Here is a 245,255-nt window from a genome sequence, read left to right on the forward strand (position 1 = left end):
GGGTTATGTGTGACCTAATCTGTGTTTCTAACTGTAGGGGGGTGTGGCTGTAGGTGTGACGTCATTGATTGTGGTTCCCTATAAAAGGGAACACACGATCGATGACGGCGCCACAGTGAAGAACGGGCAAGCTGTGTTTACACACACCTCTCTCCGTTCTTCAGCTCCGGGGACCGATCGCGGGACTCCAGCGGCGATCGGGTCCGCAGGTCCCGCGGTCACGGAGCTTCGGACCAGGGCCTGCGACCCACGGCTGGGCACTTAAAGAGGCCGTACCTGTACGTGCTTGTGCCCAGCCGTGCCATTCTGCCAACGTATATGTGCAGGAGGCGGTCCTTAAGTGGTTAAAGGAACCCATTTAGAAAATAAAAAAACAAACCTTTACAACCCCTTTAAGTGTGTTCCCTGGCAGAAATCAATCGAATGACACAGCGGGGCTGTGTCCGGTATTGTATGTGGCCTACTGATCAGCGTAATTTTTCGCCTGTACGTTGCTTTGAATTTGCTGCCATGCGGGCACGCATGCACCTGTGCCGCGGGACCCGCGCACTCGATGTCTGCCGGTGTCCTGCGATCGTGTCGCAGAGCGGGGGGCCTATGTAAACAAGGCATATCCCTGTTCTGCCTAGTGACAGGACAGGGATCTACTGCTCCCTATGATCGGGAGCAGTAATCACTGTCATGTCAATGGTAGCCCCCCCCCCCACAGTTAGAATCACTCCCTAGGACACACTTAACCCCTTCCTCACCCCCTAGTGGTTAGCCCCTTCCCTGTCATTTTCACAGTAATTGGTGCATTTTTATAGCGCTGATCGCTGTATAAATGACAATGGTCCCAAACCAGTGTCAAATGTGTCCGCCGTAATGTCCCAGTCATGATAAAAATCGCTGATCGCCGCCATTATTAATAAAAATGCCATAAAACTATCCCCTATTTTGTAGACTATATAACTTTTGCAAAAACCAACGCTTATTGCGATTTTATTTATTTTATTTTTTTTATTTTTTTTAACCAATAATATGTAGAAGAATACGTATCGGCCTAAACTGAGAAAAAAAAAAATATTATTATTTTATTTGTTGGGGATATTTTTATTATAGCAAAAAGTAAAAAAAAAAACAATATTGTTTACTTTTTGCTATAATAAAAATATCCCCAAAAAATATAATACAAAAAAAAAAAAAAAAAAATTCTCAGTTTAGGCCGATACGTATTCTTCTACATATTATTGGTTAAAAAAAAAAAAAAAAGCAATATTGTTTAATAGCACAAAAAATTAAAACCGCAGAGGTGATCAAATACCACCAAAAGAAAGCTCTATTTGTGGAGAAAAAAGGACGCCAATTTTGTTTGGAAGCCACGTCGCACGACCGCGCAATTGTCAGTTAAAGTGACGCAGTGCTGAATCGCAAAAAGTGCTTTGGTCAGGAAGGGGGGTAAATACTTCCGGGGGCTGAAGTGGTTAAATATGAGACGATAACAATTAACTTTGGAAAAAATAAAATATAAAATGTGATGTTATTTATCATGAGTACAGAATGGGGAAGCTGTGTACAGTAAAACCTTTGAGAGCGTTTTGAAAGACAAGCAAAATGTTTTAATACATTTTGCCTTGATATACAAGCGATGTCTTGATATAAGAGTAGCGTCATGTCACACCTGAGTATAAAAGAGAAGAGAGGAGCCTCTAAGTGTAGAAATATGGTTCCATATAATGAAGGTACAACATTTAGTAACTTATTGCTGCACTTAGAGGCGCCTCTCTTCTCTTTTATACCCTGTAAAAAAAATGCTTTGATATACAAGTGCTTTGCATTACAAGCATGTTTCTGGAACCAATTATGCTCACAAACCGAGGTTTTACTGTATTGTCTTGTGGGTGTTAAAGTGGAGGTTCACCCTATAAAAAATGTGTAACACTATATCCAGCACCGTGCTGTATATAAAATGACACTGACCTTTATTTATTTTTTTGCCGTAGATATCGTTTAGCTGTGGAATTCACCGCGGCTTCCGGGTAGGGAATCCCGCGGGAGTTGGCGTTCCTTTTGTCATGCCAATTGATCGACATGCTAACCGACGGCGCACACAGCGCGTCACGACTTCCCGAAGGAAGCTCGGGTCTTCTCGGCTCTATTCGGCGCCTGCGCACCGCCGCCGAATAGAGCTGACCCGAGCTTTCGGGAAGTCGTGACGCGATGTGTGCGCCGTCGTTTAGCATGTCGATCAATTGGCATGACAATAGGAACGCCCACTCCCGCGGGATTCCCTACCCGGAAGCCGCGGTGAATTCCACAGCTAAACGATATCTACGGCAAAAAAAAAAATAAAGGTCAGTGTCCTTTTATATGTAGCACGGTGCTGGATATAGTGTTACAAATTTTTTATAGGGTGAACCTCCACTTTAATGAGCCCCTAATCCCCCCCCCCCTATACACCAGATAATAAGACCTAATAATCTGCAATTATGACATTACAGGTCATTTATGTTTAGTGATGTTATTGTGCCTCTCTGTATTTCCACCATAACATGTATTATTCATCGTTATTGAAATAATCCTTCATCAGAATCGGTTTACGTTCATCCCCCTCCCCCAACAATAATTTCCTCTAATATGACTTCTGTGAATTTAGGCAGGTTGTCTGTGTGCCCCCCCCCCCATCCCTCCTCTAAATGTAATGGGGGGGTTTATTAACACCACGTTTACAGAAACCGAACACAGGGTCTGCCGTCCTCAAGAAGGAATTTTCTTTTGAACGTTGAGCTGAATGTGTGGCACTAAACAGTAACGCCACTAAAACCGATCCCTCCATTGTGGGAGGAGTGTGCCGTGGTGTTGCCCCCTATCAGGTCTCTGCCCCCCAGGTGGAGGGGGGATTGTCCCCCCCCCCCCCCCTCTTATCATTACAATGACACCACATATCTGGTTATTGTTCAACCTGGATTCCCTGTGTAGTACTTACTACCGTAGGAGCCGCTAGACATTTGCCCAGGTTCTTCCCTAGTGGATCTCCCCACAGCCAGTCACATGATCCCAGCCTCACTTTCCCTCAATAACCAGCTTAGGGGTGTTTTTATATTTTGGAGAACTTGGATGGGGTGGAAGGAATTTAGTGGGATATTCCAAACACAGAAACTATGTACAGCATGTATTGCAGCCACTGTGCCCATAAATCACTGCCACTGTGCCCCATAAATCACTGCAGCCACTGTGCCCCATCAACTGCAGCCACTGTGCCCCATCAACTGCAGCCACTGTGCCCCATCAACTGCAGCCACTGTGCCCCATCAACTGCAGCCACTGTGCCCCATCAACTGCAGCCACTGTGCCCCATCAACTGCAGCCACTGTGCCCCATCAACTGCAGCCACTGTGCCCCATCAACTGCAGCCACTGTGCCCCATCAACTGCAGCCACTGTGCCCCATCAACTGCAGCCACTGTGCCCCATCAACTGCAGCCACTGTGCCCCATCAACTGCAGCCACTGTGCCCCATCAACTGCCGCCACTGTGCCCATCAAACGCAGCCAGTGTGCCCATCAATTGTCGCTACTGTGCCCCAACAATTTCCGCCAGTGTGCCCATCAATTTCCGCTACTGTGCCCCATCAATTGCCACCAGTGTGCATTGCAAGGGACTTGCCTGTCACGCAGCTTGTCACGGTGACGTCCTCCACGTCCAGGCTCCTCGATGTCTTCTCCTGTCCTTTCTATCAGGCGTCCCAATCACAGCGCCTGTTGTTTCAGCCAATCGGGTGACAGGTAACAGACCCGAGCACCTGATTGGCTGAGAGGCGGGTCAGTGTTAGGAAAGCAAATAAATCGTTTTCCTAACACAACGCTGAGTGAACAGCGTACGCCCAGCAAGCCACCCGCCGTTCACCATTTTGGACACCTATTAGAGCCTACGGCTGTAATTCAGGTGTCTGGCGCCATCTCTTCTGAGGGCAAAAGGGTACTTAGGGAATGGATACTAAGCGCTCAGAGGCGTTTCAGTTCACATGTGTTGTGCTATATAAGTTTCTCACTCACAAGGGGCCGGACACCTGAATAGGGGGTGTCAGCGGCGACCACAGATAGATTCATGCTATGCATGAATCTATCTATGGTGAGAGAGAGGACAGTGAACTCCTTTCTATCAAGCTGAAGAAGAAGTCCTTGCATATAGCAAACTATGGACTTGGCTTGGCGTAGAAGCAGTTAAAAAGCACACACACTTCTTCTTTGGGGGCAAAAAGAACAGAGTCCCTTCACAAGGAATCGGATAGACTGAGATCTTCACAACAAGAGCCAGTGCCCCCTTTAGCAAACACACAGCTGACCTTCTAGCACAAGAGTGATGGCAGCAGCCCAAGTATCTCTACAATCTCTCACCAGTCTGTACCAAAAAATGTCCAGGGGCAGTTGGTTCCCCTTTTCCAACTTCCAAGCGACGCCTTTCTTCTGTGATACCAGACTAGAACTTCAGCAGGTAGCCCCTCGGGAGCTTCAGCATTCAGGCCCTCAGGTCGCCCACCTGAAGCCTCATGAACAGCAAGTACATGGCAGCACTGCCCTGGAGGGCAGGAAGCCCACCCCCCCCCCCCCCCCAGCCTGGACTAATACTCTCCAGGGAAAACCCAGAGCCCAGAGTGCTCAGAGAACATATACAGTTACCCAGCATGCTATCCGGGCCCATCTCCCTGCGATCGGCCAGGGATGTATAAATATTCTGCTGCCATCGGCATAGCTTCACGAGCAGCAAGCACATGGCAGCACTGCCCTGGAGGGCAGCAAGCCCCCCCCCAGGCTGGACTAATCCTCTCCAGGAAAAAATCCCAGAGCCCTGTGTGCTCAGAGAGCATATACAGTTACCCAGCATGCTATCAGGACCCAACCCCCCCGGGATTGGCCAGGGCCCAGGGCCGGACTTACCATTGGGCTTGACTCGGCTCAAGCCCATGGGCCCCGCCCAATAGGGGGTCCCCTTAAAAAAAAAAAAGTTTTTTTTTTTTATTATTTTTTTTCCCGCACAGACAGCTTCTTCCCGCACTGCAAGAGGAGGCAGCACGGAAGCAGGAGGAACCAGAGCGGTGTGTGGAGGACTGTGGCTGCTGAAGGGAAGAAAGCCGACAGCCGGGCTAATGACAGTCTGTGGCCCTAGCTGTCGGCACAGGTGAGAGGCACAACCCCCCCCCCCCCCGCTCAACTGCAAACCCCCCCCCCAGGAGGAACCAGAGTGGTGTGTGGATGTCTGCTGAAGGGAGGAGAGCCGACACATTCTGTGCACAGGTGAGAGGCACCCCCCCCCCGCTCAACAACTTTAATGCGCACCCCCCCGCTCAACAAATATGATCCCCCCCCCCCTCGCTCAACATCTTCGACCCCCCCCCCAATTCTCGGCTCCAGGGGGCCCCTTCAACCCTCAAGCCCAGGGGCCCCCACCACCCTAAGTCCTGCCCTGCCAGGGCCGTATAAATATTCATGCTGCCATCTGCATAGCTCCACACCTATGTTCCAGAAAGTTCTCACAGCTTCTCTGGAAATCAGAGGGAGTAAACGGACTAGCGGCAACTGAGAACACGGAGCAGACCTAACTATCGTAGTCAATGGCAGCTGCACAGAATACAGTGTGACCGGCTAAATTTACCTATCAACACACAGCTCCACAGAACACAGTGAGCCAACACTAAATCGATCTATCTAATCCGAAGCACTCATCTAGTAGGGTGCCACACTTGGACACCAACTAGACTGTACTATGGGGACTGGAAACAGGAGATCATCGAGAATACATTTTATTTCATCCTCTATGTCTAGCATCAATAAATGGTAGACCACAGTCCATATTGAATGACTGTTCTATCCAGGCCTCCAACCAGTTCCCCTACCCCCTCACATCAGAGTGGTCCCTTACGTCTGAGAAAGTAGTGAATTATTGTTAGGACTGCCAGTGTGTGGATGGGTTCTCCTCTCCCTGAGCTCAACCACAATCAGGATCACCATCTGACACCAAATAAGTTTATCTTGGTCTCATCAGACCACAGGACATGGTTCTAGTAACCCATGTCCTTAGTCTGCTCGTCTTTAGGAAACTGTTTGCGGACTTTCTTATGCATCATCTTTAGAAGAGGCTTCCTTCTGGGACGACAGCCATGCAGACCAATTTAATGCAGTGTGCGGCGTATGGTCTGAGCACTGACACGCTGACCCCCCACGCCTTCAACCTCTGCAGCAATGCTGGCAGCACTCATACGTCTATTTCCCAAAGACAACCTCTGGATATGACGCTGAGCACGTGACCTCAACTTCCTTGGTGGACCATGGCGAGGCCGGTTTTCTGAGTGGAACCCGTCTTGTTATACCGCTGTGTGGTCTTGGCCACCGTGCTGCAGCTCAGTTTCAGGGTCTTGGCAATGGCAATCTTCTTATATCCTCGGCCATCTTTATGTAGAGCAACAATTCTTTTTTTCAGATGCTCAGAGAGTTCTTTGCCATGAGGTGCCATGTTGAACTTCCAGTGACCAGTATGAGAGAGTGAGAGCGATAACACCAAATGTAACACACCTGCTCCCCATTCACACCTGAGACCTTGTAACGCTAACGAGTCACATGACAGCGGCTAATTGGGCCCAATTTGGAGATTTTCACTTAGGGATGTACTCACTTTTGTTGCCAGCGGTTAAGACATTAATGGATGTGTGTTGAGTTATTTTGAGGGGACAGAAAATTTACACCGTTATACAAGCTGTACACTCACTACACAACATTGTAGATACAAAGTGTCATTTCTTCAGTGTTGTCACATGAAAAGCGGGGTGTAGTCACTTTGTGAGATACTATGTATATATACATACACACATTATATATATATATATATATATATATATATATATAAACACAGTGGAACCTTGGTTTAAGAGTAACTTTGTTTGAGAGCGTTTTGACTTGCGAGCAACTCTTCTTTTTTTTTTTTTATTCTGACTCGGTTTGCGAGTGTTGACTCGCAAGACGAGCAGAATTAAAGCTAAATAGGCCTGCAGTACCTCATTTGGCCTGAGGTACAGGGGCGCATGAAACAAGCCGAAGAGTCCTCGGGCCTTTTCAGCCGTTTTCGGCGCTCTCTGGTGCCCCCCCCACCCACCTCTGGCCGCATTCAATATTGAAGTCAATGTGGAACAAATCATTTTAATTTCCATTGACTTCAATGGGAAAACTTGCTTTGATATGCGAGTACTTTGGATTACGAGCATTCTCCTGGAACGGATTATACTCTTCGTAATCCGGGGTTCAACTGTGTGTGTGTGTGTGTGTGTGTATATATATATATATATATATATATAACATTTGTGTGTGTTTGAGCTTTGGGGTGCCCACCCTTCTGCAATTTGCTGAGCACACCTATGAATATAATGTTTTGCTTCAGACTTGGCATGTGGGACCTTCTCTGTGAAGAGGACTTCTGTGTCATGCTGGCACCTGGTCCCGTTTGGCTATTTCAGGAATGAAGATTATCTCAAACATTTCATGGAATGTTCACATCTCGTCCAGGTCGCTGTGGTTTGCCTTCTTCTCCAGCTGGGACTTTTTTGCCAGTAAATTCATTGGCCTTTCCTACGATGTCCTGAGTGAGGTCCTGCCTAAAGCAACATTTTCCCACCCAGCCCCACGCCAGGAATGTCTTTGCCCAAGGTGAATGGAACACATTCTTAGGCCTCTACCGAAAACACAACTCTGCCTTTTACACCTTCCGAAAAAAAAAAAAGAATTGGATGCTTCCCAAATGTTCACAACTTTTATTTGGCTTCATACCACCGCAAGGCATCTAAAATGTTATTTCCGGATGTTTCTGCAGAAGTTTTCCTTTTCTTCATAGTTCTCGGCATGCTCGGCTTTTCTCCTGAGGCCTTGGGTGAGATGGAGCAAATTGTAATTCCAGAAACCCGTCTGAGTACACCCGGGGCTTGTTTTTCAAAGTTTGGAACAGCGGGGGTTGTAGAAGGACATGCGGGGCTGTGTCCACTGTTTCTACAACAGCATGCTAGTCAGAGGGGTACGGGAGGCTAATATTAAGGTATATCAATTAGGGATGCACCAATATATCGGTGCCGATACATATCGGCCGAAAACAGCTGTTTTGGCGACATGCCGAAACAGCTTAAAAATTTCCCATAATGGGCATCGGGTGCCCGTAAAAAAGATGGCCGCCGGGCTGTCACAGCTCCGTCCGAGTGCACTGCACGAGCGTCACTGCCAAAGTGCCCCAGTGTCCCTCCTGAGCCTCCTGACTCGATCGGCTATTCAAAAATGGCGCCGGGTGGCGCCATTATGTAACTGCGCATTCGCCGAGCGGATACAAGCTTTCCCGAGCCCGCAGCCGGCCGGTCTCGGGAAAGCTCGTATGCGCTTGGCCGGGCGGCGAATGCGTAGTTACGTAATGGCGCCATTTTTGAATAGCCGATCGAGGCAGGAGGGACACTTTGGCAGTGACACTCGTTGGCTCGTGCAGTGCACTCGCCATAGGCAGAGGACTGAGCCGTGACAGCCCTGAGCCCAGCACAGCACAGCCCTGAGTCCAGCACAGCACAGCCATGAGCTTTAAGGTAATAAAGAAGCTGGAGGTGGCAGTAGGTGATGGTGGCAGGAGGTGGTGGGGGCATGAGGTGATGGTGGAAGAAGGTTATGCTGGCACTGTGGCAGGAAGTGGGTGAGGTGATGGTGGCAGAAGGTAATGCTGGCAGGAGGTGGTGGGGGCATGAGGTAATGGTGGCACCATGGCAGGAAGTGGGTGAGGTGATGATGGGGCATGAGGTGATGGTGGCAAGAGCCGATTGTGGCAGAAGGTGGGGGTGGTGGGTGCAGGAGGTGGTGGTAAGAGCAGGAGGTGATAGCGGCAAGAGCTGGTAGGAGGTGGTGGGGGCAGGAGGTGATGGCGGCAAGAGCTGGCAGGATGTGATGGTGGTAGGGGGTGGTGGGGGCAGGAGGTGATTGTGGAGGTGGTGTTTTAACATACAATTATATATAAAAAAAAAAAAAGTAATTTTCGGTTTCGGCCTGACATTTTTTTTATTTCGGTTTCGTTTCGGTTCTAAATATTTCCATTTCGGTGCCCCTCTAATATTCATGCATTATACTTCTTATGTTACCTATGCTTTCTTTTTGGGTTACCATACTTTACCTAAGTTTAGGGGGAAAAAACATTTTTAAAACATCAGTGTCATTAGGGTGACCACATGTCCCGGATTGCCCGGGACAGTCCCGCATTCTGCAGGTCTGTCCCGGGCACCTTCACTCTGGGACAATACAGTGTCCCGGAATGAAACTGACACAGGTCCCAGCATGAATCCATCAGAGCTTAAGATGTGACACCACCCCCAACTCACTTTTGGGAGGGGTTTGACCCCCAAAAGTGAAGGACTACAGGTCCCACCATGAACCCCTCAGAGCTGAAGATGTGGACCCCCAACCAGTGAAGAACTACAGGTCCCAGGATGAACCAGTGAAATCTATGGGGTCAAAAATAAGAAAGTGGGGGGGGGGTGTCCCTGAATGGCAGTATGGAAATGTGATCACCCTAAGTGTGCAGTAATGTGTGTCTGTCAGCTTACCTCCTCCATTCGTTTACCTTAGAGGCCAGCCACCCTCACCTGGCTGCTGAAGTAATCTCTCCTCTAAGCATGGCACCACCCCAGGTCCTATCAGAAACTCTATATTAACCTGTGCACAGCAAGCCAGCCGTGCTTGTCAACAGTGTTAAGCCATTGTGTGTTTGAGTTCCTGCTTGCTGTGTGTGCTACGTCTGTCTCTGTTTTACCGATCTTGGCTTGTTCTCGACTATCCCTGTCTGCTTGTGACCTTGACCTTTGGCGTGTCCTTTGTTTATCCTTGTCTGCTAGTGGCCCCGACCTTTGGCTTATCCCCTCACTATCTCTTGTATCCTGAGCTTCCGCTTCCCCTCTATCCTCTATAGCAAGTGTCTCCAAACTACGGCCCTCAAGCTGTTGTGGAACTACAAGTCCCATGAGGCATTGTAAAACTCTGATATTCACAGACATGACTGGGCATGATGGGAATTGTAGTTCCTGAACAACTGGAGGGCCATAGTTTGAAGACCCCCTGCTCTAGAGCCTACTGTGAGCATGAGCTAGGGGACTCTGGGGGCCGTGACCTGGATCCAGTTGCAGCCCAGTCCTTCCTCACCACTAGAGGCTCTGGTGAACACCTGCTGGATATCCCTGTTTGTGCTCCAGTGGACCTGCCTTCCTTAGCCACCCAGTTTCCTGTCCGCAGCAGTCAGCCATAGAGTCCGCTACCTTAGAAGTGCACTCCTGACCCCAACGGTGTGCATTTGTCACCTGACCGCAGGTGACCTGACAATTAGCACAAGGAATGTTACTTCTAATCCGCAATGTTCCTTGTGATGTGTGACGGGAGGGCCTGTGGAACCCAGAATCCCTTGGAAAGGATGGGAAACCCTTGTTTCAGCTCCCAATGCACCTCTTATGTCCAAGTCACCCTGTGTCATCCTGGTACAGGGTGACTGAGAAAAAATATCTTGGATTTCTTAAAATGGGACAGTAATATTTATCCAAAATATCTCCCAGGATATATGTAAAGGCTATTCTTGGTTTGTTTGATTCTGAATTCGACATGTTAGTTGAGAGAGCTGATCAAATTGGCCTCTGTACAATGTAGGAGAACGGTCGACTCCTGCTGGAGCTCCTGCTATTGTGAGAAGGTGTCCTGTGTTTATACTTATGATAATGTATCATCTACTGCAGTGTTTCTCAACTCCAGTCTTCAAGGCACCCCAACAGGTCATGTTTTCAGGATTTCCCTCAGATGAAACGGCTGTGGTAATTACTAAGGCACTGAATTTGATCAAATCACATGTGCAAAATAATGGAAAGCCTCAACACATGACCTGTTGGTGCGCCTTGAGGACTGGAGTTGGGAAACACTGATCTACTGTGTGAAGCTCGGTGACAACAAGTCTGACCTGTAGTAAAATCCTGATTAATTGAGCATTGGACTGGACAGTCTGTCCATCTTACAGGCGTGAGGTCAGAAGGCAGGGCTGTGTGTAATCACGAGCGGAGCGGAGGCATTTATAACGTAAACTCTACTTTAACAGCCGACTATCCGCTCTGTAATCCCGCGGCTTTTCTCTTCCTCCATGCTCTATGCACGGCTCCCGATTAACCCTGCGGCTTTTCTCTTTCTTGTGATGATCCTCTGCACAGGTGAGCAGAGGCGGCAATGGGGGCACAGGTGAGCAGAGGCGGCAATGGGGGCACAGGTGAGCAGAGGCTGCAATGGTGGCACAGGTGAGCAGAGGCTGCAATGGTGGCACAGGTGAGCAGAGGCTGCAATGGAGGCACAGGTGAGCAGAGGCTGCAATGGAGGCACAGGTGAGCAGAGGCTGCAATGGGGGCACTGGTGAGCAGAGGCTGCAATGGTGGCACAGATGAGCAGAAGCTGCAATGGGGGCACAGGTGAGCAAAAGCTGCAATGGTCGGTGGTGAATATGTGGTGGAATCCATATTTTTTTTTTAAATAGTGTTGCCTTGGAAGGGGGTAGTCTTATAGGGTGAGTATAGCCCAAAAGCTATGTTATACGCCAGCAAATACGGCAATACTGAGCCCAATACCCGTTTTACAATCTTGACAGATGAGCAGAAGCTGCAATGGGGGCACTGGTCTGCAGAAGCTGCAATGGTGGCAGTGGTGAGCAGAGGCTGCAATGGGGGCACAGGTGAGCAGAGGCTGCAATGGTGGCACAGGTGAGCAGAGGCTGCAATGGTGGCACAGGTGAGCAGAGGCTGCAATGGGGGCACAGGTGAGCAGAGGCTGCAATGGTGGCACAGGTGAGCAGAAGCTGCAATGGGGGCACAGGTGAGCAGAAGCTGCAATGGGGGCACTGGTGAGCAGAGGCTGCAATGGGGGCACTGATGAGCAGAGGCTGCAATGGTGGCACAGGTGAGCAAAGGCTGCAATGATGGCACAGATGAGCAGAAGCTGCAATGGGGGCACAGTTGAGCAGAGGCTGCAATGGTGGCACTGGTGAGCAGAGGCTGCAATGGGGGCACAGGTGAGCAGAGGCTGCAATGGGGGCCCAGGTGAGCAGAGGCTGCAATGGTCCGTGGTGAATATGTGGTGGAATCCATATTTTTATTTTTTAGATGGTGTTGCCTTGGAAGAGGGTAGTCTTATAGGGTGAGTATATCCCAAAAGCTATGTTATACGCCGGCAAATACGGCAATACTGCGCCCAATACCAGTTTTACAATCTTTCCTGTATTTGTAGGTTGGTTTCTCCACACGACTTCATTACTTTGGATTCAGCAATCCTACATTCCTGTCGTCTGGCCCAAGGTGTACAGATCCAGAGTTCTGTTTGCTTTGCTTGTTTATATTGGGTGCGCGGCCAACACCGACCCGGCAGAACATAAAATATTCAGACTGAAAACTAAACTAACTCCAGAGCCAATTGAGCGAGGTTTTTATAGTTATTGTGACCACAGATGCAAATATCATAAGTCTATAAATCTGAATTTACCTTACACTTGTTTTATCTGATGTTATTAAAGGTAAACGTACCTATTCATTGTACAAGCAGCGTTACCCATACACCACATACGAACATATGATTGTACATAAATACATTGAGAATAACATTGAGTGGTATAGCACTGTCACAGCGTCATGGGCACCGCCATGTTGGATCTCTGTGGGTGTTCTCTTTGCTGTATCATACAATCCCTGTAAAGTCACAGCCCTGGAGATGATCAGTCTGCTTCTCCAACAGCCTCTGGGTACATTATACGAGATGTCGGGGAATCGTACCATCAGAGATTGGAGGGTGAGCGCAAGTGAGCAGGGCAGCCTGGCATAGGGTGACCACAATTCCAAACTACCATTCAGGGACACCCTCCCTTCCCAAAAATCAGCTTGTGGTGTAACGAATCACAGCACAGTGATTGGACACAAGAGGCGGGGTTTATGATTTCTCCAATCACACGCAGGGGGGCGGGGATTGTGCTCCTCCAAGCACTCCCGACTGTCCTGGTAAAGCGGTGATGTGGCGGCCTTTTTTGGGGGCATCAGATTGACCCAGGGGGGGGGGGTGTCTGTGTCAGTGTCAGTTTCATTCCGGGACACTGTATTATGCTGAAATTAATGTGCCCGGGACAGATCTGCAAAATGCGGGACTGTCCCGGGCAATCCGGGACACGCGGTCACCCTAGCCCAGTGTTTCTCAATTCCAGTCCTCGGGCCCCCCCAACAGGTCAGGTTTTCAGGATTTCCATTATTTTGCACAGGTGATTTGATCAGTTTCACTGCCTTAGTAATCACCACAGCCTTTTCATCTGAGGGAAATCCTGAAAACCTGACCTGTTGGGGGGGCCTGAGGACTGGAATTGAGAAACACTGCCCTAGCCCGACAGCAACCTCACTCCAAGTCCCTGTACATTTTTACTTAGAATTACCCCACACCATAGGAATTGGAGAAAACCAGATACTCTGTTTTCTACCTTAATAAATTCGGGAACCAAGGTAAAAAAAAAAGCCCCAGTAACTTTGCATATCTCTCGTCTTCAAACGCGTACCTGTGGTCCCTTGTCACTGCTGCTGGCTCCAGGACGATGCTGGCTGTTCCCCAAACTTCCAAGATAAAGAGGAGAGACCTGGAGGTTGTACTCTAAACATGGCTGTATCATAGAACATGGCCAAAAAATAGACTTCCCTTTTAAATGGATTCATTGCTCCACAGTGGCTGTAGCTACAGAGGTGAGTGGGGGGCTTCTTTTAAAGCTCATTTCTTGCTAGTTAAAATAGATATATTTTTTTAAGATTTATTCTTACCTAGGTGGATGTAGTATCAGTCGAATGCTGCATCTGTCCCCCGGCGCCTCTACACTGAGAACCCGAGTGAGCGAACACCGCCGATCACTCGGTTCTCACACCTCCGTGAGCAGAGAGCTGCTGACTGTCAGTCACAGCTGTCTGCTCTGCCCCCTCCTCGCTCACTGGAGCGCTGGGCTGTGGAGGGGGGCGGGAGCGGCGGCTCATCGGCTTGCCTAGAGGCTGAGCTGGGTGTCGGTCTATGGATCTTGTGGATTCTGACTCGGTGGTCGTGATGAAATGGAGCCTGGACCAACTTCTGTGACGTCAGCAGAGAATGGACTTCAGCCCGCTCTCTGCTGAAAACGGGTGACAGGAGGGCAACACGAACTTTGGCACCGCCTGCCCAAAGTTTCAAACTCCAAACATGTCACTATAAATAAGTCTTGGTGAACTTTCTTGATATAGGGGGCCCTCAAGAGCAGCTTCTAACCTCACCGAATGGCTACACATAATATTCTGTAAATGTAATACTACATTGAACTGTCAGACTGCAGTCATGCAATAGTAAATACTATTCATTCAAAGATTACAAACATGCAAACGGAGTTGTTGGAGACTGGGGACAATATTCAGCAGACAGTCATAGACTGGAGGCTGTAACATGAGACTGCTAGAGACCATGGCTATTACAGACCCTGTGGAAGTCCATGCTTCCATAATTGTGTTCCCTACTGCCCAGTTAAAAATGACATGCCTAATGCCACAGCAAAATCAATGAGAAGGCCTCATGCACACAGGGCGTTTGCCCAGCTCTCCCAAATGCATTTCCTCCTGGCAACAGTGTTTTGGCAGAAACACGCTTGGTGTGTGCAAACACATCTAGGCACGTTTAGGTGCGTCAAGCGCTTGGATGTTTAATCTCATAATAATTTATTCTGACCATTGAAATTAATTAACGTTCAAGTCAGTGGAGTAACTAGAACATTTAGGGCCCCAACCACTACGGGAGATCCCTGACCAGGGCCTTTCCCTCCAAGCCCGGTGGTGGAATGCCAGGGCCTGTCCACAAGTGCGATCTTTGTGACCCTAGTAGTTCCACCACTGGTGACAGTAGTTTTTTATTTTTGTTTAATTTTTGTATTATTTTTTTTTTATATATATATATATATATATATATATATATATATGTATTTTTTGTGAATATTTTGTACAATTTATTTAAGGGGGGTTTGGCGAGATATCGGGTTTCTAAATAGAAATCTGATGTTTCAACTTTAAATCTGAGAAAGGAGATTGAGGACATTCCTTTGAGGAGCTTCCCGTTCATTCAGAAACTGAAGCATTGGAAACACAGTTAACTATGTTTCAGTTATGAATGGACAGAGTCAGCGATCAGTATGGACCACTGACTCTCCATACAGAAAAGGAAGGAGCCAGCAAATGACACATTTACTGGCCCCTTTCCTACTCTCCATCCTCACAGATCCCCCGGGGGAGGTGGGGGGGGGGTCAGGAGAGAGCACAGGGGGTCTGGAGAACACACAGGGCAGCAAAAAGAAGGTGGATAGGAGGAGCGGTGGGGGCAGCTGCATATAGAGGAACCGATCTCTCCATTTTCCTCCTGCAGCCGCTAAAAGACAACTTCTCCTCCTCTCCCTCCCGCAGGCATTCAGCAGCTGCAGATGGAAAATAAAGAGATTGCTTCCTCTATATGCAGCCGCTCTACCTATCCAGGCATACAGGGGGGCCACACGGGGAAACATGGGGTTCGGTCATAATTGCGACCCCTGTAGGTAAACTTTTGGTTCAAGTGCTTGACGTGCCTAGCGTTAACACATATTTAAACACATCAAGTGATTCCTCTGCCAAAACACTGGCAGTGGGGTTTTTGTTTCTACCTTCAAATGCATGGGCACACAGACTACCATAGAGGGGCATTTATAGGCCATGCCGAATGCCCCCAAAGGAGCAATTTTGATGCAAGGTGTGCCTGAGGCTTAAAAGACCAGAGGGAAAAAATATAGAAAAAGAACAGGGATGGGCAGTGCAGAAAAAGATTAGATCAGGGATCCTCAAACTACGGCCCTCCAGCTGTTGCGGAACTACACATCCCATGAGGCATTGTAAAACTCTGACATTCACAGACATGACTAGGCATGATGGGAATTGTAGTTCCTGAACAACTGGAGGGCCGTAGTTTGAAGACCCCTGGGTTAGATACTATGAAAAAACAAACCAAGCCAATTAAAGCGGGGGTTCACCCTTAGAGGGCACTTTTCCCCCTTAGATTCCTGCTCGTTTTTACTAGGGGAATCGGCTATTTGTTTTAAAATATGTGCAGTACTTACCCGTTTACGAGATGCATCCTCTCCGTCGCTTCCGGGTATGGGCTTCGGGAATGGGCGTTCCTTCTTGATTGACAGTCTTCCGAGAGGCTTCCGATGGTCGCATCCATCGCGTCACGATTTTCCGAAAGAAGCCGAACGTCGGTGCGCAGGCGCAGTATAGAGCCGCACCGACGTTCGGCTTCTTTCGGCTACGAGTGACGCGATGGATGCGACCGTCGGAAGCCTCTCGGAAGAATGTCAATCAAGAAGGAACGCCCGCTCCCGAAGACCCATACCCGGAAGCGACGGAAGAAGATGCAGCTCGAAAACGGGTAAGTACTGCTCATATTTTAATACAAATAGCCGATTCCCCTAGACACAACGAGCAGGAATCTAAGGGGAGAAAAAAAAAAATTTAACAAATGGGTGAACTCCCGCTTTAAATACTGGACCCCGGTATCAGGACCTGGATCACCTGCTGGTGGCACTATGGTTTCCAGAGTAGAAGGTTGTTGTTCTGGTGTCCACCACCGGGTGTCACCCAGCAGATCTCAGCAATCAGATGCTGGCTGCTGGGAGGGTATTTAGTCCCTGCTCTACCATTACACTCCACTGCAGTGTTCTGCCTGAACCTAGATCCTGATCTTGCTTCTGCCCTGCATCCCAAACCCTGCTGCCTCCTACCTGCTTCCCCCTTGTTTCTGATCCCAGCCTTGGTTCCCCCCTTCCCAAATGTTCTTTGCACCCCCCAGTGTTTTCCTGCTTTTTTGTGTTACCCATTTTGTATATACTGTATAACGTTTATTTGTTAGCTAGGCATTTGATCATTTGGTTTTGGGGTCACTTATATCTTCACGTTTGCTGGTGTTGGATGGATGTCAATAAATCGTATTAAAACTTAAAGAATATATAGTCTGGTCCCAGTTTCTGTAGCCACACAGATCTGGCCATCTTTGCCGCTGATTCCTGACACCCAGTCTACAGAACAGTTGTGCTTCGCTGACCCGAGGAAGCACCTAGGTAGGGCCACCTCCTGTCTGCTACACAATAAGTGCCAAAGGAGCGCAGGCTGAGCACCATCTTGTAAATCCAGTTATAATAGAACAATATGAGACAGCACAGATGACATCATGAAACCTTTTCTTATTCACTTTAACTTAATTATATTTGGAAATATCACTTTCGGAGCAGATTTCCCAATCGAATGTCCAATCCTGTGTGTGTGGGTGGTTTTCTCCTCCTTTAGAAGAGTTGCCATGTAAACAAAAGTCAGTTTATATTCCATGTGTTGGCTGAAGACCTGAGATTGACGCTTTTTCCAGTTGTGACTTGTTTGAACCTCATCTGAACCTGGGCTGGATTTCCGGAGCAGTATCTGGCATGAATAAGTCCATGAGATGTCCCGGGAGCACCGGAGGGCTACACCAGGTTGTTGGAAAGTCTTTGCTGATTCTCAAACTCTTCCTCCAGATCTGCGCTGTATGCGTCACCTGGGGGGGGGGAGACAGAGACCGGCTTAGATGGAGAGACCTTTACTGGGGTGATAATGTCACATTGTAACTTTCTGATTCAACTGATATATAGATATGATACATTATTACTATTATATGAGACACATATCACTAATTAAAGCAAAGCTAAACTGCATCTGAGCACCACAAACTGAAAACACTAATTCCTTGATAAAGGAGGCCACGACTCAGAAACGCGTCGCAATTTTTACGTGCTGTCTTTCTCTTAATCTCCCCCGTATTGTGGTCTTTCCACGTCGGAGTGGGGGGGGGGCAGTAGTTGCTGAAAAGCATGTACTGTTTAGGGAGGAGTCTTTGTTGCTGGCTGCTGGAGGATATATTGTTGCTGGATGGGATCTATTGTTGCTAGGGGGATCAGTCATTGCTGGGAAAGATGTACTGTTGAGGGAGGGGTTTTTGTTGCTGGCTGCTGGAGGGGCTATTGATGCTGGAATCTATTATTGCTGGAGGGGATCTATTGTTGCTGGAAGGGTCTGTTGTTACCGGGGGTGGGTCCTATGTTGCAGTGGGTCAGTTGTTCCTGGGAGGGCTTTACTGTTGAGGGAGGGGGTCTAATGTTGCTGGAGGGTCTATTGATTCTGGCTGTTTGGACTCCATTGTTGCTGGGGTGGATCGATTGTCGTTGGGGTGTCCACTGTTCCTAGATCTATTTTACTGCCTTTCTTTATATCATTAACAAATTTTACACACAATACTTGGCACCACAAAATGATACTTGGTTCTGTATTCTCTAAAAGGTGTGGTACTGGGTGGTGGGTAAGGGGTGGAACCAAGGAACGGTGCTCAGAGGTGGGTAGGTGGTGAAGTCAAGGGATGGAACCAAGGAACGGTGCTCGGAGGCTGGTAGGTGGGTAGGTGGTAGAGTCAAGGGGTGGAACCAAGGAACAGTGCTCGCAGGCTGGAAGGTGGGTAGTCAGCAAGGTTCAGCAAGTCAAGGGATGGAACCAAGGAACGGTGCTCGGAGGTGAGTAGGTGGTGAAGTCAAGGGATGGAACCAAGGAACGGTGCTCAGAGGTGGGTAGGTGGTGAAGTCAAGGGATGGAACCAAGGACCGGTGCTCGGAGGTGGGTAGGTGGTGAAGTCAAGGGATGGAACCAAGGAACGGTGCTCAGAGGTGGGTAGGTGGTGAAGTCAAGGGATGGAACCAAAGAACAGTGCTCGGAGGCTGGTAGGTGGGTAGGTGGTGGAGTCAAGGGGTGGAACCAAGGAACAGTGCTCGGAGGCTGGTAGGTGGTGAAGTCAAGGGATGGAACCAAGGAACGGTGCTCGGAGGCTGGTAGGTGGTGAAGTCAAGGGATGGAACCAAGGAACGGTGCTCGGAGGCTGGTAGTTGGTGGAGTCAAGGGGTGGAACCAAAGAACAGTGCTCGGAGGCTGGTAGGTGGGTAGGTGGTGGAGTCAAGGGGTGGAACCAAGGAACAGTGCTCGGAGGCTGGTAGGTGGTGAAGTCAAGGGATGGAACCAAGGAACGGTGCTCGGAGGCTGGTAGGTGGTGAAGTCAAGGGATGGAACCAAGGAACGGTGCTCGGAGGCTGGTAGGTGGTGGAGTCAAGGGGTGGAACCAAGGAACAGTGCTCAGAGGCTGGTAGGTGGTGGAGTCAAGGGGTGGAACCAAGGAACAGTGCTCGGAGGCTGGTAGGTGGGTAAGGGGTGGAACCAAGGAACAGTGCTCGGAGGCTGGTAGGTGGTGGAGTCAAGGGGTGGAACCAAGGAACAGTGCTTGGAGGCTGGTAGGTGGGTAGGTGGTGGAGTATTCAAGCGGTGACTCGGTAGGGAGATGTAGGGAGCCCTGCCTGTAGGTACACTGAATATCTCCTAAACTTGCACCGCTTAGGAGATATTCACAAGCTATGCTACTGGTGACGTCAGCATCAAATGCGTTCTAAAAGGACGGCATACCTGTGCCATACCTTGAGAGCTCTGTTTCGGAGCCGTGGGGGTCCCACGTGCATGTGCGGGAGTGACGTCACCAAGGCTCAAGCCGTTCATACAGCCGGAGCCCGCAAATCCAGAAAGAAAAAAGGGTGAAGATGGCAGCACCGGGGATCCGCTTTACAGGTAAGTCTGTCATAAAGTGCTAGTATGCGGTGCAGTGGCGGTGCGTCCATAGAGGGCGCCGGAGCGCCGCCCCCTCTTGCTCTTGCACCGCCACTGTATACAATACATAGATTCATACATTGCATGAATCTATGTATTGCCGCTGCCGCCGACTATTCAGATGGCCGGCCCCCTGGCGAGCGCCGGCCATCTGAATAACGGCAGCTGGTTGGCTGTGGAAGTGCCTATCAGAGCCAGCGGCTCTGATAGGCTTTCCGATTACAGCCCTCCGGCTTCCAGATGCTTATCCAAGGGACGCACGGGGGTTGCGTGTTTTTGCACCCCCCCCCCCCCAAAAGTTTTGAGCACCAGCCGCCACTGATGCGGTACATACCAGTACATTATAGCAGCATTTAAAAAAAAAAAATAATAGCACTATTAGGAACTAGACATGTGCAATTTTTTTAGTTACGAATACGTTTTCCGTCAATTTTCGTTATTTTAGTTGATTCGTTAACATACGAATGAACGAACGGTTTAGCGCAATTAATAACGAATAACGATATTTTCAAAATAACGAATATGGAAAACAACGAAGATACGAAAGAAACGAAAACATAGAAACAACGAAAATACCGAACCCCAAAAAAAATATTTTTTTGACTAAAAACAAAATGAACGAAAATGCAAACTTACTAATATTCGAAGACCGAAAAGATAACAACCGAAATGCCGAACAAAGTATTAAAAAACGAAAATCAAAACTAACGAAAAATAAATTACGAATCTTTGGAAAACGGAAATGAAAACAACGAAAATATGAAATAATGTAAATTAGCTTTGGTTAGTACTGAAATATTTCTGGACATTGACCAATAGCCACTGAGCGCTGTCCCTTTCCTCTGAAGAGGTTTGTTCCTTCCCCCAATGAGCTTCTTTCTCATTACCTCCTGGCTCCTTGTGTCTTTTTCTGTGTTAGGCCTTGTACACACGGGCAAACATGTCCGCTGAAAACGGTCCGCCGTACCGTTTTCAGCGGACATGCCCGCCCGGAGATTTCTGTATGATGGCTGTACACACCATCATACAGAAATGAGAGACAATCTGCGCGGACAGACAGCGCGGTGACGTGTTCGCGCCACGACAATGACGCGGCGACGTGCGCGGCGCTGAAAGGCCAATGCTTCCACGCATGCGTCAAAGTCATTCAACGAATGCGAGGGATGGCGGCCGTTCGGACATGTACGATAAGTCTGTACAGACGACCGAACATGTCCGACAGACAGGATTCCAGCGGGCATGTTTCTAAGCAAGTTTAGAAACATTTGTCCGCTCGAAAACGGTCTGGCGGGCAAATGTACGCTGGAATCCTGTCCGATCGGCCGTACACACGACCGAACATGTCTGCTGAAACTGGTCCGCGGACCAGTTTCAGCAGACATGTTCGGTCGTGTGTACGGGGCCTTAGACTGCAGTGCATCTAATTTCTAGATTTGTATTTGTAATATCTGACAGATTTGTATTTGTAATATCTGACATATTTTAGTTTTCTTCTACGTCAGACTTCATTCTAGACAGGGTGTGTGTGCTAACTAAGACAGTCAAGTCAATCGCAGTAAAGTACGAATTACGACGAGTAGTGTGTCGAATAAACGTAAAATGTATTCTAACAGAATTACGAATGCAATAAAATCTACAAAAGTACGTTTTTACAATCAAAGGAAATTAGACACGAAAATACGAATGATCATAAAGCAACGAAAATATATTTTTTACGAAAATACGAACGCGGCATGATGGAAAATATAATATAAATACGAATAGCAAAACAACGAAAATTAAACCAACGTAAAAACGAAGGAACGAATAAAATCATTTTAAAAATACGAACGCGGCAGAATACAAAATATAACGAAAATACGAATCTCGATTCAACGAAAAATAAACGAACAGAAAAAAACGGAAACGGAAAAAAGAGTGTTACGAAAATACTAAAGAGTACGAATACGATAACTAACGTCTTACGAAATTACGACTCGTTACGAATCACGATAAACGAACAGAAACGAAACAGAAATAAACTAAATTGTTTGCTGTGCACATGCCTATTAGGAACTATCTGAATCTGCCACGTGTGTGGGTAACATTACCAAAATGGGCGGTGGGGATTTTTTTTAATCTGGCACAGGCCGTTTTAAGGGGCCATAGCCTCATAAAACTGTTGGTATTGCTTTATTGAAGTCCTCTGATTGTTGGTGCCCCTTGTTCGGAGAGCAGACGCGATCAGCTAAGACACGGCTTCTATCACTTCTTATAACAGCAATTTATCAGCAAGGGGCACGGCAGTGCATTACCATCCAACAAACAAAAGACGGAAAAAATGCGGCATTGATGATCCGGAAATAAGAGTGTCGCTGTGATGTCAATGCGCCAACAAGTGATTACAGGGAAGCCGCCATGGGGGAAATACTTTCAGCTGTCACTGTAAAGCTTCTGGGGTTGGAAAACCTTCCCAGTCTATGTACAGCCTATAATTTTCACAAGGGTCGGTACAAAGTGAGCGTCACATTTAAAGTTGGCTTCGGTTTTATACGGAATAATCCAAGTTTAAAGCGGAATACATATTTCTAAGCTGTTTTACCAGCCAAAGGATTTGTATTTGTGTCTGAGATGTATACAGGTCCGGAGTGGAGACCAGATTTCTCTCTGCTGCAGTTCAGTAACACCTACAGGTTTGTTCCTCCCCCAGCCTGGGACTGGACAGTGAAAAGAGAAGCGGCAGACTGATGAGCTCATCTCTCTGTAAAGCCCCATACACACTATCAGTTTTCCTGACGGTTTTCTCTTCAGGTTTACCAAAACCATCTAATATGAGGTCAAACCTCAAGAGTTTCAATTTGTATGCAATCAGGCAGGCCCTTGCACTACATGGTTTTGGTAAACCTGATGAGAAAACTGACAGGAAAACTGATAGTGTGTATGGGGCTTTACTCTGCTTTCTACTCCTATCAGTAATGCATGTCCGTTATTAGCACACAAGCGCTGCAACACAACTGATTGGCTTCTTGCACTGCTTTGCTTCTCCCATTCTGAGCTCTGCTGTTTAGAGGATTGCATGAGGCTGATACCAGGTCACATTCAGGTACTTACACTTCCTGCATTTAAAACAACATACCGTATATACTCGAGTATAAGCCGACCCGAATATAAGCCGAGGCACCTAATTTTACAACAAAAAAACTGGGAAAACTTATTGACTCGAGTATAAGCCTAGGGTGTCCATCTGCATGCCTCACTGTGCCCATGCCTCACTGTGTCCATGTGCATGCCTCACTGTGTCCATGCCTCACTGTGCCCATGTGCATGCCTCACTGTGTCCATGTGCATGCCTCACTGTGTCCATGCCTCACTGTGCCCATGTGCATGCCTCACTGTGTCCATGTGCATGCCTCACTGTGCCCATGCCTCACTGTGTCCATGTGCATGCCTCACTGTGCCCGTGTCCATGCCTCACTGTGCCCATGTGCATGCCTCACTGTGTCCATGCCTCACTGTGTCCATGCCTCACTGTGCCCATGCCTCACTGTGCCCATGTGCATGCCTCACTGTGTCCATGCCTCACTGTGTCCATCCCTCACTGTGCCCGTGCCTCACTGTGCCCATGTCTCACTGTGTCCATGACTAGACTGACGTTTAACATGGGAGTCTATGGAAGGGCTGCCCATCTTTGAAAAATTGGTGCTCCCCGGCAGTAGGTCCACCAGACAGCAAACTTTGCACACTTGTAGAGGAGAACTGGGGCTACATGTGTGCCAGGTTTCGCTTCCAGGGGACCTATGGCTGGCCGGTACCGGGTCCCCAAATTTACCTGAGAAATTACCATTTAACATGGGAGTCTATGGGAGGGGTGCCCGACTTTGAATCGGTGCTCCCTGGCCGTAGATCCCCCGGACAACTTTGCACACTTGTAGAGGAAGAGTGGGGCTATATGTGTGCCAAGTTGGAGGTCCAGGGGAGCTATGGCCGGACGGTACCGGGTCCCCAAAGTCTGGGAGATCAGGTGCAAAAAGGTGACTCGAGTATAAGCCGAGGGGGGCATTTTCAGCACCAAAAAAATGTGCTGAAAAACTCGGCTTATACTCGAGTATATATCGTACATTTAAACCAACAAGTATTAGAATGAGGCCCGCACGTGTTGATGTTAACCACCGCAAGGGAAATCCATAGACTGGCTCAATCTCTTTCCTATGAGATACACCCCACTCTAATGCATTTCACCCAAAAGGGCTTAGTCATAGACCTCTACCACTAAGCCCTTTCAGGTGAATCTTGTTAAAGGGTTGTGTCTCCCGGGGGAGATTGAGCTGAAGCCAATCTGTGGATTTCCCTTACGGTGGTTTCATTGCCAACCCACAGTCCCAGTCGGTAAGAAGCTACATTCCAGGCTGGTTGGCCAACAGTTGGAGGATCCTCCCCAAACCCCCCCCCCCCGACTGCTGATCTCATTGTCAGATCTCTGACACAAAGACAGACGCTGCATCATCAGGGGCCCCTACAATTGGACTTTCCGACAACATTCGTATAGAGATATGTCTATTAATACATATATATATATATATATATATATATATATATATATACATACCCGGATATTTGTGCACTATTCCACCAGGACTCCTATCCGGTTCTTTGCTGATAATATCTGTTTTTATATTGGATGTAGTTATTAATCTCTTTTTATATAAAGCTTGCATTATTTCTATACGGGCGTGCATCTACCGTATATACTCAAGTATAAGTCAAGTTTTTCAGCCCTTTTTTTAAGGCTGAAAATACCCCCCCCCCCCCCCTCGTCTTATACTCGAGTCAGTGTACCTGAAATTATTGACAGGCTGCGGGCGTCTGTTAAATGAGGGGGGAGGGAGAGATAGATAGAGAACACAGAGGGGACATATTCCTCTAACACGTGTCATGCGATATTTCAAACTCTCCTTCTCCAGACGTTCTTGGTTCCCAAAATACAGACATAGGTTTACTTCATTATTCGATGTTTATTCTTCCACAGATATGACAGCAAACAGACAGTCTATGCTTACATCGTTACAGCTGGTAAGAACATCAATGCAGGTTGATACTTCAGAAAGTTACAGAAGGAGGAAATGGATGGTACATCTTCTCTGCTGGCTAGAGTCCCTTCTAGCAGGTTGGTTTTCAACCCCCATCTCTCTGCAGAGTCCGATGACCACGAGACCCCCGTCGGGCCGGGTGACCCTGAGGTTTCTTCCTCACTACACTACCCACATGTGTTCTTATACAGGTTTAACAGCCAAACTTAGCATAATTCATATATAGATTAGCTCCAAGGATGGTGGCAGGCTTCTGTCACAAATGTAACACCCACTTGTGTATTTTTAAGTAACATCTCCACCCTCTTTCTTGACGTAGGACTTTCAAGAATAGATGTGGCCTACGCTATAACAGCTGTTCTGTCGTCCTATACTGACCTTGTCCTTAAAAGCTACCATGTTTAAACCAATGCTTCAGAAACATTTAATTCATAAAAATATTAATGAATTTAAAATCTAACAGCGTCCATCGTTTTAAAGTCGCGGTCTCCTCCTGGTCCCTTTTGTGATGGGCGTTTCTCAGCAGACACAGTTCCGCCTATCACGGACGTTCTCTCATCCTCGGACTCAGTTTCCCAGCAGACACTGTGTTCAGTGTTCCGCCAATCACTGACGCCCTTTCATTCTCGGACAAGAGGATGTCCGTGATTGGCGGAACACTGAACACTGTGTCTGCTGGGAAACTGAGTCCGAAGATGAGAGAATGTCCGTGATAGGCTGAACTGTGTCTGCTGAGAAACACCTATCACGGAACGGGACCAGGAGGAGACTGCGACTTTTAAACAATGAATGGATGCCCGCAGCCTGTCAATAATTTCAGGTACACTGACTCGGGCACAGTGAGGCTGCAATGGGCACAGTGAGGTTGCAATGGGCACAGTGAGGCTGCAATGGGCACAGTGAGGTTGCAATGGGCACAGTGAGGTTGCAATGGGCACAGTGAAGCTGCAAATGGGCATTGTTGACCCTCTTTTCCGCTTACAGTAGCTGCTGCATTTCTCACCCTAGGCTTATAATCGAGTCAATACGTTTTCTCATTTTTTTGTGGTAAAATTAGGTACCTCAGCTTATATTTGGGTTGGCTTATACTCGAGTATATACGGTATATGCTCATGATTAATGTTATATGCTGGCTGCAGTAATTTCTCTGCTCCCAATGACTTTGATTAGATTTCTGAGGAAGGGAATCCCCTCTGTTCACAGAGACCCTGTCCTGGGTGGAAGGTTCTGTCCTAGGGGGAAGCCATGTCTTGGGTGGGGGCCCTGTCCTGGATAAAAGGCCCTGTCCTGGGTGGAAGGGCCTGTCCTGGGGGGTGGAGGGCCCTGTCCTGGGTGGAAGGTTCTGTCCTAGGGGGAAGCCATGTCTTGGGTGGGGGCCCTGTCCTGGATAAAAGGCCCTGTCCTGGGTGGAAGGGCCTGTCCTGGGGGGTGGAGGGCCCTGTCCTGGGTGGAAGGTTCTGTCCTGGGTGGAAGGTTCTGTCCTAGGTGGAAGCCTTGTCTTGGGTGGGGGCCCTTTCCTGGATAGAGGCCCTGTCCTGGGTGGAAGGGTCTGTCCTGGGGGGTGGAGGGCCCTGTCCTGGGTGGAAGGTTCTGTCCTAGGTGGAAGCCTTGTCTTGGGTGGGGGCCCTTTCCTGGATAAAGGCCCTGTCCTGGGTGGAAGGGTCTGTCCTGGAGGGTGGAGGGCCCTGTCCTGGGTGGAAGGTTCTGTCCTAGGTGGAAGCCTTGTCTTGGGTGGGGGCCCTTTCCTGGATAGAGGCCCTGTCCTGGGTGGGAGGGCTTGTTCTGGGGGGTGGAGGGCCCTGTCCTGTATGGGAGGGCCTGTCCTAGGTGGGAAGCATGTCCTGTGTGGGAGACCCTGTCCAAGGTGGGAGGCCTGTGTACTGTTTGGGAAAGAACCAGCTAAATTCAGCCGGCTCTTGTGGGGGTATCACTGCACACATTAAATAACATCCATGTAGGATTTCTCCTCCAATCACACTCTTAGCTGTGAATCTTCCTCACCTGTGTGACAGCTGTGCATCCAGATCTTCTTCCCGTCATACTTACACCGACACCTCATCACATTGTTCCTGAAATCCGATTCTGCCACTTCAAATTTTGGGTTCAGAATGACCTATATAAATATATATATTTTTTTTTTAAAGGAATAGATATGAGAAATACATTATTCATTTTACAACTCCCGAAAGTTGCCAAGAACATAAAAATTCCAAAAGTCTAATAGACTCTATGAAGCTTTCATTCACACAATCTGCTGGATGCACCGATTGAGCTAATAAGACTGTAAACCTTCGACCCAAGGTCAGCGTGTACAGCATTCCGCTAATGTGCCAGTTATATATCAAACAGCCGCACCATGAATTGTATCTTTACCCCGGTGACATTGTAGGTAATGACTATAGATTTATGAAGAGTTATGTGCTGCTGGGGACACAGTCTGTAAAATAAGGTTTCGGTCATATTTATTTGATCTAACTTGCAAACTAACAGAAAAAAAAAAACGCTACATCGTCATAAAATTGGATGATTTATTGGTGTATTGGGAAATAGGTAAAATGTTGGATCTGGACTCCGGGTCCAGCTGTGCAGAATGGATTTTACAAAATGCATCCTATATATTAATACTTTACTGTATTCTCTCTTTTTATATATATAATTTATTGCAAAGGTCTCCCGATCGTCCTCCATCACAATTCTCCTATCTTTTTAAAAGTCAAGTAAAGCTGACCGCGTTTCTGCTGAAAAAGCTTGGAATGTTGTCTGATATTTCTGCATACGCTATATTGTCAAAAGTATTGGGACGCCTGCCTTTATACGCACATGGGGGCAGATCAACAAAGAAATTACGCCGGCGTATCTACTGATACGCCGGCGTAATTTAAAAATTCCCACGTCGTATCTTTGTTTTGAATCCTCAAAACAAAGATACGATGGCATCTGGTTAGATCCGACAGGCGTACGTCTGCGTACGCCGTCGGATCTAAGATGCAATTTTTCGGCGGCCTCTAGGTGGCGTTCCCGTCGTAATCCGCGTCGAGTATGCAAATGAGCTATTTCCGACGATCCATGGAGCAATTTTTGACATCACACGGAGCCGCGCCATCCTACCGACAGAATGACGGTGTTTTTTTTTTTTTCTCAGCACATACCTCTTAATCAGGATTTTGACCTCAAGGCGATCCCGCGGGAGTGGGCGTTCCCAAGCACTGCCTGTGATTGACAGGCTTCCGAACGGCGCATACTGCGCGTCACAGGTTGCCGACAGAACCCGAACGTCGGTGCGCAGGCGCCGTATAGAGCCGCACCGACGTTTCAGGTTTTTTCGGCAACCTGTGACGTGCAGTATGCGCTGTTCGGAAGCCTGTCAATCACAGGCAGTGCTTGGGAACGCCCAGTCCCGCGGGATCGCCGTGAGGTCAAAATCGTGATTAAGAGGTATGTGCTGAGAAAAAAAACAACCACCGGCATTCTATTGGTAGGATGGCGCGGCTCCATGTCAAAAATTGTTTTGAGGGTGAACCTCCACTTTAACGACCTTGACTGTTTTTCAGATTCGGCGTTTACAAGACTAAAACGTTTTTTTTTTTTTGCTAGAAAATTACTTTAAAAACCTCAAACATTATATATATATATTTTCTAACACCCTAGAGAATAAAATGGCGGTCATTGCAATACTTTTTCACACCGTATTTGCGCAGCGGTCTTACAAGCGCACTTTTTTGGGGAAAAAAATCACTTTTTTTAATTAAAAAATAAGACAACAGTAAAGTTAGCCCAATTTTTTTATATATTGTGAAAGATAATGTTACGCCGAGTAAAATGATACCCAACATGTCACGCTTCAAAATTGCGCCCACTCGTGGCATGGCGTCAAACTTTTACCCTTAAAAATCTCCATAGGTGACGTTTAAAAAATTGCATCTTTTGAGTTACAGAGGAGGTCTATGAACTAGAATTATTGCTCTCGCTCTAACGATCGCGGTGATACCTCGCTTGTGTGGTTTGAACACCGTTTTCATATGCGGGTGCTACTCGCGTATGCGTTCGCTTCTGCGTGCGAGCTTGTCGGGACGGGGCGCTTTAAAAAAAAAATGTTGTTTTCTTATTTATTTATATTTATTTTAATATTTTTTACACTGAAAAAAAAAATGGATCACTTTTATTCCTATTACAAGGAATGTAAACATCCCTTGTAATAGAAAAAAGCAGGACAGGTCCTCTTAAATATGAGATCTGGGGGTCAAAAAGACGTCACATCTCATATTTACACTTAAATGCAAAAAAAAAAAAAAAATTGGAAAAATAACATTTAGAAAATATTGCTTTAAGAAGCATGGGCGGAAGTGACGTTTTGACGTCACTTGCGCCCTGCTATGCTATGGGGACGGGTGGGGGCCATCTTGCCCTCACTCGTATCCCAGTCGAGGAGAGGAAAGGACCCGATCGCCTCCGTCGCTGCCGACGGCTCCCGTAAGCAGCGGAGGGTGCAGGAGAGTGACGGGAGGTGGGGGGCCTCTCCCACCGCCGATAACGGTGATCTTGCGGCGAATCCGCCGCGGAGACTACCGTTATCGTTTACAGGACCGCTCACAGGAAAGATGAATATCTCAGTTGTGGTAGCGGCTGCTGCCGTTACCCGAGATATCCATCTTTTAAAAAAGGACGTATATGTACATGAGCGGGTCCTTAAGTGGTTAAAAAAAGAAAACATTTCTGGGGTCCTAAAACACGTCTAGCCCCGCCCCCTCCCCCGTACATCCCCCATAATCTTAGGCAGCGTTCTCTTTGTTGGAAGTCCTTTTCTCACCTGGAAAATATAGTCCCCGGGGCCGACGTCCGTGAGATCGATCCACTGGCAGTCGATGTCATGGCGGTAGGTATCCCAGCAGCCCACCGTTATTCCTTGTTCGCCGAAGTTGGCGCACTCGTAGCGCTTCTGGATTCCTGCACATTGAACATCATTACTTGGAAACATAATTTAAAAAAAGGGCACCATCACTTTTTTGTTGTACTACATTGTATTGTGGCATTCTGTATACATATCATGACATTTGTTACATCTTCATTATGACACCAACACTGGAGCACACAGAATCCTAACCAATCCGCTTCCAGGTTTTATTGTCGAAGCAGCTCAATTGAACAAGCTGAAGTTAAAAGCTGATTGGTTACTGTGCAGAGCTGCACCAGTTTCTGTGTGCTCCAGTTTTAGTAAATCTCTATACATACACTATATTACCAAAATTATTGGGACACCCAGGGCCGATGCTAGGCAGGGTGCACTGCACCCAGGCGCCTGCAGAGGTGGGGGCGCCGAACATCTAACAGACTCTCTAACAGAAGCCCTCTCTGTGTCTATCACAGAGGCCCCCCTCCAGGTCCCAATAAAGTACTCCGCTTCTCTTCCTGTATTTTGTTTATTGTTAAGAGATCATGTAAGGATCCCAGGGTAATGAAGAAGGGGAGCATCTCTGTGGTTGAGTCATTGCCATAGAAACATTTGTAAAGGGGAGGAGTTAGTAAAATGACGACGCCCATGTAGGGGCGCCAGAAATATTTCTGCACCCAGGCGCCTGTGACCCTAGGATCCGATCGGCCCTGGGGACGCCTGCCTTTACACGCACATGAACCACTTGCTGACCGGCGATATACGTCGGCAGAATGGCACGGGCAGGCAAATGGGTGTACCTGTACGTCCCCTTTAAATTTGCTGCCCAGCGGGCGCCAGGGGAGGGCTGGCAGCCTTAGGCCTGGGGGGGAAAGTCCAGTCAAGTGGCCCATTGAACCATCGAATGAGCTCACCATCCGGTCCCAGAGAGTTTCCTCTGCGCTGCTCTGTTTTCCACCCATCGGGAGCTTGAGCGTGGACTACAACTCCCAGAATGCAACAGCTAATGGCGAGCCGCTGTGGCCGTGTCCCCGGCCGAATAAAAAAAGATGGTGAAGGGCAGAGGCTGCCGACCATTTTGAACATAAGTTAGAGCGGCCTGGGAGGCAATTGCCACCCTGCCCCCTGGCCCAGCCCTCCCCTGGCGGGCGCGTGCTCGCCGCGTGCCTCAAGAGTGCGTCCGCGGGGTCCCGGGAACTCGATGTTCCCGGGCGGCCCGCGATTGCGGTCGGCAAAGGCAGAACAGTGGGATTTTGCCTTTGTATACAAGACATTCCCCTGTTCTGCCTAGTGACATGTCAGGGATCTACTGTTCCCTGTGATCGGGAGCAGTGAGCGCTAACGTGTCACTGGTAGCTCCTCCCCCTAACAGTTAGAATCACTCCCTAGGACACACTTAACCCCTTCAGCGCCCCCTAGTGATTAACCCCTTCACTGCCAGTGTCATTTTTACAGCAATGAGTGCATTTTTATAGCACTGATCGCTGAAAAAATGACAATGGTCCCAAAATGGTTTCAATAGTGTCTGAAGTGTCCGCCATAATGTCGCAGTCACGAAAAAAATCGTTGATCGCCGGCTATTACTAGTAAAAAAAAAATATTTATAAAAATGCCATAAAACTATCCCCTATTTTGTAAACGCTATAACCTTTCGATAAACGCTTATTGCGATTTTTTTTTACCAAAAATAGGAAGAAGAATACATATCGGCCTAAACTGAGGAAAAACCTTTTTTACATATTTTTCGGGGATATTTATTATAGCAAAAAGTACAAAATATCGCTCCATTTTTGTTTATAGCGCAAAAAATAAAAACCGCAGAGGTGATCAAAATGCCACCAAAAGAAAGCTCTATTTGTGGGGAAAAAAGGGACGCCAATTTTGTTTGGGAGCCACGTCGCACGACCGCACAATTGTTAGTTAAAGCGACGCAGTGCCGAATTGCAAAAGGTAGCCAAATGGTCCAGGGCTGAAGTGGTTAATGTCATCCCAGTTCAATATTGAGTTGGCCCCGCCCTTTGCAGCTATAACAGCTTCATCTCTTCTGGGAAGGCCGTCCACAAGGTTTAGGAGTGTCTATGAGAATGTTTAACCTTTAATGTGACATGTAATTTTGCTTAGGGCCCCAGGGAGGTCAGGATCGGCACTGGCTACCCCTCCAAATCATTTGGTGGAGGAGGAATTATGGTGTGGGGTTGTTTTTCAGGGGTTGGGCTTGGCCCCTTAGTTCCAGTGAAGGGAACTCTTAAGGCCTCGTACACATGACCGAACATGTCTGTCTGCTGAAACTGGTCCGCGGACCAGTTTCCGCGGACATGCCCGACCGCGTGTAGGGCCGACCGGACAATTTTCCGGCCTTGCGGACAGGTTTCCAGCGGACTAATGTTTCTTAGCATGCTAAGAAACATGTCCGCCGAAAAGCTGTCCGTCGGACATGTCCGATGGTCAGTACGACTCATTGGACATGTCCACTGGCCCGAAATCCCGTGCATGCGTCGAAGTGATTAGACGCATGCGTGGAAGCATTGAACTTCCGGGTTCGCACACATCGCCGCGTCATTGTCGCCGCCACGTCACCGCGTTTTCTGTCCGCGGGGAATTTGGTCTGATGGTGTGTACACAAATTCTGCCAGCAGACATGTCCGATGAAAACGGTCCGTGGACTGTTTTCATCGGACATGTCTGGCCATGTGTACGAAGCCTAAGGCGTCAGCATACCAAGACATTTTGGACAATTTCATGCTCCCAGCTTTGTGGGAACAGTTTGGAACAGTCAGCAGATAGTGTTTGTAGCTGCTGACTATGTTTTTTTTTTTTTTAAACGCCGGACCTCCGCTTTAATATCTAAGGTACCTTAAATCACTTTGCTAATTGCATATTGTACTTGTTTTGTAGCCTTAATACTGAAATTTGCACTTAAAATTGTAACTTGTGGAAATGCGGGGCGTGTCCGGGATGGCGAGGTGAGCGGCTGCTTTCTGCTTGAGCTCCGCTGGGTCACCTTCTAAAATCCTAATCCAGGCACCTTTTTCTGCTCTGAAAACACCCTGCAAATCCTGGATGAGGCGGCGATCCTCCAGTGCGTGTACTGGAAGGGGGAAGAAGCCGAAATTCCCGGTTATCGGGGCGGAAGACCTGCCGCCGCTGCTTCCCGCCCACGTGGAGACCCGAGCTGCACGAGGCTCTAACAAGGCCTCACAGACAGCCCCGATGGTGGCACCTAGCTCCCATCCCCCCTGGCTGACTGAGGTGGTGGCGGGGGTGACGATGGCCATAGCGACTTGCCAGACCACACTGACTGCAAAGATCGAGGCCCTCCAGATGGACATAGGCCTCATACGCCAAGATATGGACAAGCTGCGATCCCGAGTGACGGAAGCGGAACAAAGAGTCGGCGCAGCGGAGGATAATGTTGCACAACACTCTGCAGCTATCCTCACCCTCCAGTCCAAGGTAAAGGCCCTGGAGTATAGGGCAGAAGACGTGGAAAACCGTAACCGGAGAAACAACCTCCGCGTTGTTGGCCTGGCTGAGGGGGCGGAGGGTAATCATCCGACTACCTTTGTGGAGGACGTGTTCCGCTCGATCCTGCCGGAGGCCCGGTTTTCTCCCCAATATGTGGTTGAGCGTGCCCACCGGGTGCCCCCGAAGCCTGCCCCCCCTGGTGGCCCTCCACGGACTCTCATACTCAAGGTCCTGAACTTCCGCGACAGGGACGAGATCCTCCGCGCTTCCAGGGCCCTGGGAGAGCTGCGGTATCAAAACAAAAAGCTTCTCATCTTCCCTGATTACTCCGTGGGAACTTGTGGAAATGCCAGTAAAAACTTGGCTGTGCCAGTAAATTTTGGGTGTCGTGTCAGTAAAATTTCAATCTGGTAGGTTGCCAACACTGCTTCCTTTACCTTGATTTTCCTTGTAATCGGCTTGATGTGCATTGTGAACCTTTTACAGGTTTCCGTGACATTGACTTACCTTTTCCACAACGTGTGTCCTCCAGGCAGAAGCTGGCTTTGTGTCCTTCAGCTACTTTGGAGCCGTTCATATTGAGGAGGTCGTAGTGGGTGAAGACTTCAATACTGTGGTAATGTCTGAAGAGGGAAAGAATAGAACAAAATGATAACCTACAAGGACCATGATGATGATGATGGTGATGGTGGCCTCACATAGACATAAATGGAAAGAGACACTGCGGTGAGGCTATAAGATGGATATAAAAAAACATAATTGAAGCTCTTCTTCTGCAATGTATGTGCTAATTACTGGGCGATTCCAAGATTTCACTTTACAAGGATCTGTGCTGGGGGGGGGGGGGGCGTGGTTGGGGGGGTTTAAAGGAACAACCGAGGAAATGTAGACGCCACCCATCGCTCTGAAATTATACATCATGTCTATTCCCACTCTCGATATCAGGGATCCTCAAACTACGGTCCTCCAGCTGTTGCGGAACTACACATCCCATGAGGCATTGTAGACCTATGACATTCACAGACATGACTAGGCATGATGGGAATTGTAGTTCCTGAACAACTGGAGGGCCGTAGTTTGAAGACCCCTGATCTATATATTCATGCAGTTCATGGGAAATACGACAAGTAACCAACAACAGTAGAAACTATAACAAACCTTAAACTGATACTAAACAGACAGTGATTGATTTATATTGTCCCTTTCAGGGCTTTTGTTCTCAGAGAACAGGTGCAGGAACTCCTCTCTTCCGGGTCACCAGTGTCCATAAAGGGCACAGGAGAGTCACTCCCTCTCCCTTGGCACCGCTCTAATCTCCATAGATAGATTCATGTATTGCATGAATCTATCTATGGTCGCCGCTGACACCCCCTATTCAGGTGTCCGGCCCTTTTTCAGGCACCGGGCACCTGAATTACAGCGGTGGGGGTGTTTTTTGGAAGCTATAGGCTCTAATAGGCACCCAAAAATGTGAGAGGCGGGCACAACGCTGTGGATCGCTGCTCTTAGTGGCTCGCTGAGAGGCTGAGTCAGGTGCCGGTCCAGGCATGTGGGCGGATCCAACCATATGGTCGCAATCTTTCCCAAGCCTGGACCATCTCTGTGACGTCAGCAAGCTTCAACCCGCTGTCTGCTGAAAATGGGTCACAGGAGTGCAGAACGAACTGCCCCAAGCCACGATTCAATATGTTAACCCCTTTGCACTGGCCTTTTAAGAGGTTTTAAATGGTGGGAGGCGGGGCAGGGTTTATGATCATGAATACTGCCCCACCCCATTAATACCACTTCTCCCCATGAATACCACCCCATGAATACCACTTCCCCCCATGAATACCACCCCACCCATGAATACCACCCTACTCCATGAATACCACTTCCCCCCATGAATACCACCCCACCTATGAATACCACCCCACCCATGAATACCAGCCTACTTCATAAATACCACTTCCCCCCCATGAAAACCGCCCCGCCCCATGAATACCACTTCCCCTCATGAATACCACCCCACCCCATGAATACCACTTCCCCCCCTGAATACAACCCCACTCCATGAATACCACTTGTAGTGATGTAAAAATCCGGGTCACGGCACCAATGTAGTGATATAAAAAAATCCAGAGAAGGCATTTAATGGATCTTCCAATAACAAACAAAGTCCACATTCCACAGATGATAAAAAATCCAACAGGGTAATTCAAAGTCTCATCTTAGAGAATATATATTCTGATCACTTCCAGACCAACATATATTCATGCAGAGAATACATAGGGGAAAAGATTCTCTCCACTTCTAGTCCTGTGCCATGTTTCTCAGAGAATACATAGAGAACATATATTCTGATCACTTCCAGACCAACATATATTCATGCAGAGAGGGAGTATATTCTCTGAGTGACAAGGCTCACCTCCAAGTTTATATTCTCTATCCACTGAATAGCTGAGCAATTTGATTGGCCGTCTTTGATCTGAAAGACAGGATCTAGAGCCTGTCTTTCAGAGTGCCAGGTAATTGTCACTCCCAGCCGGAGTCACTAATTAGTATTAGGGAGCCAATTAGTATACACCCTTGCATACCAATAAGCTCCCTCTAATAAGTAATTAGATTACATGTGGCCTGATAAATGGTTTGATGTGTAAAAACAGATTATTCCTGTCTCTTTGAATTACAGGTTTGATGTGTAAAATAGATCATGTACGTCTTTTGATGTGTAACATGTAATTACAGGTTTGAAATCTGGCCTCGTCAATTTTGGACTTATAACACAATAATACAACATATATATACAGTACAGACCAAAAGTTTGGACACGCCTTCTCATTCAAAGAGTTTTCTTTATTTTCATGACTATGAAAATTGTAGATTCACACTGAAGGCATCAAAACTATGAAGTAACACATGGAACACGTGGAATTATACATAACAAAAAAGTGTGACACAACTGAAAATATATTTCATATTCTAGGTTCTTCAAAGTAGCCACCTTTTGCTTTGATTACTGCTTGGCACACTCTTGGCATTCTCTTGATGAGCTTCAAGAGGTAGTCACCTGGCGCAGCACCCCATCACTCTCCTTCTTGGTCAAATAGCCCTTACACAGCCTGGAGGTGTGTTTGGGGTCATTGTCCTGTTGAAAAATCAATGATGGTCCAACTAAGCGCAAACCGGATGGAATAGCATGCCGCTGCAAGATGCTGTGGTAGCCATGCTGGTTCAGTATGCCTTCAATTTTGATAAAATCCCCAACAGTGTCACCAGCAAAGCACCCCCACACCATCACACCTCCTCCTCCATGCTTCACGGTGGGAACCAGGCATGTAGAGTCCATCCGTTCACCTTTTCTGCGTCGCACAAAGACACGGGGGTTGGAACCAAAGATCTCAAGTTTGGACTCATCAGACCAAAGCACAGATTTCCACTGGTCTAATGTCCATCCCTTGTGTTCTTTATCCCAAACAAGTCTCTTCTGCTTGTTGCCTTTCTTTAGCAGTGGTTTCCTAGCAGATATTCTACCATGAAGGCCTGATTCACACCGTCTCCTCTTACCAGTTCTAGAGATGTGTCTGCTGCAAAAGGTGGAAGAACCGAGAATATGAAATATATTTTCAGTTGTTTCACACTTTTTTGTTATGTATAATTCCACATGTGTTACTTCATAGTTTTCATGCCTCCAGTGTGAATCTACAATTTTCATTGTCATGAAAATAAAGAAAACTCTTTGAATGAGAAGGTGTGTCCAAACTTTTGGTCTGTACTGTATATATATATATATATATATAACATTCCACATAAATCCACATATATTACAACACCACTTCCCCCATGAATACCTCCCCACTCCATGAATACCACTTCCCCCCATGAATACAACCCCCACTCCATGAATACTACACCCCCCCCCCCTCATCAGTACCACCCCACCACAAGAATACTTCCACTGCATGAATACCACTCCACCCCATGAATATCACATCCCCCCATCAATACCACCCCACTCCATGAATAGCACTACACCCCATGACTACCACATCACTTCATAAATACCACCACACCCCAGGAATACCACCCTACTCCATGAATACAACCCACCCCATGGATACCACCCCCCGAATACCACCCCCCCCCATGAATGCTACCCCACTCCATGAATACCACCCAACTCAATAAATACCACTTCCCCCCATGAATATCACCCTACCCCATGAATATAACATCACCCCCATGAATACCACCTCACCCCATGGACACAACTTTCCCCCGATAGAATACCACCACACCCCAGGAATACCACCCCACTCCATGAATACCAACCCCCCTGAATACCACCCCCCCCCCCTCCATGAATGCTACCCCACCCTATGAATACCACCCTACTCAATAAATACCACTTCCCCCCATGAATACCACCCCATTTCATGAATACCACTTTCCCCCATAAATAGCACCCCACTCCAGGATACTACCACATCCCCCTTACATGCTGTCTTTCACCTACTTGTTTATTTTGCACCAACTATACTAGTTTGCAGTCTGAGGACTGTGATGAAAAAACACTTCCCTTCCCATCATCAGCATAAGATGGTTCCTCGTTTTTGAGAACCCGCTATGATTTCCACGGCATTAACCCATTAAAGTAATTATCCTCAGTCAGTTACTTTTGTTGTTCTGACAATAATGGCGATTCTGGAGCTAACCGTTCCGGCTAACCTCGGACCATACTTCAGGTTGACTTTCCTTTGAAATGATTGGTCGATTGAGCCTGTCGTTGGGCCATTATATTGTAATATTTAAAAATACAATGAAATAGGAAGCCCGTATCCCTGCATTTTTTACTATTGGCTGGTTCACTTAATAAAAGGTAAAAAGTAATGTGCAGCAACCATGGCAACCAACTATTATCCCCCCATTATTCTGATTTCTTGTGGGGTGTATTCTGAACAATGGAAGGTGAATTTAAAGTAGAACGAGGCTTACTCCATCAACATTGTTTTATGTGATCCCTCGCCCCTCCCCCCACCCTCTCTCTCTCTTACACAAAAGCTAAAATTTTGTATTTTTTTAATCTTTTTCTTTCTGTGCCGCAGCTCTTCTGGAAATACGGCCTTGGCCGGGCCCCGATGCCGCCTGGGATATAAGTCACAGCTGTACCAGGAGACCGTGTATTACTGAGACACAACTGTGCGTTGTATGTACACATGGGCGACGCATTTGTGTGCAAGTATACAAACTCAGCCGGGCGCTATAGTGACAATCTGGCTGTGTTTCATCTTTTACGTCAATGTCTAAAAATGGCCCCCGTTGTATCGCAGTCCTGCTATAAGTCGCTTATCGCTGCCATTACTAGTATGAAAATAAATGGTATATGCATTATTCCACAGTATGTAGGCGTTATCATTTTAAATTTTCACAAACGCCAATCAATATACACTTATTGTGATTTTTTTTTTTTATCAAAGACATGTAGCAGGATACATTTTGGCCAAAATTTATGAAGAAATTCTATTTTTTTTAACCGCTTCAGCCACCGGAATAATTTACCCCCTTCCTGACCAGAGCACTTTTTGCAATTCGGCACTGCGCCGCTTGTGCGGTCGTGCAACATTGTACCCAAACAAAATTGGCGTCCTTTTTTCCTCACAAATAGAGCTTTCTTTTGGTGGTATTTGATCATCTCTGCGGTTTTTATTTTTTGCACTATAAACCAAAATAGAGCAACAATTTTGAAAAAAAACACAATGGCCCGGATTCAAAGAGATTTGCGCTTTATTTGCGGAGGCGCAGTGCAGCGTTTTTGCCCTGCGCCCCCGCAAATTTACTGCGCTACCCGCGATTCATGGAGCAGTAGCTCCGTAAATTGCGTGTGCGCTGTGTAAACTTGCCCTGCGTAAGGGCGCCTAATGTAAATGATCCCGTAGGGGGCGGGAATAATTTAAATTAGGCGCCAAGCGTAGAGCGCATGCTCCGTCGGGAAACTTTCCCGACGTGCATTGCGGCAAATGACGTCGCAAGGACGTCATTTGCTTCAAAGTGAACGTGAATGGCGTCCAGCGCCATTCACGAATCACTTACGCAAATTACGTAAAAATCGAAAGTGTTTCTACTTGACATCTGTTACACAGGAGAGGGACATTACAAGCTGTTGGCTTATTCAATGCAAGGACACCTGCTTTTAAGATGCTAAGTAAGCTGAATTGTGAAAGACATTTCCATTATGTGATAACCCTGTTTTAAAGCCTTTTGATTAGCAGGTGTGGGTATCTGTCGGAGACAGTCCGTCTGGCTAGAATTGTGGATTGAAGGTTATTTGAATCTATTATGTGTGTTTGAAGATGTATGTGTTTACGCTAAGGGACTTTGTATTGTTCTAAAGGTCAGAAGCCTCCTGTCAGGAGTATTGAATTAGCATGCTATTATCTAAAGAAATGTAACCTCTCAGAGGTAGTAATTAAGTTCTGCTAAATAGACCGGGCTATTGTGTACATTGATTACCCCCTGGGGCTTCTGTCTCAATACACATAATAGTCTTTCTATCCAAGCTATTGGACCAATCCCTGTTGACTATTTCAAGTCCTCATTTGCATGATTAAAGAGGACCTGAGTGAGGACTGCATATACTTTACAATTGACCAATAGGAAAGCGGTTGTTGGGAGTGGGATGTTCCAAATTCTGTATAAAAGTATGCTTTGTACTTGAAAATAAAGAGGCCTGCTTGAACATACATACAGCCTGCCTGGTGTGTGTTCCTAATGGGTCTGAACGGCACATAGCTGTAGTTTGGATCCCGGAACCTTGGATGACTGGACCATCAGACGTTGCAATCTGCAAGCTGATCCAATAGAAGCAGAGGAGTGTCAGGAGAGCAGAACCGGGCGAGAAAGGGTCTCGTCACACACGCCGTACGGAAACAACGTAAATTGCGTACGCAGGGCTCGCGCAACATTGTGAATCGGTGTTAGTATGCAATTTGCATACTATACACTGAGCACAATGGGAGTGCCCCCTAGCGGCCATCGCAAGAATGCAGCCTAAGATATGCGTGGCATAAGAGCCTTATGCCACGCAGATTTTAGGCTGCAGTCAGCGTTACGATGTTCCTGAATCAGGAGCATTCGTAACGCCAGGGCAAGTAAGCAATTGCGCTGTGTAACCTATGGTTACACAGGCGCAATTGCTTCTGGAATCCGGGCCAATATTTTTTACTTTTTGCTATAATAAATATCCCCCAAAAATATATAAAACATTTTTTTTCCTCAGTTTAGGGCGATACGTATTCTTCTACATATTATTGGTATAAAAAAAAAAAAGGCAATAAGCATCTATTTATTGGTTTGCACAAAAGTTATGGCATCTGACTCTGTTCATTCGGAAAATGAAGGAGTCAGGTTTACATGGAGGGGGACAGCAGCAGAATGGAGGTGGACACGGAGCGCAGAGGCAGAACGGAGGGGGACATGGTGCGCAGAGGGGGACAGCAGCAGAACGAAGGGGGACATGGAGCGCGGAGGGGGACAGCGGCAGATTGAAGGGGGACATGGAGAGCGGAGGGGGACAGCAGAAGATTGAAGGGGGACACGGAGCGTGGAGGGGGACAGCAGCAGAACGAACGGGGACACGGGACTCGAAACGCGGAGGGGGACAGCAGCAGAACGGAGGGGGACACAGAGCGCAGAGGGGGACAGCAGCAGAATGAAGGAGGACAAGGAGCATGGAGGGGGACAGCAGCAGAATGAAGGGGGACACGGAGTGCGGAGGGGGACACGGACCGCGGAGGGGGACAGCAGCAGAACGAAGGGGGACACGGACCGTGGAGGGGGACGGCAGCAGAACGAAGGGCAGAGGGGGACAGCAGAAGAACGAAGGGGGACACGGAGTGCGGAGGGGGACAGCAGCAGAATGAAGGGGGACATGGAGCGCGGAGGGGGACAGCAGCAGAACAAAGGGGGACACGGAGCGCAGAGGGGGACAGCAGCAGAACGAAGGGGGACACGGAGCGAAGCTAGGGACAGCAGCAGAACGAAGGGGGACACAAAGCACGGAGGGGGACAGCAGCAGAACGGAGGGGAACACAAGACACGGAGCTTGGAGGAGGGGGACAGCAGAAGAACAAAGGGGGACACGGAGTGCAGAGGGGAATAGCAGCAGAACGAAGGGGGACACGGAGTGCAGAGGGGAATAGCAGCAGAACGAAGGGGGACACGGAGTGCAGAGGGGAATAGCAGCAGAACGAAGGGGGACACGGAGAGCTGAGGGGGACAGCAGCAGCACGGAGGGGGACTGGAGGAGGATACAGAGACAGTCAGCGGTAATCGGTGCACCTTTGGGGGGCGTTAAAAGCACAGATCACCGCTGTATAGATTTCACTAAACCAGCTGAAGGCCAGGGGGGGGGGGGTCCGGGAGATCATCCCTGACTGAATGTTCGGTATCGGTATCAATGCCGATGCTAGTATTGTTATCGGGACAACCCTAGTGTAGACTATATATATATATATATATATATATATATATATATATATATATATATATATATATATATATATATATATAGTGCAGGCAATGTATTAATATATATATATATATATATATATATATATACACACACAGTGCATTCAGTATAGAATATATATACAGTGCTGGCAGTCTAGTATACAGTATATACAGTGTGAGGGTCTGGTATGGATTTTGGGGGGACCCCACGGCAATTTTTTTTTATATTTTGGTGTGGATTTCCCCTTAAAATCCACGGCAATTTTTTTTTTATATTTTGGTGTGGATTTCCCCTTAAAATCCATACCAGATCCGAAGGGCCTGGCATGGACTGGGGGGGGGGGGGGGGACGTTGATTTTTTCATTGATTTTTCATCTATATTTTCGGGAGCCGGCAATACATTACAGCCATAAAGGAGGTGTAAATTAAATTTTTTCCTTTAGAAATGTAATTTTGCTGCGGGACTGTTATACACATTGCAGAGATGCACCAGATTACAGGCAGAGTAAGGGGACCCCCCAGACACGATATTTAAAGGAATCCTTCATTTTTATTGTTTCACTTTAAGTATTATTAAAATCACTGCTCCCGAAAAAAACCTGCTGTTTTTAAAACTTTTTTTTGGCATTGATACATGTCCCCAGGGGCAGGACCCGGGTCCCCAAACACCTTTTATGGCAATAACTTGCATATTAACCTTTACAATTAGCACTTTTAATTTTTCATGTTCGTGTCCCATAGACTTTAATAGGGTTCGGATGTTCGCACAATTTTTTTTTCCTGTTCGCATTAGGGATGTCCTGATACCGATACTGGTATCGGTATCGGTACCGATTCGAGCATTTTCCGAGTACTTGTGGGCAGTCAGGTATCGGGTGGTGGGGGGAGTTACAAGTCGTCTCTGTGCCGTCTCTCCCCCGTGCTGTCTTCTCCCTCTTCGTGCCGTGCTGCTCTCCCCCGTGCTGTCTTCTCCCTCTCATTGCCGCTCTCCCCCCATGCTGTCTTGTCCCCCTCCGTGCCGCTCTCCCCCGTGCTGTCTTGTCCTCCTCCGTGCCGCTCTCAACCCGTGCGTTCTTATCCCCCTCCGTGCAGCTTTCCCCCGTGCGTTCTTATCCCCCTCCGTGCCGCTCTCCCCCCGTGCGTTCTTGTCCCTCTCCGTGCCGCTCTCCCCCTAAGCGTTCTTGTCCCCCTCCATGCTGCTCTCCCCCTGCTGTCTTCTCCCCCCCTCCGTGCCGCTCTCCCCCCTCAATATGTCAGGATGGAGAGCGGAGGTAGGAGCCGCTAAATTCGGCTCCTACCTTTTCCGAATGGACAGTGTCAGTGAACACTGACACTCCATTCACATAACTGAGCATCGTAACTTGTGTTTACAATGCTTCAGTTTATGAATGGAGAGAAGTTTCTCTCTATTCATTTTAGCTGAGGCTGCAGAGAAAGGGACTGGGGGATCTGTGTCCTTAGTCCTGTAACGGAACTATGTATTCTGCCTGGACATCTATAATCATCATGGAATGGGGTGGCAAGTGAATCATAATTCATGTTTGCAGGATGTCTTGAGATATCACAAGTTGTTGGCTATTCAATGTGGGGACACATTCTTTTGAAAGGTGTTCATTGCATCTACTCCTAGACATTTCATTTGTGTAAAGGTGTTAATCCAGGTCTGCTCCCAGACCTCTAATTATGTATGCTAAATACTGTTTATGTGTGGAATGTCTGTCTAGGGATGTGGATTGGAAGGAGATCATTGTGTGATGTGTGGGTGGGGAGTTTGATTGTTCATGTGCCTTGAAAACTGTATAAAATCTCAGAGTGAACCATTAAAGTAAGCTACTTGACCCTTCAAAATGTAGCCCCGTCTCGTTCTTGAAAGGGCATTCTATGGGACCATTATTCTGCTCTATTTACAGCTGCACCTGACTCTTTCTCTGGATCTCGTGGATGGGGTTATACCAGCTGTACTTGCATATCGCAACTTGCCAGGGAAGGACGTCTCCAACGGCTGATACCCTCTCACTACTTGGGTAGCCGTTACAAGTCCCTTTCTCTGTCTTAAAGTGGAGATGTCAGAGGTCTGTTAAGACCCCTGATATCTCACCAAAGCCCCCCCCCAACAGGACTGATTAAAAGTAAGAAAAAAAAAATAGCAATAAATAATTTAAAAAATAAAATGTAAGTAATAATTAAAAAAAAAACACACTAACAATCCACTACCCCCCCCCCCTAAAAAAATAAAGAAAAAATCACTGTTAAAAAAAAATAGTAAAAAGAAAAAAAAAATTGTGTAAAAAAAAAAAACACCACTGTCACATGACATTTAAAAAAAAAGTATCGGTGTTCGGTATCGGCGAGTACTTGAAAAAAAGCATCGGTACTTGTACTCGGTCTCAAAAAAGTGGTATCGGGGCAATCCTCATTCACACTTTTCCTTGTACAGGATGTGACTGTTTTGGGGTTGGATCTAATCACATTTACTTCTATATGATAAAAAATGTTTTCAAGATTTATTGGTTTCCTTTAAAAGCTTTTATACGCTCTGCACTTGGCTCCCCCGCTACTCCCTCACAACGTTTCCCGCTCTGGAGAATCAGCGGAATGGAGGAGCTGAAGATTTTTTTTCCATGGGAGGGGAGCGTACATTAGCGCGGTATGTTTTTTTTTCTGCTTCTAGAAATCACTTTAGCGGCGCTGAGATGTTGCCTGCTGCTCCTGACAAGGTAGCGCTGCGAGAGGCGGCTCGTTAGAATCAAGCTCATATGGCGTTATCACAACGTCCTATTATTCTCTTCTGTCTCGGCTCCTTCTGTCGATGGAAATTCAATGGAATCAAAGAAAATCTAATTTGGCCCGAACACCGCTTCTGTAATTCGTTCCTCGTGACTGAAATCTTCCACGGAGGAAGTTTCCCTTTTCATACAGAATGCGGGAGAGTGCGGGAAGAGTTAATGAGACGCCAAATACAGATTTCATTGCATAATAAACAAAATGCTTCAAAGGAGAAGTCCATGGAAACCCAACTGAATGATAAATAGTTGGCTAAAGAACTTTTTTTTTTAATTGGCAAAAAAATAAAATAAATAGAATTTTTATTTTTACCTTTTTGGATCCTTTGTTACTGCTCAGTAATGCTCAGTAATGCTGATCTACTGTTGTCACTTTGCCGCCACCTCCTGTCTCTAGTGACATTTAGGTGACATTTATTAGGATTTCCTGATGGTGACAACAGCGGGCCATCTCCGTGTAATGTGTGTTCTGATGTGTGGCATGGTTTATTTGGTAAATGTTAGAAATCAAGATTTTAATACGGTTTCCTTATTGTTTTCTTTTTTTTTTGGCGAATAGGAAAGTCTGCCAATTCTGTTCATGGAGTGCGACTTTGATGCAACTTTCCACTCTCTGGCACTCAAGTTGCATCAAAGTCGCATCGAAGTAGTGCAGGAACCTTGGAATGTTAGGGTTAGGACCTAAGGGCAAGGATTAACGTACTAAAACTCTAACTCTAACCCTAACTCTAACACTAACTCTAACCCTAACTCTTACCCTAACTCTAACCCTAACTCTAAACTTAACTTTAACTCTAACACTCTAACCCTAACTCTAACACTAACTCTAACCCTAACTCTTACCCTAATTCTAACCCTAACTCTAAACTTAACTTTAACTCTAACACTCTAACCCTAACTCTAACCCTAACTCTAAACTTAACTTTAACTCTAACACTCTAACCCTAACTCTAACCCTAACTCTAACCCTAACTCTAACCCTAACTCTAACCCTAACCTGAACTCTAACCCTAACTCTAACCCTAACCCTAACTCTAACCCTAACTCTAACCCTAACCCTAACCCTAAACCTAACCCTAAACCTAACCCTAACTCTAACCCTAAACTGAACTCTAACACTAACCCTAACCCTAACTCTAACCCTAAACCTAACCCTAAACCTAACCCTAACTCTAACCCTAAACTGAACTCTAACACTAACTCTAACCCTAACTCTTACCCTAACCCTAAACTTAACTCTAACCCTAACCTGAACTCTAACCCTAACTTTAACTCTAACTCTAACCCTAACTCTAACCCTAACCTGAACTCTAACCCTAACCTGAACTCTAACCCTAACCTGAACTCTAACCCTAACCTGAACTCTAACCCTAACCCTAACCCTAACTCTAACACTAACTCTAACACTAACTCTAACACTAACTCTAACACTAACTCTAACACTAACCCTAACTCTAACCCTAAACCTAACCCTAACCCTAACTCTAACCCTAAACTGAACTCTAACACTAACTCTAACCCTAACTCTTACCTTAACCCTAACTCTAAACTTAACTCTAACCCTAACCCTAACGCTAACCCTAACTCTAACCCTAACTCTAACCCTAACTCTAACCCTAACCTGAACTTTAACCCTAACTCTAACACTAACTCTAATCCTAGCTCTAACCCTAACTCTAACCTGAACTTTAACCCTAACACTAACTCTAACCCTAACTCTTACCCTAACCCTAACTCTAACCCTAATGCCACGTACACACCATCACTTTATGTGATGGAAAAAAACGTCATTTTCTGTGAAGTAAAAAACGACGTTTTTGAAACTTCAATTTTCAAAAACGACGTTGCCTACACACCATCGTTTTTTCACAATGCTCTAGCAAAGCGAGGTTACGTTCACCACGTTTTCCCATTGAAGCTCGCTTCATAACTAGCTTCTGGGCATGCGCTGGGGTGTAAAAACGTCGTTTTTTGCGACACACGGTCAATTTTTGTGAAACAAAAAACGACGTTTTGAAAAACGACACAAAAAATTGAAGCATGTGGCTTTTATTCTAATAAATTGGTAATTGGGTAATGCACTGCTAGGCCTTTGCACCCTTTTTGATTTTGTTTCACTATACACTGTAGTGCGCCCCCTGTGGACAGGACATTAAGGTTTACATCCACTTCACAACTAAAGTTGGGTGCAGAGGTTGGCTTTTGTACAAAAAAATAAAATAAAAAAATAAACAGATATAATGTAAATAAATAAAATAAAAAAATAAAATATAAATAATATAAATAAAACAAAATACAATACATTTTTCCTTCGCTGCTCTAACTCTACTGAGCCAATTTGGGATCCAGCGCCATCTCAATATTTTCCTCCTCACCTGCAGTTGTGTTTGTTCAGTAATTAGCGCATATTTTATGGCGTACCTTTGGGAACAGCTGAGCCTCCGATTCTGTTATTTATGAGATCGCTGCTTTATTCCATTTTTGTTTATTTTTTATTTTTTTTGTAGAGAAATATTTCTTGGATTAACCATTTAAATGTATATTTGGGTTTAATAAAATACCAGCAGGTGTGAATGGACCGATTTGGTCTTATAGACCCCCAGATCTCCCCATAAAGAGGACCTGTCACTGCCTGCTGCTGTCACTTATGATGTTTACATTCCTTGTGACAGCAATAAATGTAATCAACATAAAAAAAAAAAAAAATAATAATTAAAAGCGTAAAAAAATAAATGAAAAATAAAATTAAAATTAAAGTACCACTGTCCACCCATGCCTGCGCATGCATGCTTTAACCACTTAACCCCCGGACCATATTGCTGGTCAAAGACCAGAGCACTTTTTGCGATTCGGCACTGCGTCGTTTTAACTGAAAATTGCGCGGTTGTGCGATGTGGCTCCCAAACAAAATTGACGTCCTTTTTTCCCCACAAATAGAGCTTTCTTTTGGTGGTATTTGATCACCTCTGCGGTTTTTAGTTTTTGCGCTATAAACAAAAATAGAGCGAAAATTTTGAAAAAAATGAATATTTTTTTACTTTTTACCATAATAAATATCCCCCAAAAATATATAAAAAAAAACTTTTGTTTTTCTCAGTTTAGGCCGATAAGTATTCTTCTACATATTTTCCGTAAAAAAAAATCGCAATAAGCGTTTGATTGGTTTGCGCAAAAGTTATAGCGTTTACAAAATAGGGGGTATTTTTATGGCATTTTTATTAATATTTTTTTTTACTAGTAATGGCGGCGATCAGCTTTTTTTTTTCGGTACTGCGACATTATGGCGGACACTTCGGACACTTTTGACACATTTTTGGGACCATTGGCATTTTTATAGCGATCAGTGCTATAAAAATGCATTGGATTACTATAAAAATGCCACTGGCAGGGAAGGGGTTAACACTAGGGGGCGGGGAAGGGGTTAAGTATGTTCCCTGGGTGTGTTCTTACTGTGGGGGGGGTGGCCTCACTAGGGGAAATGACTGATCTCTGTTCATACATTGTATGAACAGAAGATCAGCATTTCTCCCTTGAAAGGACCGGGAGCTGTTTACACACACAGCTCCCGGTCCTCGCTCTGTAACGAGCAATCGCGGGTGCCCAGCGGTGATCGCGACCGCCGGGCACGCACGCGGGAGTCAGGAGCGAGCGGGCGGCGTGCGGGCGGCTCATGTTAATTTATGTTCTGGTTACCTCCTCTTTAAACTGTATATAAGATTGTATTCTTGGTTCTATTAAACACTCCATGTTCAGCAGACAAACAAGTCTGGTCTCGTTGTGTGTTGTGAGCAGCTGGAATATCTGATATCAATATCCAGACTGATAGGAAGCGGTATATGACGGAAGAACTCAAGCGGAGTGTGGGACGTTCCGTTACAGATAGTATTTTGATTGTGTCAGTGGTGTAACTAGAACCTTTAGGGCCCCGATGCAAGAAACCATGAAGGGCCCCCCTAACCCCCCAGACAGTGCTCTTTTCTCCGAGCCCGGTGGCGGAACAACAGGACCCGATCGCAAGTGGGTGGCTGCATATAAAGGAACCGATTTCTCCATTTCCCCCTGCTTCTCCTCTTCTCCCTCTCCCTCCCGCGGGCATTCAGCAGCTGCAGGAGGAAAATGGAGAGATTGGTTCCTCTATGCCAGTATTTCTCAATATTTTTCCAGCCAGGGCACCCTTGAAGTATACCCCTAGATGAATGGGGCTGCACTGAAACCACCCTGCAACTGGGTGCATTGCATGCAGTTGCAGCATAGTGATGATGCATTTAAGGGGTTAAAACAGGCGGTCAGGAGGCAACATATTGCATCTTTACCGGCTGTCAAATGCCTCTGAAAAGCAATCTGAGCATAGATCACTTTTCAGTGTAACAGCATTTTTTTGCTGGTACTATGAACAAGCAAAAAAAAAAAAAAAAAAATCGGTTCTGATTGTACATATATAGGGGGTCATGTAAACACACATACATATACACTGTATATATACATATACACACACTTATATAAATACACACACACACACACATAAAAACCAGTGGCAGCTGGTGTTCAAAATTTTTGGTGGGACGCAAGCAAACTGAAAAATTCTTTAAAAAACAACAATTGCAGCGTCACTGTGCCCATCAAACGCAGCCACTGTGCCCATCAAACACAGCAACTGTGCCTATCAACCACTGTGCCCATCAACCACAGCCTCTGTGCCATCAACTGCAGCCACTGTGCCCTCAAACACAGCCACTGTGCCCATCAAAACGCAGCCACTGTGCCCATCAAAATGCAGCCACTGTGCCCATCAAAATGCAGCCACTGTGCCCATCAACCGCAGCCACTGTGCCCATCAACCGCAGCCACTGTGCCCATCAAACACAGCGACTGTGCCCATCAAACACAGCGACTGTGCCATCAAATGTAGCCACTGTGCCCATCAAACAAAGCCACTGTGCCGATCAAACACAGCCACTGTGCCCATCAACCACAGCCACAATGCCATCAATCAAAGCCACTGTGCCCTCAACCGCAGCCACTGTGCCCATCAAACACAGCCACTGTGCCCATCAAACACAGCCACTGTGCCCATCAACCACAGCCACAATGCCATCAATCAAAGCCACTGTGCCCTCAACCGCAGCCACTGTGCCCATCAAACGCAGCCACTGACTGTGCCATCAACCACAGCCACTGTGCCATCAACCACAGCCACTGTGCCATCAACCACAGCCACTGTGCCATCAAATGTAGCCACTGTGCCCTCAAATACAGTCACTGTGCCCATCAAACACAGTGACTGTGCCCATCAACCACAGCCACTGTGCCATCAAATGTAGCCACTGTGCCCATCAAACACAGCCACTGTGCCCAGCAAACACAGCCACAGTGCCATCAATCAAAGCCAATGTGCCCTCAACCGCAGCCACTGTGCCCTCAACCGCAGCCGCTGTGCCCATCAAACACAGCCACTGTACCCATCAAACGCAGCCACTGACTGTGCATCAACCACAGCCACTGTGCCATCAACCGCAGCCACTGTGCCCTGAAATGCAGCCACTGTGCTTATCAAATGCAGCCACTGTGACCCTGCCCGCTTGCAGTCTGCCTGGCGGTTCAGTGTTAGGAAAGCGAATATTAATTCGCTTTTCTGACACAGCTGCGTGGACTGCGAGCGCCCAGCATGGCGTACATACATACATAAATATGCACAATGCACATGAACACACACACATGCATACATACATGCACATATACATACAACGCCACATGAACACACACACACATATGCAAACACACACACATATACATACATGCACATGAACACACACATATGCAAACACACACACATATACATACATGCACATGAACACACACATATGCAAACACACACACATATACATACATGCACATGAACACACACACATATAAACACACATACAGTAGATTAAAAAAGTCAGTGCTTTACCTTAGCTCTTCCTGCCGGGTACTGCACTGTAGGGGGAGACAAAGAGCACAGCACACACTGCTTTCGCTTTGTAATCAATGTGACGAGCTCCCCACACACACAGTGCCGAATACAGTTCGGCTTAGGGTCGGGGAGCTCATCTCCGCTCCTCCTATCGATGTACTGTATACAGGGGGCCCTCAAGGGCCCCCTGTAGCAAGGGGCCCGGTCGCCATTGCGATCTCAGCGACCCCTATAATTCCGCCACTGGATTGTGTGTTTTTTGTGTTAAAATTAAAAATAAAAAAATATTTTTTCCAACAAAATGCATTTGAAAAATCATTGCGGAAATCCTGTGTGACATAAAAAAAATTGCAAAACCCACCAATTTTTTCCCCTAGGGCAGGCATGTCCAAAGTCTTGCTCGGGGGCCAATTGCGGCCCCCGTTCCAGTTGAATATGGCCCCCCTGGTAATTTGGATATAGTGGCCCAGATTCACGTAGGAGGGCGTATCTTTGTGCGGGCGTAGCGTATCCTAGAAACGCTACGCCGCCGTAACTTAGAGAGGCGAGTACCGTATTCACAAAGAACTTGCGCCCTAAGTTACGGCGGCGTAGCGTAAATGGGCTGGCGTAAGCCCACCTAATTTAAACTAGGCTGGTAGGGGGCGTGTTGTATGGTAATGAATCGTGACCCCACGTGAATGACGTACCTAACGAACGGCTCATTCGCACCTAACATGACTTACCCCTGCTTTATGAGGGGTAAAGTTACGCCGGACTGACGCCTTACGTAAACGGCGTATATAGATGCGCCGGACGGAACTACGTTTGTGAATTGGCGTGTCTAGGTCATTTGCATATTCGACGCGGTAATCTAGCGGGCCACCTAGCGGGCAGCGTAAATATGCACCTAAGATACGACGGCGTAAGAGACTTACGTCAGTCGTATCTTATACAAATTCTGGCGTATCTGATTCTTTGAATCAGGCGCCGAGATACGACGGCCCGGATTCAGACTTACGATGGCGTATCTGGAGATACGCCGTCGTAAGTCCTTTGTGAATCTGGACCATACTGTATTTATCCGCACTGCCTCGGAGGGGACAGGGAGAGGGGGAACGAGTGCTGTCAAATTACATACAGGAGAATCTCCTGTTTACTCAGTGACATCTGTAATAGGAAGTCCCGTGTCCTGGGCTGCCATTGGACGACTCCTCTGTCTATCATAGGAGGCAGGAGCAATTGTATTAACGAGATTGCTGTGTAAACAGGAGATTCTCCTGTATGTAATCTGTTGGTGCTCATCCCGCCCCCCTTCCCTCCGAGGCTGCAGATGGACATCGATCAGGCTGCATTAATGGCAATGGAGAGGCTGCATTTATGGCAATGGAGAGGCTGCATTGATGGGCAATGATCCTTATTTTGCTTCACAGTTTGTTATTTACATTTTTTTTCCCTGAAACTTCCCTCCTAAAGTGAAGGTGTGTGTTGTACGCCGATAAATACGGTATATCCAAATAACACGCCCACGCTAATTTCTTAACCACACACAGCCACAAAGGCAAGATAATTTGTTTGGGCAGTGTATTAGTGCTCGAACGAACACACTCAGACCAAATTTTAATGGTTCGAAGAATGTCAGGCAATATGGTCGGCCCTTATGCATGTTCAATAAATCAAATCTGGCACTCTTTGAAAAAAGTTTGGACACCCCTGCCCTAGGGCCTCTGCTTTAAAAAAATATATACAATGTTTGGGGTTCTAAGAAAATTTCTAGCAAAAAATACAGATAGTTACATGTGAATAAAAGGTGTCAGAAAAGGGCCGGGCTGGAAGTGAGGGTTTTGTTGTGTAATGAGGGATTTGTTAAGGATAATATAAAAAGCAGTAAAATAGATCCCCTGCAGCCATCAGCAATAGCCCCCCCCCCCTCCCCAAAGCAACAATAGATCCTTCTGCAACAAAATGCCCCCTAACAACAACAAATCCACCCCAGGAACAATAAACTCCCACCAGCAATAATAGATCTCACAACAGCTAGCATTAATACACCCTCCAGCAGCCAGAAACAATAGACTCCTCCCTCAATCAGTAGATCACTCCCAGCAACAATAGAAACCTCCCTCAAAAAAAGATCCGTCCCGGCAAAAATAGACAACTCCCTCAACAATAGATCCTCCAGCAGTCAGCATGGTAGTCTTCCATTGCACATCTGTAGCCAGGTCCTACCTGTGACATTCATGCCAGACCCAGGTGTGCCTCCCATTCCTTGGGGTGAAGTCAGACCTCCCAATATTGTGTATCTCCGACGAGAAGCGGAGAAGTCTTCGGTGTCCGTACGGCCAGGACATTTCATCTGCTGATTTGGACAGACACTCCTCTTCGTGGGCACATTCCAGCATGTGAAGGGGACGGTCCTCCAGGTAGGCCGACTCCTGTACCAGCTGTGCATTCAGTATGAGGTCTGGAGCATCTAGAACAGGACATAAAACCCGGATTACGTCAACCGCTGGTATGGAATTGGTATGAAAGACTTGAGCAAATGTCCACCAAACGCATAGATAAACCCTAAATAAAGAGCCGTTTATACAAACATGACTACAGCTTTATAGTGAAGTATGAGGAACCCACGGCCATGATAGGTTAACTACATGCCGACCAGCCACCGCAGTTCTACGGCGGCAAGTCGGCTCTCCTGCGCAAGAGCATGTAGTATAACTTCGGCTCTCAAAGCGGCCACTAGGGGCGCGCGCGCCCCGCCAGAAGCGCGCACCCCCTGTGCACTTCTGACTCCGGAGCGCGTGCCCGGCGGTCGCGATCACCGCCGGGCTTCCGCGATTGCTCGTTACAGAGCGGGGACCGGGAGCTGTATGTGTAAACACACAGCTCCCGGTCCTGTCAGGGGAGAAATGCCTGACCGTCTGTTCATACAATGTATGAACAGCAATCAGTCATTTCCCCTAGTGAGTCCACCCCCCCTATAGTTAGAACACACCCAGGGAACATACTTCACCCCTTCCCCACCCCCTAGCGTTAACCCCTTCCCTGCCAGTGTCATTTTTATAGTAATCAATGCATTTTTATAGCACTGGTCGCTATAAAAATGCCAATGGTCCCAAAAATGTGTCAAAAGTGTCCGAAGTGTCCGCCATAATGTCGCAGTACCGAAAAAAATCACTGATCGCCGCCATTACTAGTAAAAAAAAATATTAATAAAAACGCCATAAAACTACCCCCTATTTTGTAAACGCTATAACTTTTGCGCAAACCAATTAATAAACGCTTATTGTGATTTTTTTTACGAAAAATATGTAGAAAAATACGTATCGGCCTAAACTGAGAAATTAGTTTTTTTTATATATTTTTGGGGGATATTTATTATGGTAAAAAATATTCATTTTTTTCAAAATTGTCGCTCTATTTTTGTTTATAGGGCAAAAACAAAAAACCGCAGAGGTGATCAAATACCACCGAAAGAAAGCTCTATTTGTGGGAAAAAAAGGACGCCAATTTTGTTTGGGAGCCACGTCGCACGACCGCGCAATTGTCAGTTAAAGCGACGCAGTGCCGAATCGCAAAAAGTGCTCTGGTCTTTGATCAGCAATATGGTCCGGGGCTTAAGTGGTTAAGGGTTGGTATTCAGGACTTACGGTCTGTACAGCTGACACCAGCCGATCGATGACCCCCTCCTCGAGGGCAATGAACAACACTGTGGTGACGACACTGCTGAATCGACAACTCTGTGCCAGAGCAACGCACACCACTCATGACGATGTCTTCTGCCCCCTGGGTACCCCGCCAATACCACGTCTCCTGCAGAACAGAAATAATGCGATGCAGTTTGGAATTATTTATTGGTAGCCATACAGATTCAGAATATATTATTTCATGAAATAATCAGCTACTGTACCTGTCGCCGACAGGGCCGTCTTAATAGCATCATGGGCCCCTGGGCAAAGAAATGCTCTGGGGCCCCTACAAAGATGACAGTGCAGGTAAACAGACATCAAGTAGGTAGGAGGCAGACTGCCTCCCCTGTGTATCCATCACTCTCAGTGCCACCATGGTGCCCCCAATTCTGGGGCATCGTGGGCTCAAGGACCAGATGCTTTGGGGAAAGTGCAGGGCCCCCTCCCCCCCATGCAGCTGGGGCCCCTGGGCAGTGCCCTCTCATTAAGACAGCCCTGGTCGAAGGGGAATGGGTTTCCAGCGCGACGGCATCACGCTGATTCTCAGCGACATGGTGCTGACATCCCGCACTCGCTGGAATAGGAAAAGCACATTCCAGCGAGCGCGTCATAGAAGCGACGGGGATCCGACTTGGATTCCCGCCAATTCTAGCGGCGGCGTTTGGTATGAATCATGAGGGGAGACTCCACGCCTGTCCCCATGTTGTCCTTATCAACATGGGAACAGGGTACTTTGGGGTGGGGGGGCCGCAGTGCGCCCCCCCTGCCCCAGAGCACCCACCCCCCATGTTGAGGGCATGCGGCCTGGTACGGCTCAGGAGTGGGGGGGGCACTCGATCGTCCCCACTCCTTTCCTGACCGGCCGGGCGGCGTGCTTGGATACGGGTCTGGTATGGATTGTGGGGGAACACAATCCATTCGGCATAGGGGTTCTCTTTACAATCCATACCAGACCTAAGGGCCTGGTATGCCCCTGGGGGGGAACCCATGCCGTTTTTTTATTTAAAATTAGGCGTGGAGTTGCCCCTCATGATTCATACCAAACGCCGCGGCTAGAATTGGCGGGAATCCAAGTCATCCGACGATCCCCGTCGCTTCTATGACGGCTTTTTCTCATCGCGGCGAGCTGGCTTGGAGCTGGCTCCCGCGACGGGGCTCGTAGGTGGTCAATCTCGCCGAGAAAGGGAGCGAAATTGACACAATATCGTGGTCACCTACTGTACTTGTAAGTAGGGGCTAATAATGGATAGTAATGGGGCCTAGAGCACAGGTCACTGCCCCATTTCTTCTTGCTGCCAGAAAAAAAAAATACTCCTGCTTGAGGTTTTAACCCTCCGCCATCTTGTGCCCATCTCCATGCCAAAGGAAATAATGTCACCACCACACCAGGATCTCCAAAAATGGGTCCAAAACTGTAATCAGCGATCACATCATTACAGCAGAAAGCAACGTTTCGGAGCCACGCAGGGCCCCTTCATCAGGGGTCATGCCAGGGGCCTCCTCACAACATTTGCGGCCATTGACATTATATCTAGGGAAAGGGATGTCCACACAGAAAGTTACGATTGCTGCACTTTACTGATATCACTTTAAGATGGCATTCCAGTCACGTCACACAGACATACTCACTTGACAGTATTTTGTCGCCCTTACATAGCAAATGAACTGCAGCAGTCACATGTGAAAGCAATACACAGGCCCAGATTCTCAAAGGGCTTACGACGGCGCAAGGCCATGTACGCTGTCGTAAGTCCTAATCTGGGCCGTCGTATCTATGCGACTGATTCTTAGAATCAGTTACGCATAGATATCCATTAGATCCGACAGGCGTAAGGCTCTTACGCCGTCGGATCTTAACTGCAATTTTTTTTTTGCCCGATAGGTGGCGCTTCGGTCGTTTTCCCCGTCGAGTATGCAAATTAGCTAGATGCGCGAATTCCCGAACGTAAGCGCGGCAGACGCAGTAAAGTTATGACGTTTACATTAGGCTTTTCCCGGCCCGGCGTAAAGTTGCCCCTGCTATATGAGGCGCAACCAATGTGAAAAGTCGAAATTTGAAAAGTTACGTCGTTTGCGTAAGTCGTCCGTGAATGGGGCTGGACGCCATTTACGTTCACGTCGAAAACAATGACGTCCTTGCGACGTCATTTGGAGCAATGCACCCTGGGATTTTTTACGGACGGAGCATGCACCGTTCGTTCGGCGCGGGGACGCGCTTCATTTAAATTAAACACGCCCCCTACCCGCCGAATTTGAATTACGTGGCCTTACGCCATGTGATTTACGCTACGCCGCCGCAACTTTACACGCAAGTGCTTTGTGAATAAAGCACTTGCATGAAAAACTTGCGGCGACGTAACGTAAATGACATACGTTACGCCGCTGCAGAGATACGCCCGATCTACGAGAATCTGGGCCACAGTACCTACGCCATCTTCCCTACTGTCTCTCTTTCCGGGGTCATCAGGTCAAAACAGAGGAAAGAAAGCTTGACTATAGAAAAAGAATGCAGCCAGCACACCAAGGACCATGGGCGTACCTACAGGGGTCACAAGGGTCACAATTACGACCCAACCCCATGCTGCAGGGCCTTGTACACCCAGACAGGAGAAGCGATGGGGCTGAATATAGAGGAACTGATTCTCACCATTTTCCTCCTGCAGCCACTTAAAGGGGTTGTAAAGCCTTGTGTTTTTTTCTCCTTAATGCATCCTATGCATTAAGGTGGAAAAACACCTTCCACTGTCTGCCCCCCCCCCCAAGCCCCCGTTTTACTTACCTGAGCCCCGAATTTCCATGGGCATGATCCCGCCTCATTCTCCCCATGGCTTCCCGGCTCTTCATTGGATACATTGATAGTGGCTCCCGCTGCTGTCATTTAAATCTAATGATGCGGCCAGCGCGGGGGGGGTGGGGCCGAGTCATACACTCGGGGGCTATGCACGCCGAGTGTATGAAATGGGGGCGCGCCCGCAAGGTAACCCCCTCGGGAGAGAGCTTACCAGAGGGGGTTAACCATTGTGGGGAGGAGTCGCGAGAGCCGCCGTGGGGATCCCAGAAGAGGAGGATCGGGGCCACTCTGTGCGAAATGAACTGCACAGTGGAGGCAAGTATAACATGTTTGTTATTTTTTTTTTTTTTTTAACGTGAACCTTTAGTACCACTTTAATACCCTCTTCTTCACCTTTCCCTCCCGTAGGCATTCAGCCTGGAGGAAAATAGAGAGATTGGTTCTTCTATATGCAGCCGCCCCCTCCGCTCCTCTTGTCCAGCTTCTTTCTGCTGCCCCCCTGTATGTCCGCCCTCATACATTTCGCCGGGTTCCCCCCTCCCCTATCCCGCTGGCCGCTGTGGGGGGTTCTGTCAGGATGGAGAGCCTGTGATCCGTACCGATCACTGACTTTGTCCATTCACAACTGAGGCATAGCAAACTGTGTTTCCTATGCTTCAGTTTGTGAATGAACAGGAAGCCTCTTTACAGAACCATCCCTGGACATTCATTCTGTACAGCTGTGGCTGCAGAGATGGAGATTGAGGGCTGTGTCAGTCTCAATCTACTTTCTCTGCCTCAAAGGTGAGATGTCAGCGGTTTCACCAAAAGCCCCCCAACAGAGCTCCTAAAAAAAAAAATGTAAAAAATGATTTTAAAAATATTGGCCCAGATTCAGCATAGCTTGCGCTATATTTGCGGGGGAGCAGGGCAACGATTTTGCCCTGCGCCCCCGCAAATATTTTGCGCTGCCCTCGATTCACGGAGTAGTAGCTCCGTGAACTGTGAGGGCGCGCGGGCAAATTTGCCCGGCGTAAGCGCGCGCAAGTTAAATGATCCCGCCGGGGTGGGAATCATTTAAATTAAGCACGCTCCCGCGCCGAGCGTACAGCGCATGCTCCGTCGGGAAACTTTCCCGACGTGCATTGCGGCAAATGACGTCGCAAGGACGTCATTTGCTTCAAAGTGAACGTGAATGGCATCCAGCGCCATTCACGAATCACTTACGCAAACGCCGTGAAATTCAAATTTCACGGCGCGGGAAGGCCGGCTATACTTTAGCATTGGCTGCCCCTACTATTAGAAGGGGCAACCTTGCGCTAAAGTTGCCGTACGGAAACTCCGTACCTGGCTTGCGCGGGGCCCGCGCAAGCTTGTGAATCAGTGATAGTATGCAATTTGCATACTACACGCTGATCACAATGGGAGCGCCCCCTAGCGGCCCCCGCAAGAATGCAGCCTAAAATCTGCGAGGCATAAGAGCCTTATGCCGCGCAGATTTTAGGCTGCAGTCGGTGTAACGAGGTTCCTGAATCAGGAGCACTCGTTACACCGGAGCAAGTAAGCAATTGCGCCGTGTAACTTATGGTTACACGGGCGCAATTGCTTCTTGAATCTGGGCCAATATTGTAAAAAAAAGGTAAAAAATAATAATAAAAAAAAAACATAACAAAAATAAAATACTACTGACACCAGTGAAGCTAGAAAGGTCACACTTTCGACCGGGCCCTGGTGTTCCACCACCGGGCTTCCCTTCATAGTTTCTTGCACCGGAGGGCAACCCTGAAGGTTCTAGTTACGCCACTGCCTAGGACTAGTATTCGGCATTACAGGCCATTTTTGGTGTTGGGTTTGGATAAACTCTAATACCTGTATCGCGTGATTGGCAAAGCCGAGCCCCAGCTGGCGACAAGCGACCATGGCTTCATTCATGCCCCAGAGCTCTCCGCACATCGCTCCCCACTTCTTCACACCTTTAACGACCATCTGCACTTCCACCTTCCCCTCTTCACTTGACCTTCCTCCAACCAGCCGAATCTGAAACAGAAGAAGGACAAAGCCCGTCTTACACTGGAGTTCTCATTTTAGCCAAAAGCTAATTATTCTCTTGTGTGAGCTCTTCTCCTGATCACCGGCGCCAATCATTACCGCATTATTCAAGCAATCAGAGAAGGTTGAGGCCAACCGGCTATCACTTTCTGATTAAATACATTTTCATATACTGTATGCTGTATAGTGTTTCATCATTACAGGCTGAATCTCATCATCACCTGTAGAATTCTGCGCCATTACTTTAATTATCACTGATATATATATATACACACACAGTGGGGATGGAAAGTTTGGGCACCCCAGGTAAAAATTTGTATTAATGTGCATAACGAAGCCAAGGAAAGATGGAAAAATCTCCAAAAAGCATCAAATTACAGATTAGACATTCTTATAATATGTCAAAAAAAGTTAGATTTTATTTCCATCATTTACACTTTCAAAATGACAGAAAACAAGAAAATGGCGTCTGCAAAAGTTTGGGCACCCTGCAGAGTTGATATCTTTTTTTTTAAATATCTTTTGTAGCCAGCCAAGAGTCTTTCAATTCTTGTTTGAGGGATCTTTGCCCATTCTTCCTTACAAAATTCTTCCGGTTCTTTGAGATTTCTGGGCTGTCTGTCACGCACTGCTCTTTTAAGGTCTATCCATAGATTTTCAATGATGTTGAGGTCAGGAGATTGTGAAGGCCATGGCAAAACCTTCAGTTTACGCCTCTTGATGTAATCCCCCATGGATTTTGAGGTGTGTTTTAGGATCATTATCCATTTGTAGAAGCCATCTTCTCTTTAACTTCAGCTTTTTCACAGATGGCATCAAGTTACCATCCAAAATTTGCTGAAATGTTATTGAATCCATTTTTCCTTCTACTCGTGAAATGTTCCCTGTGCCACTGGCTGCAATACAACCCCAAAAGCATGATTGATCCACCCCCATGCTTCACAGTTGGACAGAGGTTCTTTTCATTAAATTCTGTGCCCTTTCTTCTCCAAACGTACCTTTGCTCATTCCGGCCAAAAAGTTCTATTTTAACCTCATCGGTCCACAGAACTTGTTTCCAAAATGCATCAGGCTTGTCTATATGTTCATTTGCAAAGTTCAAACGCTGATTTTTGTGGTGAGGACGTAGAAGAGGTTTTCTTCTGATGACTCTTCCATGAAGACCATATTTGTACAAGTATCTCTTTATAGTGGAATAGTGTACCACAACTCCAGTGTCTGCCAGATCTTTCCGGAGGGATCGTGCCGTCAAACGTGGGTTTTGAATTGCTTTTCTCACAATCCTGCGAGCCGTTCTGTCTGATATTTTTCTTGGTCTTCCAGATCTTGCTTTAACTTCCACTGTTCCTGATGACTGCCATTTCTTAATTACATTCCGAACAGAGGATATTGACATCTGAAAACGCTTTGCTATCTTCTTATAGCCTTCTCCAGCTTTGTGAGCGACAACTATTTTCACTTTCAGTTTTCTAGACAACTGCTTAGAAGAACCCATGGTGCTGATTGTTGGGGCAAGGTCAGATGAGTCTGGGCATTTAAAACCTTTGAGATTGACATCACCTGGTCTTCCCAGACGATGATTGAGAACAATTCATGACACTGGCAGGTCTCAGCTTTACAAAGGGGGCAGTGCATGCTAGAAATTCTGCAGGGTGCTCAAACTTTTGCAGATGCCATTTTTTTGTTTTCTGTCATTTTGAAAGTGTAAATGATGGAAATAAAATCTAACTTTTTTGGACATATAAGAATGTCTAATCTGTAATTTGATGCCTTTTGGAGATTTTTCCATCTTTCCTTGGCTTCGTTATGCACATTAATACAAATTTTTACCTGGGGTGCCCAAACTTTTGATCCCCACTGTATATAGATATATATACTATATTGTCAAAAGTATTGGGACGCCTGGCTTTAAACGCACATGAACTTTAATGTCATCCCAGTCTTAGTCCGTAGGGTTCAATATTGAGTTGGCCCACCTTTTGCAACTATAACAGCTTCAACTCTTCTGGGAAGGCCGTCCACAAGGTTTAGTGTGTCTATGGGAATGTTTGACCATTCTTCCAGAAGTGCATTTGTGAGGTCAGGCACTGATGTTTGATGAGAAGGCCTGGCTCGCAAACCAAAGGTGTTCTATCGGATTGAGGTCAGGACTCTGTGCAGGCCAGTCAAGTTCCTCCAACCCAAACTCACTCATACACGTCTTTATGGGCCTTGCTTTGTGCACTGGTGTGCAGTCATGTTGGAACAGGAAGGGGCCGTCCCCAAACTGTTCCCAGAACGTTGGGAGCATGAAATTGTCAGAAAAGCGGTGATATGTGGTACATACTGGGATCACCAAATGGAGGGGAACAAATAATAAGATCTCAGTGTTAGGAGAGCACATACTGGGATTGCTATGGAAGGGGAGCACATACACGACTATGAGAGGAGAGAGGGCACATACTGGGATTACCATGGGAAGAGAGGACATACTGGGACCACTATGGGAGGGGAGCACGTACTAGAATCATGATATGAGGAAAGTACATACTGGGATCACCATGGGAAATGAGCATATATGGGGTCAGTATGGGAGAGGAGCACATACTGGGATCACTAAAGGAGGAGAGCACATAGTGGGATCGCTATATGAGGAAAGCACATACTGGGGTCACCATGGCAGGGTAGGATATACTGGGTTCATTATGGGAGGGAAGCACATACTGGGATCACCATGGAAGGGGAGCATATACTGGGTTCTGTACAGGAGGGTAACATATACTGGGATCACCATAGGAGGAGAACACAAACTGGGATCGCCATAGTAGAAGAGCACATACTGGTATCACCAAGGGTAGAAGAGCACATACTTGTATCACTATGGTAGAAGAGAACATACTGGGATCACCAAGGGTAGAAGAGAACATACTGGTATCACCAAGGGTAGAAGAGAACATAATTGTATCACTATGGTAGAAGAGCACATATTGGTATCACCAAGGGTAGAAGAGAACATACTGGTATCACCAAGGGTAGAAGAGAACATACTGGTATCACCAAGGGTAGAAGAGAACATACTGGTATCACCAAGGGTAGAAGAGAACATACTGGTACTGTACCATCACCAAGAGTAGAAGTGCACATACTGGTATCACCATGGTAGAAGAGCACATACTGGTATCACCAAGGGTAGAAGAGCACATACTGGTATCACCAAGGATAGAAGAGAACATACTGGTATCACCAAGAGTAGAAGAGCACATAATGGCATCACTATGTTAGAAGAGCACATACTGGTATCACTATGGTAGAAGAGCTCATACTGGTATCACTATGGTAGAAGAGCTCATACTGGTATCACTGTGGTAGAAGAGCACCTACTGGGATCACTATGGTAGAAGAGCACATACTGGTATCACTATGGTAGAAGAGCACATACTGGTATCATTATGGTAGAAGAGCTCATACTGGGATCACTATGGTAGAAGAGCACATACTGGAATCACTATGGTAGAAGAGCACATACTGGTATCACTATGGTAGAAGAGCTCATACTGGGATCACTATGGTAGAAGAGCTCATACTGGTATCACTATGGTAGAAGAGCTCATACTGGTATCACTATGGTAGAAGAGCTCATACTGGGATCACTATGGTAGAAGAGCTCATACTGGTATCACTATGGTAGAAGAGCTCATACTGGGATCACTATGGTAGAAGAGCACATACTGGAATCACTATGGTAGAAGAGCACATACTGGTATCACTATGGTAGAAGAGCACATACTGGGATCTATGGTAGAAGAGCACATACTGGAATCACTATGGTAGAAGAGCACATACTGGGATCTATGGTAGAAGAGCTCATACTGGTATCACTATGGTAGAAGAGCACATACTGGTATCACTATGGTAGAAGAGCTCATACTGGAATCACTATGGTAGAAGAGCACATACTGGTATCACTATGGTAGAAGAGCACATACTGGGATCTATGGTAGAAGAGCACATACTGGGATCACTATGGTAGAAGAGCACATACTGGGATCACTATGGTAGAAGAGCACATACTGGGATCACTATGGTAGAAGAGCTCATACTGGGATCACTATGGTAGAAGAGCTCATACTGGAATCACTATGGTAGAAGAGCACATACTGGTATCACTATGGTAGAAGAGCACATACTGGGATCTATGGTAGAAGAGCACATACTGGGATCACTATGGTAGAAGAGCACATACTGGGATCACTATGGTAGAAGAGCACATACTGGTATCACTATGGTAGAAGAGCACATACTGGGATCTATGGTAGAAGAGCACATACTGGGATCACTATGGTAGAAGAGCACATACTGGGATCACTATGGTAGAAGAGCACATACTGGGATCACTATGGTAGAAGAGCACATACTGGGATCTATGGTAGAAGAGCACATACTGGGATCACTATGGTAGTAGAACACATACTGGTATCACTATGGTAGTAGAACACATACTGGAATCACTATGGTAGAAGAGCACATACTGGTATCACTATGGTAGAAGAGCACATACTGGGATCTATGGTAGAAGAGCTCATACTGGGATCTATGGTAGAACAGCTCATACTGGGATCTATGGGTTTAATCCATCCCTAGACACACATTAATATTACCAACGCTGTGCAGATCTCTGACTAGGAAATGTATTCTTGTTTTTTGTTCTGCAGATAAAACCATTGCTCAGCGTATTTTATGGTCTGTTAAGTTTACAGAAAGATGCGTTCAGCGAAGAGCCAATTTATTTAATGTTCTCAATGTATTCGGTTGCTAAATGTCTTTCACTGTCATTCATACCACAAGTTTCTGTGTTTTAGAAGAAATCTGCTTCACAGGACGATTCTGTTTCTCCATAAAAATCAAAGTGAAAAATAACGAAGTCGTCGGCAGGAAGAACTGAGACTGTACCCCATATATCATTCTAATGTACATCGTACTCACATTACAGTTCATCAACTGCCACCGAGGAGGGAATGAATGGGCCTCCAAGGTGTTCCTTCATAGGGCAAGTCTGAAATTCCCAAGAGGGAGAGCCGAGGGGGATCCTGTAGCCGGAGAATATAGAGGCCTCTGATTCTAAAAATGCCAGCTGTTTGGCTGCCATGCTAACCAATGGCTATAGCCTATAGTTTGCGTGCAGTAAGCCCCCCCCCCCTCCCTCATCACCCCTTGCCCTGGCCCTTCTCCTCCTTAAGAGGAGGAGAAGGCGAAAGGGGAGCACTCTGGCGCTTCAGCGCCCCCACCTCTGTGGCGCCTTGGGTGCACCTGCCCAGGATCGGCCCTGTGTGGTGGTATCTTCCTCAAGCTTCACCCACACTTCCCTGCTGGGTCCCTAGCTTGGCACTCCAGATTCTTCTCAAGCTTCACCCCTGCTAACCGGCTTGGAAGTTAAACTATCAGGTCAGTAAAGACTTTGATCACTTTTTAACCACTTGATGACGGCTGGACGTCTAAAGACGCCCCCGGGTTTGTGGGGGAATATCTGAATGATGGGTGGCATCATTCAGATATTGTTGTTTTCAGCCAGAGATTCCCTACACCATAAGAACGATCATAGCGGCTGGTCAGCCGCTTGATCATTCTTACGGGCGGCGAGAGTGGACATCCCCCCCTCCCGCCGCCCTCCGGTGCTTCTACTGACTCACTGGTGCGATCGGTGAGTCGGACAAAGAATCCGCCGGCCCTGAATGTTCACCATAGAGATTTCCGGTGGACCAGATGGTCGCCGGAGTCTCTATGATCGTCGGAGGCCGGGCACGATGTTATGACGTCACACCCGGCTTCCGCATTCAAATAAAAAATGGCGCCGCCTCAGCTGGGAAGTCGTGATCTTTTTTTTTTTTTATTTCAGACTTCCCAGCCTAGAGGTGAGATGTGGGGTCTTACTGACCGCCATATCTCACTGTAAAGAGGACCTGTCATGCCATATTCCTATTACGAGGGATGTTTACATTCCTTGTAATAGGAATAAAAGTGATACACGCCATTCACGTTCACTTTGAAGCAAATGACGTCCTTGCGACGTCATTTACCGCAATGCATGTCGGGAAAGTTTCCCGACGGAGCATGCGCTCTACGCTCGGCGCGGGAACGTGCCTAATTTAAATGATTCCCGCCCCCTACGGGATCATTTACATTAGGCGCCCTTACGCCGGGCATTTTGGAGAAGCGCACACGCAATTTACGGAGCTACTGCTCCGTGAATCACATGTAGCGCAAGAAATTTACGGAGGCGCATCGGCAAAACGGTGCGCTGTGCCTCCGTAATAAAGGGGCAAGTCCTACCTGAATCTGCCCCAGTGTTCAAACCACACATGTGAGGTATCGCTGCAAACGTTAGAGCGAGATCAATAATTCTAGCCCTAAACCTACTCTGTAACTCAAAACATGCAACCTGTAAAAAAATTTAAAGCGTCGCCTATGGGGATTTTTAAGTACCAAAGTTTGGAGCCATTCCATGAGCCTAACGTCTGTTGTTGCTCCCCCTGTGATGTCAAAAATCAGAAACACAAGGATTTTGTCACTTCCGATTTGTTTGTTTACCAACCGTTACTGACTTGCACAACCTCTTTGGAGGGCAGAGGAGAGATCTGTATGTAGCGGTTTATGTAGCGGTTTCCTTAACCACTTCCCGACCGCCGCATGTATATGTACGTCCACAGAATACAGGCAAAAGGGCGTACATGTACGTCCTTGCCTTTCCGCGGGTCGGGGGTCCGATCGGGACCCCCCCCTGCTACATGCGGCGGTCGGGTTCCCTCGGGGGGCGATCCGGGACGACGGCGCGGCTATTTGTTTATAGCCGCTCCGTCGCGATCGCTCCCCGGAGCTGAAGAACGGGGGGAAGTCCGTATGTAAACACGGCTTCCCCGTGCTTCACTGTGGTGGCGTATCGATCGAGTGATCCCTTATATAAGGGAGACTCGATCGATGACGTCAGTCCTACAGCCACACCCCCCTACAGTTGTAAACAAACACTAGGTGAAACGAAACTCCTTCAGCGCCCCCTGTGGTTAACTCCCAAACTGCAACTGTCATTTTCACAATAAACAATGCAATTTAAATGCATTTTTTGCTGTGAAAATGACAATGGTCCCAAAAATGTGTCAAAATTGACCGAAGTGTCCGCCATAATGTCGCAGTCACGAAAAAAATCGCTGATCGCCGCCATTAGTAGTAAAAAAAAAAATAATAATAATAAAACTATCCCCTATTTTGTAAACGCTATAAATTTTGCGCAAACCAATCGATAAACGCTTATTGCGATTTTTTTTACCAAAAATAGGTAGAAGAATACGTATCGGCCTAAACTGAGGAAAAACATTTTTTTTATATACTGTATGTTTTTGGGGGATATTTATTATAGCAAAAAGTAAAAAATATTGCATTTTTTTCAAAATTGTCGCTCTATTTTTGTTTATAGCGCAAAAAATAAAAACCGCAGAGGTGATCAAATACCACCAAAATAAAGCTCTATTTGTTCGAAAAAAAAGGACGCCAATTTTGTTTGGGAGCCACGTCGCACGACCGCGCAATTGTCTGTTAAAGCGACGCAGTGCCGAATTGTAAAAACCCCTTGGGTCATTTAGCAGCATATTGGTCCGGTCCTTAAGTGGTTAAATAAGTAAAATAAAATCTATACAATGTTGAGTGATGTCTTTATATATATTCCTGGCATTACATGTACATATAGATATATATATATACAGCATATATACTGTAGATGATAAGTCGGCACATCTCCTCACCTGGCTGTTGTACCCCATCTCTGGCACATGACATCTGACGCCGGCGTCTTCTTCGTGTTGGCACCCCACTATACTGGCCTCTTTGAACTTACATTCGGTGATGGACTTCTCCCGTCCTGTGCACACGACTTCATTCATGTGGATTGGACCCATTCCTGGAATGGGAAGACATCAAACTTTGGGTAAAACAAGTGGACATTTGTTAGTCTTCCCACCTAAGTATGAAGATGGAGGTTGCACATGTGTTCAGATTCATAGTTTAACCATTGTAACACCCTCCTAGTGTAGGATGCCAGGCACATTTCAGTTTTTGGCTTCATTTGTAGTCAAGGGAGCAGTGATTGATTGTTTTGGTCTGATCAGGGTTTCTTGTGCTGAGAGTTTGATTGCTACCCCTTTGCGTCTTGAAGAAGCCTCCAACGCATAGGGAGGGAGATTCAAACGATCAGTTGAGACTTTATCAGGCCCCAGCCAATCCCTGGGAAGGTGTACCCAGAAGGTGGCTAAGGAGGTGATAAATTTGCAGATGGCCTGAGCAGATTGTTCTTTCCTCAGCAAAGAGGGTTTCCGAAGCCATTGGGCATCTGCCCCCTGGACCGTGTGGCTGTTCTCTTTGAGGTCTCAGTTGTGGCAGAGCTGGGAGCCTGAAGCAGCAATCTTTTTAAAGGTGGTTGGCTGCAGGACTTTACCTTATGGGATCTGCTTTGGAGAAGGATCTTCTCCCTCACTGGGAATTGTGATTCTTGGTGACTCATTTGGGATAAACATACCAGAGGTAACTGTGGACTGAGACAGCTCTCATGGGGTCTCAGGGTATTCGCCATACAGGGGCGGACTGACCATTGAGTCACTCGGGCACTGCCCGAGGGCCCCATGCCACTAGGGGGCCCCATCCGGGTTGCCAGGCTCAGTAAAACCAGGGACAGTATGTAAAAATCTGTGTTTTTTTTAGATCTGTCCCTGATATGTCCGAAAATGACATGCTTTTAATGTGAATATCCCAAGATTTTAGCTGCCCGCCTCTGCACTACCTCCTGGCGTGGTGGCCATCTGTAAGCCAGAGGGGACCCATACTCTTCTATTGCTCGGGGGCCCCATGAGTTGTCAGTTCACCCCTGTCGCCATACCTCTGTGCCCCACTGGAAAAATCTATGGGCCAGATTCACAAAAGAGATACGACGGCGAATCTCCTGATACGCCGTCGTATCTCTTAGATACGATTGTCGTATCTATGCGCCTGATTCATAGAATCAGTTACGCATAGATACGCCTAAGATCCGACAGGTGTAATTGACTTACACCGTCGGATCTTAGGCTGCAATTCTAGGCCGGCCGCTAGGTGGCGATTCCATTGCGGTCGGCGTAGAATATGCAAATGACTAGTTACGCCGATTCACAAACGTCCGCTTTGCCCGTCGCTCTAAATTTACGTCGTTTCCGTAGAGATACGACGCGTAAAACTAAGCATGCCCTCTAGGTGGCCTAACCAATGTTAAGTATGGGCGTCGTTCCCGCGTCAAATTTTTCAATTTCACGTCGTTTGCGTAAGTCGTCCGTGAATGGCGCTGGACACCATTTACGCTACCGTCAAAACCAATGACGTTCTTGCAACGTCATTTAGCGCAATGCACGTCGGGAAATTTTAGGGACGGAGCATGCGCAGTACGTTCGGCGCGGGAACGCGCCTAATTTAAATGGTCCCTGCCCCATTTGAATTAGGCGGGCTTGCGCCGGGCGGATTTACGCTACGCCGCCTCAACTTTACAGGTAAGAGCTTTGTGAATCAAGCACTTACGCTGTAAACTTGCGGCGGTGTAACGTAAATGGGATACGTTACGCCGCCGCCGCAGCGTAACGTATTTCTATGTGAATCTGGCCCTATGTTTGTAAGCCTAGAGAGGAGTGTATCATTGGTGTCAGTGGCAGGAATTATGCCCCATCATAGGTAGGTACATAGTAGGTGAGGTAGATAAAAAGACACAAGTTCAACCTATGTGTGTGATTATATGTCAGTATTACATTATATATCCCTGTATGTTGTGGTCGTTCAGGTGATTATCTAATAGTTTTTTTAAACTATTGTTGACCCCCGCTGAGACCACCGCCTGTGGAAGGGAATTCCACATCCTTGGCGCTCTTACAGTAAAGAACCCTCTACGTAGTTTAAGGCTAAACCTCTTTTCCTCAAATTTTAGTGAGTGGCCAGTCACGTGTCTTGATAAACTCCCTTCCACTAAACAGTTTTCTCCCTATTGTGGGGTCACCTGTACGATATTTGTAAATTGAAATCCTATCCCCTCTCAAGCGTCTCTTCTCCAGAAAGAATAAGTTCATCGCTCACAACCTTTCCTCATAACTAATATCCTCCAGACCCTTCATTAGCTTTGTTGCCCTTCTTTGTACTCGCCCCATTTCCAGTACAACCTTCCTGAGGACTGGAGCCCAGAACTGGACGGCATACTCCAGGTGCGGCCGGACCAGAGTCTTGTAGAGTGGAAGAATTATCATTTTATCTCTGGAGTTGATCCCCTTTTTATTGCCAATATTCTGTTTGCTTTGTTAGCAGCAGCTTGGCATTGCTGAGCCTATCATCTACTAGGACCCCCGGGTCCTTTTCTATCCAGAGGTTCCCCCAGAGGTTCCCCCCCCCCCCCTGTGTATAGATTGCATCCATATTTTTGCCACCCAAATGCATTATATTACATTTTTCTACATTAAACCTCTTTTCCCATGTAGTTGCCCACCCCATTCATTTGTTCAGATCTTCTTACTAGGTTTCCACATCCTGCAGAGAAGTTATTGCCCTGCTTAGCTTAGTATCGTTCACAAATATAGAGATGTCAGGAATTATGCATAATCGCTAGGGTCAGTGGGAGGAGTTATGCCCCATCGTTGGTGTCAGTGAGAGGAATTATGCCCCATCGTTGGTGTCAGTGGGAGGAATTATGCCCCGTCGTTGGTGTCAGTGGGAGGAATTATGCCCCATCTTTGGTGTCAGTGGGAGGAATTATGCCCCATAGTTGGTGTCAGTGGGAGGAATTGTGCCCCATCGTTGGTGTCAGTGGGAGGAATTGTGCCCCATCGTTGGTGTCAGTGGGAGGAATATTGCCTCAAGGGCCAGATGAAGGCAAGTAAAGGGCCACAGTTTGGAGACCACTGATTCATAAAAAAGGGGAAAAAATTAAAGTATATATATTTTTATATCTATACAAACATGTTTTGCTTTTTTATTTCTATTTTAAACTGAATGGGTTGTTTTACAAGGTGATCAGGACCGCCATCAGGGGGGTGCAGCCGTCACAAGTGTAAGGGGCCCACACGGGCCAGAAGAAGGCAGGGCGGGTGGAGGGAAGCCGTGCTCTGCATTATAGGAATGATCTCCCAGCTTCTGCTGTTCTCGTGTCACTGAGCTCAGACATTGAGCTCTTTACTGCCACCTCTGGCTACTGTGTGCATGTGCATCCTTCATGTGATCTGTACTGTGCTTCTCAGCAACATGTCAGCTTTGTGAAAATGACCTGGGACCAGGTAGGAAGATCTTAACAAGTGGGGCTATGAGGGAAAGGGAGGGGGGCTGTTTATGTACAGGGAGGGGCCAGAGCCTTGTGTGTGTGTGTACAGATTTGTGTATGCAGTGATGTATTTTGGTTATGTGCTGCCTAGGGTGACCACATTTCCAAAGTGCCATTCAGGGACACACCCCCTCTCTCACTTTCCCCCCAAAAAAGATGAGGGTGGGAAGGAAATGTAGTCTCGAGGTTGATGGGGAATTTGGCGGCGGGTTATTTGTCAGGTGAATGTGCCACTTGCTACCAGATGCAGTGCCGCTTGCCACCCATAGCCTGCCACCAGATGCAGTGCTGCTGTCACTCCCTCTGCATGAACCGCATGCATAGAAGGAAATGCGTGGAGTCACTATCTGGAGAGTAAAGATCACACCAGTCCCTGCTGCTTACTACTGGGTGCCAGAGAAGGAGGAGGTACCGAGGTGGGTGGGGACAGTAGCGCTGCACTAGGGGTGCAGGCTTTGCTCTTGGCCTCACTGTCTGAGAGTAAATAGTCACTGGTTACAAGATTTCAGGCAGAGCCAGCCCTAGCAACCAGTTCCGGAAATGTAGTTAGTAGGGGGGTGGCTGTGTCCTCTATTTCATTCCGGGACATTGTATTGTCCTGGAATGAAGGTGCCTGGGACCCGGGACAGACATGTCAATTACGGGACAGTCCCGGGCAATCCGGGACACGTGGGCACCCTAGTGCTGCCCTAGGCAAGACTAAAATCGGGCGCCCCCCCTCCATATAAAATTGTCCCACCCCTTCCTTCTCAAGTGGCTATTCGGGGTCCCCGGTGGCAGTGCAGGCCCCTGGTGGCTGAGTGGGGCCCCTGGTTCCTGTGCGGGGTCCCTGTGTGGGGTCCCTGGTGGCTGTGAGTGAGTGAGTGAGTAAGAAACTTGTAAAGCGCAACACATGCGAACTGAATCGCCTCTGGGCGCTGTAGTCATTTCATGGGTAAGGAAAACCCCTTGACCTCAGAAGAGATGGGTTTTAATCTTTCTCCTGAAGGCCAAGTGGTCCGACTCCAGTCGGATGGTAGTTGGTAACGCATTCCACAGCCGAGGTCCTTGGACTGCAAATCTTTGGTCTCCTTTGGACTTGTATCTGGCTTTGGGTATCGCCGCAAGGTTTTGATTGGTGGATCGCAGAATGCGATTGGGGTTATGGGCTTTTATTTTTTCGCATAGATATTGGGGGGCGTTTCCTTGAATACACTTATGCATTAGGCAGAGTGCCTTGAAAGTGGCTGTGCGGGGTCCCGGGCGGCTGAGCAGGGGTCCCGGGTGGCTGAGCGGGGGTCTCGGGTGGCTGTTCTGGGTCCCAGGTCCCTGGTGGCTGTGCGGGGTCCCTGGTGGGGGGCTGACATATATACAGGTGTGTGTGTGTGGGGGGGGGGGGGCTGTCATATATACAGGATTGAGGGGGGTCTGAGTGCGTACAGGTGAGGTAGCCGGTGAGCGGATTTGGTAGGATGGCCCATGGGCAAGCCCTGGGGAATGTTGGTGGTCAGGTTCAGGGGGGGGTCAGGCCCAAAGCTGTGTAAGGGGCCCAAAAATTTCTTATGGCTGCCCTGTAGGTGGTCCTATACAATCACTTTACTCGTTTAGAGATATTCTCAGTGTGAGGATAAGTATCAACCGACGCGCACAATTTTCCAGGACTAACCAATTGTTTTGTGACTTTGTTGCAAAATAAGCTTTATTCCAGTCACTTTCATGGGATACGATGACAAAAATTAAAGGCGATCCGTTCCGCTGAATAATTTGCTGCTATTTCTAATTCACTCCCGTCTCCCGGCTGAAATGAATAGCGGGCCTTTCTTGTAACACGAGGCTAATGAGGAAAAATGGCAACCGCCAAACAGATATTAAACTCCTTGTTAAGATAAAAGCATTGTGCATGAGAAAGCGTTTCCAAGTAGAAAGAAAAATGAATGGCTGAAATGTGATTTGATAAAAAAAAAAAATACAAAAAAAAAATGTGTATCCACGGGGATCTCAGAGCCCAGAGAAACAAATATTCACGGCGTTACTCCTCCCTAACATTTACATAGCGCAATCTAACAAAACGAAGATATTTCTGCATCTCAGCTGCTGCCAAGACTAATAGTTTACTGCTGTCCTAATTACAGGCTCACTAACAAGTATGATGTCGGCGTTGTAATTATATTCTCGTAAAATGTTTATGTTAATTCATAACGTTTTATCGGGCCAGATTAATAAACTGCGCGTTGGAAGTCTGTTAATACGCGGAATCATTATTATTAAGAAGATTTTTTTTTCTTACCTTGTCCCAACTGGGCGCCTAAAATGGCTTCTTTGGCAGATCCGTAACCGAGCTCCCGGCAGACCACGCTGGCCGAAACGAGGTTCCACTTGTCGTCGCAGATCGTTCCCCACTTCCCATTCCTTAACACCTCTACTCTTCCTTCTCCGGCATGGGGGCCAGACCTCAGTCGCACCAGGGGCTCCTGAAAAACACAACGTTTTTCCTTATTCCTTTCCTTACTGTAATTTATAGACACGGGTCAATTATAGAGAATGGTGGGTCTGACAACCTCTGGGCTCAAAGATCTGCTCTTCCAGAACTTAAGAAAGAATATTTTATAAGGTTCCAGATCCAGAATTGGTTAGGCTTTCCATTGTGAAGTCTATATTGTAGCATAGAGGACCTGTTGGTGGTCCAAAAAAAGCTCACATACCCATTCAGGACAAACATGCAACCGGGAAAGTGCTGAACATCAGTGTATCGCCGCCTAACTGAGAAAGTGGCAATTTAAAGACACGAAACACGTTTTTTGGTGAAATAAAGCAATTCAATGTTCATTAAACCTCATGGCCCGGATTCAGAAAGAATGGCCTAAGTTTCTGCTGGCGTAGCGTATCTCATATACGCAACGCCGCCGTAACTTAGAGAGGCGAGTACTGTATTCACAAAGAACTTGCACCCTAAGTTACGGCGGCGTAGCGTAAATGGGCCAGCGTAAGCCCGCGTAATTCAAAGTAGGCTGGTAGGGGGCGTGTTGTATGGTAATGAATCGTGACCCCGCGTAAATGACGCGCCTAACGAACGGCGCATGCGCGCGCATGCTCAGTATCACGGCAAATTTTCTCCCTAAGTTACGCCGGCTCAATGCTTAGTCGACGTGAACGTAACCTACGCCCATCCCCATTCACGTACGACTTACGCAAACGACGTAAAATATGGAGCTGTTCCGACGTTTTCGACGTCCGTACCTAACATGACTTACCCCTGCTTTATGAGGGGTAAAGTTACCGACGCCTTACGTAAATGGCATAGCTAAATCCGACGGGCGCAAGTACGTTTCTGAATCAGCGTATCTACCTCATTTGAAATTGCCCCTGCTACCTCATTTGAATATATTCACTGCGGAAATATAAGGAAACGCCCCAAGCGGCCAGCGTAAATATGCACCCAAGATACGTTGGCGTAAGAGACTTAAGTCAGTCGTACCTTGGACAAATTCGGGCGTATCTGATTCTTTGAATCAGGTGCCAAGATACGACGCCTCACGTTTCTGAATCCGGGCCGATGACTCCACCTTTTCGTACAGAAGTTTGGAATAAACTGTTAGCGCAAACACTGGTACTACCGAACACTTAAAAAGCGGGCAATGTATATGTCTAGAAAACAGTCAAAGTTTTATAGTCCATATAGTGGTACAAAATTACCAATCAAAAAAAGGAAGGAGATGGGAAGATGATGGGCGGCAGCTGTCCTCAGAGAAAAGCCAACTCTGTTAGGGTAAGACAAGGAAACAAAAAAGGGAGGCGCCACCTAAGTGCAATATACAGTAGGCCTGTAGAAGGAGCTAGTCTCCGAGCGCGTTGTCTGTTGTTTCTAGTCTCTCCTTCCTTCCGGTGCTCTCCCTGGTCCCGCTCTCTGGTAACGTCATCATCTGTGCCTCCACGCTGAACCTGGCTGTTTTCTAGTGGCCACAGGATGGATTTCTCTCCCTGCCTGCAGATCCGTGGATCTAGATGGACCTGAGACCGGACCACACCGCGCATCATGAGACCCTGATGAGCCTGTTTTGTAATTGTGTACTTGTAAGCAGGGCTGGACTGGGACAGAAATTTGGCCCTGGACTTCATCCAGACTGGCCCACTTTGACAGGTCTTTCCCATGGCGGCCGGACAACTCCCGCCCCCCCCCCCCCCCGGCCACCCAAGCCCCCTCTCCCCCTTCACTAGCCACTAGCCGTTCTACTTTATTAGAGTAGAACGGCTGGTACTGGTACTCCTATAGGCAGTACCAGTGGGGAAGCTAGACATTATTTCATCCCGGGGCAAAGAATCAGTTCGGTGCCCCCCCTTATGGGACAAGATTAGGCAGAAGTGAGAAACTCTCAGGCTATAGCTGTTGAGTCAGCTGTCTGTCCCCTCCCCCATGCTCCTCTGTCCCCCCCTGCTCCTCTGGTCCTCCCCCTGCTTCTTTGTTCCCCCCTCATGAGCGCTGCGGGAAGGGAGAGACAGAGGAGCAGAGGGGGGCGGCAGTCCGCTGTCACTGAAGCCGGCCCACTGAGCCATCGGCCCACCGGGAAACTCCCTGTAGTCCCAATGGCCAGTCCATCCCTGCTTGTAAGTGCATTTCTTTTGAGATTAAACATAGTATCTGACATATTGCATTTAGGTGGCGCTTCCCTTTTTTGTTTCCTTGTCTACCTCTGCCTTTTCGGACCACCAATAGTCCTTTTTGCCTCCTCCTCCTACTTACACAGCACCCACCCTAGAACTCACCAGAGGATCCAGGATCAGGACCAGGCACGGACTGGCCATAGGGCATACCGGGCATATGCCCGGTGGGCCGCGGCGGCCCGCGGGCCGGTAGTGGCCCGCGAATGGCCCTTGGCGGCCCGCGGGCCGATCGCGGCCCGCATGTCACTTCTACCCAGAGGTGTACCAAGGCCCTTGGGGCGGACTGGGCTGGGTTGCAAGAATGCATTTGCCCCCTGGGCTGCTCTAATGTCCTGCAAAAAGGCCACTGAGCTGGCCGAGTGCGCCACCTGCCACAAGTTGTGGATTGTCCACTGGCCACGTCACCTGCCATGTCACCTGGCCACGTCACCTGCCACAAGTTGTGGATTGTCCACTTGCCATGTCACCTGGCCACGTCACCTGCCACGTCACCTGGCCACATCACCTGCCACATCACCTGGCCACATCACCTGCCACAAGTTGTGGATTGTCCACTGGCCACGTCACCTGCCACGTCAACTGGCCACGTCACCTGCCACAAGTTGTGGATTGTCCACTTGCCACGTCACCTGACCACGACACCTGCCACAAGTTGTGGATTGTCCACTTGCCACGTCACCTGCCACAAGTGGATTATGCACTTGCCAAATCACCTGGCCACGTCACCTGCCACAAGTTGTGGATTGTCCACTGGCCACGTCACCTGGCCACGTCACCTGCCATGTCACCTGGCCACGTTACCCGCCACAAGTTGTGGATTGTCCACTTGCCATGTCACCTGCCACGTCAACTGGCCACGTCAATTGCCACAAGTTGTGGATTGTCCACTGGCCACGTGACCTGGCCACGTCACCTGCCACATCACCTGGCCACGTCACTTACCACAAGTTGTGAATTGTCCACTTGCCACGTCACCTGCTTCAAGTTGTGTATTGTCCACTTGCCATGTCATCTGCCATGTCACCTGGCCACGTCACCTGCCACAAGTTGTGGAATGTCCACTGGCCACGTCACCTGCCACGTCAACTGGCCACGTCACCTGCCACAAGTTGTGGAATGTCCACTGGCCACGTCACCTGCCACGTCACCTGACCACGACACCTGCCACAAGTTGTGGATTGTCCACTTGCCACATCACCTGCCACAAGTGGATTATGCACTTGCCAAATCACCTGGCCACGTCACCTGCCACAAATTGTGGATTGTCCACTGGCCATGTCACCTGGCCACGTCACCTGCCACATCACCTGGCCACGTCACCTGCCACAAGTTGTGGAATGTCCACTGGCCACGTCACCTGCCACGTCAACTGGCCATGTCACCTGCCACAAGTTGTGGATTGTCCACTTGCCACGTCACCTGCCTCAAGTTGTGTATTGTCCACTTGCCACGTCATCTGCCATGTCACTTGGCCACGCCACCTGCCACAAGTTGTGGATTGTCCACTGGTCACGTCACCTGGCCACGTCACCTGCCACAAGTTGTGGATTGTCCACTTGCCATGTCACCTGGCCACGTCACCTTCCACGTCACCTGCCACATCACCTGGCCACGTCACCTGCCACGTCAACTGGCCATGTCACCTGCCACAAGTTGTGGATTGTCCACTTGCCACGTCATCTGACCACGACACCTGCCACAAGTTGTGGATTGTCCACTTGTCACGTCACCTGCCACAAGTGGATTATCCACTTGCCAAATCACCTGGCCACGTCACCTGCCACAAGTTGTGGATTGTCCACTGGCCACGTCACCTGGCCACGTCACCTGCCACAAGTTGTGGATTGTCCACTTGCCACGTCACCTGACCACGACACCTGCCACAAGTTGTGGATTGTCCACTTGTCATGTCACCTGCCACAAGTGGATTATCCACTTGCCAAATCACCTGGCCACGTCACCTGCCACGTCACCTGGCCACGTCACCTGCCACATCACCTGGACAGTCACCTGCCACAAGTTGTGGAATGTCCACTGGCCACGTTACCTGCCACGTCAACTGGCCACGTCACCTGCCACAAGTTGTGGATTGTCCACTTGCCACGTCACCTGCCTCAAGTTGTGTATTGTCCACTTGCCACGTCATCTGCCATGTCACCTGGCCACGCCACCTGCCACAAGTTGTGGATTGTCCACTGGCCACGTCACCTGCCACAAGTTGTGGATTGTCCACAATGCAATGCAAACAATTACATTTTTACATTTTTAATGTTTTTTTTATGGCTGCATTTGATGGGGCACAGTGGCTGCATTTGATGGGGCACAACGGCTGCATTTGATGGGACAAAGTGGCTGCATTTAATGGGGCACAGTGGCTGCATATAATGGGGCACAGTGGCTGCATTTGATGGGGCACAGTGGCTGCATTTGATGGGGCACAGTGGCTGCATATAATGGGGCACAGTGGCTGCATTTGATGGGGCACAGTGGCTGCATTTGATGGGGCACAGTGGCTGCATATAATGGGGCACAGTGGCTGCATTTGATGTTTTTGTTCAGTTCGATTGCTTCCCCCCAAAAAAATGTTGAGCACCAGTGTGAGCCAAAAGGCTTGCACTCACAGATACTCCACTGAAAAGTTATCAATTCTCATGTCACTTTTCAGAGGCATTTGACAGACAGTAAGGAGGTGATGCCTAATTTCCTCCCTGCCTGTTTTAACCTCAGCCAGTCCCTCCAGATATTTCACTTTGTACTCCACCTTATTTTCATTACTCTTTATAGGTATTAGATGTTCTCTCACCTTATTCTTTGTACATCTAATACATAATGAGAGTTCTGGAAATAAGGTGGAGTTCAAAGTGAATTTCTAAACCTAAGTTGAGAACCCCTTTCTGAAGATTTGAGGATATTATTAAACTCAGAGACTGGTGGACTTAGGCCATCATAAATAGATTGAAAATCTGCCAGTTCAGCAGAAATGTCAATCTATCAATGTGCAGACTGGTTATACAGACTCTGATCTATCAACTGACTTCAGTACAACAATGGGAAATGTCCAACGATTTCTCTCTGTTCCAGCAATGTGGAGTGATCTCTCTCTCTGTGCCACAAATGTGGAGCAGTCTCTCTCTCTGTGCGGGCATTCCATCATTAACCCCCGCCGCGTGCCCCCCCCCCCCCCCCGGGCTGCTCAGTCTAAAATGCCCGGGCCTATTTTTTGTTTGTCCCAGTCCGGGCCTGATCGGGACCCCATGACATTCAGAGAGATCTACCTAATCATTGTGTGGGGACAGGGTTTTCTCCACCCGTGTCCACAGAAGGTCGTGTGTCTTCAAACAAATATTTTTTTATTTTTTTATCGTAACCTTCTAGAGAAAAACTTTATTTGAGTCACTGAGTACAGCACCCACCAGAGAACTCAGGATCGGGACCCCATGGCATTCAGAAAGATTTACTTAATCCTGTGCGGAGACAGGGTTTTTCGCCACCTGTGTCCACAGAAGTTTGTGTGTCTTTACTATTTAAGGTAACTGCAACCTCAACAGATGTAAATTATTTTTTATTTTTCTATCTCAACCTTTTACATCAGTGGCTCAAAACTTTATTTGAGTCACTGATTACAGGGGCTCTCCCCCCCCCTCTTTTCTTTTCCAGAGGACATCCTGAGCCTTCCCATGGGTCTCTAATCTGCTATTGCGGCCAGGAATGGACTGGCCATTGGGACTACAGGGAGTTTCCCGGTGGGCCGATTGCTCGGTGGGCCGGCTTCAGTGACAGCAGACCGCCACCCCCCTCCACGCCTCTGTCTCTCCCTCCCCGCACTGCTCACCTGGGGGGGAACAAAGAAGCAGGGGAGGACCAGAGGAGCAGGGGGGACGACAGAGAAGCATTGGGGGAGGGGACATACAGCTAAATCAACAGCTATGGCCTGAGAGTTGTCCCATAAGGGGGGCACCAAACTGATTCTTTGCCCCGGGTGAAATAATGTCTAGCTTCCCCACTGGTACTGCCTATAAGAGTACCAGTACCAGCCGTTCTACACTAATAAAGTAGAACGGCTAGTGAAGGGGGAGAGGGGGCTTGGGTGGCCGGGGGGTGCGGGAGTTGTCCGGCCGCCATGGGAGAGACCTGTCAAAGTGGGCCAGTCTGGATGAAGGCCAGGGCCACATTTCTGTCCCAGTCCCTGATTGCGGCTGAAATTCTTGGATCCCTGTAGACCATCTTTCAGGGTTCAGATTTGAACCTGCAACCTCTGCTGCATCTGGCTGTAGCGCTTCTCACTGAGCCACTTGAGATGCTGGACAATGCCCTGTCTGATTCCTTGGACAATCGTGCCTTGTCTCTTGTTTCTGGTGAACCTTGAACTCTTTGCTCCTCCCACGAACTTCCTGATTTAAGCCATGTTTGTTTGACAGATTATTGTGCTCTCTTCAGGCTGTATCTTGCTCGTTTGCGTACCTGCAGCTGTCCTTATCTCCACTGCCACTTGTTACCAACCTTTGGCTTGTTCCTTGACTACCCTTCCACTTGATCCCAACCTGCAACTATCCGTTATCGACCTTTGGCTTGTTCCTTGACTTCCCTTCCACTTGATCCCAACCTGCAACTATCCGTTATCGACCTTTGGCTTGGTCCTTGACTACGCTTCCACTTGATCCCAACCTGCAACTATCCGTTATAGACCTTTGGATTGTTCCTCGACTACCCTTCCACTTGATCCCAACCATCAACCCACTTGTTACCAGCCTTTGACTTCTTCTTTACTGACTTTGCCTCTGCTTGATCCCTACCTGCTATATCTGCAACTGGACATCGGCTTGCTCACCTCCTGGTGGGGTGATCCTGAGGACTGCGACCTGGTACTAACACCTACAGTGCCTAGCCAAAGTATTCACCCCCTTTGGCATTTTTCGTGTTTTGTTGCCTCACAACCTGGAATTAACATGGATTGTTTGAGGATTTGCGTAATTTAATTTACAGAACACGCCCACAACTTTGAAGATTTTTTTTATTATGAAGCAAAAAAATAGGACAAAATAAGAGAAAAAGTCAATGTGCATAACTATTCACCCCCCTAAAGTCAATACTTTGTAGAGCCACCTTTTGCGGCTATCACAGCTCCAAGTCACTTTGGATAAGTCTCTATGAGCTTCCCACATCTTACCACTGGGATATTTGCCCATTCCTCCTCTTTGCAGAACTGCTCCAGCTCCTTCAAGTTGGATGGTTTGCGCTTGTGAACAGCAATCTTTAAGTCTGGCCACAGATTTTCTATTGGATTGAGGTCTGGGCTTTGACTAGGCCATTCCAACACATTTACATGTTTCCCCTTAAACCACTCAAGTGTTGCTTTATCAGTGTGTTTTGGGTCATTGTCCTGCTGGAAGGTGAACCTCCGTCCTCGCCTCAAATCACACACAGAGTGCTACAGGTTTTGCTCAAGAATATCCCTGTATTTAGCACCATCCATCTTTCCCTCAACTCTGACCAGTTTCCCAGTCCCGACTGCTGAAAAACATCCCCACAGCATGATGCTGACACCACCATGTTTCACAGTGGGGATGGTGTTCTTTGGGTGATGTGATGTGTTGGGTTTGCACCAGACATAGCGTTTTCTTTGATGGCCAAAAAGTAGAATATTAGTCTCATCAGACCAGAGCACCTTCCTCCATACATTTTGTGAGTCTCCCACGTGCCTTTATCCAAACTCAAAACGCGCCATTTTGTTTTTTCTGAAAGTAATGTCTTTCTTCTGGCCACTCTGCCATAAAGCCCAACTCCATGGAGCGTACGGCTTATTGTCCCCCTATGTACAGATACTCCAGTCTCTGCTGTGGAACTCTGCAGCTCCTCCAGGGTTACCTTAGGCCTCTGTGCTCCTCTATGATTAATGCCCTCCTTGCCCAGTCCGTGAGTTTTGGTGTGCGGCCGTCTCTTGGCAGGTTTGCTGTGGTGCCATGTTCTTTCCATTTGGTGATGATAGATTTGATGGTGGCTCCTAGGAATCCTCAAAGATTTGGATATTTTTTTATAACCCAACCCTGACTTGTACTTCTCAACAACATTGTCCCTTCCTTGTTTGGAGAGTTCCTTGGTCTTCATGGCAGTGTTTGGTTAGTGGTGCCTCTTGCTTAGGGGTTGCAGCCTCTGGGGCCTTTCATAAAGGTGTGTCTATGTAATGACAGGTCATGTGACACTGAGATTGCACACAGGTGGACGTCATTTCACTAATTATGGGACTTCTGAAGGTAATTGGTGGCACCAGAGATTTTTATGGGCTTCATAACAAAGGGGGTGAATACATACGCACGCAATTATCATTTTTTTATTTCTGAAAAATAGTTTTATGTATATATTTTTCTAATTTTACTTCACCAACTTAGGGGCAGATCCACATAGCGCGGCGCATATATCCGCCGGGCGTAGCGTATCTTAGATATACTATGCCGCCGTAACTTTTTTTTTTTCGAATCCTCAAAGAATTTGTGCCGTAAGTTACGGCGGCGTAGTGTATCTTTGGTGGCGTAAGGGCGCGAAATACATATGGATGTGATGGGGGCGTGTTTTATGTAAATACGTCGTGACCCGACGTAAACAACGTTTTTTTTGAACGGCGCATGCACCGTTCTTGGGGGTATCCCAGTGCGCATACTCGAAATTAAACCGGAACAAGCCAATGCTTACGACGGTGACGTCATTCTATGCAAATCCCTATTCGCGAACGACTTATGCAAACAACGTAAAAAATTCTAAATTCGACGCGGGAACGACGGCCATACTTAACATTGAGTACGCCTCATAATAGCAGCTTTAACTATACGCCGGAAAAAGCAGAACGCAAACGACGTAAAAAAAATGCGCCGGAAACGCCACCTAGCGGCCGGCAGAAAAAGAGATGCAGTCGTATCTTGTTTTGTAGATACAAAACAAAGATACGACGCGGGAAATTTAAAATTACGCGGCGTATCAATAGATACGCCGGCGTAATTCTTTTGTGGATCTGCCCCTTAGACTATTGTGTTCTGATCATCACATATAATTCAGATAAAAAAAAAAAAAAAAAAACATTGAACTGTAAAGGCTGTAATGTAACAAAATAGGTAAAAAGCCAAGGGGGGTGAATACTTTTGCCAAGCACTGTATATACCGAGACTGTATTTCTTTATTTTTTTTCCAGATTCATATAAAGGATATTTGTATGACTTGCACAAGAGCGATTCCTCCCAAACAAGGGGCCAGATTAAAGTAGAATCGCGGCGGCGTAACGTATCCTAGATACGTTACACCGCCGCAATTTTTCATCGCAAGTGCCTGATTCACCAAGCACTTGCGATGAAAACCTACGCCGGCGGCCTCCGGCGCAAGGCGGGCCAATTCAAATGGGCGTGTGCCATTTAAATTAGGCACGCTCCCGCGCCGGACCTGCCACGCATCCTCTGTTTCCGAACTCCCGCCGTGCTTTGCGCGCCGTGACGTCATTTTTTCGAATGGCGACGCGCGTAGCGTAATTCCGTATTCCCGGACGGCTTACGCAAACGACGTTGATTTTTAAATTTCGATGCGGGAACGACGGCCATACTTTAGACAGCAATACACTTGCTGACTAAAGTTAGGGCACCAAAAAAAAAGTGTAAATTTGCGACGGGAAACTAGACTAGCGGCGACGTAGCGAACGCGAAAACCCATTGTGGATCCGCCGTAACTCCTAATTTGCATACCCGACGCTGGTTTACGACGCAAACTCCCCCCAGCGGCGGCCGCGGTACTGCATCCTAAGATCCGACAGTGTAAAACAATTACACCTGTTGGATCTTATGGCTATCTATGCGTAACTGATTCTATGAATCAGCCGCATAGATAGAAACAGGGATACGACGGAGTATCAGGAGAAACGCGGTCGTATCCCTTTTGTGGATCTGGCCCAAGGTACCTAATATAGGCCCCGCCAACATGTGTTGTGTGCATATTTCAAGGAAAGGATCTAAGCAGACAACTACTGAGCTGATTAACCAGTAAAACTCCAGTAACCAATACAAGCCCATCACATTTTTACACCAGCACTTGAACCCCTAATAAATGGAGAATGCTGACCCCTCTGATGCCGGTGTACGTCGGCCATAATTTTGCTGTGTAAAGACATGACAGTTATTGGTTTTCATTCCGTTCTTACTTACCATAGTCCTAAATGCTTTTTTGAAGTTATTTCCGTTTCCATTGGCAGTGGTGGGTGGGGCGACGCATTTCGCTATGGCGTGCATCCCAGTCCTGCACGGATGTTTGGGGGTCTTGGGGGAAATCTGCACGTTGCAGTTAGCCAGATGGGGTTCAGTTCCCGAGCAGCTGACTTTGTGGATCCAGAACATTTTTTTCTGACTCAGCATTTTCAACCTACAAGACAGATCAGGCATACATCATCGTTATATTTCCACCAATACATGATAACCTTCAATGGAATCTTGTTTATGAAAAACGTAACCACTTAAGGACCGGCTCCTGTAGATATACGTCAGCAGAATGGCACGGACAGGCAAATCGACGTGTATATATACGCCCCTGCCGCCAGCTCCGTGCTCGTGCCTGCGGGGACCCGCTAACTCGATGTTCGCCGGTGTCCCATGATCGTGTCACAGAGCTTCAGAACAGGGGATGCCTGTGTAAAAAAGGCATTTCCCTGTTCTGCCTAGTGACAGGATCCTGATCGTCTGCTCCCTCTCATCGGGAGTAGCGATCAGTGTCGTGTCACAGTAAGCCACGCCCACTAACAGTTAGAATCACTCCCTAGGACACTCTTAACCCCTTTCCCAGCCCCTTACTGGTTAACCCCTTCCCTGCCAGTCACATTTACCCAGTAATCAGTGCATTTTTATAGCACTGATCGCTGTATGAATGACAATGGTCCCAAAATAGCCCCAAAAGTGTGTCCGCCATAATGTCGCAGTCACGATAAAAATCATTATTGGTAAAAAAAATAATAATGATAAAAATGCCCAAAAAAAAATATCCCCTATTCTGTAGAGGCTATGGCCCGGATTCTTAAAGCACTTACGCCGACGTATCTACTGATACGCTGCGTAAGTGCACGGATGCGCCGTCGTATCTATGCGCCGGATTCTGCAAGTAAGATACACCTGAATATTGGCTTCATACGACCAACGTAAGTTTCCTACGCCGTCGTATCTTGGGAGCATATTTACGCTGGCCGCAAGGGGCGCTTCCATTGATTTACGCGTCGAATATGTAAATGACCTAGATACGCCGATTCACGAACGTACTTGCGCCCGTCGCTGTAATCTACGCCGTTTACGTAAGGCGTACGTCCGGCGTAAAGTTATTCCACATATAGGAGACGCAACCCATGCAAAGGTATGGACGTCGGAACAGCTGTTGTATTTTAGGCGGGCTTACGCTGACCAATTTACGCTACGCCGGCGCAGCGTAGGGAGCAAGTGCTTTGTGAATACTGTTCTTGCCTCTCTATGTTACGTCGGCGTAGCACATATGAGATGCGCTACGCCCGCACAAATGTACGCCGCTCTACGTGAATCCGGGCATATAACTTTTGCGCAAACCAATCAATAAACGCTTATTGCGATTTTTTTTTTTACCAAAAATATGTAGAAGAATACGTATCGGCCTAAACTGAGGAAAAAAAATTTTTATATATATTTTTGGGGATATTTATTATAGCAAAAAGTAAAACAATTATTTTTTTCAAAATTGTCGCTCTATTTTTGTTTATAGCGCAAAAAATAAAAACAGCAGAGATGATCAAATACCACCAAAAGAAAGCTCTATATGTGGGGAAAAAAGAACGTCAATTTTGTTTGGGAGCCACGTCGCACGACCGCGCAATTGTCAGTTAAAGCAACGCAGTGCAGAATCGCAAAAAGTGTTCTGGTCTTTGGGCAGACAAATGGTCCAGGGCTTAAGTGGTTAACAACTAAAACACAGGAAATTTGATGAGCAAAGTCAAGTTGGGGTTTATACTTTCTCCTTCTAACTGGCATTCAAGTATTAAACATAGATTACCGTATGGACAAAAACTCTACATTCCACTAACCACCAGACCATGGATGAACAATGCAGACTGGTCCTTCTTCATGTTCAATTCATTTTGGTTACATTTAAGTTTTGAAAATACCAAAAAAATACATTGTCCACTTACCTGGATTTTGGAACTTTCATTTTCATATTCCAAAGTTTTCTATAATTAAAAAAAAACAACATATTAATGGGCAGACATATAAGATAATAATCAAGTGGGAATATTTAATGAGAACCAATAACCCAGAACAGAGGCGGACATTCTTCCTGGATCTTTCCCCTAATCCTTCTGGGAGGGAGTGGTTGTCACTAGGGATGCACCAATACCACTTTTTAAGCGACGGGTATGAGTGACGATATTTTTTATACCAATTACAGATACCTATTTTCGGCATTTAGGGAGATCAAGATAAGAACGAGGAGGAACAGGGAGGGTGGTCTCCATGAAATCCAAAGCATATAAACAGAATTTATTGTTAAAAAACATAATCACAGTCAGATAACAGTGCAAATGGTAACAATAGGTGCTTGGAGCAACTAAAGGTGGAGTGCTGGAGAGTTCAATAACTCACATAGATGGTAAGCGCACTTCACTGCCAGGTCAAATCAGGGACGGATCCAGGGGGGGCAACGAGAGACAGAAATTATATTATTATCCTCCAAGGTAAGAACATACCTCCCCTCCACCTGGCTGCACCCACCATGTCCTCTCCTCCACCTGGCCTCATCCACCCTGTCCTGACGTATATACTTCTGGCCTTCCTCCTGATGCCGTGCCTATTGTAAATGTATATCCTTCTTGCCCTTCACCTGATGCTGTTCCTATTTTAGACGTATATCCTTCTGGCCCTCCTCCTGATGCTGTGCCTATTGTAGACGTATATCCTTTTGGCCTTCCTTCTGATGCTGTACCAATTGTAGACGTATCTCCTTCTGGCCTTCCTCCTGATGCTTTGCCTATTGTAGACGTATATCCTTCTGGCCTTCCTTCTGATGCTGTGCCTATTGTAGACGTATATCCTTTTGGCCTTCCTCCAGATGCTGTGCCTATTGTAGACGTATATCCTTCTGGCCTTCCTTCTGATGCTGTGCCTAGTGTAGGCGTATATCCTTCTGGCCTTCCTTCTGATGTTGCGCCTTTTGTAGACGTATATCCTTCTGGCCTTCCTTCTGATGCTTTTTTTTTTTTTTTTCCCAATCAAAGGTTTTTATTAGAGAAGATAAACAAAGTATACAAAGGACATATCCATCACAGGGAGTTTGCAGATTACAAAGCAAATAGAAACGAACAGTATATGTCAGCGTACAATGGAATATGGCAAGTACTAATAGGTTACATTCAGATAATTTTAAATCGTATGATAAGAGATCGTGAGCGAGGGGGGGGGGGGGGGAGAGGGAGGGGCAGGGGTAGGGAGTAGGAGGGTTAGGTAATGGTAAAACCAGGGGGTAAGGGTAGGTGGTGGTGTTAGCAAAGGGTATTGTCAAGGCATTGTAAGTATTACTTAGTTCAAGTTCTGAGCATTAGACTGGGTATGCATTCAATGTAGAAATCAGGACAATCAAGACATGCAGGTATAAAAAGTTAATATAATCAATTATATATATTTTGGAATTCAGCAGAGTAGGTAAACAGGAACCATGGTTGCCAGAGATTGTTAAAGTTAGAGCTATTTTCTTTTTTCATGGCCAGAATCTCCTCCATTTTGTAAATGTATGTAACTCTGTCCAACCATTCCCTGATCTTTGGTGTTTGGGTTGACTTCCAGTATATGGGAATGAGGGTTTTAGCGGCATTCAGTAGGTGTCTGGTGAGGGACCTTTTATATTTATTAATGGATAAGCTATTGATGTGGATCAGACACGCAGCGGCGTCTAGGGTGATTTTTGTTTCTGTTATGTGTCTGATCCAGTCTGTCACCTGTTGCCAGAAGACCGCGATGGCGGGGCAATCCCACCATATGTGCATGAAAGTGCCTACCGCCTCACCACAGCGCCAGCAGGTATCTGATGCTGTATCAAACCATTTTTTGGCCCGTTGGGGAGTGATATACCATTGTGTTAATATCTTATAAGATATCTCTTGGTATCTTGTGCTCAAAGAACATTTGTGTGACCAAATGCAAGCTTTCTCCCATTGTTTGTCGTCTATACAAACACCCAGGTCCCTTTCCCATTTTGTTTTATGTTTACTTATATCTTCTTGCGTCGGTTGAATTAGCCATGAGTATGCTAGTGAAGTAGCGTGTGTGACTGGGCTTCTCTTATAGCATATATCTTCTAAGGCAGTCAGTGGTCGGCTATAAGAGGGCATGGATTTAGTGTTGACCAGAAAGTTTCTTAGTTGTAAGTAAAACCAGGGGCCCGGGAATATGTCGCCAAACTCTGCTTTCATCGTGTCCAGAGACTTGACTCTGGTACCCGAGAGGCAGTTGAGAGCCAGAAGGTCTGGGATTTTTTTCCCTTGGAGGCCTGGGGGGAAGTCAGGATTGTTGAAAATCGGGGTAAGGGGGCTGGGTGTCGAGGACAGTCCGTGTTTTGTTGCTATTCTATGCCAGATTTTGAGTGTATTTGCTATTATTGGGTGTTTAATGGACTTACTGATTTTTGAGTGAGAGGTCCATGGTGAGAATAATGTGTGGTGAGGGGCTAGAAACTGTTCTAGCTTGACCCAATCCTTTTCTTTGCTGTGGCAATGCCAATCTATTATTCTAGTAATATGTGACGCCTGGTGATATTTTTTGTAGTCCGGAAGCCCTATTCCGCCCCTGGATTTGGGTAGCGTGAGCAATGAAAGACTGATCCTGGGGTTTTTGTCAGCCCACAGGAACTTCCTCTGTATTCTAAGTAATTTGACAAAAAATATATTCGGTACGTGGATGGGTAGGGCATTGAAAATATATAGTAATCTGGGGAGGATTGTCATCTTCAGAATTGAGGCTCTTCCGAACCATGAGAATAATTTTGGGGTCCATTTGTGGAGGTCGTTAGAAATTAATTTGAGTAATGGGGAGTAGTTGGCTTGGAAGAGTGAGTCTAAATTGTTGGTTAAGTTAATTCCTAGATATTTAAGGGAAGAGGGGACCCAATGGAATGAGTGGTTAGATTTCAGGTGGGCAACTTGATCAGGTGGTAGGGTCAAGTTAAGGGCTTCTGATTTAGATTTATTTATTTTAAAGTTGGAGATGTATCCGAATGTTTCAAATAGTTTTTGTAGGTTGGGGATGGAAAAGAAGGGTTTTGTGAGAAAGAATAGCAAATCGTCTGCGTAAGCAGCGACTTTGAACTCATTTTTGCCTACTGTAAGACCTTTCACATCTGCAGACAGGTTAATTGCTCTGATCAGAGGTTCCAGGGAGATAATAAAAAGTATGGGAGAAAGAGGGCAGCCCTGACGTGTCCCGTTCTGAATATCTATAGGGTCAGATAGGGTATTGTTTACTTTTATTCTGGCTTGCGGGTGCTGGTATAGGGCTGATAGCCAAGACATCATGCCTCCTCCCAGCCCTATGTGTGCACAGGTGGAGAACATGTAGTCCCAGGATATTCTATCAAAGGCCTTTTCGGCGTCGGTAGATAGTAACATCCCTTTGGTCTTGGAGACTTGTGTAAAATGTATCAGGTTAAGCGCCTTAGTGATGTTGTCACGTGCCTCCCTTCCAGGCATAAAGCCCACTTGTTCAGGGCCTATTATTTTATTAAGTATGGGTTTCAGTCTATTTGCTAGAATCTTTGCTAAAAGCTTTAAATCGACGTTTAAAAGCGATATGGGTCTGAAATTGGCGCAATCAGAGTGGTCTTTATCTGGCTTGGGTATTACCGCGATGTGGGCCATTAGAAAGGAGTTAGAGTCATGTTTGTTTTTTGCTAGATAATTAAAGGAAGAGAGAAGGGGTTTACAGAGGACGTTTGCGTAAGTCTTATAATATTGGGACGTAAAGCCGTCTGGGCCTGGGCTTTTCCCTGTTTTTAGGTCTGTTATGGCTGTTTGCAGTTCTAGGAGGTTGATTGGTTCGTCTAGTTTGGATGTGTCTTCATGTTTAAGCGTTGGGAGTTTGCTGTCTTTTAGGAATTCTAATATCGCTTCTCGTTTGGAGTTCGTGACATGATGTGGTTTGTGTTGGTCAGGGAGGTTATATAGTTTGTTGTAGAATTTTGAAAATAGACTGGCTATCTTCTCTGGGTCATGATTCAGCACTCCCTGGCCATCTTTGATGGCATGGACAAGGTTTGCTGAGTGGGTATCTTTGAGGGCTTTTGCAAGTAGTTTCCCGCTTTTATCTCCTTGCTCATAGAAAATGTTCTTCCGGAAAAAGAGGGCCTTCCTGATTTTAAAGTCAAGGATCTGTTTCAGTGAGGACCTGCATGTCTGCAATTCTTCTTCTATTGTTATCGAGAGGGATTGTTTATGTTGAGATTCTAACTTAGATATTTGGTGTGATAGTCGGGCAATTTCTCCTTCTCTATCCTTCTTCCTTCTGGAACCCCATTTTATTAGTTCCCCCCTGATTACTGATTTGTGTGCCTCCCAGTTGTTTAGGGGGTTTGTGTCGCTGTCTCGATTATTTTGGAAGTAAGTCGTGATTGTCTGATGTATGTCGTCTCTGACTTCCTGATCGGTGAGTAAAGTCGCGTTAAGTCTCCAATTAAAAGTGGAGCGTTTGAGTGGGCCAAGTTGCAGTGTGATGGCCGTAGGGGCGTGGTCAGATAATGAGATTATGCCAATGTCCGCTCTTATTAAGCTACCCAGGTCTCTTTGGGTAATGAAAATCATATCGATACGGGAGTATCTTTTGTGGGGGGGTGAGAAGAAGGTGTAATCTTTTTCTGAGGGGTTTATCGTTCTCCATGCGTCAACTAGTGTCAGGGATTGGAGCAAGATCTTAATACGTTTCAGTATCTTGTAAGAGACATGCGTGTACCCATTTGAGGTGTCCTTCAGTGGGGAGAGGGGTATGTTGAAGTCGCCCCCTAAAACAGTACATCCCTCTGCAAACCATTTCAATTCGTCAATGATTTTACGGCAGAATGTAATGTGGGCCGTGTTGGGGAAATAGACGTTTGCTAGAGTGATCTGGGAGCCTCCCCAAGTGCCTTTTAGGAAGATATAGCGGCCTTCTGGGTCAGAGATTTGGTGCTGTAGAATGAAAGGGGAGTCCTTGTTAAGCAAAATGGACACCCCTTTGGTCTTAGCCAGGGGGTTGGTGGCGTGGTAGGCTTTTGTAAAGAGGTTGTCCGTAATTTTAGGAATGTTCTGTCCCTTAAAGTGGGTCTCCTGTAGGAAGACCACAGAGGGGCGGGTCTTTTTGAGTTCTTTCAATAGTTTTGTTCGTTTTTCCGGAATGTTCAGACCGTTAATGTTATGAGATATGAGCGAGGGTGATTTGCCTAGGAAGGAGTATGCCATTTTGTGGAATATGTGCCTTCTATGTGGGGGTGGGTAGGAGGGTGGGTTGTGGGGTGGGTGATGGAGGAAGGGGGGGTGGAGGGTAGGTCAGGGGGGTGGAGAGAGGGTTAGGGTCAGGAGGTCAAGTGTGAAAAGGGGAGTGAGGGTGAGTTGTACTCAAGAACACGCCCGAGGGGTGGAGAGTTAATTAGTATCTTAAATATTAAGATCTAGTATGTACTCTTGGGGGTGGGTGGGAGTCGCGTGCACGAGTCACGGCGGAGTACTACCCGTCCTTGTTGTAATGCGAACGGATAATGCTCACGGTGATCAATGTGGAAATATAGATATAAATTTGAATTAGATTTTATGTATGGGGGTCGGTACCGTGGGACCCGAGAGGAATATGCGAAAGAGTTAGGGTTATGATTTACTTAGGCCGGAGGGCAGGGAGGGGGAGTAGTGGGCTCTGGTCGGGAGATCAAAGGTATATAATGCTGTTGGCAGTTGTAAACCTTAGGGGTTAGGGTGAGTCGGTGTGATGAGGAGTGTTAGTAATATCTGTTGTGTGGATACCTTTAACTATGCCTGTAGTGCCAATGTATAAGTTAGCTACCAATCAAGGTCTAACTGGGGGGCTGCTACACCTTGGATGTGTAGATTTAGGCTGGAACCAATAACAAGAAATCAAGAGAAACATAGCCTACATAAAACATGTGGAGCCTCAACTGTGTCAGAGGGGAGGTCAAAGGCAAATAGTAACTGCAATTTGTGGTGCGCTAGCAGGGTGGAGACCCGGGGTGTCTTCTAGTGTGCTGTAGAGACTGATTGGAATTCGTACTAGGACCAGGATCGTTATTTCGAGCGCGGTGAGAGGTCATGCACTCTGATGGTATGCCTATTTAAATGAATTTCAGCCCTATAAATGGGTACGTGTGGGGTATGTGAGCTGACCACCTCCATTCCTGGAATCAGGGCTGTATGGTGTGACCACTGTGTGTGCGCCTGATGTAGTCATAGAAGGCTTGCAGTCAGCCTGCTTTGGGGAGTGATAAGGTGACAGGCACGGTGGCTAGTAAGGACGGAGCCTGTTGTGTGAACGTGTTCGGCTGTTCCAACCAGTATTAATGCGTGTGTCTGTTATATGTGTCGGTTTGACAAAGAAGGGTCTCCACCGTGGAAGCGTGGGCAAACAATCATAAGGGAAGGAAAACAGAACATGAAGAAAACAAGAAAATAAAAGTCTAAACAGTAGGAAGGACCAGAAGAACAGTGCCTTCCATAAATCTTATGTGGTCCTGGCCATTTTAGGGCAAGCCTGAGATCAGCAATAGTCAAGGCTCTGTGCGCCCTAGCGAAGTGGTGTTCCCTGGTGTCTGCTGGAATACCCCCAGGTTTAGTCAGTTCAGAACTAGGGCATAGCAGACATTCCCGGTTGAGGGAAAATATCACACAAACCAATACCATGTATGTCCAGGTTCATACAGATCTAGGGTGTAAGTGTTAGAAGCAAGCGTGTGCCCGTTCAAATCGCCTTTACGGTTCAGTCCGAAGGGGCACAGCCTACCATGTGAGCTCCCAACAGGGTAGCAAGTTACTCACGGTCAACACAGTCGGATGGATGAAAAAATGCCTGTAGCATTGGGTTGAGACGGCCATTGTTCAGATGACTGTGGAACTTGGGTTGTTTGCGGTTCTTCAACTCCTTTCACAGCTGGTCGACTCTCAGCGTAGAGGGGTAGAGGCCTGGGGTGGGGAGGTGGGTAGGCATATGTACACCTAAAGGGATACAAAAGGTTAAGTATGAAGCAAGTCGCAATTTACCACCCTGGTGTGCGCAAGGCCATTGGTCTGCTTCGTTTGCTGGTTTGCAGGCGTGCAGGTTGCTGTCTGGCACGTGGTGTGTAAGTGAAAGGGTGAAGTAAAGTGAGGCTGGTGGGTGCCGGAGGTGCCGATTTGTTGGGGGGTTGTCATCTAGTAGGTGGGTCGTGGAAACAGAAAGAATGGTACTGTTGTCTGATCTGCAGCATGTTGAGTCGTCCCAAGTAGGCCGTTTTAACAATAAAAAAATGCGCCATAAAAATAGGAGCAAACGGAGGAAAACAAGAACAAAACAAAAAAAAAAAAAAAAAAAAGGGTTGAACTTGTAACTTCAGAACCGAAGGTTCAGGGCAGTGGATCAAGGACATTTTCCATGTATCGTCACAGCTTGTGATACAGATCTTGTCCTGATAGAGATAATGGTGTGGTATCGGGGAGTTTTACACACGTTGTGCCTCCTTCACTCTGGGGCTCTTTGAGCTTTTGGAGGGTGCTGGTGAGTTGTTGTATCGTCTGTTGGAGTTGCTGCGTTGGTTCCTCTGCTGCATCGGGGAGAAGAGTGATGGCGGGCCGGGTGAGTATTGAGGATTGTTGATGGGGGGTGGCAGCAGGAACTCAGCATACCAGTCTGGCAACTCTACAGGCGCGATCTGCACGGCTTCACAGAATTTTAGGAGGTCGTCCGGGGTTCTGAGCAGGTGTTGCTTGCCCATGTATGCTGCTTGTAGCGCGAACGGAAACTTCCAGCGGTAATTTATTCCCTTTTCCCTAAGGATGGCAAGAAGGGGTTTCAGTGCTCTCCTGTTCTTGAGGGTGATTGGTGAGAGATCCTGGAATAGCTGGATCGCGGTACCGCCATGTTGGATCTGGTCCGCGTTTCTTGCCTTAAGCAGTATTTCCTCCTTTAAGCCAAAATTTGGCAGGCAGCATATAATGTCCCTAGGAGGGTTGTCGTCTGGGGCTTTGGGCCTGAGGGCTCTATGAGCGCGGTCAAATTCAATGGGAGATTGCTCCGGTCTCTCCAATAGGGAGTTGAAAATGGCGGACAGTGCTGGTCGTATGCCCTCGGGGGTTACCGATTCTGAGACCCCTCTTATCCTGATATTGTGCCTGCGTCCTCTATTGTCTAAATCTTCAATTTGCCTGTTCATATCGATCAGGTGTTGTGAGTGGTTGGCAGAAATGTCGTCGAGTCTAAGCAAGGCCCTGTCTCTTCTTTTACCAGCACGTTCTGACACAGCCATCTGCTCTGAGAGCCTGAGCAGTTCAGTTTTGATGTCTGTGATGGCTATGGAGAAGGAGTTTTTTATGTCTGCCGCAATGTCAGTCATTGCGGCATATGTCAGGGGGATATCTGCCCGGTCTGTACCTTTTGTTGAGTCCTCAGATGCTGGGAGGGAGACCTCATCGTCTTCCAAGTCCTCCTCCATGTTCAGCCTGAGCGGCGGCGCCATCTTGGAGGCCCTGCTGTTGTTGCTGTAGCAGAATTTGCTAAGGTTTGTGGGGGTAGTTTTCCTCTTGGGGGTGCCCAGAGAGCGTAGGGAGCGATTGTGAGATCCTCTCCTGAGTTGGGAGGACATAATCTCCCAAAATCCAGCCGATTTCTGCTCTCAGGTCCCACGGGTTGTCGGAGCTCCTCTACACCGCTGCTACTCGCATCGCGCGTCAAGCCACGCCCCCCTCTGATGCTGTGCCTATTGTAGACGTATATCCTTTTGGCCTTCCTCTTTATGCTGTGCCTATTGTAGGTGTATATCCTTCTGGCCTTCCTTCTGATGTTGCGCCTTTTGTAGACGTATCTCCTTCTGGCCTTCCTTCTGATGCTGTGCCTATTGTAGACGTATATCCTTCTGGCCTACCGTCTGATGTTGTGCCAATTGTAGACGTATCTCCTTCTGGCCTTCCTCCTGATGCTGTGCCTATTGTAGACGTATATCCTTCTGGCCTCCTCCTGATGCTGTGCCTATTGTAGACGTATATCCTTCTGGCCTTCCTCCTGATGCTGTGCCTATTGTAGACGTATATCCTTCTGGCCTTCCTCCTGATGCTGTGCCTATTGTAGACGTATATCCTTCTGGCCTTCCTCTTGATGCTGTGCCTATTGTAGACGTATCGCCTTCTGGCCTCCCTCCTGATGCTGTTCCTATTGTAGACATATATCCTTCTGGCCTTCCTTCTGATGCTGTGCCTATTGTAGACGTATATCCTTCTGGCCTTCCTTCTGATGCTGTGCCTATTGTAGACGTATCTCCTTCTGGCCTTCCTTCTGATGCTGTGCCTATTGTAGACGTATCTCCTTCTGGCCTTCCTCTTGATGCTGTTCCTATTGTAGACGTATATCCTTCTGGCCTTCCTTCTGATGCTGTGCCTATTGTAGACGTATATCCTTCTGGCCTTCCTTCTGATGCTGTGCCTATTGTAGACGTATATCCTTCTGGCCTTCCTCTTGATGCTGTGCCTATTGTAGACGTATCTCCTTCTGGCCTTCCTCCTGATGCTGTTCCTATTGTAGACGTATATCCTTCTGGCCTTCCTCCTGATGCCGTGCCTATTGTAGATGTATATCCTTCTGGCCTTCCTTCTGATGCTGTGCCTATTGTAGACGTATATCCTTCTGGCCTTCCTCCTGATGCTGTTCCTATTGTAGACGTATATCCTTCTGGCCTTCCTCCTGATGCCGTGCCTATTGTAGATGTATATCTTTCTGGCCTTCCTCCTGATGCTGTGCCTATTGTAGACGTATATCCTTTTGGCCTTCCTCCTGATGCTGTGCCTATTGTAGGTGTATATCCTTCTGGCCTTCCTCCTGATGCTGTGCCTATTGTAGACGTATATCCTTCTGGCCTTCCTCCTGATGCTGTGCCTGTTGTAGACGTATATCCTTCTGGCCTTCCTTCTGATGCTGTGCCAATTGTAGACCTATATCCTTCTGGCCTTCCTCTTGATGCTGTGCCAATTGTAGACGTATCTCCTTCTGGCCTTCCTTCTGATGTTGCGCCTTTTGTAGACGTATATCCTTCTGGCCTTCCTCCTGATGCTGTTCCTATTGTAGACGTATATCCTTCTGGCCTTCCTCTTGATGCTGTGCCTATTGTAGACGTATCTCCTTCTGGCCTTCCTCTTGATGCTGTGCCTATTGTAGACGTATCTCCTTCTGGCCTTCCTCTTGATGCTGTGCCTATTGTAGACGTATCTCCTTCTGGCCTTCCTCTTGATGCTGTGCCTTTTGTAGACATGTACTCTTCTCCATGAACACTCCATGTTTATTGATACACTATGCCAACACTTTGTAAGTCTTTGGAGTGAAAATGCCAAAAACCTGAAATTCCATCACTCTTGCGGCATTACTGGATTACATACAGCCAGAGAACGTTCACACCGAGCGGGGGAACTATCTGTTAATTAAAGGCGTCGATAAACATTTTGCTGTCCCTAAATTTTAATTAAACGTGTATTAATATTTAAGACTTGTGATATTTAATTTACTTTCCATGATGAGTGTGTTAAATGTTAATTGTTCCAATCCGTTCTCGACAGACATTGGAAGGATGGAAGGACGGATTACAGGAGGATTGCTCTTACAAATCTACCGGCATGTGATCACCACCAGACAAGATCTGGTAATTATAGATGATGGAAGGTCAGACAAGAGACTCTAGGTCAGGAAAGTAGTCAATTCTGCCGAGTAGTGAAAGAAATCTGCTAAATACAGAGATTATATATATTATATATATATATATATATATATACACTCACCGGCCACTTTATTATGTACACCTTGCTAGTCCCGGGTTGGACCCCCTTTGGCCTTCATTCTTGGTGATCATGAGATGGGGTCTCCTCCAGCCCATCCCACTTCACATTCTTCACCAGTAAGCAAACCTCTAGTCTCTGTCCCCAGCCATGCCGTGAACTGAATGGGCGGCTGCGAAGAGGCTGAGTGGGAGACCGTGGGCTCCACAAACAGCCCAGCTGGGTGGCCACAGGTTCCAGAAAAAGCCCAGCTGGGTGGCTATAGGCTCCAGAAAAAGCCCAGCTGGGTGGCCACAGGCTCCAGAAAAAGCCCAGCTGGGTGGCCACAGTCTCCAGAAAAAGCCCAGCTGGGTGGCCACAGGCTCCAGGGACAGCCTTACTGGGCAGCCGCAAAAAGGCTGGGAGAGTGGTGTGGGCTTCAGGAACAGCCCAGGATTTGGTGACCCCTGGAAAATCATAATTTGTCCCCCGAGGGGGGTCCCGACCCCTAGGTTGAGAACCACTGCCATAAATTTGTTTCTATGTATCCTTTTAAAGCAAACCTGTTCTTATTAAAAGGCAAAGCCAATTAGTGACTGTTTGTAGACGACTTCACACCATTGTTCTTTGCGCTATTAAATTACTGATTTAAGCGCCGTTTGCACCTTAAAGGGCATAAAATAAAAATATCAACCCGCTATTTCCCATCAATTAGAAGGAGAATAATGAACGCCTCTTTATGCGATGACTTTTGGTTCGGGGATGCGGTGGAGGCGTTGGGTGTCTTGCTCTTTGCAGCCGGTGATAGCAACTTGATATAGGGAAGGGGGAGGGGCGGGGGGTAAACTGCAAATTAGCTGTTCTTCCATTGCATGCGAAGTGGGGAAGAGTGTTAATTGGTCGTATTTAGTAACTTCAACAGCTCCTAGCTTGTTTTTTTAATTAGTCTGGAGTGTTTCATGGTTACATACGCCGTTACAAAGTGTTTATTTAAAAGATTCCAATTAAGTTCAAATTCTGCGAAGTGCAGTCAGTGCGCTCAGAACCTACAGATCAGTTTTTTGGTAAATGGCGGCATGCTTAATGGTCCAGCGGAATTTTTTTCCGAGACTCCAGTGGAGGGATCTGCTTACCCCCCCCCCCCTATTGGGGGGGGGGGGGGGCTCAATTTTCTAAACCACTTCAGCCCCGGAGGATTTGGTTGCCCAATGACCGGGCCATTTTTTGCGATTCGGCACTGCGGCGCTTTAACTGACAATTGCGCGGTCGTGCAACGTGGCTCTCAAACAACTTTGACGTATTTTTTTTCCTCACCAATAGAGCTTTCTTTTGGTGGTATTTGATCACCTCTGCGTTTTTTTTTTTTTTTTTGCGCTATAAACAAAAAAAAAGAGCGAAAATTTAGAAAAAAAAGCAATGGGCCAGATTCACAGAGAATTGCGTTACGCTGCGGCGGCGTAACGTATCCCATTTACATTACACCGCCGCAAGTTTACAGCGTAACTGCTTGATTCACAAAGCACTTACCTGTAAACTTGCGGCGGCGTAGCGTAAGCCCGCCTAATTCAAATGGGGCGGGGACCTTTTAAATTAGGCGCGTTCCCGCACCGAACGTACTGCGCATGCGCCGTCCCTAAAATTTCCCGACATGCATTGCGCTAAATGACGTCGCAAGGACGTCATTGGTTTCGACGTTAACGTAAATGGCGTCCAGCGCCATTCACGGACGACTTACGCAAACGACGTGAAATTTAAAAAATTGCCGCGGGAACGACGGCCATACTTAACATTGGTTAGACCACCTAGAGGGCATGCTTAGTTTTACGCGACGCATCTCTACGGAAACGACGTAAATTTAGATTGACGGGCAAAGCGGACGTTCGTGAATCGGCGTAACTAGTCATTTGCATATTCTACGACGACCGCAATGGAATCGCCACCTAGCGGCTTAGACTTGCAGACTAAGATCCGACGGTGTAAGTCACTTACAACTGTCGGATCTTAGGGCTATCTATGCGTAACCTAATTCTATGAATCAGGCGCATAGATACGACAATCGTATCTCAGAGCTATGACGGCGTATCAGGAGATACGCCGTCGTATCTCTTTTGTGAATCTGGCCCAATATTTTTTACTTTTTGCTATAATAAATATCCCAAAAAATATATTAAAAAAATTATTTCTTTCTCGGTTTAGGCCGATACGTATTCTTTCTACATATTTTTGGTAAAAAAAAAAAAATTGCAATAAGTTATAGCGTCTACAAAATAGGGGATAGATTTATGGCATTTTTATTAATATATATATATATATATATATTTTTTACTAGTTATGGCGGCGATCTGCGATTTTTATCATGACTGCGACATTATGGCGGACACATCGGACACTTTTGATGCCATTTTGGGATCATTGTCATTTATGCAGTGATCAGTGCTATAAAAAATGCACTGATTACTGTGTAAATGTGACTGGCAGGGAAGGGGTTAACCACTAGGGGGCGAGGAAGGGGTTAAGTGTGTCCTAGGGAGTGATTCTAACTGTGTGGGGGCTGGGCTACAAGTGACACGACAGTGATCACTCATACCTCCCAACTTTTTGAGATGGGAATGAGGGACACCTATCAGCAAAAGTATGCAGGCATAGGACACACCCCTTGCCTTGCCCCCTTAAAGGAGAATTGTACAAAAAAAACAAGATTGGTTAAACCCACAAGTGCTTTTTTTTTAACCACTGTTATTCCTTTATATTGGCTTTTGGAATTTACAAAAATCAAATGAAAGGTTTGGTGCTGGCAAACACCTTTTGGTAGATAAAAGGTGCATTTTATATACATCTATATAGATCAGACCAAAATGAGGGACAAATGAGGAGGAATGAGGGACAGAGGGACATTGCTCCAAATCAGGGATAGTCCCTCAAAATCAGGGACAGTTGGAAGCTATGATCACTGCTCCCGATGACAGGGAGCAGTAGATCAGTGTCCTGTCACAAGGCAGAACAGGGAAATGCCTTGTTTACATAGGCATCTCCCCATTATGCCCACTCCGTGACACGATCGCGGGACCCCGGTGGACATCGAGTCCGTGGGTCCCGCGGTCACAGAGCTTGCAGTGTGCGCGCGCACACGCCGGCGGCGTGCGCGCGCCCGCTAGGCGGCAGTTTCAAAGCAACATACAGGTACATTGCTTTGCCTGCCCGTGCCATTCTGCCGATCTGTACGATAGGCAGTCGGCAAGTGGTTAAGAAACTCTTCTAAAAAGACAAACCAAAAATGATCTGTTCAAAAGTGAGTCTGCATACCAAGATGACTTGGAGGCAATTGTTAGGTGGACGGAAGCCATGAATAGGGTAGGGTGACCACATTTCCAAACTGCCATTCAGGGGCACCCCCCTTCTTCACCAACATTTGCCAATTTTAAAGGCTTATATGCAAGTAATTGGACATAATAGGGGGTATGGGGGGTCTGGGTACTGCCTTGGGGGCATGTATCAATGCAAATATTTTTTTTACAATTTTTAAGGAGCAATGATTCCAATTATGCTTCAAGTGCAACAATAAAAAATGAACAATTCCTCTAAATATAGGCCCGGATTCAGAGAGCAATTGCGCCTGCGTAACCATAGTTACACAGCGCAATTGCTTACTTGCGCCGGCGTAACGAATGCTCCTGATTCAGGAACCTCGTTACGCCGACTGCAGCCTAAGATATGCGTGGCATAAGGCTCTTATGCCCGCATATCTTAGGCTGCATTCTTGCGATGGCCGCTAGGTGGCGTTCCTGTTGTGCTCAGCGTATAGTATGCAAATTGCATACTAACGCCGATTCACAACGTTACGCGAGCCCTGCGTACGCAGTTTACGTAGTTTGCGTACGGCGGTTTTCGCGTAAGTAGGGGCAGCCAATGTTACATATACCCGTCTTTCCCGCGTCGCGAAATTTGAACTTTACGTAGTTTGCGTAAGTGATTCGTGAATGGCGCTGGACGCCATTCACGTTCACTTTGAAGCAAATGACGTCCTTGCGCCGTCATTTGCCGCAATGCACGTCGGGAAAGTTTCCCGACGGAGCATGCGCTCTACGATCGGCACGGGAACGCGCCTAATTTAAATGATTCCCGCCCCCTACAGGATCATTTAAATTGTGCGCGCTTACGCCGGGCATTTTGCCGGAGCGCCCACGCAATTTACGGAGCTACTGCTCCGTGAATTGCGGGTAGTGCAGAAAATTTGCGGGGGCGCAGGGCAAAAACGGTTCCCTGCGCCTACGTAAAAAATGTGCATATCTTACTGAATCTACCCCATAGTGTCTGGGGGGTCCCCTTGGTGTGCCTGTAAAGTGGTGCATGTGTACCATGTATAGAACCTGCTGCAGCAAAAATAAAATTTCTAAAGACAAAACAAGTAAAATCACATTTATATTGACTCACAGTTGCAATTGCATGCATCCAGCTATTGAAGAAAAAAAAAGCACAAAAAACATAGTGCCCCCCCTAGTCCATACCAGACCGCTCTGGCTCTGCCCCCCTCCCAACCCAAAGCACCTTGTCCCCATCTTACCCTGGCTGGTGGTTGTGGTGGCATGCAGGCAGGGGAATTATGAGAATCTGGAAGCCCCCAAAGGACCCAAAGGGTGTGGAATGGACTAGGGGAGGGGGACCCCACCGTTTTTTTAATTTTTTTTAATTTTTATTGGCAGCTTTTTTTTATTCAGCTGTCAGCGGGGAAGCCCATTGACAGCTGATGACTCATCAGTTGTTAACCACTTGACCACTGGGCACTTAAACCCCCTTCCTAACCAGACCAATTTTCAGCTTTCCGTGCTCTCACAATTTGAATGACAATTACTCAGTCACACAACATTGTGCCCATCTGAAATTTTTGTCCTTTTTTTCCCCACAAATAGAGCTTTCTTTTGGTGGTATTTGATCACCTCTGTGTTTTTTTTTTTTTTGCGCTATAAAAGAAAAAACACTGAAAATTATGTAAAAAAAAAAAAAATCTTGTTTCTGTCATATTAGCAGGTATTGCGGAGTATTGGGGGTATTGCAAAGTATTGGTGGTATTACAGAGTATTGGGGGTATTGCAGAGTATTGGGGGTATTGCAGAGTATTGGGGGTATTGCAGAGTATGGGGGGTATTGCAGAGTATGGGGGGTATTGCAGAGTATGGGGGGTATTGCAGAGTATTGGGGGTATTGCAGAGTATTGGGGGTATTGCAGGGTATTGGGGGTATTGCAGGGTATGGGGGGTATTGCAGAGTATGGGGGGTATTGCAGAGTATTGGTGTTATTGAAGAGTATTGCACAGGGAGGGATGGCTGGATCTGTGACTGCAATTGTCACAGATCCAGCCCACAGCAGCTGCTGCTGCTTCCTCTCTCCCCCCTCTCCTCTCACACTGTACCGATCGGTACAGAGAGGAGAGGGAGGAACCGACGTCATTACATGACGCCGGTTTGTTTACAAGTGATCGCTCCGTCATTTGACAGAGCGATCACGTGGTAAACGGCCGCTATCAGCCAGGGGGGCGCGCGAGAGGAGGATTCTGGGAGGACGTCCTAGGGACGTCCTCCCAGAACAACTCGACCGCGCTGTAGACGTCTTTTGTCTATGGCGCGGTGGCAAAGAGGTTAAGGATGTCGGCTTCCCAGCCCTGCTCCTTAACAACCAGCTTTTACTGCGTCCTGGTTGGGCGCAGTGCATTGCAGGGCATTTGGCGGGGCGAACACCCTGGGCTGGGAAACGGACAGTTTCCACCTGTTGGCTCATCCGGTGGCTGTGTCAGGTTCATTCCGGGACACTGTATTGTCCTGGATTGAAGGTGCCCGGGACCCGGGACAGAACTGCAAAATGCGGGACTGTCCTGGGGCAATCTGGGACACGTGGTCACCCTAGAATAGGGGCCTGTGAAAGGAAGTCTTTCAGGTCATTTCCAATGTGGTACAACACTTTGTGACGTATCAGATACCTGTTACAAAAAAAGTTACCCACAAAAACAACCTTTCAACCCCATTTAGAAGCATTGTACTTCTGTCTGAGGAACATGAAGATTGTGGTGTATCCCATACATACTATTATAGTAAACCATATAGTGCACATTTGCCTTCGCCAAGTGCTCTCGAAATTACATGCTATTCGTATTTTTTCCCTTGCTAATAACACACTTCGGAGTTTGGTCAGAAGGCCCATTAACTTACTTATGCCATTGAATGTAAAAGGTCATGGAACGTCCACTATGTTCTACACATTCCGTTCCATCAAAAGTGAGGAACGAGGCTAATTGAATGCGATTCCAGGGTACGGGAGCTGCATTACTCTCTCTCATATGTTATTACGCATTGATATTTTGTTGCGCTTTTATATGTGTTATTAAGCCATCTGAAAATGCCAGAGCTGTTCCTGGTGCTACTGTAAAGGGTATAACGCGTCCCATGCCGCTGTAAGAGAGTTCTCTGTATTCAAACAATTATTAGCCTGAAAGGGCAATCTAATTTCACATCAATGAGATCAGAACACTTTTCGACTTAAAAGGAATAATAACAGGGCAGAGGGCTGGAAACATTTTGGAAATAAAAGAATGGTCTCCGTAAAATCTGTTGGTAAAAAACGTCTATGGACCTCTAAAGGGTAATTGTGTTGAGGTTTTACAGGGGAGGGCTGGCAGGGGGGGCAGGGTAGAAATCTCCCCCCGGGCTGGTGACACTATGCACAGCCAACCGGCCTCCACTACCAAATGCTGTTTTTGCAGAGCAGGAATATGCCTGCTGGAGCTCTGTTAACACAGGTCACGGCCGCTGCTCCCCTCCCACTGTGCAGCCGTGCCTGTGTCGGCTCCGAGGTAGATGGCTGCAGAGCTGAGCTATGTCTCGTCTCACACATAGCTCAGCCTCAGCGCACACCAGCGCTGACATCCCCTTCTCTCTCTGCACAGACACGAGGAGAGATAGAGCTCATCTGCTCCTCCTCCTTCTGAGTCTGCCCTGCCCACACTCCCCGGGCATTTGTGGGCACTGGACAGGAAGTTTGAACCCAAAAAAGCATCAGACAGCCTGCCTGCACCTCATCCTCCATCCTGGTAAGTTCGCCCTCTCTAGTCTCTCTTTCCTCCCAGTGTATAAAAAGGGGTGCTCTGTGGATTTTTTTTAAAGGGGAGGGGGGCAGGCTTTGGTGAGCAGAGACCCTCTTTACACAATAGTCCACAGCATGCACCCTTAAATCAAGTTTCCCAGAACACCCCTTACATCAGATCTGATGTATATGGGGTTTGTGCGGACTCTGATGTATATAGGTTCTGTGCGGACTCTGATGTAAGGGGAGGCTCTGTGCGAACTCTGATGTAAGGGGAGGCTCTGTGCGGACTCTGATGTAAGGGGAGGCTCTGTGCAGACTCTGATGTAAGGGGGGCCTCTGTGCAGACTCTGATGTAAGGGGGCATCTGTGCAGACTCTGATGTAAGGGGGCATTTGTGCAGACTCTGATGTAAGGGGAGGCTCTGTGCGGACTCTGATGTAAGGGGAGGCTCTGTGCAGACTCTGATGTAAGGGGAGGCTCTGTGTGGACTCTGATGTAAGGGGAGGCTCTGTGCGGACTCTGTAAGGGGGGCCTCTGATGTAAGGGGGGCCTCTGTGCGGACTCCGATGTAAGGGGGGCCTCTGTGCAGACTCTGGTGTAAGGGGGGCCTCTTTGCGGTCTCTGATGTAAGGGGGGCACTGTGCGGACTCTGATGTAAGGGGAGCCTCTGTGCGGACTCTTGTGATCATGAAAAATCTTAGACTGTTTTCCTCGATCCATCACTTTTCCATGCTCTATGGGCCACTTGACTGGACTTGCCCCCCAGGCCTAAGGCTGCCAGCCCTCCCCTGTGAGGTTACATTGCCCTTAGGAGAAATATTCAGTTACAATGTTTATTGGTACAAGTTTTGTGAAGGGCACATTGGATTGTTCTGGGTGCCAGCAGCACCCATCTGCAGAGCCATATTTAAAAACATCTGGAACAATTCTGACCCAATTAGGTGATATTTGACATGTCAGGGTTGGGCTCAGCCCTTCCTTCTCTGAGCTGGCCGTTCAGCTGTCGGCTAATTGCCAGCTCCAATCTCTCCACAGTGACTCACCTGTTGATAATCTGGTTCGTCAGTCCTGCCTACTTAAGCCTTCTAGCTCAGTTGCTCTCTGCCTTCGCCTTGGTCAACATCACAGAGACTGCGTTCCTGACGAAGACTTGCTTGGCTGACGTTCCTTCTGGCTCCAGATCCCGTTTGCTGTTCTACTACGTTCATCGCTGGCTCTCTGACTTTGGCTTGGCTGTCTATCCGATCCGGTTGCTGAACTCTGGCTATGTTTGGACTACGCTCACCCTGTTTATCTTTTTATTATTATTAAACAAGTGTGATTTAACTGCTTGATGCTTGAAAAAGGAGTGCGGCAGCCTCACCATTCGCTGCCTGTCCACTCGGAAACGCGTCGCACACCCGGTGACGCCATCATCCCTCGCCTGCTGTCCACCTGCGCTCCAAGCCTCGGTTTGAAGATTCCCCATCGCAGCCGGCCACCTCCATCAGCGGTGATAGTGAATCCACACAGCGCTCCAGCAGACCCTGGATGACAGTGACGGCCGGATGACACCTCTCCCCACCTCAGGATCACTGACTTACATGCCTATTTGTCACATCAAAAATGTGAGTGACCATTACCTATGTTTTAACCTTATTAAATTGTTTTAAACTATTACACCCAGAGGCGCCTCTTCCCTTGTTGTCTTGATTTAACTGCACTTCTGTCTCAGTCTGATTCATGGTTTCTGACATGACTATAGGTTCAATTCATAGAGCTAAATATACCGTATGAAAATCAGGGCAAAATCGTGGGTGCGCGATATATGCCAATACCCGCTTTCCCGCGCCGAGTTTGAATACTGCGCCGACATATACCGAGCGCAGTACACTCGTGTATAGTCGGGCAGTCTCGGCTCCTCTCGCGCTGACGTCCTGGACGTACAGGACGTCAGCGTGAGAGTAGCCGAGCCTGCCCGACCATACACCAGTGTACTGCGCTCTGTATATGTCGGCGAAGTATTCGTACTCGGCACGGGAAACAAGCGGGGAGGACGCCGCAGAAGGACGCCGGACCCGACGAAGAGGACACCCGAAGCCGCAGACGGACGCCGGACCCGACGAGGCCGCCGATGGACGTCGCGCAAGACACCAAAACTGTAAGTACAAAAAATCTTTTTTCCACAGGAATTTCGGGGCAACTTTAGGGGTGCGCGCTATATACGCGGGAGCGCGCTATACCCCCATAAATATGGTAACATGATAAGAAAACGTATTAAAAAAAAGCAGTCCAATGACATTTTAATATCACCAAAACCATCCTCTCTGCTCCTTCCAAGACCTCCTCTGCTTTCTAGCTCTCTCTTTTCTCCTCTTCCATTGCTCGTCTCCAAGACTTCTCCCGAGCCTCTCCAATCCTCTGGAACTCTTTACCTCAATCTGTCCGTCTATCTCCTGCTCTGGCCACCTTTAGGCGATCCCTGAAAACTCCTCTATTCAGGAAAGACTATCACGCGTTCAACTGAACTTTTAGATCTTCCGTCAGCTTTTCCCCTACAGTCAGGGCCGGTGCTACCACTAGGCAAACTATGCAGCCGCCAAGGGCGCCCTGCTGCCTAAGGCGCCTGGCCACTGGTGTTCCTACTCTCTTCTCTCTGCAGCAAGCAACTAAGTCTCAGGATCAGCAGCGTGCCGTTGCTCCATTCACACATAGAGTCAGAAAAAAGGACGCCAATTTTGTTTGGGAGCCACGTCGCACGACCGCGCAATTGTCTGTTAAAGCGACACAGTGCCGAATCGCAAAACCTGGCCGGGTCCTTTAGCTGCCTAAAGGTCCGGGTCTTAATTGGTTAAAAGCCAATTTTCTCTGCTCAGAACCATTACCCTGGAGCCCATCAATCTGCATCCATGAGAAACCCGTGGGGTCTTTAATCCTACTAACACAGGGTCTAACCTTGTCACACCATGTTATTATTTTAAGGGGTTGTAGAAAGGCCAAGGTTGACCGATCCTTTAGTCAACTCATATTCTCCCCATTCCCAAAATGGTTGAAGTTCACTATTATTTAATCCACCCTTGACCACAAAACAAGCTGCCCTGGAAAGTCTTGAGCATTTCTATAAGGAAAACCTGATTTTCAGAGACGCAAGCGTTGTCAATGTCCCCCCTCTGAACTCCCGCTCATCCAGCCAAGCGCTAAATTACATTATAAGAGAGCAACATAATCAAATAAATCCATTTTTTTCATTGGCAAAAAATGCCGAGGCCAGCACATATTTGCTTTCAAAATACATCCCCTTGCAACTGATATATTAATGTGGCACCAAATATCATGTCGCCTTCTCAGTTTTAATTTCCATGTGCCTCAAAGCTAAAATGATTTGAGTTTTGCGAATGCTGGTAATGTGACTATTTGATAAGCAAGACTAGCTGTGTGCGTGTAAAGGGAAAAATAAAACTTTTTGCAGACATATTCTAGTTTTCGTAAAAAGAAAAGTTTGCGGTCACAGCGGAGAGAAGCGCGGTGCTAAGTTGCAATTATCGGATATTTTTTCTCTTTTTCTTCTTTCGTAAACAAGAAGTCACGCTAACCTATTTCTGAAAGTATACCATCGCCCAGTGGCATTGCTAGGGGGCGGCTTTTGAGGCTATAGCCCCTAATCTGGGGCCCATAGCCCCGAGTCTCTCAGAGACGGCTGTGGCCATGGCCTCATTGCAACTGGGCTTAGAAAGGCCAGCCATACAAACACCAGTTCACTCCTCAGACAGAACCTCCCTCTCTGGCCACCACTACCTCTTCTCCCCAGTTGGCTGCTCCTCCTTTCCTTTAATTCTCACTCTTTGTTATCCAGAAGGTTAACGTGGAAGGTTTACACTTTATTCCCAGTTCCCATTCACTGTATAAACACACGCTCACCCTCTTCTCAAGTAAATCAAACCAGACATTGCTAAATCAGAACTTCGTTTACTTGAAATAAAAGGCATTAAACCAACAGTTCCATTGTATCTCCATATCACAATTTCCCAATGGTCAAATAAGCTCTGGCAATGTGTCAGGAAATATGGTGATACTCCTTCTTTCCTTTTAGAAACACTTTGCTATTACTAGGCTGGACTTGGGCTATACTGTGGTTCTCATACCTTTAGTTTGTGATAGTTCCCAACTGGTAGCTATATGGTTCCAACTTCTCAGGCCTGTCCACCCCCCCAACAGGGAGTAACCCCACTCTATGTACAGTGCTACATCTCGATGTGTATGGCCTTTCCAACTCCTACATCCAACAAGCCCAAGACCCAACCCCCTATATATATTGTGACATTACAGTTCCCTGTCCTGGTAATTGTTGCCCAGGGTTCTCAAACAGGCAGGTTGAGGGGCTCCAGGGTTATTGAATCTGTTTGATCAGTTTGCTCCAAAGTTTGTAAAATCCAGTTGGGGACCTGGAGCCCGGAGATTCCATAGTGATATGGGTGGGGTGGAATCTCCAATCCTGGGACCGGGTTTTGGAAACAGACAGGAGACTAGCTGGTTGATTGAGCGGGTAGGTCCTGGGCTTATAACAGAGTCAGGACTAGGTTTCTGGGTCCCACCCTCCCGATGAGTCCAGGCGTGCAAGGTAGAAGCATGCATGTCTGCATGCTATAGTCAGAAGGCCAAAAGCTGTGGGCTGAGCAGTACGAAAGCTGGGAGGAGGTACAGTGGTTGTACAGGAACTTTGGTATATGGCCAAGAGGGCTGAAGCATAAAGCCTAAGCGGCAGTATTTCTGAAGAGAGCCAGGTGGCTTGGTATTTTGCCCACCTCCATCAATGAGCAACTAACCCCCCCAACTCCATCAATGATCCTTCACTGCCCACATCCAACAGTGAGCCTTCCCTCCTCACGTTCATTAATGAGTCTTTCCCCCACCTCCATTAATGAGCTTTCCTTTCACCTCCATTAATGAGCTTTCACTCCCCACCTCCATCAACAAGCTTCCCTTCCACCTCCATCAATGAGCTTTCACTCCCCACCTCCATTAATGAGCCTTCCTTCTATCTCCATCAATGAGCCTCCCACCCAACTCCATCAATGAGTTTTCACTCCCCACCTCCACCAATGAGCCTTCCCCCCCACCTCTATTAGTGAGTCTTCCCTCCACCTCTATCAAGAAGCCTACCCTTCCCACATCCATCAAGGAGCCCTCCCCTCACCTCCATCAATGAGCCTTCCCTCCCCACCTCCATCAAGGAGCCTTCCCTCCCCACCTCGATCAAGGAGCCCTCCCTTCACCTCCATCAATGAGCCTTTCCTCTACCTCCATCAATGAGCCTTCACTCCCACCTCCATCAATGAGCCTTTCCTCCCACTTACATCAATGAGCCTTCCCTCCCCACCTCCATCAATGAGCCTTACCTCCTCATCTCCATCAATGAGCCTTCCCCCCCCACCTCCATCAATGAGCCTCCCCCCCACCTCCATCAATGAGGCTTCCCCCCCCCCACCTCCATCAATGAGCCTCCCCCCCACCTCCATCAATGAGGCTCCCCCCCCCCCCACCTCCATCAATGAGCATCCCCACTCACGACCCTGTTTGCCGGTTTCCTTCCTTAGACCATATTTGGTCGTTCCTGACCACTGCAGACTGGAAACATCCCACAAAAGCTGCAGTTTTGGATTTGCTCTGACCCAGTCATCTAGACATTACAGTTTGGTCCTTGTCAAAGTCCCTCAAATCATCAAACGTGTCAATTTTTTCTGCTTTCAACACATCACTTTCAGGCACAACATGTTTTTTAGCATTGATTCTGAGCATGCGTGTTTGTACTTTGGACTTTAGTCTGATGGACTTGTGTACACACGATCGGATGATCCTCCATCGGACATTTTTTGCCGGAAAAGTTGAGAGCATTCACAGCGAACATTTGTCCGTTGAAAAACCGAAAACAATTGTCCAATGGAGCATACACACGGTCGGATTGTCCGATAAAACACGTCAGTTGGACTAGAGCTGCACGATTCTGGTCAAAATGAGAATCATGATTCTTTTGCTTAGACTAAAGATCACGATTCTCTCACGATTCTCAAAAACGGAATGCCAGAAACCGCCCTCCGCACCAATCAGAAAAAAAATAAAAAAATCTGTGATTTATCTGAAAATATATAAAAAACAGACCAGTGGAATGTCTATAATGTTAAAGACCATATAACTCCTATGAAAAAAGCAGAATCAAACTTTGATTCTGCTTTTTTCATAGAAGTTATATGGGCCCGGATTCACGTTGAATCGCGTATTTTTGTGCGGGCGTAACGTATCCTATTTACGTTACGCCTCCGCAACTTTTACAGGCAAGTGCCGTATTCTCAAACCAAAGTTGTGGCGGCGTAGCGTAAATAGGCCGGCGTAAGCCCGCCTAATTCAAATGTGGTAGATGTGGGCTTGTGTAATGTAAATTTCATGTGACCCCACGTAAATGACGCTTTTTATGAACGGCGCATGCGCCGCCCGTGAAAGTATCCCAGTGCGCATGCTCCAAATCAACCCGCAAGAAGCCAATGCTTTCGACGTGAACGTAAATGACGCCTAGCCCTATTCGCGAACGACTTACGCAAACAACGTAAAATTTTCAAAAATCGACGCGGGAATGACGTCCATACTTAACATTGGTACGCCTCATGTATGCCTCATATAGCAGGGGTAACTTTACGCCGGGAAAAGCCTAACGTAAACGGCGTATCTGTACTGCGTCGGCCGGGGTGTACGTTCATGAATTCGTGTATCTAGCTGATTTACATATTTCTAGGCGTAAATCAGCGTACACGCCCCTAGCGGCCAGCGTAAATATGCAGTTAAGATCCGACGGCGTAAGAGACTTACGCCGGTCGGATCTAATACAAATCTATGCGTAACTGATTCTAAGAATCAGGCGCATAGATACGACGGCTCGGACTCAGAGTTACGACGGCGTATCTGGAGATATGCCGGCGTAACTCGTACGTGAATCCGGGCCACGGTCTTTAATATTAGAGACATATCACTGGTCTCTTTTTTATACATCAGAAGCAGTACCGCCAGCAACCATTGGGTGGCGCATGGATACACACAGTTGTACAGAACTGTGAGAAAGATTAATACATCAAAAGCAGTACCGCCGGCAACCACTGGGTGGCGCATGGCTACACACTACAGTTGTACAGATCTGCAAGAGAAGCTCAGGCATCCATCCAGCGGCGCAGGCTGCTGACGTCGGTTCCAATATCGGCGGCATTTGCGTTCCACGCTGGTTACGTGGAACCGGCCGCGAAACAGAAGAATCGTGGGTCATCCCGCGGGGAGATCGAGTGCGGGGAGAATCGAGATCGCGATTCTCTCCGCGATTAATCGTGCAGCTCTACCAATGGACCGTTGTCAAAAAGTCTGATCGTGTGTATGGGCCTCTTCACCTTCCTTTTCTCTCCTGATTCCTGACAGCTTATAAGTGGATCTTTAATTTTGAACAAAGAATTTTCATAAAGTGTAATAAATGACTGATCGATCTTGGCAATGCCGACATCCAACGAGCAGCTCCCTTTACGGAGATCAATGTAAAACCATTTCTGCGATAAGGAGAAAACAAGGCAAGGAGACAAACAGAAAATAAAATGTAAAGGAGGACGCTGTAATGAAGGATATTGGTGTTCCATTTATACCTACACAACACTATTTTACTGCTTTTAGTCTTTGGCTGGGCGCGTTATTGTGAATTCTCTATGCAGATGGCTATGAATCGAAGAGGAGAGACTTCTGATGTAGCCAAATCTATTTGTCGAGAGAACAATTCTGAGGTTTGCTCAGATAATTAATGTTCTAGTCTTGCTTAGAGTTATCTCCTGCTAGACAGAAATTGACCTGTCTCCTGCTACAGTATTGAGAATGTACATCCTCCTGGTTCTGCTTACTCAGTCTTTGGCAACCATTTCAGCTCCAACTGCAGAAAAATCAGTTTCACTTTTTTGTATTATCACACAATGACTGTTTGCTGTACATGCAGGCAACATGTAATTCAGAGCTGGACATGTATTGAAAGCCTGGTTTATTTTTAAGTAAAATTTGGCGTTTGTTGGGAATAAACCGCAAATCTCTTCCGGCAAACTCAATACAAAGCAAGCATTTGTGGCAACCTTTTTTTTCAGATCACAACTTTCTCGGCTCTGTAGGTCTTTTCTAATTTCTGAATAGGAGGCAGTGGCGTCGCTAGGGGGTGGATTTCGGGGCTATAGCTCCGAATCTGGGGCCCATATCCCGAGTCTCTCAGAGATGGCCAAGGCCTCTCTGCAGTCAGGCCACAAGTGCACCACTGTTCCGCTTTCACTGTGCAGCCATAGGCAGCAGAGAGATGACGTCATGACTCACTGCCCATCCTCTCTGACCCTGATGTAAGTGAGGGCTCTCTGGGGACCCTAATGTAAGAGGAGGCTCTCTGGGGACCCTGATGTAAGTGGGGGAGGCTCTCTGGGGACCCTGATGTAAGTGGAGGGGCTTTTTGGGGACCCTGAAGTAAGGGGGGCTCCCTGGGGACCCTGATGTAATGATAATATATATAATGTAACATATATATATATATATATATATATATATATATATATATATATATACACACACAGGACAAGAATCTGAACCCATAACCTCCTCTGCATCTGACAGTGGTTGCCCGCATCTCAGTATCTCAAGTGGCTCAGCCAGAAGAGCCACTATCGAATGCATGAATGTGAACACTGCTCTAGGTCAGTCTCCCATCTCTACCTCCACTAACACACTAACCAGGGGCTGGCGCCGTCCATCATGTATTACAATAGGCAAAAGAAGTCTGGTTGGCCGCACGTCCAGTAAAATCTATTTTATTTCAGCAAATCCATAAAAACAACATCAAAAGCCAAATAGAGGGGAATAGAACCACCAGCTAACTGTGTTTCGGATATTGGTTTTATGGATTTGCTAAAATAAAGGTGACGTTCGGCCAACCAGACTTTTTTTGCCTATCGGTATCCTAGATGGACAGGGCCAGCATCTGGTTAGTGTGTCAGTGGAGGCAGAGATGGGAGACTGACCTAGAGCGGTGGACATGTGGCAAACCAGACTTCCTTTGCCTATCGGTATCCTAGATGGACAGGGCCAGCATCTGGTTAGTGTGTTAGTGGAGGCAGAGATGGGAGACTGTCCTAGAGTGGTGTCCACATTCATGCATCCGATAGTAGTTCTTCTGGCTGAGCCACCTGAGATGCTGGACAGCTCCCTATCAGATCTTTTGGACTTTCTTGCCTTGTCTTTTGTTTCTGGTGAACCTTGAAAACTTTACTCCTCCCACGAACTTCCTGATTTAAGCCATGTCTCTGCTCTTCCTGTTTGCTAGATTATTGTGCTCTCCCCAGCCAATATTTTGCTCCTTTGCGTACCTGTACCTGTCCTTATCTCCACTTCCACTCTCTTTGGCTTGTTCCTCAACCATGCACCTGCTTCATCCTAACCACTTTTTACAGACCTTTGGCTTGTTTACTGACTATGCTTCTTTTTGATCCCTAACTACTATATCTGCTACTGGACCCTCGGCTTGCTCGCCTCCTGGTGGGACGATCCTGAGGACCTTGACCTGGTACTAACACGCAGCAAAACCCATCTTCACCATCAGGAGCTCTGTTGAATACTGGTTAGTATATAGACCTTGCACCTTGGTTGAGCCTGTGTCATCCACCAGGGTGACCTGCTTGTACATCTATCCTGCTGGTTGGTGGAAGCCTCTCTACTGCTAGAGTTACTGGTCTCCGAATCTGACCCCTAAGTGTGACAAATATAATGCTACAATTGTTTCCAATACATAAGGTAACATTGTATTTGGCCACAAAGGTGACTGGGAACTCGTATTCTCGTCAGAGGAAACAGTACAACCTGTAAGGTTGCGGTGGGGGTGGTACAAAAGGAATACAAAAATCACATGTCTAAAGTGCTGTGATATCCAGTATTATTGCCTTCCTATAACAGAAAGTATTTACATTTCCTCACTTTCAGCACAAAAGCCAAAAACAAAGATCTTAATTTCTGCTTATGGGTAAGTAGGGAATCTTTTTTTTTTTCATTTTATCTCTTTGGCCATCTGTGCATCCAGAACTGCCGAGGGGGGGAAACAGCACAGACATAGCCATAATTTTACAGTACTACCAACTTCCATACAGCTTTTTCAGCCTTCTCATTAGTGAAAGATTTGGCTTTACTGGATCCACGGTGAAGGGTTTGTGAGTCCAGGGGAGCAAGATATGACCAGTTAAGCCATATTTTTATACAGTATTTACTGTATATAGTGCCAACAGTTTGAACAGCACTTTACAATATAGGACACTGAATGAAGCCAATGGAGGTATGGCCTGAGAGAGATGGAGAACACTGAATGAAGCCAGTGGAGGGATTGACTGAGAGGGATGGAGGACACTGAATGAAGCCAATGGATAAATGGTCTGAGACAGATGGAGAACACTGAATGAAGCCAGTGGAGGGATTGGCAGAGAGGAGTGGAGGACACTGAATGAAGCCAGTAGAGGGATTGACTGAGAGGGATGGAGGACACTGAATGAAGCCAATGGAGAAATGGCCTGAGACAGATGGAGAACACTGAATGAAACCAGTGGAGGGATTGGCAGAGAGGAGTGGAGGACACTGAATGAAGCCAGTGGAGGGATTGGCAGAGAGGGGTGTAGGACACTGAATGAAGCCATTGGGGGGATTGGCAGAGAGGGGTGGAGGACACTAAATGAAGCCAATGGAGGGATGGGCTGAGAGTGGTTGAGAACACTGAATGAAGCCAGTAGAGGGATTGGCAGAGAAAGGTGGAGGACACTCAATGAAGCCAGTGGAGGGATTGGCTTAGAGGGGTGGAGGGCACTGAATGAAGCCAGTGGAGAGATTGGCAGAGAGGGATGGAGGACACTTAGTAGAAATCAGTGGAGAGATTGGCAGAGAAGGGTGGAGGAAACTCAATGAAGCCAGTGGAGGAATTGGCTGAGAGGGGTGGAGGATATTGAATACCTGAATAGAGGCCAGTATAGGGATTGTCATAGAGGAGTGAACGACACTGAGCAGAAGCAAGTGGAGGAATTGGCAGAGAAGGGTGGGGGACACTGAATGAAGCCAGTGGAAGGATTGGCAAAGAGGGGTGGAAGGCACTGAATTTAGCCAGTCGAGAGATTGGCAGAAAAGGGTGGGAGATACTGAGAAGAAGCCAGTGAAGGGATTGGCAGAGAGGGGATGAGGATACTGAATGAAGCCAATGGAATGATGGGCTGAGAGAGGTGGAGAACACTGAATGAAACTAGTGGAGGGATTGGATGAGAGGGCTGGAGAACACTAAATGAAGCCAATGGAGAGAATGGCAGAGAAGGGTGGAGGGCACTCAATAAAGCCAGTGAAGGGATTTGCTAAGAGGGGTGGAGGATACTGAATACCTGAATGGAGGCCAGTATAGGGTTCAGCAGAGAGGAGTGAAGGACATTTAGCAGAAGCCAATGGAGGGCTTGACAAAGAAGGGTAGAGGACACTGAGAATGGTGTGCAATCGGTCTAAATGGAGAAGTCAGGGGGCATGGGGTGAAGGAAATATTTTGCACCCAATTTTGGGAAGAGTTTGAGGAGGTGGTGTGACATCTATACTGATATGTCAGTTAGTAAATTAGTCAATAGTGTTGAGCAGAATATGCCATATTCGATTTCGCGATATATCTCGAATATATATTCGAATATTCGAGATATATTCGCTAAATTCGAATATTCGTGATATTTTATTGAAATTAAATGATTGCGATTTTTCGCTATTGCGAATGCGAAAATAATTGCGATTTTTTGATAACTGCGGTAGGAGCACTCTGATTGGCTCAGAATATTCGTGATATTTTATCGAAATATCGCAACATGCGAATGCGATATTTATTGCGCAATTTCGAGAAATGCTGGAGGAGCGCTCTGATTGGCTCAGAATATTCGTGATATTTTATCGAAATATCGCAACATGCGAAATTTATTGCGCAATTTCGAGAAATGCTGGAGGAGCGCTCTGATTGGCTCAGAATATTCGTGATATTTTATCGAAATATCGCAACATGCGAATGCGATATTTACTGCGCAATTTCGACAAATGCTGTAGGAGCACTCTGATTGGCTCAGAATATTCGTGATATTTTACAATACAAAATAATTGCGAATATTCGGCAAATGCGGAAGGAGCACTCTGATTGGCTCAGAATATTCTTGATATTTTACAATACAAAATAATTGCGAATATTCGGCAAATGCGGAAGGAGCACTCTGATTGGCTCAGAATATTCTTGATATTTTACAATAGAAAATAAAAAGTGTTTTGCATTGGTGGTGATTCTTTACTCTATCCATCTGTCACAGCCGTTTGTCAATCAAACACCTTGAAGATTGAACACGTTCATGCTGCATGCTTTGGACTTTTTTTCACTTCACATATCAAAGACATTTTTATGAAAGATTATTTTTCTATTATTGGGACTATATTTCTTTATATATTTGTTTCACTGTGTATTTCACAAGTTATTTGCGCTTGCTTATTTTATAATTTGCCCACATGTCTTGTCACTAGACATATTTTTTATTCTTGTAGAGCGACTCCATTTTCTGTCTTGTATTAATTTATGTTGTATAACATTTTTGAGTTGCTGCTGTATTCTCCCCTTTTTTTAAGGTATGCGCAATTTTTTCCTTCTTACAAAAAAAAATAATATCAAACATACAAATATTCATAACAGAAACATACACAAAGCCCCCCCCTTTTGCATCAGAGACAATCAGAGTTCTCCTACCACAGTTATCGAAAATTCGCAATCATTTTCGCATTCGCAATAGCGAAAAATCGCAATTTTTTTTTTTTCAATTTGGCAACATAAAAGGATCGCCTCAGCTTAGCTACTCGGCACAGGGTCTCTAATCATACCAGCAATGCTTTTAGACGTCGATAGGATGTGATCTGTTTTAAAAATCAAATTGAAAAAATGCGAATATTCGGAATTGCGAATATTCACCGCGAAATTCGAAATATATCGCGAATACTCGAATATGCCATATTCGAGCCGAATATTCGCAATACGAATATTCGTGAGCAACACTATTAGTCAACGGAACGACAGGGTGAGCAGAGGATAGGGGGGAGTTTTGATGTCATTAGCCTAGTAATAGCATTGGAAGCCATGGAGGTTATGAGCTGACCCAGGAAGGAGAAGTCTTGCGCTGGTGAGGGCTAAGAAGGCTGAAATAGCTGAAAACACCTCTGGCGGCGAAGGGGTTAAAGAAAGTTTCCTTTATGCCTCCAATAGAAGCTGCACATGAATAAAACTCAAAGAAGTAGAAAATAGCAGCGCGGAGTGAAAAGTAGGGTGAAGAAGATGAAAACGGCTCAGGAGGACTCCAAAGGGTTTCTAGAATTCTGCGTTCTGTAACAATGTAGGGTCAGCTCAGGCAATTTTTTTTTTCTTAGTTATGTTTTTTGTCATGAGGTTCTCCTTCCACGGGCTGGAGAAATGAGCGTGCTGTGAGCTCCCGTCTGGCTGTATTCATATCACAAGGCTGTGCAAACTGAAGAAAGAAGTTTAATTACCATTACGAGATTAAAGCCTGCTTTGAATCAACCTCCAGCAGATCTCCGAGCTTCGCCATTTCCTGTATTGCCTGTTCTAAGGTACCTCATTATAAATTGATTTCTTTGGATTTTTTTTTTTTTAATCTAAAACATATTTGGCAGCGTTTTATATTGTGTAGTAACATTAACATCAGCCCAGAGGAGTTCATACAGATAGGTTCCTACCATAATGGTACAAATCATACCCATTTCAGTGATGATGAGTCAGTCAACCTGGTTTGGGTTGTGGAAGGAAGTCCCAGAGAAGAACATACAAGCACAGAGAGAATGTATCAACCATGGGCATCCGCAGATACTGGGGCTGCAGACCTGTCAGTGTAAGCATGGATTCCTACACCTCCGTGTCGGCGTGATCGCATGCGTTCCACTGTCAGCTGCTCGCTCTCTCCAGGAAGCCGGATGGTTGGGCATACAACAGCATGACCAGGCTACACCGACGACGTACGTTTCGTAAGGTTTACGTCTTCAGGGGGGCGTGCCTGGTCACAATCGTCACGTGTTTAAATCTGTATAATGGCGGAAGTGTAATTTTGATTGTCAGTTATTTCAGCCAATTGGAGCGCAGTCCCAGTGACAGATTGAACATTACATCAAGCAAAGATACAATCAGTATATGCATACCAGATATTAAAACCTTGTATACCCTCTACGCGCTAACCTTATAACCTTATTATCCTCCTCTTTTTTACAATCTTTGATGAGTTAACCACTTAAGGACCGCCTAACGCGATATACGTCGGCAGAATGGCACCGCTGGGCACAATCACGTACCTGTACGTGGTTGTATAAAGCCCAGCGGTGGGTCGCGGGACCCGGTCCGAAGCTCCGGAACCGCAGGACTCGCGGACCCGATCGCCGCTAGAGACCGGCGATCGGTCCCCGGAGCTGAAGAACGGGAAGAGCCGTATGTAAACACGGCTTCCCCGTTCTTCACTGTGGAGCTGTCATCGATTGTGTGTTCCCTAATATAGGGACGCACAATCAATGACGTCAGACCTACAGCCACACCCCCCTACAGTTGTAAACACACACTAGGTGAAACATAACCCCTTAAGCGCCCCCCTGTGGTTAACTCCCAAACTGCAACTGTCATTTTCACACTAAACAATGCTTTTTAAATGCATTTTTTGCTGTGAAAATGACAATGGTCCCAAAAATGTGTCAAAATTGTCCGAAGTGTCCGCCATAATGTCGCAGTCATGAAAAAAATCGCTGATCGCCGCCATTAGCAGTAAAAAAAAAAATGAATAAAAATGCAATAAAACTATCCCCTATTTTGTAAACGCTATACATTTTGGGCAAACCAAACGATAAACGCTTATTGCGTTTTTTTTAACCAAAAATAGGTAGAAGAATACGTATCGGCCTAAACTGAGGGGAAATTTTTTTTTATATCTTTTTGGTGATATTTATTATAGCAAAAAGTAAAAAATATTGCATTTTTTTCAAAATTGTCACTCTACTGTATTTTTGTTTATAGCGCAAAAAATAAAAACCGCAGAGGTGATCGAATACCACCAAAAGAAAGCTCTATTTGTAGGAAAAACAGGACGCCAATTTTGTTTGGGAGCCACGTCGCACGACCGGGCAATTGTCAGTTAAAGCAATTGTCAACAGTGCCGAATCGCAAAAAGGGGCCTGGTCTTTTACCTGCATTTTGGTCCGGGTCTTAAGTGGTTAAAGAGACCCACAGCTTTTGTTCCTATATCTGGCACAGGAGTTCTGGTTGTTGGGTAGAAAACACCTGATTTGTCGGAACAAGCATATTTAGACCCGTATATTCATATAGGTTTCATTTGGAGATGGTCTACATACAGAGATCATCAATTCTAATTGTTCTATAAAGTACAAGCCAAGAGCTAAAGAGTGGGAAGACGATGCAACGAACTCTTAAATAAGGATAAAAGACAAAGTTGTCCAGAAGTGACTTTAAATTGGCTGAGGACGATTTCTCCTTCACGACCAACGGCAGCAAAAGCATTTTATGAAAACGGGCTCTGTGCTAAATCCCTAATCGGTCAAATAAATCTCACCACCCGCTCTGCAATATTGATTGCTTCATCGTTACCTATACACGCAACAGACGCATCTCCAGATGTCGAGGCTCTCGTATTTCTGTGACACTGAGCTGTGGTTACCTTAGTAGTAGTCTTCTCATGTCATATATTTCTTGGAATTATTTACTTTGCAAATGGTGATGTTAGCTCATTTGTATGAAAAATGACAAGTTTTCACGGTTTAAAATCATGATTGAATTACAGTTACCACGACAACAGTCAGTCATTTAAATGAAAACGCTTTAAAATAGTTCCCATATTTAACATCGCGTAAGAAGAGTTTATTTCAGTGGAAAACAAAGGTTATAAGGTGTCTTCATACCTCCAACTGACATCCACACTTGAAGGAAACCAAGGGCCAGATTCTCGTAGATCCGCGTATCTTTTGCGCGGGCGTAACGTATCCGATTTACGTTACGCCTCCGCAACTTAGACGGGCAAGTGCTGTATTCTCAAAGCACTTGCTCCGAAAGTTGCGACGGCGTAGCGTAAATAGGCCGGAGTAAGCCCACCTAATTCAAATTTGGAACAGGGGGGCGTGTGTTATGTAAAATAACCATGACCCGACGTGATTGACGTTTTTCACGAACGGCGCATGCGCCATCTGTGGACATATCCCAGTGTGCATTGCTCCAAATTACGTCCAGCTGCATTCACGGACGACTTACGCAAACAATGTAAAAAATTCAAAATTCGACGCGGGAACAACGTCCATACGTAACATTGGTACGCCACCATATAGCAGGGGTAACTATACGCTGGGAAAAGCCTAACATAAACGGCGTATCTGTACTGCGTCGGCCGGGCGTACGTTCGTGAATTTGCGTATCTAGCTGATTTACATATTTCTAAGCGTAAATCGGCGTACATGCCCCTATCGGCCAGCGTAAATATGCAGTTACGATCCGACGGCGTAAGAGACTTACGCCGGTCGGATCTAATAGAAATCTATGCGTAACTGATTCTAAGAATCAGACGCATAGATACGACGGCACAACTCAGAGATACGCCGTCGTATCTCCTTTGTGAATCTGGGCCCAAATCTTTATATGTACAATCTCCTTTAGGTAAACCAACAACCATGTAATACAATGTAGCACTACCCCCGGAGGAGCTGCTGGTTTGTTTTGGGTCTGCGCTCTGTGACTAACCCCTTAAAGTGGCTCAAAACCCTCCCTTGACACACCTGGTAATATGAGAGTTGTGGACCCCAATAGCTTGTGGGGAAGCACAATATCCCGTTACACTACAACAGATTTTGCAAATAAAAAGGGGTATTTATATAGTATTTATGTAGTGATATTATGTATAGTGGAGTCCAATCAGATAATTGATATTTAGGTGTTAGTATGATGACTATAAATTATGTTGTTCCGCAGCAACACACCAGGCTCTCCAGAGAGTGCATTTATTTGACTTCCAATACAGAATAAAGTCCAAATTCCACAGATGATACAAATCCAACAGAGTAATTCAAAGTCTCATCTGACTAGATCAGCTCTAGACCTGTGCCATACCCAGAGAATACACAGTGACAAGATTGATCTCCAGAATTATATTCCCTATCCACTGAATAGCTGAGCCATTTGATTGGCCGTCTTTGATTTACATCCTGTCTTTCAGAGTGACAGATAATGACCCCCAACCAAATGTTTCTCATGAATGAATACCCCCTCAAGTCTAATTACCATCAATAAATACTCCCTAACATATGTAAACAATATAACATTTGAGGTTAACGGGCCATACCTCACACACACCTAGGTAGTCTTACATAAGATTAACACATCTAAGGGTCTTCTGTACCTTTGATATGTTAGAATTCAGCTGGCTTGGACAGTTCAACTGAATTCCTGGTCAATATGGTAATGCAATACAATATATTGTGCCATACATACCTACACATATATATTAATATTACAACACCTTAAATGAAAGGGATCTTGCAGTATGAAAGATAGGCTGCACATAAACTTCAAGATAACCAAAGTAATGCTTTACTTAAAGAAGAACAAAAGTAAAACAGTGACACTCTATCTGCAGATCCCTGCAGTATCAGTAACAATAGTAATGCCACGTACACACGATCGGTTTGTCTGATGAAAACGGTCTGATGGACCGTTTTCATCAGACTAACCGATTGTGTGTGGGCCCCATCGGTTATTTATCCATCGGATAAAAAAACTAGGAACTTGTTTTAAAATTATCTGATGGTTAACTAACCGATAGAAAAAAAATGATCGTCTGTGGGTACGTCCATCGGTTAAAAATCCACGCATGCTCAGAATCAAGTCGACGCATGCTCGGAAGCATTGAACTTAAATTTTTGTCACGCAACGCCACCGCGTTCTGAAACGATCGCTTTTTTAACCAATGGTGTGTCGGCACGACTGATGAAAGTCAGCTTTAATCGGATATCTGATGAAAAAATCCATCAGACCGTTTTCAACGGATGAACCGATCGTGTGTACAGGGCATAAGGCTTAAATGTGAACTAGACTACAGTGTCCTGTAGACCTGTGTAAGCACACAGCAAGAGGTGCCCCTCTTTACCTCTCTAACAATACTGTATCAGGTGATAGAACTAATTACTCGACCAGCAAGCAATGAAATGAATATCATCAATATACAACACTAATTAGATAACCCTTAGGTACTATAGCTAATTAATATGACCTGGCGTCCCAGGCCAAACCTCAACACAGTCTCCTACTAAAAGTTTGTGCACTCGTACGTTGGCATGTGTTGGCACGCAAGAAAAACTATTTGTAATCCAAAGGAGTAATAGTAAACTGTTGAAAGTTCCCTGAATAGTCAAACCGCAGAGATGGATGTTAACGATCCACCTTCCCGCTGATATTCAGTACTTTCCGGCAAGTGCCCGTCTCACCCAACCGGTTCAAGCCTTGTCCTGCTACGGCACTCCGTCCCCTTTTGGCAGTCACTGATGTATGGGGAAGCTCTCTGGGGACCCTGATGTATGGGGAGGTCCTTTAGGGGCCCTGATGTAAAGGGGAGGCTCTCTGGGGACCCTGATATAAGGGGGAGGCTCTCTGGGGACCCAGATGTATGGGGAGGCTCTCTGGGACCCTGATGTATGGGGGAGGCTCTCTGGGACCCTGATGTATGGGGGAGGCTCTCTGGGGACCCCGATGTACGGGGGAGGCTCTCTGGGGACCCCGATGTACGGGGGGCTCTCTGGGGGCCCTGATGTAAGGGGAGGCTATCTGGGGACCCTCATGTAAGGGGGAGGCTCTCTGGGGACCCTCATGTAAGGGGGAGGCTCTCTGGGGACCCTCATGTAAGGGGGAGGCTCTCTGGGGACCCTGATGTATGGAGAGGTCCTCTAGGGGGCCTGATGTAAGGGAGAGGCTCTCTGGGACCCTGATGTAAGGGGGAAGCTCTCTGGGGACTCTGATGTATGGGGAGGTCCTCTGGGGCCCTGATGTAAGGGGGAGGCTCTCTGGGGACCCTGATGTAAGGGGGAGGCTCTCTGGGGACCCTGATGTAAGGGGGAGGCTCTCTGGGGACTCTGTATGGGGAGGTTCTCTGGGGACCCTGATGTATGGGGAGGTCCTCTAGGGGGCCTGATGTAAGGGGGGGGCTCTCTGGGGACCCTGATATAAGGGGGAGGCTCTCTGGGGACCCTGATGTATGGGGAGGCTCTCTGGGACCCTGATGTATGGGGGAGGCTCTCTGGGGACCCTGATGTATGGGGGAGGCTCTCTGGGGACCCCGATGTAAGGGGGGCTCTCTGGGGATGCTGATGTAAGGGGGGGCTATCTGGGAACCCTGATGTAAGGGGGGATCCACACTTAGAAATGTAACAAGATTTTTTTATATCTATCGATAGATAGATAGATAGATAGATAGATAGATAGATAGATAGATAGATAGATAGATAGATAGATAGATAGATAGATAGCCCAATCGCATGACTCTTTACTTCGCTGCTATAGGGTCTAGCCCCAGATCTTTTGTAGACCTAGCAGTCTGTCTCTACGTATTTGGTTCCCAGTGTTTAGCAGGTGAAAGGACCAGAAAGGCGAGAACGGTGTTCCAACAAAGCATGCAGCTTTCCAAAAAAAAAACGTTTTGTTGTTGTAGAAGTGTTACCAGGAGAAGAGTAAATTACATAGGAGCGCCCATAAGAATAGCACATTTATCTCATGTGAGCATTAAACATGCTCTTTTCACCCATCCAACTTCCCCACCACAGGCTTTTCCTGGGAGGTAGACTGTGTAATTAGGCTTTGCTGTTGATGACGGTTTTCTAAATTGTGGACAATGAACGTGGCATTCAATATGGCTGTGCAATCTTAAAGGTAGTAATAAACTGTCCTCATAAAACATCTGACCTGCAGAAGAAATCTACAGAGCGGAGCCTCGCGTCTACTGTAAATTTCCTCCTGTCATCCTCCAAAGTCAGTGAAGGTCTAATAGGTTGTGCCGGGGACCTTGGGGAGGAAGTCTAAACTTCCCAGGTCCTTCGATGCCACCCTGAACGGTCTCTATGAGTAATGAGCGGGAGCCGGAGGTAGGTGACGATATGGAGAAGTAAATAAACATTCATTTAACTTATGGATCTGAAAACTGAACAGGAACAACTCATAAGTGTACTCCCTAAGATACGCCGAATCACTGCCTACGACGTGAACGTAACCTACGCCCAGCCCTATTCACATACTACTACGTAAACAACGTAAAATACGACGGCTGTTCCCTGGTCCATACCTTTGCATGAGTTGCGCCTCCTATATGGGGAATAACTTTACGCCAGACGTACGACTTACGCAAACCGCGTATATGATGCGCCGGGGGCAACTACGTTTGTGAATCGGCGTATCTCCCTCATTTGCATAAGTGCAATGAGGCGGCCAGCGTAAATATGCGCCCACGATACGCCGACGTAGGAAAGTTACATCGGTCGGAATCAGAATATTTTCAGGCGTATCTAGTTCTGTGGGCACGGCGCACAGATACGACGGCGCATAGTTACACTTACGCGGCGTATCTCGAGATACGTCGGCGTAAGTGCTACGTGAATCCGGGCCATTGTATTTAAACCAACTCCAGAGGAACGGTCTACATGCTGAATGGCTGGAACTTTCATCCTGACTGTTATCTTCTACTACCCATTAATCAACCCATATATGACATATGTCAAACACGAGGCCCGCCAGGCCTTGTCCTGTGACCCTCGCACCCAGCGTTGCAGCTAAAACTCAATCCTAACACTTCCCGGCTCTCACCCTTCCCTTCCCCACTGTCACTTGGAGGTACTAGAGCCAAATACACGGGTAGTAGAGCCACCTACACATGAAGGAACTAGAATCAAATACATGGGTAGTGGAGCTGCCTACACAGGGAGGTACTAGAGCCAAATCCATGGGTAGTAGAGCCGCCTACACAGGGAGGAACTAGAGCCAAATCCATGGGTAGTATAGCTGCCTACACATGAAGGAACTAGAGCCAAATCTATGGGTAGTAGAGCCGCCTACACATGAAGAAACTAGATCCAAGTTCATGGGTAGTAGCGACACTTACACAGGGAGGTACTAGACCCAAAGCCAAATACATATTTAGAAGAGCTGCCTACACAGGGAGGTACTAGAGCCAAATACATGGGTAGTAGAGCCGCCTACACAGGGAGGAACTAGAGCCAAATATAGGCATAGTATAGCTGCCTACACAGGGAAGTATTAAGACCTGGGCATGGTATGAGAAAGAGATTCAATAAAGCTTTGGGAAAATGGGGGGGGGGGGGTTAATGAGTGCAACATATCCCCATTATCACAAAAAAACTCTGAAACTTCTCACCTTCTCTAGAACTGATCTCCTCCTTTAGAACCACTCTCCTCCTCTAGAATTGATCTCTATCCCTAGAACTGCTTTCCTCCTCTAAAATTCCACACATTCACCAGAACTGCTCTCCTTTTCTAGAACTCTTCTCCTCTCCTAGGACTCCTCTCCTCCCCTAGAACTCTTCTCCTCCTCTAGAACTCCTCTCCTCCCCTAGAACTCTTCTCCTCCTCTAGAACTCCTCTCCTCCCCTAGAACTCTTCTCCTCTAGAACTCCTCTCCTCCCCTAGAACTCTTCTCCTCCTCTAGAACTCCTCCCCCCCTAGAACAACTCTGCTCCTATAGAACTCCTCTCCTCCCCTAGAACTCTTCTCCTCCTCTAGAACTCCTCCCCCCCTAGAACAACTCTGCTCCTATAGAACTGCTCTCCTCCCCTAGAACTCCTCTCCTCCTCTAGAACATTTCTCCTCCCCTAGAACATGTCTCCTCCCCTAGAACATCTCTCCTCCTCCAGAACTCTTCTGCTCCCCTAGAACATCTCTGCTCCTCTAGAATTGATCTCCTCCCCTAGAACATCTCTCCTCCTCTAAAACACTTCACCTTCACTAGAACTGCTCTCCTCCCCTAGATCTCCTCTCCTCCCCTAGAACTCTTCTCCTCCCCTAGAACTCTTCTCCTCCTCCAGAACTCTTCTCCTCCTCCAGAACTCTTCTCCTCCTCCAGAACTCTTCTCCTCCTCCAGAACTCCTCTCCTCCCCTAGAAAATCCCTGCTCCTATAGAATTGCTCTCCTCCCCTAAAACATCTCTCCTCCTCTAAAATACTTCACCTTCACTAGAACTGCTCTCCTCCCCTATAACTCCTCCCCTCCCCTAGAACTCCTTTCCTTCCCTAGAACTCCTCCCCTAGAACTCTTCTCCTCCCCTAGAACTCTGCTCCTCCCCTAGAACTCTTCTCCTCCTCCTCCAGAACTCTTCTCCTCCCCTAGAACATCTCTCCTCCTCTAAACCACTTCACCTTCACTAGAACTGCTCTCCTCCCCTAGATCTCCTCTCCTCCCCTAGAACTTTTCTCCTCCCCTAGAACTCTTCTCCTCCCTAAGAAAATCTCTGCTCCTATAGAATTGCTCTCCTCCCCTAGAACATCTCTCCTCCTCTAAAACACTTCACCTTCACTAGAACTGCTCTCCTCCCCTTGAACTCCTCTCCTCCCCTTGAACTCCTCTCCTCCCCTAGAACTCTTCCCCTCCCCTAAAACTCTTCCCCTCCCCTAAAACTCTTCCCCTCCCCTAGAACTCTTCTCCTCCCCTAGAACTCTTCTCCTCCCCTAGAACTCTTCTCCTCCCCTAGAACTCTTCTCCTCCTCTAGAACTCTTCTCCTCTCCTAGAAAATCTCTCCTCCAGTAAAAAAAAAAACCTGACCAGGTGGTTACACCAAGAGGCAGAACAGAGCACTTCGTAGTGCCTTCAGATCACACAATGTATGGACCTTCATCAGTATCCAAAGAATAAAAGCAGATATAACTGTATGTAAAGAAGTGACCTCTAGTGTCAGTTCAATGATTACCGATCTCTACCAGGGATCGGTGATCATATCACAAGCCTGCCAAATTACCTGTAAAACTTTTCATTGGCTTGAATCTCTCCAGGGAAGCCCAACATTCCACAGATGACTCTGCTGTTTTCTAGAGTCCAGCCTTGGTCACAAATCTGCCTCCACCGGCCGTGATGCTTCACCTCCACTATGCCCTCTGTAACAGGGAGGCTGGCCTTGGCACGGGCCGAAATCGGCCTAATTCGAACTTCCTCGATCTTTTTTGTATGCTGAAAAAAAATATATATATATTATTTCTACATTCACACTCGAAGCACCGAACAGGGACGGACTGTCCATTAGGGCACTCAGGGACCCACCGAGGGGCCGAGGCCAGTAGGGGGCCCCATGGGCTGGGACAGTCACCGACTCCTGTGTTCAACTCCCAGCAGGGGAATAAAACCAGAACTCATAGTTATCCTTTAAATCGAAAAGTGTATTTTTTTCGACCTGACTATGTAACTATGTACAGTAAGTGCATGAATCATTATAATATGTATAGAAATAACTAATAATAATAATAATACAATAAGTATAACCATGTGTAAGACATCACAGCACCATATTACATCATATTACTTCCCCCTCTCCATAACCATTTCTCACCCAGGCAATACTGGCACTTCGCTCTTACCGTGTTTCCCCGAAAATAAGACCTACCCCAATAATAAGACCTAGCATGATTCGTGGGAGGGCTGCAATATAAGCCCTACCCCGAAAATAAGCCCTAGTAAAATTAGTTTAACATATTTTTTAATCCATTTTGCAGAATGATTACAGCGGCTCCCCCTCTCCTCTCTCCTCCCGCCCGATGCCCGCAGCCCCTACCTCCTCAGCATACAGAGCGGGCAGACGCGAGCAGGACACCGGCTCCCCCCTCCTCTGCTCTCCTCCCGCCCGACGCCCACGGCCCCCTCCCCAGTGCACGGAGCAGGCATGGAGCAGGCTATTGCCAGAAGGATGCCGGCTCCCCCCTCCTCTGCTCTCCTCCCGCCCGACGCCCACGGCCCCTTCCCCAGTGCACGGAGCAGGCTATTGCCAGAAGGATGCCGGCTCCCCCCTCCTCTGCTCTCCTCCCGCCCCGACGCCCGCGGCCCCCTCCCCAGTGCACGGAGCAGGCACAGAGCAGGCTGATGCCAGAAGGATGCCGGCTCCCCCCTCCTCTGCTCTCCTCCCGCCCCGACGCCCGCGGCCCCCTCCCCAGTGCACGGAGCAGGCACAGAGCAGGCTGATGCCAGAAGGATGCCGGCTCCCCCCCTCCTCTGCTCTCCTCCCGCCCGACGCCTGCGGCCCCCTCCCCAGTGCACGGAGCAGGCACAGTGGCTGCGTTTGATTGGCACAGCGGCGGCAATTGATGGGCACAGTGGCTGCACTTGATGGGTACAGTGGCTACAATTGATGTTTTTTTTTTCAGTTTGTTTGCGCCCCCCAAAAATTTTGACCACCAGCCGCCACTGTATCATAGGGTCACCTAATCTCCCTCTCAAGAAAAGAATTGCCGTTCTCTCTCCTCATAGACATACACGGAGGTTCTGATTCCACGTTTGTCGCCTCGACATGAATTACTAATTAGGTATAAGCGGTGGAATATGTTGGCGCGATCTCCGGTGAGGAAGCACCTCTGGAATCTTTGCATGTCATTCCGAGGTGGGGGTGAGGTGATGCCGGCAGACACACTAAGGCACATTCATACAATAAGCCTCAGAATTTAGAAGTCAGTAAAGACGCTGCATTCGCGGTTCTTCTCGTCTGGGAACGGGGCCAAGCTGGTGGTTTCTAAACATGAAATGCCAACAAGCATCTGAACTCAGGGAGCGGGGACTCCACATTTTTTTTTGCAGCACCGAAACTTTTAATTGCTACTAAGATTGTTTGTTTAAACTCGGCAGTGGAGGAATGAGGGGGGGTGCTGTACACATCGCTGTACCCCATAGAATGGGCCATCTATACAGAAATATTCAGAGTTTATATAAATCCCTCTCCACCCTGATAAATCACTGACTGTGCACAAAATCACATAACACAATGAAATAAAAAAAGATAAATGCATAAACAATTCCGACCCTAATAATACAACTTAGTGAATATACATGTCGTGCTGCTGTTGCATTATAAAACACGGGCAGGATATTCTTCCCACCCACCATATTGTGAAAGGGGACCATTATTGTTCTAGGAGGACGTCACGTGACATCCAGCCACTCTCACCGATCGTTGGTGCGTACCACCAATCCCTAGGGAGGCAAGCCCAGAAGGTGGGGAGGCAACCCATAAATACCCAGAAGCCTGGCAGCCCGAGAGCAGAATCTAGGGTCCAGCCATCTGGAGGTGACCCCTGTGCTGGGGGCTCGGCCCTAGGGTTGCCACCTCCATCCCTTTAAAACTTAAAAGTATCTGTGGATTGAATTCTTTATCTGTGTCATGAGTTCATCAATAAAGCTGAATATAGTGAAGTACCGTATATACTCGAGTATAAGCCAAGTTTTTCAGCACATTATTTTATTTTTGCGCCTGATCTCCCAGATTTGGGGACCTGGTACTGGCTGGCCGTACGTCCCCTGGACCCCAAACGTGGCGCACATGTAGCCCCACTCTTCCTCTAAATGTGTGCAAAGTTTGTTGTCCAAAGGGACCTACGGCCAGGGAGCACCGATTTTTCAAATCCGGGAACCCCTTATATAGACTCCCATGTTAAACAGTAATTTCTCCAGTGATTTTGGGGACCCGGTACCGGCCGGCCGTAGGTCCCCTGGACCCTGATCATGGCACACATGTAGCCCCATTGCTTATCTACAAGTGTGCAAAGTTTGTTGTCTGGGGGACCTACGGCTGGGGAGCACCGATTTTTCAAAGCCGGCAACCCCTTCCATAGACTCCCATGTTATACGTCAGTCTAGTCATGGACACAGTGAGGCATGGGCACAGTTATGCATGGACACAGTGAGGCACAGTGAGGCATGGGCACAGTGAGGCATGGGCACAGTGAGGCATGGGCACAGTGAGGCATGGGCACAGAGAGGCATGGACACAGAGGCATGGGCACAGTGAGGCATGGGCACAGTGAGGCATGCACATGGACACAGTGAGGCATGCACATGGGAAAAGTGAGGCATGGTCACAGTGAGGCATGCACATGGTCACAGTGAGGCATGGACATAGTGAGGCATGCACATGGACACAGTGAGGCATGCAGATGGACATCCTAGGCTTATACTTGAGTCCATAAGTTTTCCCTATTTTTTTGTGGTAAAATTAGGTGCCTCGGCTTATATTCGGGTCGGCTTATACTCGAGTATATACGTTAGATTGCAGTGACTTACCTGGGCGGTAATAATTTGAGGTGGTGGCGCTCCCTGTAGCCGGCTTGTTGAACACAGTATGCCGACATCCTCTGAATGCTTGCAGTCGGTGACTCCCCAGCCATTGGACTCACATTCTATCAAAGAGGTCTCAACCCCCGAGCAGCGGACGTTATCCAACCAGATGGGACCTACAAAACCCAATAAACGCATTGCTTTAGAGTTTGCAGTTTGCGAAGCATCATCAGACGTGTTGTTATTGAATGCATCTATAGATTTAGAAACAAAGAGATCTCTAAATACTTAATTGGAATTATACAGATATTGTCCAACTTGATTTTCAGGTCTCATGAACACTTGAGTCTGCACCCAGGTCTGTCTGAATGCCACATATGATGATTCCTGTGTGCAAATTGTGTTGTGGAAATTTTATGAAGATGTATTTAATATGTATTGTCATAGTGTCCCCCATTGTTGGTTCTCCCGCAACCCGATCTAAAGAGCTGACTGGGCGGCCCTGGGGCCCCGAGCTGGCCAGGGGCCCCGAGCTGGCCAGGGGCCCCAGCAGGGAGGGCCCTTGCCGCACCGCTGCGTCCTCCTGCAGTCCGGTCGGCCGTGTACCATAACCGCGCGGTACAGGAGAATCAGGTTCCTGTTCCCGGCCGGACTGACAGGAAGTGCACACACTGAGTGTTCACTTCCTTTCAGTCTGGCCCCGGGAACAGCAAAGTGAATCTCCTGTACCGCGCGGTTATGGTACACGGCCGACCGGACTGCAGGAGGACGCAGCGATGCGGCAAGGTCCCTCCCTGCTGGGGCCCCTGTGCGGACACCAACAAAGGGCCCCTGTGTCATGCACAGAAATTCGCCTGTGGGATGCGTCCACTCTGCAAACGCATTGTCGGTTTAGCGGATATATGCTCTTGTCATCTCTCAGGTGCCTAATCAATGCTGTATTGTGATGTGAGCATACACCTGCAGGTAACCTCCCCTCATCAGGAACTGTGTTCATTGGTTATTGTATTATTACTGTATCGTATTGTTATTGAATTATTACTGTATCGTTATTGTATTATTATTGTATCATGCTGTTGTTGTATTATATTGTATTCATTTATTGTATGTATCTAAATATCCCTGTCGGAAGGGTTATCATTAGGTATGTACCGATACCGATACTAGTATCAGTACCGATACCGAGCATTTCCTGAGTACTTACACTCGGGGGAAATGCTCCGATGCTTCACCCGATACCTGGGCAGTCAGGTATCAGGTGGTGGTGGGAGTTACAAGTCTTCTCCGTGCCACTCTCCCCCCGTGCTGTCTTGTCCCCCCATGCTGTCTTGTCCCCCTCCGTGCTGCTCTCCCCCCATGCTGTCTTGTCCCCCCATGCTGTCTTGTCTCCCTCCGTGCTGCTCTCCCCCCATGCTGTCTTGTCCCCCCGTGCTGTCTTGTCCCTCTCCGTGCTGCTCTCCCCCATGCTGTCTTGTCCCCCCATGCTGTCTTGTCCCCCTCCGTGCTGCTCTCCCCCCATGCTGTCTTGTCCCCCCATGCTGTCTTGTCCCCCTCCGTGCTGTCTTGTCCCCCCGTGCTGTCTTGTCCCCCTCCGTGCTGCTCTCCCGCAGTGCTGTCTTGTCCCCCCGTGCTGTCTTGTCCCCTCCATGCCACTCTCCCCCCGTGCTGTCTTGTCCCCCCGTGCTGTCTTGTCCCCCTCCGTGCTGCTCTCCCCCCATGCTGTCTTGTCCCCCCGTGCTGTCTTGTCCCCTCCGTGCCGCTCTCCCCCCATGCTGTCTTGTCCCCCCGTGCTGTCTTGTCCCCCCGTGCCGTCTTGTCCCCCCGTGCCGTCTTCTCCCCCTCCATGCCGCTCTCCCCCCGTGCCGTCTTCTCCCCCCTCCGTGCCGCTCTCCCCCCTCAAGTTGTCAATTTGCCGCTAAACCCGGCTCCTACCTTTTCCGAATGAACAGTGATCACTGACTCTGTTCATTCACATAACTGAGCATCGTAACCTGTGTTTACGATGCTTCAGTTTATGAATGGAGAGGAGCTTCTCTCCATTCATTTCAGCTGAGGCTGCAGAGAAAGGGACTGGGGAATCTGAGTCCTTAGTTCCTTTTCTCTGTCTTAAAGGGGAAATTTCAGAGATCTGTTAAGACCCCTGATATCTCACCAAAGCCCCCTCAACAGGGCTGATTAAAAAAAAGAAAAAAAATGCAATAAATAATTAACAAAATAAAATGTAAATAATAATAATAAAAATAATACAAAAAACACACTGACAATCCACTACCCCCTCTCTCTAAAAAAAAAAATCACTGTAAAAAAAAAAGTACAAAAAAAATTGTGTAAAAAAAAAAAAATGCCGCCACTGTCACATGACATTAAAAAAAGTATCGGTATTCAGTATCGGCGAGTACTTGAAAAAAGTATCGGTATTCAGTATCGGCGAGTATTGGTATTGGTACTTGTACTATGTCTCAAAAAAGTGGTATCGGCACAACCCTAGTTATCATATCATATCCCATCCATATATGGGCATTTGCTGTGTGGTGCCCCCATGCTGTGTCCTGGCTTCCCATGGAGGAGGTCACATGCTGTGACATCACTTCCTATGGTCACACGCTGTGACCTCCTCCAATCAGCTGTGGTTTGTGACGGCTTTTGTTATAATAAAAGGACTCCATGTGGGCGTCGGCAGGCAGTCTTGCTATGATGCTGAGATGAGAACAGGCTGGTGTTGATGTTTGGTTATTGAATGAATGGCAGACCGAATGCATGGTGAGTGAACCTTTTAGCTTAAAGATGGATTATTTCACTAAGACGAAAGATGGTGTGTGCTCTGCATACAACCAATTTTGCCACGTCAAACGTGTTAGGGGTCCATCATAAAGAAAGTCATCTGTGGAGTAAAGATATGACCAATCACTATTTGCTCAGTCCTGTACCCTTTGTACTTTAGACACATTCTGGTCTAAGTGATACATATTGGCACCCATTTGTGACACCATTAAGTATATGATTCTCTCTTTACTGCATCCAAAACCTCACATTTTGGAGCATAAGCCCCGGGGATCGTGTAGCACCCTCATAGTTAGGCTGCTAAGTTAATTTAGTTTTTGGCTCCTGCTGTAATCAGAGGAGCAGTGATTATTTGGTCTGGCATGTCTAAGGCTTCATTGGCTGAGAGTTTGATTGCTTCCCCCTGTCTCTAGAAGATGTTTCTGGAACTTAGGGAGGAAGAATTAAAATGACCAGCCTGATTATTGAGCAAAGCCTAGCCAATCCCTGGGGAGGTGTTCCCAGATGGGGGCTGGATGCCATTAAATAGTCTGGAGCCCCCCGAGGAGATTGTCTTTTTTTCCCCCCTGTGGGGATGGATCTGTGAGCTGAGAGGAGGGGGGCTGCTTGCCCCTGGAGCCCATTGGAATTGATTCTGGACTACGCTACAAGAGGCTGCACCTATGGACTGATATTGTGCTAGGATCCTGTGAGTACAGCCTCCTTTCTGTGCTAAAGCTACTTCATGGTCCCCAGCTGTGAACCTATAGACCGTTCCACTCTAAATATACTGTACCTGTTCTCAAAGCTACTTCATGGTCCCCAGTTGTGAACCTAGAGACGGTTTCACTCTAAATATACCTGTTCTCAAAGCTATTTCATGACCCTCAGCTGTGAACCTATAGACTTCCACTATCTATACCTATGCTAAAGCTACTTCATGGTCCCCAGCAGTGAACCTATAGACTGTTCCACTATCTATACCTGTGCTAAAACTACTTCATGGTCCCCAGCTGTAAACCTATATACTTCCACTATCTATACCTGTGCTAAAGCTACTTCATGGTCCCCAGCTGTAAACCTATAGACTTCCACTATCTATACCTGTGCTAAAGCTACTTCATGGTCCCCAGCTGTAAACCTATAGACTTCCACTATCTATACCTGTGCTAAAGCTACTTCATGGTCCCAAGCTGTAAACCTATAGACTTCCACTATCTATACCTGTGCTAAAGCTACTTCATGGTCCCCAGCTGTGAACCTATAGACTTCCACTATCTATACCTGTGCTAAAGCTACTTCATGGTCCCCAGCTGTGAACCTATAGACTTCCACTATCTATACCTGTGCTAAAGCTACTTCATGGTCCCCAGCTGTAAACCTGTACCCCTGAATCCCTGCCCTCTGTACATAGCGCACCCCTGAATACCTGCCCTATGTACATAGCGCAACACTGAATCCCTGCCCTCTGTACATAGCGCACCCCTGAATCCCTGCCCTCTGTACATAGCGCAACACTGAATCCCTGCCCTATGTACATAGTGCAACACTGAATCATTGCCCTCTGTACATAGCGAAACACTGAATCCCTGCCCTCTGTACATAGCGCAACTCTGAATCCCTGCCCTCTGTACATAGTGCAACCCGGAATCCCTGCCCTCTGTACATAGCGCAACCCGGAATCCCTGCCCTCTGTGCGTAGCGCAACCCTGAATTCCTGCTCTCTGTACATAGCGCACCCCGGAATCCCTTCCCTCTGTACATAGCGCAACTCTGAATCCCTGCCCTCTGTACATAGCGCACCCCTGAATTCCTGCTCTCTGTACGTTGCGTACCCCTGAATTCTTGCATTCTGTACGTCGCATAATCCTGACGTAATCCTGAACTCTGCACTCTGTGGGCCAGATTCATCAAGAGATACGACGGTGGATCTCCCGATCCGCCGTCGTATCTGTGAGAGCCGACGGTCGTATTGTGAGATCCCACGGTCGGAGCTATGCGACTGATTCATAAGAATCAGTTCCTCATAGATCTCCCTTAGATCTGACTGGTGTAAGTGACTTACACCAGTCGAATCTTAGGCTGTAATCTCCCGCCGGCCACTAGGTGTCGTCGTTTTTTTTACACGTCGCATATGCAAATGAGGAGAACCGCCGATTCACGTCTGTACGCCCGCCCGTCGCTCTTTTTCAACGTCGTTTGCGTTCGGCTTTTTCCGGCGGATAGCTACCCCTGCTAATATGAGGGGTAGCTAATGTTAAGTATGGCCGACGTTCCCGGGCCGAGTTTTAAATTTGTTACGTCGTTTGCGTAAGTACGTCGGGAATACGGATGGCTGTAAGTAACCTAGCCGCCTAGCGACGTCATTTGGAGCATGCGCACTGGGCTTTTTCGTCGGCGGCGCATGCGCAGTTAAATCGGTGCGGGAACGCGCCTGATTTAAATTGTGCACTCCCCCTAGCCGCGGAATTTGCATTCCGCCGGGGGGAGTTAGGATCCGACGGTGCAATTTGCGAGGTAAGTGTTTTTTGAATCATGCACTAGCCTCGCTAAATTGCACCGGCGGATCGTAAAACAGGTAGATCTGGCGGATCTAAAGATCCGCTGATCTACATGAATCTGGCCCTGTATGTAGTGCGACCCATATACAACTGGTCCTTTGAGGGCATCCACACTGCTAATGCGGCCCTCTACGAAATTGAGTTAGACACCCCTGCTATAGACTGTTCCACTCTGTCTATACCTGTTATAAAGCTACTTCATGGTCCCCAGCTGTGAACCTATAGACTGTTCTACTCTATCTATACATGTGATAAAGCTACTTCATGGTCCCCAGCTGTGAACCTATAGACTGTTCTACTCTATCTATACATGTGATAAAGCTACTTCATGGTCCCCAGCTGTGAACTTATAGAATGTTCCACTATCTATACCGGTGCTAAAGATACTTCATAGTCCCCAGCTCTGAAACTATAGACTTCGACTCTATCTATACCGGTGCTAAAGCTACTTGCTTGTCCCCAGCTGTCATACAGCACAGCATTCTAATCATACTAACAAAATCATCTTCGCTGCAGAAAATCCTGCAGCTTTAGTTATATTATTTATTGCAGCCAAACCTATTTAATGGGCAATCAAACCAATCAGGAGTTGAAAATTTGCCACAAAGTATCCTGCTGCCAACGTCTGGAAACCCGTCTACCGTACCTGTCACACCGAATTCCGCTCACAGCTGACATAACAGAAAACATTGGATGAGCGTCAAGTCTTCATAATTAGAGCCGGTCTTTGTTTGCAGCAATGATGAGGATAACCTTTAACCTTTAATTATCCTCCAATAAACACAAATCATGATCAGCTCCAGAAACATGACGCACCGCGTTGGTTCTCCTACAATTTACAAAGACGTAGAGATGTGATTTATATACAATCTTCATCAACTAATGGAGCTTGTGTGTAGAATTCTGGATGATTATGACTCGAGTTAGAAGTCAACAAGAAGGAATTGCAACTCGGACGATGACTACAACAGGCAAGCACAAACCATTGTCGGCAGATTCAAAGAAAAGGGATATGCAATTGAAAACCTGGAAACATTACAAACACAAATTTTCCAAAGAGATCGCAAAGACCTTCTTAAGCAGAAAACACCAGCAAACCAAGGCCGGAACCAATGCCCTTTCATCACAGGGTACAACTCCCAATACAAGGAATTTGAACATATCCTTAAAAAGTATTGGCCAATACTGAAGGAGGACTGTACACTATCAAAAATCCTCCCCAATAGACCGTCATTCATTTATAGAAAGGCACCTACACTCAGACATCACCTTGTACATAATGTCATCAACCCCCCTAAACCAGTTGAAATATGTCCAGACCTCAAAGGGTTTTTTAAGTGTCAAAGATGTCTGCCATGTAGAACCTGCAAACCCCAACCCCGGAGGAAAACTGAATTTAGACCTAGAAATGATCAAAAAATATATAAGATCCGAAACCTCATTACATGCAACACCACTCATGTCACATATGCCATCGAATGCCCTTGCCATCTTTTATATATAGGGAGAACCACTAGAAAGCTGTGCATCAGGATAAGAGAACACATTAACCTGATTAGGAAAGGGTCCTCTAAACATCATCTGTATAGGCATTTTGAACAATTCCATCACAAGGACCCTTCAGGCCTTATATTTTATGGTATAGATAGCATCAAAAACAACTGGAGGGGAGGAAATAAAGAAATAGCCGTTTCACAAAACGAAACGAGCTGGATCTACCGTTTAGGATCGTTGGTACCACATGGGCTCAATGTTGATATAGATCTAAATTGTTTCTTAGCCAACCCATAACATCTAGCCGTCTTCTGGGACACCGACTCATATATTTGTCACATAAAATATTTATGTATGCTAGCTATCACTCTATTGTCTATAACATATAGCTGCATTTCCTGTATTTCTGTAAAGACACTAGCTGTCTTCTGGGACATTTATTCTTAAACATTATTATTTTTTTCCCACTGCTTCCTTTTATGATCAACTACTTTCTATGTCACACTCTCCTTTATAGAGCACACTTCCTGTACTTGGAGCACATATAACATGTTCATGCTCACAATGGCCACCACTTCCCATATTTGTGGGATACTAGGCCAAGCACAGATATATCACGCATTGCCTACTTACCCCACTATCACTTTTCAGGGTCGCACACTAGATTGTATGGCTGACATGCACCTTTTAAGGTGGAAATCGCCACACTTATTTGAAAAGTGGCCATTCTGAGGCAATATATGGCCCCTTTTTGGCCATTTGCATTAAGTATATTTATACTTAGCCCCACAGCCTTTCACTTCTGGCTTTTTTACTACCAGGACCTTTCACACAATAATTTTATGTGTAATTTTATGTATAATTACACTTACTTCACAATTTTTCTCTCACATTTGGACCTAAGTCCATTAGTTACTTTGCTACTACTAATGATCACCTTGAACACAGAGGTATTCTGTAAGTCTTATGACCACAGTCACACACAATCTTCTAATCTTCTCACACTTCGTTGGGAAATCTCTCTGCATACTTATAATAGGCAACTCATAACCATAACGTTTGGATGAAGTAGTATGATGCCTATAAGCCTCTGCTGCATGAACTTCCGTTTCCCTCGTTCCCCATTATTAATTATTCTAACACATACATAACCCCCACTCATGATTTTATGGGTTAGGCATAAGGTTATTCTAGATGTATAACACTTGCTGTGTTATTTGGCTTTTAGGTAACAATGTCATCATGTTGTGTTTGTAAATATATCTTAGCAAGATACGTTTATGGGACACGCCGTACCGCAGATCCAACAGCCTGTGGCTGCATCCAGCATTGCACCCATGTCAATGTAACCTCTTAGGACATCATGACTGGTCTAGCCGCTGATGATGGGAGGAGTATAGAGGTCCGGCGACTCCCATAAATTAGATGAGATGACGTGACACTGACAAGCCTCCGAGGACGAATCACAATTCGAAACGTACGTCAGGCTACGTCACGTGCTACGTCACTTCTGGGTTACGTCGGGTGGTTCGGCTGGAGCGCAAGCCAAACACCCAGACAGCACACGCTGTCGTGCTTACTAGCCAGGCGACGGTACCCATACGCCGGCTACTAGCAGCCTTCCCAGCTGTTAGATTGCAGACAACGACTTCGCCCTTTTTGGCCCTTGGCTTTTAATTTCAATTTTGTTTTTCTTTTTCCCTTGTATATATTTTTTACTTGTACCTGCATATATACTGAGTGCCTGCTCTGCACACCTTGGCGCTAGAGGCACGTGTGTATCCTGGCTTTATTACATATTTTGTAGTAACCAAACATATAGCAGGTTATATTTTATTGTCTATTTTAAATAAATATAATAATTTTTTTTGAACTTTGGATAAGTACATTTTTTCTGGCCATACGTTATCACACTATTGGAGCCCCTGGTCTTGTCTCCTTTGAGGAATCAACACAGCATAGGAGCGGAGACTCTGGATATCTGAAAGCTGTAGGAGGGAGCAAAGTTGGAGCAGAGGAGCGCTTAAACTACGTACCTGCTACCCCAAGAGGGGACCTCTTTCTGGTGAGTGGGGAACCTGGAGGGGAGCACCGGGAGCACGTCGGAGTGTGGTATAGGAGCACCCCCCTCTTTTCACCATCTAGACCTCTACACTGGACTCCAACAAGATTCCCATATTCCAATATTATCTCCTTTTGGACATTGTACATCACTGGCCTAGACAGGCAACCAGTCAGCCGTTTATTGTTCCATTTTACATTGTCCTGTGTATATCACAGGGTGGACTGGTGTTGTTGGCTGACTATCCCTTATTTGTGCATGTACTGTTTATGCAACTGTTTCCAATTATTGGTTTAATGTGGTTATTTTATTTAGCCATTTACAGTGACCATTTGCATATATAATGTTTGATGAAGATATATAGGGCTTACCTATTGTAATTTGTGTATGTTTAATTACTGATGCCCATATACTGTGCTAGCGCCCACATTACACAGGCATATTAGCCCATACAACTCACTGACCACCAGCACATTACCAGAGCACATTTGTATGGTTCTTTCCTCTTTTCCTAGTGCTCTTGGTATAGCTGTAGGTCACGTAGCTCATGTTCCCTCAGTCTTTCGACCCCATGGGATTTCTACCAATATAAGACCTCAGTTGGTTCAGTTACTAAGTGGAGTACACATTCACAACTTCGGTCTAGGCAGATCCATACTGGGACTTTAAAGTGTAGCAATACGCTTAGGCAGCGCCATTATTCCTAACTCTCTACATACCATACTCTCTCTGTCCCCTAGGGGACAGTTTTTCAGGAAGGCAGCAGCCTCTTAACCTCAGATATCCCAGCGCAGGTTTCTTTACACGTTTTTATTTACTCACCCTAGGGTGGGGACTCATCCGTGCAGCTATGGATATCTTTGGTTACATGAGCAATAGACAGATTGATGTAAGGGGAATTTTCAGTCAGGAAGACATCACCAACAGGCAAGATATGCAGGGGCTGATGAAATCACTCAGGCACACTATGGAGAAACAACTCCGAGTGTGGTGGGATATCGCCTCATTGGAGATGTATATTAAAGAGAAAATTACCCCGAGGAGATTAAGGTGGGACATACACCCAAATGACAACATCGAAGATGCAGTCCTTATGGAAGAATGGTATCAGCTCTTCAACAAATGTGAAAACGAACTACTACATAAGATAATAGACAGAAGACGTTTTAAACTCAAAATAATTGAGGCAAGCATTGTTGAAATTAAGAGCTTGCTGACACCCTTCACAACACAACAAGATTACAAAGATAAAATGCTTGAACTACAAGATTTAATTAAAAAATATGATGGGGACATACAGGCAAAAAAACAGAAAAAATTTAAAAGAGACGTGATTGATTACAAGGAACATAGAGCATACAAATGGCAAGCCTCAATGGAAGATCCAAATGAAGACCTTGATGAGACTTTGATGGAAGCAAGTGGCATGGACCCAACACTCCACAACCTGGAAGACTCCCCCACCCCAGGGACTAACCCTGTACAATTAATGAGCACACCTGGAAACAGGAACTGGGAGCCAGCAAACCAGGGATGGCATCAACAAAGATTGCATAAAAAAGTTAGGCACCAACACAACAAGAGCCCGGGTAACAGAAGACGGACACCTAGTACCTACAATAGACACCCGTCATTTTCTGATGAATACTCGGATGAGTATGAGGACAGCCCAAGATACCCTCAGACAGAACACCGCCATAATGGGCAACAACAGAGGGGCAGAGGCACTCCCTCACATAGGGGAAGAGACAGCAGGGATTTTCGCAGGGGAGGGCCCAGAAACAGACCCCCTGGTCGAGGACAAGAAAGACCGACAAACCACAACCCAGGTTGGAGGGGGAATGGCAACCGAGGGGCTACCCGTGGAAATGCCCGGAGAGAAGAAGAATACCGAGAACCCTGGACAGGAGAACAACGAACAGACCGACGGGACCCAATATGGGACAACAGACAGATGGGACAACCAGGAGGTCTCCCCCAGAGATATCCACAAAGAGAAAGCGGCCCAGAGGATGCAGGGGAGGGAAGAAGAAAAAGGCCAAGACACCACTAGGAAAGGGAATCTTCAATCTTAGTGGGGTAGCCCTAACAACAGAGGAGATTAAAATCTTGGATCTTGGGCTTAAATATGCCCCTGACAAACCTCTGGATCAATTTGAGATATATATTGATTTTCAGAAGTTTTTAAGGAAAATCAACCTAAAGAAATACTTCGCCACTAATACAGAGGAGAAGGAGGAAAAAGACCCGGGGTATAAACAAACAGGACTTAAAAACAATTCCACATTCAATCCCACCAATCCAGGGAACCAATGTGTGATCGCTTTTAAAAAAATGGTGGAAAATGACCTTAGAAAACTGGAGAGGAAGATTAATAGGAAGAGCAAAAGCACATGGAAAACTATTAAAGAAATTGGTAACAAACATGAAGTGGTCATCCGTCCAGCGGATAAGGGAGGGGGTCTGGTTATTCTTAGCCTTCAAGATTATGAAGAGGAAATGATGAACCTCCTATCAGTACCTAATACCTACCTGAAACTAAATGGGAACCCTAAACACAAGTACCAAAGAAAGCTTGCAAACTTTATCAAGAAAGGTAAAGAAAAAGGAATACTAAATGTAAAAGAGGCGGAATACCTTATCTCCAACTCCACCAAAACGCCAGTGATATATTACACTCCCAAAGTCCACAAGAATATGATAAAACCTCCTGGAAGACCAATCATTAGCGGCATCAACTCGATCTTTTCGAGACTAGGAGAGTACCTTGACACCTACCTGCAGCCACTGGTTAAACAAGGCAAATCATACCTTAGGGACAGCCTCCAATTGATACAGGAACTTAGGGAGGTAGAGGGAGCAGAGGACCTCATATTAGTCACCATAGATGTCAGTTCCCTGTATACAAGCATCAAACAAGAGGATGGCATTATGGGGGTAGCCACAGCTCTGCATGAGAAGACTACATACAGGCAGGAGCAGATACAGTTCATATTGGATGGACTAAAAATGGCAATGGAGTGTAACCATTTTTGGTACGATAGTGAGTACTATGTACAAACCAAGGGGGTGGCAATGGGGGCACGCTACGCCCCCAGTGTCGCCAACCTCCTGATGAATGTATGGGAGGAAGAATACATCTACAATGGCAGCCATCAGGAGATTAGGATGTATCGTCGTTACATCGACGACCTCTTCATCCTCTGGGATGGAACAGTAGAGGCCTTACAGGAATTCCTAGGGAACCTTGGCAATAACCGGTTCAACCTCGATTTCACTGGAAAGTATAACACACAGAAGATCGAATACCTAGATCTAGAAATTTATAAGAACGGCACAGAACTACATACCAGGACATTCTTCAAGGAGTCCGATAGGAATGGATACATCCCTATGAACAGCTGCCACCACCCTAAATGGAAGGCCAACATTCCGAAAGGACAATTGCTTAGGCTTAGAAGGAATTGCAACTCGGACGATGACTACAACAGGCAAGCACAAACCATTGTCGGCAGATTCAAAGAAAAGGGATATGCAATTGAAAACCTGGAAACATTACAAACACAAATTTTCCAAAGAGATCGCAAAGACCTTCTTAAGCAGAAAACACCAGCAAACCAAGGCCGGAACCAATGCCCTTTCATCACAGGGTACAACTCCCAATACAAGGAATTTGAACATATCCTTAAAAAGTATTGGCCAATACTGAAGGAGGACTGTACACTATCAAAAATCCTCCCCAATAGACCGTCATTCATTTATAGAAAGGCACCTACACTCAGACATCACCTTGTACATAATGTCATCAACCCCCCTAAACCAGTTGAAATATGTCCAGACCTCAAAGGGTTTTTTAAGTGTCAAAGATGTCTGCCATGTAGAACCTGCAAACCCCAACCCCGGAGGAAAACTGAATTTAGATCTAGAAATGATCAAAAAATATATAAGATCCGAAACCTCATTACATGCAACACCACTCATGTCACATATGCCATCGAATGCCCTTGCCATCTTTTATATATAGGGAGAACCACTAGAAAGCTGTGCATCAGGATAAGAGAACACATTAACCTGATTAGGAAAGGGTCCTCTAAACATCATCTGTATAGGCATTTTGAACAATTCCATCACAAGGACCCTTCAGGCCTTATATTTTATGGTATAGATAGCATCAAAAACAACTGGAGGGGAGGAAATAAAGAAATAGCCGTTTCACAAAACGAAACGAGCTGGATCTACCGTTTAGGATCGTTGGTACCACATGGGCTCAATGTTGATATAGATCTAAATTGTTTCTTAGCCAACCCATAACATCTAGCCGTCTTCTGGGACACCGACTCATATATTTGTCACATAAAATATTTATGTATGCTAGCTATCACTCTATTGTCTATAACATATAGCTGCATTTCCTGTATTTCTGTAAAGACACTAGCTGTCTTCTGGGACATTTATTCTTAAACATTATTATTTTTTTCCCACTGCTTCCTTTTATGATCAACTACTTTCTATGTCACACTCTCCTTTATAGAGCACACTTCCTGTACTTGGAGCACATATAACATGTTCATGCTCACAATGGCCACCACTTCCCATATTTGTGGGATACTAGGCCAAGCACAGATATATCACGCATTGCCTACTTACCCCACTATCACTTTTCAGGGTCGCACACTAGATTGTATGGCTGACATGCACCTTTTAAGGTGGAAATCGCCACACTTATTTGAAAAGTGGCCATTCTGAGGCAATATATGGCCCCTTTTTGGCCATTTGCATTAAGTATATTTATACTTAGCCCCACAGCCTTTCACTTCTGGCTTTTTTACTACCAGGACCTTTCACACAATAATTTTATGTGTAATTTTATGTATAATTACACTTACTTCACAATTTTTCTCTCACATTTGGACCTAAGTCCATTAGTTACTTTGCTACTACTAATGATCACCTTGAACACAGAGGTATTCTGTAAGTCTTATGACCACAGTCACACACAATCTTCTCACACTTCGTTGGGAAATCTCTCTGCATACTTATAATAGGCAACTCATAACCATAACGTTTGGATGAAGTAGTATGATGCCTATAAGCCTCTGCTGCATGAACTTCCGTTTCCCTCGTTCCCCATTATTAATTATTCTAACACATACATAACCCCCACTCATGATTTTATGGGTTAGGCATAAGGTTATTCTAGATGTATAACACTTGCTGTGTTATTTGGCTTTTAGGTAACAATGTCATCATGTTGTGTTTGTAAATATATCTTAGCAAGATACGTTTATGGGACACGCCGTACCGCAGATCCAACAGCCTGTGGCTGCATCCAGCATTGCACCCATGTCAATGTAACCTCTTAGGACATCATGACTGGTCTAGCCGCTGATGATGGGAGGAGTATAGAGGTCCGGCGACTCCCATAAATTAGATGAGATGACGTGACACTGACAAGCCTCCGAGGACGAATCACAATTCGAAACGTACGTCAGGCTACGTCACGTGCTACGTCACTTCTGGGTTACGTCGGGTGGTTCGGCTGGAGCGCAAGCCAAACACCCAGACAGCACACGCTGTCGTGCTTACTAGCCAGGCGACGGTACCCATACGCCGGCTACTAGCAGCCTTCCCAGCTGTTAGATTGCAGACAACGACTTCGCCCTTTTTGGCCCTTGGCTTTTAATTTCAATTTTGTTTTTCTTTTTCCCTTGTATATATTTTTTACTTGTACCTGCATATATACTGAGTGCCTGCTCTGCACACCTTGGCGCTAGAGGCACGTGTGTATCCTGGCTTTATTACATATTTTGTAGTAACCAAACATATAGCAGGTTATATTTTATTGTCTATTTTAAATAAATATAATAATTTTTTTTTGAACTTTGGATAAGTACATTTTTTCTGGCCATACGTTATCACACTATTGGAGCCCCTGGTCTTGTCTCCTTTGAGGAATCAACACAGCATAGGAGCGGAGACTCTGGATATCTGAAAGCTGTAGGAGGGAGCAAAGTTGGAGCAGAGGAGCGCTTAAACTACGTACCTGCTACCCCAAGAGGGGACCTCTTTCTGGTGAGTGGGGAACCTGGAGGGGAGCACCGGGAGCACGTCGGAGTGTGGTATAGGAGCACCCCCCTCTTTTCACCATCTAGACCTCTACACTGGACTCCAACAAGATTCCCATATTCCAATATTATCTCCTTTTGGACATTGTACATCACTGGCCTAGACAGGCAACCAGTCAGCCGTTTATTGTTCCATTTTACATTGTCCTGTGTATATCACAGGGTGGACTGGTGTTGTTGGCTGACTATCCCTTATTTGTGCATGTACTGTTTATGCAACTGTTTCCAATTATTGGTTTAATGTGGTTATTTTATTTAGCCATTTACAGTGACCATTTGCATATATAATGTTTGATGAAGATATATAGGGCTTACCTATTGTAATTTGTGTATGTTTAATTACTGATGCCCATATACTGTGCTAGCGCCCACATTACACAGGCATATTAGCCCATACAACTCACTGACCACCAGCACATTACCAGAGCACATTTGTATGGTTCTTTCCTCTTTTCCTAGTGCTCTTGGTATAGCTGTAGGTCACGTAGCTCATGTTCCCTCAGTCTTTCGACCCCATGGGATTTCTACCAATATAAGACCTCAGTTGGTTCAGTTACTAAGTGGAGTACACATTCACAACTTCGGTCTAGGCAGATCCATACTGGGACTTTAAAGTGTAGCAATACGCTTAGGCAGCGCCATTATTCCTAACTCTCTACATACCATACTCTCTCTGTCCCCTAGGGGACAGTTTTTCAGGAAGGCAGCAGCCTCTTAACCTCAGATATCCCAGCGCAGGTTTCTTTACACGTTAAGAAGTCAACATCCGCTACATGTGATAATGGAGAAATATGTACCTGTGAGCATACAAAAGGACAGGGCTGTCTTAATGAGAGGGCACACCTGGGCACTGCCCAGGGGCCCCAGCTGCATGGGGGGCCCCTGTCCTTTCCCCAAAGCAGCTAGTCCTTGAGCCCACGCTGCCCCTCTACATCCCAGATATCCCCCCAGCACTCTGACCCCTCTACACCCCAGATATCCCCCCAGCACTCTGACCCCTCTACACCCCAGATATCCCCCCAGCACTCTGACCTCTCTACACCCCAGATATCCCCCCAGCACTCTGACCCCTCTACACCCCAGATATCCCCCCAGCACTCTGACCCCTCTACACCCCAGATATCCCCCCAGCACTCTGACCCCTCTACATCCCCAGATATCCCCCCAGCACTCTGACCTCTCTACACCCCAGATATCCCCCCAGCACTCTGACCCCTCTACACCCCAGATATCCCCCCAGCACTCTGACCTCTCTACTCCCCAGATATCCCCCCAGCACTCTGACCCCTCTACACCCCAGATATCCCCCCAGCACTCTGACCCCTCTACATCCCAGATATCCCCCCAGCACTCTGACCCCTCTACACCCCAGATATCCCCCCAGCACTCTGACCCCTCTTCACCCCAGATATCCCCCCAGCACTCTGACCCCTCTACACCCCAGATATCCCCCCCAGCCCTCTGACCCCTCTACACCCCAGATATCCCCCCAGCACTCTGACCCCTCTACACCCCAGATATCCCACCAGCACTCTGACCCCTCTACACCCCAGATATCCCACCAGCACTCTGACCCCTCTATACCCCAGATTTCCCCCCCCCCAGCACTCTGACCCCTCTACACCCCAGATATCCCCCCAGCACTCTGACCCCCCTACACCCCAGATATCCCCACAGCACTCTGACCCCTCTACACCCCAGATATCCCCCCAGCACTCTGACCCCTCTACACCCCAGATATCCCCCCAGCACTCTGACCCCTCTACACCCTAGATTTCCCCCCCCCGCACTCTGACCCCTCTACACCCCAGATATCCCCCCAGCACTCTGACCCCTCTACACCCCAGATGTCCCCTCAGCACTCTGACCCCTCTACACCCCAGATATCCCCCCAGCACTCTGACCCCTCTACACCCCAGATATCCCCCCAGCACTCTGACCCCTCTACACCCCAGATATCCCCCCAAAACTATGACCCCTCTACACCCCAGATATCCCCCCAGCACTCTGACCCCTCTACACCCCAGATATCCCCCCAGCACTCTGACCCCTCTACACCACAAATATCCCCCCAGCACTCTGACCCCTCTACACCCCAGATATCCCCTCCAGCATTCTGACCCCTCTACACCCCAGATATCCCCTCCAGCACTCTGACCCCTCTACACCCCAGATATCCCCTCCAGCACTCTGACCCCTCTACACCCCAGATATCCCCCCCCCAGCACTCTGATCCCTCTACACCCCAGATACCCCCCCAGCACTCTGATCCCTCTACACCCCAGATATCCCCCCAGCACTCTGACCCCTCTACACCCCAGATATCTCCTGCATCCTACCTACTTGATTTCTGTTTACCTGCACTGTCTCCATTGTAGGGGCCCCAGAGCATTACTTTGCCCAGGGGCCCATGATGCTATTACAGTAAGACGACAGGAGGCAACGCCTCTATATACATTCCGTACCAGACACCTCCAAATGTACCAGACACCTCCAACTGCCCATACTTTGCTTCTCAAAGTGGAACTAAATGCTCATATGCACCATGAACTCTTTTTGACCACTTGTCGCCCCACCACAGTACATTTACTGCGGGAGGGTGGCAGCTGCAGACCGTTGGTAGGTGGCAAAAAGACCGAAGTCCGAGCCCGGAACCGGGGGGGGGGGGGTGCGGTTGTGTGGAGGGGGGGTGTTACCTAACTTACAAGCACTGACCTATCTGACATACCCTGACCTGCCTGGAATTGGACATGTGCACACTGAAATATTTTGTTTTCGTCCGAAAAATAAATTTATTTAGTTACTCTCGAAATTCGTTTTTATTTATTTTGTTTCGTTAAAAAAATGCATTTGTCCGAAAATCCAAATTAATTAAGGTCAACATCTGTCAATTGAAGGCTTATGGTGTCTGTCGAATGTTCTAAGAAGATTCGATGGAGCAGCTAAACTGTACGACGCCGCGATCGTACATTTCCGGTCGAATGTTCCGCCTACAAGCTATAGAAGAATTCTAATATTGTATGACACTAGTAATAATTATATTTATAAATTATTATTACTAGTCAACCAACATTAGAATTCTTCTATAGCCTATGGGCGGAGCATTTGACCGGAAATGTATGATCGCGGCTTCGTACAGTTTAGCTGCTTGTCGAATCTTCTTAGAAATTTCAACAGACACTATAAGCCTTCCATGACAGATTTGACGTTTGTATGTTTTTCGCTGCTTCTTCGAATCTTCGTCGTTCGTGTCGAATGGTCTACCCCAACACGGGGCCGGGGCCGGATTCAGATAGGTTAGCGGATCGCAGGCATCAAATTACAGATTAGACATTCTTAGAATATGTCAAAAAAAGTTAGATTTTATTTCCATCATTTACACTTTCAAAATGACAGAAAACAAAAAAATGGCGTCTGCAAAAGTTTGGGCACCCTGCAGAATTTCTAGCACTCACTGCCCCCTTTACAAAGCTGAGACCTGCCAGTGTCATGGATTGTTCTCAATCATCGTCTGGGAAGACCAGGTGATGTCAATCTCAAAGGTTTTAAATGCCCAGACTCATCTGACCTTCCCCCAACAATCAGCACCATGGGTTCTTCTAAGCAGTTGTCTAGAAAACTGAAAGTGAAAATAGTTGTCGCTCACAAAGCTGGAGAAGCGATAAGAAGATAGCAAAGCGTTTTCAGATGTCAATATCCTCTGTTCGGAATGTAATTAAGAAATGGCAGTCATCAGGAACAGTGGAAGTTAAAGCAAGATCTGGAAGACCAAGAAAAATATCAGACAGAACAGCTCGCAGGATTGTGAGAAAAGCAATTCAAAACCCACGTTTGACGGCACGATCCCTCCAGAAAGATCTGGCAGACACTGGAGTTGTGGTACACTATTCCACTATAAGGAGATACTTGTACAAATATGGTCTTCATGGAAGAGTCATCAGAAGAAAACCTCTTCTACGTCCTCACCACAAAAATCAGTGTTTGAACTTTGCAAATGAACATATAGACAAGCCTGGTGCATTTTGGAAACAAGTTCTGTGGACTGATGAGGTTAAAATAGAACTTTTTGGCCGGAATGAACAAAGGTACGTTTGGAGAAGAAAGGGCACATAATTTAATGAAAAGAACCTCTGTCCAACTGTGAAGCATGGGGGTGGACCAATCAAGCTTTGGGGTTGTATTGCAGCCAGTGGCACAGGGAACATTTCATGAGTAGAAGGAAAAATGGATTCAATAACATTTCAGAAAATTTGGGATGGTAACTTGATGCCATCTGTGAAAAAGCTGAAGTTAAAGAGAGGATGGCTTCTACAAATGTATAATGATCCTAAACACACCTCAAAATCCACGGGGGATTACATCAAGAGGTGTAAACTGAAGGTTTTGCCATGGCCTTCACAATCTCCTGACCTCAACATAATTTGAAAATCTATGGATAGACCTTAAAAGAGCAGTGCGTGACAGACAGCCCAGAAATCTCAAAGAACTGGAAGACTTTTGTAAGGAAGAATGGGCAAAGATCCCTCAAACAAGAATTGAAAGACTCTTGGCTGGCTACAAAAGGCGTTTACAAGCTGTGATACTTGCCAAAGGGGGCAGTACAAGATATTAACTCTGCAGGGTGCCCAAACTTTTGCAGACGCCATTTTTTTGTTTTCTGTCATTTTGAAAGTGTAAATGATGGAAATAAAATCTAACTTTTTTTGACATATTATAAGAATGTCTAATCTGTAATTTGATGCCTTTTGGAGATTTTTCCATCTTTCCTTGGCTTCGTTATGCACATTAATACAATTTTTTACCTGCGGTGCCCAAACTTTCGATCCCCACTGTAATGTATGGTGTGTGTGCGCGTGTGCGCTTGTGTGCGTGCTGGGGGGGCGGCAAATGCACCTTCGCCTGAGTTGGCAAAAATCCTTGCACCGGCCGTGGATAACACAAATGCGCATGGGGTGATTAGGGTGATTAGGAGCTCAGTTTGTTTGTGGAGGGTACTTTTGCTTTCTAGAGTACTTCCAGCTCATATTTTATCACAAGAATAAATCTATACCAATAGTACAAATCTCTGCATTACCTTCCCCTTGTCCGTACTTTGCACTGTGCGCCCAGTTCATGGCCATCTCAAAGCCCAGTTGCCTGCAGACCACATTTGCCACTTCCACGTTGAAGTCATCATCGCACACAGTGCCCCATTGACCATTATACAGAACCTCCAGGCGACCTTCGTTGGGGACCCTCGATGTTCCAACCAAGCGAAGCTGGATCTGAGGAGCGCCCGCTTGGAGTTGTTGGAAGCAGAAGTCTATTAGACATGATAGTGATCCAATAAATAAACACGCGGCGCGCTGGAAGATCTTCATGACTTTGTCTCACAGGGATTAACAGGTGGCTTATTTCCGTAATTATTCCTAATGACAAAAAACAAAGAAAATAATTTAGGAAGTGTGCAGGAGAAGTGCATTACATAGCGCTACAAAGTGACTATGCAAGGTGTCATGGCCACCAACTAACTACAGTGGAACCTCAGATTACGAGTATAATTCGTCCCAGGAGAATGCTCGTAATCCAAAGTACTCGCATATCAAAGCGAGTTTCCCCATTGAAGTCACTGGAAACTAAAATAATTTGTTCCGCATTGACTTCAATGGCGTGCAATACCGAATGCGGCCAGAGGCGGCGAGCCTCAGAAACAGCCAGAAAGGCCCAAGGACAGTTAGGCTGACCCCGGCAAACCTTGGAAAGATGAGCCTTTCCAAGGTTTGCCAAGGTCAGCCGAATTGTCCTCGGGCCTTTCCGTGCATTTCCGAACGGCGACGATCGGTGGCCGTTCGGCTCCGGCACCCCCCACCTCACGCCAAAAGTGGTACTGCACCCCGCTTTGGCCTGAATTCTGCTTGTTTTGCAAGACAACAGTCGAAAACCATCAGGACGCCCACTAACACACAGCTCTTTTCTCTATCTGCAACGTAGAGAGCGTCCTGACTCTTCTGTAGTCCAAGGGAGGGGCACGACACTCCACACCAGGGAGAAAGCCTTGCATTACTGTGTGGAGTTACAGACAGAAGAACAGGAAGTGAGGATTTCTCAGAAGAAATAAGGACATTTAAAAGCAAAATGGAAGGATGAGGTAAGTGAAGGAGGACTGCACTAAGGTAAAGGAAGCCATTTAGGGAAAAAAAATTGTACCTTTACAACCCCCTTAATGGCGCATTACTGGCGAAATAGCTGCGGTTTCCCATTGCTTTCAATAGGAAGGAGCGGTAAACGCACCGCTCCTCTCTCCGCTCCAAAGATGCTGCTAGCAGGACTTTTGGAGCGGCGGTCCTGCTGGCGCACCACTCCCGTGTGAAAGCCCTCGGGGGCTTTCACACTGGAGAAACAGCAGCCGCTGTTTTTGGTGGGTTTGCAGGCACTATTTTTTAGCGCAATAGCGCCTGCAAACCGCCCCACTGTGAAAGGGGCCTTATTCTTTGTTATAAAACCACAGCGATGCTCACGCTTTTTGTATCGCCGCCATAATATCGCTTTTACTTTCTTTCTTTTTTCTTCGAGATTTTTCCGTCTCAAGAAATGTATTTCCTCTCGCCTGCTTTATTAAAAATACTCCTTCCCGAAGCACTTTTGCCATCAGAAATCCTTCACATGGGATGCGGCCCATCTGTGGGAATCATGGCGGCGATCACTCCGGGTCTATTACCTCCCCATAGAGGACCGGAATACAGAACACTTGATTTGTCCCAATCTCTATTGTCTTAGAGGTGGAAGGGTCACTAAATGAAGCGTGGAAAAGATTTGCTCTCTTTCCGTCTACAACCTCCGAGCAATACAACCCGTGATGGATGTACAATGGATATAAATGGCTCTGGGGATCTGCCCTGGGGGGGGGGGGGGGTGTTGTAATTAAGGGGTTAAAGGGTCACTATAGGCAAACTTTTTTTTTTTTTTTAAATAACAAACATGCTATACTTACCTCCACTGTGTAGCTCGTTTTGCACAGAGTGTCCCCGAATCCAGTCTTCTGGGGTCCCTCGGCAGCTGTCTCGGCTCCTCCTCGCAAAAGCTTTCCACCTTCATGCGAGCGAGCGAGCATGGTGGAAAGCTTTTGCGAGCGCGCTCCCGTGATACAGCGGCGGGCATAGCCGTTGATTGTATCACTCGGCCCCGCCCCCCGGCGCGTCGCGTCATCCGCTGTGATTGACAGCAGTGCCAGCCAATGGCTGCGCTGCTATCAATCCGTCCAGCCTAGCCAATCAACGGCCAGGCTGGGAACCGAAGACGATCACATGGACGCGCCCGGGACTTTCGAGGGGTCAGGTAAGTAAAACGGGGGTTTCTGGGTGGCCGGTACCGTCGGATGTTTTTTCACCTTAAGACAGGTGTCCCAATACTTTTGGTAATATATTGTATGTCTAAAAGAAACCAGATCTCTCCATAAAGAGGACCTGTCATGGCCCATGCTATCACAAGGGATGTTGCTCATCCCTTGTGATTACAATAAAGTTCAATAAAAAAAAAAAAAACTTTTGTTCCTTAAACATTACCCAGTCCATACCAGTATAGATCCCAACACATTACCCAGTCCATACCAGTATAGATCCTAACACATTACCCAGTCTATACCAGTATAGATCCCAACACATTACCCAGTCCATACCAGTATAGATCCCAACACATTACCCAGTCCATACCAGTATAGATCCCAACACATTACCCAGTCCATACCAGTATAGATCCCAACACATTACCCAGTCCATACCAGTATAGATCCCAACACATTACCCAGTCCATACCAGTCCATACCAGTATAGATCCCAACACATTAACCAGTCCATACCGGAAAGATCCCAACACATTACCCAGTCCATACCAGTATAGATCCCAACACATTACCCAGTCCATACCAGTAAAGGATCCCAAAACATTTCCCAGTCCATACCAGTATAGATCCCAACACATTACCCAGTCCATACCAGTATAGATCCCAACACATTACCCAGTCCATACCAGTATAGATCCCAACACATTACCCAGTCCATACCAGTATAGATCCCAACACATTACCCAGTCCATACAAGTATAGATCCCAAAACATTACCCAGTCCATACCAGTATAGATCCCAACACATTACCCAGTCCATACCAGTATAGATCCCAACACATTACCCAATCCATACAAGTAAAGATCCCAAAACATTACCCAGTCCATACCAGTATAGATCCCAACACATTACCCAGTCCATACCAGTATAGATCCCAACACATTACCCAGTCCATACCAGTATAGATCCCAACACATTACCCAGTCCATACCAGTATAGATCCCAACACATTACCCAGTCCATACCAGTATAGATCCCAACACATTACCCAGTCCATACCAGTATAGATCCCAACACATTACCCAGTCCATACCAGTATAGATCCCAAAACATTACCCAGTCCATACCAGTCCCTACCAGTATAGATCCCAACACATTACCCAGTCCATACCAGTTTAGATCCCAAAACATTACCCAGTCCATACCAGTATAAATCCCAACACATTACCCAGTCCATACCAGTTTATACCAGTATAGATCCCAACACATTACCCAGTCCATACCAGTAAAGATCCCAACACATTACCCAGTCCATACCAGTATAGATCCCAACACATTACCCAGTCCATACCAGTATAGATTCCAAAACATTACCCAGTCCATACCAGTATAGATTCCAAAACATTACCCAGTCCATACCAGTATAGATCCCAACACATTACCCAGTCCATACCAGTATAGATCCCAACACATTACCCAGTCCATACCAGTATAGATCCCAACACATTAACCATTCCATACCAGTATAGATCCCAACACATTACCCAGTCCATACCAGTATAGATCCCAACACATTACCAACTCAATATTGAACCCTACGGACTAAGACTGGGATGCCACTAGGATCATGTGCTTGTAGGGGCAGGCGTCCCAATACTTTTGACATCATATATATTTTTACCTATACACAGTGGGGCAGATCCACAAAGAGAGTACGCCGGCGTATCTACTGATACGCCGGCGTACTTTCAAATTACCTGCGTCGTATCTTTAATTTGAATCCTCAAACCAAGATACGACGGCATCTGGGTTAGATCCGACAGGCGTATGGCTTCGTACGCCTTCGGATCTTAGATGCAATACTTCGGCGTCCGCTGGGTGGAGCTTGTGTCGTTTTCCGCGTCGGGTATGCAAATTAGCTATTTCCGACGATCCACGAACGTACGCGCGGCCGTCGCATTCTCTTACGTAGTCTCTAGTCGGCTTTTTCCGACGTATAGTTAAAGCTTGTGTTTTGCGGCGTATAGTTAGACTTGCCGTCGTTCCAGCGTTTATTTTGAATTTTTTTTTTTTTTGCGTAAGTCGTCCGTGAATCGGGATGGACGTAATTCACGTCTATGTTAAAAAAAATTACGTCCTTGCGACGTCATTTAGCGCAATGCGCGGCGGTAAATTTAGGGACGGCGCATGCGCAGTTCATTCGGCGCGGGGACGCGCTTCATTTAAATGAAACACGCCCCCTAATCGCCGATTTGAATTCCGCCGCCAGAGATACACTACGCCGCCGAAACTTACGGCGCAAATTCTTCCAGGATTCGATTTAAAGCCAGGTAAGGTACGGCGGCGCAGCGTATCTCGGATACGATGCGCCGGGGCAGATCTTTGTGAATCTGCCCCATTATATATGTGTTTTCATAGTATTGTGTTGTCGCGGGTGGCACATACACAACGTTGATGACAGTAGTGTGTCGGCTTTACATTCGGGAGCTATGTTTGTCATCAGCAGCAAATAACAATGTTCATCTTATGACATAAAGTCGAAATCTTTGACACCCCCCCCCCCCCAAACTGTCATCACCAAGAAAGTGAAAAAAAAAAAATCTACGTTCTCCATTCGTTCATCTATGTGTGTGGTCACAGCAAGGCCAAGGAAATACAAAAAAAAAACAGAGCAAACTTCTGAAGATTTGTCTTAGAAAATAAATCTATAAAGACAACCAACAATATCAACAACCTAAAATCTCTCTATATATATATATTGGAAACGTCTAAAATACGATGCGACAGATTCACACATAAGAGGATCTAAGAGAAGAGCAGGGAGGCAGCAAATTAGAAGTCTAAAGACCAGGAGCTCCAGAAAGCTTTTGTGAAGGAAAAGGTCAAAGACGGGGCAGCAGATTGACGAGAAGATGGATGAATGGATGGCTTCTTCTTTCAGATTTAAGTCAACAATCCATTGTTATGAGAAGATCGGCATCCTGAGAGGCCGTAGGAAACAGTAAAGGAGAGTCTACATTTCCAGATTGTCCCAACAAAGTTTTAGTCCTGAGGGCACCACCACACAAGATTTTATTGCCGCGTCTGACCTTGGGCAAAGTGACCTCAACCTCACAATGGGCAATAAGAAGAAGAACAGTTACACGGAAAAGAGTGTTTTGGATCTTGCTTCAAAAACTGTTAATAGTATATGTATTGCCAAAACTTTTTTTTTTTTTTGGTTTTGGATAAAATTTTCCCGCTCTACAAGACTCTGGTCCTGCCGCACCTGGAGTATGCCGTTCAGTTCTGGGCACCAGTCCTCAGGAAGGATGTACTGGAAATGGAGAGAGTACAAAGAAGGGCAACAAAGCTAATAAAGGGTCTGGAGCAGTGGCGGAACTACCGCCATAGCGACCCACGCGGGCGCTATGGGGCCCGCAGCCGAGTGGGGCCCGGTGAGTAGGGTTGTCCCGATACCGATACTAGTATCGGTATCGGGACCGATACCGAGTATTTGCGCGAGTACTTGTACTCGCGCAAATGCTCCCGATGCCTAATCTGGATAGTGGGGGCGGAGAGCGGGCGGAGAGGGGGCGGAGAGCAGGCGGGAACCGATCAGAGAGGAGACTGAGGGGGCAGCGAGGAAGGCAGAGTGGAGGTGGCGTCATCATGGCCCCTCCCCCATGTCGGGCATTTTTTTCCAGGGTTGGACAGGTGATCTGTCTATCAAAGTGCCCGGACAAGGGGGAGGGGCCATGACGACACGCGGCGGGGAACAGCAGCTATTCAAATGAAAGCTGTTATGTTCCCTGGCCTGAGCGCCGATCAGCTAGACGGCGGGGGAGACGTGGCTGCATATGGGGGGAGACGTGGCTGCATATGGGAGGGGGGAGACGTGGCTGCATATGGGGGGGAGACATGGCTGCATATGGGGGGGGAGTCATGGCTGCATATGGGGGGGGGAGTCATGGCTGCATATGGGGGGGAGACATGGCTGCATATGGGGGGGGGAGTCATGGCTGCATATGGGGGGGAGACATGGCTGCATATGGGGGGGGAGTCATGGCTGCATATGGGGGGGAGACATGGCTGCATATGGGGGGGGGAGTCATGGCTGCATATGGGGGGGGGTCATGGCTACATATGGGGGGGAGACATGGCTGCATATGGGGGGGGGAGACATGGCTGCATATGGGGGGGGACATGGCTGCATATGGGGGGAGATATGGCTGCATGTGGGGGGGGAGACATGGCTGCATATGGGGGGGAGACATGGCTGCATATGGGGGGGGAGACATGGCTGCATATGGGGGGGGAGACATGGCTGCATATGGGGGGGGAGACATGGCTGCATATGGGGGGGGGGACATGGCTGCATATGGGGGGGACATGGCTGCATATGGGGGGGGAGACGTGGCTGCATATGGGGGGAGACGTGGCTGCATATGGGGGGAAAACGTGGCTGCATATGGGGGGGGGACGTGGCTGCATATGGGGGGGGAGACGTGGCTGCATATGGGGGGGGTCATGGCTGCATATGGGGGGGAGACATGGCTGCATATGGGGGGGAGTCATGGCTGCATATGGGGGGGGGTCATGGCTGCATATGGGGGGGAGACATGGCTGCATATGGGGGGGGAGACATGGCTGCATATGGGGGGGGGGAGACATGGCTGCATATGGGGGGGGAGACATGACTGCATATGGGGGGGGGAGATATGGCTGCATGTGGGGGGGGGAGACATGGTTGCATATGGGGGGGGAGACATGGCTGCATATGGGGGGGGGAGACATGGCTGCATATGGGGGGGGAGACATGGCTGCATATGGGGGGGGGGACATGGCTGCATATGGGGGGGGACATGGCTGCATATGGGGGGGGGGAGACATGGCTGCATATGGGGGGGACATGGCTGCATATGGGGGGGGGACATGGCTGCATATGGGGGGAGACGTGGCTGCATATGGGGGGAAAACGTGGCTGCATATGGGGGGGAGACGTGGCTGCATATGGGGGGGGACACAAGGCTGCATTTGGGGACACATGGCTGCATTTTAAAAAAAGTATCGGTATTCCGTATCGGCGAGTACATGAAAAAAAGTATCGGTACTTGTACTCAGTCCTAAAAAAGTGGTATCGGGACAACCCTACCGGTGAGGATGAAGAAAAAGCCCAGAGTGTTTGCCGCATCCGAGTACATTGTTAGCCCCGAGCGTCTGGGAGTCAGGACCATCTCATGCCGAAGGTTGCCGAGTGCGGCCGAGTGCCGTCAGCGCCAAGTGTTACCGAGTACGGCCGAGTGCCGTACTCGCCGCTGACGGCACTCGGCCACTTTCGGCATCAGATGGTCCTGACTCCCAGACGCTCGGGGCTAACAATGTACTCGGATGCTGCCCCGCCTTCTGGAGTCTGTAGCGCCAATGGTGGGACGTGTGACGTCCATCATAGGCGCTGCAGGCTCCACGGCGGGAATTACAATTCGGCCGCCGCACGGCTCTCCTCGGCTCCTCTGACTGCCAGTGCCTGCCCTGCTGTGACTGCACACCAACTTAAGGCTGAGGCTGCTAAGGTAGGTGACTCAGTATGCTGTGGAGAGCCCTTACTGATCTTCAGTTGACCTAAATGAACATAAAAGCTGCAATACTGTTCACAATAAGAAATTGTTGTTCACAGAATTACAGGTTTGTGATTAGATTGCTAACATTGCCAGTTTGATGTATCCGTAAGGTGTCCTGTGGGGGGGGAAAAACCCTGTATTCAAGTGAGAATTTTTATTTTTGTCCTTGTAGAAAAAAATGGCAAAAAAAATAAAAAATCAGCAGTAATAGCAATAGTGGCAATGGTAAACGTCATACATTTATCTCTCTACAAACGTATTGAAGATTTCAAATACTGTGTCATTCCCACTATGTGAATCATATGTACGGTATTTGTCAGGATTTACTGAAGTATGCTAGCCTTGTCATTTTAACCACTTCAGCCCCAGAAGAATCCCCCCCCCCCCCTTCCTGACCAGAGCACGTTTTGCGATTCGGCACTGCGTCGCTTTAACTGACAATCGTGCGGTCGTGGGACGTTGCACCCAAACTATTTTTTTCTTTTTTTCTTTATTATATGGTTATTTAAATTTTTGTTTTGCTGTTCAAAATGAATATAAGCTGTTGCTTGGGTACTGTGCCACATGAGTGTAGTAATGTGTTGTTCAATGGCATTAGTTCATTTTTTTTTGGAGGGGGGGGGGGGGGCATACAACATTTTGCTATGGGGCCCTGTGATTTCTAGTTACGCCCCTGGTTTGGAGGATATTAGTTATGAGGAAAGGTTGTGAACTTATTCTCTCTGGAGAAGAGACGCTTGAGAGGGGATATGATTTCAATTTACAAATACCGTACTGGTGACCCCACAATAGGGAGAAAACTTTTTTGCGGAAGGGAGTTTAACCACTTAAAGGGGTGGTTCCACCTAAAACTCATTTCTAGCAATATATTCGTAAGACCCGTTAAGCCAGCCTACCCGCAGTGTCTTTTTTTTTTTCCCCGTACATACCGAGATCTCGGGGGTCTCGTCCCTAGGCGGTGGGCGTTCCTATTTGATTGACGTTCCTCGGACGGGCGCATACGTGACGTCACGACTTTCCGAAAGAAGCCGAACGTCGCCGCGCAGGTGCCGTATAGAGCCGACTCTATACGGCGCCTGCGCGGCGACGTTCGGCTTCTTTCGGAAAGTCGTGACGTCACGTATGCGCCCGTCCGAGGAACGTCAATCAAATAGGAACGCCCACCGCCTAGGGACGAGACCCCCGAGATCTCGGTATGTACGGGGAAAAAAAAAAAGAAGCCAGCCTACCCGCAGTGTAACGGGTCTTACGAATATATTGCTAGAAATGAGTTTTAGGTGGAACCACCCCTTTAAGACCCGGGCCAAAATGCAGCTAAATGCCCAGGCCAGTTTTTGCGATTCGGCACTGCATCGATTTAACTTGCGATTTCAATTGCGCGGTCGTGCGACGTGGCTCCCAAACAAAACTGGCGTCCTTTTTTCCCCACAAATAGAGCTTTCTTTTGGTGGTATTTGATCACCTCTGCGGTTTTTATTTTTTGCGCTATAAACAAAAATAGAGCGCCAATTTTTAAAAAAATGCAATATTTTTTACTTTTTGCCTTAATAAATATCCCCCAAAAATATATATAAAAAAAAAATTTCCTCAGTTTAGGCCGATACGTATTCTTCTACATATTTTTGGTATTAAAAAAAAAAAATCGCAATAAGCGTTTATCGATTGGTTTGCGCAAAATGTATAGTGTTTACAAAATAGGGGATAGTTTTATTGCATTTTTATAAATAATTTTTTTTTTACTACTAATGGCGGTGATCAGCGATTTTTTTTCATGACTGCGACATTATGGCGGACACTTCGGACACTTTTGACACATTTTTGGGACAATTGTCATTTTCACAGCAAAAAATGCTATAAAAATGCATTGTTTACTGTGAAAATGACAACTGCCGTTTGGGAGTTAACCACTAGGGGGTGCTGAAGGGGTTAAGTGTGACCTCATATGTGTTTCTAACTGCACGGGGGCGGGGCTGGATGTGTGACATCATTGATTGTGTTTACCTATAAAAGGGAACACACGATCAATGACAGCGCCACAGTGTTTACACACACCTCTCCCCGTTCTTCAGCTCCGGGGACCGATCGCGGGACTCCAGCGGCGATCGGGTCCCGCGGTCACGGAGCTTCGGACCGGGTCGCAGGCGCGTGCCTGCGACCCACGACTGGGCACTTAAAGAGGATGTACCTGTACGTGCTTGTGCCCAGCCGTGCCGTTCTGCCAACGTATATGTGTAGGAGTGGTTAAGTCCTTAAGTGGTTAACAAGACACGTGGACACTCATTAAATTAGAGGAAAAGAGGTTTAACCTTAAACTACGTAGAGGGTTCTTTACAGTAAGAGCGGCCAGGATGTGGAATTCCCTTCCACAGGCGGTGGTCTCAGCGGGGAGCATCGACAGTTTCAAGAAACTATTAGATGAGCACCTGAACCACCACAACATACAGGGATATACAATGTAATACTGACATACAATCACACACATAGGTTGGACCTGATAGACTTGTTTCAACCTCACCTCCTATGTAATATGGAACCACTAAAACCCCGACCACATTTTTAAATCTTCCCGAATGAGTGGAAACCTCTTATTAGATGGTGGCCACCAGGACAGATATCTCCACTGGAGGATTTACCATCATCTTCTGTCCTGGTGAAAATTTAAGTTGCAGAGTGACAATGGCAGTGACAATGGTCAATCCTGATTAAGTGCAGGTTTGGGTGAAACTCAACCCCCATGAGAATGCAACCAAACATATCGCCCCCCTATACGGTGGTGAATTTTGGTTTGGTGCTGCCCTAGGCAAGAATAAAATGGGGAACCCCTCCCATCTAAATTTGTCCCACCCCTTCCTGTTTAAGATTCACCCCCTTCATCTGTAAACTCCGCCCCACTCTTCACCGATTCACAACCAGTGGCGGTGCGTCCATAGAGGGTGCAGGAGCGCCTCCCCCTCTCTCCTGCAACCGTCAATCAACAATAGATAGATTCATGCATTGCAGGTGTCGGGCCCCTTGTTGGGCGCCGCGCAATTGAGTTACAGCAGCGGGGGTGTTTAGGAAACGCCTGATTAAAGCCATGGGCTCTAATAGGCTTCCAAATTGTTAAATAGTGGGCGCAACTGCTGTGCGTTTGCTGTTTACACAGCGTTGTGTTAAGGCATCGAATAAATTGCTTCCCTAACACTGACCTGCCTCTCAACCAATCAGGTGCACTGGGTCTGGTTACCTGTCACCTGACTGGCTGAAGCGACAGGCGCTGTGATTGGACACCTATTAGGCGTCCAATCATAGCAGAAGAGTACGGGAGAAGACATCGAGGACTCGGAGGGAGCGTGGAGGAATGCGCTGACCCGAGACAGGAGAGTGCCAGGTGGGGGGGGGGGGGCACACTGGCGGCAATTGATGGGGCACACTGGCGGCAATTGATGGGGCACAGTGGCTGCATTTTATTTTATTTTTGAAGCAAGAGAGAAGGAAAGTGGAGAAAGAGACAAGGGGAGAGAGGGGGAAAGAGAGGGGGGAGAGAGAGAAGGAAAGGGGAGAAAGAGAGAGGGGTGAGAGAGAGGGACGGAGGGAGGGAGAGAGTGAGAGGGGGAGAGAGAGCAAGAGGGGGAGGGAGAGAGAGAAAGGGGGTGAGAGGGAGGACAGGGGGAGGGACAGAAAGAGGGGGAGGGAAAGAGAGTGAGGGGGGGAGAGAGGGGGAGGGGGGGAGAGGGGAGGGAGAGAGAGGGGGCAAAGAGAGGGTGAGATAGAGGGTAAGAGAGAGGGAGAGAGAGGGGGAGGGAGAGAGAGGGGGTGAGAGGAAGAGAAGGGGGGGGAGAGAGGAGGAGAGGGGGAGGGAGAGAGAGGGGGGAAAGAGAGGGGGAGATAGAGGGTAAGAGAGAGGGAGAGAGAGTGGGAGGGAGAGAGAGGGGGTGAGAGGAAGAGAAGGGGGGGAGAGAGGAGGAGAGGGGGAGGGAGAGAGAGGGGGGAAAGAGAGGGTGAGATAGAGGGTAAGAGAGAGGGAGAGAGAGTGGGAGGGAGAGAGAGGGGGAGGGAGAGAGAGAGGGGGAGGGACAGAGAGGGGGTGAGAGGAAGAGAAGGGGGGGGAGAGAGGAGGAGAGGGGGAGGGAGAGAGGGGAGGGAGAAAGAGAGGGGGAAGACAAGGGGGAGGGAAAGAGAGTGAGAGGGGGAGAGAGAGGGAGAGAGAGAGAGGGGGAGGGGGAGAGAGAAAAGGGGAGGGGGAGAGAGGGAGTGAGAGAGAGAGGGAGAGAGAAGGGGAGGGGGAGAAAGGGGGAGGGAGAGAGAGAGGGGGTGAGAGGAGGTGAGAGAGGGGTGGGAGGGGGAGAGAGGGGGGGAGAAAGAGAGGGGGAAGACAAGGGGGAGGGAAAGAGAGTGAGAGGGGGAGAGAGAGAGGGGAGGGGGAGAGAGAGAAGGGGAGGGAGAGAGAGAGGGGGGGGGAGAGGGGGGGGGGGGGGGGGAGAGGGGTGGGAGATAGAGTGAGAGAGGGGGGGTTTAGAGAGAAAGGGGGTGCTCTCCAGAGCTGCAGATAAATACCGGTATAATGGATTACTACTGTGTAGTGTGTGACAAGGCACAGTGGGTCCCCCTTCCCTTGTGCCCATGAGCCTCGCGCACTCCTGTACACTGGATGGAGCTAGTGCAAGGGATAATTAGGGTGTGCCCGGGCACGCCCGACACACCCCCTGCACACAGGGCCGTCTTAATAGCATCATGGGCCCCTGGGCAAAGTAATGCTCTGGGGCCCCTACAATGATGACAGTGCAGGGAAACAGACATCAAGTAGGTAGGAGGCAGACGGCCTCCCCTGTGTATGTATCACTGTCCGCCATCAGGGGGCCCCCAATTTTGGGGCAGTGTGGGCTCCAGGACTTGCTGCTTTGGGGGGAAAAAAGGGGCCCCCGTGCAGCTGGGGCCGCTGGGCAGTGCCCAGGTGTGCTCTCTCATTAAGACAGCCCTGCCTGCACACGCCTATGATATGGACACAAAACTGTACAAACAATTGGATACACGTCACAAATACTCACCTGCTCAGTGTTTTTCAGTTATTCTCGTATTAAAACAGCTTGAAGTGTTTCTTGGTGTGAAAAACAGTTCCATTCACCGGAATGAGTAAGAATGACGGCGGAGAATCCCAGACTCGGTTTTATGAGGAAAAGGCAGAAATAGAAGTCTTCAGTACATTGCATAGACACGGGCCCTGTAATCAAGATAATAAGACGTTTACTGGCATAGAATAGACATCTACATGAGGAAAAACTCAGAAAGTATCAGCGGATATCAAGGCTAAAAAACTGTACTTATGGTTTATATACCAGCAACATATCCAGAAACTCCCTACAGAATATAAATCACTTCCTAACAGTGGCGGGCGGTGCTCAGTATTTTGGGGAGACAGACGGGAAGGTGGCAACCCCCCCCCCCCCGCCGCCGCGGGAGATGGACGGACAAAGGCCTCTTTACCTTCGGATGCAGATTAGCCAGGGAGTCTTAGGACTCCAAACGGCCAATGGGGTCTCAGGACCTACTTCCAGTTTGGCTATGGAGCAATGATCCGTTGTAGAACTGCCGCTCCTCGCCGCAGAGCTGTACTGGAAGTAGGTCCTGAGACCCCATTGAATTTCTAAGACTCCCTGGGGCAATCAGATCTCAGGACCCGCTTCCTGATTGGCCGGGAGGAGAATCAGGAAGAGAATATGGAGGGTGGGTGCTTTGGGGCTCTGGACCCCCTCCCCAAAGCACCTTGTCCATTGTTGATGGGAACATGGGCCTCCTACCGACAACCCTGGACTGTGGTTGTCGGGGTCTGAGGGTGGTGGGGGGCTTATCAGAATCTGGAAGTCCCCCAGATCCTGACCCCCCCATGTTAACTACTTAAGCCCCGGACCATTAAGCAGGTAAAGTACCAGGCCCCTTTTTGCGATTCGGCACTGCATCGCTTTAACTGACAATTGCGCGGTCGTGCGACGTGGCTCCCAAACAAAATTGGCGTCCTTTTTTCCCACAAATAGAGCTTTGTTTCGGTGGTATTTGATCACCTCTGCGGTTTTTATTATTTGCGCTATAAACAAAAATAGAGCGACAATTTTTAAAAAAATCTATATTTATTACTTTTTGCTATAATAAATATCCACAAAAAATATATAAAAAACATTTTTTTTCCTCATTTTAGGCCGATACGTATTCTTCCTCCTATTTTTGGTAAAAAAAAAAAAATCGCAATAATCATTTATTGATTGGTTTGCGCAAAAGTTATAGCTTCTACAAAATAGGGGATAGTTTTATGGCATTTTTATTAATATATATATATATTTTTTTACTATTAATGGCGGCGATCAGCGATTTATTTTTCGTGACTGCGACATTATCGGACACTTTTGACACATTTTTGGGACCATTGTCATTTTCACAGCGAAAAGTGCTATAAAAAATGCCACTGATTACTGTGAAAATGATACTGGCAGTGAAGGGGGTTAACCTGTAGGGGGCGCTAAAGGGGTTAAGTGTGCCCTAATGAGTGATTCTTACTGGGGGGGGGGGGGGGCGTGGCTGGGCATGTGACGTCACTGATCATCGTTCCCTATGATAGGTAACAGACGATCAGTGACAAGCCACAGAGAAGAACAGGGGAAAGGTTTGTTTACACTCACCTCTCCCCGTTCTTCAGCTCCTGCGACCCGAACGCGGGACACCGGCGCCGATCGGGTCCGCGGGTCACGGAGCTTCGGACCGGGTCGCCATTCACGGCTGGGTTCTTAAAGGGGACGTACATGTACGCCCTTGTGCCCAGCCGTGCCATTCTGTCAACGTATATCGGCGTGCGGCGGTCCTTAACCACTTCCCGCCCGGTCAATGGTCAATTGACGTCCGGGAAGTGGTTGCAAAATCCTGACTGGACGTCTATTGACGTCCTGCAGGATTTCATGCTGGCGCGCGCCCGTGGGGGCGCGCAGCGTGGTGATCAGTGATGCAGTGTGTCAGTTTGACACCCTGCATCTCCGATCTCGGTAAAGAGCCTTCGGCGGAGGCTCTTTACCACGTGATCAGCCGTGTCCAATCACGGCTGTTCACGATGTAAACAGGAAGAGCCGTTGATCGGCTCTTCCTCACTCGCGTCTGAGAGAGTAGAGGAGAGATGATTGGCGGCTCTCCTGACAGGAGGGGTTCGCGCTGATTGTTTATCAGCGCAGCCCCCCCTCTGGTCGCCACACTGGACCACCAGGGAGTGCCCCCCGGTGCTCAATAGAGCACAGATTGATAAAAAGAAAAATTGAATACAATCAATGCCAATCAGTGCCCACAAATGGGCACTGACTGGCAACATGGGCACTGACTAATGATGCCCAGCAATGCCATTAGTGCCACCCCATAGTGTCACCCAGTGTCCATCAGTGCCACCCAGTGTCCATCAGTGTCACCTCTTAGTGCCCATCTATGCCCAGTGCCCACCTATCAGTGCCCATCTGTGCCACCCATAAGTGCCCATCAGTGCTGCCCATGAGTGTCCATCAGCGCCACCAAAGAGTGCCCAGTGCGCCTATGAGTGCCCATCAGTGCCGCCTATGAGTGCCCATCAGTGCCGCCTATCAGTGCCCATCAGTGCCACCTATCGATGCCCATCAGTGCCGCCTATCGGTGCCCACAGTGCCGCTTCTCGATGCCCATCAGTGCCACCTCATCGGTGTCCATCAGTGCCGCCATATCAGTGCCCATAATTGATGAAGAAAACGTACTTATTTACAAAAAAAATGAACAGAAAAAAAATAAAAACATTTTTTCCCCCAAAAATTTCGGTCTTTTTTTAGTTGTTGCGCAAAAAATAAAAATCGCAGAGGTGATCAAATACCACCAAAAGAAAGCTCTATTTGTGAGAAAAAAATGATAAAAATGTCATTTGGGTACAGTGTAGCACGACCGCGCAATTGTCATTCAAAGTGCGACAGCGCTGAAAGCTGAAAATTGGCTTGGGCAGGAAGGTGCGTAAGTGCCTGGTATGGAAGTGGTTGATGGGTATCAGGTACATCGTACTCATACCCATTCACCAAAAAAAAGTGCCAAACGGTAAGATGATTTTTGACAAATCCTTTTAGTAAAAGTGATCTGGTGTCACCGGGGGAACGTGCCGCTTGGAAGTTGGGAGGAGGCAACCAGCTTTCCCTGGGCAATTAGTGCCACCAAGCCATTGAAAAGGCGTACCTAATAAAGTGGCCGGTGAGCGTACGTAGAACTGGCTACTTCTGGACCGGCGGTGACCCATGACGGCCAATCAGCCGTCTTCCTTGACCTCATACCAAATGTCACTTCTACAAGGGAAGCCCTTGTTAATATAAAGCGGCATTCATATAAACGCTCCCAAAGCCGTCAAATGACCGATTTAATAAACCACCTTTTTTCTTATTTTTTCCTACGACCTTCGGGGAAAAAAAACGGACGCCGCGCCAACATTCACCGGCGGAAAACATCCCCAGAAAAAGCTGCAATTAGGAAAAAACTCCTCCGCTATTTATTCTACGTCTCAACAAGCTTTAGGAATTCTAAATGGAATGTTTACTCATTATACAGGATGAGCTTTCTAGGAAAAGAATGAGTGAGATGGGAGGGGGCGCGTCATTGTGGGGGGGGGGGAGGGGCGATCACAACTCCGAGCGAAGCTGCCTCATACCTGCCAACTACCCCAGTTTAAATTCCCTTGTCCCTTGATGTTTTTGTCCCGTGCTGTGTCCTGATATCTCAGTGTGAAGTTCTGTTACTACTGCTGCCCAGCTCTGCCCTATTGTTGTGTACAGGTGACTCACCTGCAGACCCTGTGTTTACATGTAAATACCGGCATTCATATGTAAATAGCGGCGGGATTCATATGTAAATAGGGGTGGTATTCATGTATATCACGCCTACCTGAGGTCATAGTCACCATCACCTATTCAGAATGCTGCCCACTGGGGGAGATAAAGGGGCATGCCTGAAAGTCCTGCCTACAACTGTGGTCATTAAGCCCAGGGCCGCTGATAAGCCAGTACAACTGGCCCTGTTGTAGCAGGCCCCGGGCCAGCAGGGGCCCGGATGGCAACCCCCTCTGTCCCTCTGTCCCTGATTGGGAGCAATGTCCCTCTGTCCCTCTGTTCCTCATTCCTCCTCATGTGTCCCTCATTGTGATCTGATCTCTATGGTTGTAAATAAAATGCACTTTTTATCTTTCAAAAAATGTTTCCCAGTGCTAATATTTCTCCTTCACTGATGTGCACTAATGAGGTGGCACTGGTGGGCACTGACGAGGCTGCACTGATAGGCGACAATGAAGGGCACTGAGAGGTGGAACTGATGGACACTAATAGGCGGCAATGAGAGGTGGCACTGATAGGCAGCACTGATAGGTGACACTGATAAGGCGCTGACTGGCAGCACTGGGGGCACTGAGAGGTGGCACTGATTGGCAGCACTAGTGGGCACTGATGGGTGGCACTGATTGGCAGCACTGGTGGGCACTGAGAGGTGGCACTGATTGGCAGCACTAGTGGGCACTGATGGGTGGCACAGAACAGCAGCACTGATAGGTGACGCTGATGATGACACACTGGTGGGCACTGATTGGCAGCGCTGGTGGGCACTGATAGGTGGGACTGGTGGGCACTGATAGGTGGCACTGGTGGGCACTGATAGGTACTGATAGGCAGCACTGATAGGTGACACTGATGATAAGGCACTGCTGGTTACTGATTGGCAGTTCTGGTGGGCACTGATAGGTGGCACTGGTGGGTACTGATTGGCGGCACTGGTGGGCACTGATAGGTGGCACTGGTGGGCACTGATAGGTGGAACTGGTGGGCACTGATAGGCGGAACTGGTGGGAACTGGTAGGTGGCATTTGCGGGGGCACTGATAGGTGGCACAGGTGGGCACTGATAGGTGGAACTGATAGGTGACACTGATGATGAGGCACTGATTAGCATCACTGGTGGGCACTGATAGGTGGCACTGGTGGGCACTTATAGGTACTGATAGGCAGCACTGATAGGTGGCGCTGGCTAGCACTGATTAGCATCACTGGTGGGCACAAATTGGGACAGATGCCCCTGTAACAGAAGCCAGTTACTGTCTGTTTTCTATTCTCCTCACGCTGATCGCGAGGAGGAAAAAAAACCAATAACTCGCTTCTGTTTACTTCCGTGATCCGCTGTCATTGGCTGACAGCTGATGACGTTGTAAAGGGCCGCTGTGATTGGCCCTTTACCCTGCTCTGTGATCAGCCAAGTCCATAGGACATGCCAATCACAGAGCGCGCCGCCCGTACACCACAGTGCACACACAAGCACAGGCTAGGCACACATTTAACCCTTTGATCACCCCTGGTGTTTAACCCCTTCCCAGCCAGTGTCATTAGTACAGTGACAGTGCATATTTTTAGCACTGATCAATGTAGTGTCAAAAGTGTCAATTAGCATCAGATTTTCTGCCACAATATCGCAGTCCCGCTATAAGTCGCCGATCGCCGCCATTAATGGTAAAAAGAAACACGGCCTGGTCATGAAGGTGTTAAATCTTCCAGAGAGCAGATTGTTAAAAGAAGTTGAAAAAAACAGACCTATTGGGCAGATCACCAGGTGAAAATAAAGGAAAAAGGACCCTTAAAAAATAAAAACGAATGCAGCCACCACACCTAATGATTGGTCAGCTGCAATATATTGATTTTTTTTTTGCTTTTGGGGTGTAATACCGCTTTAAATTTTACTGCGATTTGTATCCATTTTATTTCCTAAAACTGCCACATAATTCCAGCGCCGCGTTCCTGTAACTATGGCGACGCCCACCATGGAGAGACGCTGTGTACAGAACGCCCACAAGGAATGCAGATGGCGGCTGATGTGATTGGCCCAACCCCTTTTCCCAACAGTCTTCACACATCATTGGGGTGGATGGTGTCAGGATATCGGGGGGGGTGGGGGTGGGGGGCTGTTTAAGAAGTGATCCGAATCAAAGTGTCAGCTCCGCAGCCCACAATGGGGTAGATTCAGGTACCTCTTGCGGCGGCGTATCTCCAGATACGCCTGCCGCAATTTGAATTCCGCGCTCGCGTAGCGTTACGCCGATTCACAAAGGCAGTTACGCTGAAAAAAATTTCCTCCACCGACGTAACTTGATTGCGGCGGCGTAGAATTGTGTGCAATATAACTTTGGCCGCTAGGGGCGCTTCCGTTGTTGTCGGCGTAGAGTATGATAATTTCTTAGATACGCCGATTCACAAACGTACGTGCGCCCGGCGTTCGTTTTTACGTTGTTTGCGTTAAGGCTTTTTCGGCGTAACGTTGCTCCTGCTATTAGGAGGCGCAGCCAATGTTAAGTATGGACGTCGTTCCCGCGTCGCGATTTGAAAATTTTACGTTGTTTGCTTAAGTCGTCCGTGAATGGAGCTGGACGCCATTTACGTTCACGTCGAAACCAATGATGTCCTTGCGACGTCATTTACCACAATGCACGTCGGGAAATTTTAGGGACAGCGCATGCGCAGTACGTTCGGCGCGGGAACGCACCTAATTCAAATGATCCACGCCCCCTACCGGATCATTTGAATTACGCGCGCTTACGCCGGCCCCTTTTACGCTACGCCGCCGCAACTTACGGAGCAAGTGCTTTGTGAATACAGCGCTTGCTCCTGTAATTTACGGCGGCGTAGCGTAAAGACGCTACGCCGCGCCGTCGTATCAGTGCGCGCCCCTACCTGAATCTACCCCACTGTATCCATCTGATATCAAAAGATTTAAAAGACATTTAAATTCCAATAAGGGTATTTTTTCTTTTTATGTAATGGTGGTGATCAGCGACTTATACCCGGACTGCGATGTTGGGGCGGACAATCTGACAATACCTGACACTTGGTGGGGACCAGTGACACTAATACAATGATCAGTGCTAAAAATATGCACTGTCACTGTACTAATGACACTGGCTGGGAAGGGACGGTGGAGCTCTCGTTCTGGGTGGATATCATATGACGGCGCACCCAAATGCCCGCTCCCACATGCCCGCAGGTGTTCATCAGATCATCAGTGCCCTGATTACAATAAGGTGTCACCAGAGCCAGCAATCAGTGCCCACCAGAGCCAGCAATCAGTGCCCACCAGTGCCAGCAATCAGTGCCCACCAGAGCCAGCAATCAATGCCCACCAGTGCCAGCAATCAGTGCCCACCAGAGCCAGCAATCAGTGCCCACCAGAGCCAGCAATCAGTGCCCACCAGAGCCAGCAATCAGTGCCCACCAGTGCCAGCAATCAGTGCCCTGATTACAATAAGGTGTCACCAGAGCCAGCAATCAGTGCCCACCAGTACTAGCAATCAGTGTCCACCAGAGCCAGAAATCAGTGCCCACCAGAGCCAGAAATCAGTACCCACCAGTGCCAGCAATCAGTGCCCACCAGAGCCAGCAATCAGTGCCCACCAGCGCCAGAAATCAGTGCCCACCAGAGCCAGCAATCAGTGCCCACCAGAGCCCACCAGAGCCAGCAATCAGTGCCCACCAGAGCCAGCCTCAGCACATATGAAGTGAATTTCTTCAAAGGGGACACAGACAGCATTAAAAATATGGCGGAGGTTCTAACCCCTCCCCTACACTATCCTGGAATAAAAATAAGTTGACTTTCTATATATAAAAACTTTCCTATACATATATTACCAGAACATATTTACACAGGGTGGGGGGTACTAAAACGGGAGAGTGCAGAATCTGGTGCAGCTGCACCTGGGAACCAATCAGCTTCCAACTTCAGCTTGTTCCAATTGAGCTCCATTCACACTAATGCATTTTTTGATGCATTTTGCAGAAATGCAGGGAAATTTTTTAACATGGTTTCCTATGGAACTGAGCATTTTTGTGCCTCTGCGGTTTTTTTTTTTTTGAAAGGGTCGGGGACTTCTTTTCCCGCCAAATGCTCGAATAACGCCCGAAAAACGCTTCAATAACGCTAGAAAAACACTGGAATAACGCCCAAAAAATGCTTCAATATCACTCAAACAACACTGGAATAACGCCCAAAAAATGCTTCAATAACGCTCGAAAAACCATTCAATAACGCTCGAAAAACACTGGAATAACGCCCAAAAAATGCTTCAATAACGCTCGAAAAACGCTTCAATAACGCTCGAAAAACGCTTCAATAACGCTCAAAAAACACTGGAATAACGCCCAGAAAATGCTTCAATAACGTTCCAAAAACACTGGAATAACGCCCAAAAAATGCTTCAATAACGCTCGAAAAACACTGGAATAACGCCCAAAAAATGCTTCAATAACGCTCGAAAAACGCTTCAATAACGCTCAAAAAACACTGGAATAACGCTCGAAAAACACTGGAATAACGCCCAAAAAATGCTTCAATAACGCTCGAAAAACGCTTCAATAACGCTCAAAAAACACTGGAATAACGCCCAGAAAATGCTTCAATAACGTTCCAAAAACACTGGAATAACGCCCAAAAAATGCTTCAATAACGCCCGAAAAACGCTTCAATAATGCTCAAAAAACACTGGAATAACGCTCGAAAAACACTGGAATAACGCCCAAAAAACGCCCCAGTGTGAAAGGGGCTTTAGGCTCGATTTATATCTACAGTATGCATGTTGCTTTTGAGTGTTTTTGCAGTGCTTTTTGCGGTGCTTGCTGCGTTTCTTGACACATGTTTTTGCCGCGATTTTACCGCGATTTGCGTTTTATGAAGTCCTCATTGATAAGATGCGGTCTTGTGTAGGATGAGCCCAGCAGTCACTTTGTATCTTTTTTTTTTGTACACCAAATAAACTTTAATGTTTTTACGATACATTGTACCAAATGAGTTCCCCCATAAAGTCCCCCTGGACTCTTTCCTTTTTGTTTTTCTATTCAAAACTTTGTATCTTCTTCTTCTTCTCAGTATTAAATAGAATCCAAAAATCTTTGGGGTAGATTCAGGTACAGCTGCGCGCTCCTTATGGAGTCACAGTGTACCCTTTTTACACTGTGCCTACGCAAATTATTTGCGCTACGCTTCATTCATGAAGCAGTAGCCACGTAATTTGCGTGGGCGCTCCTCAAAATTGCCCGGCGTAAGGGCGCCTAATGTAAATGATCCAGTAGGGGGCGGGAATCATTTAAATTAGGCGCGTTCCCGCGCCGAGCATAAAGCGCATGCTCCGTCGGGAAACTTTCCCGACGTGCATTGCGGTAAATGACGTCGCAAGGACGTTATTTGCTTCAAAGTGAACGTGAATGGCGTCCAGCGCCATTCACGATTCACTTACGCAAACGACGTAAAATTTAAACCTTGCGACGCGAGAACGACGGGTATCCTTAGCATTGGCTGCCCCTGCTTTTAGCATGTGCAGCCTTATGCGAAACCCGACGTACGCAAACTGTAGACGTAAACTGCGTACGCAGGGCTCGCGTAACGTTGTGAATCGGCGTTATAGTATGCAAATTGCATACTATACACTGACCACAACGGGAACGCCCCCTAGCGGCCTGCGTAAGAATGCAGCCTAAGATGTGCGGGCATAAGAGCCTTATGCCACACATATCTTAGGCTGCAGTCGGCGTATCGAGCTTTCTGAATCAGGAGAAGTCGTTACGCCGGCGCAAGTAAGCAATTACGCTGCGTAACTATGGTTACGCAGACGCAATTGCTTCTTGAATCTGGGCCACTGTTTCTAATTTGGAGGCAGCAAAGTGACCACCAATCATCCAACAAACACAACCACCTCCTCCAACAATTCAATCCCATAAAATAAAAGTTCTCTGACCAATCAGATCCAATCTCTCATCCAGATATCTGATAAGGATCAGATTGGGATCCATTGTTCCAATAAACCACCAATGATGATCAATAAGAGAAGGGATAGAAGTGGGGGACTCACCCGGAGTGGTTTAGCAGCAGCAGCTGGTCGCTGAGAGAAATTCTTCATGTGAGCCAAAAAAAAAAGAAAATTCCGCTCCGTCCCTCTTCCCAAATCCGTCCCTCTTCCCAAATCCGCACTCCGGAGAGGACTGGCTGCTTCTCACTGGGGTGTTTGTTCTACAGCTGAGCCCATCTCTCCACCCCTCCCACTACATTCAAGGTAGACCCTCAGCCCTTCCATAGAACAGGGTTTCTCAACTCCAGTCCTCAAGGCCCCCCAACAGGTCATGTTTTCAGGATTTCCCTCAGATGACACGGCTGTGGTGATTACTAAGGCAGTGAAACTGATCAAACCACTTGTGCAAAATAATGGAAATCCTGAAAACCTGACCTGTTGGGGTGCCTTGAGGACTGGAGTTGAGAAACACTGAGGTATTCTTCACTCTCCTTACCCCCCCCCCCCCACCGACCCAACACCAGGGACATCCCCCCCCCACCGACCCAACACCAGGGACATCCCCCCCCCCCCAAAAGAGACCTTCATTCTCTTAACTCATTCATTTCCTTGTCCCCGGAGTCACAGGTTCATATTAACTGACTACAGTATACATATATATATATATATTGGGCTAGATTCAGGTAGCTGCGCCTGATTTTACGGCGGCGCAGTGTATCGTATTTACGCTACGCCGCTGCAAGTTACAGGAGCAAGTGCAGTATTCACAAAGCACTTGCTCCGTAAGTTGCGGCGGTGTAGCGTAAATGGGGCTGGCGTAAGTGCGCGTAATTCAAATGTGTAAGTGGGGGCGTGTTTTATGTTAATGTGTGTTGACCTGACGTGATTGACGTTTTGTACAAACGGCGCATGCGCCGTCCGTGTACATATCCCAGTGTGCATTGCTCCAAATCACGTCGCAAGGACGTCATTGGTTTCGACTTGAACGTAAATTCCGTCCAGCCCTATTCGCGAACGAGTTACGCAAATGACGTAAAAAATGCAAAAATCAAAGCGGGAACGACGTCCATACTTAACATTGAGTGCGCCTCCTAATAGCAGGAACAACGTTACGCCAAAAAAGCCTTACGCAAACGATGTAAAAAAACGAACGCCGGGTGCACGTACGTTTGTGAATCGGCGTATCTAAGTAATTTGCATACTCTGCGCCGAAAACGACGGAAGCGCCACCTAGCGGCCAGCGTGAGAATGCACCCTAAGATACGACGGTGTAAGAGACGTATGCCAGTCGGATCTTAGCCTAATTTCGGCGTATCTTGTTTTCTGAATACAGAAAGAAGATACGCCGGTGCAGCTTTGAATTTACACGGCGTATCTACGGATACGCCGGCGTAATTCTTTGCTGAATCTAGCCCATAGACACATATACCCTCACCGGCCACTTTATTAGGTCCCCCTTGCTAGTCCCGGGTTGGACCCCCTTTTGCCTTAATTTTTCGTGGCAGAGATACAACAAGGCGTTGGAAACGTTCCTCAGAGATTTTAGTCCATAGAAGTGGCGGCTGGTGATAAAAAAATTTGGGGGGGAGGGGGCACAAACAAACTGAAAAAAAAAAAAAACATCAAATGCAGCCACTGAGCCCATCAAACGCAGCTACTGTACCCATTAATTGCCACCACTGTGACATCAAACGCAGCCACTGTGCCCATCAAACGCAGCCACTGTGCCCATCATTTGCCACCACTGTGCCCATCAAACGCAGCCATTGTGCCCATCAAATGCAGCCACTGTGCCATCAAATGCAGTTACTGTGCCATCAAACGCAGCCACTGTGCCCATCAAGCGCAGCTACTGTACCCATTAATTGCCATCACTGTGACATCAAACACAGCCACTGTGCCCATCAAGCGCAGCTACTATACCCATTAATTGCCACCACTGTGACATAAAACGCAGCCACTGTGCCCATCAAGCGCAGCCACTGTGCCAATCAAAAGCAGCCACTGTGCCCATCATTTGACGCCACTGTGCCATCAAACGCAGCCACTGTGCCCATCAAACGCAGCCACTGTGCCCATGAAATGCAGCCACTGTGCCAATCAAACACAGCCACTGTGCCCATCAAATGCAGCCACCGTGCCATCAAATGCAGCTACTGTGCCATCAAACGCAGCCACTGTGCCCATCAAACACAGCTACTGTGCCCATCAAATGCAGCCACCGTGCCATCAAATGCAGCTACTGTGCCATCAAAGCAGCCACTGTGCCCATCAAACGCAGATACTGTGCCCATCAATTGCCACCACTGTGCCATCAAACTCAGCCACTGTGCCCATCAAACGCAGCTACTGTGCCATCAAATGCAGCTACTGTGCCATCAAACGCAGCCACTGTGCCCATCAAGCACAGCCACTGTGCCCATCACATGCAGCCACCGTGCCATCAAATGCAGCCACTGTGCCATCAAATCCAGCTACTGTGCCATCAAAAGCAGCCACTGTGCCCATCAAGCGCAGCTACTGTACCCATTAATTGCCACCACTGTGACATCAAACGCAGCCACTGTGCCCATCAAGTGCAGCCACTGTGCCCATCAAATGCAGCTACTGTGCCCATCATTTGACGCCACTGTGCCATCAAACGCAGCCACTGTGCCCATCAAACGCAGCCACTGTGCCCATCAAATGCAGCCACCGTGCCATCAAATACAGCCACCGTGCCATCAAACGCAGCCACTGTGCCCATCAAACGCAGATACTGTGCCCATCAATTGCCACCACAGTGCCACCAAACTCAGCCACTGTGCCCATCAAACGCAGCCACTGTGCCATCAGACGCAACTACTGTACCCATCAATTGCTGCCAGTGTGCCCATTAATTGCTGCCTGTGTTTACCCCCCGCCCGCCTGGCACTTCCCTTGCCTAGTCAGGGCAGCGGGTAATGGTGATGTCCTCCACGCTCCTCGATGTCTTCTCCCGTCCTCTCTTCCCATCCTCTGCTATGCATCCAATCGCAGCGCCTGGCGTTTCAGCCAATTAGGTGACAGGTAACAGACCCGAGCACCTGATTGGCTGAGAGGCGGTTCAATGTTAGGAAAGCGAATATTCCTTTCCTAGCACAACGCTGAGTGAACTGCGAGTGTCCAGCATGGTGCCCTCACCATTACACCCCCACCACCAGCCTGACCCGGTGATACCCCATCCCCTCACCATTACACCCCCACCACCAGCCTGACCCGGTGATACCCCATCCCCTCACCATTACACCCCCACCACCAGCCTGACCCGGTGATACCCCATCCCCTCACCACCAGCCTGACCCGGTGATACCCCATCCCCTCACCATTACACCCCCACCACCAGCCTGACCCGGTGATACCCCATCCCCCCACCATTACACCCCCACCACCAGCCTGCCCCGGTGATACCCCATCCCCCCCACCATTACACCCCCACCACCAGCCTGACCCGGTGATACCCCATCACCCCCACCATTACACCCCCACCACCAGCCTGACCCGGTGATACCCCATCCCCCCACCATTACACCCCCACCACCAGCCTGACCCGGTGATACCCCATCCCCTCACCATTACACCCCCACCACCAGCCTGACCCGGTGATACCCCATCCCCTCACCATTACACCCCCACCACCAGCCTGACACGGTGATACCCCATCCCCCCTACCATTACACCCCCACCACCAGCCTGACACAGTGATACCCCATCCCCCCCACCATTACACCCCCACCACCAGCCTGCCCCGGTGATACCCCATCCCCCCACCATTACACCCCCACCACCAGCCTGACCCGGTGATACCCCATCCCCCCCACCATTACACCCCCACCACCAGCCTGACCCGGTGATACCCCTTCCCCCCACCATTACACCCCCGCCACCAGCCTGACCCGGTGATGCCCCATCCCCCCGCCACCAGCCTGACCCGGTGATACCCCATCCCCCCCACCACCTATCAGACATAGTGATCTCCTGCTGGATAGAGTGATCTCTTACCAGACAAAGTGATCTTCTACTGGACAGAATGATCTATCACCAGACAGAGTGATCTCCTGCCGGACAGAGTGATCTCCTGCTAGACAGAGTGATCTCCTACCAGAGTGATCTCCTGCTAGACAGAGTGATCTCCTACCAGAGTGATCTCCTGCTAGACAGAGTGATCTCCTACCAGAGTGATCTCCTGTCGGACAGAGCGATCTCCCACCAGACAGAGTGATCTCCCGCCGGACAGAGTGATCTCCCGCCGGACAGAGTGATCTCCCGCCGGACAGAGTAATCTCCTGCCGGACAGAGTGATCTCCTGCTAGACAGAGTGATCTCCTACCAGAGTGATCTCCTGCTAGACAGAGTGATCTCTTACCAGAGTGATCTCTTGTTGGACAGAGTGATCTCCTGCTAGACAGAGTGATCTCCTACCAGAGTAATCTCCTGTCGGACAGAGCGATCTCCCACCAGACAGAGTGATCTCCCACCAGACAGAGTGATCTCCTGCCGGACAGAGTGATCTCCTGCCGGACAGAGTGATCTCTCCCCATACAGAGTGATCTCCTACCAGACAGAGTAATCTCTCCCCGTACAGAGTGATCTCCTGCCGGACAGAGTGATCTCCTACCAGAGTGATCTCTCACCAGAGAGTGATCTCCTGCTGGACAGAGTGATCTCCCACCAGAGAGTGATCTCCTGCTGGACAGAGTGATCTCCCACCAGACAGAGTGATCTCCTACCAGAAAGAGTGATCTTCTGCCGGACAGAGTGAACTCCCACCAGACAGAGTGATCTCCTACCAGACAGAGTGATCTTCTGCCGGACAGAGTGATCTCCTGTTGGACAGAGTGATCTCCTGCTAGACAGAGTGATCTCCTACCAGAGTGATCTCCTGCTAGACAGAGTGATCTCCTACCAGAGAGTGATCTCCTGCTGGACAGAGTGATCTCCCACCAGACAGAGTGATCTCCTACCAGAGTGATCTCCCACCAGAGAGTGATCTCCTGCTGGACAGAGTGATCTCCCACCAGAGAGTGATCTCCTGCTGGACAGAGTGATCTCCCACCAGACAGAGTGATCTCCCACCAGACAGAGTGATCTCCTACCAGAGAGTGATCTCCTGCTGGACAGAGTGATCTCCCACCAGACAGAGTGATCTCCTACCACAGAGTGATCTCCTGCTGGACAGAGTGATCTCCCACCAGACAGAGTGATCTCCCACCAGACAGAGTGATCTCCTACCAGAGAGTGATCTCCTGCCGGCAGGGCCGATCGGCCCTATAGGCTCACTATGGAAGCCGCTATACTAAAGCTGGATTGGGACTTTGAATGAGGCCACACCTGGTATGGACCTCCATCCCCAATAGATTGAAGGAGAAAACTTGGGTTTGGGACTTTAAATGAAGCACACTGCTGAATTCCATGGAGCGACTGGTATATAAATATTTATTGAATTACAGAAGGGTAAAGCAAACACAGGGTAAAAGTCGATAGATAAAATAGATATGAGTCTCACTCTCAACACGTAAGGTCTGGACAGTGCAAAATAATACCTAATATTTACAGTTAAGCATACATGGTAATGTATCGCAATCATAGGTCACACTGAATATCTCCAGACAATGTTGTCTGGACCAGGGCCGGACTAGCCCATCGGGATAGCGGGATAATTCCCGGTAGGCTGCCTGTCCTGGGGCTGCTTTGAGCTGCAGCTGAATGCAGCACTCCCTCTCTCTCTCCTATGTCATACATCGGGCATCTCCCACACTGTGTGTGAGAGCTGGCTCTGTGTTCGGCTGTGCTGCCTGAAGGAAGGTCCCGCCCATCTAGACCTGCTTGTGTGATAGTAGATGGATCATGGAACACTGATTGGACCTTCCTTCCTGGCACAGGAACACAGACCCAGCTCTCACACACAGCGCAGGAGATATCCGGTGTATATGTGATCCAGGCAAGTATGTATTGATGGGCTCAGCAGGGCCGTCTTAATAGCATTATGGGCCCCTGGGCAAAGTAATGCTCTGGGGCCCCTACAATGGAGACAGTGCAGGTAAACAGACATCAAGTAGGTAGGAAGCAGACTCCCTCCCCTGTGTATCTATCACTCTCAGTGCCATCATGGGGCCCCCAATTACGGGGCAGCATGGGCTCAAGGACCAGCTGCTTTGGGGAAAGTGCAGGGCCCCCCCCCATGCAGCTAGGGCCCCTGGGCAGTGCCCAGGTGTGCCCTCTCATTAAGACAGCCCTGGGGCTCAGTAAGGCTTCATGCATGGACAGTAAGGTTGGGCTGCTTTCATGTGCAGTAAGGCTTGGCGGCATTCATGGACAGTAAGGCTGCATTCATATGCTCAGTGAGGCTGCATTGATGGGGACACTGAGGCTGCATTGATCTCTTGTACCATGTCTGCAGTCTCTGACCATCTCTTGTATCATGTCTGCAGTCTCTGACCATCTCTTGTATCATGTCTGCAGTCTCTGAACATCTCTTGTATCATGTCTGCAGTCTCTGAACATCTCTTGGATCATGTCTGCAGTCTCTGAACATCTCTTGGATCATGTCTGCAGTCTCTGACCATCTCTTGTACCATGTCTGCAGTCTCTGACCATCTCTTGTACCATGTCTGCAGTCTCTGACCATCTCTTGGATCATGTCTGCAGTCTCTGACCATCTCTTGGATCATGTCTGCAGTCTCTGACCATCTCTTGTACCATGTCTGCAGTCTCTGACCATCTCTTGTACCATGTCTGCAGTCTCTGACCATCTCTTGTACCATGTCTGCAGTCTCTGACCATCTTTTGTATCGTGCCTGCATTCTCTGAACATCTCTTGTATCATGTCTGCAGTCTCTGAACATCTCTTGTATCATGTCTGCAGTCTCTGAACATCTCTTGTATCATGTCTGCAGTCTCTGAACATCTCTTGTATCATGTCTGCAGTCTCTGAACATCTCTTGTATCATGTCTGCAGTCTCTGAACATCTCTTGTATCATGTCTGCAGTCTCTGAACATCTCTTGTATCATGTCTGCAGTCTCTGAACATCTCTTGTATCATGTCTGCAGTCTCTGAACATCTCTTGTATCATGTCTGCAGTCTCTGAACATCTCTTGTATCATGTCTGCAGTCTCTGAACATCTCTTGTATCATGTCTGCAGTCTCTGAACATCTCTTGTATCATGTCTGCAGTCTCTGACCATCTCTTGTATCATGTCTGCAGTCTCTGACCATCTCTTGTATCATGTCCGCAGTCTCTGACCATCTCTTGTATCATGTCCGCAGTCTCTGACCATCTCTTGTATCATGTCTGCAGTCTCTGACCATCTCCTGTATCATGTCTGCAGTCTCTGAGGGAGTCTGGAGAGGAGTCAAGCGAGGGAGTGCTGCTGGGATGGGGGGTCATGGGAGAAGTCAGACGTGTGGACTGTGGAGAGAAGACTATAGGATAAAACCAGAGCCACCGAACCAAGCTGGAGCCGACTGACTGATCCCTGCAAGGTGCACCTGAGAGGAGGTCAGTGACACCCGCCGCAAGGCTAGTCTGAGGGGGAGGGGGGGTCACTGATGTAAGGGGGGAGTGAATACAACAATGTATGGGGGGGTTCTGATTTAAAGGTTTCCCCCAATATTAGTAACCCAAATGTGTATTCTTTCTGTGGAAGGTGGTCTCTGGTCAACAGAGTCCTGTCCCCCCCCCCCCCCACGTTCCCAGAGTTCCTGGGGTCCCCACTGATGCTTGACCACTTTTAGCACTTTTAACTGAAATTTGCTTATACATACCGTATTTATCGTGGTATAACGCGCTCCCGCGTATACCGCGCACCCCCAAAGTGGCCCGAATTCCTGTGGAAAAAACGTTTTTTTGTACTTACAGTTTTGGTGTCTTGCGCGGCGTTCATCGGCGGCCTCGTCGGGTCCGACGTCCGTCTTCGGCGGGTCGGGCGTCCGTCTTCGGCGGGTCGGGCGTCCGTCTTCGGCGGGTCGGGCGTCCGTCTTCGGCGGGTCGGGCGTCCGTCTTCGGCGGGTCCGGCGTCCTTGCGTCTTCCCCGCTCGTTTCCCGCCACGAGTTTTGAATACTGCGCCGGCATATACCGAGCACAGTACACTCGTGTAACGTCGGGCAGGCTCGGCAACTGTCGCGCTGACGTCCTGTACGCTCAGGACGTCAGTGCGAGAGGCGCCGAGACTGCCCGAAGTTGCACGAGTGTACTGCGCTCGGTATATGCCGGCGCAGTATTCAAAACTCGTGGCGGTAAAGCGGGTATCGGCGTATATCGCGCACCCACGATTTTGCCCTGATTTTCAGGGCAAAATAGTGCGCGATATACGCCGATAAATACGGTATATATATATGTGTGTGCTTTCATATCTGTCTTCTATATTTATATAAAATACATTTGTCAAATGTGCTTTAAAATGTATGATTTTCCCTTTCACGAACAAAAAAATCGTGGATTCAGGTAGATTTGCCCCTTTCTTGCGGAGGCGCAGGGCAAAGTTTTTGCCCTGCGCCCCCGCAAATTTACTGCGCTACCCGCGATTCACGGAGCAGTAGCTCCGTAAATTGCGTGTGCGCTGTGTAAACTTGCCCTGCGTAAGGGCGCCTAATGTAAATGATCCCGTAGGGGGCGGGAATCATTTAAATTAGGCGCACGTTCCCGCGCCGAGCGTACAGCGCATGCTCCGTCGGGAAACTTTCCCGACGTGCATTGCAGCAAATGACGTCGCAAGGACGCCATTTGCTTCAAAGTGAACGGCGTCCAGCGCCATTCACGAATCACTTACGCAAATTACGTAAAATTCGAACGTCGCGACGCGGGAACGACGGGTATACTTTAGCATCGGCTGCCCCTGCTATTAGAAGGGGCAGCCTTACGCTAAACACGCCGTACGGAAACAACGTAAATTGCGTACGTAGGGCTCGCGCAACGTTGTGAATCGGTGTTAGTATGCAATTTGCATACTATACGCTGAGCACAATGGGAGCGCCCCCTAGCCCCTATCGCAAGAATGCAGCCTAAGATATGCGTGGCATAAGAGCCTTTATGCCGCGCAGATTTTAGGCTGCAGTCGGCGTTACGATGTTCCTGAATCAGGAGCATTCGTTACGCCGGAGCAAGTAAGCAATTGCGCTGTGTAACCTATGGTTACACAGGCGCAATTGCTTCTTGAATCTGGGCCAATGATGTTTGCTGTTTCTGCTCCTGATGAGTGGTACAAGCCACGAAACGCGTAGAGCTTCTTCACAATGAGATGTCACAGTATAGGTCTATCATTTGTACTTTTATAATATTTCAATGGATCAACTATTATTGTTATTATTTTGACTTTGTTATTATTACAGAATCGGTTCTCAAGAACACTAGAATTATAATTATGACATTGTTACCATGAGATGAAATTTTGCAACAATGTATTGTCTGGAGATATTCAGTGTGACCTATGATTGCGATACATTACCATGTATGCTTAACTGTAAATATTAGGTATTATTTTGCTGCACTGTCCAGACCTTCCTTGTTGTTGAGACTCGTATCTATTTTATCTATCGACTTTTACCCTGTGTTTGCTATACCCTTCTGTAATTCAATAAATATTTATATACCAGTTGCTCCATGGAATTCAGCAGTGTGCTTCATTTAATGTCCCAAACCCCAGTTTTCTCCTTTTCACTATGCAAGCCGCTTAGGGCCCCACAAAGCTGCGAAGGGCCCCCCCAAATTACTAGAGGCCACGCCTGGTGAGAAGTCATTTTTGCCCCCTTACCCCGCTTCTCAACTAGCTGGCTGCATGGGAGAAGAGGAAAGAAGTCAGCACCCCCTGCTTCTCAGTTTAATGCAGTGTTTCTCAATTCCAGTCCTCGGGGCCCCCCCAACAGGTCAGGTTTTCAGGATTTCCCCCAGATGAAAAGGCTGTGGTGATTACTAAGGCAGTGAAACTGATCAAATCACCTGTGCAAAATAATGGAAATCCTGAAAACCTGACCTGTTGGGGGGGGGGCCTGAGGACTGGAATTGAGAAACACTGCTTTAATGCAAGATGTAATTTCCGACAGCAGAACACCCCCTCCCCCCATCACCCCCCCCTCAACTTTAATGTGACATGTAATTTTGCTTAGGGCCCCAGGGAGGTCAGGATCGGCACTGCCTGCCGGACAGAGTGATCTCTTACCGGACTGAGCGATCTCTTACCAGACAGAGCGATCTCTTACCAGACAGAGCGATCTCTTACCAGACAGAGCGATCTCTTACCAGACAGAGCGATCTCTTACCAGACAGAGCGATCTCCCACCAGACAGGGCGATCTCCCACCAGACTGAGCGATCTCCCGCCAGACAGGGCGATCTCCCGCCAGACAGGGCGATCTCCCGCCAGACAGGGCGATCTCCCACCAGACTGAGCGATCTCCCACCAGACTGAGCGATCTCCCACCAGACTGAGCGATCTCTTACCAGACTGAGCGATCTCCCACCAGACAGGGCGATCTCCCGCCAGACAGGGCGATCTCCCGCCAGACAGGGCGATCTCCCGCCAGACAGGGCGATCTCCCGCCAGACAGAGCGATCTCCCACCAGACTGAGCGATCTCTTACCAGACTGAGCGATCTCTTACCAGACTGAGCGATCTCTTACCAGACAGAGCGATCTCTTACCAGACAGAGCGATCTCTTACCAGACAGAGCGATCTCTTACCAGACAGAGCGATCTCTTACCAGACAGAGCGATCTCCCACCAGACAGGGCGATCTCCCACCAGACTGAGCGATCTCTTACCAGACTGAGCGATCTCTTACCAGACTGAGCGATCTCTTACCAGACTGAGCGATCTCTTACCAGACTGATCGATCTCTTACCAGACAGAGCGATCTCTTACCAGACAGAGCGATCTCTTACCAGACTGATCGATCTCCCACCAGACAGGGCGATCTCCCACCAGACAGGGCGATCTCCCGCCAGACAGGGCGATCTCCCGCCAGACAGGGCGATCTCCCGCCAGACAGGGCGATCTCCCGCCAGACAGGGCGATCTCCCGCCAGACAGGGCGATCTCCCGCCAGACAGGGCGATCTCCCGCCAGACAGAGCGATCTCCCACCAGACTGAGCGATCTCCCACCAGACTGAGCGATCTCTTACCAGACTGAGCGATCTCTTACCAGACTGAGCGATCTCTTACCAGACTGAGCGATCTCTTACCAGACTGAGCGATCTCTTACCAGACTGAGCGATCTCCACACATCTGTGCAAGAAATAGCACAATTGTGAAAACAGAGACAACTCTGTAGAAATATTCATGTCCTGTACATGTGTGAGATTTATTAGAGCACGGAACAATTGATGTTTGTAGTGAATATATTTGTATTTTCAGATACAATCCATCATTTCAGAGATCTCCAGAACATCAGATGTGTGCCAGACATCATCCCAGACTAATCTGTACAATGTCAGACTGATGGCTGGGAGTGCGTGTGCTGAATGCAGCGCTCCGCCCGATACGTGCCGTCCACGTCTGTCCTCCATGGATGGGGGGGGGGACCGGACTCCACTCTGAGCTCTAATGACACAAGTCTTCCTGAAAATAGTCATCCATCCGCCTTCCACATACAAGACTCAGGGAAGACGTTCTGATGACATTTTTTCCCGTATCCAACAATAACACAATAAGACGACCTTCCAATACCCAGGAGAAATGACAATTGGAATCAATCCATCTATTAACCACTTCAGCCCCGGAGGATTTGGCTGCCCATTGACCAGGCCACTTTTTGCAATTCGGCACTGCATCGCTTTAACTGACAATTGCGCGGTCGTGCGACGTGGCACCCAAACAAAATTGACGTCCCTTTTTCCCACAAATAGAGCTTTCTTTTGGTGGTATTTGATCACCTCTGCGCTTGATGTTACGGCGGCGCAGCGTATCGTATTTACGCTACACCGCTGCAACTTACAGGAGCAAGTGCAGTATTCACAAAGCACTTGCTCCGTAAGTTGCGGCGGCGTAGCGTAAATGGGGCCGGCGTAAGCGCGCGAAATTCGAACGTGTTTTATGTAAATCGATGATGACCTGACGTGATTGACGTTTTGTACGAACGGCGCACGCGCCGTCCATGTACATATCCCAGTGTGCATTGCTCCCGAGTACGCCGCAACGCCGTATTGGTTTCGACGTGAACGTAAATTACGTCCAGCCCTATTAGCGAACGACTTACGCAAACGACGTAAAAAAATGCAATTTCGAAGCGGGAACGACGTCCATACTTAACATTGGCTGCGCCACCTAATAGCAGGAGCAACCTTACGTCGAACAAGCCTAACGTAAACTACGTAAATAATTTGCGCCGGTCATACGTACGTTGTGAATCGGCGTATCTAGGTAATTTGCATATTCTACGCCGAAAACAACGGAAGTGCCCCTAGCGGCCAGCGTAATATTGCACACAATTATACGCCGCCGCATTCAAGTTACGTCGGCGGAGGAAGCCTATTTTTTGAGCGCATCTGCCTTTGAAAAACAATACGCCGGCGCTGATTTGAAATTACGGCAGCGTATCTGGAGATACGCCGCCATAATAGCTACCTGAATCTACCCCATGAACTTTAATGGCATCCCAGTCTACAACAGCTTCACCTCTTCTGGGAAGGCCGTCTATGGGAATGTTTGACCATACTTCCAGAACCGCATTCGTGAGGTCAGGCACTGATGTTGGATGAGAAGGCCTGCCTCGCAGTCTCCACTCTAATTCATCCCAAAGGTGTTCTGTCGGGTTGAGGTCAGGACTCTGTGCAGGCCAGTCAAGTTCCTTCACCCCAAACTCACTCATCCATGTCTTTATGGACCTTGCTTTGTGCACTGGTACAGGGGGAGGCAAAGGGACATAGTATGGGGGGGGCACAGTACAGGGGGAGGGACAGAGTACAGAGGGGGGGCACAATACAGGGGGAGACAAAGGAACATAGTGCAGGGGGTGGGGGGAAAGGACACAGTACAGTGGGAGGCAAAGGGACATAGTACAGGGGGAGGCAAAGGGACATAGTACGGGGGGGCCACAGTACAGGGGGAGGCAAAGGGACATAGTACGGGGGACATAGTACGGGGGGGGACAGTACAGGGGGGAGGCAAAGGGACATAGTATGGGGGACACAGTACAGGGTAAGGCAAAGGGACATAGTATAGGGGGAGGGCACAATACAGGGGGGAGGCAAAGGGACATAGTACGATGGACACAGTACAGGGGGAGGCAAAGGGACATAGTACGGGGGGAGGGCACAGTACAGGGGGGAGGCAAAGGGACATAGTACGGGGGGAGGGCACAGTACAGGGGGGAGGCAAAGGGACATAGTATGGGGGGAGGGCACAGTACAGGGGGAGGCAAAGGGACATAGTCTGAGGGGAGGGCACAGCACAGGGGGAGGCAAAGGGACATAGTACGGGGGGAGGGCACAGTACAGGGGGAGGCAAAGGGACATAGTACGGGGGGAGGGCACAGTACAGGGGGAGGCAAAGGGACATAGTCTGAGGGGAGGGCACAGTACAGGGGGAGGCAAAGGGACATAGTACGGGGGGAGGGCACAGTACAGGGGGAGGCAAAGGGACATAGTACGGGGGGAGGGCACAGTACAGGGGGAGGCAAAGGGACATAGTACGGGGGGGGGGCACAGTACAGGGGGAGGCAAAGGGACATAGTACGGGGGGGGGGCACAGTACAGGGGGAGGCAAAGGGACATAGTACGGGGGGGGGGGGGCACAGTACAGGGGGAGGCAAAGGGACATAGTACGGGGGGGCACAGTACAGGGGGGAGGCAAAGGGACATAGTACGGGGGGAGGCAAAGGGACATAGTACGGGGGGAGGGCACAGTACAGGGGGAGGCAAAGGGACATAGTACGGGGGGGGGGGGCACAGTACAGGGGGAGGCAAAGGGACATAGTACGGGGGGGGGGGCACAGTACAGGGGGAGGCAAAGGGACATAGTACGGGGGGGCACAGTACAGGGGGGAGGCAAAGGGACATAGTACGGGGGGAGGCAAAGGGACATAGTACGGGGGGGAGGGCACAGTACAGGGGGAGGCAAAGGGACATAGTACGGGGGGGCACAGTACAGGGGGGAGGCAAAGGGACATAGTACAGGGGGAGGCAAAGGGACATAGTACGGGGGGAGGGCACAGTACAGGGGGAGGCAAAGGGACATAGTACGGGGGGGCACAGTACAGGGGGGAGGCAAAGGGACACAGTACAGGGGGAGGCAAAGGGACATAGTACGGGGGGGCACAGTACAGGGAGGAGGCAAAGGGACATAGTACGGGAGGAGGCAAAGGGACATAGTACAGGGGGAGGCAAAGGGACATAGTACGGGGGGAGGGCACAGTACAGGGAGGAGGCAAAGGGACATAGTACGGGAGGAGGCAAAGGGACATAGTACGGGGGGAGGGCACAGTACAGGGAGGAGGCAAAGGGACATAGTACGGGAGGAGGCAAAGGGACATAGTACGGGAGGAGGCAAAGGGACATAGTACAGGGGGAGGGCACAGTACAGTGGGAGGCAAAGGGACATAGTACGGGGGGGGCACAGTACAGGGGGGAGGCAAAGGAACATAGTATTGGGGGAGGGCACAATACAGGGGGGAGACAAAGGGACATAGTACGGGGGAGCACAGTACAGGGGGCGACAAAGGTACATAGTACAGGGGGGAGGGCACAGTACAGGGGGGAGGCAAAGGAACATAGCACGGGGGGATCAGGAGGACACAATGCTGGGATCACAAGGGGACAGTAAAGGTTCCGGGATTCTGCCCGGGACATGGCCATCCTGGGACAGTTTAGTAAAAAGTGTGTGTGATGCAATTGCCTATATGCTTCAGTCTAATGCTCTCCCTGCTAACTTAATGCTGTGGGTTACAGGTAACAGGTGTTTCATGTGTGATTCATCTCTCTCTGTGAACACTGTTCATATGTTAAATAAGGCTAGCTTTTGAAAGGCCTTTAATTGTGTGATAACCCTGTCTAAAAACCTAGTGATTCTCAGAGGTGTTAATGGGTGTCAAGCTGGAAGCAGACGAAACGTCTGCTTAGGAAACTCAGAGTGTGAAGGTGGTTTGTTGTTTAAAGAATGTGCAGTGATTAGACATGATAATTGTCGGTCGGTGCCGACCTGTCTAGAATGTTTTAGTAATTAGCCTTAGTGTGTGATTAGGGGGGGTGGAGATTTCATTGTTGCTTCAATGTCTTGGACTGTATAAAAAGCTGAGAAGAAAAACCATTAAAGTCTGTCTTGTTCTAGCAGTAAGCCTGGACTAATGTGTGGCTTAATGGGCGATCTCAGGAATATCCCTCCTAGTGGAATATTGGGGTGATGTTCTTATGGAAGAAGGGAATCTTTGACGGGGATATCATACCGATACCGTCACAGTGTGACTGTCTCAGCTAATCTGGGACAGTTGCCAAGTGTGATGTAAGACGAGATTATCGTGGGGCCCCCATACACCTGGGGTGCCCATGCATTAATTAGGCCCTGAATTAAAAAAAAAAATCTGTTTTTATAACTTTTTGCAACAAGTTTTGGCAAATGTCCTCCATCATATTATCATAAAAGGAGAACTTCTCACTTCCAGTGTTGACTTTGCAAGGTGGTCTAATATAGAGGAATGGAGAATTCCTGAAGGCTACAGGGACATGACCGGCTCCGAATACCAGACGCACGCCATGCATGTCACATTCTCCACAATTAGGCTTTGTGTAACATGTTGAGGACAGACTTCACCGACCATGAGAGATGGTAAATCACAGCTCTGAGAGCTTTCCTGATCATGTGCCGATGCTCGCCACATTCATTCCTGCTCTTATTTTCGCAGTAAAAGATAGAAAAAGAAAGGAGCGAGTGACTTCATACATTCCAGGAAAAAAAAAGCCATTTCTAATACATGGGAACCAACATGCTTCATAGATCTGCCTGGCGCAGTTCTCAAAGGAGCCCCTAGGAGGCATCACTAAGATGTCTAAGGTCGGCCATACACATGTCGACTTCTGAGCGATCTTTGGTTTGAAAACTGCACCTTTGAATAATCGTTCGATTTCTGACCAATTTTCGTGTGGTCATCGAATTTGAGTGATCAGGCATTTTTTGAAGAAGAAACAAATTTCTAATCAATGATGGGAGAATCATGGAAGAAATATGAGCGAAAAAGAAATGCGCATGAGCTGTGACCTGGAAAGGTCTCTCTATGTCGAATCTTCATGTCTTTCTATGTCGAATCTTCATGTCTCTCTCTGTCGAATCTTCATGTCTCTCTATGTCGAATCTTCATGTCTCTCTGTGTCGAATCTTCATGTCTCTCTATGGCCCCGTACACACGACAGAGGAACTCGACGTGCTTGGCACGTCGAGTTCCTCGTCGAGTTTTGGGATGAAGCCGCCGAGGAGCTCGGCGGGCCGCCTTCTCCTATAGAACAACGAGGACAACGAGAAAATAGAGAACATGTTCTCTATTTTCTCATCGAGTTCCCCGGCGGCTCCATCGAGCCAAAACTGTACAGACGACAGAGTTTCTCGGCAGAATCCGGGTTTTGACCGAGTTTCTCGGTGAATTCTGCCGAGAAACTCTGTCGTGTGTACGAGGCCTAAGTCGAATCTTCATGTCTCTCTATGTCGAATCTTCATGTCTCTCTATGTCGAATCTTCATGTCTCTCTATGTCGAATCTTCATGTCTCTCTATGTCGAATCTTCATGTCTCTCTATGTCGAATCTTCATGTCTCTCGATGTCGAATCTTCATGTCTCTCTGTGTCGAATCTTCATGTCTCTCTATGTCGAATCTTCATGTCTCTCTATGTCGAATCTTCATGTCTCTCTATGTCGAATCTTCATGTCTCTCTATGGCCCCGTACACACGACAGAGGAACTCGACGTGCTTGGCACGTCGAGTTCCTCGTCGAGTTTTGGGATGAAGCCGCCGAGGAGCTCGGCGGGCCGCCTTCTCCTATAGAACAACGAGGACAACGAGAAAATAGAGAACATGTTCTCTATTTTCTCGTCGAGTTCCCCGGCGGCTCCATCGAGCCAAAACTGTACAGACGACAGAGTTTCTCGGCAGAATCCGGGTTTTGACCGAGTTTCTCGGTGAATTCTGCCGAGAAACTCTGTCGTGTGTACGAGGCCTAAGTCGAATCTTCATGTCTCTCTATGTCGAATCTTCATGTCTCTCTATGTCGAATCTTCATGTCTCTCTATGTTGAATCTTTATGTCTCTCTATGTTGAATCTTCATGTCTCTCTATGTTGAATCTTCATGTCTCTCTATGTTGAATCTTCATGTCTCTCTATGTTGAATCTTCATGTCTCTCTATGTTGAATCTTCATGTCTCTCTATGTTGAATCTTCATGTCTCTCTATGTCCAATCTTCATGTCTCTCTATGTCCAATCTTCATGTCTCTCTATGTCCAATCTTCATGTCTCTCTATGTCCAATCTTCATGTCTCTCTATGTCCAATCTTCATGTCTCTCTATGTCGAATCTTCATGTCTCTCTATGTCGAATCTTCATGTCTCTCTATGTCGAATCTTCATGTCTCTCTATGTCGAATCTTTTCCCTCTATGTCGAATCTTCATGTCTCTCTATGTTGAATCGTCATGTTTCAATATGTCGAATCTTTTCTCTCTATGTCGAATTTTCTTCATGTCTCTATAATGTCAAATCTTTTCTCTCTATGTTGAATCTTCATGTCTTTCTATGTCGAATCGTCATGTTTCTCTATGTCGACTCTTCATGTCTCAATAATGTCAATTTTTTTCTCTTTATGTCGAATCTTTTCTCTTTATGTAGAATAATATTGGACTAATAGAGTTAAGGTTAGGCACATCCGACCACAACGAAAACGAAAATAAAGCATTTGTTTATGTTGGATCTTTCGGTTTTCGTTTTCTGTGCTTTCGTTATCGTTTGTTAAACCGATAACGAAAATACCTGAAATTCGGACGAAAATGCATTCGGATGCACATGTCTAATAGGCACCATTCACCCCTAGGAATTCGGAGGAGCCACGAGGTAAATGTGCCACCCAAAACAAACCAGCAGCTCCTCCGGGGGTAGTGCTACATTTGTAAATCAAAAAATTCCAATCTGCTGGCTCATTTACTTTATCTTTGTAAACACGCCGTATTTGATTGTAAGGATATTAGCGCCCCATGGAGGAAGAACATATATTTCCTTTTCAATAATTCGAGTGATGAGAGATGAATCCCGTCTTCTCCGCCTGCACACCTAGCAACTGAAGCACAACCTGCGCCACCTTCAAGGACAGGATTAGCGTTGGAGGGAATGATCGGCTTCGTCTTCTCTTCATTATAACAATCTGCGGCTTAGTAAATGAATATCCAATGTAAGGATATGACAAGTTATTAAATTCTAATGGCACCAACATTGCAAACAATTTCAAATTACCTCCTGATAAACCGCGTCGCGAGGACGCCAGATGGCATAAATAAGAGACGTTGGTTAAACTCCACTCCTAACTGGCAGGTAATTTCAATATGAACATTGGAAGACAGCGCCAGGTAATTGCGTTACTATAGAGAACGCGCCGCGGTCGGCTGTATGAAGTCATTTCATGTAAACAAAGTGAGTCTTTGGAAATCAATTACTGTATAAAGTACACTGTAAGGAAAAAAAAATAAACGCTTTTGTGATATTTGGAGGTCCGGATCGCTAGCTAACCGTGTATAGGTACAACAAAGAGGCCCGGATTCACATACATTGGCGCATATTTATGGCGGCGTAGCGTATCTAATATACGCTACGCCGACATAGCGCAGAGAGGCAAGCACCGAATTCACAAAGCACTTGCCTCCCAAACTGCGCTGGGTTCCCTCAGCGTAAGCCGGCGTCGGTGGAAGTGGGCGTGAGCCATGCTAATGAGGCGTGACCCCATGCAAATGATGGGCCGAGTGCCGTACAAGTACTTAAAACGAACGGCGCATGCGCCATCCCGTGGACGCATACCCAATGCACATGCTCAGAATCGCGTCAGAACTACTCCCTAAGATACGACGGATCACTGCCTACGACGTGAACGTAACCTACGCCCAGCCCTATTCACGTACAACGTAAATGACGTAAAATACGACGGCTGTGTTCCCTGGTCCATACCTTTGCATGAGTTGCGCCTCCTATATGGGCAATAACTTTACGCTGGACGTACGACTTACGCAAACCGCGTATATTATGCGCCGGGCGCAACTACGTTTGTGAATCGACGTTTCTCCCTCATTTCCATATTTGAATAGGAAATCAATGGGAGCGCCACTTGCGGTCAGCTTAAATATGCGCCCACGATACACCGGCGTAGGCAAGTTACGTCGGTCGTAGGAAGCCTATTTTCAGGCGTATCTCAGTTTATGGGCACGGCGCACAGATACGATGGCGCAAATTTACACTTACGCGGCGTATCTCGAGATACGTCGGCGTAAGTGCTTTGTGAATCCGGGCCAGAGTCTTTATTTTTCAAAAAGAAAAACAGCTTCCTTTCGGCTTAACCACTTCAATACCGGGGGGGGGGGGGCACTTTCATCCCCTTCCTGCCCAGGACAATTTTCAGCTTTCAGCGCTGTGGCACTTTGAATGACAATTGCGCGGTCGTGCTACACTGAACCCAAACAACATTTTTTGCATTTTCTTCCCACAAACAGAGCTTTCTTTTGGTGGTATTTTTACCACCTCTGGGGTTTTTATTTTTCGCTAAACAAATTTTGAAAAAAAAAAAAGTTTTCTTTGTCATAAAATATTGTTTTGCCCTTCACTGATGGGCACTAATGAGGCGGAACTGATGAGTTGGCATTGATAAGGTGGCACAGATGGGCACTGATGAGGAGGCACTGTAATGTAGAGTTGATAGGCACTGATAGGCAGCACTGATGGGCACTGATAGGCGGGAATGATTGCCACTGATAGGCAGCACTGATGGGCACTGATAGGCGGCACTGATATGCAGCACTGATAGGCGGGAATGATTTCCACTGATAGGCAGCATTGGTGGGCACTGATAGGCGGCACGGATATGCAGCACTGATGGACACTAATAGGCGGCACTGATATGCAGCACTGATAGGCGGGAATGATTTCCACTGATAGGCAGCATTGGTGGGCACTGATAGGCGGCACGGATATGCAGCACTGATGGACACTGATTGACCGGGTCAAACACAGGCGGGCGGATCGGAAGCCAGAGCGTAGTCCAAAGCGTAGTCAAGTCCAGGCCAGGTCGGTATAACAGGCGGGCAGAGAACAGAGCAAGGGGTTGAGCAGGTGCGGTGGTCAGACGTAGCCGGGATCAGGGGTAGGTGGCATGCAGGAGTGGTCAGAGGAAGCCGGGTCAGGTAATCAGGATACAACAGGTACACAGGTGCAGGATACTCCAGGTATATGCTGTAGACTGGACAGCAAGATAGTGAGGGACCTGGCTGCTTTAAATAGCGTGTTTTGGCGCCAAACACCGTCGCCGCGCGCACACGGCCGCCGATGCGCGCGCCACCGCGCATGCGCCGGGACTGGATTCTCCTGCCATTGTTACTGATGGCCATACTGCTGGAACGCCTTCCATGACAGGTCATGTACAAAAACATATGCTGAATCTGGAATTTTCTTGCTGCAAACATACAGATCCCTAAATTTGATGAGAAGTCCCAATGAGATCTAAGGGATCAAATACAAAGATTGGTTGCAGATTGGGATCAAGAGAAAGTGTAGTCGAGGAACAAGCCAAAGAGTGGTGGTGAAGATGTGGGCAGCAGCAGTAGAGACAAGGGCAAGATATTGGCTGGAGAGAGCACAATCATCTGGCAAACAGGAAGTGCATGGCTTAAATAGGAAGTTCACGGGAGGAGCAAAGGGTTCAAGGTTCACCAGAAACAAGGAAAAAGGCAGGATTGTCCAAGGGATCAGACAGGGAACTGGCCAACATCTCAAGTGGCTCGATAAGAAGAGCTACTGCTGGATGCAGCAGAGGTTGTGTGTCACGTACCTTAAGGGAGAGCCCGACGTGCAGGAAGTGGCTGCTGTTGCTCCTCTGATCCCGGACCCCTGGTAGAGTAGACAGGGGGAGCGGGAATGCAGAGTCGCACAAGCGCCAGGGATGACGCTGGTGCAGGGGCCAGATGGAGCTTCTGCGAAGTCTGAGGGAGTCTCTGAAGGGCAGGTGCAGGCCGGTAGGTAGCAGCCTGGATGCAGGAACACTGGAACAGCAGGTAAGCCGGAAAGGAAGGTATTCGGAGAGTCTGGCCGCAGCAGGTCCCAGAAGACTGAACAGGGTCCCAGAAGACTGAAGAGGCAGGAGCAGCCGGACTGGTAAGCAGGAGAGGCCCAGGTAACAGAGAGGTAGACTAGCCGGGTCGGCAACAGGCGGTCAGCGGAGTACCAGGGATCAGGCAGGAGGATGGTCAGAACAAGCCGAGGTCAGGGCAGGCGGAAGACAGGAACAACAAAGACAAGCCGGGTATCAGGATCTGGATCAAGCAGGAGTAGTTGGTACAGGTACAGGTACAGGTGGTCTCAGGAAACGCTGCAGACCGGACAGCAAGGGGCCAGGCTCCCAGGACACTTTAAATAGGTTTGATTTGGCGCCAGATGGACGCCTGCACGTGCCCGCGCGCCGTTACCGCCGATGCGCGCTCCCGCGCGCCGTTACCGCCGGTGCGCGCGTGCACGAGCGCGATGCCGCGATTGCGCGCGCATTGCGCGTGCCGGTGCGCCGCTAGCGCCCTCTGGTGGCCGAGGTAATTCATGACATTGTGGGTTCAGATCCTGGTCCTGACACTTCTGCACGTGTGTGTGGTGGAGAGAATCCACTCAGAAATCCTCATTTACTCAATGCAGTCTGTTGTTTAAAATGACCTCACACTCAGAACATTTATAGACATACAAATTTCCTGTGCATTTTTAATGCATTTTTTGCTGTGAAAATGACAATGGTCCCAAAAATGAGTCGAAATTGTCTGAAGTGTCCGCCATAATGTCGCAGTCACGAAAAAATTGCTGATCGCCGCCATTAGTAGTAAAAAAAAAAAAAATTTATAAAAATGCAATAAAACTATCCCCTATTTTGAAAACGCTATAAATTTTGTGCAAACCAATCGATAAACGTTTATTGCCATTTTTTTTACCAAAAATATGTAGAAGAATACGTATCGGCCTAAACTGAGGAAAACGTTTTTTTATATATATTTTTGGGGGATATTTATTATAGTAAAAAGTAAAAAATATTGCATTTTTTTCAAAATTGTCGCTCTATTTTTGTTTATAGCGCAAAAAATAAAAACAGCAGAGGTGATCAAATACCACCAAAAGAAATCTCTATTTGTGGGAAAAAAAGGACGCCAATTTTGTTTGGGAGCCACGCCGCACGACCGCGCAATTGTCAGTTAAAGCGATGCAGTGACAAATCGCAAAAACTGGCCGGGTCCTTTAGCTGCCTAAAGGTCCGGGTCTTAAGTGGTTGAAATAGAAAGAAGAAAATATTGGGGTTTTTTTTCCAAATTTCCGCTCTTTTTTTCGTTTATATCGCAAAAAATAAAAAACGTAGTCGTGAATAAATACCATCAAAAGAAAGCTCTATTTGTGAGAACAAAATGATAAAAATCTCATTTGGGTACAGCGTAGCACGACCGCGCAATTGTCATTGAAAGTGCGAGAGCGCCGAAAGCTGAAAAATTGGCCTGGGAAGCAAGGAGGCGAAAGTGCCCGGGATTGATGCGGTTGAAGATAATGGGGCAAATCCACAAAAGTATTACGCCGGCGTATTTCTTGATACGCGCGTAATTTCAAATTTTGTGCGTCGTATCTTTGTTTCGTATCTTCAAAACAAGATCCGACGGCACATCGGCTAGATCCGACAGGCATACGTCTTAGTACGCCGTCGGATCTAAGCTGCAATTTTTCGGAGGCCGCTAGGTGGCGTTTCCGTCGAATTCCTCGTCGAGTATGCAAATTAGCTAGTTACGTCGATCCACGAACCTACGTCCGGCCGGCGCATTTTTTTACGTCGTTTGCGTTCGGCTTTTTCCGGCGTATAGTTAAAACTGCTGTTATGAGGCGTACTCAATGTTAAGTATGGCCGAAATGTGAAATTTTTACGTTGTTTGCGTAAGTCGTTTGCGAATAGGGATTTGCGTAGAATGACGTCACCGTCGGAAGCATTGGCTTGTTCCGGGTTAATTTCGAGCATGCGCACTGGGATACCCCCACGGACGGCGCATGCGCAGTTAAAAAAAAAAACGTTGTTTACGTCGGGTCACGACGTATTTACATAAAACACGCCCCCATCACAGAGATTTGAATGGCGCGCCATTACGCCGCCAAAGATACACTACGCCGCCGTAACTTACGGCGCGCATTCTTTGAGGATTCGAAAAAAAATAATAAGTTAGGGCGGCGTAGTGTATCTTAGATACGCTGCGCCCGTCGTATTATTGCGCGCAGGTACGTGGATCTGCCCCAATTTCTCCAAATTGCTGCTTAGGAGATCTTATTATCCTACGTTTCACTGTACAGTATTTGATATAATATTACAAATCGAATGGTCCCCTACCTATTGATGATACCATTATATTTATTATTGACGCTGTTCTGCATAAATCAATAATCTGCAAAGGTTATCATAGTCTGCAGGGTGCACTTTTGTAAAAACTACATTATTATTTTTTTAAGCTTTTCTACAATTTGCATTTTTAGATGGAATGTTTAGAGGATTTTATCATTTTTTTATTAGGCAATATATTCATAAAATCCCTTTCTTTGAATAATCATTTACTGTCAGTGCTTCATCATATCATCTCTAACATTAATTTATTTTTATTTTTTATTAATTTACTTCTCCATGTCTGCAGAATTAAATTTCAGAATGCCTTATATTTACCCTTTGTTAAAGTAGAAGATTTTTTTTTTTTTTTTACATTTTGGATGGAGTAAGAAAGGTTATAACCCAGTGGCGGCCCGTCCATAGGGGGCACACGGGCACCACCACGCCATCTATGCGTCCGGCCTCTAATCTATATGCGGGGCACCGGACGCATGGATTTCAATGGGGTTCTTTTTTTTTTTTAAGCATGTGATTAGAGCCAGAGGCCCAGATTCAAAGAGCAATTGCGCCTGCGTAACTATAGTTACGCAGCGCAATTGCTTACTTGCCCCGGCGTAAAGAGTTCTCCTGATTCAGAGAGCTCGTTACGCCGACTACAGCCTAAGATATGCGTGGCATAAGGCTCTTATGCCCTCATATCTTAGGCTGCATTCTTACGTTGGCCGCTAGGGGGCGTTCCCGTTGTGGTCAGCGTATAGTATGCAAATTGCATACTAACGCCGATTCACAACGTTACGCGAGCCCTGCATACGCAGTTTACGTCGTTTTTTTTGCGTAAGGCTGCCCCTTCTATAGCAGGGGCAGCCAATGCTAAAGTATACCCGTCGTTCCCGCGTCGCGAAATTTGAAATTTACGTTGTTTGCGTAAGTGAATCGTGAATGGCGCTGGACGCCATTCACGTTCACTTTGATTCAAATGACGTCCTTGCGACGTCATTTACCGCAATACACGTCGGGAAAGTTTCCCGACGGAGCATGCGCACTACGCTCGGCGCGGGAACGCGCCTAATTTAAATGATTCCCGCCCCCTACGGGATCATTTAAATTGCGCGCGCTTACGCCGGGCATTTTGCCGGAGCGCCCACGCAATTTACGGAGCTACTGCTCCGTGAATCGCGGGTAGCGCAGAAAATTTGCGGGGGCGCAGGGCAAAAACGGTGCCCTGCGCCTACGTAAAAAAAAGGGCAAATGTACCTGAATCTTCCCCCCGTGGCTCTAATTGGCTTAAAAAAAGGGTGGGCTTGGGGCACAGGGCACTGCGCCCTGAGCCCACCCACTTGTATAACAATAGCAAATTAACATTCACTATGGTCTTGATTCCTCTCCTGGCCAATCAGAAAGCAGTTCCTGAGACACGATTGGCCAAGGAGTCGTAGTGGCAGACTCGGTGTCCCTGTGCCCTAATAAAAGTTTTGGGTACCCCCATGTCTTTATGGACCTTTCTTTGTGCACTGGTACGCAGTCATGTTATAACAGGAAGGGGCCGTCCCCAAACTATTCCCACAAAGTTGAGAGCATGAAATTGTCCAAATGTCTTGGTATGCTGACGCCTTAAGAGTTCCCTTCCCTGGAACTAAGGGGCCAAACCCAACCCCTGAAAAACAACCCCACACCATAATCCCCCCTCCACCAAATGATTTGGACCAGTGCACAAAGCAAAAACATGGGCGAGTTTGGGGTGGAGGAACTTGACTGGCCTGCACCCGCTAGAACACCTTTGGGATAAATTAGAGACCTTCTTGTCCAACATCAGCGCCTGACCTCACAAATGCACTTCTGGAAGAATGGTCAAACATTCCCATAGACACACTCCTAAACCTTGTGGACGGCCTTCCCAGAAGAGTTGAAGGTGTTATAGCTGCAAAGGGTGGGGCCAACCCAATATTGAACCCTACAGACTAAGACTGGGATGCCATTAAAGTTCATGGCCCGGATTCAGATACAATAGTGTATCTATCGGCGGGCGCAACGCATCTCAGATACGTTACGCCGCCGTAAATTAGGGCGCAAGTTCGGTAATCAGAAAGAACTTGCGCCCTAAGTTAAGGCGGCGGAACGTATGTGGTCCGGCGTAAGCCCGCGGAATTCAAATTCTCCATGCAGTGGGCGTGTCGTATGGTAATGAAGGCTGACCCCACGTAAATTACGTTTTTGGCTAACGGCGCATGCGCCGTCCGTGAACGTATTTCCCAGTGCGCATGCTCCAAATCAACCCACAAAAAGCCAATGCTTTCGACGTGAACATAAATTACGCCCAGCCCTATTCGCGAACGACTTACGCAAACAACGTAATCGACGGAAAATACTACGCTGGCCCGACGTCCATACTTAACATAGGATACGCCTCATATAGCAGGGGTAACTTTACGCCGGAAAAAGCCTTACGTAAACGACGTTAAAAAAAATGCGCCGGGCGGACGTACGTTTCTGAATCGGCGTATCTACCTAATTTGCATATTCCTCGCGTAAATCTACAGAAGCGCCACCTAGCGGCCAGCGTAAATATGCAACTAAGATACAACGGCGTAAGAGACTTACGCCGGTTGGACCCTAGGGAAATCAATGCGTAACTGATTCTACGAATCAGGCGCATAGATACGACCACGCACACTCAGAGTTACGAAGGCGTATCCGGAGATACGTCGTCGTAACTCCTATCTGAATCCGGGCCCATGTGTGTGTGTAAAGGCAGGTGTCTCAATACTTTTGACCATATTGTGTATTTGCAGAGGCTGCAGCCCCTCCGGAGTCGGATGTGACTGGAGGAGGATGTTGGGTTCTCCCAGGTTGCACTATACAGTGTAAATTCTATAAATGTCTTCGGCGTCCGTCGGCTGATGTGTCTTTTCTGGGAGTTTTCTGCTATTTTTTTTTTTTGTTTGTTTATTTGCGTTTGAACTTGTCAAGCGTTTCTCTTCCCCTCCGCTAAATCCCTTCTGGTGGAACAGAGTTCTCTGTAATCTGTATTTTGGAAACATTGTTTTCTTAAATACACCTTCTACAGTATACAGAAATAAACATGTCGGCACACCGGCTCCAACGCGGCACACCGGCTCAAACGCGGCTTTAAAGTGGTTTTCCTGACCGCCTTCAGTTGTATGGCCAACAGGTAAGGACATCGCTCCGGGGACGGGGGTTACATTCCCGGCAACCTCCACCCAAAATTATACTTTCTTTTCTTTTAACCGCTTAAGGACCAGCGCACGACGATATACGTCGGTACATTGGCGCGGCTGGGCAGATGGACGTACCCAGGGGTGTATTTAGGTTTTGTGCCGCCCTAGGCCTGGTGAAAATCGCGCACCCCCTACTTTATATATGACGCACCCCTTCCTTTTTAAGACCCGCCCTATCATTTTCATGGGAGGAGTACAAGGTGGGATGAGGACAGGGTGGGATGAGCACATTGGGACAGGGTGGGATGAGGACAGGGGGACAGGGTGGGATGAGTACAGGGGGACAGGGTGGGATGAGTACAGGGGGACAGGGTGGGATGAGGACAGGGGGACAGGGTGGGATGAGCACAGGGGGACAGGGTGGGATGAGCACAGGGGGACAGGGTGGGATGAGCACAGGAGGACAGGGTGGGATGAGGACAGGGGGACAGGATGGGATGAGGACAGGGGGACAGGATGGGATGAGGACAGGGGGACAGGGTGGGATGAGGACAGGGGGACAGGGTGGGATGAGGACAGGGGGACAGGGTGGGATGAGGACAGGGGGACAGGGTGGGATGAGCACAGGGGGACATGGGATGAGCACAGGGGGACAGAGCATCTTTTAATTTGGGGGGAGAGGGTGGTATGGGGATATGTGCCGAGGAGTGATTTGATTTTTTGCCGCCCCCCGCAAAGTGCCGCCCTAGGCCTGGGCCTTGTCGGCCTAGGCCATAATACATCACTGGACGTACCTGTACGTCCCTTTAACCCCTTAAGGGGTTCAGCCGGACATCTCCCCTTGGCTCTCCACCTTGGGTGCTGATGACCAGGCAGCTTCAGGATGATGTGCTAGGACCAAACCGGCTTCTATCCTCACCAGCTCGCCCTTCTACACAGACCTCCCCTGGCAGAATCCCGGGAGGAAGGAGGACCCCTCTCCGGAGTGTGGGCACGCCCCCTACTATATGTTCAGTTAGCATTCAGCCGCCCTTTGTTTATTTTTTCATAGATTCTGTTATACAATTTTGTAAATAAGTAATTTCTCTCCTTCACTGATGGGTACTGATGAGACTGCACTGATGCCCACTGATAAGGAGGCACTAATATGCAGCACTGATAGGCAGCACTAATGGGCACTGATAGGCAGCACGGATAGGTGGTACTTATAGTTACTGATAGGCAGCACTGATAGGCGCTGATGGGCACTGATAGGCAGTACTGATTGGTTACTGACAGGCATCACTGATAGGCACTGATTGGCAGCACTGATCATCACTGAGGAATGCCGCTTACCGGCTCTCCTATTTTCTTGCGCTGAGGAGAGGAATGCCGATAAACCAGCATTTCCTGTTTACTCTGTGATTGGACACAGCTGATCACATGGTAAAGAGCCTATGTCATAAGCTCTTTACTGTGTCCGAGGTACACAATGAAGTACTGATCACCCCGACGTGCCCCCCCCCCCCATGGGCGCGCATGCACCGCGAGAATGGGAGGTCCTCCAAGAATGAGAGTGCTCCCTCCCGTCGCTCATTTCACTATATGGCGGGCGGGAAGCAGTTAAAAACGTTTAACAATCACAAGGTCACATCACAGCGGGTGTCTCCGGAGCAGTGAAACGCACTGAGTACTTTGTGTACCAATGGCTGATTATGGGTTGTGGTAACACGCGTTTCGCTGCACATAGGTGTGAAGCCGGCCTTAATAATGCATAGAGGGGGAAAAAAATAAAGCGGTGACTGTGATTGGGCGCTGTGGGATTGCATGAGGACAATGTGTGTCAATCCATAAAATGTGTGTGTTAAATGTTGGCCGGCTTTTGGTTCCCGCATTTCAGGACGCCGCGTCAATTACACCGCCTAATCAGCATATGTGCCGTCTAGGAAAGGCACCGGGATGCGTGTTAATTATTAGACGCCACTTTCATTAACCTCTGCTGCTGTGGGAATAGCAATTACATAGAATCCAGACTCCGGGAAACAGCGAGATTCATTTCTACAATTTCTTTGTTTTATACTCTGAGCAAATCATTTAGACAGATCCCCAAATAAAAAATTGTCATATATTGACCCCCACCCCCAAAAATAAATCCTTATAGATGTAGAAACCAGAGGTGGCTCTTTAATTAGGCACTCACAGGGGCCTCGCGGCCGCCTATCTTACCCAATGCATTACCCCAATTTTGAGGGACAGGGGACCTTAACGCTGCTGTGCTCAGGCAGCAATAAGAGCCCTGACTCAGGAGCCAGCATCTCTAACAACCAGTGGATATCGGTGACCCCACCCCTTGTGACGTCAATGACCCAGCATGCCCTCAGTCAATGAGGTCACAAGGGGGGCGGGTTCACCAGGTGACATCACCGGGTGGCCCCCTGCCCCTTAGTTATTAAAGAGCAGATCTGGAGGCGGCCTTGTTAAAGGGGGCTTTTGGATTCCGATAAGCCCCTTGCCCGCAGACCCCAACAACCACCGGCCAAGGTTGTGGGGAAAAGGCCTCAAAAAGCCTAGAGCCGCCTCTGCTCTACCTGCACCCCCAAGCCTGCAACCCCACGTACAAGTTCTGCACGCAACACTTACAGGCACTCATGTTCCTCCAGACCCTAGCCACCATCTGTTTCATCTCCGGTGGGGACCAGTCTAAGGACCATCCCTATTTAGATCCTTAGACATATGACCCCTAGACCTAAACAAGCAGTTAATCCCTGAACTTCAGGGGGAATTTTCGAGTTGGGCTTTAATCATCCCCCTAAAAATTATCCCTTAAAAAGAAGACAGTTTCTTACATACTGAACAGAGACTCGTACCTGTAGAATTTCTGGTGTTAATGCTTCCTGGCCCCCTGCTGTGCTCCTTGGTTCCTCATGCTGGCCTCTACTTTACTACAACATCCAGATCTAATGTAAGCCTTTGGATGAAACATGAACTGTTATTTCTAGGGTTGTCCCGATACCAATACCAGTATCTGTATCGGGACCGATACTGAGCATTTGCGGGAGTACTTGTACTCCCGCAAATGCCCCCGATGCCAGATCCGATACAACCCCCCCCCCCGCGCCGCCGCAATACCGCAACGCCCCCCGCCGCCTAGTTAATCAGCGTGCAGGGAACATTACAGCTTTCATTTGAATAGCTGTCTGATCCCCGCCGTGCCGCATATAGACACTCCCCCTTGCTCGGGATTGGACGGGTGATCTGCACTTTGATAGACAGATCACCCGTCCAATCCCGAGCAAGGGGGAGTGTCTATACGCGGCGGGGAACAGACAGCTATTCAAATGAAAGCTGTAATGTTCCCCGCACGCTGATTAACTAGGCGGCGGCATCTAGGTATGTGGAGACATGGCTGCATATGTGGGGGACATGGCTGCATATATGTGGGGACTTGGCTAGATATGGGGGGACATGGCTGAATATGTGGGGGACATGGCTGCATATGTGGGGGAACATGGCTGCATCTGTGGGGGACATGGCTGCATCTGTGGGGGACATGGCTGCATATATGGGGGACATGGCTGCATCTGTGGGGGACATGGCTGCATATATGGGGGACATGGCTGCATATATGGGGGACATGGCTGCATATGTGGGGGACATGGCTGCATATGTGGGAGACATGGCTGCATATGTGAGGACATGGCTGCATATGTGGGGGGACATGGCTGCATCTGTGGGGGGACATGGCTGCATTTGGGGACACATTTAAAAATAAGTATCGGTATTCGGTATCGGCGAGTACTTGAAAAAAAGTATCGGTACTCGTACTCAGTCCTAAAAAAAGTGGTATCGGGACAACCCTAGTTATTTCCCCTTCTTGGGCTGAGTTCCCCAATACTGGGGTTACATGGAGGGTAAGGTCAAGCAAGTTTTGGGTACATAACACAAGTTCCATGATTTGCTTTTTTTTCTATATATTTTTGCTCCAATTTTAGTGCGCAAGAAGAGGAAGTCAATAAAGCATTTACACAAACCTTAGATTATAGTGTTCCTAAATATAGGATGGTGGTTGGATGTGCCTGTGTGATCATTCTAACCTCAGCCAAAACCATCTAGAAACTTCTCCCTAAACGTAGCGCATATGTGCAGCTTAACTTTATATACAAGTAACTTTGTACCGGTCTCTGCCCCTCCTTGTCCCTTGCACCCCAGAGAGCTGTCCCCTGCTGTGTTATGTACTCTTTGCTGTGACCGTTTTGGGGTGTAGTTGTATTCCATCGCTTGTGTCTGTCTGCCTTGGAAGCAACGTATATTATGGGATGGATGTCCATGTGGAGGGAGGGGGACTCCTCCAGCAGCCCCCCTGCTGATAAGCTTGAATACACCTGACCTGTGTGTCTATTATCATTGTGCAGTTTAACCCGCCCGGAATCCAAGGGTGCGGGGAACTGTCTCTGAGGCATTTATCTGTTGAAACATGTGCTGGAAGAAAGGCAGTTTTTGTTGTTCGCCATCCCGACTCCTGCTTTCTACATGGCCAGTCTGTGCGGTCCTAGGCTACGGCCAGCGACTACAGACCAACCCCCTCCATCCTGCAAGTGGATTACCCCTTGCTGTGTGCCACCCTGCAAGTGGATTATCCCTGGCTGTGTGCCATCCTGCAAGTGGATTATCCCTGGCTGTGTGCCATCCTGAGAGTGGATTACCCCTAGCTGTGTGCCATCCTGAGAATGGATTACCCCTGGCTGTGTGCCATCCTGAGAGTGGATTATCCCTGGCTGTGTTCCATCCTGAGAGTGGATTACCCCTGGCTGTGTGCCATCCTGCAAGTGGATTATCCCTGGCTGTGTGTCATCCTGAAAGTGGATTATCCCTGGCTGTGTGCCATCCTGAGAGTGGATTATCCCTGGCTGTGTTCCATCCTAAGAGTGGATTATCCCTGGCTGTGTTCCATCCTAAGAGTGGATTATCCCTGGCTGTGTGCCATCCTGAGAATGGATTTCCCCTGGCTGTGTGCCATTCTGAGAATGAATTATTCCTGGCTGTGTGCCATCCTTAGAGTGGATTATCCCTGGCTGTGTGCCATTCTGAGAATGGATTACCCATGGCTGAGTGCCATCCTGAGAGTGGATTATCCCCGGCTGTGTACCATCCTGCAAGTGAATTATCCCTGACTGTGTGCCATCCTGAGAGTGGATTATCCCTGGCTGTGTGCCATCCTGAGAGTGGATTATCCCTGGCTGTGTGCCATCCTGAGAATGGATTATCCCTGGCTGTGTGCCATCCTGAGAATGAATTATTCCTGGCTGTGTGCCATCCTGAGAGTGGATTATCCCTGGCTGTGTGCCATCCTGAGAGTGGATTACCCCTTGCTGTGTGCCATCCTTAGAGTGGATTATCCCTGGCTGTGTGCCATCCTTAGAGTGGATTATCCCTGGCTGTGTGCCATCCTGAGAATGGATTATCCCTGGCTGTGTGCCATCCTGAGAATGGATTACCCCTGGCTGCGTGCCATTCTGACAATGAATTATCCCTGGCTGTGTGCCAACCTTAGAGTGGATTATCCCTGGCTGTGTGCCATTCTGAGAATGGATTACCCATGGCTGAGTGCCATCCTGAGAGTGGATTATCCCTGTGATTGCTCTGTTCTTGTGTGTCCAAGACTGGGCCCGGACTATCCCTGCTTGCCATAACTCTGTTAATTTCTCTTGTTTGACCAGCCTGGCGTGGATTACCCCTTACCAGCACAGACGCTGCTACCCCGTTGTGCATTTATATTGTGTTACAGACTCTTGTTTTGCCCGGCTGTGATACTTGCTACCTGGCTGTGTGTTAACCCCCTCTACTGTTAAATAAAAAGCTTGTTGGGCGCTCCTACTCTCCGCATGTGTCTGTTCCGCCTACATCTCCGTCACACAGACATTTAACCTGTAGTGGAACAAAAGCAGTTGAAAAAAGGTCTCGATTTATTTTCTATTCTTACAGAACATTACAAGTATCTTTCTTAGTGTAGCGACCTCCCGGACCTCTAGAGGCCTGATGATGACCTCCAGACAGGGCCGATCCTAGGGTTTCAGACGCCTGGGTGCAGAAATATTTCTGGCGCCCCCACATGACCCGCGTGGTCATCTTTACTAACTCCTCCCCTTTACACATTTTTCTATGGCTACGACTCAAACACAGAGATGCTCCCCTAAGAAGTCTTCATTAGTGTCCCCCATCAGAGTGCCCCCCATTAGGTGTCCCCCATCAGAGTCCCCCCCAGCAGGTATCCCCCATCAGAGTCCCCCCCAGCAGGTATCCCCCATCAGAGTCCCCCCCAGCAGGTATCCCCCATCAGAGTCCCCCCCAGCAGGTGTCCCCATCAGAGTCCCCACAGCAGGTGTCCCCCATCAGAGCCCCCCAAAGCAGGTGTCCCCCATCAGTTGCCCCCATCAGAGCCCCCCCACAGTAGGTGTCCCCCAGAGCCCCCCCACAGCAATTGTTCCCATCAGAGCCCCCCCACATCACTTGTCCCCATAGATCAATACTTGTCCAATAGATCCCTGTAGCTCGGGCGCGCTGGGAGCAGAAGCACATTACAGGGGGCGGGGCATACGTGGCATCTTTGGTTACTTGGAGGGTGGCACGCGGAGAGCATTTATGGGAGTGCGCGGGGTGATTGGCAGCAGCTCCGGCCAACCCAGAAGCCTCTCATCACACCGCCTATGGGAGAAGAGCCGACACACGCAGAGGGGGCGGGGCAGACAGGAGACTGCTCCATGCACACTGGACAGAATTAATTAGCGGAACCTAGTGCCGAAACGTGTTCGGGAAATAGACTCCGCTGTGGTACCCAACCCGGATTCCGGGGACAGCGGGAGGTATGCGCTCTTGTCAGTTGCCAGCGGCGAGAGCAAGCAGGATGGGGAACCACAGCACTCGCTACATGCGCTCTGCTTCTGGATACAGACAAGGAGGAGGGAGGGGAGCACTTTGGAGCTTCGGCGCCTCCACCTCTGCGGCGCCTGGGTACGGAGCACCCCGTGCACCCTGCCTAGGATCGGCCCTGCCTCCAGAGTCAGGGGGAGCTGACATCCATCCTCGCGTGATGTGAAGGTGGGCTCTAGTGTGATGAGGGAACCTCTGATGTGAAGGTGGGCAACTCCCGCTCACTGGATATTTTCTCTTTCTCCCACCATTCTCTGTAAACCCGGGAGATGGTTGTGTGTGAAAATCCCAGATGGGTACACTTCATCTTGAACATGCAACATTTGGTATAATTAGACTTTACCTAACGAGGTGATTTATCCTGGATTCATGTTTATGTGTATATATATAATATTTTCCTGCAGAGGAGGAATAGCAAGTGTTTTGTTTTATATTTTGTGTGGGTGTTTAAATATCACATTGTTTGTTTTATGGGATAAATGTAGACTTCTACTGATACTAAAAATGGTTCATAGTACCGGATACAAATTATTTAATTGCAAACAAATGTTTCAGTTCTGTGACTTAGAGAACTGTTCGTTATTTTTAGCTGTTTGCCATTTAAATACTCTTCTGTTCAGTCATTAGGAAGTTCACAATAAAAGCGTTATTTGGAGAAATATAATAAAAGGGCCTGGGCTCTCTATACCGATTCAGCCTCTGGGCGGGTCATTTAGCGGAGGGCTCGACTACACTTCGACTTCAGCGTGCTTTTTTTATGTATTTTTGATGCTTCTGCGGTGTACGATGATGCTTTGGTGGTGCTTCAATGATGCTTTGGTGACGCTTCGATGGTGCTTCGACGATGCTTTGGTGATGCTTTGGTGGTGCTTCGATGATGCTATGGTGATGCTTTGGTGGTAATTCGATGATGCCTCGATGTTGCTTCAGTAAAGCTTTGGTGGTGCTTTGATGATGGGGGGAACTCTGATGTAATGAGGTGACCTCCAATGTGATGGGGGACCTCTAATGTGATGAGGAGATCTCTGATTTGATGAGGGGACCTCAAATGTGAAGGGGAGCCTCTGATGTGAAGGAGGATCTCTGATGTGAAGGGGGCCTCTGATCTGACGAGGGGACCTCTGATGTGAAGGTGGGCTCTGATGTGAAGGTGGGCTCTGGTGTGATGAGGGAACCTCTGATGTGAAGGGGGGCCTCTGATGTGAAGGTGGGCTCTGGTGTGATGAGGGAACCTCTGATGTGAAGGTGGGCTCTGGTGTGATGAGGGAACCTCTGATGTGAAGGTGGGCTCTGGTGTGATGAGGGAACCTCTGATGTGAAGGTGGGCTCTGGTGTTATGAAGGAACCTCTGATGTGAAGGTGGCCTCTGGTGTGATGAGGGAACCTCTGATGTGAAGGTGGGCTCTGATGTGAAGAGGGGACCTCTGATGTGAAGGTGGTCTCTGGTGTGAGGAGGGAACCTCTGATGTGAAGGTGGGCTCTGGTGTGATGAGGGAACCTCTGATGTGAAGGTGGGCTCTGGTGTTATGAAGGAACCTCTGATGTGAAGGTGGCCTCTGGTGTGATGAGGGAACCTCTGATGTGAAGGTGGGCTCTGATGTGAAGAGGGGACCTCTGATGTGAAGGTGGTCTCTGGTGTGATGAGGGAACCTCTGATGTGAAGGTGGGCTCTGGTGTGATGAGGGAACCTCTGATGTGAAGGTGGGCTCTGGTGTGGTGAGGCAACCTCTGATGTGAAGGTGGGCTCTGATGTGATGAGGGGACCTCTGATGTGAAGGTGGGCTCTGGTGTGATGAGGGGACCTCTGATGTGAAGGTGGGCTCTGGTGTGATGAGGGGACCTCTGATGTGAAGGTGTATTCTGGTGTGATGAGGGAACCTCTGATGTGAAGGTGGGCTCTGGTGTAATAAGGGAACTTCTGAATTGAAGGTGGGCTCTGGTGTGATGAGGGGACCTCTGATGTGAAGGTGGGCTCTGGTGTGATGAGGGGACCTCTGATATGAAGGTGGGCTCTGATGTAATAAGGGAACTTCTGAATTGAAGGTGGGCTCTGGTGGGATGAGGGGACCTCTGATGTGAAGGTGGGCTCTGGTGTGATGAGGGGACCTCTGATATGAAGGTGGATTCTGGTGTGATGAGGGAACCTCTGATGTGAAGGTGGGCTCTGGTGTGGTGAGGCAACCTCTGATGTGAAGGTGGGCTCTGATGTGATGAGGGGACCTCTGATGTGAAGGTGGGCTCTGGTGTGATGAGGGGACCTCTGATGTGAAGGTGGGCTCTGGTGTGATGAGGGGACCTCTGATGTGAAGGTGGGCTCTGGTGTGATGAGGGGACCTCTGATGTGAAGGTGTATTCTGGTGTGATGAGGGAACCTCTGATGTGAAGGTGGGCTCTGGTGTGGTGAGGGAATCTCTGATGTGAAGGTGGGCTCTGATGTGATGAGGGGACCTCTGATATGAAGGTGGATTCTGGTGTGATGAGGGAACCTCTGATGTGAAGGTGGGCTCTGATGTGATGAGGGAACCTCTGGTGTGAAGGTGGGCTCTGGTGGGATGAGGGGGCCTCTGATGTGAAGGTGGGCTCTGGTGTGAAGAGGGGACCTCTGATGTGATGGTGGGCTCTGGTGTCGTGAGGGGACCTCTGATGTGAAGGTGGGCTCTGGTGTGGTGAGGGAACCTCTGATCTAAAGGTGTGCTCTGGTGTGATGAGGTAACCTCTGATGTGAAGGTGGGCTCTGGTGTAATGAGGGGACCTCTGATGTGAAGGTGGGCTCTGGTATGATGAGCGGACCTCTGATGTGAAGGTGGCCTCTGATGTGAAGGGTGGCCTCTGATGTGAAGGGTGGCCTCTGATGTGAAGGGTGGCCTCTGATGTGAAGGGTGGCCTCTGATGTGAAGGGTGGCCTCTGATGTGAAGGGGGGCCTCTGATGTGAAGGGTGGCCTCTGATGTGAAGGGTGGCCTCTGATGTGAAGGGTGGCCTCTGATGTGAAGGGTGGCCTCTGATGTGAAGGGTGGCCTCTGATGTGAAGGGTGGCCTCTGATGTGAAGGGTGGCCTCTAAAGTGATGGGGGACCTCTGATGTGATGGGGGACCTCTGTTGTGATAGGGGATAGGGGACCTCTGATGTAATGGGGGACCTCTGAAGTGATGGGGGACCTCTGATGTGATAAGGAGACCTCGGATGTGAAGGGGGGCCTCTGATGTGAAGGGGGGCCTTGCATGTGAAGGTGAGCTCTGGTGTGATGAGACCTGGGTTTTCTTATATTCCTCTTCTAGTCCCCCCCCCCCCCAGTACATCCTCTTAGACATTCCAATGAATTCAAAATAAATTTCCTGCAAAAAACGTCTGGTTTGGCTGGTGAAGTGCCTGTTTACCTTGTGCAGCTGAGTCTGATCTTTTCCATTTTTTTTTTCCGGCGCGGAGCAAACACATCCTCCGTGTATTGCAGCTCTGTCTGGGTTCTGAGTCAGACATCGGACAGACACGTGTTCATATCCATCGCTGGCATTTCATTACACCCTCCAGCAATTCCACTGATCCTGGAACATGGACAGCCGTCATTGTCATCTCAGGAAGTCAGCAGACAAGTTGGCTGGGCCATCGCTGTCCAAGTGTTTTATGGAGGGATGGAGGGAAGTTTCTTCTTCTTCTTGGGCGAGGATTCTTAGTCGTGATTGGACATGGAGGAATTAATGACATAAAGTAACACTTCTGGATTAATATTGTAATGTAATACACATTCACCCCGGGGTCACTTATGAATAATTCGTTGCAGCTTGCAGAGCTCCGGACTCTATGCAGATTTGTGTTGCAGAATTGGAAAATTAGTATAACTGAAGTTCAGCTGCTGACCACTGAGTCCATCCAGTTCAACCAACACAGAAAAAAAAAATATAAAACCTCCATATACACAATCCTATACCCACAGTTGATCTAGAGCAGGGGTGTCAAACTCAATTTCACTGCAGGCCCAGGGACAGTTGTATTTGGGGTGCGCTATGTACAGCGTGCAGGGTTCATGGGTGCACTACATACAGCGTGCAGGGTTCAGGGGTGCACTACATACAGAATGCAGGGTTCAGGGGTGCGCTACGTACAGCGCGCAGGGTTCAGGGGTGCACTACGTACAGGGTTTAGGGGTGCACTACGTACAGCGTGCAGGGTTCAGGGGTGCGCTACGTACAGAATGCAGGGTTCAGGGGTGCACTACGTACAGCGTACAGGGGTGCACTAAGTTCAACGGCCAGGGTTGTCGGGAAGAGGCCCTGTCCTTATCAACATGGGGACAGGGTGCTCTGGGGTGGGGGGGCTGCAGTGCGCCCCCCTGCCCCAGAGCACCCAACCCCCCATGTTGAGGGCATGCGGCCTGGTACGGCTCAGGAGGGGGGGCGCTCACTCGTCCCCACTCCTTTCCTGACCGGCGGGGCAGCGTGCTTTGGATACGGGTCTGGTATGGATTGTGGGGGGACCCCCACCCCGTTTTTTCGGCGTTGGGGGGGGGGTCTCCTTACAACCCATACCAGACCTAAGGGCCTGGTATGCCCCTGGTGGGGGGGGGGGCCCATGCCGTTTTTTTTATTTAAAATTTGGCGTGGAGTTCCCTCTCAGGATTCACACCAAATGCCGCAGCTAGAATTGGCGGGAATCCAAGTCGGATTCCCGTAGCTTCTATGACGGCTTTGTCCCCATCGCGGCAAGCCAGCTCGCCGCTGGCTCCCGCGATGGGGCTCATAGGTGGTCAATCTCGCCGAGAAAGAGAGCGAGATTGACACAATATTACAGTCACCCACTGTAGTTTATCTGGGGAATATCCGATTGCCTCATGGGGGGATCTGGAAGGAATTTTTTCCCCTGCTGTAGCAAATTGGATCATGCTTTGCTGTTGTAGCGCTATCTCCTCTCCTCTCCTCTCCTCCAGGGGAGGTTTCAGGATGGAGAGTGGGGGAAGGAGCTGGTGCAGCTGAGGCTGGAGAGACTTCCGTTTTAGACCCCTGAAATTTCAGCAAAGCCCCCAAAATATTGTAAAAAATAACAGTATAAAAAAACTGTGGCCACCTTACACTGCCTTACTGACACCCTCGGTGCTCTACTGACACCGTCCACTGCTCTACTGACACCCTCAGTGCTCTACTGACACCGTCCACTGCTCTACTGACACCATCCACTGCTCTACTGACACCGTCCTCTGCTCTACTGACACCGTCCTCTGCTCTACTGACACCGTCCACTGCTCTACTGACACCGTCCACTGCTCTACTGACACCGTCCTCTGCTCTACTGACACCGTCCTCTGCTCTACTGACACCGTCCTCTGCTCTACTGACACCGTCCTCTGCTCTACTGACACCGTCCACTGCTCTACTGACACCGTCCACTGCCCTACTGACACCATCCACTGCTCTACTGACACCATCCATTGCTCTACTGACACCATCCACTGCCCTACTGACACCATCCACTGCTCTACTGACACCGTCCTCTGCTCTACTGACACCGTCCTCTGCTCTACTGACACCGTCCTCTGCTCTACTGACACCGTCCACTGCTCTACTGGCACCGTCCACTGCTCTACTGACACCGTCCACTGCTCTACTGGCACCGTCCACTGCTCTACTGACACCGTCCTCTGCTCTACTGACATCGTCCTCTGCTCTACTGACACCGTCCACTGCTCTACTGACACCGTCCACTGCTCTATCGACACCCTTCGCTGCTCTACTGACACGATCCACTGCTCTACTGACACTGTCCACTGCTCTACTGACACTGTCCACTGCTCTACTGACACCTTCCACTGCTCTACTGACACCATCCACTGCTCTACTGACACCATCCACTGCTCTACTGATACAGTCCACTGCCCTACTGTCACCATCCACTGCTTTAATGACACCATCCACTGCCCTACTGACACCGTCCACTGCCCTACTGACACCATCCACTGCCCTACTGACGCCGTCCACTGCCCTACTGACGCCGTCCACTGCCCTACTGACACCATCCACTGCTCTACTGACACCGTCCTCTGCTCTACTGACTGACACCATCCACTGCTCTACTGACACCATCGCTCTCCATCCAATCTGACAGAGCTTGAGATATTTTACAAAGAAGAAGAATGGGCAGAAATGTCCCTCTATAGATGTGCTAAGCTGGTAGAGACACCCCCAAAAAGACTTGTAGAGAAGGAGGTTCTACAAAGTATTGACTCCGGGGGGTGCCATAAAAATGTACCCCCCCACACTTTTCACATATTTATTTGTAAAAACATTTATCATTTTCCTTCCACTTCACAATTATGTGACACTTTGTGTTGGTCCATCACATAAAATCCCAATAAAAGACATTTACGTTTCTGGTTGTAACATGAGAAAATGTGGGAAATTTAAAGGGGTATGAATACTTTATCCAGGCACTGTATAACAAAGCTAACAGAATCAATGAGAACATTATTGAGTGTTCTAGTTACTGTCCGGAGTGTTTAGTAAGTGATTTGCTCTATATACTTTACAAGCCATAAACCTCCCATAACATGTACACAGCTCTTCCTCCTATAACAAGGTTTATGGGAGGTTTTTACGGCTTATAAAATCCCCGAGACGCAGACCGTCCCGTGAAAGTTTACTAGACATGACCCGAGCCAGATCAAACATGGCGCATGGCGGACTGGATCCACACACCCGTCTTCATAGAATATATACGCTTTACAAATTCTAACAGCATAAGGATAACAAATACAGCAGAACCACGGACTGCGAGAAACGCGGTTAACAAGCATTTCGCAATACGGGCGCTGTATTTAAAAAAATCCTAACTTGGTTTGCGAGTGTTGTCTGGCAAAACTAGCAGGATTCAAGCCAAAGCGATGTGCAGTACTGAGTTTGGCCTGAGGTGGGGGGGGGGGGGCGCCGGAGCCGAGCAGAGCCGTTCGGAAAGACTCGGAAATACTTTGTTCCAAGTGCACAGAGTTGCTGCTGATTAGAAATGTGTGTTACCAAGCAATTGAACAGTTGTCCATGAGAACCTGCTGCTCTCCTGACAGGGGGGGTCTGTGCTGATTGTTTATCAGCGCAGCCCCCCCTCGTATCCCTGCCCAGGACCACCAGGGATGGCCACCACACTGGACCACCAGGTATGCCCCCTAGACCACTAGGGAAATGCAAATCTGTGCCAAGGCAGCTGCCAATCAATGCCCTCCCAAAATCCCTGCCAGTGCCACCAGGAATAAGCATCAGTGCCACATATGAGTGCCGCATGTCAGTTCCCATCGGTGCCATGTATCCATGCCCATCAGTGCTGTCTATCATCGCCCAGCAGTGCCGCCTATCAGTGCCACCCATAAGTACCCATCATTGCAGCCTTTCAGTTCCCATCAGTTTCACCTATCGGTGCCCACCAGTGCCACCAATGAGTGCCATCAGTGCCGCCTATCAATGCCTATCAGTGCTGCATATCAGTGCCACATGTCAGTTCCCATCAGTGCCATGTATCAATGCCCAGCAGTGCTGTCTATCAGTGCCCAGCAGTGCCGCCTATCAGTGCCACCCATAAGTACCCATCATTGCAGCCTTTTAGTGCCTATCAGTTTCATCTATCAGTGCCCACCAGTGCCACCCATGAATGCCATCAGTGCCGCCTATCAATGCCCATCAGTGCTGCATATCAGTGCCACCCATAAGTGCCACCTACCAGTGCGACATCAGTGCACATCAGTGCCACCTCATCGGTGCCACCATATCAGTGCCCGTCAGTGCCCATCAGTGAAGGTGAAAACTTACTTATTTTCAAAATTTTATAACAGAAAAAAAAGAAAAACTTTTATTTATTTTTCAAAATTTTCGTTCTTTTTTTTATTTGTATAGCAACAAATAAAAACCCCAGAGGTGATCAAATACCACCAAAAGAAAGCTCTATTTGTGGGAACAAAATGATAAAAATTCTGTTTGGGTTCAGTGTAGCACGACCGCGCAATTGTCATTTACACAGCGACAACGCAGAAAGATGAGCAATGGTGTGGGGGTGGTGGCGCTGTCTAAGTAGAGGCTGATGTTACCCAGAGGTGGTAAGAACAAACTATATGGACCTCAAACTAATAAGTGATAAATATAGTGCCTCTTATGATGTGTGATATGTCAGTGATACAAATAAATAACTTAGGTGTGGCTAGAACCACATACTGTAAATACAACTTAATATATAACGTTGGACAAAAGTAAAATGATAACGCACAGCACGAGTGCAAGAAATTTTGTGTCCAAAGAAGTAAAAAGTTGTGTCCAAAAAGGTAAAAAATCCAAAAGACTAAAAAATGTCTAAAAGTTCAGGAAAAATATATATATAAGGAATATATATATATAAAAAACAACAACAATCCGGGTGCGAACCAATATAAATAATTTAACAGCAGTCCAGAGTGATATTGGTGACAATGTGACTTTCCAAGTGGGTAAGTGGTCACAGTATGCAGTAGTGCAGTGATGCGAAGTGGGTCCGGTGCTCCCCCTCCTGGGTCCCTACTCACCAGAAGCAACTGAGAGTATGGTGGGATATAGCCACCCTTGAAACATATATAAAAGAAAAAATGACCCCCAGGAGGTTACGATGGGATATACACCCGAATGACAACGTTGAGGATGCTGAGCTTATGAACGAATGGTATTGTTTTTTTAATACATGTGAAAACGAACTTTTACATAAAATTGTTAAAAGAAGGAAGTTCAAATTAAAAACAATAGAAAAAAGTATCACAGAAATACAAAATCTTCTAACACCATTCGCAAGCCAGCAAGATTACAAAGACAAAACCAAAGAATTGCAGGATTTGATCAAAAAATATGACAGTGACATCCAGAGTAAGAAGCAAAAGAAGTTTAAGAGGGATGTACTTGATTATAAAAATATGCAGGTATACAAATGGCAAGCTTCCATGGAAAACCCGACAGAAGGGCTTGATGACACTATAACTGATGAGAGTGAACTTACAATGATAGCCACTGATGGGGCAACTAGTCCTAGGCACCCGATCATCTATACAACCACTAACGGACCAGAACAACACGGACAAAACACCCCCCGCATGCCAAGATGGCAGCAAGGGAGACCCGAGAATAGAAGGGTTAGATACCAAGATGACTATTATAGGAGCCCCAATCCACCCAGAAGGAGATCATTTAGCCGTAATAGGCACTCCTCAGGAAGAGACCATTACCCTACCAATACACATTACAATTATGGTAGAAATGGAGGGGATTATGAGGATTTTCACAGAGGAGGCCACAACTCCCGCCCACCAGGAAGATGGAGACCAAGAACTGGCTACGGAAACCCAGGATGGAGAGGGATGAATGGCAACCGAGGGGCTACCCATGGAAGACCCCAAGGGAGAGGAGAAAACCCAAGGAACCAAGAACATCAAGGACAGGGAACCTACTCCAACCCATGGGACAACAGATCGCGCAATCAGAACAGAGAAACGGAACACAGTCAAAGAGAAAACGCACCAGAGGGTGCAGGGGAGGGCAGAAGAAAACGCCCAAGGCACTATTAGGCAAAGGCATATTTAATCTTAGCGACATCCAATTAACTAAGGAAGAGTTACACATTTTGGACCTAGGCCTCAAATATGCCCCTGAAAAGGCATTAGACCAATTTGAGGTCTATATAGATCTCCAGAAATTCCTTAGAAAATTAAACCTAAGAAAATTCTTCTTGACCAACCAAGATGACAACCCAATGCAAATATCTGAATACACTCAAACTAACTTAAGGAACAATTCCACATTTAACCCAAACACACCGGGGAGCCAGTGTATAGGGGCGTTCAAGAAAATGGTGGAAAGCGACCTCAGAAAATTGCAGCGGAAATTTAAAAACAAAAATAAAGATGTGTGGAAAACAATTAAGGAAATTGGCAAGAAAAAAGAAGTCATTATCAGACCGGCCGACAAGGGAGGTGGCCTTGTCATCCTTAACAAAAAGGATTATGAAGAAGAGATGGAAAACCTGCTTAGAGTTGAAAATACGTATAAGAAACTAAAGGGTAACCCCAAAATAAGGTTCAACAAACTACTCGAGAAATTTGTAAAAAAAGGGAAGTCTTTAGGAATTTTGAATAAAAATGAAGCCGAGTACTTAGTGTCGAATTCTACGAAAACACCGGTGCTATATTACACCCCCAAGATACATAAGAGACTTGAAAAACCTCCCGGTAGACCCATAATAAGTGGTATCAACTCCATTTTCTCTCGTCTAGGAGAGTACCTCGACACCTATCTGCAACCTATCGTTAAACTGGGAAGATCCCATCTTCGTGACAGCCTACAACTTATTAACGAATTGCAACAGGTCGATGGTGCGGAACATCTACTCTTGGCTACTATTGATGTCAACTCCCTCTACACCAGTATATCCCAGGAGGATGGAGTCACGGGAGTAGAAAAAGCCTTACACCAACATACTAGTTTGAAACAAGCTCAGATTAACTTTATTGTTGAAGGGCTCAAGATGGCCATGGAGTGTAACTATTTCTGGTACCGGAACCATTACTATGTCCAAACTAGGGGGGTAGCGATGGGGGCTCGTTATGCCCCCAGCGTTGCCAACCTACTGATGGATAGCTGGGAGGAAGAATATGTTTATAGTCGTAATATCCCTCAGATCAAACTGTACAGGCGTTACATCGACGACCTTATCATCCTTTGGGATGGCACCAATGATACTTTTCAGGCATTTCTATCTAATCTGAATACCAACAGATATGGCCTCACCTTTACTGGCAATTGTAGTACAGAATGCATAGATTACCTTGATCTACAGATCTATAAGGAGGGCTCAGAATTACACACAAGAACCCACTTTAAAACCACCGATCGCAATGGATACATCCCATCCACCAGTTGCCATCATCCTAGGTGGAAAGCCAACATACCAAAAGGGCAACTAATGCGACTTCGGAGGAATTGCAGTTCTGTTACTGAATTTCAAGCACAAGCTGACATAATCATTGACCGGTTTAAAGAAAAAGGATACAAAGAGGCAAATCTATTGAAATTAAAGGATGAAGTGACAAACATGGACAGGAATAACATGCTGTCGGTTAATAAAAAGAATAAAAATAACAAAACTGATGTAGCTTTCATTACCGGCTTCAACTCCCAATATAAAGACTTCGAGCATATAGTAAAAAAGTATTGGCCAATTCTACAGGAAGACCATGCCCTTACCAAAGTCCTGGGCAAAAAACCTAGTTTCATCTATAGACGTGCCCCTTCCCTTCGTCACCATTTGGTGCACAATGTGGTAGATCCACCCAAACAGGTCAACATCTTCCCTGATCTGAAGGGATTCTTCAAATGTCAGAGATGTCTAGGCTGCAGGGTCAGCAAAAAACAACCGAGAAGAAAAATGAGTTTTAAATCCAGAAACGACTTCAAAGAATACAAGATCAAAGAACTCATTTCCTGTGACACAACACACGTGACTTATGTCATCGAGTGCCCGTGCCACCTGCAATATGTGGGCAGAACCACACGACCCCTGAAGATAAGAATCCGGGAACACATCAATAGGATTAAAGCAGGTTTCCCTAAACATCATCTCTCACGCCACTTCAAAGAGTTCCACCATCAAGACCCTACTGGCCTGATCTTTTATGGTATTGATACCATAAGGGATGACTGGAGGGGAGGAAATAAGACCACTGCAATATCCCAAAATGAGACCAGTTGGATCTACCGCTTGGGTTCGCTTGCACCCCACGGGTTGAACAAGGACATTGATCTTAATTGTTTCCTTGCCAACCCCTAGTTCAAGGGTTCTCTAGATGACCCACTCAGGGTACATAAGGTTATAGAGTGCCCTTGTTGCTTACTTTCCAGCTACGGGGACCACTAATAGCATTCAACTTTAGGAACCCTTCTCCAGTATGTTATTTGTTGGGGTTTGTTCCCTGGGAAGCTTTGTCATACTACACCCCAGATAGGCTTATGCTCATTTCAGGGTAGGCATCATCTGTGTCTAATGGTCACACCCCCTAATCCACCTTACGATGCTAGTGCTATACATTCTAGCACCCATGAATCTACACCTTACTTTCCGTTTTTCATTCCATTTTACTTTAGATATGGGTTATGCTACCCATCCTACCTCTCCATCCTTGTCTATAGGTATAACACTGTTTGTACCTATACATACACCCCCAGGTTAACCTTTACTTCATTCCTGGGTGCCCACTCTGCTTGGAGCAACATCATTTTTTATGTATTTAAATTTGTAACTTTTAATCTGCAATTTATGTCCCCCTCAGTTTACATTCCTCCTTAAGCATTATGAGCTGTGCATTAGGACTCACTAGCAACAGGCAAAACTACAGTTCATAAAGCATATATGCACCATTGCACTTGTTCAGATTCACATAATGTTTCTATTCATGACCTGTAGTTTATCATTTTTTGATCTGTGCATACATATATATACATACCACAACTCTGTCACACATTGATATTGCATATGAGAGAAGAATATGAATTTGGCGCTGATATAAGCCATATAGTTAAATTGAGATGTCATCATATGGAGTGCTATGTCATGTCCGTAGAAACTTATGCACACCATGTAAATTGTCACTGTATGGAATATTATGTTATGTCCGTTTAAGCATATGCACACCATGGAAATTACAATTATATTCACCCAGGGACTCCTGCCTAAATCTCCCGATCAGAAGGGATTTTCCCATCAAAATTATGATTGGTGAACGCCGCTAAGTGGGAGGGTTTTCCATGGTGACGCTGGCTATATTAACCATCAGTAGCGGTATGCGTGTACCCGCTTCAGAAGACGTAAGAGAACGAAACGTGCGTAAAGCGGATACACGCACGCCCGCACGCACTTCCTGGACTAACCAGCTGTTCATTTGGTGGAACGCACGCCGTTCCCACGCTGGTTCTCATTTGTGGAGCTTGTGCTGTGCTGGGAAGCTTGCTATCACACAGATAACTGTCTGCTTGTATTTATAAGCATTCTATCTGGCCCCCGTTTTTATTTCATTTTTAAATCTATTTTTATTTTTTCTTTTGTTTGCATACATTTGTATATATTGTTTTAGTATAAGCCTGTGGCTGTACCAATAAAACTTACCCACTGGAACTTGAACCTACTACTCTATGAGACCCTTTTTTTTCATCCCTTGGAGGAATCCGGAAATCCAGAATCTTTTTTGGTACCAGCTGGATCGTAGGACCTACTGGGAGAGCGAGGACCCAAGTCGGTTGGAGATTTTCTATGCTCTTTACCCCTGCAGGGGTGAGGGCCTCTGGTGAGTAGGGACCCAGGAGGGGGAGCACCGGACCCACTTCGCATCACTGCACTACTGCATACTGTGACCACTTACCCACTTGGAAAGTCACATTGTCACCAATATCACTCTGGACTGCTGTTAAATTATTTATATTGGTTCGCACCCGGATTGTTGTTGTTTTTTATATATATATATTCCTTATATATATATTTTTCCTGAACTTTTAGACATTTTTTAGTCTTTTGGATTTTTTACCTTTTTGGACACAACTTTTTACTTCTTTGGACACAAAATTTCTTGCACTCGTGCTGTGCGTTATCATTTTACTTTTGTCCAACGTTATATATTAAGTTGTATTTACAGTATGTGGTTCTAGCCACACCTAAGTTATTTATTTGTATCACTGACATATCACACATCATAAGAGGCACTATATTTATCACTTATTAGTTTGAGGTCCATATAGTTTGTTCTTACCACCTCTGGGTAACATCAGCCTCTACTTAGACAGCGCCACCACCCCCACACCATTGCTCATTATTTCTGTATCCTTTAGGGGATTACATTCTTGGGGGGGCTGCAGTCTTATTATTATTATTATTTAATTTGGAATACGTATTTTATGTTCGAATTTTAAGTACTACTACATATTTCCAAACTAGTGTTTCCTAAGCGCGGTTATTTGCTTTTTATTAACGCAGAAAGATGAACATTGGCCTGGGCAGGAAGGGGGGGGGGGGTGTAAGTGCCTGGTATTGAAGTGGTTAAAGGACACGACATACAGGGATATGGGAAATAATTATAGACACTGGCCCGGATTCAGAAAGAATTGCGCTCTATTTGCGGAGGCGCAGGGCAACGATTTTGCCCTGCGCCCCCGCAAATATTTTGCGCTGCCCTCGATTCACGGAGCAGTAGCTCCGTAAATTGCGAGGGCGCGCCGGCAAAATTGCCCGGCGTAAGTGCGCGCAATGTAAATGATCCCGCCGGGGGCGGGAATCATTTAAATTAGGCGCGCTCCCGCGCCGAGCGTAGAGCGCATGCTCCGTCGGGAAACTTTCCCGACGTGCATTGCGGCAAATGACGTCTCAAGGACGTCATTTGCTTCAAAGTGAACGTGAATGGCGTCCAGCGCCATTCACGATTCACTTACGCAAACAACGTAAAATTTGAACGTCGCAACGCGGGAACGCCGGGTATAGTTTAGCATTGGCTGCCCCTGCTATTAGAAGGGGCAGCCTTACGCTAAACACGCTGTACGGAAACGACGTAACTTGCGTACGCAGGGGGCGCGCAACATTGTGAATCGGCATAAGTATGCAATTTGCATACTATACGCTGACCACAATGGGAGCGCCCCCTAGCGGTCATCGCAAGAATGCAGCCTAAAATCTGCGTGGCATAAGAGCCTTATGCCACGCAGATTTTAGGCTGCAGTCGGCGTAGCGATGTTCCTGAATCGGGAGCATTCGCTACGCCGGAGCAAGTAAGCAATTGCGCTGCGTAACTATGGTTACGCAGGCGCAATTGCTTACTGAATCTGGGCCACTGACACACCAACACAGGATATGGACTATTGCAGGGAAATGCAATTAGCGGACCTCCAGATGTTGCAGAACTACAAGTCCCATGAGGCATAGCAAGACTCTGACAGCCGCAAGCATGACACCCAGAGGCAGAGGCATGATGGGACTTGTAGTTTTGCAACAGCTGGAGGTCCGCTAATTGCATATTCTTTATTCAGCCTCACCTACTATGTAACCCCCCCCGGGGATATGGGAGGGTGCCGTCCTTTCGTACTATTCCCTTTCTGCCGGTCTCGGTTTTGGCTCCGGCTCGTGTCCCCCATGGAGGCAGAACTGTCCCCGTCTGGGCTCAGGGCTCACAATCCACACGGCTTTCAGGATTAAAGGAAAACTGTCAGAGATCAGAGTCCTGACCTTTCTTATGAGATCGAACGGCCTCACAGCACGACACCGACCTGACATTTCTACACTGACAGGGAGATGATAAGTCAGTAATAAAAAAATAGAGGAACTCCTGAGTGATAAGGGGAACTTTATACCAAATCAGAAGATTCAGATGATCACTAATGTCCACAGGTGAGGGAATTTTCTCCAAGGTGGATCGATCGTTGTCTTATCATATTTATATAGGAATTTATCTTTATACAGTTATATCGTCAATTGTGAATATATACAGTTTACATCACTTGGATTCCCGGTGTACAGTGTATTCTGGAGCGGCCATATTCTTGTAGCCTCTTGTCTCTTGTCCACTGTGCTGCTCTGTCTTGAAGCAGGGACTGGGATATTATTTCTGCTGCTGCCCCCCAGATTCCTTTCAACAGTGTTGCCAACCATCCGTATTTTTACAGACAGTTCGTAAAAACGGGGACCCCCCCCCCCCCCCCATTGTAAATGTCCGTGGTTGCGGGAATGTGCCATTAAAAATAGCCGAGATTGGTTCGGCTTGGAACTGAGCATGGAGATTGGAGGCAGGCAGTGATTGGAGGCAGGGGGTGATAGTGGCTACGATGGCACGTCAGAGGGGGATGGAGGCAGGGGGAGATTGAAGGCAGGGGGTGTTAGTGGCAGGGGGTGATTGGAGGCAGGGGGGTGTTGGTGGCACCGCAGAGGGGGATGGTGGCACCGTAGAGGGTGAGGGTGGAGACAGGGGTTGTTGGTGGCACCGCAGAGGGGGATGGAGGCAGGGGACGATAGAGGCAAGGGGTGATTGGAGGCAGGGGGTGATTGGAGGCAGAGGGAGATTGGAGGCAGGGGGAGATTGTGGCACCACAGAGGGGGGTAAAGGCAGGGGGTGTTGGTGGCAGAGGGGGATGGAGGCAGGGGGTGATGGTGGCTGTGGTGGCACCGCAGAGGGAGATTGAGGGCAGGGGGAGATTGGAGGCAGGGGGAGATTGTGGCACCACAGAGGGGGGTAAAGGCAGGGGGTGTTGGTGGCAGAGGGGGATAGAGGCAGGGGATGATGGTGGCTGTGGTGGCACTGCAGAGGGGGATGGAGGCAGGGGAGATTGGAAGCAGGGGGAGATTGGAGGCAGGGGAGATTGGAAGCAGGGGGAGATTGGAGGCAGGGGGAGATTGTGGCACCGCAGAGGGGGGTAAAGGCAGGGGGTGTTGGTGGCAGAGGGGGATGGAGGCAGGGGGTGATGGTGGCTGTGGTGGCACCACAGAGGGAGATTGGAGGCAGGGGGAGATTGTGGCACCACAGAGGGGGGTAAAGGCAGGGAGTGTTGGTGGCAGAGGGAGATGGAGGCAGGGGGTGATGGTGGCTGTGGTGGCACCGCAGAGGGAGATTGGAGGCAGGGGGAGATTGGAGGCAGGGGGAGATTGGAGGCAGGGGGAGATTGGAAGCAGGGGGAGATTGGAGGCAGGGGGAGATTGGAGGCAGGGGGAGATTGTGGCACCGCAGAGGGGGGTGAAGGCAGGGGGTGTTGGTGGCAGAGGGGGATGGAGACAGGGGGTGATGTGACTAAATAATTTGCCCTTATTATATCGAAAATAACAAAAATATGTTTTTACCTTAATATCTACCTTAAATCACATTGCTATTTGCCTAGCGTACTTGTTTGTAACCTAAATACTGAAATGTGCACCTAAAAATTTAATTTAGTAACTTTTGTGAAATGCCAATAAAAACGTGGCTGCGCCAGTAAATTCCGGGTGTCATGCCAGTAAATTCATACGTTGTAACCATTCATTTATCTGGTAGGTTGGCAACACTGCCCTTCAGTCAGCTGCAGAGCAGAGGAATATCTGTGGGGAGAAGGGGCAGAGAGAGGACAGAGCATTGGCCATTTGCAGGACTGTATGCAATCACAGAGAGGAAAAGGAGTACAGTATGTGACGGGAGTCACTTTGAGCGGGGGGCTCGTGGAACTCAGCCTACCTCAGAGAGGTCGGGAAACTCCTTTTCCAGCTTCCCAGGCCCCTCTTATGTCTAAGTCACCCTGTGTCTATTAGGGGCACAGGGTGACTGAAAAAATTATGGGAAACTACTTAATGGACACTGACACATGCATTAACATGAGCTAATTAACTAGTTACTTAAAGAGGAAGTAAACCCTCTGCAAAAAAACTCCCTGCAAGACAAAGGCATAATGAGCTAGTATGCATAGCATGCTAGCTCATTATGAATTACTTACCTGAGATAGGGTCCTCGTTCCCCTCCTCCGTTGCCGCTATCTCTCCCGGGGTCACATCAGACATACGCTACGCCGGACGGAAAGATGCGCCAGGGTACGTGGATCTGGCCCAATGTCTCTATACCCTGTAAACAGTCATTTCAGCAAAAAAATGTTTTTCCTTTAGTGACCCTTTAAGTTAATCAATGACTGCTCACTAGATATATTGATTTATTTAATGTTCACGGTTTGACCACTGTTTGTCATCACTTTCTTTGCACTATTTGCGCTGTTTTCAGTGCATCTTGGTAAATACGTTTATTAGCGCAACTTTTTTCTTCGTCTATATAATTATTATTATTACAAGTATTTATATCACAATTATTGTTACAGGCAGGTTTATTATTAATATTATTATTAATATTGGCGTTTATTTTTATTATTATCATTACAGGTGTTTATAAAATTATTATCAATACAGTGTACCATATATTATTATTATTGGCATTTATTTTATTATTATTATTATTTATATTACAGATATACTTATTAATATTATTATTTTTACAGCTATTTAGAGATGTCAATTTTATTACTGCTATTACAGATTTTTATATTATTATTGTTATTATTACTACGGGTATTTATATAATTATTATTACTACAAGTATTTAATTATCTTTATAGGTATTGATATCATTATTATTAATATTACAGGTATTTATACAATTATCTTTACAGGCATGTATGTTTATTATTAATATTGGCATTTGTGTTATTATTTGTATTATTCATATTACAGATATACTTATTAATATTATTTTTGTTACAGCTATTTAGAGATGTCATTATTATTATTATTACAGATATTTATATTATTATTGTTATTATTACTACAGGCATTTATATTATTATTATTATTATTATTATTATTATTATTATTATTACAAGTATTTAATTATCTTTATAGGTATTTATATCATTATCATTATTACAGGTATTTATACAATTATTATTACAGGCATGTATGTTTATTATTAATATTTGTATTTATATTATTATTCATATTACAGATGTACTTATTATTATTTTTATTCCAGGTATTTAGAGATGTCATTATTATTATTATTACAGATATTTATATTATTATTGTTATTATTACTACAGGCATGTATATTATTATTATTAGTATTACTACACATATTTAATTATCTTTATAGGTATTTATATCATTATTATTATAACAGGTATTTAATAATACAATTATTATTACATGCATGTATGTTTATTATTATTCATATTACAGATATATTTATTAATATTATTATTTTTACAGCTATTTAGAGATGTCAATATTATTACTATTATTACAGATTTTTATATTATTATTGTTATTATTACTACGGGCATTTATATAATTATTATTACTACAAGTATTTAATTATCTTTATTGGTATTTATATCATTATTATTATTATTACAGGTATTTATACAATTATTTTTACAGGCATGTATGTTTATTATTATTATTATTATTGGCATTTATGTTTTTATTTTTATTATTCATATTACAGATATACTTATTAATTTTATTTTTGTTACAGCTATTTAGAGATGTCATTATTATTAGTATTATTAGTATTACAGATATTTATATTATTATTGTTATTATTACTACAGGCATTTATATCATTATTTTTATTATTATTATTGTTATTACTACAAGTATTTAATTATCTTTATAGGTATTTATATAATTATTATTATTATTATTATTACAGGTATTTATACAATTATTATTACAGGCATGCATGTTATTATTAATATTTGTATTTATATTATTATTATTCATATTACAGATGTACTTATTATTATTTTTATTCCAGGTATTTAGAGATCTCATTATTATTACAGATATTTATATTATTACTACAGGCATGTATATAATATTATTATTACTACACATATTTAATTATCTTTATAGGTATTTATATCATTATTATTATTATTATTATTATTATTATTATTATTATTATTATTATTATTATTATTATTATAACAGGTATTTATACAATTATTATTACAGGCATGTATGTTTATTATTATTCATATTACAGATATACTTATTATTATTATTATTTTTATTACAGGTATTAAGAGATCTCATTGATATTACTATTACATATATTATTGTCATTATTATTACAGGCATTTATATAATTATTATTACTACAAGTATGTGCATAATTTTATAATTACAGGTATTTATATCATAATTATTATCACAAGCAGGTTTATTATTAATATTGGCATTTATTTTTATTATCATTACAGGTGTTTAAAAATTATTTTTATTACAAGCATGTTTATTATTATTGGCATTTATTTATTTTTACATTTTAATTTTACATTTATTTTATTTTACTATTATTATTCATATTACAGATCTTATTATCACAGGTATTTACAAGCGGCACACAAGCACAGGGAGAACACGTGAAGGCCACGCGTGTCTTCTGTAGTATACGGTGGTATTTCAGGGATGGTTGGAGGGTGGGATGGTTTTCCATGTAGAGGAATGTCCTCCCCGGACGGGCACGGCGTGTACAATAGACACAAGGGGATCAGTGTTGGGTAGATGAGGGGCTCAGTGTTTTCCTTTTCTCTGGGCCGGGCCCGGTGGTACAGAGCCTCATTCAGGTCAGGTACATTCCAGAGAGACCGGCATTACATCACCACCAGATCCCAACACGTTTCCCCCCCACACTTCTCCTCCACACTTTGATACATTGTGACTTTCTTCCTCACCCTACAATGAACAGTGAGGAGGAAAAAGCTGCTTTTCTTCATCCGCTCATCACAGGCCGCCATTCACAGGTTGGGGATGAAACGGGGGCCGAAACGGTTAGAAGTTACCACACGAGGGGCCAATAAGGAGACGTTCTATGTCCATGGAGGAAATCTGCTCTGTATTAACCTTTTATGTACAGAATCCATCATGGTTCCTAACGCCGTGCCAGAAACCTCTCCCCTCCTGCGGGGTCACCTCTACGGGGTCACCTCTCCCCTTCTGCGGGGTCACCTCTCCCCTTCTACGGGGTCACCTCTCCCCTTATGCAGGGTCACCTCTCCCCTTTTGCAGGGTCACCTCTCCCCTTTTGCAGGGTCCCCTCGCCCCTTCTGCGGGGTCACCTCTTCCCTTCTACAGGGACAGGGTCACCTCTCCCCTTCCGCAGGGTCACCTCTCCCATTCTCCAGGGAAACCTCCCCCTTCTGCAGGGTCACCTCTACAACTGCATTTTCACATGTTCTTCATGAGCTGCCATTGATGTTTATGGGGCCAAAAATTCACATTCCCCTTCTGCAAGGTCACCTCTCCCCTTCTACAGGGTCACCTCTCCCCTTCTACAGGGTCACCTCTCCCCTTCTACAGGGTCACCTCTCCCCTTCTGCAGGCTCACCTCTCCCCTTCTGCAGGCTCACCTCTCCCCTTCTGCAGGCTCACCTCTCCCCTTCTGCAGGCTCACCTCTCCCCTTCTGCAGGGTCACCTCTCCTCTTCTGCAGGGTCACCTCTCCCCTTTTACGGGGTCACCTCTCCCCTTTTACGGAGTCACCTCTCCCCTTTTACGGGGTCACCTCTCCCCTTCTGCAGGGTCACCTCTCTCCTTCTATGGGGTCACCTCTCCCCTTCTGCAGGGTCACCTTTTCCCTATTTACGGGGTCACCTCTCCTCTTCTACATGGTCACCTCTCCCCTTCTGCAGGGTCACCTCTCTTCTTCTGCAGGGTCACCTCTCCCCTTCTGCAGGGTCACCTCTCCCCTTCTGCAGGGTCACCTCTCTTCTTCTACAGGGTCACCTCTCCCCTTCTGCAGGGTCACCTCTCCTCCTCTGCAGGGTCACCTCTCCTCCTCTGCAGGGTCACCTCTCCTCTTCTGCAGGGTCACCTCTCTTCTTCTGCAGGGTCACCTCTCCCCTTCTGCGGGGTCACCTCTCCTGCTCTGCAGGGTCACCTCTCCTCTTCTGCAGGGTCACCTCTCCCCTTTTACGGGGTCACCTCTCCCCTTCTGCGGGGTCACCTCTCCCCTTCTGCGGGGTCACCTCTCCTCCTCTGCAGGGTCACCTTTCCCCTTCTGCAGGGTCACCTCTCCCCTTCTGCAGGGTCACCTTTCCCCTTCTGCAGGGTCACCTCTCCCCTTCTGCAGGGTCTCCTCTCCCCTTCTACAGGGTCACCTCTCCCCTTCTGCGGGGTCACCTCTCCTCCTCTGCGGGGTCACCTCTCCCCTTCTACGGGGTCACCTCTCCCCTTCTGCAGGGTCACCTCTCCTTCTCTGCAGGGTCACCTCTCCCCTCCTGCAGGGTCACCTCTCCTTCTCTGCAGGGTCACCTCTCCCCTCCTGCAGGGTCACCTCTCCCCTTCTGCAGGGTCACCTCTCCCCTTCTGCAGGGTCACCTCTCCCCTTCTGCGGGGTCACCTCTCCCCTTCTGCGGGGTCACCTCTCCTCCTCTGCAGGGTCACCTTTCCCCTTCTGCAGGGTCACCTCTCCTCTTCTGCAGGGTCACCTCTCCCCTTCTGCAGGGTCACCTCTCCCCTTCTGCAGGGTCACCTCTCCCCTTCTGCAGGGTCACCTCTCCTCTTCTGCAGGGTCACCTCTCCTCTTCTGCAGGGTCACCTCTCCTCTTCTGCAGGGTCACCTCTCCTCTTCTGCAGGGTCACCTCTCCTCTTCTGCAGGGTCACCTCTCCCCTTCTGCAGGGTCACCTCTCCTCTTCTGCAGGGTCACCTCTCCTCTTCTGCAGGGTCACCTCTCCTCTTCTGCAGGGTCACCTCTCCTTCTCTGCAGGGTCACCTCTCCCCTTCTACGGGGTCACCTCTCCTTCTCTGCAGGGTCACCTCTCCTCTTCTGCATAGATCCCATTCCAGTTCATGTCTTTGAAGGTCTATTGTTGCCTACAAAGATTTATTGTTGCTGGAAAGGGAGAGGGGGGGGGGGGCTTCTTATATTGCTGGGGTTCAATTGTTGCTGCAGGGAATCTATTTTTGTGTGGGGGTCTATTGTTGCTGGAGAAAGGCCCTAATGTTGCTGGGGCTCAGTTGTTGCTGGAATGGATCTATTTTTGCATGGGGGTCTATTAATCCTAGGGAGATCTATTGTTGCTGGTGGGGATCTATTGTTGGAGTGGGCCTTCTGTTGCTGGGCGGGATACATTTTTGCATTGGGGTCTATTGTTGCAGGGGATGTGTTTTGTTGTTGGGGGGGGGGGGGGGGGGTCTTCAGCACTGAATGTATGTAATTGCAAGCGGTGCTGGAGGGTCTATTGATGCTGGCTGCTGGGGATCTATTGTTGGTGGATGGGATACATTTTTGCATGGAGGTCTATTGTTGCCTGCAAAGAGTTATTGTTGCTGAAGGGGGGGGGGGGGGGTTCTTATGTTGCTGGGGCTCAATTGTTGCTGGAGGAAATCTATTTTTGCATGGGGATCTATTGTTGCTGTGGAGGTCTATTGTTGCTAATGAGGATCTCTTGTTACTGGAGGGGGGGGCTTATATAGCTGGGGTTCATTTGTTGCTGGACAGGATCTATTTTTGCATGGAGGTCTATTGTTGCTGTGGAGGTCTATTGTTGCCTGTAAAGATTTATTGTTGCTGAAGGGGGGTGGGCTTCTTATGTTGCTGGAGGGAATCTATTTTTGCATGGGGGGTCTATTGTTGCAGGGGATGTCTTTTGTTGCTGGAGGGGGGAGGGCTCCAGCACTGAATGTATGTAATTGCAAGGGGTGCTGGGGTATGCTGAAGGGTCTATTGATGCTGGCTTCTGGGGGATCTATTGTTGCTGGAGGGAATTAATTTTTGCCTGGGGGTCTCTTGTTACTGTGGAGGTCTATTGTTCCTGGTGAGGATCTCTTGTTACTGGAGTGGGGCCTTATGTTGCTGGGGTTCAATTGTTGCTGGAGGGAATCTATTTTTGCATGGGGGGGTCTCTTGTTGCTGTGGAGGTCTATTGCTCCTGGTGAGGATCTCTTGTTACTGGAGGGGGGCCTTATGTTGCTGGGGTTCAATTGTTGCTGGAGGGAATCTATTTTTGCATAGGGGTCTCTTGTTGCTGTGGAGGTCTATTGTTCCTGGTGAGGATCTCTTGTTACTGGAGGGGGGCCTTATGTTGCTGGGGTTCAATTGTTGCTGGAGGGAATCTATTTTTGCATGGGGGGGGGTCTCTTGTTCCTGGTGAGGATCTATTGTTACTGGAGGGGGACCTTATGTTGCTGGGGTTCAATTGTTGCTGGAGAGAATCTATTTTTGCGTGGGGGTCTTTTGTTGCTGTGGAGGTCTATTGTTCCTGGTGAGGATCTATTGTTACTGGAGGGGGGCCTTATGTTGCTGGGGTTCAATTGTTGCTGGAGGGAATCTATTTTTGCATGGGGGGGTCTATTGCTGCAGAGGATGTCTTTTGTTGCTGGAGGGGGGAGGGCTCCAGCACTGAATGTATATAATTGCAAGGGGTGCTGGGGTATCCTGAAGAGTCTATTGATGCTGGCTTCTGTGGGATCTATTGTCGCTGGAGGGTTCCAGCACTGAATGTATGTAATTGCAAGGGGTGCTGGGGTATGCTGAAGAGTCTATTGATGCTGGCTTCTGTGGGATCTATTGTTGCTGGAGGGAATCTATTTTTGAATGGGGGTCTCTTGTTTCAGGGGAGGTCTATTGTTCCTGGTGAGGATCTATTGTTACAGGAGGGGGGCCTTATGTTGCTGGGGTTCAATTGTTGCTGGAGGGAATCTATTTCTGCGCGTTCTTCTACAAATGACGCAGCGTCGGCTGACCAATGAGAAAACCTCCATATTTTACCCCCATCTTGTGTCTTCCGGTGAATATGGCGGTTTTCTCATCGGTCAGCCAGCGCCGCGTCATTTTTAGAAGAACGCGCCATCGCTCACCTCGGAAGTAAACGCAGAAAACGCAGAAATCTCGCACAATAAAAACACTTTTTTTTTTTTTTTAATAAAGCAAATAATTATAATTTTCTTGAACTTCGTGACCTGAGAGATCCGTGGAAATGCGAAACGCGTCGCCGACACAAATCAACCAAATTAAAATGCATTAAAACCGCACAAAATATGTTCCCCCCGGAAACAACATGTGTGAGCCGCACGATACATTCTAATTATTGGGAGATTTATAATCGCCTTGTACAGGAGATAGTCGACGCCCACATGCGTTGCAGGAGATAGCCGACGCCCACATGCGTTGCAGGAGATAGCCGACGCCCACATGCGGCGCAGGAGATAGCCGACGCCCACATGCGTTACAGTCCGGGGATAAAAATAGATTTAATTGGGATTTGATGTCATTTGTGATCTATAGATAGCAGTCGTGATCCGCGTTCTCTTCACCGTTATCTATGGCGGGGAAAAAAACTCCCAGAGAAGTGCAGCTGTCAGCATTTATCAATGTTCATTCACCCACCAATCAGGCGCGTCCGTCATCTACATACATTACCATGGAACTCCGAATCTGCGCCGTCGTATATTTAAGTGTATTTCCAAATTGAGATACGCTTAAATGTAGCTAAGATACGACCGCTGGCGCCGTCATATCTTAGCTGTCTATTTACGCCGGCCGCTAGGGGTGTGTACGCTAAATTACGCATAGAATGCGTAAATCAGCGAGATACGCCTATTCACGAACATACACTCGCCCGTCGCAGTAAAGATACGCCGTTTACGTAAGGCGTTTTCAGGCGTAAAGATAAACCACCAAAAAGATGGCGCAGCCAATGTTAAGTATGGACGTCGGAACCGCATCAAATTTTACGTTGTTTGCGCAAGTCGATTCAGAATAGGGCTGGGCGTAGGTTACGTTCACGTCGAAAGCATTGACTATTTGCGACGTGATTTGGAGCATGCGCACTGGGATACGTTCACGCCGTTCGTTCAAAACGTCAATTATGTGGGGTCATGCTTTATTTACATAAAACACGCCCACCTCTTCACAATTTGCATTAGGCGCGCTTACGCCGGCACATTTACGCTACGCGGCCGTAACTTAGGACGCAAGTGCTTTGTGAATACAGCACTTGCCTCTCTAACTTGCGGCGGCGTAACGTAAATTACATACGCTACGCCCGCACAACTTTAAGCCGCCGGACGTGAATCTGGCCACTAGACGTGGTGAAGACGACATGATGAAGTTCAAACTGAGCATCAGAATTGGGGGAAGAAAGGGGATTTAAATGACTTTGAACGTGGCGCGGTTATTGGTGCCAGACGGGTATTTCTGGAATTTTCACGCACAACCATCTCCTTTTACAGAGAATGGTGGGAAAAAAGAGAAAATATCCAGTGTGTGGGGAGAAAATGCCTTGTTGAGGTCAGAGGAGAATGGGCAGATGATAGAAAGGCAACAGCAACTCAAATAACCCCTCGTTACACCCAAGATATGCAGAATACAATCTCTGAACACACAACACCTTGAAGCAGATGGGCTACAGCAGCAGAAGACCACACCGGGGCGCCACTCCTGTCAGCTAAGAACAGGAAACTGAGGCTACAATTCGCAAAAAAAAAACTGCGCTTGTAAGAGCGGGCTGCACAAATGCGTGACATAAAGTATTGCAACGACCGCCATTTTATTCTCTAGGGTGTCTGAGGAATTTTCTAGCAAAAAAAAACAAAAAAAAAAAAAAACGGATTTTAACTTGTAAACAACAAATCTCAAAAAGAGGCCTAACATGCAAAGTAACTTCTGTAATTTATAGTTTTACATGTATACAATGTATCCATAACTAGTAAGGAATCTTGTGGTTTATCAGCCTCTCCTTCATTTCTATGGACTACATGTCCCATGGTACCTTTACTGATTCCTGTACTGACTCCGCCTCCTGAAACTCCTCCTCCCAGAAGGCGGTCACTGTGAAATGTGTGACACGGCAGTGCCACATCACTGGGGAAGCCCAGGCTTCCCCCCTTGCGTCAGAGGGGGTGGGGTCATGTGACAGGTGGCCCCGCCTCACCTATATAAGGATTGTCACTAGCTCCAGCCACGTCATTCGCCGGGCTGTGTCCGGTGGAGAGAGACGGCCGGCGATGCTGTGCTCTGGATCCCGGATGATCTTCTCATTGCTGGACCGGAGAGGAGATCACCCGTCGCTGGATACCGACAACGTTGGAGTCGGGAGCCGGACCGAGAGTGGATTACCACCGCTGGATTTTTTTTTAAATAAAGGACTTTTTTCTACGGTGTGTGTGTGTTTTTTACAACTATTTACACTTCCTTCGTGAAATGGTAGGGGTACAGTGTACCCCATTACCAATTCACATAGGGGGGGCCAGGATCTGGGGGTCCCCTTTGTCAAAGGGGTCTTCCAGATTCTGATAAGCCCCCCTCAACCACCGGCCAGGGTTGTGGGGATGAGGCCTGGGACGGTTCAGGAGGGGGGAGGGGCCGCACTCTGTCCCCCCCTCTTTTCTGCGGCCGGCCAGGTTAACGTGCTCGGATAAGGGGTCTGGTGTGGATTTTTGGGGGAACCCCACGCCATTTTTTTTTAAAATTTGGGGTGGAGTTCCCCTTAAAATCCACACCAGACCTGAAGGGCCTGGTAATTGAATTTGGGGGGACCCCCACGCTTTTTTTTTATGAATGAATCCTCTCTGAATTGCCGGAGCCGACAATTCATTAGAGCCGCGAGTCCAGTTTTAAATGACTTTTTTTTTGTTTCAGAAATGACACTTTGTGCAGGGACAGTTCTATGTACGGGAAACAAGCGCTATTTCACATGCTGACTTTACACCCCCCCCCCCCCCCCCAGGTACGAAATTTAAAGGAATATTTCACTTTTAGCATTATTAAATTCACTGCTCCTGAAAAAACGGCTGTTTTTAAAAACGTTTTTTTGCATTGATACATGTCCCCTGGGGCAGGACCCGGGTCCCCAAACACTTTTTAGGACAATAACTTGAATATTAGCCTTTAAAATTAACACTTTAGATTTCAAATGTTCGAGTCCCATAGACTTTAACAGGGTTCTAAAGTTCACACATTTGGTGTGTTCGCAAGTTCTGATGCGTTCCTTAATAGTAAGGAATCTTGTGGTTTATCAGCCTCTTCTTCATTTCTAAGGACTACATGTCCCATGGTACCTTGCCGATTCCCCCCTCCCTCCAAAAAAAAAAAAAATCACCTCTCCTACCACAATTTTTCTACCCCTCAAATTTCCCTTTTAAGTACTTCTCCCCCCAAAATAAATGTTCCCTTCCTAATACAAATACAGTAATACCTTGAATTACGAGAATAATCCCTTCCGGGAGAATGCTTGTAATCCAAGGCACTCGTTTATCCGTTCCTCAGCCACTGCTTCTCTATGCAGTACCGCATGTGGCCAGAGGTGTGGGGGGCGACGGTGACGCTCGGAAACACTCAGAGACGCTCTGAGACACTCAGGAACGAAGTGCCTCCAAGTGTTTGCCAGCGTTTTCGAGCGTCACCGGCGCCCCCCCACACCTCTGGCCACATGCGGTACTGCACACCCCAGTGGCTTGAGTCCTGCTCGTCTTGTGAGACGTTTGCAAATCGAGTCAGGATTTTTTTTTTAAATAGTTCGTATTGTGAAACACTCGTAAACCGCGTTACTCGCAATCCGAGGTTCCATTGTACTCCCCAACCATCCTTACTAGCACAAATCCCCCCTCCTAGCACAAATTCCCTCCCCTCCTAGCACAAATTCCCTCCCCTCCTAGCGCAAATCCCCCCTCCTAGCACGACCCCCCCTCCTAGCACAAATTCCCTCCCCTCCTAGCACAAATCCCCTTCCCTCCTAGCACAAATCCCCCTCCTCCTAGCACAAATCCCCCCTCCTAGCACGACCCCCCCTCCTAGCACAAATCCCCTCCCCTCCTAGCACAAATCCCCTTCCCTCCTAGCACAAATCCCCCTCCTCCTAGCACAAATCCCCCCTCCTAGCACGACCCCCCCTCCTAGCACAAATCCCCTCCCCTCCTAGCACAAATCCCCTCCCCTCCTAGCACAAATCCCCTCCCCTCCTAGCACAAATCCCCTTCCCTCCTAGCACAAATCCCCCTCCTTCTAGCACAAATCCCCCCTCCTAGCACAAATCCCCCCTCCTAGCACTAATTCCCTCCCCTCCTAGCACAAATCCCCCCTCCTAGCACAACCCCCCCTCCTAGCACAAATCCCCCTCCTAGCACAACCCCCCCCTCCTAGCACAAATCCCCCCTCCTAGCACAACCCCCCCTCCTAGCGCACAACCCCCCCTCCTAGCACAAATCCCCCCCTCCTAGCACAAATCCCCCCCTCCTAGCACAACCCCCCCTCCTAGCACAAATCCCCCCCTCCTAGCACAAATCCCCCCCTAACACAAAACCCCCCTTCCTAGCACAAACCCCATACTCCTAGCACAAACCCACCCTCCTAGCATAAATCCCCTCCCCTCCTAGCACAAATCCCCTCCCCTCCTAGCAGAAATCCCCCCCCCTCCTAGCACAACCCCCCCCCTCCTAGCACAAATCCCCCTCCTCCTAACACAAATCCCCCTCCTCCTAGCACAAATCCCCCTATATTACCACTTCTAGCACTTCCACCCAAATTTCCCTTCCTGAATGAATGAATGAGTGAATGAAAACTTATATAGCGCAACACATGCGAACTTAATCGCCTCTGGGCGAACAATTCTTACCCCCGCCACCCCCCCAATTCCCCCTCCTTACACAGACCCCCCCTAGCACAAATCCCCCCTCCTAGCACAACCACCTCCCCCTTCTAGCACAACTCTCCCTAAATTACCACGCCTAGCACTTTCACCCAAATTTCTCTTCCTAGAACAATTCTTACCCCCGCCCCCCCCCCCAATTTTCCCTCCTTACAAAGACCCCCCCCCCCCCCCCGTCATTCACTGGTCGCAGGTGCAAAAAATACATAACAAATAAATAAAAATGAATTAATAATAATAAAAAATAATCATAAATGCAGTTATTTTTCCTGCAAATAGATTTACATTTAATATTTTCTGTAAAAGGTGGACTTAATAAAATAAAAAATACAGAGATTGGGGAAAGGTCTGCAGGAGCCTAACATTGCCCCCCCCCCCCCCCCAGCCATCCACTGGTCGCAGGTGCAACGCTCTGCAGGCTTCTATGCAAAAATAAATAACAAATAAATTAAAATTCATTAATTAAATAATAAATAAATGCATTTTTTCCCCTGCAAATAGATTCACATTTAAAATTTTCTGTAAAAGGTGGACTTAAAAAAAAAAAAAAAAAAACATCCAGAGGTACAGAGAGCAGGAGCCTGGCATTGCCCCTCGCCATCCACTGGTCGCAGGTGCAACGCTCTGCCGCAGGTGCAAAAATAAAAATAAATAAAAAATATATATATTAAATAAAAAATTAAATAAATAAAATAAATAAATGCAGTTTTTTTTTCCTGCAAATAGATTTCCATTTAATGTTTTCTGTAAAAGGTGGACTTATTAAAATAAAAAATCCAGAGGTACAGAGATTGGGGAAAGGTCTGCAGGAGCCTGGCATTGCCCCCCCGCCATCCACTGGTCGCAGGTACAACGCTCTGCAGGCTTCTATGCAAAAGTACAAATAAAAAAAAATAAAAAATATTAAATAAAAAATTAAATGAATAAAAGAAATAAATGCACAGTTTTTTTTTTTTTTTCCTGCAAATAGATTTAAATGTAATATTTTCTGTAAAAGGTGGACTTAATAAAATAAAAAATACAGAGATTGGGGAAAGGTCTGCAGGAGCCTGACATTGCCCCCCCCCCCCCCCCCCAGCCATCCACTGGTCGCAGGTGAAACGCTCTGCAGGCTTCTATGCAAAAATAAATAACAAATACATTAAAATTCATTAATTAAATAATAAATAAATGCATTTTTCCCCTGCAAATAGATTCACATTTAAAATTTTCTGTAAAAGGTGGACTTAAAAAAAAAAAAATAATAAACATCCAGAGGTACAGAGAGCAGGAGCCTGGCATTGCCCCTCGCCATCCACTGGTCGCAGGTGCAAAAATAAATAAAAAATATATATATTAAATAAAAAATTAAATAAATAAAATAAATAAATGCACAGTTTTTTTTTTCCTGCAAATAGATTTCCATTTAATGTTTTCTGTGAAAGGTGGACTTATTAAAATAAAAAATCCAGAGGTACAGAGATTGGGGAAAGGTCTGCAGGAGCCTGGCATTGCCCCCCCGCCATCCACTGGTCGCAGGTACAACGCTCTGCAGGCTTCTATGCAAAAGTACAAATAAATAAAATAAAAAAATATTAAATAAAAAATTAAATAAATAAAATAAATAAATGCACAGTTTTTTTTTTTTCCTGCAAATAGATTTACATTTAATATTTTCTGTAAAAGGCGGTCTTCAAGAAAACAGAGAGTTGGGCAAAGTGGCAAACATACCAAACAGAACCGATTACCGGGTCACCACACACACGTTAAGATCTGCACATGGGCAATGAGCCACGTACTGGACTTAAATAAAAAGAAGAACACGCCGTCATTCATTTTTACATTTTTTAATGAAATATACAATAAGAACAGATATAAATAACAAATGAAATAATGACACAAAAAGGTAAAATACCATAAAATACAAAACGTAAAAGATTAGGAATCAGTAAAAAGCTTTACGATCGCCCCCAATGTGCCAGAAATAGGAGTTCTGCCTGTAGAACAGGAAACAGCAGAGATGAGAATCCATGCTAAGCATGTTGTCATTGTTGGGGATGAGACACTGAACATCCAAAATCTACATCTCACCCCCCCAGGAACGTCGCTTCGTCATCGGTCACCGGGGCAGAATCCGGAGCACCACCTATGGAATCCACACTGTGTGCAATGCTGCCATCTTGTGGTCATTTAGGAGATCAGCTGATCAGTGTAAATACATAGGCAGAGTCTATAAGACTTCGTCATTGGGGGGACATGTACTAAAAATCTGGTACCGCTGTGTATGGGAGCCAATCAGCTTTTAACTTCGGCTTGTTCAATTAAGCTTTACCAATAAAACCTGGAAGCTGATTGGCTACTTTGCAGAGCTGCACTAGATTCTGCACTCTCCAGTTTTATTAACTCTCCCTCCACGCCAGCGTCTATCAGCTTCTGTGTAATGTTTATATCTATAAAGCGTAAGATTGAAAAAAAAAAAAGGAAGAAAATCCCTTTTTTGGTAAAAATTAACCATGTGTAGCTATTTCACGAAGCCGGTGATGAGAGGACAATAGAGACCTGGCACTGGCGGCATCCTATGAAAGATGCCAGTTGCCCGTCTGATGCTTCTCCAAGTACTGAAGCAAGCTGCCAAGGCGGCGCCATGACATCACAACAGGCTTCCTCTGAAATCATTTTTTGGACCAAAGATACACTATATTGTCAAAAGTTTTGGAACGCCTGCCTTTACACACACATCCCAGTCTTAGTCTGTAGGGTTCAATATTGGGTTGGCCCGATCTTTGCAGCTATAACAGCTTCAACTCTTCTGGGAAGGCCGTCCACAACGTTTCGCAGGGTGTCTATGGGCACTATATTGTCAAAAGTATTGGGACACACATGAACTTTAATGGCATCCCAGTCTTAGTCCGTAGGGATCAATATTAAGTTGGCCCCGCCCTTTGCAGCTATAACAGCTTCAACTCTCCTGGGAAGGCCGTCCACAAGGTTTAGGAGTGTGTCTATGGGAATGTTTAACCGTTCTTCCAGAAGCGCATTTGTGAAGCCAGGCACTGATGTTGGACAAGAAGGTCTGGCTCACAGTCTCTGCTCTAATTCAGCCCAAAAATGTTGAGGTCAGGACTCTGTGTAGGCCAGTCAAGTTCCTCCACCCCCAAACTCGCTCATCCATGTCTTTATGGACCTTGCTTTGTGCACGAATCACTGAAGTTGCATCAAAGTAGTGCAGGAACCTTCATGAGTCGCATGTTGGGGTAATAAGGCTGGGGTTAGAATTCATCATTAGTGGTAATTGTAAGGGATTTGAACCGTAACCCTCATGATGCAACCTGCATAGATGTGAACCTAGCCTTAAGGGATATTTGAAGGGGTTTTCAATAAAATTGGAATGCAATTAGAAGATGCTGACAATTGCGCGGTCGTGCGACGTGGCTCCCAAACAAAATCAGCGTCCTTTTTTCCCCACAAATAGAGCTTTCTTTTGGTGGTGTTTGATCACCTCTGCGGTTTTTATTTTTTGCGCTATAAACAAAAATAGAGCGACAATTTTGGAAAAAAATGCAATATTTTTGACTTTTTGCTATAATAAATATCCCCCAAAAATATATAAAAAAAATTTTTTTTCCTCAGTTTAGGCCGATACGTATTCTTCTACATATTTTTGGTAAAAGAAAAAAAATCACAATAAGCGTTTATTGATTGGTTTGCGCAAAAGTTATAGCGTTTAAAAAATAGGGGATTGTTTTATGGCATTTTTTTTTTTTTTTTTACTTGTAATGGCGGCGATCAACGATTTTTTTCGTGACTGTGACATTATGGCGGACACATTTTTGGGACCATTGTCATTTTCACAGTGATCAGTGCTATAAAAATGCACCGTGAAAATGACACTGGCAGTGAAGAGGTTAACCACTAGGGGGCGCTGTAGGGGTTAAGTGTTCCCTGCATTGTGTTTCTTACTGTAGGGGGGATGACACTGATCTCTGCTCCCAGTACACAGAGCCGAGATCAGTGTCATTGTCACTAGTCAGAGCGGGGAGATGCTTGTGTAACAAACATCTCCCCGCTCTATACCACCGTAAATCGATCGCGGGGATCCCCGTGGCGATCGAGTCCACGGGACCCGCGGTCTGACTCACGGGGATGGTGGCAGAGTCACGAGCGCGCCACCAGGCATTTAAAGGGGACGTAAAGGTACGTGTTTATGCCTGTCTGTGCCATTCTGCCGACGTATATGTGCAGGAGGCGGACCTTAACCCCTTAAGGACCGTCGCACTATTTACGTCGGCAGAAGGACACGGCTGGGCATATGGACGTACAGGTACGATCCCTTTAAGAAGCCCAGCCAGTTTGCGGGACCCGATCGGTGTCCCGCGATCGGGTCACAGAGAGGAAGAACGGGGAGAGGTGAGTGTAAACAAACCTCTCCCCGTGCTTCCTAGTGAGCCTGTCACTGATCGTCTGTTCCATGTCATAGTGAACGACGATCAGTGACGTCACACGCCCAGCCACGCCCCCCTACAGTAAGAAACACACATTGGGGAACACTTAACCCCTTTAGCCCCCTCCTGGTTAACCCCTTCACTGCCAGTGTCATTTTCACAGTAATCAGTGCATTTTTATAGCACTCTTCACGGTGAAAATGACAATGGTCCCAAAAATGTGTCCGATGTGTCCGCCATAATGTCGCAGTCACGAAAAAAAATCGCAGATCGCCGCAATTACTTGTAAAAAAAAATATTAATAAAAATGCCATAAAACTATCCCCTATTTTGTAAACGCTATAAATTTTTGCGCAAACCAATCAATAAACGCTTATTGCAATTTTTTTAACCAAAGATATGTAGAAGAATACGTATCGGCCTAAACTGAGGGAAAAAACGTTTTTTTATATCTTTTTTGGGGATATTTATTATAGCAAAAACTACAAACTATTGCATTTTTTTTTTTTAAATGTCGCTCTATTTTTGTTTATAGCGTAAAAAATAAAAACTGCAGAGGTGATCAAATACCACCAAAAGAAAGCTCTATTTGTGGGAAAAAAAAGGACGCCAATTTTGTTTGGGAGCCACGTCGCACGACCGCGCAATTGTCTGTTAAAGCGACGCAGTGCCGAATCGCAAAAAAGGGGCCTGGTCCTTTAGCTGCAAAATGGTCCGGAGCTTAAGTGGTTAATAGTTTGTTAATATTGGTTAGTTATTTCTAAATTTTCAGATTTTCCTTTCTTATTTTCAGATTATCGAGTTCTGCATAGAACATTTTTTGCTTGTAGCTTCACCAGGTGGTGAAGATTTTCGAGTTCGAATTTCTGAATTGCCGAATCTTCAAATTTCCGAATTCCGAAACTTCAGATTTCCGAATTTTTTTTATTTAATTTTTTTTTAAATTTATAAATTACGAATAAAAAACGAATTAAACAAAAACAAACACATTTTTCGGCAGCGCACATGATGATTTTATACATAATGATTGTTGGGTACCAGACTTCACCAGCAGGTGGCGCTACAAGCCTGGTACCCTGGGGTCCAACACGTCACACCAAAGTGTCACTTGTAGGTAAAGTCACCTCAGTATTGACCTATCAATCTTTGATTAGTTTATTCTAAAATAATTTCTGGATGAAGGAAATGGACGTTCATGATTTGTGGTGATCGGTGCGGAGACCTCCAGCGAACCTCAACCACACATCTTCAGAGATCTGGAGATGGACACGTCATTGGTTGGTGGTGGAGGGAAAACACGAGCTGCTAAAATTTTCAATAATCAAAAAAAATAATAATACAAAATCCAGTGTTCATCATCAGGATATAAGGAGAGTGCACAAGGACAACCCCTTGAGCTTCACTCCCATAGCACACCTCTTCTAGGTGAGCTCCTACTTAAGCCCCCTGCAGGCATAGATCCATCCAATAATACAGTGGAACCTCAGATTACGAGTATAATCCGTTCCAGGAGAATGCTCGTAATCCAAAGTACTCGCATATCAAAGCGAGTTTCCCCATTGAAGTCAATGGAAACGAAAATAAATTGTTCCGCATTGACTTCAATGGCATGCAATACCGCATGCGTCCCGTGGGGGTGCCAGAGAGCCTCGGAAACTGACAAAAAGGCCCGAGGACACCTCGGCTGACCTCGAAAAGACTTTGTTCTCAAGATTTACCGAGATCATCCAAACTGTCCCCAGGCCTTTCCGTTTGGCTCCGGCGCCCCCCCCCCCACCTCAGGCCAAACGTGGTACTGCACACCGCTTTGACCTGAATCGTGCTCGTTTTACGAGACAACACTCGCAAACCGGGTTACGATTTTTAAAAGCAAAACGCTCATTAACCGCGTTACTCGCAATCCGAGGTTCCGCTGTACCATCAATAGTGGTTAGAACTTTTTATTCACAGCTTCCAGGAGATGAGAACATAAAAAAAAAACAACAACATTACTGAGCAGCTTTTCTTCAGATTCTGGGAAATCAAAGACGTTCTGCCAACCAAGACGCCCAACTATGAAGCTGCAGAGCGCTCCTCAGCCGCACCATTCGTACTTTGCAAAACTTTGCATTTTGGCACATTTATTAATGTAAGTTTTTCTACGAGGGGGTCTTCAAAAAGTTTCTGCACTTTTATATGAATAATAGATTTATATATAATACTGTACATATTTTTTTTTAAAAGTGTGGAAAATTTTTGAAGAACCCTCGTAGAAATTCTTCACGGCTTTTACTATGAAGGCGATTTCTCTTCACCTTCATAGTAAAAAATGATCGGACCCGGCACTGCCCGTTTCTCCAGTACGGACTCGCTGCCTTCATTGAATGGGGTTTGTTGTATGATTTTTGGCCAGAGAAGCCGGTGATCAACAATCACAACCAGTGGTGATGTGATCATAATGTGAATCGGATTACATAGAAGATCACCACTGAGGACTTGTTTTTGGAAGGTCTAGGCCAGTGATGGTGAACCATGGCACCCCAGATGTTTTGGAACTACATTTCCCATGATGCTCCTGCACGCTGCAGTGTAGCTGAGCATGATGGGAAATGTAGTTCCAAAGCATCTGGGGTGCCAAGGTTCACCATCACTGGTCTAGGCTCTGGGGTCATCATTTCAGTCTGAACTTCTCTATGCAGCGGGTCATTGACTTCAATCAAAGATACGAGATGGAGTTTCAGACTTCAATGGCGGAACGCTAGTTTTACCTCATTGATGTACTAGGAGTCAGAAGACACTTGTTTAGTTCTATCCTCACACTGAACTCTTCTGGATTGGAATCTGAATGGCTGTAATATTGGTCACCTCTCATTACTCCTTCCACTTATTCTAAATGCCTTCACCTGGTACCAGACTGCCAACGCCCCACCTGGTACCAGACCCCCGACACCCAACAGGTGCCAGACCACCGACTCCCACTGGGTGCCAGACCACCGACTCCCAACAGGGTGCCAGACCACCGACTACCAACAGGGTGCCAGACCACCGACTACCAACAGGGTGCCAGACCACCGACTACCAACAGGGTGCCAGACCACCGACTCCAACTGGATGGGAATCTGAAGGACTGTAATATTGGTCACCTCTCATACCTCTTCCGCTTATTCCAAATGCCTTCACCTGGTACAAGAGCAATACTCCCACCGGGTGCCAGACCACCAACTCCCAACAGGTGCCAGGCCACCGACTCCCAACAGGCGCCAGGCCACCGACTCCCAACAGGCGCCAGGCCACCGACTTCCAACAGGGTGCCAGGCCACCGACTCCCAACAGGTGCCAGGCCACCGACTCCAAACAGGTGCCAGGCCACCGACTCCAAACAGGTGCCTGACCACCGACTCCCAACAGGTGCCAGACCACCGACTCCCAACAGGTGCCAGACCACCGACTCCCAACAGGTGCCAGACCACCGACTCCCAACAGGTGCCAGACCACCGACTCCCAACAGGTGCCAGACCACCGACTCCCAACAGGTGTCAGACCACCGGCTCCAACTCTTCTGGGTGGGAATCTGAATGGCTGTAATATTGGTCACCTCTCATACTCCTTCCACCTATTCTAAATGCCTTCACCTGGTACCAGACCGCCGACGCCCACCGAGTGCCAGACCACCGACTCCCAACAGGTGCCAGACCACTGACTCCCAACAGGTGCCACACAACTGACTCCACCTGTAATAGTGACAACAGGTGACCGATACATGGGATCAGACAGGAAATGTGCACCCAATTATGCAATTCTTCCCAACTGGCAGATCAACAGGATAAAACTGGCTTTCCAGCCATTCACACCATTCACCTTGGGGGTGCCCTGGACAACCTGGACACAAGGACCACGCAATGAGCCTTATGTTCAGTGTGAATGAGCCTCCCATGTGAATGAGGTGAAATCTGTTCACATTAAACATCAATATTGATTTTTTACATCGCTACATAGTCGGTGAGGTTGAAAAAAGACACAAGTCATCCAGTCTAACCTGTGTGTGTGCCTATATGTTAATATTACATTGTATACCCCTGTATGTTGTGGTCGTTAAGGTTGCCATCTAATAGTTTTTTTAAATTATCGATGCTTCCCGCTGATACCACTGCTTGTGGAAGAGAATTCCACATCCTTACCGCTCTTACAGTAAAGAACCCTCTACGCAGTAACATTTTATCTCTGTAAATGGAAGAATGTATCTTCATAAGAAATGGAATAGTCTGGAAGAAGTAACAGAGGTGGATGTTCTGAAGCTGAACACTTTGCACCCTCAAATCAGGTGACTGAGACGGTGAAGGAGCTCCTATCTGAATTCTTTAGTCATGGGCATCTGAGATCGATCAGAACGCATCGAAATCTCTTCATTGAAAAAAAAAAGGAATTCAACAAACAGAACTTAATTTATCAAAACTACTCCATACACCTCTTTTGGGGAGGAACCCCCTCCCCTGCATTCCTCCATACACCTCTTTTTGGGAGGAACCCCCTCCCCTGCATTCCTCCATACACCTCTTTTTGGGAGGAACCTCCTCCCCTGCATTCCTCCATACACCTCTTTTTGGGAGGAACCCCCTCTCCTGCATTCCTCCATACACCTCTTTTTGGGAGAAACCCCCTCCCCTGCATTCCTCCATACACCTCTTTTTGGGAGGAACCTCCTCCCCTGAATTCCTCCATACACCTCTTTTTGGGAGGAACCCCCTCCCCTGCATTCCTCCATACACCTCTTTTTGGGAGGAACCTCCTCCCCTGCATTCCTCCATACACCTCCAGGACAAACTAAAAAGCTCACATGACCGTAGTTGACCTTGTACAGTGTCTATGGCATGGGTTTTAAAGAGTTAATTTCTTACTAAAATCAACATTCATATACATTTAAAACCAAAAATCAGAAGAAAAAAAAAATTCAGAATGACCAAAAAAAAAAAAAGAGAAAAAATTATGAAATCTGTGAACCTTGGAACCATAAATAATAAAAAGTAGCAAAGCAGCGTAAACACTTCTTCTATAATACATCTTGAATATTCCAAGTGTTAAAAAACTGTATATAAAAAAAAAGGCACATCGAACGGGCCGCCGCAAACGTCTGACCAGACAGAGGTGAACAATCGCACATCTGACATTTTTGGTCCTCGTTGGTGACACTTCACGTGGATATCTGCCAGCCGGGACATCTAAAGAGCAGAGCAGGTGGCTAAAACTTTGCACTCGTATTCCTGCAGCACACCGCAAGCAATGGTCCACTGCAACATGGAACCAGACCGATCTTTAGGCTGTGGGACACGGAACCTGTGCCGATCTTTAAGCTGTTGGGAGACGGAACCTGTCCCGATCTTCAAGTTGTGGGACACGGAACCTGCCCCGATCTTCAAGCTGTCGGGCAGGGAACCTGCCCAGATCTTCAAGTTGTGAGACACGGAACCTGCCCAGATCTTCAAGCTGTGAGACAGGGAACCTGCCCAGATCTTCAAGCTGTGAGACACGGAACCTGCCCAGATCTTCAAGCTGTGAGACACGGAACCTGCCCAGATCTTCAAGCTGTGAGACACGGAACCTGCCCAGATCTTCAAGCTGTGAGACACGGAACCTGCCCAGATCTTCAAGCTGTGAGACACGGAACCTGCCCCGATCTTCAAGCTGTGAGACACGGAACCTGCCCAGATCTTCAAGCTGTGGGACACGGAACCAGACCAGATCTTCAAGCTGTGGGACATGGAACCTATCCTGATCTTGAAGCTGAAGGACATGGAACCTATCCTGATCTTCAAGCTGTGGGACACGGAACCAGACCAGATCTTCAAGCTGTGGGACATGGAACCTATCCTGATCTTGAAGCTGAAGGACATGGAACCTATCCTGATCTTCAAGCTGTGGGACACGGAACCAGACCAGATCTTCAAGCTGTGGGACATGGA

At 47.5% G+C, this 245,255-nt stretch overlaps 1 protein-coding gene across 1 annotated transcript; it reads right to left on the bottom strand.

Moving 5' to 3' along the window:
* Window positions 1-17,235: 17,235 nt before the first annotated feature.
* Window positions 17,236-172,300, bottom strand: LOXL4 (lysyl oxidase like 4). Its single transcript, XM_040361279.1, has 16 exons — window positions 172,154-172,300; window positions 162,304-162,476; window positions 149,432-149,765; window positions 129,362-129,531; window positions 126,063-126,271; window positions 85,060-85,098; window positions 83,069-83,282; window positions 72,520-72,703; window positions 66,682-66,836; window positions 58,733-58,900; window positions 54,055-54,217; window positions 52,634-52,877; window positions 33,709-33,824; window positions 29,656-29,792; window positions 26,850-26,961; window positions 17,236-17,644 (listed from the first exon to the last, which is right to left on the bottom strand). The coding sequence occupies exons 3-16, from the start codon at window positions 149,715-149,717 to the stop codon at window positions 17,574-17,576; spliced, it is 2,268 nt and encodes a 755-aa protein (XP_040217213.1). The 5' UTR covers window positions 149,718-149,765; window positions 162,304-162,476; window positions 172,154-172,300; the 3' UTR covers window positions 17,236-17,573.
* Between the last annotated feature and the right edge of the window lie 72,955 nt (window positions 172,301-245,255).

The sequence above is a fragment of the Rana temporaria genome, chromosome 8, assembly GCF_905171775.1.
Source record: "Rana temporaria chromosome 8, aRanTem1.1, whole genome shotgun sequence".
Lineage (NCBI taxonomy): Eukaryota > Metazoa > Chordata > Amphibia > Anura > Ranidae > Rana > Rana temporaria.

Coding starts and splice junctions, on each gene's coding strand:
- LOXL4 (XM_040361279.1), bottom strand. CDS start 149,717: ATGAAGATCTTCCAGCGCGCCGCGTGTTTATTTATTGGATCACTATCA. Junction 72,704..83,068: donor AAAAAGCATTTAGGACTATG/GTAAGTAAGAAC, acceptor TGTGTTTTTCAG/GAGCCCCTGGTGCGACTGAG. Junction 33,825..52,633: donor GTCTGGCATGAATGTCACAG/GTAGGACCTGGC, acceptor TTCCCTCTTCAG/ACATTACCACAGTATTGAAG.